At 46.5% G+C, this 288,358-nt stretch overlaps 2 protein-coding genes across 12 annotated transcripts; one reads left to right on the top strand and one right to left on the bottom strand.

The window, feature by feature from the left end:
• The first annotated feature begins 79,367 nt into the window (after positions 1–79,367).
• NSUN7 (NOP2/Sun RNA methyltransferase family member 7) lies at positions 79,368–152,246 on the top strand. 3 transcript variants are annotated; one of them, XM_038752960.1, is made up of 11 exons: positions 79,368–79,836; positions 88,705–88,763; positions 101,007–101,137; positions 107,868–108,020; positions 111,935–112,118; positions 116,526–116,736; positions 124,900–125,043; positions 135,054–135,155; positions 141,761–141,878; positions 146,048–146,171; positions 151,318–152,246. In XM_038752960.1, exons 1-11 carry the CDS (start codon positions 79,530–79,532, stop codon positions 151,897–151,899), a joined length of 2,115 nt encoding a protein of 704 aa, XP_038608888.1. In that variant the 5' UTR covers positions 79,368–79,529; the 3' UTR covers positions 151,900–152,246. The 3 variants fall into 3 exon arrangements, with proteins under 3 accessions (XP_038608888.1, XP_038608889.1, XP_038608890.1); XM_038752961.1 differs by lacking the exon at positions 135,054–135,155; XM_038752962.1 differs by lacking the exons at positions 79,368–79,836; positions 88,705–88,763 and adding an exon at positions 90,965–91,041.
• A 2,454-nt stretch (positions 152,247–154,700) lies between these two features.
• APBB2 (amyloid beta precursor protein binding family B member 2) lies at positions 154,701–280,321 on the bottom strand. Of its 9 annotated transcripts, none has more exons than XM_038752137.1 (16): positions 280,242–280,321; positions 253,970–254,038; positions 249,240–250,031; positions 224,179–224,387; positions 208,043–208,105; positions 207,549–207,634; positions 207,394–207,454; positions 198,360–198,506; positions 195,045–195,172; positions 183,532–183,537; positions 175,738–175,852; positions 174,317–174,404; positions 172,666–172,749; positions 168,481–168,596; positions 165,179–165,358; positions 154,701–158,532 (listed from the first exon to the last, which is right to left on the bottom strand). In XM_038752137.1, the coding sequence occupies exons 2-16, from the start codon at positions 253,986–253,988 to the stop codon at positions 158,362–158,364; spliced, it is 2,265 nt and encodes a 754-aa protein (XP_038608065.1). In that variant the 5' UTR covers positions 253,989–254,038; positions 280,242–280,321; the 3' UTR covers positions 154,701–158,361. The 9 variants fall into 9 exon arrangements, with proteins under 9 accessions (XP_038608065.1, XP_038608064.1, XP_038608066.1 ...); XM_038752136.1 differs by lacking the exon at positions 280,242–280,321 and adding an exon at positions 276,809–276,904; XM_038752138.1 differs by lacking the exon at positions 280,242–280,321 and adding an exon at positions 276,809–276,904 and having other exon boundaries at positions 224,179–224,384.
• Between the last annotated feature and the right edge of the window lie 8,037 nt (positions 280,322–288,358).

Genomic DNA, 288,358 nt, shown 5'->3' with positions numbered 1-288,358 from the left:
AACAGTGCCTTACACATAGTAAGTGCTTAATAAATGCCATCATCATTATTATTATTCTTATAACTGTGGTATTTGGGAAGTACACTGTACTAAGAGCTGGGATAGTTACAAAGAAACCAGATGGGCCACGGTCCCAGTCCCATCCCGGGCTCTCAGTGGAAGATTTTGCCTACCACCTGGCCCCAAGATCCACAGGCCGAAGCCTGGACTCCATGAATGAATGCAGTTCACTGTTACCACAACCTGCACTTGGTGAATCTGGTAACCCAGAATTTCCTGAGATGGAGCGCTCTCTCTGTTCAGAGCTCTGTGCTATGGGCTTGGAAGAGTACTGTGAAGGTCAAAGACATGTCTCCTGCCCTGAGAGGGTTTGCAGTCATTGCAGGGAGACCCGCAGGTGCAGATAACGACTGGATCCAGACATACAGTGTGGTTTTGCCCATGGGAATTCCTTGGAATTGCTGGATTCCCTAAGGTGCATGGGATTCTAGGGGGACAGTGAGAGTTCTGGATGCCACAATGGGAGTTCAAAGGTCATGGATCTAGTACACAGTAGAACAGACAAGGTAGGGGGCCTTTTAACCTTTTCGTTGTATAAGTGCCATCCACCTATCTCCAGTAAATGTGTCATATCAATGGCACTGATAGAGCCACTGCTGTGCAGACTCTTGATTTCAGCTATTATTCTATGCAGAGCACTGCATTGAGTGTCTCCGATGGGCTGAGCACTGTTCTGTGCATCTACAGTATTCAAAAACACAGTACAGGCAGCCTCTAGCCCTTATATACATATAATAATAATAATAATAATGGCATTTATTAAGCACTTACTATGTGCAAAGCACTGTTCTAAGCACTGGGGAGGTTACAAGGTGATTAGGTTGTCCCTCGGGGGGCTCACAGTCTTAATCCCCATTTTCCAGATGAGGTAACTGAGGCCCAGAGAAGTGAAGTGACTTGCCCAAAGTCACACAGCTGACAAGTGGCGGAGCCGGGGTTTGAACCCATGACCTCTGACTCCAAAGCCCATGCTCTTTCCACTGAGCCACGCTGCTTCTCTTGCAAATATCCTTACACTCTAGTGTTTCCCCTATCTGTAATGAATTTTATTGTCCGTCTCCCCAGCTCTGCGCTCCTTTTGGGCAGGGAGCGTGCCTTTAGAACAGAACAGAGCTCGGTTGTTCTGTACTCTCCCAAACACTGAGTGCAGTGCTCTGCACTCAGTAAGCGCTCAGATAAATGCAATTTACCGATTGATTGTGAGGCAGTATACCAGTGTTTGGGAGCATACGATAGAAGTAGACTACGCTGACCTCATCCTAGAGAAGTGTTGGATCTAATAATGTTGCCAAACGCACAAGAGGTGAAAGAGCAAGGCCGCCATAGATGCGGTGGAATGGATTCATTCATTCATTCATTCAATCGTATTTATTGAGTGCTTACTGTGTGCAGAGCACTGTACTAAGCGCTTGGGAAGTACAAGTTGAATGGATAAATAATGAAAAAAACCCACACGCACGCGGACGCTGAAACTGGTCATCAGGTGATGCGAGCAAGAAGGTAAGGATTAATCAGGGAAGGTCTCATGGAGCAGGTGGGTTTATAAGATTGTGCTGGGAAGGGATGCGATTTGGTAGATTTGAGGTCGGGGGAGGGAGTTTCGTACAGTGGGGAAGGCGGAAGACTTCAGGCTTGAAGACCCCCGCTGATGGTGACAGTCATCTATGGGTGATTGTGTGGTTGAAAGGCCAAAGTGAGACTGTCAACATCACTACATGCACACAGGCCCTGACTTTCCTTTATCGTGTGGTTGTGTCGGTTATTTGCAACGCTCTGTGTTTCAGCTTTTACATCTCAGCCCCTCACAACCACCTTGAGCTTTGGCTGAACTAAAGCCCTCCAGTTCTTGATTGCAGAGTGCAAATCTGTCTGCCCCAGATGAACCTCGGGTCTCAGGTGGGATGCAGTGCTGTTTGAGGTGGCACTATTCTGTACTCCTGTTTCTTCCATCCTTTCAGTATTCCATTGCCCACTTCAGCTCCCCAAGGAGCGGCTGATTGGATATTACCTAGTCATCCATGTCCCACCAGGCATAGCAATGTTGGGATGAACGATGTTTGGAGAACTGTCAGTGTTAAGGAAGCTCATAGCTGGTGATCAATTGTATTTCTTGAGTGCTTACTGAGCACAGGCCATCATACTAAGAACTTGAGGAAGAACAGTACAACAGACTTGGCAGGCACGATCCCTACGCCCAAGGAGGTTATAGTCTACAGAGGGAGACGGGCATTAAAATAGATTAGAGAAACCAGATGCAGGCTGCCCTTGTGGACACGCACTCTCGTGTACGGGGAGGGGCCAACCAACACCCTGAGCCTCCCCTCTCCATCCCTGACCATCCCTCCCGTAACTCAGCATGGACCATCCAACATCTCTGATTCTCCCCTCTCCATCCTTGACTGTCTCTCCAGTGACCCGGCACAGACTAACCCACACCCGTGATTCTCCCCTCTCCATCCCTGTCTGCCCCGCCAGTGACCCAGCATGGACCATCCAACACACCTGATTCTCCTCTCTCCATCCTTGAGTCTCTCTCCAGTGACCCAGCGCGGACCATTCTACATCCCCGACTCTCCCCTCTCCATCCCCGACTTCCCTCCAGTGCCACAGCATGGATCATTCAACACCCCTGACTCTCTCCTCTCTATTCCTGAGTATCCCTCCAATGACCCAGCGTAGCTGGTTCCAGCACAGATCTATTCCAAGTCTTCTGGAACCTATGGATATCTCCTGCTGTACAGCTCCTTGTAGGAATAGATTCCATATGCAACCCCTGCCTAGGGAAAGGGCTTTCCTTATGTTTGTTTTGAACCTTCCACTCTAAGGCCTGGATGTCTAGGTGTTTCTGTTTCTCCTGTCTCCACCAAACAAACTGACACCATTTCCAGGGAAGGGGCCATGTCTGCTCCTCCTCCTGTCCCTTACTCGGAGCCCAGTCCGGTGTGAGTGTGTGCGTGTTTGTGTGTATGAGAATTCATTCATTCATTCATTCAATTGTATTTATTGAGCACTTACTGTGTGCAGAGCACTGTACTAAGTGCTTGGGAAGTACAAGTTGGCAATATATAGAGACGGTCCCTATCTTTTCCAGAACAGGTATTGTATGTTCTCCCTTTATCCCTCCCCTTGTGCTCAGTACTCTGTGTGTGCGTATGTGTGTGTTCGTGTGTAAGCATGGGCATGTCCTGTCTTCCCATCAGACAGGCAGCTTTTTTTTATGATATTTGTCAAGTGCTTATTATAGGCCGGGCATTGTACTAAGTGCTAGGGTAGATACAAGATTGAGGTCAGGGACCGTGTCTCCTCCCTCTGATATCCCCACAGTGTCCATCTGAGGACCAGAACGCAGCCCAGGGCTGGCACCCAATCCAGAGTCAGCCGTCAAAGGGCCCCTCCATCTGCATGGGTGTCTAGACTGGGGTTATTGTTGTTGTTGATGCTGACCAGCAAAGCTGCGCTCCAGCCCCAGTAAAGACATTCCCTGCCGTCGGGACCACAAGCCAGCAGCAGGACCTGCTGATGGGGGGCGGGGATGGAGGAAGGGCAGGTCAGGGGTGGAAAAGGCTATTTCTGGACCAGGCCCATGGAGGCCTCTCACCGCTGATGCTTATTGCAGACCTGCAGATGTATAGGCTGGCGCCCCATCCCTAACGGCATTTAAATATAGTCTGGGGCAGGAATGTGCTGGCCAGCTGGTCTCCCTCAGGGAACTGGGGGCGAAGGGCGAAGGGAGAGCCATGTGAGGCCCAGAATTTGGGGCCTGGGGCTGGGACTGAGAGTCCTGAGTTCTCATCCTGCTCTTCTTCCCTTTCCGGTGGGAAAAACCTTGCCTCATCTCATCTCCCTGCCCTGGGAGTTGGAAAACTCTCTCTCTCTCTTCTCTCTCTTTATCCCTCTCCTCTGTCTCTGTCTCTGTCCATATCTCTCCTCTTTCTGTCTTTGTGTCTGCCCGTCTTTCTCTCACTCTCTCTTTCCCCCTGGCTGACCGAATGTCAGCTGCCTTGGTCGGCCTAGGGAGGGAGGACAGGACAGACCACCTTCTTCCCGGGGCGTGGCAGGGATGTCACCCGTCTTTCATCCCACGGCTTCCCGCAAACTGGTTTCCTGGGACATGAAGTTCTGGTCCAAAGGGAACTCCCTAAAGAGTAGGGTGGATCCCCCGAAACCCACACTCCCTGTTCCCAGGGGCTGTGAGGAGAGTGGGGCCAGAGAGCCAGGCTGCCTCACTGCCCTGGGGATGCTTAGCATCCAGCTGGGGACCCCAGAGGGAGAGGCAGGTCAAAATACTCTCTTTTGAGGAGTTGAATCGGCCCCCACAAATATTTTTCAAGTACCACCTTTCCATAGGGCACTTAACCAATGGTGTGGTCTATGCCACAAATGGTGTGGTCCCATGCTAGCCATACCCTTGTGGGAAGGGGAGAGGACCTGTCTCTGGATTTTGGTCTAAATAATAATAATAATAATGGTATTTGTTATATACTTATTATGTGCCAAGCACTGTTCTAAGCACTGGGGTTGATACGAGATAATCTGGTTGTCCCAGGTGGGGCTCGCAGTCTTAATCCCCATTTTACAGATGAGGTGACTGAGGCTCAGAGGAGTTAAATGACTTGCCCACAGTCACACAGCTGACACGTGGCAGAGGCAGAATTAGAACCCATGACCTCTTTTCACTAAGCCAATCAAATTGGACACCCCCCAGAATGCCTTAGAATCAGGTAGGGGAGGAGTTTCTAAGGGGAAAGAAATGGGGGGGGGGGGGGAGTCCCTGAGTCTGTTGCTTGAACCCTGCACCTCTAGGAAGTCTTCCCAGACTGACCCTGTTGGCTTCAGCCTCTCCAGCCGATCCAGGAACCACTCAGCCTTCAGGTTTCTCTGCAAAATACCATCTTTGCATGTTGATTACACAGATTTTCCTGCCCTTTAAATGTCTGCCTCTTGTGTTTTAAATGACGATGGTACTTGTGAAGTGCTTATTATGTGTCAAACACTGTGCTAAGCTACAAGCTGATCAGGTTGGACACGGTCCCTGTTCCGCAGGAGGCTCACAATCTTAAGCCCCATTTTCCAGATGAGGTAACTGAGGCCCGGAGAGGTTAAGTGACTTGCCCAAGGTCACACAGCAGACAAGTGGCAGAGGCAGAATTAGAACTCAGGCCCCTGCTTTTCTCTTCAGGGCCATCGATTTGTTTGTTTTGTGTCTTTTTCCGTCCTGCCTCCTCCATCGGACTGTCAGCTTCAGGAAAGCAGGGACCTTGTCTCCTCCTCCCTCTGTCTCTTCTTCAGTGTTCAGTGTGTGTCTCTGTGTGTGTGTTTGTGTGCGTGTGTGTAATAAAATGCAAAATAACTTGATTATCAGCCATATAAATATCATTCTAGCCAGTCAAGGAGTTTTGGGGAGCTGGATGGGATGGTTATGAGAGGGTTTCCACCTGGAGAGCCCCATTCCAAATGTTTATTCTTCCCTAAGAGGTTTTATTCTTCCCTAAAAGGTTCAAGCCAGGCTGGAGCTCTGAACAAGGCTGAGAAACTTCTGGAAAGAGCCTGGTCCTGGGAGTCAGGAGACTTGAGTTCTAATCCTGACTCTACTCCTTATCTGTTGTGTGATCTTGGGCAAGTCACTTACCTTCTCTGGGCCTCAGTCCCCTCAATTGTAAAATGGAGATGGAATACCAGTTTCCCCTCCCCTTTGGACCATGAACTCCACAGGGGAAAGAGACCATTGCAAGGTATTGCAGCTGCCCCAGCACTTAGCATGGTGCTTGGCACATTGTAAATGCCAAACAAATATCACAATTATTATTACTTTGGGTCCAAGTGATCAGAGCTGGGACTCTGAAAAGAGTTAGATGGGGACTGGGACAGGGTGGTTTTCTCCCTTGCTAGCCTCCCAACCGGGGTGTTTGTTTCCTGGCCCACCGGTGACTGTTGACAATTATTGATCACTCTGTGTGTGTGTTTGTGTGTGTGTGAGAGAGAGACAGAGAGAGAGAGAGAGGGAGGGGGGGAATTGAGGTGGCGAGAAGAGCTTGGAGCATGGACGGGGTGTCCTTTCCCCAGCTGGAAGGGGAAATGGAGCCCCTTTTGTTCGTTGCTATTCACAACTCTGCTCCCAGCAGCCTCCTCCAGCCTGCCCCCATCCACGGAGGCTCTGATGAAGTCTCTCTGGATAGGTTTCGTTTCTGGGAAAAGCGGAGCCGGGAGGAGGGGCATGAGATTCCTGAGCTGGGGTTTGGAGTGGAGTGGAAAGCGGCTTTTGGGAGCACGCTGGGTCGCCGGGAGGCAGCTGGATGAAGCAGAGGAGCAGGGGGGCCTTCAGGTCTCCTGTTCCACTCTGTTGGCTGTTATCTGGTGCCCTTCTCTGGCCCCCCCAGCCCTCAAACCTCCTCAACAGAGCAGTGTTTCCTTGCCCACTGTCCCAGGGTGGGAAATGCAATCTTCTCGAGAACAATCTGGGTCTCTGAGAACACTCGCTGACGATACTACTCCGCCTGAGGTTTCCACAGTGGTACCTTTTGCCTGTGTGGATTTTGGAGGCGAGGTGGCCCAGGTGAGAGGACAGGGGTAGCGTGAAACCCAGCCTTGTTCTCTGGTCCTCTGGCTCCCTGCCCTGGCCCATTCGCTTTCGTTCTCCCTGCTTCCCACTCCTCCTCTTCCCCCCGCCAATCCTGCAAACTGGGAGCCTCTTTTCCGTCAGGGGAATCCCAGACTTCCTAAAGGTCATCAGTTTCCAGTCCCTTGCTTCCGGGCCTGACCCACGCGAGACAGACGTCTGCCCTGGAGTGTTTGTGCCAGTGTTGGGGACCCCTCACCCTCTCTTGGATTTTCCTGACATTAAACTTGATTCCCTCCCGCTGTTCACTTCTTTGGGTCCGACAAAGCTAATTTCAGTCCAAGGCTGCAGGCTGGGCTTAAATAATAATAATAATGATGGCATTTATTAAGCGCTTACTATGTGCAAAGTACTGTTCTAAGCGCTGGGGAGGTTACAAGGTGTTCAGGTTGTCCCGGGGGGGATTACAGTCTTAATCCCCATTTTACAGATGAGGTAACTGAGGCCCAGAGAAGTGAAGTGACTTGCCCAAAGTCACCCAGCTGACAATTGGCGGAGCTGGGATTTGAACCCATGACCTCTGACTCCAAAGCCCGGGCTCTTTGCACTGAGCTAAAGTGCCCAGCTTCCCGGTAGTGGGCTGGCATACAACACCTAGTAACCTTGGGTTCGTAAAACTATCCCAGCCCTACCCTCAAACACCTTCCCTTCATGCCACTGAGAGAGGAAAATCCTAGGTTTTCCTGGCAAGTCATTCCCGATGATTCTGCCCCTTGTGGAAGGGGACTACTACTACTAGAAGCAGCGTGGCTCAGTGGAAAGAGCCCGGGCTTTGGAGCCAGAGGTCATGGGTTCAAATCCCGGCTTCGCCAACAGTCAGCTGTGTGACTTTAGGCAAGTCATGTCACTTCTCTGTGCCTCAGTCCCCTCATCTGTAAAATAGGGATTAAAACTGTGAGTCCCCCGTGGAACAACCTGATCACCTCATAACCTCCACAGCACTTAGAACAGTGCTTTGCACATAGTAAGTGCTTAACAAATACCATCATTATTATTAGTACTACTAATGAATAATCATATCAGTTAAGCCCTTACTACGTACCAAGTACTGTACTAAGGGTTGGGATAGATCAATCAATCAATCAATTATATTTATTTATACATGATACAGTCCCCAACCTTCATTCACACTCTAAGTAGGAGGGAGAGATCCTCCTAAGATGAGGAAAGTGACCTGCCCAAGGTCATACAGTAGACAAGTGGAAGACCAGGATTAGAATCCAGGTCTTTTGATTCCCAGACCCATGCCTTTCCATTAGGCTTACATGGCAGGGAGGGAGGGAAGAAAAGGGGTGAGATTATTTCACATTTCTTCTAGACTGTGAGCCCACTGTTGGGTAGGAACCGTCTCTATATGTTGCCAACTTGTACTTCCCAAGCGCTTAGTCCAGTGCTCTGCACACAGTAAGTGCTCAATAAATACGATTGATTGATTGATTGATTTGCATTCAGGCACAGAGGGCTTCTCCGACTGGACCCTGGCTGGGACCAAGCTGAAACTCAGGCTCCTAGGTCTTTGGTGGAATGTGCGTGAATAATAATAATAATGGCATTTTTGTTAAGCACCTACTACTGTTCTCAGCGCTGGGGGGATACAAGGTGATCACGTTATCCCTCGTGGGGCTCCCGGTCTTAATCCCCATTTTCCAGATTAGGTAACTGAGGCCCAGAGAAGTGAAGTGACTTGCCCAAAGTCACACAGCTGACAAGTGACAGAGCCGGGATTAGAACCCGTGACTTGGGCAAGTCACTTAACTTCTCCGGGCCTCAGTTATCTCATCTGTAAAGTAAGATTAAGACTTTGAGCCCCTTATGGGACAACCTCATCACCTTGTAACCACCCCAGCGCTTGAACAGTGCTTTGCACATAGTAAGCGCTCAGTAAATGCCATCATCATTATTATTATTTCTGTTCGAGGAACACGGTACTGGAGGTCTGGGAAACCAAAACAAGTAAAATATTCCGTTCCGGTATTCAAGGAGGTTACAGATTACGTAGGGAGGCTACAGACCAGATCTGCTGAATACTTTCTAGATTCCTCCACAACACACATTTTCAGTAGGAATCAGCTTACTTCCCAAGCGCTTAGTACAGTGCTCGGCACACAGTAAGCGCTCAATAAATACGATTGAATGAATGACTGTCTCTATATGTTGCCAACTTGTACTTCCCAAGCGCTTAGTACAGTGCTCTGCACACAGTAAGCTGCTCAATAAATACGCTTGAATGAATGACAGTCAGAAGGACGCTGAGGAGGACTGTGGGAAGCACCGTGGCTTAGTGGAAAGAGTCCGGGCCAGTATCTATGTTTGTACAGATTTATTACTCTATTTTACTTGTACATATTTACTATTCTATTTATTTTATTTTGTTAATATGTTCTGTTTTGTTGTCTGTCTCCCCCTCCTAGACTGTGAGCCCGCTGTTGGGTAGGGACCGTCTCTATATGTTGCCAAGTTGTACTTCCCAAGCGCTTAGTACAGTGCTCTGCACACAGTAAGTGCTCAACAAATACGATTGAATGAATGAATGAATTTAGAGATTATTCATCCCATAACGTGAATACGTCTGGGTAGAACATCATCATCATCATCATCAATCGTATTTACTGAGCACTTACCATGTGCAGAGCACTGTACTAAGCGCTTGGGAAGTACAAACTGGCAACATATAGAGACAGTTCCTACCCAACAGTGGGCTCACAGTCTAAAAAGGGGGGAGACAGAGAACAAAACCAAACATACTAACAAAATAAAATAAATAGAATAGATATGTACAAATAAATTAAATAAATAAATAAATAGAGTATAAAATAGAACATGATGTGATAGCAGAAGAAAACGTGTGTGCCTCTGTGCAGCACCATTCAAGGTGCACTTACGCTTGACACCTGTCCACGTGTTTTGTTTTGTTGTCTGTCTCCCCCTTCTAGACTGCGAGCCCATTGTTGGGTAGGGACCATCTCTAGGTGTTGCCGACTTGTACTTCCCAAGCGCTTAGTACAGTGCTCTGCACACGTATTTATTACTCTATTTATTTTATTTGTACATATTTATTCTATTTCTTTTATTTTGTTAATATGTTTTGTCTTGTTGTCTGTCTCCCCCTCCAAGACTGTGAGTCCGTTGTTGGGTAGGGACCGTCTCTACATGTTGCCGACTTGTACTTCCCAAACGCTTAGTACTGTGCTCTGCACACAGTAAGCGCTCAGTAAATACAGCTGAATGAATGAACGAATGAATGATAGAACACAGGCCTGGGAGTCAGGGGACCTGGGTTCAAATCCTGCCTCTGCCACCTGCCTGCTGTGCAAATTTGGGCAAGTCACTTAACTTCTCTGGGCCTCAGTTTCCTCAACTGTAAAATGGGGAATCAATACCTGCTATTATGGTACTTGTTAAGTGCTTATTATGTGCCAAGCACTGTTCTAAGCACTGGGGGAGATCCAAGATAATCAGGCTGTCCCATGCGGGGCTCACAATCTTAATCCCCCTTTTACAGATGAGGTAACAGGCACAGAGAAGTTAAGTAACTTGCCCAAAGTCACACAGCTGACAAGAGCGGCATGGCTCAGTGGAAAGAGCATGGGCTTTGGAGTCAGAGGTCATGGGTTCAAATCCTGGCTCCACCAACTGTCAGCTGTGTGACTTTGGGCAAGTCACTTAACTTCTCCGTGCCTCAGTGACCTCATCTGTAAAATGGGGATTAAGACTGTGAGGCCCCCGTGGGATGGCCTGATCACCTTGTAACCTCCCCAGCGCTTAGAACAGTGCTTTGCACATAGTAAGCGCTTAATAAATGCCATTATTATTATTAAAATGGGGATTAAGACTGTGAGACCCCCGTGGGACGGCCTGATCACCTTGTAACCTCCCCAGCGTTTAGAACAATGCTTTGCACATAGTAAGCGCTTAATAAATGCCATTATTATTATAGTAAGGACTTAACAAATACCATCATTATTATTAAGTGCGGAAGCCGGGATTAGAACCCACAACCTCTGACTTCTAAGCCCGTGCTCTTTCCACTGAGCCATGCTACTTCTCTGTTCTCCTCCCTACTGAGACCGTGAGCCTTATGTGAGATGGGGATTGTGTCCCACCTGCTTATCTTCTATCTGTCCCCATGCTATCTATAGGGCTTGGTGCATAATATCATCATCATCAATCGTATTTATTGAGCGCTTACTGTGTGTACAGCACCGTACTAAGTGCTTGGGAAGTACAAGTTGGCAACATATAGAGACAGTCCCTACCCAACAGTGGGCTCATTCCCATTCTCCTCCCTACTGAGACTGTGAGCCTTATGTGAGTTGGGGATTGTGTCCCACCTGCTTATCTTCTATCTGCCCCAATGCTATCTATAGCGCTTGGTGCATAATCAATTCCCAAATCATCATTTTTATCATTAGTGGGAGTGTACCATTATCAATCACAGACCCGAATGAAAATACCGCCTAAATAAATCCATGGGTTTTGAGGCTGGAGTGGTGGAGAGGGCGTTGTGTGTGTTTGCCTGGAGGAGGTGGCTTTCTAGGAAGCTTTGATGGAGAGGAGGAGCTTGGTGAGGCCAAGATGAGGAAGGCTGACCCTGACAGGACTGGGAGCCGTTCCCAAGCTGTGGTCTCCCCCACAGATCATCCGAGCCAGCTTGGGATCAATTAGGCTCTGCAGAGTGACCCTTCCCCAAACTGGGTTTGAGGAAGATAAAAGGCAGGGGATTTCCACCCTGCCCCTCCGGCTCCAGCCCCAACACTGCCCGGAAACCCCCATAACCCACGCAGCCGGATCCTCGAGGGGAGAGGGTGGGCAGATGTGTCTGGATGGAGCTGGGAGAAGTGGGGAGAGGGGGGAATGGGAATTGACCTAGGGTAGGCCCACAGAGGGCAAAGGCTGGAGACATGACTAGGAAAATGCCCCGTGCCAGTAGGCTGCCCAGTAGGGAGGAGCTGGGGACTAACGGGTGGGCGAGTGGCAAGAATCAGAGCAAGCCAACGGTGGTGTCTCCTGGGCAAACCGCTCTCAGGGTTAATCCCCCGCTGATAATAATAATAATAATAATGGTATTTAAGTGCTTCTTATGTGCAAAGCACTGTTCTAAGCGCTGGGGACTTCACAAAGTGATCAGGTTGTCCCACAGGGGGCTCACAGTTTTAATCCCCATTTTTACGGATGAGGGAACTGAGGTACAGAGAAGTGAAGTGACTTGCCCAAAGTCACACAGCTGACAGTTGGCGGAGCCGGGAGTTGAACCCATGACCTCTGACTCCAAAGCCCGGGCTCTTTCCACTGAGCCACGCTGCATTTGTTAAGTGCTAAGTCTGTGCAAAGCACTGTTCTAAGCGCTGGGGAGTTCACAAGGTGATCAGGTTGTCCCACGGGGGGCTCACGGTTTTAATCCCCATTTTTGCGGATGAGGGAACTGAGGTACAGAGAAGTGTAGTGACTTGTCCAAAGTCCCACAGCTGACAATTGGTGGAGCTGGGATTTGAACCCATGACCTCTGACTCCAAAGCCCGGGCTCTTTCCACTGAGTCACGCCACTTCATGCCGCCGATGCCAGCCTGAGCAGGGGGATCGTCCACTCCGGCCCGGCCGCTAACAGAGATCCCTGCCTGGGGAGACGCTGCCACCCACGCTGCCCACTGGGCCTTCTTGGGACTCGCAGGGGCCTTAGCGGCTGGGTTGGGCACAGAGGAGGAGTCTAAACCACTGCCCACACAGTGGGGATCTGACATCCATACGTATGGCATTGACTGGACACCTGTGGTGTGCAAAGCACTGCGTTGGATGCTTATGATGGGCTGGTTGCCAACAGTGCAGAGCACTGTACTGAATCCCTGCTGTATGCCCAGCGCTCAACTGTACTCCTGCTGGGGGTAAAGCATTGAACAAGTTCGCTGCTGAAAAGAAGCAATCAATCAATCGTATTTATTGAGCGCTTACTGTGTGCAGAGCACTGTACTAAGCGCTTGGGAAGTACAAGTTGGCAACATATAGAGACAGCCCCTACCCAACAGTGGGCTCACAGTCTAAAAGGGGGAGACAGAAGAGCCCGGGCTTTGGAGTCAGAGGTCATGGGTTCGAACCCTGGCTCTGCCAATTGTCAGCTGTGTGACTTTGGGCAAGTCACTTAACTTCTCTGTGCCTCAGTTACATCATCTGGAAACTGGGGATTAAGACTGTGAGCCCCCCGTGGGACAACCTGATCATCTTGTAACCTCCCCAGCGCTTAGAACAGTGCTTTGCACATAGGAAGAGCTTAATAAATGCTATCATTAAGAGGGAGTGTTGTGAATTTCCCATCAGTGAAGATAGCACCACCATCCTTCCTGTCTCACAAACCCGCAACCTTGGCTTTATCCTTGACTCCTCTCATTCAACCCACATATTCAATCCACCGCTAAATCCTGCCGGTTCCGCCTTCACAACATCACTAAAATCCTCCCTTTCCTCTCCATCCAAACTTCTACCAGGAGAAGCAGCGTGGCTCAATGGAAAGAGCCCGGGCTTTGGAGTCAGAGGTCATGGGTTCGAACCCCGGCTCTGCCAATTGTCAGCTGTGTGACTTTGGACAAGTCACTTAACTTCTCTGTGCCTCAGTTGCCTCATCTGTAAAATGGGGATTAAGAGTGTGAGCCCCATGTGGGACAATCTGATCACGAATGCTTAGAACAGCGCTTTGCACATAGTAAGCGCTTAACAAATACCATCATTATTATTATTATTATTACCACATTAATACAGTCACTTATCCTCTCTCACCTTGATTACTGTAATAGCCTCCTTGCTGACCTCCCAGCCTCCTGTCTCCCCACCCCAGTCCAGGCTTTAATCTGCTGCCTGGATCATTTTTCTACAGAAACGTTCAGTACACGTTTCTGCACTCCCCAAGAAACCCCAGTGGTTGCCTACTCACCTCTGCTTTTAACAAAAACTCCTCAACACTGGCTCTATAGCACTCAAATCACTTTGCCCCCTCCTAGCTCACTTGGCCACTCTCCTACTCCAACCCAGACTGTCCACTTTGCTCCTCTAATGCTAATCTTCTCGCTGTACCTCGATCTTATCTATCTTGCAACTGACCCCTCGCCCACGTCCTCCCTTGGCTTGGAACATCCTCCCCACGTGAGCCCCACGTGGGACAACCTGATCGCCTTGTATCCCCCCAGCGCTTAGAATAGTGCTTTGCCCATAGTAAGTGCTTAATAAATGCCATTATTATTATTATTATTATTATTATTATTAATCTTCTCGCCATACCTCGATCTTATCTATCTTGCTACTGACCCCTCGCCCACGTCCTCCCTCTGGCTTGGAGCATCCTCCCTCTTCATATCCAATGGACAAATACTCTCCCCCGTTCAAAGGCACATCTCCTCCAAGAGACCTTCCCTTTCTTCTTCTCCCACTCCTTTCTGTGTCACCCTGACTCGTTCCCTTTTTCCTCCCCCCTCCCCAGCCCCATGACACTTATATACATATCTGTCATTTATTTATCTATATTAATTGTATTTCTCCAGCTCTAGACTGTAAGCTTTCTGTGGGTAGGGAACGTGTCTTTTTAGTGTTACATCGCACTCTCCCAAGCGCTTAGTACAGTGTTCTGCATACAATAAGTGCTCAATAAATATGATCGTTTGAATGAATGAATGAGTGCTTCCCGTGTAGAGCACTGTAATGGGCACCTCCTGGGTGTCAGAATACTGGGAGTCTTTGGGTGCAGTATCCTATACCGGGTGCCTTTTAGAGAAGCAGCGTGGCTCCGTGGAAAGAGCACGGGTTTTGGAGTCAGAGGTCATGGGTTCAAATCCCGGCTCCACCAACTGTCACACTTGGGCAAGTCACTTCACTTCTCTGTGCCTCAGTTACCTCATCTGTAAAATGGGGATTAAGACTGTGAGCCCTCCGTGGGACAACCTGATCACCTTGTAAGGTCCCCAGTGCTTAGAACAGTGCTTTGCACATAGTAAGTGCTTAACAAATACCACTATTATTATTATTATGGGTGCAGAAATCAGTCCTGGGCATTTGGGACAGGGAGCAAATAACAGAAGCAACACATCACTCACGTTTTTAAGTAACTCACCATCTAATGGTGATGCCAATTTGATACAAATTGTCATACAAACCCACTGTTGGGTAGGGACTGTCTCTATATGTTGCCAACTTGTACTTCCCAAGCGCTTAGTACAGTGCTCTGCACACAGTAAGCGCTCAATAAATACGATTGATTGATTGATTGGTACAAACAATAGGTAAAAGAGTAAGAAGTAGGTTCCAAGGATGGAAACAAAAGTAAATGACGATGCAAGTAAGTAAATACATAACTAATGAATAAACAGACCCAAGTGTTGGTCTGGCTGAAGGAGGAGCAGGAGGAGGAAAATTGCAGGGATCCATCAGGAAGGCCTTCCAGAGGAGAGGAGTTTCTAGGAGGGAATTGGAAGCGGAGAGAGTTGGGATTTAGCAGAGCTGAGGAGGGAGGGAGGGAATGCCAGGCAGAGGAATGGGCGATCACAGCACATGGATACTGGGGAGTTTGTTCAGGCCAGTTCAGGCTGGCTCAGGCAATTCAAAGAGATAGACTGGCTACCTCCAGGCTAGGGGGGCTCAGATGGAGTCCTGTTCTGCAGAGGGAGCTGGGCTTGATGGTCATTTCAGGTTTCGGTCTCCGTTGCTTGATGGGTGGGGTAATCGCTGGGGTCGGGCCTGGCCACAGTTGGAAGAAAGCCATGGGGAGGATGAAGGGACAGAAGGGCCGAGGCTACCCCTCCCTGCCAAGCAGGGGGAGGGCCAGGCAGGGGAGCTCACATAGGGACATGAGAGAAAAATCACACAGAACAACTCCGAAAGGCAAGAAAAAGGAGCCAGAGTAGAAGCAATAAGGCAAGAAACATATACATCAGGGTGTAGAAGGGAGCAGCTCCGCTACAGAACCATTGAGAAGCAGTGTGGCTCAGTGGAAAACAGCCTGGGCTTTGGAGCCAGAAGTCATGGGTTCAAATCTTGGCTCCGCCAATTGTCAGCTGTGTGTCTTGGGGCAAGTCATTTAACTTCTCTGGGCCTCAGTTACCTCATCTGGAAAATGGGGATGAAGACTTTGAGCCCCCACCGTGGGACAACCTGATCACCCTGTAACCTCCCCAGCGCTTAGAACGGTGCTTTGCACATAGTAAGCATTTAATAAATGCTATCATTATTATGGGTTCAAATCCTGGCTCTGCCAATTGTCAGCTGTGTGTCTTGGGGCAAGTCACTTAACTTCTCTGGGCCTCAGTTACCTCATCTGTAAAATGGGGATGAAGACTGTGAACCCCCCCGTGGGACAACCTGATCACCTTGTAACCTCCCCAGCACTTAGAACGATGCTTTGCACATAGTAAGCGCTTAATAAATGCTATCATTATTATTGTTTATTATTATGGGTTCAAATCCTGGCTCCGCCAATTGTCAGCTGTGTGTCTTGGGGCAAGTCACTTAACTTCTCTGGGCCTCAGTTACCTCATCTGGAAAATGGGGATGAAGACTGTGAGCCCCCCCTCCCCCGTGGGACAACCTGATCACCCTGTAACCTCCCCAGCACTTAGAAGGGGGCTTTGCACATAGTAAGCGCTTAATAAATGCCATCGTTATTATTATTATTATTATTATTGTCCCACAGTACCAAGGGCTGAATTACTGAGGAGGGGACAGTGCCAGAATAATCCAAGGGACTGGCATTAACCTGGGTGGGCTTCCTGGAGGAAGCAGGGGAAAGGTGGGCATATCCTGGGGGGTACAGGGGAGCCCTTCTGGGAGGGAGGGATGGCAAGCAGGCTAGCTGGGCCCAGAACACTAATGCAGGGAAATTAGGAGAAGGGGATGTTGGAGGTGGAAAGGGAAGGCGGGGAGACCCGAGGGCAAGAAGGGGAGGGCCCTTTAGTAGGGGAACCAGCAGGCTGAGGCTGCAGGGGGGCATAGCTGTTCAGAGCTATTTAAGTAGTTCAGTTTGGGTTCTTTCCAGCTGCACTCAGGTGCTCTCTTGGGCACAGTGGGAAGCAGCGGGGAGCGAGGCCCGAGGCCCAGCCCAGACCTAGACAGTTGGGGGGACCACAGTTTTGCTCCCTTAGCTGGGCCCGGGAATGTCAGGCCCTGTTGCCCCTTCATCTGGGAACTGGGGGCAGGGTGGGTCGGTACAATCCCTCATTGCTCCCATGATGGGGATTCCGTCAAGAAGCAGCGTGGCTCAGTGGAAAGAGTCCGGGCTTTGGAGTCAGAGGTCATGGGTTCAAATCCCCATTTGGCCAACTGTCAGCTGTGTGACATTGGGCAAATCACTTAACTTCTCTGTAAAATGGGAATGAAGACTGTGGCCTCCCATGGGACAACCCGATCACCTTGTAACCTCCCCAGCGCTTAGAACAGTGCTTTGCACATAGTAAGCACTTAATAAATGCCATCATTGTTATTATTATTATTATGATCCCCAATTTGCCCAGGACAGAGCTGTGGAGATGGGGAGCTTCCACCCCCAAGGACTTGGGGATGGGGAATCGGGCGCCTAGCCAGCTCATGCTGGCACCTGTTTCAGACTCGTTTTCTCCCGTGTGGTGGGGACCTCAGCTCCCGGGAGCCCAGGAGGCGTCAGCCCTCCATGCCTGGTTGGGTGGGGAGAAGTTTGAGGCAGACTGGCCTCTGCCGATCAGCCGATTCCCCGGATAATCCCACGGTCCCCTGCCTGGGGCCACCGGTCAGGCTCCCAGCAACCTCCCCGCTTAGGGACCATGTGGACGTCCGGCCCTTCTGATGTGGTCAGCCACTGCTCTCGAGGTCAGCGTAGACGCCTCCACCGGGGAGTGGCCCTGGATCAACCCCACGGCCCAGAGAGAAGCTCCGGGGCCATCTAGGATTAACCCGAAACCTGAATTACTGGTTTAGGAATCGGTTCCTTCCTGGAGACCAGCCCAGCCCACGCCAATCCATCCGGAGCCCCGGAGAATATGAACGGCTGGAGCCGTTGGGAGACTCAGCCCTGGATGGGTGACTGCAGGAGACATGGGAGCTAGTGGGGATGGGCTTCTGAGCCTGGAAATATCGAGCCCAGGGCTGGGCCAGGAGGACTTCCAACATCTTTCCCTGGTCTCTGATGCTATAAACCTCTCTCTCGCTACATCCCTGTTAGCCTGAATTTCTGACCTGCTTTACACGGGAGTTCTGTGGAGCGTCCACACATCAGCAAATTCTTCAGCAGGAGGATCAGGGAGGGTTTCAGTGCAGTGGCTGGGCCAGGTCAGGTGTCCTGGTGGGCCTCCTGGTACAACGTGTCTCAGAAGCCAGTGGATAGAATGAATAGTCCTGGGCAAACCCATCAGGCCTTGGGGGTCCGGGACCTCTGGACGGGCCATAATCCCAGCTCTGCCTACCGATGCACCGGGTGACCATGGCCCAATCCTTCCATATGCCTCTATTTCCCTAGCAGTAAAACACGCCTGGTTGTTCCAATCTGTCCCCTAGGAGAAATATGTCTTTGAGTGGAAACACCTTTACAGGGTCCACATAAAACAGAGACGGGGATGGCAGGGGCTCCCCTTCCTCAGATAGCCTGGCAAAGCCTCCGGGCCCATCTCTGCCTTTCTGTCCTTCTGATGCTGATCTCCATGTCTGCCTCTCCATCTCTGCTTTTGTCCTTGTCTGTGTCTCTATCCCCATCTCTACTTTTGTCCTTGTCTATGTCTCTATCCCCATCTCTGTCTCTGAGTCAACCCACCCATTGCCTCCTCCACGCCCCCCCACTCTCCGAAGGACGCTATCAAGAAGACGGAGAACATTTTTAGGAGAGATGATCCAACCCTGGTGAGTCAGCCGAACAAGGCCAGGTTGCTCCATTCCCCAAGACGGCCACCCTGATGACCTCACCCCTGGCCTGTCCCTGCTCCCCGATGGTTTGGAGAGAGCACTGACGGTCAGAAGGAATTTCTGTTCTTTTCTCCGTAGGCCCAGTGTGGCAGGTGAGCAGGGAAGCGGGGACGTGGGATTCTCCACCCTGTTCTGTCCCCGAGATGCTGGGTGACCCCCGGCCAGATCCTTGGCCTCTCTGGGCCAGTTCCCGTCTCTCCACAGTGGGACATTTCTGAGCAAGATTTTCCCCTCTGAGTTCACGTTTTCTGGACGATTCCTCGTCCCCCAAACAGGGCCGTGTGGCTGGACGGTTCTCCCCCACCCCTATGAGGCTGTTGAGGAAGAGAGGTAATGTTCTCCGGACACTCTCCTGACCACTCTGCGAAGGAAAACCCGGGGGCGGGGGTGGGGGGTGGGGGGGTGTTAAGCAATTTCCCCAAATCACTCAGTGCGCCAGGGTCAAGGGATGTGACTGTGGGGCTCTGGACTTTCACCGTCCCACCAATCCTCATTGCTTCCAAGTTGGGAACCCGCCACCTGCCCCCCGGCCAGGCCCCACAGTAATGATAAAAGTGACTGCGGTCTCTGTTTTGCTTTATTCGTTCCACGGTATTTAAGTGCCCAGCACTAAACTAAGCACTGGGGTGGGTACAAGATAATCAGGTTGGATTCGGGCCACAGGCGGCAGGGTTGGATTTGCCCATGAGGCAGCAGAATGGAGAGGGGATGGTGGGGGGGCCCTGGGCCGAAGTTGGCCAGCTGGCCCATGCTAGAGAAGTGTTTAGCTGCATGTGGTTGACTTAATGGTCCCTGGAATGCTGGAGCTTGGGACTCCGCCAGACTTCCACTCTGCTCTTTAGATATTCACATGCTGTGCATTTTGGCGACGGAGCCAGGACAGCAGCGCGTGCGCGCATGTGTGTCTGTATGTGTGGTCTCTGTGCTGGGAGTTGGGGAGGGTGGGGGCTGGCGGGTTGATTTTGACACCTGTCTCCATGTTTTGTTTTGTCATCTGTCTCCCCCTTCTAGACTGTGAGCCCGCTGTCGGATAGGGACCGTCTCTATGTTTTGCTGACTTGTACTTCCCAAGCACTTAGTACAGTGTGCTGCACGCAGTAAGCGCTCAATAAATATGATTGAATCAGAGAGGGCTGGAACATATATATATATATATATATATATGCTCAATAAATACGATTGATTGATTGATTGGAACATAGGACCATGGGGACTCAATTCTGGAGTACCGCTTCTGATCAATGATAGAGACTCTAATAATAATAATAATGGCATTTATTAAGTGCTTACTATGTGCAAAGCACTGTTCTAAGCACTGGGGAGGTTGCAAGGTGATCAGGTTGTCCCACAGGGGGCTCACAGTCAATCCCCATTTTACAGATGAGGCAACTGAGGCACAGAGAAGTTAAGTGACTTGACCAAAGTAACACAGCTGACAGTTGGCGGAGGCAGGATTTGAACCCACGACCCCTGACTCCAAAGCCCATGCTCTTTCCACTGAGCCACGCTGCTCTGATCTTCCAGGGCCGCCTCCGGGTCATCTAGTCCAGCCCCCTGCCTGCAGGGAGGACTGCATTTCAGCCCATCCATCCATCAGGAATGGCGGCCCAATGGGGGATTCCATCCGGATGATCATCCAGAGGACACACAACACGTCAGAGCCTGTCCTCAGCTCTTGGTTCAGATGCTCGGCAGAGGGACACGCATCAACCTACAACGTTGGGGTGGGAGAGGGCAGGGAGAGGTGGGTGGGCTGGATTTCTGAGGATTCGGAGTGTTAAGTGTGAGTCGAACCAAGTGGGGGTTAACCTGTTTCATCCGGGGCTATCCAGGAAGGCATCCTGATAGAGTTTGAAGGAGGGAACGGCTGTGGTTTGGCAGAGAGGAATGGGGTGGGCAATCGAGGCAGGGACTGGGGGCTGTGGGGAGCGTGGGAGTCGGCAGTTGAGCCCAGAACTAAGTGGGGTGGAGTGGAGTCGCCAGCAGTTAGGGAAGCGAGACGGGGAGGGTCCTGTGATTCAGGAAGCCAAGGTCAGGAATTTCATTTCTCCCTCCAGACGCCTCTCCTGTTCTCCCAGCCCACAAAAGACTGTTCTCTTAGTCCACCCGCCCCAACCTTCGGCACTCCTCACCAGCGCTAAAGAAGAACTTCTCGTCTAACCTTAATCCTTCATGCTTCAGTCTCAGCCCACTTCCTATTGTTCTTGGCCACAGGAGATGGGGAGGTACGAGTCATCACCCTCAATTTGAGCAGCATCCCGGGCTGGAAGGGTGCCCTTGTTATTACTGATGATTTCACACTTGATTTCTGCGCCGCCTCTCTTGGGAAGAGCTCAGAGTGCTTTTCCATCATTGTTTCACTCAGCCCCACACCGGCCTTGAGCAGCGGGGAGGGGCAGGGCATGAGGCGAATCCCTATTTTACGGAGGGGGTGACTAAAGCCTGGAGGGAGGAAGTGACTGTCCCAAGGTCACATGGACCTTCGAAACCTGGGACTTCCAGACATGAGCTCCTCCCTCTAGATGACTTTCACAAGGGGCTGTGGTGGTGTGGCTGAGGGGATGAGGAGGCTCAGGGAAGCTTGAGGATGGCGATTCCTCGGGAATGCAATGGATCGGATGAAATTGCAAGCTATTCTCCAAGGGGCCTTCCCTAAGTTATCCTCACCTCCCTTCTTCCCTCTCTCTGCTGCATCATCTGTGCACTTGAGTCTGTACCTTTGGGAAACATCATATCTCCTCCGGGAAGTCTTCCCTGACTAACTTCTCATCTCCCCACCCTAACATCCCTCCCTCCTGCGTCATCTGGACACTTGGGTCCGACTCCCCTAAACATTTAGGTATGCACCTATAGAATTTACACCCATATCCTTAGGTTCTGCTGCTTCTCCTATCTGGAATCGTTTTGAATGTCTTTGTCCCCCCATAGACTAAGCTTGCTGTGGACAGGGATCATGTCTAACAGTTCTATTTTATTGCACTCTCCCAGGCGCTTAGGACAGGGATCAGAACTCAGCAAACACTGAATAAATTCCACTGACTGATTGATTCGATAGTCCAGAGGGAAAATCCTTTCTGTCAGTTGTGTGGGAGTTTCCAGAATCTGATGCCATGAAAAACAGAGTCTGAACCTCCTACTAGAGGTGGGAGGAGAGTTGCTGCTTAATAATAATAATAATGATGGCATTTATTAAGCACTTACTATGTGCAAAGCACTGTTCTAAGTGCTGGGGAGGTTATGGGGTGATCGGGTTGTCCCACAGGGGGCTCACAGTCTTAATCCCCATTTTACAGATGAGGTAACTGAGGCATTTATTAAGCACTTACTATGTGAAAAGCACTGTTCTAAGTGCCGGGGAGGTTACAGGGTGATCAGGTTGTCCTGCGGGGGGCTCACAGTCTTAATCCCCATTTTACAGATGAGGTAACTGAGGCACAGAGCAGTTAAATGACTTGCCCAAAGTCTCACAGCTGACAAGTGGTGAAGCAGGGATTTGAACCCATGACCTCTGACTCCAAAGCCCGGGCTCCTTCCACCGAACCACGCTGCTTCTCGGTGACAGTCCCCTTCCTGCACCCCCGCCCCAACCCCATCACCCTTAGGACTCCCCAAATCCCCTCCGGCTCCAGTTGGATGCCCACATCCAGGAGGCTGGGTATGCCGCCACGACTGTGACTGTCGGACTCTGAGCCGTGAGGAACCCGATTTTCCACTCTTCCAAGCCTCCGCACCTTAATTCCCTGTCCCTCTTGCAGCAGAGATCACCACCCTTGTCCTAAACATAGTTTTACGAGTTTCTATTGTGTCATCCTTCTTTGGGGATCTGATTCTCCAGCCCTCCCCCCATTCCTTATTCTCAGCTGGATAGGAACAGTCAAATTCCCTCTTAGATGTGTTTTCTCCCGGTGTTTAGTACAGTGCTGTGCACAAAGTATGTGCTCAGTAAATACCATTGTTATTACTACTACTATATTATTATTGGGTGGAGGGCAGGATTTGTGAAGAATATTTTTGGTGTCTTTGGGGGTCAGGCCGGTCTGTCCAGAGGGCTTCTGACATTTCTGCTCATCTGTGTCAGGAGTGAAGACCACCAGTCCTGCCTCTGCACAGAGGCACATCTTATTGATCAGTCAATTAATCAATCAATAATATTTACCGGCCACTGACTGCGTGCAGAGCACTGTACTTAACTCTTGGGAGAGCATGCAACCCCTGCCCTCAAGGAGCTTACAATCTAGCAGGAGGAACAGACCTTAAAATAAATTGCATATAGGATGAAGAAGAGAATAATAATAATGATGGCATTTATTAAACATTTACTATGTGCAAAGCACTGTTCTAAGTGCTGATAATAGTAATTTTGGTATTTGTTAAGTGCTCACCATGTGCAAAGCACTGTTCTGAGCACTGGGGAGGATACAAGGTGTTCAGGTTGTCCCATGTGGGGCTCACAATCTTAATCCCCATTTTACAGGTGAGGTAACTGAGGCACAGAGAAGCTAAGTGTCTTGCCCAAAGTCACACAGCTGACAAGCGGCGGAGCCGGGATTGGAACCCGTGACCTCTGACTCCCAAGCCCGGGCTCTTTCCACTGAGCCACGCTGCTTCTAGGAGTAAGTGCTTTAATAATAATACTAATAATAATAGCATTTGTTAAGCGCTTACTATGTGCAAAGCACTGTTCTAAGCTCTGGGGGGATACAAGGTGATCAGGTTGTCCCACGTGGGGCTCACAGTCATCATCCCCATTTTACAGATGAGGTAACTGGAGGCGCCGAGAAGTTGAGTGACTTGCCCAAGGTCACACAGCAGACATGTGGTGGAGCTGGGATTCGAACCCATGACCTCAGACTCCAAAGCCTGTGTTCTTTCCACTGAGCCACGCTGCTTCTCTTTAAGAGCAGAGCCCATAAGTTGACGTGCAAAGAAGTGCCTCGGGGCGAGGGGTCGTTATTTTTAAGCACTCCCTCCTGGAGGTGGTGGGAATTCAGGAGGGATTTGAAGATGGGGAGAGCTGTGGTTTGGCGGAATGGAATGGGGAGGGAATTCCAGGAAGGAGGAAGGGCGAGGGGTTGGAGGGGAGAGAATCAAGAATGAGGCCTCAGTCATTGGCTTCAGGGGGGCTGTAGTGGGAGAGGAGCAGGGATAAATAAGAGGGAGGAAGGTGATGGTAAATAGAGTATTTATTACTCTATTTATTTATTTATTCATTTTACTTGTACATATCTATTCTATTTATTTTATTTTGTTAGTATGTTTGGTTTTGTTTTCTGTCTCCCCTTTTTAGACTGTGAGCCCACTGTTGGGTAGGGACTGTCTCTATATGCTGCCAACTTGTACTTCCCAAGCGCTTAGTACAGTGCTCTGCACACAGTAAGCGCTCAATAAATACGATTGATTGATTGATTGATTGATGGAGGGCCTAAAGGCCTGGTGAATGGGAAAACTTTCCAGGAAGGATTCTAATTGGATCCAAGAAGTGTTTCCCTACCAGGAGGGTATTCAGACGTCTGAACCAGCCTTCAAGTGAGGAGATAGGCACTCTCTCTGGGAGAACTTTAAAAATTTAAAGTCCTTAAAAGTTCTTTAAAGCCACGAGAAGCAGCGTGGCTCAGTGGAAAGAGCCCGGGTTTTGGAGTCAGAGGTCATGGGTTCAAATCCCGGCTCCGCCGATTGTCAGCTGTGTGACTTTGGGCAAGTCACTTCTCTGGGCCTCAGTTACCTCATCGGTTAAGACTGTGAGCCCCCCGTGGGACAACCTGATCACCTTGTAACCTCCCCAGTGCTTAGAACAGTGCTTTGCACATAGTAAGCACTTAGTAAATGTTGTTATTATTATTATTATTATTAATTGTTCCACTCCCCCACACCCATCTGCCTGGAGCCCTCCAGCCAGGGGAAGGTAAGGAAGTGTCTCAGCTGTGATTGTGTTAATGGAGAGTTTTGTGGCCTCACCCACCAGAGGTATTTAGGCGTGGGGCACATCTGTGCCAGCCCCATATGCCAAAAGCAGGTCTAGCCTTCCCTGCCCCACCCTCTGCTCCTCTGACAATACAATCCCCTCCCTGGCCCTCCTCACCTCTGATAATAACAATAAAAATAATAATAATGGCATTTATTAAGCGCTTACTATGTGCAAAGCACTGTTCTAAGCGCTGGGGAGGTTACAAGGTGATCAGGTTGTCCCACGGGGGGGCTCACAGTCTTAATCCCAATTTTCCAGATGAGGGAACTGAGGCCCAGAGAAGTGAAGTGACTTGCCCAAAGTCACACAGCTGACAATTGCCGGAGCCGGGATTTGAACCCATGGCCTCTGGTACGTACTCCCTCCCTACTCAGCACCGGGACCTCTGCTTCTCTGACAATACCAGAAGTAGAGAAGCAGAGTGGCTCAGTGGAAAGAGCCCGGGCTTTGGAGTCAGAGGTCATGGGTTCAAATCCCGGCTCTGCCAACTGTCAGCTGTGTGACTTTGGGCAAGTCACTTAACTTCTCTGTGCCTCAGTTCCCTCATCTGTAAAATGGGGATTAAGACTGTGAGCCCCCCCGTGGGACAACCTGATCACCTTGTAACCTCCCCAGTGCTCAGAACAGTGCTTTGCACATAGTAAGCGCTTAATAAATGCCATTATTAATACCCACGATACCATTTCCATGCCCCTCCTGCCCCAGCCCTCTGCTACTCAGACACCCTCTCTGTCAAGCCTCTGGCCCTCCGCTCTTTCATTCATTCATTCATTCATTCATTCATTCATTCATTCACTCATTCACTCATTCATTCAGTTGTATTTATTGAGCACTTATTGTGTGCAGAGCACTGTACTAAGCGCTTGGGAAGTACACGTCGGCAACATATAGAGACGGTCCCTACCCAACAACGGGCTCACAGTCTAGAAGGGGGAGCCGGACAACAAAACAAAACAGGTGGACGGGTGTCATCAGAATAAATTTTTAGACTGTGAGCCCACTGTTGGGCAGGGACTGTCTCTATATGTTGCCAATTCGTACTTCCCAAGCGCTTAGTACAGTGCTCTGCACATAGTAAGCGCTCAATAAATACGATTGATGATGATGATGATGATAGAGATAAAGCTAGATGCACATAATTAAGAAAATAAATAGAATAGTAAATATGTACAAGTAAAATAGAGTAATAAATCGGTACAAACATATATGCAGGTACTGTGGGGAGGGGAAGGAGGTAGGGCGGAGGGTGGGGATGGGGAGGACCCCACTGCCCACCACTCTGCAGACAAAACCGTCCCTCTACGACCCTCCCCTTGGGGTCTCAAGTCTCCCACCAACTTGTCGTTGTCTGGGGACGATGCTGGGGCCAGAGCCAGGCTCTTTTCTCTCACTCTGTTCCTCTCTGACTCCCCATTCTTAGTCCCCCCTGGACTTCGAAGGAAGCCAAACAAAGGGAAGAGCCTGGGAGGGCTTTGCTGGAACCACTGGTCTATCTCACCCTCTGGAGGATGCCAGCTCTTTCTACGGGCAAAGGATGGGGTGTTTCGAGAGTCTTGTTCTCTCCTGTCCCTTTCCCTCTCCCTCCTCCTGGCATCCAGGAACTGACCAGCGTGCGGGCCACCCTGGGAACTTGGCTGGGCCCAGGGTCCGACCTTGGTGTGGTGGATCTGGGGGCTTTTACCTCTCCTTTCTCCCCACTGAGGCCCTCAGTGGTTACGGGGGGCATGGAGAGACACCTGGAATAAGGTCCACATCTTTCCAGGCCTTCACGGGTCCTTTCTTAAGGGCCACAGAGGGCTGGGGAGCTGATGTGCGGTGTGACCTTGGGGCAGTACTTCACCCGATCCCCATTTTCCCCCCTCTGCCACTTGAGGAAATTTGAGGAAGTTTGGAGAGGGGCGATGGACTAAGAAGGTAATGGGGGGTTGGCGGAGGCAGCAGCTCAGAAAGGCATTTCCAAAGCATTAGGGTCAGGGCATTTGGAGATGCCCCTGTAAGTATCGTCTTGGCTTTCCACCCCTGTCGTCCCTCACTGGAGGTCAGCCAGGGCAGGGGCAGAATCAGGGGGCAACGCTCTCCCGCCATCCAAACCCTACAAGCGGCAAATGCCATCATCATCATCATCATCATTCATTCAGTTGTAGTTATTAAGCACTTACTGTGTGCAGAGCACTGTACTAAGCGCTTGGGAAGTACAAGTTGGCAACATATAGAGACAGTCCTTACCCAACAGCAGGCTCACAGTCTAGAATCATCATCATCATCTCACACATCAATAGCAAAACCACTTCTTTGAGCCTTGACTCGGCCCAGCTGCACCAGTGGTGTGGGTAGAGAGGGGTAGTAATGATAATAATAATAATAATGGCATTTATTAAGCACTTACTATGTGCAAAGCACTGTTCTAAGCACTGGGGAGGTTACAAGGTGATCAGGCAGTCCCACAGGGGGCTCACAGTCTTAATCCCCATTTTACAGATGAGGAAACTGAGGCCCAGAGAAGTTAAGTGACTTGCCCAAAGTCACACAGCTGACAATTGGCGGAGCTGGGATTTGAACCCATGACCTCTGACTCCAAAGCCCAGGCTCTTTCCACTGAGCCACACTGCTTCTCAGAACCTAAATAGAGCGGTTCTTCTGAACCCATTCTTCTTCTCCTGCTCAGAGACCCTAATAATAATTTTGGTATTTGTTAAGCATTGTTAAGCACTGTTCTAAGTTAGGGAGAAAACACAAAACAGCCAGGTCAAATACAGGCCCTGTCCCACGTGGGGCTCAGGGTCTAAGTAGGAGGGAGAGCAGGTATTGAATCCCAGCTTTACAGATGAGGTAACTGAGGCACAGAGAAGTTGATACACTTCCCCAAGTCACACAGTAGGCACGTGGCAGAGCTTTTTTTTTTTTGACGGCATTTGTTAACCGCTTACTATGTGCGAAGCACTGTTCTAAACACTGGCGGGGGATACAAGGTGATCAGGTTGTCCCACGGTGGGCTCACAGTCTTAATCCCCATTTCCAGACGAGGTAACTGAGGCCCAGAGAAGTTAAGTGGCTTGCCCAAGATCACCCAGCTGACAAGTGGGCTTGTCTGACTCCCGGGCTTGGGAGTCAGAGGACGTGGGTTCTAATCCCGGCTCCACCACATGTCTGCTGTGTGAACTTGGGCAAGTCACTTCGGTTCTCTGTGCCTCAGCTCCCTCATCTGTAAAATGGGGATGAAGACTGTGAGCCCGCCGTGGGACAACCTGATCACCTTGTAACCTCCCCAGCGCTTAGAACAGTGCTTTGCACATAGTAAGCGCTTAATAAATATTATTATTATGCACACACGCACACAAGCAGACACCCACGTGTACTTGCACGTATGCTCATGAACACAAACACATACACACATACTCAGACACCCACATATACACACAGAAGCACACACACACACTCACCAATAAGAAAGAGGATAAAAGTCAGTCAACACTCAGCCCAAAGTCTTTGTCTTGCTCAAAACTAGAATGACCATCAGGACTTCTGCTCTACCTCAGGCCGAGGCCATAGCCGGCGATCAGGTAACCAAGAGGAAGGAACAGCCAGCGGTGGGGTCAGCAGGGAGACAGGGGTTCCCTATCCCTGTGGAAACTCCGGTTTGACCCTGGGCTTCCAGGGAGCATCCAGGTGGAGATTAGGTGGCCAAAGCTGTCTTGAAAAAGGAGTGTGGATTAGCTGGGGGAGTTCAATTATCCGGACCCTTCTTCTCAGCCAGGCTGCGGATAATCAGCCCGCACCCTCCGCTCCTCCGCCGCTAATCTCCTCACCGTACCTCGCTCTCGCCTGTCCCGCCATCGACCCCCGGCCCACGTCCTCCCCCGGGCCTGGACTGCCCTCCCTCTGCCTATCCGCCAAGCTAGCTCTCTTCCTCCCTTCAAGGCCCTGCTGAGAGCTCACCTCCTCCAGGAGGCCTTCCCAGGCTGAGCCCCTTCCTTCCTCTCCCCCTCGTCCCCCCTCCATCCCCCCCATCTTACCTCCTTCCCTTCCCCACAGCACCTGTATATATGTATATATGTTTGTACATATTTATTACTCTACTTATTTATTTATTTTATTTGTACATATCTATTCTATTTATTTTATTTTGTTAGTCTGTTTGGTTTTTGTTCTCTGTCTCCCCCTTTTAGACTGTGAGCCCACTGTTGGATAGGGACTGTCTCTATATGTTGCCAATCTGTACTTCCCAAGCGCTTAGTACAGTGCTCTGCACATAGTAAGCACTCAATAAATATGATTGATGATGATGATGATGATAATCAAGGCAGCGATACCTGAACACCCGCAGCCGAGCCACCTCATAGTTCCAGCTGCTGCACGGAAAGCCCCTGGACTTCAGTGACTCCCACGGACTGCCCTTCACTGGCACTGCTCTTCCTGGCAGAAGAGGCCTTGCTTCTCCAAAAGAAAAGGGCCGAGGTGGCCAAAGGGAAGCGCAGGGACAGAGGTTCAAGAGCGGATGCCCCGGGGGCAGGGGGATGGACCAGGCGACCAAGGTCCCTACCAGCCTGAGAGGTTTAGGGCTCTATGACTGTTCACCCTTGCTAGATGTTAAGCTGTTCTAGGGGGGAATTCCAAAGGCATCACTCTCATTCTGTCTCCATGTGTGTATGTCGGGGAGGGAGCGGTTGGGGAGAAGGGGAGAGCACAGAAATACAAATCTAGGAGATAATATGACCTAGTGGATAATATGACCTCAGATCTGAACCTGAAAAGATCTACGTTCTAGCCCCAACTCTGCCACTGACCCGCTGTGTGATCATGGCCAAAACTTCTTAACCTCAACTGGGTCAGCCGTAAAACGACCAGAGTACTTATTAAGTGCTTATTGGGTGCTTAAGCACTGGGATAGGTAGGAGAGCATCCGACTGGACACAGCTGCTGTGCCACTCAGGGTTCCCAATCTATTTTATTCCCATTTTACAGATGAGGAAACTGAGATCCACAGAGGTGAAGTGCCTTGCCTAAGATCATACAAGGGGGCGGTGGCAGGGGGGAACCGGTCCTCTGGTTTTCTAACTCCCAGTCCTGAGCTCTTTCCATTAATTCATTCATTCGATTGCATTTATTGAGCGCTTACTGTGTGCAGAGCACTGTACTAAGCACTACACTGTGGTGCCTCTGGGGCCAAAAAATTCATGTAAAAGAGCTTTGAAAAAATCAAGCCATTCTACTTGTTCCGGTGTTATTACCTGGCTGGTCCTAGCCTTCATGTCTGAAGATAATAATAATGGTATTTGTTAAATGCTTACTATGTGTCAAGCACTGTCCTTAGCGCTGAATAATGGTATTTGTTAAGCACTTACTATGTGCTGAGCACTGTTCTAAGTACTAGGGTAGATACAGAGTAATCAGGTAGTCCCACATGGGGTTCACAGCCTCAATCCCCATTTTCCAGATGAGGTAACTGAGGCACAGAGAAGTTAAGTGACTTGCCCAAAGTCACACAGCTGACAAGTGGCAGAGGTGGGATTAGAACCCACGACCTCTGAGTCCCAAGCCCGGGCTCTTTCTACTAAGTCAAAAGATGCCTCTCCAGATATTAAATGTCATCCACATGCATCGTCAGTAGAGAAGCAGCATGGCCTAGTGCAAGGAGCCCGGATGTCAGGGGAATATTAATGATGACATTTATTAAGCGCTTACTATGTGCAAAGCACTGTTCTAAGTGCTGGGGAGTTTACAAGGTGTTCAGGTTGTCCCACGGGGGGCTCACAGTCTTCATCCCCATTTTCCAGATGAGGTAACAGGCCCAGAGAAGTTAAGTGATTCGCCCAAAGTCACACAGCTGACAATTGGTGGTGCCGGGATTTGAACCCATGACCTCTGACTCCAAAGCCCGGGCTCTTTCCACTGCGCCATGCTGCTTCTTATAAGAACCAGAGAAAGAAAAAATTTAAAAGATGTAAATAGAGCTTTGTTCTAATCCCAGCATTTCCACTTTCATTCATTCAATCGTATTTCATTCATTCATTCATTCATTCATTCATTCATTCATTCACTCATTCCATCGTATTTATTGAGCACTTACTGTGTGCAGAGCACTGTACTAAGCGCTTGGGAAGTACAAGTTGGCAACATATAGAGACAGTCCCTACCCAGCAGCGGGCTCACAGTCTGGAAGGGGGAGACAGACAACAAAACAAAACATATTAACAAAATAAAATAAATAGAATAAATATGTACAAGTAAAATAAATAGAGTAATATTTATGGAGCACTTACTGTGTGCAGAGCACTGTACTAAGCGCTTGGGAAGTACAAGTTGGCAACACTTGCCAACTGTGTGAACTTAGGCAAGTCATTTAACTTCTGCACCTCAGTTTTTCTTATCTGGAAAATGGGGATTCAATACCCGTTCTCCATCCCCTTAGACTGTGAGCCCCATATGGGACAGGAACTGTGCTCAACTTGTTTGTTATACTTCTACTCTAGTGCTTAGAATACCGTTTGGCACATAATAAGCACTTAACAAATACCGTTATTACTAGTAGTGATGGTAATAATAATAGTAGTTGTATTAGTAATTACTGTCCGGATGAAAGGGCCACTGTTTCTCCCTCCCACTGTGACCACCTCAGTATTCCCAGGTATTTCCTTCTGGGCCTAGAGCTGTTTTCCCAACTGCCTCTTACTCTCACCTTCTCTCAGAAGCCTTGGCTCTCGAGCGGTCAACGTCCCCATTCCTGCTTGCCACCGCAGGATTCTGCCATTCCCCAGCGGGACCAGTGCCAGGCTCCTAGGAGGGGGGATGCCTCATCCCACCTGAAGCTGGAACTCTTGGAATTATGGTAGCTGGGATGTTTGTTCGGTACTTACTACGTGCCCAGGGTACCAAGCATTTGTAACTGTGTACAACGCAACTTGAGTGGGCGCCTCACAGTCTAAGGGGTTGAACAGAATCCCCATTTTACAGATGAGGAATCTGAGCGGGCCCAGGAAAGTCAAGTGACTTACCCAAGGTCACACAATAGGCAAAGGGTGGAGTCAGGATTCGAACCCAAGACCCCGGGTTCCCAGGCCCATAATCTTTTTACGAGGCCACTACTGCTTGCCCACTTGGCCCTGAAATGGCTCCCCGTGTCCTGCTGCTTGGGGTGGAGTTGGTCCCTGACAGCTCCCTGGGGCCCAGAAACCGGGTTCGGGTTAAACGGAGGAGCTGATTGGCATCAGCAGCATCAGGGTGACTTCGTGTGGTGCCATAGAGAAGCAGCGCGGCTCAGTGGAAAGAGCCCGGGCTTGGGGGTGGAGGTCATGGGTTCTAATCCCGGCTCCGCCGCTTGTCAGCTGTGTGACTTCGGGCAAGTCACTTCACTTCTCTGGGCCTCGGTTACCTCATCTGTCAGATGGGGATTAAGACTGGGAGCCCCCCGTGGGACAATCTGATCACCTTGTATCCCCCCAGCGCTTAGAACAGTGCTTTGCACATAGGAGGCACTTAATACCATTATTATTATTATTACTACTATAATAATAATATAATATAATAATACATAATAAAATATAATTATATAATCATGCAATAATTGTATGATATAATAATATATAATATATAATAATATAATATATTATTATAGGATAATACAATAATCATATAATATAATAATATATGATATATAATATAAATATAAATATAAATATAATAATTATATAATATAATGATATATAATAATTATAATATATTATTATTATTATTATTATTATTATTATTATTATTATTATTATTATTATTATTATCTCTTCCGCTCTCTGCTGCCAGGTTTCTGCCCGGTGACGGAAGGGTGTTGGAAGGCAACTCCTTCCTTATGCAATCATGACCATCCCCTAGACAGGCAGAATCTTCTCCTTCTCCTCTTTCTCCTCCTCCTCCTCCCCCCTCCTTCTTCCCTCCCTCTCAACCACAAGCCTTTCCGGATTGTTCCAAGTAGTCCCAGGATTGGGGGAGCATAGGAGAAGGCCCCTGGGTGGCTTCGGGATTCTCTGATAACGATATGAGGGACCCCGTCAGCTCCCAGTCCGGGGACCCCGTGGCACCATCCAAGGACTCAGACAAGGCCGTAGACTGTCCGTTTTGGGGGTCAAGGTGAGAGATGACCAGTGATTTTAGACTGTGAGCCCACTTTTTAGACTGTGAGCCCACTGTTGGGTAGGGACTGTCTCTATATGTTGCCAATTTGTACTTCCCAAGCGCTTAGTACAGTGCTCTGCACATAGTAAGCGCTCAATAAATATGATTGATGATGATGATGATTTCTAGGCTGAGGGGCCACAGAGGGTGGGGTATGGAGCTCCCCGGGTGGGCTTAGGAAAGAGGATAGACTCATGGAAAGAGCTTGGGCCTGGGAATCAGAGGACCAGGGCTCTAATCATTAGAGAAGAAGCATCATTGGAGAAGCAGCGTGGTTCAGTGGAAAGAGCCCGGGCTTTGGAGTCAGAGGTCATGGGTTCAAATCCTGGCTCTGCCAATAGCCAGCTGTGCGACTTTGGGCAAGTCACTTCACTTCTCTGGGCCTCAGTGACCTCATCTGGAAAATGGGGATTAAGACTGTGAGCCCCCCGTGGGACAACCTGATCACCTTGTAACCTCCCCAGCGCTTAGAACAGTGCTTTGCACATAGTAAGCGCTTAATAAATGCTATTATTATTATTATTATTATTATTATAGAGGAGCAGCATGGCTTAGCGGAAAGAGCCCGGGCTTGGGAGTCAGAGGATGCGGGTTCTGGTCCCGAGTCCGCCACTCGTCTGCTGTGTGACCTTGGGCAAGTCACTTAACTTCTCTGGGCCTCAGTTACCTCATCTGTATAATGGGGATGAAGACTGTAAGCCCCACGTGGGACAACCTGATTACCTTTTTTAGAGAAGCAGCGTGGCTCAGTGGAAAGAGCATGGGCTTGGGAGTCAGAGGTCATGGGTTTGAATCCTGGCCCCACCACTTCATCATCATCATGATGGCATTTGATCACCTGATCTCCTTGTATCCTCCCAGCACTTAGAACAGTGCTTTGCACATAGTAAGCGCTTAACAAATATCATTATTATTATTATTATTGTATTCTCTTGTCCTTTCAATTATCCAACGGACATCAGCAATAATATCTCGCATCCCTCTTCCTTTCTGGAATCCTGCTGGAACATCAGGCGTTTCACGTTCCATGTAGGCCTCCATTCAATGCTGTATAACTTTTAGCAGTAATAATAATAATTATGGTATTTGTTAGGAGCTTACTATGTGCCAAGCACTGTTCTAAGCGCTGGGGTAGATTGTTGTCTCACGTGGGGCTCACAGTTTTCATCCCCATTTTACAGATGAGGTAACTGAGGCCCAGAGAAGTTAAGTGACTCGCCCAAAGTCACACAGCTGACAATTGGTGGAGCTGGGATTTGAACCCATGACCTCTGACTCCAAAGGCCTGGCTCTTTCCACTGTGCCATGCTGCTTCTTATAAGAATCAGAGAAAGAAGTAAAATAGAGTAATAAATCTGTAGAAACATATATACAGGTGCTGTGGGGAGGGGAAGGAGGTAGGGCGGGGGGGTTGGGGATGGGTCCCCAATTACCATTTGCAGCCTGCTGCCTTTGGCAGGAGAAATTAAAAGTTCGCTAATGCTTCCACAGAGGGTCTAGGAGGAAAGAGCCCACTATTGGGTAGGGACCGTCTCTATATGTTGCCAACTTGTACTTCCCAAGCGCTTAGTACAGTGCTCTGCACACAGTAAGCGCCCAATAAGTACGATTGAATGAATGAATGAATGAATGAAATTAGCTGCTAGTGACATCATCATCATCATCATAACCACCACCATCATCATCCTTATCACCATTATCGTTAGCATTGAGCATGGCCTAGGAAAATAAGCCTGGAAGTCTGGGGACTTGGATAATAATAATAATAATAATAATGATGGTATTTGTTAAGCACTTACTGTGTGCAAAGCACTGTTCTAAGCGCTGGAGAGGTTACAAGGAGATCAGGTTGTCCCACGGGGGGCTCACAGTTTTTAATCCCCATTTTGCAGATGAGGTCACGGAGGCACAGAGAAGTGAAGTGACTTGCCCGAAGTCACCCAGCTGACAGTTGGTGGAGCCGGGATCTGAGAAGCAGTGTGGGGGAATCAGAGGTAATGGGTTCAAATCCCGGCTCCGCCAAGTGTCAGCTGCGTGACTTTGGGCAAGTCACTTCACTTCTCTGTGCCTCAGTTCCCTCATCTGTCAAATGGGGATTAAAACTGTAAGCCCCCCGTGGCACAACCTGATCACCTTGTAACCTCCCGGGCGCATAGAACAGTGCTTTGCACATAGTAAGTGCTTAACAAATGCTTACTATGTGCCAAGTGCTGTTCTAAGTGCTGGGATAGATACAAGATAATCAGGTTGTCCCACATGGGGCTCACAGTCTTAATCCCTGCTTTACAGATGAGGTAGCTGAGGCACAGAGAAGTTAAGAGACTCACCCAAAGTCACACAGCTAAGTGGCGAAGTCAGGATTAGAACCCATGACCTCTGAATCCCAAGCCCGTGCTCTTTCCACTATGCCACTTATTCCACTGATTTCTTAGAGAAAGGAAGATTTGAGGAGGAGGCTTTGAGTGTGTGAAGCACTGATTCAGTGGGTGGAAAGAGGAAGAACTCCCATGCATATCTTCGACTCATTTCCTATTCAATGCACGTATTCAATCTGGCACCAAAACCCGTCAGTTCTACCTTCACAACATCGCTAAAATCTACCTTTTCCTCTTCATCCAAACTGCTACCATGCTGATACACGCTTTTATCATATCACTCGGTGACTACTGACTCAGCCTCCTCGGTAACCTCCCTGCCTCCTGACTCTCCGCTCTTCAATCCAAACTCTGCTGCCCAGATCATTTTTCTGCAAACTGTTCATTCATTCATTCATTCATTCATTCATTCAATCATATTTATTGAGCGCTTACTGTGTGCAGAGCACTGGACTAAGCGCTTGGGAAGTCCAAGTTGGCAACATATAGAGACGGTCCCTACCCAACAGTGGGCTCACAGTCTAGAAGGGGGAGACAGAGAACAAAACAAAGAGTATTAACAAAATAAAATAAATAGAATAAAGATGTACAAATAGAGTAATAAATATGTACAAACAGATATACATGTCCAAATGTTCAATCCACATTTCCTTTCTCCTCAAGAACCTCCAGCGGCTGCCCATCCCTCTCTGCGTCAAACAGAAACTCCTTTCCTACGACTTCAAAGTACTCAATCACTTTGTCCCCTCCTATCTTACCTCACTGATTTTCTACTGCAAGCCAGCATGCTCACTTCATTCCTCTAACACAAGCCTACTCACATTAACTTGATCTTTCTGTCTTGATGTCAGACAATTTGTACTTCCCAAGCGTTTAGTACAGTGCTCTGCACACAGTAAGCGCTCAATAAATACGATTGATGATGATGATGATGATGTCGACACCTTTCCCATGTCCTGCTTCTGGCCCGCAACTCTCTCCCCCTTCAACGTCATCAACAGTGATATGTACTGAGCGCTTAATCACTTTGCCCCCTCCTTATCTCACCTCACTACAACTAAAACCCAGCCCCGACACTTCGCTCCTCTAATTCCAGCCTGCTCCCTGTACCTCGATATTGTCTGTTTCGCTTCCAAACTCTCACCTACATCTTGCCTCTGGCCTGGATCGCCCTCCCTTTTCATATCTGCCAGACAATTACTCTCCCCACCTTCAAAGCCTTATTGAAGGCACATCTCCTCCAAGAGGCCTTCCCCAAGTCCTCATCTCCTCTTTTCTGATTCCCTTCTGCATTGCCCAGCCCCTCATCCTTTATGCACCTATCCGTAATTTATTCATTTATATTAATGTTGCCTCCCCCTCTAGACTGCAAGCTCAGTGGGCGGCTGGGAATGTGTCTGTTATATTGTTGTGTTGTATTCTTCCAAGCACTTAGTACAGTGCCTTGCACATAGTAAGTGCTCAATAAATCTGATTGATTGATTGATTGCTTACTATGTGCACAGCCCTGTTCTAAGTGTGTGGGAGAATTCAGTACAACAGAGCTGGTAGATGCATTCCCCGACCACAATGAGTTTGCAGTCTTGAGGGGGAGACAGACGTTAATATAAATAAATAATATATAATATATAATTTATAGTATACAACAGAACACTACTCTCCCCACTTTCAAAGCTTTATTAAATTCACTGCTCCTCTAAGAGATCTTTCCTAAGCCTCCATTTCCCCTACTTGGCCTCTCTTCTGCATTGTCTGTACATTTGGTTCTGCCCCCTTTAACCGCTTGATAGTCACCCCACCCTCAGTCCCACAGCACTTATCCATCAGGCAATAGTATTTATTGAGTGCTTATTGTGTGCAGAGCACTATACTAAGCCCTGGGAGAGTATTTCCTTCCTTTTCTTTCAAAGTTTCCAGATCCTGTGGCTTAGGTAGTGGGTTTGGTTATTATTAATAATAATAATAATAATTGCAGTATTTGTTAAGCACTTACTATGTTCCAGGCACTATACTAAGTGCTGGGGTAGATACGAAGTAATCAGTTTGTCCCACGTGGAGCTCACAGTCTTAATCCCCATTTTACGATGAGGGAACTGAGGCACAGAGAAGTGAAGTGGCTTACCCAAGCTCACACAGCTGACAAGTGGCAGAGCCAGGATTAGAACCCATGTCTTCTGATTCCCAAGCCTGGGCTCTTTCCACTAAGCCACACTGCTTCTTTAGTACAGCACCTGGCTCATAGTAAGCGCTTACCAAATGCCATAAAAAAGAGAAGCAGCATGGCTCAGTGGAAAGAGTCTGGGCTTTGGAGTCAGAGGTCATGGGTTCAAATCCCGGCTCCACCACTTGTCAGCTGAGGGGCTTTGGGAACTGGGGAGGATACAAGGTGATCAGGTTGTCCCACGTCACTAAGGCTGACAGTCTTAATCCCCATTTTACAGATGAGGGAACTGAGGCCCAGAGAAGTGAAGTGACTTGCCCAAAGTCACACAGCTGACAAGTAGCAGAGCCAGGATCAGAACCCATGACCTCTCACTCCCAAGCCTGGGCTCTTGCCACTGAGCCACACTGCTTCTCACCAATGTCAGTATTATTATTCTACTACTACTAATAACAACAATAATAATAATACAGTGCTCTGCATACAGTAAGCACTCAATCAATACCACTGATTGATGTGCTTAGTACAGTGTTCTGCACACAGGAGGTGCTCAATAAATACGATTGAATGAATGAATGATGCAGAGGGACAGAGGTGAGTAATGAGTTGGAGAAGGAAAATTGATTAACTAGGTAGAGTTAGGGTTAAGGTTAGGCTTAGGATTTAGGAGGAATGAACGGTGTGGGCTGGGGTTCAATGGGACAAGGCAGCAGATCACTTCAACAGAGGCAGATGGTACACAAATCTACACATGGCTTCATGCACATACCTACACACACATGTACACATTTTCGCTGTTCACAAACTCCCTAGCTTTTGCGAATTTATCGACACCCTCCTTAGTACTCAAGTCAGTCTGTCAGTCAATCGTATTTATCGATCTCTTACTGTTTGCAGAGCACAGTACTAAGGGCTTGGGAGAGTACAATATAACAATTTAACAGACACGTTCCCTGCCCACAATGAGCTTGCAGTCTAGAGGGGGAGACAGAAATTAATATAAATCAATAAAATTACAGATATTCATTCATTCATTCAATCAATCAAAATAAATAGGTATGTAAGTGCTGCAGGGCTGAGAGGGGGAATGAATAAAGGGAGTAAGTCAAGGTGACACTGAATGGAGTGGGAGAAGTGGAAAGGAGGGCTTAGTCAGTGAAAGCCTCTTGGGGGAGATGTGCCTTTAATAAGGTTTTGAAGGGGGGGAGAGTAATTGTCTGTCAGAATTGAAGAGGGAAAGCATTCCAGGCCATAGGCAGGATGTGGATGAGAGGTCAGCAGTGAGATAGACTTGGTAGAAGGTTGGCAATCAAGGAGCAAAGTGAGCAGGTTGGGTTATAGTATGAGGGGATTGAGTGCTATCTATCTAAGTCCATGGTAAGGAGTTTCTGTTTGAAGCAGGGTGAAAGGGAACCACTGGAGGCTCTTGAAGAGTGGAGAAATGTGGCCTGAACATTACTGTAGAGAAGTGATCTTGGCAGCAGGGTGAAGTATGGATTGGAGTGAGGAGAGACAGGAGGCTGACAAGTCAGCAAAGAGGCTGATAAAGTAATGAAGTGGGATGAAATAAGTGCTTGGATTAGCCTGGTAGCAGTTTGGATGGAGAGGAAAGGGCGGATTTTAGCGATGTTGTGAAGGTTGAACTGACAGGATTGAATATGTGGGTTGAATGAGAGAGGCATCAAGGATAACACCAAGGTTACAGGCTTGTGAGACAGGAAGGATGGTGGTGCCATCTACAGTGATGCGAAGGTCAGCGGAAAGGCAGGGTTTGGATGGGAAGATAAGGAGTTCTGTTTTAGATATGCTGAGTTTGAGGACATCCAAGTAAAGATGTCTTGGAGGCAGAAGGAAATGCAAAACTGTAGAGAAGGGAGAGAGAACAGGACTGGAGATGAAGATTTGGAAATCATCTACATAGAGGTGGTAGTAGAAACTGTGTGAGTGAATGAGTTCTCTGAGGGAGTGGGTGTAGATGGAGAATAGAAGGGGACCCAGAACTGAGCCTTGAGGGACACCCACAGTTAGGGGGTAAGAGGCAGAAGAGGAGCCCGCAAAAGAGACTGAGAATGAGCAGCTACAGAGATAGGAGGAGAACCAGGGGAGGACAGCGTCAGTGAAGCTAAGGTTGGTTAACACTTCCAGGAGAAGAGGGCGGTCGACAGTGTCAAAGGCAGCTGAGAGGTCAAGCAGGATTAGGATGGAGTAGAGGCCATTGGACTTGGCAAGAAGCAGTTCATTGATGACCTTTGAGAGGGTGGTTTCTTTAGAGTGAAGGGAATGGAAGCCAGATTGGAAGATGTCAAGGAGAGTCTGGGAGGAGAGGAATTTGAGACAGTGGATGTAGACAGCTTGCTCAAGGAGTTTGGAGAGGAATGGTAGGAGGAAGATGTAGCGATAAATGGAGGGAGCCATGGGGTCAAGGGAGGTTTTTTTTAGGATGGGGAGACATGACCATGTTTGATAGCAGTGGGGAAGAAGCCATTGGAAGAGCTAATAGTTGAAGATGGCAGTTAGTGTGGGAAGAAGGGAGAGTGCCAGTGTTTTGATAAGGTGTGATGGGATGGGGTCAGATGCGGAGGTGGAGGGTGTGGAATTTGAGAGAAGACCAGAGATCTCATCTCAAGAAACTGCTGGGAAACATGTGAGATTTGAAGGAGGCACAGTAAGTGGGGAAGGACTGGGGAGGGGCAGGGGAGACTTTAAGGAGATCATTCCTGATGGTTTCAATTTTCTTAATAAAATAGGTAGCCAGGTCATTGGGGGCAAGGGATGGAGGGGGAGGCGGGGGGATGGGATGTTTGAGGAGGGAGTTAAACATCTGGAGCAACTGGCGAGGGCAATGGACAGGGGTGTCAATAAGATGGAGAAATAATTTTGCCAAGCAGAGCAGGCAGTGTTAAAGTACGTGAGGGTAAAGTTAAAGTGGATGAGATAAGCTTGATATCTAGATTTCTGCCGGGAGTGCTCTGTGACTTGTACACAAGCACGAAGGAGACGGACTGTGGAGGTGATCCAGGGTCGCAGGTGGTACGAAATTAACTGAGGGATAAGAGAGCGAGAGTGAGTTGAGTTCAGTAGAGAGAGTGGTGTTGAGAGCTCCAATTTGGTCATCATGGTAAGGTCGTTTGGGTATGGAAGCTAAATGGGGAATTCTGACCTGAGAAAATTGAAAAGGGTCAAAAGATCAGAAGTCTCTGTGGGGGAACAGCACAGATATTCAAGGAGGAGGTCTGTGGGAGAGAAGGCAGATTGTGGTCAAAAAGAGGGATTTCAGAATTGGTGAGGGTTGAGATTGTGCAGTGGCTAGAGATGATGAGATCAAGTGTGCCCAAGTTGGTGAGTGGATGTGCTGGGGTGGAACAGGAGGTCAAGGAGTATCACTTGAGGAGTGATAGAAAGTGGGCAGCGGAAGGGTCATCAGGAACATCTTTGTGGATATTGAAGTCGCCGAGGATCAATGTAAGGATGGAGAAAGAGAGAAAGAACGTGAGAAGGGGATCAAAATCGTTCAAAACGTTGGAGGTGGAACCTGGGGGGAGGTAGATGACTGTGACTAGAATCTGGAGTGGGTGATAGAGGTGGATGATTTGGGCTTTGAAGGAAGGGAAAGAAAGGGATGGGGGAGGTGGAAGGGTGCGAAAGTGGCATTGGGGCATGAGAAGAAAACCAATACCTCCCCCTTTCCCAGGGAGTCTGGGGAGGTGGGTGAGAATACGATCCCCTCTAGAAAGAGAAGAGAGAAGACCATATCGTTTGGGGAGAACCAGGTTTTAGTCATGGTGAGGAGGAGCAGTGATGGGGCAGGAGCAGGTCAAGGATGAAGGGAAGCTTCCCCATGATGGAGTGGGGGGTTCAACAGACCACACTTGGTTGAGGCTAAGGGGGTGTTCTGGGGAAGGAGAAGACACGAGGGGGATGCGGGGTTAGTTGAGGGGAGCTGGCGCAGGGGGATAAAAGGTGGGACAAGACGATGGGGATGGATACTCATGTCTACATGTCCATTTTATTGATTGATTTTTCATTTCTCCAGTAGTAAATATTTTTGTCTGTCTCCCCTGTTAGAATTCATTCATTCATTCATTCATTCAATGGTATTTATTGAGCGCTTACTGTGTGCAGAGCACTACACTAAGCGCTTGGGAAGTACAAGTTGGCAACGTATAGAGACTGTCCCTACCCAACAACGGGCTCACAGTCTAGAAGGGGGAGACAGACAACAAAACAAAGCATGTGGACAGGTGTCAAGTCGTCAGAACAAATGGAATTAAAGCTAAATGCACAGCATTAACAAAATAAATAGAATAGTAAATATGTACAAGTAAAATAGAGTAATAAATCTGTACAAAAATATATACAGGTGCTGTGGGGAGGGGAAGGAGGTAGGGTGGGGGGGTGGGGAGGAGGAGAGGAGAAAGGGGGCTCAGTCTGGGAAGGCCTCCTGGAGGAGGTGAGCTCTCAGTAGGGCTTTGAAGGGGGGAAGAGAGCTAGCTTGGCGGATGTGCGGAGGGAGGGCATTCCAGGCCTGGGGGAGGATGTGGGCCGGGGGTCGACGGTAGGGCAGGTGAGAACGAAATACAGTGAGGAGGTTAGCGGCAGAGGAGCGGAGCGTGCAGGCTGGGCTGAAGAATGTATCACTTTGCTATTCTGAATTATCCAAACACCTAGCACAGTGCACCACACCAAGTGGGCATTCGATAAGTGCTACTACTACTACTACCACTACTACTATTCTTTCTACTCCTATTATTACTAAAATAATAATGTATGGCATTTGTTAAATGCTTTCTATGTGCCGGGCATTGTACTAAACACTGGGGTGGATATGAGAAAATAGGGTTGGACAGAGTCCCTGTCCCATGTGGGGCTTATAGTTTCAATCTCCATTTTATAGATGAGTTAACTGAGGCACAGAGAAGTAAGGTAACTTGCCCAAGGTCACACAGCAGGTAAGTGGGGGAGCCCGTGACCTTATGATTTCCAGAACCATGCTCTATCCACTCTGTTCATTCATTCATTCATTCAATTGTATTTATTGAGCATTTACTGTGTGCAGAGCACTGTACTAAGCACTTGGGAGTACAAGTTGGGAACATAGAGAGATGGTCCCTACCCAACAGTGAGCTCACAGTCTAGAAGGGGGAGACAGAGAACAAAACAAAACATATTAACAAAATAAAATAAATAGAATAGATATGTACAAATAAAATACATAAATAGAGTAATAAATAAATAGACTAAAATAAATAAAGTAATAAATAAATAAATAGAGTAATAATAAATAAATAGAGTAATAAATAAATAAATAGAGTAATAAATAAATAAATAGTGTCTGGCAGTTTACGGCTCCCTCTACTACTGCTGCTGCTACTACTACTACCCTAATTGCGGTATTTGTCATAGGCTTACAATGTGCCATGCACTGTGCTAAGTGCTGGGATAGTTACAATATAAACAAGTGGGACACAGTCTTTGTCCCACATGAGGCTCACAGTCTAGGGGCAACGTGCACAGGGGTTTAATCCCCGTTTTACACATGAGGAAATTGAGACATGGAGAAGTTCTACTACTACTATTACTAATAATAATGATGGCATTTGTTAAGCGCTTATTGTGTGCAAAGCACTGTTCTAAGCACTGGGGAGGTTACAAGGTGATCAGGTTGCCCCATGAGGGGCTCACAGTTTTAATCCCCCATTTTCCAGATGAGGTAACTGAGGCCCAGAGAAGTTGTGACATGCCCAAAGTCACACAGCTGACAATTGGCAGAGCCGGGATTTGAACCCATGACCTCTGACTCCAAAGCCCGGGCTCTTTCCACTGAGCCACGCTGCTTCTTACTTATGTTAAGTGCTGAGGTAGATATGAGATAATCAGGTCAAACACACAAATGGCACTCATAGTCTCAATATGAGGGAGAATGGGTACTTAATCCCCGGTGTACAGCCAAGGAAAATGAGGCAGAGAGAAACTAAATGATTTGCCTAGGGTCAGACAGCAGGAAAGTGGCGGAGCCAGAATTAGAACCTGAATCCCCTTCCCCCGAGGTCCATGCACTGTCCACTAGGCCATACTGCTTCCCACTTATCCTGCTCTCTTCCCACTCAGTGAGGTAACAAGAAGCAGGAAATTGCAAAAAGGAGAACAGGTCAGCGGAGCCGGAGAGAGAGAAAGCGAGCGAAGGACCCTGGGAATCTCCCCTTGGGATGACAAGCAGCAGACCTCTCCGCTCTTTGTGTTTATTTGTTGTCCCAAAATTGCAGGTGGGAAGCCAACACTTCCTCACTCTCTTGAGTTTCCGTCCCTCATACCCTGGAGCCAAGAGCCAAATTCTCCCCTGGGACGTAGCCCCATCTCTCCCTTACTCCCGTCCATGGTCCACTGGGCCCGGGGAGCAGAGGGAGGGGTGTGAACAAGCAGCATCATGATGACTTGCAGAATCCAGGGGGTGAGCGTCCAGAGGACACGGAGGACAAAGTCCTTATCCCGGGCCCAGCTGTGACCAACACTCTCAGCCCAGGCCTCAGGAACAGGGGCACGGGTGGGGAGGTAAGGAGAGGGTTGAAAATGTGGGTGAGATGTGTGTTCTGCTCCCTGTGCACGTGTGATATGTGTGTGTTGTCTGTCGGGGCCTGTGTGTGTGCGTAAAGGGGATAGACGTAGTCCGAGGTAATGGGTTCAAATCCCGGCTCCGCCAACTGAAAGCTTTGTGACTTTGGGCAAGTCACTTAACTTCTCTGTGCCTCAGTTACCTCAAGCCCTTAACAAATGTTAAGCCCTTAACAAATGCTGCAAATCCTACGATTATTTAACGAAGGACCCAAACTGAGCCATCCACAAACAAACAGTAGAATGTACTGAGACCTTACTGTGTGCCTAAAAGGAGAATACAATAAAACAGCACAACAGACACATTCCCTGCTCACAGTGAGCTTACAATCTAGAGCGGGCGACAGACATTAATATAAATAGATGAATTATGGATACGTACATAAGTTCTGGGGGGCTGTGGGAGGCAGTGAATAAAGGGAGCAAAGCAGGGTGATGTCGAAGGGAGTGGGAGGAAAGGAACTGAGAGCTTTCAATAAGACTTCGAAGGTCGGGAGAGTACTTCTCCATTAGATATGAAGACGGAGGGCATTCCGGGCCAGAAGCAGGACGTGGGGGAGAAGTCCACACTGGAGCGTTTTGGAGGGGGTGGAATGTGATGGACTAGGCTGTGGGGTTTATCTGAAGAGACGAGATTGGGATTGGGGAAGAGTGGTCCCCTCAGGCTGGGTCAAATGCCAGGTTCAGACTTCATCTCACCATCCAAGGAGGCCCGAGGAGCCCTATCTTGTCTACCAGCTGTTGTATTGTTCCAAGAGCTTAGCACAGTGCTCCACACACCATAAGTGCTCAATAAATATCATTAATTGATTGAGTTTTACTTGTACATATTTACTACTCTATTTTTAATGGTGTACATATAGCTATAATTCTATTTATTCTGATGGTTTTGACACCTGTCTACTTGTTTTATTGTCTGTCTCCCCCTTCTAGACTGTGATCCCATTGTTGGGTAGGGACCGTCTCTATTATGTTGCCGACTTGTACTTCCCAAGCACTTAGTTCATTGTTCTGCACACAGTAAGCTTTCAATAAATACGATTGAATGAATGAGTGAATTGAGTCCGGCCACTTGGCAGTTCAGAGAGTTCGCCCAGGGCACACCCTTGCAGGCCTCTTTAGAGATTGGGCTGTGACTGCGGGCACGGAGCTGCCCCTCTGCGAGACTGGGTGGAGCTGGGTGGGATCGGACTGAGTAGACCAGGAGTCCCAATTTCAGTGGGATGGTTGAAGATTTTGGAGATCCATCCCCAAAGAAGAAAAGAAGGTGGCAATGGAGGAAGCGAGCCCTTGCTTCTCCTAGCCCCTCAGCCCATGATTCCAACCCTGGATCCACCTCTTCCATAGCTCCACCCATCCCCCCCATTGAGCAGCGTGGCTCAGTGGAAAGAGCCCGGGCTTGGGAGTCATAGGTCATGGGTTCTAATCATGACTCTGCCACTTGTCAGCTGTGTGACTTTGGGCAAATCACTTTACTTCTCGGTGCCTCAGTTCCCTCATCTGTAAAATGGGGATTAAGACTGTGAGCCCCACATGGGACAACCTGGTTACCTTGTATCCTCCCCAGGGCTTACAGCAGTGTTTGGCACATTGTAAGTGCTTAACAAATACATTATTATTATCCCCTGCCTCACCCATTCCCTACCCCAACCTCCTCAGGTCTCCCATCCTGCCAAGGAGATGGTGCTATCTACAGAGATGCAGTACATTCAGTTGTCCACTCACGAAGGGCTCATACCCTTGAAGAGCATCGCTTTAAGGAAAACTCACACCTCGACCGATGCCGCGTCTGTGCACAAATTGTTTCGTCTGACCTGCCTTGTTGGGAGATTGCTTCCTAATTCCACCATGGCGTTCTATCCAGAGTATGTTGTGAAAACACACATTACCAGAAAGGAAGTCATTGGGGGAATTCTGGAGTGCAGTTCAGTTTGTAGAGCACTTTCAAATGGTCAGTGATGATTGGTGTATCTGATGGTCCTTTGGGGATTGCCTCTGCCCCTCCTCTATGGTCCCTTAGTCTGTCTGGCCCCTCATCTGTCTGGCCTCTCATTTTGACAGCCTCCTCAGCCACTCTGCTTCTCAGCCTGTCCTCTCTTTCTGTCAAACATTCAATTGTATTCATTCATTCATTCATCTTTATTGAGCACTTACTGTAGGCAAAACATTGTACTAAGCGCTAAGGAGAGTACGGTATAACAGAGTTGGCAGACATGTTCCCTGCCCAAAACAAGCTTACGGACTAGAGGGGAAGACAGACGTTGACATAAATACATTGCAGCTACGTACATGAGTGCTATGGGGTTGAGGGAGGGGTGAATAAAGGGTACAAATCCAAGTGTAAAGGTGATAAAGAAGGGAATGGGAGAAGAGGAAATGTGACAATCAGAGGAGATGTAGCTTCAATAAGGTTTTGAAGGTTGGAAGAGTGATTGTCTGTTGGATAGGAAAGGGGAGGGCATTCCAGGCCACAGATCGGTGGTGAGATAGATGAGATAGGGGTACATTGAGTAGGTTGGCTTTAGAGGAGCAAAGCACGTTGACTGAGTTGTATTTAGAGATCAGCAGTAGGAGGGGGCAAGGCGATTGAGCGCTTTAAAGCCGCTGGTAAGAAGTTTCTGTTTGACGCAGAGTTGAACGGGCAACCGCTGGAGGTTCTTGAGGAGTGAGGAAACATGAACTGAACGTTTTATATAAAATGATCTGGGCAGAAGAGTGAAGTATAGACTGGAGCGGGGAGAGACAGGAGGCAGGGAGGTCAGCAAGGAGACTGATACAGTAATCGAGACGGTATAGCATATGTGCTTGGGTTAATGTGGTAGCAGTTTGGATGGAGAGGAAAGGGTAGGTTTTAATAATGTTTTGAAGGTTGAACCAACAGTATTTGGTGAAAAATTGAAGATGTGGGTTGAATGAGAGAGATGAGGAGAGCATGGTGGTGCCATCTACAGTGATGGGAAAGTCAGGGGAGGACAGGTTTTTCGGGGGGAAGATGAGGAGTTCTGTTTCAGACATATTAAGCTTGAGGTGTCAGCAGGACGTCCAAGTAGAGATGTTCTGAAGACGGAAGAAATGTGAGACTGCAGCAGAGAGAGAGCAGGGCTGGAGTTGCACATTTCAGTCCAACTTTCAGTCTGATTGCTCCTCAGTATGTCTGTCTATTCAAGTCTGTCTGCCCCTCAGCCTTCCTGCCCCTCCATCTGTCTGTTCTCTCTGACTGTCCCCTCAGTCTGTCTGCCCCCAGCCTGTCTGCCTCCTCAATCTCCATGTCCCTCCTTGAATTGGCCCCCTCAACCTGTCTGCCGCCTCAGTCTCCATGCCCCTCCATCAGTCAGCTCCCTTAACCTGCTGGCCCCTCAGTCTGTCTGTTCCCTCAGTCGGCCTGCCTTCTCAGTCCGTCTGTTCCCTCAGGCTCTCTGTCTCCAGTCTTTTTGCCCCTCAGTCCTCAGTCCATCTTCCCCTCGGTTTGTCTGGCCCGCAGTCTGCCTCTCCCCTCAGTCTTTCTGTTTCTCAGATGGTGTGCCCCAAAGTCTGTCTGCCCCCGAGTCTCTCTGCCCGCAGTCTTTCTGCCTCTTAATGTGTTGACCCTTCAGTCTGTCTACCCCTTAGTCTGTCTGCCTCGCAGTTTGTCTGTCCTCTCAGTCTGTCTGCCCTTTAGTCTTAATGCCACTCAGTCTGTCTTCCTCTCAATCTGTCTACCTCTCAGTCTGTCTGTTCTCAAACCTACCCATCCCCTCAATCTGACTGCCCCTCAGTCTGTCCGTTCCCTCAGTCTGTCTGCCCCTAGACATTTTGCCCCTCCGTCTGTGAGCCCTCGGTCCACCGGCCCCTTAGCTTGTCTGGCCCTCAGTCTGTCTGTCCCCTCAGTCTTTCTGGTCCTCAGATTGCATGTCCCAAAATCTGTCTGCCCCTCAAATATCTGTCCATCTGTCTGCCCCTTCGGTATCTGTCCCTTCGGTCTGTTTGTCACCGCAGTCTTTCTGTTTCTCAGTTTGTGTTCCCAAATCTTTCTGCCCGTTCTGTCTGCCTGGCCCCAGTCTTTCTGCCCCTTAGTCTGCTTTCCAGTTTTTCTGTCCCTTCAGTCTGTCTAGGCAGAGTAGAAGCCCCAGAGCTCCCTTCACTGATCAGAGCAGAGGCCCCAGAGCTCACATCACTGGTCAGAGCAGAGGCCACTGAGCTCACATCACTGGTCAGAGCTGAGTCCCAGATCTCACATCACTGGTCTGAGCAGAGGCCACTGAGCTCACACTACTGGTCAGAGTAGAAGCCCCAGAACTCCCTTAACTGATCAGAGCTGAGTATCAGAACTGCCATCATTGGTCACTGCTGAGCGTCCAGATCTCCCATCACTGATCACAGCTGAGGCTCCAGAGCTCCCATTAATATTCTGAGGAAAGACCCCTGAGCTACCATTACTGGGCAGAGCAGATGCTGCTGAGCTCTCATCACTGGTCAGAGCAGAGGTCCCAGAGATCCCATCACTGGTAAGAACAGAGGCTTCAGATCTCTGAACCCTGGTCACAGTAGAGGCCTCAGAACTCCCCTTAACTGGGCCGAGCAGAGACCCCAGAGTTACCATCACTGGTCAGAGCAGAGGACCCAGAGCTCCCAATAACTATTCAGAGCAGAGCCTTCAGAGTTCCTAACACTGGTCAGAGCAGAGGCTTCAGGGCTTCTGGTCAGAGCAGACGTCAGTCATTCATATTTATTGAGTTCTTACCATGTGCAGAGCACTGTACTAAGCACTTGGGAGAGTACAATACAACAATCAACAGGCACATTCCCTGCCCAAAATGAGCTTATAGTCTAGAACAGGAGAGACAGACATCAATACAAATAAATAAATGATAAATATGCACATAAGTGCTGTGGGACTGAGAGGGGGGAAGAACAAAGGGAGAAAGTCAGAGCAACCCAGAAGGGAGTGGGAGAAGAGGAAAGGAGAGGATTAGTCTGGGAAGGCCTCTTGGAGGAGATACGCCTTCAGTAAGGCTTCAAAGGCGGGAGAGTAATTGTCTGTCGGATTTGAGGAGGGAGGGTGTGAGCGAAGGGTTACCTGCCAAGATAAGTGAGATCGAGGCACGGGTGAGAAGATTGGCATCAGAAGAGTGAATTGTGTGGACTGCATTGTAGAAGGAGAGTAATAAGGTGAGATAGGAAGAGGTAAGGTGGTAGAGTGCTTTAAAGCTAATGGTGAGGAGTTTTTGTTTGACGCTGAGGTAGATGGGCAACCACTGGAGTTTCCTGAGGAGCAGGGTGACATATCCTGAACATTTCTGTAGAAAAATGATCTGGGCAGCAGAGTGAAGTAAGGATTGGATTGGGGAGAGACAAGGAGGCCGGGAGGTAAGCAAGGAGGCTGATGTAGTAATCCAGGTGGGATAGGGTGAGTGACTGTATTTACTTGGTAGCAGTTTGGATGGAGAGGAAAGTGCATATTTTAGCCATGTTGTGAAAGCGGAACAGACAGGATTTAGTGATGGATTGAATAAGTGGGTTGAATGAGATAGAGGAGTCAAGGGTAATACCAAGGTTGTGGGCTTGTGAGTCAGGAAGGATGGTAGTGCCATCTACTATGACGCCCCATCGCTGGTCAGAACCAAGGCCCCAGAATTTCCATCACTGTTCAGAGCAGAGGGTCCAGAGCGCCCGTAAGTGTTCAGAGCAGAGGTCCCAGAGCTCCCATCTTTATTAAGATACACACCTCCGTAGCTTCCAACACTGGTCAGAGCAGAAACCCCAGAGTTTCCATTGCTGGTCAGAGCAGAGGCCTCAGAGCTCCTGTTGGTGGTGAGATCAGAGGTCCCAGGGTTCCCATCCCTGGTCAGACTGGAGGCCCCAGAGCTTCCATCAGTGGTCAGAGCACAGGCCCCAGATCTTTCATCAGTGGTCAGAGCAGAAGCCCAGAGCATCTGTCACTAGTCAGAGACACAGAACTCCCTCACTGGCCCGATCAGAGGCCCCAGAACTCCCACCAATGGTCAGAGCAGAGGCCACAGAGCTTCCGTCATTGTTCATAGCCCAGTCTCCAAAGTTCCCATAACTGGTCAGAGCAGAAGCCTCAGATTTCCCATTACTGGTCAGAGTGACAGCTCCCATGCTGCTCTGATCTGAGGCCCCAGAACTCCCATCACTGGTCAGAGCACAAAACCTAGCGCTCTGATCACTGGTTAGAGTAGAGGTCCCAGAGGTCTCATCTCTGGTCAGAGAAAAGGCCCCTGGTCAGATCACAGGCTCCAGAGCTCCTAACAATGGTCAGAACAGAGGCCCCTGAAATCCCATCATCGTTCATAGCAGAAGCTCCAGCGTTACCATCTCTGGCCAGAGCAGAATCTCCAGAGCGCCCATCACTGATCAGAGCAGAAGTCTCAGAGCTCCCATCACTGGTAATTGCTGAGGCTTCAAAGTTCCAGACTGTAAGCTCTTTGTGGACAAGTAGTGTGTCTATTATATTGCTATGTTGGACTGTCCCAAGTGCTTAGTACAGTGCTCTGTACAGAGTAAATGCTCAATAAATACACTTGACTGACTGACTGACTCCGATTCCTGGTCACAGGAGAGGTCACGGTGCTCTTCTCATGGGTCGGAGCCGAGGCCCCAGAGTTCTGGTGACTAGTCAGAGCAGAAACTCCAGGGCTTCCATTGCTTGTCAGAGCAGAAACTCCAGGGCTTCCATTGCTTGTCAGAGCAGAGAACCCAGAGCTCCCATCACTTGTCAGAGTAAAGGCCTCAGTGCTCCTTCCACTTGGCAAAGCAGAGACCCCAGAGCTATCATCACTAATCAGAGCAGAGGGCCCAATGCTCCCATTACTGGCCAAAGCAGAAGCACCAGATTTCCTATCACTGGGAATCAATCAATAAATAATATTTACTGAGTGCTTACTACATGCAGAGCACTGTACTAAGCACTTGGGTCTTTTCATTTCTCTATTCCCCCCAACCCCCTGAGCTCCCCCAGCCTCCTGAGTCCCTCCCTCTGTCTAGCCCTCTATCCACCCTTACCTCGTGGCCCCTCCCTCTCTCTTGTCCCCCCCACACTGGATGCCCCTAGGTCTTTCCTCTCTCTAGCCCCTCACACACCAGATCCCCCTGATCCTCCTGTGTCCCTCCATCTCTCCAGACCTCCACCCAGCAGAGACTCTAGAGCTCCCTTCACCGGTCAGAGCAGAGGGCCCAGAACTCCCATTGCTTGTCAGAGCAAAGGGCCCTGAGGTCCCATAATTATTTAGAGCAGAAACCCCAGAGCTCCAATCACTGGTAAGAGCAGAGGTCCCAGAACTCCTATCACTGGTCAGAGCAGAGACCCTGGAGCTCCCATTACTGGTTACACCAGGGGACCCAAAACTCCCGTCAATGTCCATCCCCTCAGTCTGTCTGCCCCTCAGCCTTCCTGTCCCTCAATTTGTCTGCCCCCCAGTCTGTCTGTCCCCTCATTCAGTCTGCCCTTAGTCAGTCTGCCCCTCTGTCTACCTGCCCCTCAGTCTGTCTTTTCCCCTGTTCTGTCTGCTCTCTCGGATAGTAATAAAAACAATAATAATTGTGGTATTTGTTAAGTGCTTACTACGTATCAGGCACCATACTAAGCTCTGGAGTGTATACAAGCAAATCGGGTGGGACACAGTTCCTGTCCCGCATGCGGCTCACACTTTCAATTCCATAAGTTAACTGAGGCCCATAGAAGTGAAGTGGCTTGCCCAAGGTCACACAGCAGACAGATGGTGAAGCCAGGATTAGGACATAGGTCCTTCTGATTCCCAGGCCCACTCTATCCACTAGGCCAGGCTGCTTCTTAGATTGTCTTTCCCCTCAAACTTTCTGCTCTCTCAGACTGTCTGTCCCCTCAGCCTTTCTGCTGTCTCAAACTGTCTGCCCCCTCAAGTCTTTCTGCTCATCGGTCTTTCTAAGTCTGTCCTCTCCCTCAGTCTGTTTGCCCTTTGGTCTGTCTGGCCCCTTAGCTGAATACCCCTCAGCCTGCCTGTCCCCTCAACCTGCCCCCCAGCCTGCTAAATTCCTCATCCTGTCCCCTCAGCATGTCAGTCCCTCAGTCTCTCTGCCCTCTAAATCATTCTGCTCGCAATCTGTCTTTCTCCCTCTGCCTGACTGCCCACTCAGACGTTCTGCCCCTTAGGCTTTCTGTCCCTTCAGTCTGTCTGCTCCTCAGTCTTCCTGCCCCTCATCCTGTCTATCCATCAACCTATCTGCCCCTCCATCTATCTGGTCCCTCAGTGTCTGTCCTCCCAAGACTGTCTTTCCCCTCAGACTGTCTGCCCCTCTGTCCGTCTGCCTCTCAGTCTGTCTGTCCCATCCATCTGTCTGCTCCCTCAGATTGTCTGTCACCTCAGCTGTTTGTCCCCTCAGTCTTTTTCCCCCTCTCAGTCTGTCTGGTCCTCAGTCTGTCTGCCCCTCAGTTTATTTGCCACTCATTTTGTCTCAGTCTGCTCCCTCAATCTGTTCCCTTGGTTTTTCTGCTCTTCAGTCGGTCTCTCCCTCAGTTGGTCTGCTCCCTCAGTGTGTTTGCCCCCTAAGTCTGTGTGCCCCTCAGTCTGTGTCCCCCACATCAATCTGAATGCTTCTCAGTCTGTCTGTCCCTCAGTTTATCTGCCACTTATTTTGTCTCTCCCTCAATGTCTCTGGTCCCTCAGTCTGTCTGCCCCTCAGATGGTCTGCTCTCTCGGTGTGTTTGTCTCTTCAGTCTATATGCCCTTCAGTCTGTCCATTCAATCAATCAATCAATCAATCAATCGTATTTATTGAGCGCTTACTGTGTGCAGAGCACTGTACTAAGCGCTTGGGAAGTACAAGTTGGCAACATATAGAGACAGTCCCTACCCAACAGTGGGCTCACAGTCTAAAAGATCAGTATTTAGTAGCTTCATAGAAACTTCACGAAAGGACACAGAAGAGTTTGTAGAAGCAAATTAGAAACAGCTTCAGAGGTCACAAATTCCATAAAATTTCAAAGAAAACCTCGGAATATTTCCCGCCTCTAACAAATTCCCTTGTTTTCAGTTAGCCTGAAAAATGAGGACAGAGAAACCTCCAAAAGGCTCAATTGCTTGCTCTCTACACCAACAGAACAAACGTAAGTTTCCTTTACAAAGAAAATACAACCTCACAACTCTTGGAAAGAACAAACGGGAAAAAAGAGGAAAAACAACAACAAAAAAACCCCCAAAACAACAACACCCAAACCATCCTATTGGATTAATATGAGAAGGCATACAACAGAGCAAGGCAAGTGATAGTACATAAATACAATTTAAACAGCCAGAGAGAACCAGTGCATGAAATAATACAACTTTTCCCTTATTTTTATTTGCATTTTACTTTTATTTATTTTTGCTGGGTAATGCATATCCTGTTCACTCCAAAGGTGCAAGAGGCGAAGAGAGGTAGGTGTTGCGTGTGCTAACTGCTAATGAAAATCAAGCAATTGATGGATTTTTCTCCTTCCACCAGGAACTTACGAGCTAAATCCTCTCAACTGGGCAGTGGCCTCAGGGCGTTCCGGGATGAGTCGAGAGGAGCCGTCTACTAAGACAGTGACCTTTAGTGGACAGTTTCATCAAGGCTGCTGGTGAGCACGGACCCTCAACAGCTTCAGCGGAGAGAAGGAGAGTGGTGAAAGAAGGCACAGATCATTGTGAAGACCGGGTGATCGAGTTTCTGGTTTTTTAAATACTCTACTGTACATTCCCTCAGTCTGTCTGGCCTCTCAGTGTGTCTGTTCCTCTATCTACCTATCACTTTGTCTGTCCCCTCAACCTGTCTACTCCTCCATGTCTGCTCCCTCAGTCTGTGTGTTCCTCAATCTGTCTATTCTCTCAGTTTCTTCTTCCCCTCAGTTTGTCCCTCCCCTCAGTTTATCTCTCCCTCAATTTGTCCGCCTCTCAGCTTATCTGCCCCTCCATTTGTCTGCACCATCAGTGTGTCTGTCCACTCTGTCTGTTTGTCCCCTCACTCTGTCTGCCTCTGAGTTTGTCCCTTCAGTCTGTCTGCCCCTCAGGCTGTTTGTCCCTCAGCCTGTCTGTTCCCTCAGCTTGTCTGTTCCGCAATTTATCAATCCCTCAGTCTGTCTGCCCCTCAACCTGCCTGCCTCTCAATCTGTCAGCTCTCTTAAGGGGTCTGTATCCTCAGTCTGTCTGCCTCTCAGTCTGTCTGCCCCTCTGTCTGTCCCTTCAGTCTGTTTGTCCCCCAGTCTGTGTGCCCCTCAGTCTGTCCGTCCCTTGAGTCTGTATGTCCCCTCAGTCTGTCTGCCCCTCAGTTTATCTGTCCCTCAGTTCATCTTTCCCTCTGTCTGTCTTACCCTCAGCCTGTTCATTCCCTCATTCTGTCTGCTCCCTCCGATTGTCTGTCCCCTCAGTTGGTTTATCTCCTTAGTCTCTCTGCCAGCCACCTCAGTCTGTTTGCCCCCTCAGTTTGCCTGTCTGCCTCAGTCTGATTGTTGGTCTCTTTAGCCTTTCTGCCACTCAATCGATCTGCTCCTGTCTCCCTGCCCCTCAGCCTGTCTGCCTCTCAATCTGTTTGCTCCCTCAGTGTGTCTGTCCCCTCTGTTGGTTGCCTCAATCTGGTTTCCCCTTATTTCTCTGCCCCTCAGTCTGTCTGCCTCTCAGTTTGTCTGTCCCCTCAGTCTGTCTGCTCCTCAGTCCTCCTTCCCCTCAGTCTGCCTCACTCTTCCAGCCCTTCAATCTTTCTGCCCCTCAATCTGTCTGCTCTCTCAGTGTGTCCATCCCTATAATCTGTCCATCCCCCTTAGTTTCTCTGCCCCTCAGTCTGTCTGCCTCTCAGTGTGTCTGTCCCCTCAGTCTGTCTGGCCTCTCAGTCTGTTTTCTTTTCAGGCTTTCTGCCCCCCAGTCTGTCCTCTCCCTCACCTTGTCTGCCCTCTCAGTCAATCTGCCCCTTGAGGGCAGGGACTAAAATCCTTCTATCGCCTCTGTGTCCCTTCCTTGGCTGCCTCAGTGCCCATTTCAGTGTTGAGATGCATGTTCTTGCCGTGCCTTGTAATGCTTGTTTGTGTGTTATATTAAACTCTCCCAATCCCTTAGTACCATGCTTTGCACTAAGTGCTCAATTCATATGATTAATTTTTTGATTGTGAGTGTGTGTGTGTGTGTGTGTGTGTGTGTGTGTGTGTCTGTGTATGTGCTTTTCTGTCCACTGGACGGCAAACTCTTAGAGGGCAGGAACTGAGTCTTGTTTGTTAATTGAATTCATTCATTCATTCATTCAATCATATTTATTGAGTGCTTACTCTGTGCAGAGCACTATATTAAGCGCTTGGGAAGTACAAGTTGGCAACATATAGAGATGGTCGCTACCCAACAACGGGCTCACAGTCTAAAGGGGGGGAGGGAGGACCTCCTCCAGGAGGCCTTCCCAGACTGAGCCCCCTTTTTCCTCTCCTCCTCCCCATCCTCCCCGCTCTACCTCCTTCCCCTCCCCACAGCACCTGTATATATGTTTGTGCAGATTTATTACTCCATTTATTTTACTTGTACATGTTTACTATTCTATTTATTTTGTTATTGATGTGCATCTAGCTTTATTCTATTTCAATTTATTCTATAAATATTTCTATTTATTCTGATGACTTGACACCTGTCCACATGTTTTGTTTTGTTGCCTGTCTCCCCCTTCTAGACTGTGAGCCCGTTGTTGGGTAGGGACCGTCTCTATATGTTGCCAACTTGTACTTCCCAATCGCTTAGTACAGTGCTCTGCACACAGCAAGCACTCAATAAATATGATTGAATGAATGAATTCAATTAACAAACAAGACTCAGTTCTTGCCCTCTAAGAGTTTGGCTTCCAGTGGACAGAAAAGCTGCTCTGCACACAGTAAGCACTCACTAGAACCGTGCTTTGCACATAGTAAGCGCTTAATAAATGCCATCATCATTATTATTAATAAATACGATTGAATGAATGAATGAATTTATTGAGCGCTTACTGTGTGCAGGGCACTGTACTAAGTGCTTGGAAAGTACAATTCAGCAACAGATAGAGACAATCCCTACCCAACGAGGGGCTCACAGTCTAGAAGAGGGAGACAGACAACAAAACAAAACAAGTAGACGGGCATCAATAGCATCAATAGTGTGAATGTTTCCAAGTATTCTGTACAGGTTGCCAACTCGTTGCTCAGCCTACAATAGAGGCTCAGTACAGTGGTCTCCATGAAGAGGCCCCCAAGACATCCTGCTGCTGCTGCCTTCCAGTTCGTTCTGTGAGAATGCCACCCCTTAAGGTAAACTCCACCCTCTTCTCTTTGCCAGCCTCCAGCTCGGGGCGCTTCAGGATAGAATTGCCCTGCCTGATCCTTGGACTGCGTTCGTTCCCTGGCAGGAGGGAGGCTGGCATCCAGGCCACCCCAAGCATGGACTTTAACTCACTGGGCTGCTCTGAGCTAGTCAGTTTCTCCATCTCTCCGACGTCACCTCCCAGCTTGGGAGAGGAATGTGGGGAATAATAACGATAGCATTGTAGCATTTGTAAAGCCCTTACTCTGTATCAAACACAGGAGTAGAGACAAGGTAATCTGGTTGGACACAGTCTCTGTCCCACATCATCATCATCATCATCATCAATCGTATTTATTGAGCGCTTACTATGTGCAGAGCACTGTACTAAGCGCTTGAGAAGTACAAATTGGCAACATATAGAGACAGTCCCTACCCAACAGTGGGCTCACAGTCTAAAAGGGGGAGACAGAGAACAAGACCAAACATACTAACACAATAAAATAAATAAATTAAATAAATAGAAGGCTAAGGAGAGCAGGTAATGAGTCCCCGTTTTGTGGATGAGGAAACTGAGGCACAGCAAACTCAAGTGATCTATCTAAGCTGAAACAGCAAGCAAGTTTCAAAACAGGGATTTAGAACCCAGGTTTCCTGACTACCAAGCCTGAGTTCTTTCCACTAGGCCATGGTGGTTCTCTCAAACAAGAGCAGGCCTGGAAAACCAGGGGCGGCGATCAGATTGGAGGCCCTTTAGCCACACAGACCCCTCATTATTATGGTTTGAGAGCCACTCCCTGGGCACAGAGAGGGATCAAACCAGAGAGGCAGGAATTTTCTCCCAGCGAGGCTCTTCAGACACCTCTTAACCTCTAGCTAAGGCTGCAAGCTGGCAGAGAGCCCAGTGTGCTTCAGCACTAATTGGGAAGTCTCTTTTAGGAGCTGGATAGGACCCGTGGAAATCTGAGCAGCTTTTTCTGAAACTGTCTCCCCCCTTTCCTCCCCCGCCCCTTCTGCCACAGAGGTGCTGCCAGCTGAATGGATGCCATGCTTTTTGGCAGAGGATTAGGGTGTGGGGAACTGATCCACCATGCTTGACTAAACTCTAGAGCTCCTCCCTGTAGGGTTGTCATAGTTGCTTGAGCAGTGTCATGACCCTGGAAGGAGGAATGGGAAGCGGGACTGTTCCCAATAAACCCCAGGACCAACCCCTTCTCCTCCCAAAAGGGCTACTCCTCCTAACCCTTTCCAGCTTAGCCCCGTTTGCTTCTGGTCCCTCTAGCATTCAGGGGAATCCGGGTCAACTTTGTGTCTTTCTGTTGTGGGAATGCTCGTGTGCGTGGCTCAGTGGAAAGAGCCCGGGCTTGGGAGTCAGAGGTCATGGGTTCTAATTCCGGCTCCACCGCTTGTCAGCTGTGTGACTTTGGGCGAGTCACTTAACTTCTCTGGGCCTCAGTTCCCTCATCTGTAAAATGGGGATTAAGCCTGTGAGCCCCACGTGGGACAACCTGATCACCTTGTATCCCCCCAGCGCTTAGAACAGTGCTTTGCAGATAGTAAGTGCTTAACGAATACCATCATTATTATTATTAATAGGTTTCTTCCACTCTGTGGCACGCTGTGTGCCTAATTCTCAGATTGTATTTCTGTAGGTGCCCTGTCTCCCCCTTCAGACTGTCTGCCCCTCGAGGGCAGGGACTGTGTCTCCTCCTCCCATTGTTTCTCCCCACCAGACTGGGGTGGCCCCAGGGCTCCGGGTGTTAGTTACAGAGCACCCGGTGTCCCTCTGGCCCGTGTCCAGGACCTGGGCTGTCGGGTGGACGCTTGCCCTGTGATCCGGCCACTCTCTCTTAGAGGCTGCCGTGAAAGAGGTGCTCATCCAGCCTGGCACAGCCCACATTCCCAGTGACTCTTCCTTGGCTTCCTCCCTGATGTCACGCCAACTCCCGGGACTGTTCTGACTCCAAGAACCTTCTTACGTTTCCACCCGCTTTAGCCAGTCAGTCATAGTTATTGAGTGCTTATGTGCCAAACACTGTATTAAGCGCTTGGGAGAGGAGCACATAAGAATAACAGACAGGTTCCCTGCCCACAACAAGCTTACAGTCTAGAGGGGGAGACAGACATGAATATAAAGACATTAATTACAGATGTGGATGTAAATGCTGTGGGGCTGGGAACAGGGGGATGAATAAAGGGATAAAATAAAGTCAGAGCCCCCCTTCCCCTCCTAATCAAACCAGCCCAGTCCTGCGAGGGTGAGACCAGTGACTTATTTTAGAATCGAACCACGTGCTGATCCCGTCCCCAGCCTGGGACTGGTGCTTCAGGCCAGAACTAGGAAGCTGCTAAAAATTTCTAAAGCTTCTCAGAGATGCTGAGGGAGACACTGCGGGGAGTGGAACTGAGGGGGGAACTGCAGGAACCCTTGGGGAAAGAGTCGGCTAGAGGGGGAGAGGGTGGCTAGTGGATGCGGGTTCTGGATAGTGAGGGGTGGTGCTTAGATGATGAGGGATGTGGCTAGAGGATACGGAGGGGTGGCTAGAAGTGTGAGAGTGGGCCTAGAGGAGGAGGGATGCGGCTAGAGGATGTGGAGGTGGGGCTAGAGGATGGAGGGTTTGGCTAGAGACTTTGGAGGGGTGGTAGAGGAGGAGGAGTGTGATTAGAGGATGTGGGGGTGGGACTTGAGTTGGAGGGGTGTGACTAGAGGATGTTGGGGGGAAAATAGAAGGGGAAGGGTATAACTGAGGATGTAGAGCTATGTTTAGATGTGAGGGTTTGGGACTAAAGGATACGGGGGTGGGCCTAGAGGATAAAGGGCATGGTTAGAGGTTACTGAGCACAGTAAGCGCACAGTAAATACGATTGAATGAATGAATGAATGAATGAAGAGAAGCAGTGTGGCTTAGTGGAAAGAGCCCGGGCTTTGGAGTCAGAGGTCATGGGTTCAAATCCCGGCTCGGCCACTTAGCTGCGTGACTTTGGGCAAGTCACTTGACTTCTCTGGGCCTCAGTTCCCTCATCTGTAAAATGGGGATTAAGACTGTGAGCCCCCCATGGGACAACCTGATCACCTTGTAACCTACCCAGCGCTTAGAACAGTGCATTGCACATAGTAAGCACTTAATAAACGCCATTATTATTATTATTATTAATAGTGCTTTGCACACAGTAAGTGCTTAATAAATGCTATTATTATTATTATTACTATTATTATTATTATTATTATTATTATTATTAATGAGTGAATCCAGTGAGGGGCTTGCCCAGTGCTGACCCCGAGGGAGCCAGGGGCTGGAATCACCGCTGGATTGTCAGGACGGGCCCCAACGGTGGAGATCTGAGGCTCCAGGCCTGGCTTCTGGCTCTGGAAACCAACCGGTGGAAGCAGTGTGGCTTAGTGGAAAGAGCCCGGGCTTGGGAGTCAACGGACGTGGGTTCTAATCTCGCCTCCACCACTTGTCTGCTGTGTGACCTTGGGCAAGTCACTTAACTTCTCTGTGCCTTAGTTACCTCATCTGGAAAATGGAGATTAAAACTGGGAGCCCCACATGGGTCAACTTGATTACCCTGTATCTACCCCAGCGCTTAGAACAGTGCTTGGCACATAGTAAGCACTTAACAACATCCACACATCCACCAAGCTAGCTCCCTTCCTCCCTTCAAAGCCCTACTGAGAGCTCACCTCTTCCAAGAGGTCTTCCCAGGCTGAGCCCCTTTTTTCCACTCCTCCTCCCCATCCCCCCCCACCCTACCTCCTTCCCCTCCCCACAGCACCTGTATATATGTTTGTACAGATTTATTACCCTATTTATTTTACTTGTACATATTTACTATTCTATTTATTTTGTTAATGACGTGCATTTAGCTTTAATTCTGTTTATTCTGACGACTTGACACCTGTCCACATGTTTTGCTTTGTTGTCTGTCTCCCCCTTCTAGACTGTGAGCCCGTTGTTGGGTAGGGGCTGTCTCTATGTCGCCAACTTGTACTTCCCAAGTGCTCTGCACACAGTAAGTGCTCAATAAATATGATTGATTGAATGAACAAATACCATAATAATAATTATTATTATTATGTGCACTGACTGTGGTCCTTTCCAGTGTGACGGCTGGCACATGGCCTGTATGGGAGCTCAGAGTGAGGGAGCAGGGGTGTGGAGTGGGGGGCAGGGGGGTCTCCAGTGTTTTGGCCAAACTCTGGGGACACCTTCTTCTTCTCCAGATGACTGTGGAGGCTCCGGGGATTCCAGGGTGTCGAAGGGGCGGAGGACCAGGCGAAGGCAGGGATCCTTCCTTGCTCATTTGGCCCAGTGTCCCCATGGGCCATGTGAAAGGAAAATCATTTTCTTTCCTCCCAGAAACGAAGGAGCAGCAACGTCTGGTGGAAAAATCCCAGGCTTGAGAGTCAGAGCACCTGATTCCTCAACCCAGCCCAGTCACTTTCCCGGTGCGTGATAAACCTCTCTGGGCCTCGGTGATCTCATCCGTAAAAATGGGGATAAGATGCCAGTCCTCCCTCCCTCAGGGTCTGTATCCGACATGATTATCTTGTCTCTAACCCGGCCTGCAGTGCTCGGCAAATACCTCAACTGTTATTGACAGAAAAAGGAGGTAGTCAGGGCCACGCGGCGGTCTTTTCCTGTCACCTAGTGGTTGGCGCCCACAAGGAGAAACCGGACCTCAAAAACCAAACCTCAAAAACCAGACTTCACCAGCTGTCGGGCTCAGCTCAGGCTCTCCCAACCTAACCCGGGTTGTCCTGTGGGAGTAGGAGGGCAGAGCCGGGACCGATGTCTGGCTTGGTCCCGCCTCAGGGAGGCCGCACCGTGATCCTAGCATCTGGGGAGGCGAGGGGCTTCATGGCTTGTCTGGAGCAGGGAGAAGTCAGTCATCTGACTCCTCCTCAGCTCCGAGGCTGGCTTGTCTTCTTAATAATAATAATAATGATAGCATTTATTAAGCGTTTACTATGTGCAAAGCACTGTTCTAAGCGCCGGGGAGGTTACAAAGTGATCCGGTTGTCCCACGGGGGGCTCGCAGTCTTAATCACCATTTTACAGATGAGGGAACTGAGGCCCAGAGAAGTTAAGTGACTTGCCCAAAGTCACACAGCTGACAATTGGCAGAGCCAGAATTTGAACCCATGACCTCTGACTCCAGAGCCCGGGCTCTTTCCACTGAGCCACGCTGCTTCTCTTCCCTATGCTCTCTCCCAGTAGACCATAAGCTCCTTGTGGGCAGGGGCCCTCAAAACTGACTCTATTGTATAGTCCGCTCTCAAGCACTTAGTACAGTGCTCCGCATATAGTCAAGGCTCAGTAAATACCACTGATTGATTGTTTGATTGTTTGTAGGTTGCCAACTTGTACTTCCCAAGCGCTTAGTACAGTGCTCTGCACACAGTAAGCACTCAATAAATACGATTGTATGAATGAATGAATGAATGAGCTCCTTATGGGGCCTCCCCTTCTCCCTCTCCCTGTGACTCACAACGTTTCAGTCCTTTGCTTCCCCCACCACCCCACCTTGCTGCCTTCCCTCCATTCCTCCCATACATCTCTCCTCTATTTTTTGGACATCCACTTCATTGGCCTCTACACCCACTTCAACTGTTAATCACCATCATTTATGGGCCTCCGCCCCCACCTCCAAGTTTCTGAGCTATTTTCTAGACTTCTAGACTGTGAGCCCGCCTTCTAGACTATGAGCCCCTTGTTGGGTAGGGACCTTCTCTATATGTTGCCAACTTGTACTTCCCAAGCGCTTAGTACGGTGCTCTGCATGCAGTAAGTGCTGAATAAATACGATTGAATGAATGAATGAATTTTGACACCCCTCTTGTTTTATTTATTTATATTGATGTCTGTTTATTTGTATTGCTGTCTGTCTGTCTCCCCCTTCTTGACCGTGAGCTCGTTGTGGGCAGGGATTGTCACTCTACTGCTGTATTGTACTTTCCCAAGTGGTTAGGACAGTGCTCTGCACACAGTGAGTGCTTAATAAATACGACTGAATGAATTTTCCCGCTCCTCTCCTCCCTTACTCTGGGGTACTTGAACTTCCTGATGACATCTTCCTCCCCACACCCAACCTCCCGTTTCTTCTCTTACTTCTCAACTCTGCTGACCGCCCACTGCACCCCACCTCACCCACTTACCAATTTAGACACACCTGGGGGCTCACCATGATTAGTACCATTTCTAACCTCACCGATTCTTAAATCTAACTCAACCTTGATCACAACCTTCTCCCCGCAAAGCTGTTTTAACCCTCCCCCGCAGAGAGTTCCAATCTTTGCACCCCCCTGCTTTTATCCCAGGCCACTGTGCCCCATCTGGACTCCCTACACAAACTCCCCTCCCTTGACACACAAATCAACTCCCTCGACTCCGCCCTCTTCGCTGAATTCAACCCTCTCACTCCCCTATCCCTCTGGCAATCTCACACTGCCAACCTACAACCCTGTATCCCTTCCACAGTGCACTTCCTCCACTCCTGTGCTCGAGCTGCAGAACATTACTGGCAGAAATCCAGTCAGCAGGCTGACCTCGTCCATCCCAAACTCCTCCTCACCTGCTGTAACTCTGTTCTCTCACCCTCTCAGTAATACTTCTCCCCATGCCCTGTGCCTCCACCAACTATTCTAGATCTTTCACTCTCTCCTGAAACCCCTGCCCCACCAAAACCCAGCCCCCATTCTCTTTCCTGATTACCTGGCCAAATCCCAACCACCAGGCCTGAGCTCCCCCAAATCTCCTCTTTACCTTCCAGTTCCCTTCCACTCCCACATTCGCTCTCTCATCCTCCTCAGCCATCCCTCAAGAAATGCTCTCCAAAATCTACCTCTCCATCTGCACCTCTGACCCCATCTCTTCTTCCCGCCTTCCCTCCTTGACTGTCATCTTTAACCACTCATTAATATGTAATAATAATAATAATAATGTTGGTATTTGTTAAGCGCTCACTATGTGCAAAGCACTGTTCTAAGCGCTGGGGTAGATACAAGGTAATCAGGTTGTCCCACGTGGGGCTCACAGTCTTCATCCCCATTTTACAGATGAGGGAACTGAGGCCCAGAGAAGTTAAGTGACTTGCCCAAAGTCACACAGCTGACAAGTGGCAGAGCCGGAATTTGCACCCATGACCTCTGACTCCAAATCCCGTGCTCTTTCCACTGAACCACGACTCATTCTTTTATGATTCCTTTCACTATGCCTTCAAGCCCACCAACATCTTCCCTGTCCTCAGAAAAACCCTCTCTGAGCCTCACTGTACCCTCCAGCTATAATCATCATCATTCTTGTTAAGCGTTTATGTTCTGCCATGCACTGTACTAAGCAATGGGGTAGATACAAGATAATCAGGTTGGACGTAGTTCCTGTTCCATCTGAAGCTCACACCCTAAGTAGGAGGGAGTAGAATTTCATCCCCATTTTACAGATGAGGAAACTGAGGCACGTAGAAGGTAAGGTCACACAAGTGGCAGAGCCCATATTAAAACCAAGGTCCCCTGACTCCCAAACCCGTGCTCTTTCATCTATCCCCCAACTCGTGGCTCAGTGGAAAAAGAGCACAGGCTTTGGAATCAGAGGTCATGGGTTCAAATCCCTTCTCCGGTAATTGTCAGCTGTGTGACTTTGGGCAAGTCACTTAACTTCTCTGTGCCTCAGTTACCTCATCTGTAAAATGGGGATTAAGACTGTGAGCCCCCCGTGGGACAACCTGATCACCTTGTAACCTCCCCAGCGCTTAGAACAGTGCTTTGCACATAGTAAGCACTTAATAAATGCCATTATTATTATTATTATTATTATTATTATTATCTCTCTCCTCCCAATCCTTTCCAAACTCCTCAAACAGATTGAGGTATCTCAATACACAGCTGACAAGCGGTGAAGCTGGGATCTGAACCCATGACCTCTGACTCCAAAGCCCGTGCTCTTTCCACTGAGCCACGACTCATTCTTTTATGATTCCTTTCACTATGCCTTCAAGCCCACCAACATCTTCCCTGTCCTCGGAGGTATTTTTGATACCTCTATTTCATCTCCTCCATCTCCCTCCTTGACTCTTTACTGTTTGATTTTCACCTTCTTCGCTCCACTGAAACTTATTTCTCTATGGTCATCAAAGACCTTCTCTTTGCCAAATCTAGCAGCCTCTACTCTTTCCTAATCCTTCTCAACCACTCAATAACCTTTGACACTGTGGATCGCCTGTTGGAAACATTACCTAACCCGGGTTTCTCTGCCACTCTCCTTTTCTGGTTCTCCTCTTACCTCTCTAGCTGATCCTCCTCAGTCTATTCCACCAACCTCTCCTCTGCCTCTCAACGTACAACTGTAGGGGGTCCCTAAATACTCTGTTATGGGTCCCCTTCTATTCTCCATTGACATCCATTCCCATACTATTGATTGATGGACTGATTGATTGATACCTGGGGATTCAGGACCTTCCAAAATGTTGTGGGAATAGGATAGCCCTACCTCTGTTCTCTGCGCTGGGCAGAGAGCTGCACTAGAGCTTCTGTTACCAAGCTCCTGCCCTTACAAAATGGTAGATCCCTTCCATCCTTTTCCTCTGATGACTTTACACCCCTCTTACACTCCAACTCTAATCTGGCACCCTCCCACCCACCTTCATTTAGGTTACAGAATGGCTGGCCCACAGAGAGAATCACATGCTAAGCGTACCCGTTTAAGAAACATTGTGGTGTATAATCAGTCAATCAATCATATTTATCGAGCACTTCCTGTGGTAGAGCACTGTACTAAGCGTTTGGAAGAGCACAATGTAACAGAGATGGTAGACATGTTCCCTGCCCACAGTGAACTTGCAGCTTCAAGGACTGTCATGAGGTGCTCTGCAAAGTTGCTGGAGAGAGAGAAAAACAGTGGGGGCCCAGGAAGCGAGGAGAGGGAATCGGGGAGGGAAGAAGGGAGAAGAAGAGAGAAGGAGAAAAGGGAATTGGGGAGAGAAGAAGGAAGAGGGAGAAGGGAAGGTAAGAAAAAGAGAGAGATGGAGGGAGAGAGACACAAAGAGAGAGACAGAAGGAGACAAAGAGGAGAGAATGAGAGAGACAGAGATAGAAATAGAGACAGAAACAGAATTCCACTGCATCGTACTCTCCCAAGTACAGTGCTCTGCATGTAATAAATGCTAAATAAATACCACTGATTGATTGGCCGATTGACAGAGAACAGAGACAGACACAGAGGTAGAGATTTAGAGAGAAATTGAGATGGAGATTGAATCTTGGGCAATAGGCAATGCGACGTCAGAAACCCTAGGTGTGTCTCTACGCACTTGAGTCCACATTTGGGGCCTGTCCTAAGCAGCCTGCAGTCTCTAGTTGACAATAACTTTCCCTCTGTGATTCTAGGGGATTGGCTTGACCTCACTGCCTCTCTATTTGCTGCAACTATGTGTGGAGAGGTTTGTATTTCTATTTTCTGTCTTGTCAGGATTTAGATTTGCATTGATGGGTCCCCTCTCTCCTTTTCCATCCCCAGGCCAACCCTCAGGGACTCCTGCCCCAGCTCCTGGGGAGACTCGGACCTCAAATGAAGCAGCATGGCCTAGTGGAAAGAGCCCAGGTCCAGGAGTCAAAGGATGCGAGTTCTAATCTCGGCTCCACCACATATCTGCTGTGTGAGCTTGGACAAGTCACTTACCTTCTGTGTGCCTCAGTTCCCTCATCTGTAAAATGAGGATTAAGACTGTGAGCCCCACGAGGGACAGGGACTGTGTCCAACCCGATTATCTCATATCTACTCCAGTGTTTAGAACAGTGCTTGGTACATAGTAAGCACTCAACAAGTACCACAATTATTATTATTATTAGGACACCGCGTTCGGGTAAGTTCACAGCAGCAGCAATGACAACCTGCATTCGAGTCCCATTCCTACCCCTGGTTGGCTGTGTGACCACAGGCAGATCGTTGAGCCTTGCTGGGCTGTGGTTTCCTCACCTGAAAAACGGGAACAATTTTCCCTACCTCTCTCTGCCTCACAGGGACCTGGTGAGGATTAATCAATTATTCAGCTCGCTACTACCTTTCAATCATTTCTACTTTTACCTCACTGATTTCCGACTACAGCCCAGCCCCCACGCTTAGCTTCGAGCTCATCTCTGTCACCAGCAAACCCTTTCCCACATCTTCCCATTGACCAGGAACTCCCTCCCCCTTCCATATGTGACAGACCACCGCTCTTACCGCCTTCAAAATCTTATTCAAATCACATTTCCTCCCAGGGACCCTCTCCGATTAAGTCTTTTTTCCCCTTCTGCGTCATCTGTGCTCTAGAATCTGTGCCCTGTGGGCATTTGGTATTTGCCCACCTTCACTACCCATGTACATATCTATAAATTATTTATTTAGATTCATGTAGCTCTCACCTTCTAGAATGTTAGCTCACTGTGGGCAGGGAACATATCTACCAACTCTGTTGTGTTGTACTCTCCCAAGTGCTTAGTAAAGTGCTCTGCATACAGTAAGAGCTCAATAAGTAAGTGATTGATTGATAATAATAATAATAATAATGGCATTTATTAAGTGCTTACTATTTACAAGCACTGTTCTAAGCACTGGGGAGGTTACAAGGTGATCACTTTGTCCCACGGGGGGGCTCACAGTCTTAATCCCCATTTTACAGATGGGGGTAACTGAGACTCAAAGAAATGAAGTGACTTGTCCAAAGTCACACAGCTGACAATTGGAGGAGCCGGGATTTGAACCCGTGACCTCTGACTCCAAAGCCTGGGCTCTTTCCACTGAGCCACACTGCTTGTGTGTATCTACCAACTCTGTTGTGTTGTACTCTCCCAAGTGCTTAGTAAAGTGCTGTGTATACAGTAAGAGCTCAATAAGTTAGTGATTGATTGATATTTATGGAGGGGAGTCCTCTGACTCCCACTGGACTTGGGGAAGGTCTTTCAGGGGGCAAAACCGCCTCACTGACATCCCCCAGCTTGCTCATATGAGGAAAATGAATCTTGTCCATTACCCTCTAAAGGAGTAGAATGCAATAGATTTATCATGAGGTAAGTCACTAGAGACCTTGAAGGGTGGTTTCAGGGGCTGAAAGGAGCAGACACCGGATAGTAGAGGGTCAAAGGGGAAATTGGAGAAGAAGTTAGAGGAAGCGGATGTAGACAACTCATTTGAGGAGTCTGGGCAGGAAGGGGATGATGGGCGGGGGGATGTCTGAGCGTGACTGAAGACTGAGGAGAAGCAGCCTTCATGGGGGGAGCAATTGAAGATGGCAGGCAGGGAGGCAAGAAGAGTGGGCCCAAGTGGGGTTAGAAGGAGCGAAGGAATGACATTGGAGCCACAGGGAGCCACAGTAGATATTGTAACCAGGCAGAAAATCTCTTGAGAGTCAGATGGAAAGGATGAGATTTCAGTCCGGCTAAGGAGCCCCAAGCATATAGTGCTAGGGAATCGAAACCCTCGTCCTTCTAACATTCACTGACGGAATGGCAGAATCGCTACTCCCCCTGGAAGCAGTGTGGCCTAGAGGCTAGAGCACGGGCTTGGGAGTCGGAAAGATCTGGATTCTAATTCTGGCTCTGCCTCTGGTCTGCTACACAGCCTTGAGTAAGTCACTTCACTTCTCTGTGCCTCAGGTACTTCATCTGTAAAATGGGGATTAAGAACATGAGCCCCACGTGGGACATGGACTGTGCCCAACCTTGTAGCTACCCTAGATCTTAGTACAGTGCCTGACACATTGTGAGCGCTTAACAAATGCCATAAAAAAAGACTTACGGCATCTCTCAGCAGGGTTAGGGTACAAGACAAGAACCCACTGGCTGGGTGCCTGATTCCTGAGGGAGAACATCCGGGAAGGAAGAGGAGCTTCCGGAGATGAGCAATTTTATTGAGGGTAGCATCGCTCCCGGTGGGCAGTTCTCTGTAGCCATTCCTGCCCCTTCTTTGGCTTCAGGGCTCCCCTGGGCCAATGCACCAATACATTTTGGGGCACTGACCATCATCATCATCATCATCCTAACACTCACTAGATCTCTACTGTGCTGGACTAGGTACAAGATAATAAGGACCATAGTCTCACAGTCCAAGTGGGAGGAAGCATAGGCATTGAATCCCCATTTCATTCATTCAATCGTATTTATTGAATGCTTACTGTGTGTGGAGCACTGTACTAAGTGCTCGGGAGAGTACATTACAACAATAAACTGTCACATTCCCTGCCTACAGTAAGCTTACAGTCTTGGGGGCAGGAGGAGATGGATATTAATACAAATAAAAAAGGTAAAATTGCAGAAATGTACATAAGTGCTGTGGGGCTTGGAGAAGGGAAGAGCCAAGGAAGCAAGTCAAGGTGACGGAGAAGGGAGTGGGAGATGAGGAAAAGAGGGGCTTAGTCTGGGAAGGCCCCTTGGAGGAGATGTGCCTTCAATAAGGCTTTGAAGGAAGGGAGGGTAATTGTCAGATTTGAAGGCGGAGGGCGTTTTGGGCCAGAGGCAAGGCATGGACTAAGGATTGGTGGCCGGACAAGCAAGATCAAGGCACGGTGAGAAGTTTAGCACTAGAGGAGCGAAGGGTGTGGGCTGGATTGTAAAAGGAGAGAAGCAAGAGCAACGTGATGTGTTTTAAAGCCAGTGGTGAGGAGTTTTTGTACGATGCGGGGGTGGATGGACAACTACCGGAGTTTTTTGAGGAGCGGGGTGATATGTGCGGAATGTTTTTGTAGAAAAATGATCCGGCAGCAGAGTGAAGTATGGACTGGAGTGGGGAGAGACAGGAGGCTGGGAGGGCAGCTAGGAGATGAGAAAACTGAGGCCCAGAGAAGTTAAGTGACTTGCCCAGGGTCACACTTCAGGCAAGTGGCAGAACTAGGATTAGAACCCATGTCGTCTGACTCTGAAACTTGTGCTCTTTCCACTAGGCCACACTGTTAATGTGTGCTAGCTCTTCCACCCACGCACTGAGACAAACCAGATCTCCGTCAACGGTGCAGTGGAGAGTAACAGATCTTCGGGGAGGGCAGGGGGTGAAGGGAGCATGGGCTTCTGGGGTGGCTAACTGACCAACTGTGGTCCACAGGGCAGAGCTGTGACGGAGAGGAAAGAAACGATTACACTCGCACTCTGGGATCCATTGTCCCTGGCCCAAGCTGAGCTAATTGAGGACAACCCAGTTCAAAACAGCTTCCTGTTCGGCCCATCCGAGAGGACGATGTGGTCCTGAATCCCTGTGGGGACAGGGAATTTGGCTGGAAGCTCCTCCTTCTCCTCCCGGGGTGCCATCATCAGGTGGCTTGCTTTTCATTCATTCATTCAGTCGTATTTATTGAGCGCTTACTGTGTGCAGAGCACTATACTGAGCGCTTGGGAGGTACAAATCGGCAACATAGAGGGACGGTCCCTACCCCAACAACGGGCTCACAGTCTAGAAGGGGGAGACAGACAACGGAACGAAACATGTAGACAGGTGTCATAGTTGTCAGAACAAATAGAATTAAAGCTGGCCAGTGCATGCTTTTTTATAAACAGGAGGTCACTGATAGCTTCATCTTCTTGTCATGGCCAAGGGTCAGAGGTCATGGGTTCAAATCCCGGCTCCGCCAATTGTCAGCTGCGTGACTTTGGGCAAGTCACTTCACTTCTCTGGGCCTCAGTGACCTCATCTGTAAAATGGGGATTAAGACTGTGAGGCCCCCGTGGGACAACCTGATCACCTTGTAACCTCCCCAGCGCTTAGAACGGTGCTTTGCACATAGTAAGCGCTTAATAAATGCCATTATTATTATTATTATTATTATTATTGCCTCATTCACAACCAGACTCTGGGAGAAGGAGGGGCCTGAGGTGGGGAATCACTCATATATCCAGGAGACAGAGCCAGAGGGCTGTGGAGACCAGGGAAACTGCCATCCTGTGCCCCTGTGCCCTCTCCCTCCGCCACAGGGTCACTGCCATCCTATGCCCCTCCTGCCCTTGTAGAGAAACCATCATCCTGTGCCCCCTCAAACTGTCATCTTGTGTCCGTGTTGACCCCGAAGAAAACTGTCATACTGTGCCCCCCTCCCTGCCCACGAGGGAAACTTCCATGCTGTTCCTCCACTGCCCCTGAAGAAAAGCTGTCATTCTGTTCCCTCTTCTCCAGGGAAATCACCATCCTGTGCCCTGGTTACCCCCGCCCCCCCGCCAAAACAAAACTATCGTTTTTATGGTATTTAAGTGCTTATTATGCGCCAATCAATCAGTGGGATTTATTGAGCACTTACTATGCCAGGCACTGAACTAAGTATGGGGCAGATACAAGATAATCAGGTTGGACACTGTATTCATTCATTCAATCGTATTTATTGAGCACTTACTGTGTGCAGAGCACTGTACTAAGCACTTGGGAAGTACAAATTGGCAACATAAGGAGACGGTCCCTACCCAACAACCGGCTCACAGTCTAGAAGACGGGCACACAATCTGTCCCACATAGGGCTCGCAGTCTTAATCCCCATTTTACAGATGAGTTAACGGAGGCACAGAGAAGTTAAGTGACTTGCCCAAAGTCACACAGCAGGCAAGTGGCCCAGTCAGGATTCATTAGGACATACTGCTTGTCATCTTGTGTCCTTGTCAGGCCTTCCCAGACTGAGCCCCTTCCTTCCTCTCCCCCTCGTCCCCCCTCCATCCCCCCCTTCTTACCTCCTTCCCTTCCCCACAGCACCTGTATATTTGTATATATGTTTGTACATATTTACTACTCTTTATTTATTTATTTATTTTACTTGTACATATCTATTCTATTTATTTTATTTTGTTAGTATGTTTGGTTTTGTTCTCTGTCTTCCCCTTTTAGGCTGTGAGCCCACTGTTGGGTAGGGACTGTCTCTATATGTTACCAATTTGTACTTCCCAAGCGCTTAGTACAGTGCTCTGCACATAGTAAGCGCTCAATAAATATGATTGATGATGATGATTGTCGCCCCACCAGGGAAACTGTCGTCCTGTGTGCCTAAGGAACAGCATGGCTCAGTGGAAAGAGCACAGGCTTATGAATCAGAGGTCATGGGTTCAAATCCCGGCTCCACTAATTGCCAGCTGTGTGACTTTGGGCAAGTCACTTAACTTCTCTGTGCCTCAGCTCCCTCATCTGTAAAATGGGGATTAAGACTGTGAGCCCCCCCGTGGGACAACCTGATCACCTTGTAACCTCCCCAGTGCTTTGCACATAGTAAGTGCTTAATAAATGCCATCATTAATATTATTATTATTACTGCCCCCGCAGAGAAACCATCATCCTGTGCCCCTCCCCAGAGAAGCCACCATCCTTTGTCCTGGATGCCCCCTCAAAGAAACTGTCATTTGATGTCCCTGCCACCTCCCCCAGTTCCCTCCGGTCAGGTCTGTGGGCAGTCTGGGGGCCCGAACTGCTGGGACCCACCCTGGAGCAGCAGATCCAGGCTTTCTGCAATCCTCCTCAGCCCCTTGACCGCCCCAGGTCCGGATAGCCCGGATAGTCCTGGAACCATTGTGGAGGGGAACTAACCCAAACAGACCCATCCAGGAGGAAGAGTTTCTGTCCGTGGGCCCGCCTTCCAAGGCGGGGCAGGCTGTGGGGGCTGCTCAGTTGGAGAATCTCCTTCCCAATTACCCCATCTTGCCACCAAACCACCAACCCAGGCCAAGTCACAGATCACGGGGGATGCTGTGTCTGTCCATACGGCTGATTTTGTGTAACTCGATAGACCCTGGCTAAACTCGGCAATGGAATCTGACCTCAGAGGCTCCTAGCTTTTTTCAATCTTCCCCTCCTACCTAAGCTCACTGATCACCAACTACAACCTAGTCCCCCCACTTTGATCCTCTAACGCCAACTTCCTCATTGTATCTCCATCTCATCTATCTCACCATCGTCCCCTTGCCCTCATCATCCCTCATGTCTAGACTTCCCTCCCCTTTCATTTCTGACGGACCACCACCCTCATCATCTGTATATATTTATATATGTTTGTGCGTATTTATTACTCTATTTTATTTGTACGTATTTATTCTATTTATTTTATTTTGTTAATATGTTTTGTTTTGTTCTCTGTCTCCCCCTTCTATACTGTGCACCCACTGTTGGGTAGGGACCATCTCTATATGTTGCCAACTTGTACTTCCCAAGCGCTTAGTACAGTGCTCTGCACACAGTAAGTGCTCAATAAATATGATTGAATGAATGAATCTGTGATTTCATCATCAGTGATCTCTTCAAAATCATCTCCTTGAAGACGCCTTCCCTGACTAACCTCTCATCTCCCCAGTCTATTCGCCCTCCCTCCCGCATCATCTAGGCTTTGGGATCTTGTATCCCTTAATTACTCTGATACTCACCCTCTCCTGCCCGGTCCCACAACATAATGTCCACATGCCACAGTAAGCGCTCAGTAAATACAAATGAATGAATGAATGTCTGTACTCCCTAAATTCTCATTAAATAGTATTGATTTACTGATCCGAGTGGTCTTAAAACTTTCAGCAGGGTGGCTGGAGAGACTTGAAGGTGGGGAGGGTGAGGAGAGGTGTGGAAATGTTAGTTCAGGATCCCCCAACAAGGTAGCTGTGCATCAGACCCTCCACCCCTTTATTTGCATCCCCAAAATACTCAAAATAACTTCCCAAAAGTTTGAGAGAATTAATACATACAACGTTCCATCTCAATGATAAAATGAAATTACCAAACGGTTGGGTCTCTCTCTATATCTGGGGCTGTGGGATGCTATAAACCTCGCACCTGGGGAGAAGAAACTTTAGACAATGACACATCGGCATCCAACACCTCCGGCAATACAGAGGAAAATCTATTTTAAGTATTTGGTGGGCGGATGGAGGGCTAGGAGTGGGATTCCTAGGTGGGGTATAGCAAGAGAGATGTTCAGAGCAAGTCACTTCTTTGTGCTTCAGTTTCCTCATGACAACAGAACTGATGAAGGGGTAACTAAGTGTCAATTTCTTCAAAATGCATTTTGGGAGACAGTAGCCCACCCCCATCACTTGGCAGTTGCAGGTTCTCTGAACCACCTGACACTTCTTCTCCCTGGAGAGGTGGGGCTTTAGGGGAGGGAGAAAATACCAGCAGAAACAAGACTCCCCCTCCTGCAAGAAGCCCAGAAAAAGAATTTATATTTTGAAGAAATATCAGTTGGGTAGGGTCTTTGCTTTTCAGGGTGCTTCCTCTACCCACCCTGCCTTCAATTCTCTCCAGCTGCCTTCTGAAAGTTTTAGGGCTACTCAGACCAATCAATACAGCAGTGGTATTTGATGAGCATTTGTGGATCACAGGTTACGGCACTAAATTTTTTGCCTCTGTTCCGTCGTGATGAATTCATTAAGAATTTGTAGAAGCCAGTCTAATTGGGGGAAGGAGGCACCATACAGGGGAATCATTCAACCCCATCCCCTTGAGGTTGGTCCTCTTGATAACCTCACTATTGGCATGCAAACTGAACCAGTGTCAGGAAACTGGGCCCCACCCTCACAGCCCCAGAGATGGGGGCAACTAACCAAAGGCTCCATTCACCTCCCTTTTCTAGTGATGGTCTCATTCATTCAATCGTATTTATTGAACACTTACTGGGTGCAGAGCACTATACTAAGCGCTTGGGAGAGTACACCACAACAATAAACAGTCCCATTCACTGCCCACAACGAGTTTACAGCCTCGAGGGGTGGAGACAGACATCGATACAAATCATTCAGTGGAAACGGCCCCCACAGACTGGCCAAACCAGGTCCCCAGGGCCAGAAGCACCCAGGGAAGGAGCCACTGCTGCGTGGCCTGCTTCGGTCTGCCCCAACTTGCTCTCCCCTGCCCTGGCCTGCTCCAACCTGCTTTGGCCTGCCCCGGCCTGCTTCAATTTTCTCTGGCCTGCCCTGGCTTGCTCGAACCTTCTCCATCCTTTTCCAACCTGCCCTGGCCTGCTCTGGCCTGCTCCGGCCTGCCCCGGCCTGCCCCAACTTGCTACAGCTTGCCCAGGCCTCTGTATATAGATACAGAAATTATGGATATGTAAATAAGTGCTGTGGGGGTGGGAAGGGAAATGAATAGAGGGAACGAGTCAGGATGACGCAGAAGGGAGTGGCAGAAAAGGAAAAGAGGGCTTAGTCAGGGAAGGCCTCTTAGAGGAGATGTGCCTTCAATAAGGCTTTGAAGCAGGGGAGAATGATTGTCGGATATGAAGAGGGAGAACTTTCCAGGAAAAAGGCAGAACACGGGCAACAGATCAGCGGCAAGATAGATAAGATCGAAGTGGAGTGAGAAGCAAAGTGTGTGGGATGGGTTGTAGTTGGAGCGTAGCGAGGTGAGGTAAGAGCGGGGAAGGTGATCGAGAGCTTTAAAACCGATGGTAAGGAGCGTCTATTTGATGCAGAGTTGGATGGGCAACCACTGGAGGTTCTCGAGGAGTGGGGAGACACGGCCTAAATCTTTACTGTAGAAAAATGATCCAGACAGCAGTGATGTATAGACTGGAGTGGGGAGAGACAGGAGGCAGGGAGTCAGCAAGGAGGCTGATACAAGTATCAAAGCAGGATAGGATAAGTGCTTGGATTAACCTGGTAGCAGTTTGGATGGAGTGGAAAGGGCATATTTTAGCCAAGTTGTGAAGAGCAAACCAAAAGGATTAATGACAGATTGAATACGTGAGTTGAGTGAGGGGAGAAGGCAAGGATAACGCTAGCCTGATCTAACCTGCCCCCGGCCCGCCCTTGCATCCTCCAACACGCACCAGCCTGTTCCAACGTTCCTTGAACTGCTCCAACCTACCCTGGCCTCCTCCAAAGTGTCCCGCCTTGCCCCACTTTGCCAGGCTTGCCTGAGCCTGCTCCAACCTTCTCTGTCCTGCCCTGGCCTGCTCCAACCTGTCCTGGCCTGTTCTAACCTGCCCTGAGTTACCTGCCCCATCCTGCTTCAATTAGCCCTGGCTTAGTCAGTCAGTCGTATTTATTGAACGCTGTGTGTACAGCACTGTACTAAGCAGTTTGGAGAATACGGTATAACAATATAACAGACACATTCTCCAGTCTTTCTTAGTCTGTTCAGCCTCACCCACCCTGCTCCAACCAGTCCTGGACTCCTCCATCCTTCTCTGGCCTGTCCCAACCTGCTCTGGCCTGCTCCAATCTTCCCTGGCCTTCCCCATCCTCCTCCGGCCTGCTCCAGCCTACTCTGGCTGCTCTGGTCTTCCCCTGCTTGTCCCGGCCCGCTCCAGCCTACCTCGGGCCTTCCCCAACATCCTCCAAACTGTCCCCTCCTCCTCTTCCCCCCACCCCTCAACCCCAGAGACCCTTCTTGGACTCCTGCAGACGAAACGTGGCTCCGTGGGTGTTGTCCACTAGCGGACTTGACGTGACTGACTCCATTTTGTGTATGCTGACAGTGACCCTCCATTTTGTGCAGGCCGAGAGAACAACTCCTTTTTTCGTATTTTATGCAAGGCTCAGCAACAGATGTCTTCAAGGCCAGTAACACCTATGCAAGGCCATAGGGCAGATAACAACAACCTGCACAAGGTAGTGAAAACAGAGAATAATGAGAATTTATAACATCCTGTCGGTTCTAATTGGATTCCTGAAATTCCCAATTGCTCCGCTCCCATGTTGCTGTAACTCAATAAAAGACACAGTGAGAATGGGATCGGGGCTGCTTGCCACTCGTACCTCTCCCGGGAGGTGAACGGGCAGGTAGCCACTTTCCTTCTTTACTGCTCTATCTGAACTCATGTCTCCGAGTCATTTTTCCTATCTGTGTCACCACCCTGGGTACAAGAACCCTGCGGCCAATTTACACTGAGTTAACCTATTTTGCACGCTACTTGTCGATAACAGTAACCTGGAGCAGCGGTCCGGCCCAGTACGTGGAAACCACCATTCATTCATTCATTCAATTGCATTCGTTGAGCGCTTACTGCGTGCAGAGCACTGTACTAAGCGCTTGGGAAGTACAAGTTGGCAACATATAGAGACGGTCCCTACCCAACAATGGGCTCACAGTCTAGCAGGGGGAGACAGACAACAAAATAAAACATGTGGTCAGGTGTCAAGTCACCAGAATAAATAGAAGTAGCTTCGGGGACACGTTTTGACACAACTCAGGGTGACCTTGGGTCAGCCAAGCCGCTTCACTCCTGCCTGGAACAGGCCAGATTGGCCCATGCCAGAAGTTGCGAGAAGGCGACTGTGAGAAGGTGACCATGAACCTCCATCTTTCCCCAGGAATAGGTTGCAGCTCCTCTGTCAGAGTTCGAGTCAGGACTTGGGGGAGGGTGGTCCTACAAGCATGGCTCAATGGGCCCCCTTTTAGACTGTGAGCCCACTGTTGGGTAGGGACTGTCTCTATAAGTTGCCAACTTGTACTTCCCAAGCGCTTAGTACAGTGCTCTGCACGCAGTAAGCGCTCAATAAATATGATGATTGATTGAAAGAGCTCAGGCTTGGGAGTCAGAGGTCATGAGTTCTGCTTTCCTTTGCTTGTCATGGGCATCACTTACACCATAGTTGGAATTACCCTGTGGGGAGGAGAGATCCCAGGAGACACATCTGACAAATATCATGAACAGCTCAAGGCTAAGAGAAAGTGGTCAATTAAGGTCTATCTGGATGGGAAAAATCATTGGCAAAGTCGAAAAGATCAGGTCTGCCCGCCACCTAAAGCTCAACATGTCGAAGACTGAACTCCTTGTCCTCCCTCCCAAACCTTGCCCTCTCCCTGACTCTGTTGACGGCACTACCATCCTTCCCGTCTCACAAGCCCGCAACCTTGGTGTCATCCTCGACTCCGCTCTCTCATTCACCCCTCACATCCAAGCCGTCACCAAAACCTGCCAGTCTCAGCTCCACAACATTGCCAAGATCCGCCCTTTCCTCTCCATCCCAACCGCTACCCTGCTCATTCAAGCTCTCATCCTATCCCGTCTGGACTACTGCATCAGCCTTCTCTCTGATCTCCCATCCTCGTGTCTCTCTCCACTTCAATCCATACTTCATGCTGCTGCCCAGATTATCTTTGTCCAGAAACGCTCTGGGCATATCACTCCCCTCCTCAAAAATCTCCAGTGGCTACCAATCAATCTGCGCATCAGGCAGAAACTCCTCACCCTGGGCTTCAAGGCTCTCCATCACCTCGCCCCCTCCTACCTCACCTCCCTTCTCTCCTTCTACAGCCCACCCCACACCCTCCGCTCCTCCACCGCTGATCTCCTCACCGTACCTCGCTCTCGTCTGTCCCGCCATCGACCCCCGGCCCACGTCATCCCCCGGGCCTGGAATGCCCTCCCTCTGCCCATCCGCCAAGCTAGCTGTCTTCCTCCCTTCAAGGCCCTGCTGAGAGCTCACCTCCTCCAGGAGGCCTTCCCAGACTGAGCCCCTTCCTTCCTCTCCCCCTCGTTCCCCTCTCCATGCCCCCATCTCACCTCCCTCCCTTCCCCACAGCACCTGTATATATGTATATATGTTTGTACATATTTTTGTACTCTATGTATTTATTTATTTAATTTATTTGTACATATCTATTCTATTTATTTTATTTTGTTAGTATGATTGGTTTTGTTCTCTGTCTCCCCCTTTTAGACTGTGAGCCCACTGTTGGGTAGGGACTGTCTCTATATGTTGCCAATTTGTACTTCCCAAGCGCTTAGTACAGTGCTCTGCACATAGTAAGCGCTCAATAAATACGATTGATGATGATGATGATGATGAGTTCAAATCCCGGCTCCTCCCATTGTCAGCTCTGTGACCTTGGGCAAGTCACTTAGCTTCTCTGTGCCTCAGTTCCCTCAACTGTAAAATGGGGATGAAGACTGTGAGCCCCCGTGGGACAACCTGATCACCTTGTATTCTCCTCAGCGCTTAGAACAGTGCTTTGCACATAGTAAGGGCTTAACAAATGCCATTATTATTGTTATTATTACGAGGCCGGCTGGAGCTTTGCGCTGACCCAAATCGAGGAGTGAATTTGGGTCAGGCTGGAGGCCTGGAGCTTTGCGCTTCCCCCTCCTCCCCCTCCCCATCCCCCCTCACCTCCTTCCCCTCCCCACAGCACCTGTATATATGTTTGTACAGATTTACTACTCTATTTATTTTACTTGTACATATTTACTATTCTATTTATTTTATTTTGTTAATATGCTTTGTTGTCTGTCTCCCCCTTCTAGACTGTGAGCCTGCTGTTGGGTAGGGACCGTCTCTATATGTTGCCAACTCGTACTTCCCAAGCGCTTAGTACAGTACTCTGCACACAGCAAGCGCTCAATAAATACGATTGAATGAATGAATGAATGAATGAAGAGTGGGGCGCTGGGGTGGGGAATGTGAGCGGTGCGCCTGCGCAGTGCGGCTGCGCCTCCGGGTCGGGGCGGAGGGGGTGGGGTGGGGAAACGGTAGGGTGTGTGCGCCTGCGCGGTGAAGCTGCGCTCCCTGGGGGCGGGGGGGGAAACGGGTGTGTGTGTGCGCCTGCGCAGTGAGCTGCGCTCCCGAGGGGGAGAGAAGGGTGTGTGTGCGCCTGCGCAGTGAAGCTGCGCTCCGGCGGGGGGGGAGCGGGTGGGTGTGTGCGCCTGCGCGGTGAAGCTGCGCTGGGGGGGGGGAAACGGGTGGATGTGTGCGCCTGCGCGGTGAAGCTGCGCTCCCGCCCGGGGGGGGGGAGACGGGTGTGTGTGCGCCTGCGCGGTGAAGCTGCGCTCCGGGGGGAGGGGGAAACGGGTGGGTGTGTGCGCCTGCGCGGTGAAGCTGCGCTCCCGGGGGGCGGGGGGAAAAGGGGGGGGTGGGGTGTGTGTGTGTGTGTGTGTGTGTGTGTGTGTGTGCGCCTGCGCAGTGAGCTGCGCTCTCGGGGGGGGGGAGACGGGTGTGTGTGCGTCTGCGCAGTGAAGCTGAGCTCCCGGGGGGGGAGCGGGTGGGTGTGTGCGCATGCACGGTGAAGCTGCGCTCCGTGGGGGGGGGGGGAAAACGGGTGGGTGTGTGCGCCTGCGCGGTGAAGCTGCGCTCCGGGGGGAGGGGGAAACGGGTGGGTGTGTGCGCCTGCGCGGTGAAGCTGCCTGGGGGGGGGGGAACTGGTGGGTGTGTGCGCCTGCGCAGTGAGGCTGCGCTCCCGCGGGGGGTGTGTGTGGGGTAAATGGGTGGGTGTGTGCGCCTGCGCGGTGAAGGCGCGCTCCCGGTGGGTGGGGTGGGAGGGAGGGGGGAAAGGGGTGGGCATGTGCGCCTGCGCGGTGAAGCTGCGCTGGGGTGGGAGGGGGGGAGGGCGAGGGAAAGCAGGTATGAGCGGTGCGCCTGCGCCGTGCGGTCGCGGTCCCTTAGGCCGGGCTGGCGCCGTTGGCCGCCGACCGTGGAAGAAGTTTTAAAGGCGGGGAGGAGGAGAAGACTAAAGCCGTGCGCCGACTGCAGCCCAACCGGTCGGCCTGCCCACTCTTACTTTACCGGCAGATTAAATGGGGAGACATGCACAACGCCACGCGCCGCTCGGGGGAAGGCGTTGCGGGGGAAATGGCGGCTGTCGGTCCGCCGGCCCTTGCGGAAGCCCAGGGGTCCGGGCAGGAGCAGGGCGCCTCCGGCCTGGGCCAGAGGAGCGGCCATCAGGACTCCGTGTACGTGAAGGCCGCCGAAATTTTTCACAACATCCGAACGGAAAAACCTGCGGGAAACAGCCGGATAAACTATGGCAACCAACCTCTCCACACTTTCCCTGATTTCCGCAACGGAAAATCGCAGCACTGGGCTTATGAGCTGGCCTTCAGCACTCTCAAATGTAAGTAGTGGTGGGTTTTTATTTTATTTTAATAGATGGGCCGTTAAAACTATATAGGAAAACTTTATTTGGGGAAGCAGCGGGGTCTGGGGGAAAGAGCAGGGGCCCGGGAGGCGGTCCCACCTCTTGTTACTTTTTTAAAAATAATAATGATAATAGTGTCATTTATTAAGCCATTACTATGTGCGAAGAACTGTTCTAAACGCTGGGGATCAGGTTGCCCCACGGGGGGGCTCACAGTCTTCATCCCCATTTTATATGTTTGTGCATATTTATTACTCTGTTTATTTTACTTGTACATATCTATTCTATTTATTTTATTTTGTTAGTATGTTTGGTTTTGTTGTCTGTCTCCCCCTTCTAGACTGTGAGCCCACTGTTGGGTAGGGACTGTCTCTAGACGTTGCCAATTTGTACTTCCCAAGCGCTTAGTACAGTGCTCTGCACACAGTAAGCGCTCAATAATCAATCAATCAATCAGTCAATCGTATTTATTGAGCGCTTACTATGTGCAGAGCACTGTACTAAGCGCTTGGGAAGTACAAATTGGCAACACATAGAGACAGTCTCTACCCAACAGTGGGCTCACAGTCTAAAAGGGGAGAACGAAACCAAACGTACTAACAAAATAAAATGAATAGGATAGATATGTACAAGTAAAATAAATAGAGTAATAAATATGTACAATTATATGTACATATATACAGGTGCTGTGGGGAAGGGAAGGAGGCAAGATGGGGGGGATGGAGAGGGAGACGGGGGGAGAGGATGATGATGATGATATAGGAAAACTTTATTTTGGGAAGCAGCGGGGTCTAGAGGAAAGAGCAGGGGCCCTGGAGTCGGTCCCAGCTCTTGTTACTTTTTTAAAAATAATAATAATAGTGTCATTTATTAAGCGCTTACTATGTGCGAAGAACTGTTCTAAACGCTGGGGATCAGGTTGCCCCACGGGGGGGCTCACAGTCTTCATCCCCGTTTTATATGTTTGTGCATATTTATTACTCTATTTTACTTGTACATATCTATTCTATTTTATTTTGTTAGTATGTTTGGTTTTGTTGTCTGTCTCCCCCTTTTAGACTGTGAGCCCACTGTTGGGTAGGGACTGTCACTATATGTTGCCAATTTGAACTTCCCAAGCGCTTAGTCCAGTGCTCTGCACACAGTAAGCGCTCAATAAATACGATTGATGATGATGATGAGATAGGAAAACTTTATTTTGGGAAGCAGCGGGGTCTAGAGGAAAGAGCTGGGGCCCGGGAGTCGGTCCCAGCTCTTGTTAGTTTTTTAAAAATAATAATAACAGTGGCATTTATTAAGCCATTACTATGTGCGAAGAACTGTTCTAAACGCTGGGGATCAGGTTGCCCCATGGGGGGGCTCACAGTCTTCATCCCCATTTTATATGTTTGTGCATGTTTATTACACTTTATTTATTTTACTTGTACATATCTATTCTATTTTATTTTGTTAGTATGTTTGGTTTTGTTCTCTGTCTCCCCCTTTTAGACTGTGACCCCACTGTTGGGTAGGGATCTCTAGATGTTGCCAATTTGTACTTCCCAAGCGCTTAGTACAGTGCTCTGCACACAGTAAGCGCTCAATAATCAATCAATCAATCGTATTTATTGAGCGCTTACTATGTGCAGAGCACTGTGCTAAGCGCTTGGGAAGTACAAATTGGCAACACATAGAGACAGTCCCTACCCAACAGTGGGCTCACAGTCTAAAAGGGGAGAACAAAACCAAACATACTAACAAAATAAAATAAATAGGATAGATATGTACAAGTAAAATAAATAAATAGAGTAATAAATATGTACAAATATATATACATATATACAGGTGCTGTGGGGAAGGAAAGGAGGCAAGATGGGGGGGATGGAGAGGGAGACGGGAGGGGAGAGGATGATGATGATGATGTTGAGATAGGAAAACTTTATTTTGGGAAGCAGCGGGGTCTAGAGGAAAGAGCAGGGCTCCGGGAGTCGGTCCCAGCTCTTGTTACTTTTTTAAAAATAATAATAACAGTGGCATTTATTAAGCGCTTACTGTGTGCAAAAAACTGTTCTAAACGCTGGGGATCAGGTTGGCCCACGGGGGGGCTCACAGTCTTCATCCCCATTTTATATGTTTGTACATATTTATTACTCTTTATTTTACTTGTACATATCTATTCTATTTATTTTGTTTTGTTAGTATGTTTGGTTTTGTTGTCTGTCTCCCCCTTCTAGACTGTGAGCCCACTGTTGGGTAGGGACTGTCTCTCTATGTTGCCAACTTCATCATCATCATCATCAATCGTATTTATTGAGCGCTTACTATGTGCAGAGCACTGGACTAAGCGCTTGGGAAGTACAAATTGGCAACATATACAACATATACATATATATATATATTGGCAACTTGTACTTCCCAAGCGCTTAGTCCAGTGCTCTGCACACAGTAAGCGCTCAATAAATACGATTGATGATGATTTTACAGATGAGGTCACTGAGGCCCAGAGAAGTGAAGTGACTTGCCCGAAGTCACACAGACGACAGTTGGTGGAGCCGGGAATTGAACCCATGACATCCTCTTACCTTAGTGTCGAGTTTGTTTGTTTTTTTTTTTTTTCCAGTACCTGCTATTGATTCACTTCAAAAAAAAAGTTTAACTTAAAAGTTTAAACCACAGTAAATTGTGGTATGAGAAGCAACGTGGCTCAATGGAAAGAGCCCGGGTTTTGGAGTCACAGGTCATGGGTTCAAATTCTGGCTCCGCCACTTGTCAGCTATGTGACTTTGGGCAAGTGACTTAACTTCTCTATGCCTCAGTTACCTCATCTGTAAAATGGGGATTAAGACTGTGAGCCCTCTGTGGGACAACCTGATCACCTTATAACCTCCCCAGCGCTTACAGCAGTGCTTTGCACATAGTAAGCGCTTAATAAATGCTATCATTATTATTATAATCATTATCCTACTCCAAAGCCCATGCTCTTTCCACTGAACCACGCTGCTTCTCTTTTAGTGGTATTTGTTAAGCACTTACTATGTGCCAAGCACTGTAATAAGCGCTGGGGTAGATACAGACTATTCAGGTTGCCCCACGTAGGGCTCACAGTCTTAATCCCCATTTTACAGATGAGGGAATTGAGGCACAGAGAAGTGACTTGCCCAGAGTCACACAGCTGACAATAATAATGATGGCATTTGCTAAGCGTTTACTAGGTGCAAAAGCACTGTTCTAAGCACTGGAGGGGATACAGGGCGATCAGGTTGTCCCACGTGGGGCTCACAGATTTAATCCCCATTTTACAGATGAGGGAACTGAGGCACAGAGAAGTGATTTGCCCAAAGTCACACAGCTGACAATAATAACGATGGCATTTGTTAAGCGCTTACTATGAAGCACTGTTTTAAGCCCAGGAGGGGATGCCGGGTGATCAGGTTGTCCCACGTGGGGCTCACAGGCTTCATCCCCATTTTACAGGTGAGGGAACTGAGGCACAGAGAAGTGACTTGCCCCAAGTCACAAAGCTGACAATAATAACGATGGCATTTGTTAAGCACCTACTAAGTGCAAAGCACTGTTCTAAACCCTGGAGGGGATACAAGGTGATCAGGTTGTCCCATGGGGGGCTCACAGTCTTCATCCCCATTTTACAGATGAGGGAACTGAGGCTCCGAGAAGTGAAGTGACTTGCCCAAGGTCACAAAGCAGATGTGGGGGAGCCGGGATTAGAACCCATGACCTCTGATCCCCAAGCCCGTGCTCTTTCGTCTTACAAGTAGCACAGCTGGGATTAGAACAACTTGTCTGCTGTTTGACCTTGGTTAAATCACCTCACTTCTCTGTGCCTCAGTTTCCTCATCTGTAAAATAGGGATTAAGACTGTGAGCCCCATGTGGGATAGGGACTGTGTCTGACCTGATTAGCTTGTACAGTATTAGCTTGTGCTCTGCACACAGTAAGCGCTCAATAAATACGATTGATTGATTACAGTACCTGGCCCATGGTGCTTAACAAATACTACGATTATTATTATTTTTATTATAGTTTGGTACGTTGTCTATCTCCCCCATCTAGACTGTGAGCCCGTTGTTGAGTAGGGACCGTCTCTATATGTTGCCAACTTGTACTTCCCAAGCGCTTAGTACAGTGCTCTGCACACAGTAAGCGCTCAATAAATACGATTGAATGAATGAATGAAAGTAGGCATTTAGCAAATACCACTGTTGTTATTGTAGTTATTGAGAAGCAGCATGGCTCAGTGGAAAGAGCACGGGCTTTGGAGTCAGAGGTCAGGGGTTCAAATCCCGGCTCCACCAATTGTCATTTGTGAGACTTTGGGAAAGTCACTTCACTTCTCTGTGCCTCAGTTACCTCATCTGTGAAATGGGGATGAAGACTGTGAGCCCCCCGTGGGACAACCTGATCACCTTGTAACCTCCCCAGCGCTTAGAACAGTGTTTTACACATAGTAAGCGCTTAATAAATGCCACTATTATTATTATTATTAGTCTTTACTTACACCTTATAACAAACCTGGCTCAACCGTGTTCGATGCAGTCTGGGACTGGGGTCAGGGTTTTTGAGGACTTGGCTCCTAGTAGTAGTAATAATCAAAGTGCTCACATTATAAGATCGGGGAAGAAAGCTGGCAACGGATGCGTTAAGAAGAAAATAAAGCAATAAAAACAAAAAAGAAACGTAAAAGAAAAGGACCGGGATAAATGCGTACAAAATTAAAGCTGAAGGGTGCCTTGACTAAAAGAGAAGAGATTCACTATTCTTGCAGCGCAATCCGCGGTATTTGTTGAGCACTTACTGTTCACCTCCCCCATCCCTTTCTTTCCCTTCCTTCAAAGCCCGTATCATCAGCCTCAGCGACCCATTCTAAATTCTAGGCCGTCATCTCCCACCTCCCACTTTTTGAACCATTTTTAGCATTTTCTCATATTCCTTCTCTCTTTTTCCATCCCTTCATTCAGTCATTCGGTCATTTATTGAGTACTTACTGTGTACAGAGCACTGTATTAAGCGCTTGGAAAGTACAATACGGCGATAGAGAGACAATCCCTGCCCACAACGAGTTCACAGTCTAGGGGGGGGAGGCAAACATCAATACAAGTAAACAGGCATCAATATAAATAAATAACATTTTATATAGATATATGAGTGTGCTGTGGGGCGGGGAGGGGGAGAAGATCAAAGGGAGTGAGTCGGAAGGGAGTGGGAGATGAGGACAAGTGGGAAGGCTTCTTGGAGGAGGTGAGTCTTCAGTAGGGCTTTGAAGATGGGGAGAGTGATCGGAGGATTTGAGGAGGGAGGACGTTCCCGGGCCAAAGGTCGGGGGCGAGATAGTCGAGTTTGCGGCACAGTGAGAAGGAGTGGAGTTTGTGGGCTGGGATGTAGGAGAGGAAGGAGGGGACAAGATGATGGAAAGCTTTGAAGCCAACAGTGAGGAGTTTTTGTTTGATATGGCAGTGGATAGGCAACCACTGGAGATTTTTGAAAAGGGGTGGGGGGGGTGACATGCCCTGAATTTTTCTCTAGAAAGAGAATCCAGGCAGCGGAGTCAAGTATGGACTGAAGTGGGGAGAGGCGGGAGGTTGGGAGGTCAGAAGGAGGTTGATGCAGTAATCGAGGCGGGATAGGATGAGCGATTGTCCTAACGTGGTAGCAGTTTGGATGGAGAGGAAAGTGTGGATCTTGGAGCTGTGAAGGTGATAGCGACAGGATCTGGTGATGGATTGGATGCGTGGGGTGAATGAGAGAGCAGTGTGTCAAGGATGACACCAAGGTTGTGGGCTTTTGCGAAGGGAAGGATGATTGTGCCGTCTGTTGGCGGGAAAGTAAGTTGGGGAGCGGACAGGGTTTGGGAGGGAAGAGAAGGATCTTGTTTTGGACATGTTGAGTTCGAGGTGGTGGGAGGACAGCCAAGTCGAGATGTCGTAAAGGCAGGAAGAGATGTGAGGAGAGACAGGAGGCAGGGAGGTCAGCAAGGAGGCTGATCCAGTCATTCATTCCATCGTATGTATTTACTGAGCGCTTACTGTGTGCAGAGCACTGTACTAAGCGCTTGGGAAGTACAAGTCGGCAACATATAGAGACGGTCCCTACCCGACAATGGGCTCACGGTCTAGAAGGGGGAGACAGGATAGGATAAATGCTTGGATTATTGTGATGGTAATAATAATGATGGTATTTGTTAAGTGCTTACTATGTGACAGGAACTGGGGTGGATACAAGACTCACCTCCTCCATAAGGCCTTCTCAGACTAAGCCCCCCTTTTCTCAGCCCCCCTCCTGTCCTCGTCACTACCATATGCCCCCTTTGCTCTCCCCCGCCGCCCCTACAGCACTTATGTGTATGTACCTATAATTCTATTATTTATATTGATGCCTGCTTACTCATTTTGATGTGTATGTACCTATAATTCTATTTATATTGATGCCTGTTTACTCATTTTGATGTCTGTCTTCCCCCTTCTAGACTGTAAGCCTGGTGTGGGCAGGGGTTGTCTCTTTTTATTGCCGAGCTGTACTTTCCAAGCGCTTAGTGCAGTGCTGTGCACACAGCAAGCAGTCAATAAATACGATTGAATGAATGAATGAATACAAGCAAATCAAGTTGGGTACATGTGGTGGTAGTTTAGTTGGAGAAGAAAGGACGGATTTTAGCAATGTTGTGAAGCGTGAACCGACGGGATTTAGTGATAGATTGAATACATGGGTTGAATGAAAGAGAGGAGACAGGAAGGATGGTGGTGCTGTCTACAGTGATGGGAAAGGGGAAGGATGGAGTTTTGGTGGGAATCAATCAATCATATTTATTGAGCGCTTACTGTGTGCAGAGCACTGTACTAAGCGCTTGGGAAGTACAAGTTGGCAACATATAGAGACAGTCCCTACCCAGCAGTGAGCTCACAGTCTAGAAGAGATAAGTTCTATTTTGGACATGTTAAATTTGAGGTGACAACAGGACTGCTACGTAGAGACATCTTGAAGATTAGGGCTGGAGGTGTAGATTTGGGAATCAATCCCATACAGGTGTTAATTGAAGCCAGGTGAGCGAATGTGGTGTCCAAGGGAGTGGAGAATAGAAGAGGACCCAGAACTGAAACTTGAGGGACCCCGACACTAAGCAGGTGGTGGGAGTCAGAGGAGGAGTCCTCAAAGGAGGCTGAGAAGGAGCGGCCAGAGAGATAGGAGGAAAACTTAGAAGAGGACAGTATCAGTGAAGTCAAGTAATGTTTTTAGGAGAAGGGGTGGTCCACAGCGTCTGAGGCAGCTGACAGTTTGATATTTGTCCTAGCCTGAACGTGGACAGCACTACCTGCAGAACTAAGGATCTGTATTAGTGAATGTGATTTGAAGGGACATATTGAATTCTGCTATAATAATAATAATAATGATGGCATTTGTTAAGCGCTTACTATGTGCGAAACACTGTTCCAAGCACTGGGGAGGTTACAAGGCGATCAGGTTGTCCCACGTGGGACTCACAGTCTTAATCCCCATTTTACAGATGAGGTAACTGAGGCTCAGAGAAGTGACTTGCCCAAGGTCGCACAGCAGAGAAAGACTCCCACCCTTTTTTAAACGGCAGCATTGTCCAGTTTGTCTGAATGTTATAGTCACAGTTATTTTGCATAACTGTGCTTCTGACAGATTTTCTTCATAAAGTCAATATCTTGTACTTCCCAAGCGCTTAGTACAGTGCTCTGCACACAGTAAGCGCTCAATCAGTACGATTGAATATCATATATTAAGTGCTAGAAAAAAACGTTTTTGATTAAGATGCGATCCCTGGGTCATAATCTAAAGGGCAGAGGAGAACAAGCACCCCCCCCCCCCAATCAGTCAGGATTTCTAAGAAACAGGCTAAAAAAAAAAAATCACCATTTAGATGTCAGTTGAAAAATAATGAGTGTACAGCTGGTTTAGAATAAATTTATAATTCCCCCTCCAGTCCCACAGCGCTCATGTACTTATCCGTAATTTATTTATTTATGTAAATATCTGTCTTCCCCTCTAGACTGTAAGCTCCTTGTGGGCAATGTCTGTTATCTTGTACTCTCCCAAACGCTTAGTACAGTACTCTGCACTCAGTAAGCACTCAGTAAATATGATTGATTGTTTGGAGGGCATAAGCAGGGCTGCCCTCATCCCAGCTTCTTTCAAATGTTTTGTCTGCCATCGGGCAGGAAGGAGGGATCATCAAGCCATTCCCCAAAGAGGCCCAGAAATGAGGGGATCCTGGCCTTCCCATCTCCTTCTAGTAATGGGTTAGGGTTATTCTGCCGGTGCAGTGACCAAAAGCAGAACTCCCGTGAGTCAGAGTTAAATCCCTTGTCTTCCCTTTTCACCGCCTCCATTTCCTGATGCTCTGGAATTTCATGTTGCACAACACTGAATAAAAGAAAACCCTCAATCAGGTTGTCATAGGAGCTAACTTTATGTTTGATTTAGCTATTTATTTGTCTTTCCCTTTCAGAAACGCAAAGTTACGAGTATAAAAGAAGTAGATTGTGTTGCTAAAATCACATAGTTAAGCTCGTTTAAAGTATCTCCTTGGAGTTAAGCTTCTCAAATTGGGGAAGGTGGATTTTTTTTTGTAGTCCATGATAGGTGACAGGATTTAGGGACTAGCAAAGTGATTTGATGGATCGTTTATTCTACCTAAAATTGCGTATCATCGGGATTTCCCAACTCTTAAATCTGATGGGAGAAAGTATAAGGAAATAGTTTTGAAACTAAAATTTGAACATGAAAATACTTTTTGTGAAACTATTCGATTATTTTTATACTGCTTTTAATGATTTTATGTGAGTGATACAATTAACCGTATAGGCTAACACTCTTGTTTTCTTGCAGATCAAGATATTCTGGAAAACATATTGTTAGATAGCTGTTTCTACCCAACTGTGCCACTAGTAAGTTCACAGTTTTTTTTATCTAATTTGCCATGTCGGTATCAGTAAATTCTTAAAACTCTAAGATCTTCTTAATTTCACACTGGGGATTCAGCAGATGTTTTTTAATGTCTCATCCCGGGTTCCAAATCACCCAGTGTTACAATTGATATTTTTGTTGTTTTACCCTGGGTTACCACCACCCTGCAATATAGCCAACGTAGGAATATGACCTGCCGTGTTTGATGGCTTTATCTCACGAAAACCTTTACTTTCCAGTGAAGGGTTAGAGGTAAATAAATTCTTCCTTACCCCTTAATCGCTGTTGCTGAGATGAAGCAATCAGTAACGAATGGATCTTGGAGGAAGATCCAGTGTGCCTGCAGATTAGGTCAGATTTTTTAGGTGTTTGAAGAGACCCATCCCCATTCCCCCCAGGGTAAGTTAATCAAAGGAATTGTTGCATTGGGTAGGTAATTTCACTTAGAAATGAATGATGCAGATGTCAACGAGCTAATTGCATTTCATAATTGCATTTTATTGTTCAGCAAGGACCTCATCAAACGTCAATAGCATCGGAGTGATGTGATGAATAATAATGATAATGATAGTATTTGTTAAACGCTTACTATGTGCAAAGCACTGTTCTAAGCGCTGGGTGATACAAGGTGATCAGGTTGTCCCACATGGGGCTCACAGTCTTCATCCCCATTTGACAGATGAGATAACTGAGGCACAGAGAAGTTGTGACTTGCCCAAAATCCCACAGCTAAGCGGTGAAGCTGGAATTAGAACCCATTACCTTAGACTTCCAATCCCGTGCTCTTTCCACTGAGCCACGCTGCTTCTCACAGTGAATGAGAATAAGATGAACAAAATGAAATTATGGTTTCTCTACCACTAGCTAAACCTTTAGGATTAAAAAATCTGGCATCAATTATCCTGAAAGGCGATTACTTTATAAACACTATTTGAAGAAAAAGAAGAGAAGCAGCGTGGTCTAGTGGAAAGAGCCCAGGCTTGGGCACCAGAGGACCTGGTTTCTAGTCTTGGCTCCGTTACTTGTCTGCTGTGTGACCCTGGACAAGTCACTTAAATTCTTTTTGCCTCAGTCGCCTCATCTTTAAAACAGAATTAAGGCTGTGATCCTCATGTGGGACATGGCTTGTGTGCAACCTGATTAGCTTTTTTCTACCCCAGCTCTCAGTACAGTGCCTGACATGTAGTATTTAACAAATACCATTAAAAAAAAAAAAACCCTGATGGAGAGAGGAGTTGAAAGATGTGCAGAAGTGTTGAGGCGGAGTCACCTGCCTCAAATTAATTTATGAAGAATAAGGCTGCTGGTTTTTTTTTTAATGGTATTTGTTAAGCATTTACTAGGTGCCAGGCACTGTACTAAGCTCTGTGGGTAGATACAAGATAATCACATTGGAAACAGTCCAAGTCCCACGTGGGGCCTCAAAGTCTTAATCCCCATTTTGCACATGAAGTAACTGAGGCACAGAGAAATTAAGTGAATTGCCCAAGGTCACACAGCAGAACAAGAATTAGAACCCAGGCCTTCTGTCTCCCAGTCCTGTGCTGTTCTGCCGTAGTTTGACAGATCTTCTCCAAAGTTGGAAAACCACCAGGAGAACAAACATCTACATCGTAAACAACTCCTTACTTATTTAATGTGCTGACAGATTTTTTAATTCCAGTCAGTTCACCCCAAGTTATGGAAAATTTATATTGAACTCACAGTGTGCCTGATGTCAGAATGGGCACGACCATTTCTATTGACACCAAATTTCATTCCATCGAGAAGCCTGTTCCCTAATTCTCTAATAGCATTCTGTACAAAATTCATAGTGAAACCATTCATCGTGGGAAAATTGACTATACTGTAATTCAGTAGTTCAGTGGGATTTATCATTACAGTATCTAGCACATAAAGGGATTTCAAATCACTTTCCAGAGGTGCTGGATTACTCTTAATTTATAACATGTTTTAATAACTACTGTATTAAGTGCTAACTAGGTGCCAAACCACAGTGCTGATCCTGGGCTAGGTATAACAGAGTCCTTCTCTCCCCGTCTAGTCTGTAAGCTCACTGTGGGCAGGGGACATGACTACCAACTCCGTTGCATTGTATTCTCTCAGTCAACTCACTCGCTCTCCTTTCCCTTCTTCGCTCTCGCGCCACTAACCACAGCCATGGATCACCTGGACTGTCCACCTCCTTCGCTCTTACGCTCGAGCCGTTGAACGCTGCTGGCGGAAATCTAACCATCAGGCCGACCTTGTCCGCTTCAAGTATGTCCTTTCTTGCCTTAACTCTGCCCTCTCCTCTGCCGGCAAAACTATTTCTCTTCCCTTATCGACACGCACGCCCATCACCGTCATCAGTTGTTCCGGACATTTAACTCCCTCCTCAAGCCCCCATCCTCCCCATCCTCTCCAATCTCTCGCCTCCATCGATCTGGCTGTGTCTACTTCATTAAGAAATTGAACACCCACCAGGTCTGAGCTCCCCAAAATCACCCCCCACCCTGCTCCATCCCCCCTCGTCACGGCCCCATTTTCAACTTTCCCATCCTTCCCAGCAGTATCTTCAGAGGAAATCTCCCTCCTCTCAAGTGCCACCCCTTCCGCATGTGCATCGGACCCCATTCCTTCACACCTTATAAAAACTCTCGCCCCTTCCCTCCTTAACTATCATCTTCACCCGCTCACTCTCCAATGGCTTCTTCCCCACAGCCTGCAAACATGCCAACGTCTGCCCCATCCTAAAAAAAAAAAAAAAACCCTCCCTGACCCCACAGCCCCTTCCAGTTATCGCCCTGTCTCCCTCCTCCCCTTCGCCTCCAAAATCCTTGAGAAGAGTCGCCTACACTCCCTGTCTCTAATTCCTCTCCTCCAACTCGCTCCTGGACCCCCTCCAATCTGGCTTCCGCCCCCTTCACTCCACTGAAATGAAACTACAGTCGTAAAGGTCACCAGTGACCTCCTTCTTGCCAAATCCAACGGCTCCTACTCCATCCTAATCCTCTTCGACCTCTCAGCTGCCTTTAATACTACGGACCATCCCCTTCTCCTGGATACATTATCCAACCATGGCTGTGGGTGTCCCTCAAGGTTCAGTTCTTGGTCCCCTTCTATTCCCCATCTCCACTCACTCCCTTGGAGAACTCATTCGCTCCCATGGCTTCGACTGTCATCTCTATGTGGATGACACCCAAATCTATATCTCCTCCCCTGTCCTCTGTCTCTCCCTTCAGGCTCGCATCTCCTCCTGCCTTCAGGATATCTCTACTTGATTGTCCTCTCACCTCCTAAAACTCAACATGTCCAAGACAGAGCTCCTTATGTTCCTTCCCAGACCTTGTCCTCTCCTGAACCTTCCCGTCACTGTGGAAGGCACAACCATCCTTTCCTTCTCACAAGCCAGCAACCTTAATGTCATCCTTGACACCGCTCTCTCATTCACCCCAAGTACCTAGTCCATCACCAAATCCTGCCGGGCTCACCTTCACAACATCGCCAAGATCCGCCCTTTCCACTCCATCCAAACCGCTGCCACGTTAGTAAAATCACTCATCCTGTCCCGACTGGATTACTGCATCAGCCTCCTTTCTGACCTCCCAACCTCCTGTCTCTCCCCACTTCAGTCCATACTTCACTCTGCTGCCCGGATTATCTTAATACAGAAACGTTCAGGGCACGTCACCTCCCTCCTCAAAAATCTCCAGTGGTTGCCTTTCAACTTCCATATCAAACACAAACTCCTCACTATTAGCTTCAGACCTCTCTGCACACAGTAGCGCTCAATAAATACGATTGAAGGAATGAAGCTCTTAGTACAGTCCTCTTCACACAGTAAGCATTCAGATACGTATGAATGATTGATTAATTGATTGTCCCCCACAGGGCTCCCCTATCTAAGAATTAAGGGAGGGCAGGTATCTTCTCCCCATTTTACAGATAAGAAAGCTGAGGCACAGAGAGATTAAGTGATTTGACTAAGATCAACACACCAGATTGTTAGCTGAGACAATCAATCAATCACATTTATTGAGCATTTACTATGTGCAGAGCAATGTACTGAGTAAGGAATTGGGAGAGAACAGTATAACAGAATTGTTTAACATGTTCCCTGCCCACAACGTACTTACGGTTTAGAGGGGGAGACAGATACTAATATAAATAAATTAATTACAGATATTTACAGAATTTCAGTGGGGCTGAGGGAGGGGTGAATAAAGGGAGCAAATCCAAGTGTAAGGGTGAAGCATAAGGAAGTGGAAGAAAAGGAAATGAGGGCTTAGTTGGGGACGGCCTCTTGGAGAAGCAGCGTGGCTCAGTGGAAAGAGCACGGGTTTTGGAGTCAGAGGTCATGGGTTCAAATCCCGGCTCCGCCAACCGTCAGCTGTGTGACTTTGGGCAAGTCACTTAACTTCTCTGTGCCTCAGTTACCTCATCCGTGAAATGGGGATTAAAACTGTGGGCCCCTGTGGGACAACCTGATCACCTTGTAACCTCCCCAGCGCTTAGAACAGTGCTTTGCACATAGTAAGCGCTTAACAAATACCATTATTATTATTATTATTGGAGGAGATGTGCCTTCACTAAGGTTTTGAAGGTGGGGAGAGTAATTGTTGGCTATTCATTCATTCAGTCAGTCGTATGTATTAAGCGCTTGCTGTGTTCAGAGCACTGTATTAAGCGATTGGGAGAGTACTGTATAATAATAGGCACATTCCCTGCTCACAACGAGCTTATAGACTAGCCGATTTGAAGAAGGAGGGCCTTCTAGGCCAGAGGCAGGATGTGGGTGAGAGGTCGGCAGTGAGATAGACGAGATTGAGGTACGGTGAATAGGTTAGGTTTAGAGGAGCGAAGTGTGCGGGCTGGGTTGTAGGAGAGCAGCGAGGTAAGATAGGAGGGGGCAAGGTGATAGAGTGTTTTAAATCCGATAGTAAGGAGTGTCTTTTGATGCAGAGGTGGATGGGCAACCACTGAGGAGCGGGAAAACATGGACTTAGCGTTTATGTGGAAAAATGATCCGGGCAGCAGAGTCAAGTACGGACTGGAGTAGGGAGAGACAGGAGGTGGGGAGGCCAGCAGGGAGTCTGATGCGGTAATCCAGGCGGGAGAGGATAAGTTGACGTGGTAAGAGAAGAAAGGGCGGGTTTTAGCGATGCGAAGGTCGAACCAACGGGATTGAGTGACAGATTGAATATGTGGGTTGAATTAGAGAGGTGAGTCAAGGATAATGCCATTGGTTATGGGACCTGTCTAACAGTGATGGGAAAATCAGAGTGAGGACAGAGTTTGGGTGGGAAGATGAGAAGTTCCATTTTGGACATGTGAAGTTTGAGGTGAAGGGAGAACATTCAATAAGAGGTGTCTTGAAGGCAGGAGGAAGTGTGAGGCTGCAGAGAGAGAGAGATCAGGATTGGAGTATGTTTCTGTGAATCAAGACGAAAACATGAGGGTCTTGGCCATTGCCTCTAAGTTTGTGACAAAATACATTCCTTAACACAACCACATTTCCAAGGAATGTAATCGATTAATTGTGCTTATTGACACCCACTGTGTGCTGAGCAGTGTTTTAAGCACTCGGGAGAGTGTAGTAGAGATAGAAGAGACTTCTGCCTTCAAGGAGCTCACAGTCTACCGGGGAAGACAGATGAAACCCCGGGAGAACGTCAGCTGGGGAGGCGTGAAGAGTGTGAACTGGGGGGTAATGTGAGAAGACACTGGATAGTTCTGTGTGTGTTCACCGTGGGTTCTCCCCGGGGAGGGGAAACTTGGTTTTGAGAAGTGGGCCTGGATACAGTAGAAACAAAAGACTGGGCAGCAAGTAAGGTGAGCCATTTCCGTCTTCCCTTTGTGTGCTTTCTCTGACCTCCGTGTCCCTCCCTTGGCTTTGCCCTGGAAGGTGGGGTTGCTGGGGAAACGCGATTCCGAGGCCCTAAGCCTCCTGGCTACCGTGCAGGAGATTAGATTGAGCAATAGATCGAGCGCACTTTAACATGCACAGATCACATATTTTATACGTTTTCATTTCACTCCTTCACAATATGCAACCAACCCTTCCTTATCCCAGCCCCCTCTGACGTGCCCTGTCACCTTAAAAGGTCTCTGTCACTTGTCTGCTGTGTGACCTTGGGCAAGTCACTTCACTTCTCTGGGCCTCAGTTACCTCATCTGGAAAATGGGGTTTGAGACTGTGAGCCCCATGTGGGACAGGGACTGTGTTCAACCAGATCTGCTTATATCCACCCCTGCACTTAGTACAGTGCCTGTCAAACAGTAAGTGCTTAACAGATACCACAGTTATTATTCCCTGGGTTTGTCTCCAGGGCTCGTGAGAGCCAGTGTTCTATGGCCGTTTCTGAGGGATAAAACTAATAATAAGAGCAGTAATAAATAATTATGGTATTTGTTAGGCACTTACGGAGGTTTCTTTGGAGCTCACTGTGGTCAGGGAATGTGTCTATTTGCGTATTCTACTCTCCCAAGCTCCTGGTCCAATATTCTGCACACAGTAAGCGCTTAATAAATACTATTGATTGATTGATTCATTCATTCAATCGTGTTTATTGAGCGCTTACTGTGTGCAGAGCACTGTACTGAGTGCTTGGGAAGTACAAGCGCTTCCCAGGGCTTAGAACAGTGCTTTGCACATAGTAAGTGCTTAATAATAATAATTAATAATAATAATAATAATAATAATAATGATGGTATTTGTTAAGCACTTCTATGTGCAAATCACTGTTCTAAGTGCTGGGGAGGTTACAAGGTGATCAGGTTGTCCCACGGGGGACTCACAGTTTTAATCCCCATTTTACAGATGAGGGAACTGAGGCCCAGAGAAGTTAAGTGACTTGCCCAAAGACACACAAATGACAATTGGCGGAGCCGGGATTTGAACCCCTGACCTCTGACTCCAAAGCCCGGGCTCTTTCCACTGAGCCATGCTGCTTCTCAAATGCCATTATTTGCTTAACAAATGCCATTGTTATTATTATTATTACAAATCAGCAACAAATTCATTCATTCAGTCGTATTTATTGAGCACTTACTGAGTGCAGAGCACTGTACTAAGCACTTGGGAAGTACAAGTTGGCAACATATAGAGACGGTCCCTACCCAACAATGGACTCACAGTCTAGAAGGGGGGAGGCAGACATCAAAACAAGTAAACAGGCATCAGTAGCATCATTCGAAATAAAAAGAATTATAGACATATACACATCATTAATACAAGTAAATAGAATTATTATAAATATGTACCTATATATATAACTGCTGTGGGGAGGGGGGGAAACGGAGCAGGTTGGAGTGATGGGAAGGGAGGGAGAGTAGAGGAAAGGGGGGCTTAGTCTGGGAAGGCCTCCTGGAGGAGGTGAGCTTTCAGTAGGGCTTTGAAGTGGGGGGAAGAGAGCTAGTTTGGTGGATTTGCGGGGTCGATTGACTGACTGGTCTCAGGGCTGTGGGCCGAGTCTGTTCCCAGTGTGTGCAGTGAGGCTAGGAGTTCAGTGTCCCTTCTCTTTGGCATAGTCCCAGACTATGGATAGGACTTACAGAGCTCTATGGATAGAGCGTACAGTTTAGAGGACAGACATTAATATGAAAAAATACATAATTTATAATATATAAAGACGTGCATAAGTGCTGTGGGGTTGGGGATAGAGCAAATATCCAATGTTCAAAGGTCATGGGTAGGATAGGAGGTTCACCTCCTATCTTTCTGACCACTCCTTAAATAATAATAATAATGATAGTGCTTATTAAGCACTTACTACATGCCGGGCACTGTATTAGGCACTGGGGTGGATGTAAGGAGCGAGGCTGCGGGGTTCCCCTTGGTGTGATCTTGGGCTCCCAGTGAGTGGAGCCAGGCTTTTTTTAAAAAATGGTATTTGTTAAGGACTTACTATGGGCCAGGCACTATTTTAAGCACAGGGTAGGCTAATTTGGTGGGACACAGTCTCTTCCCCTCGTTCATTGATTCAATCAGTCGTATTTATCGAGTGCTTCCACTTCCGCATCAAACAGCAACGCCTCTCCTTTGGCTTTAAAGCTCTAAATCCCCTTGCCCCCTCCTACCTCACCTCACTACTCTCTTACTACAACCCAGCCCGCACCCTTCACTCTTCTAAGAGGTCTTCACTGTTCTTTGATCCCATCTAACTGGCTGCCGATCTCTCACCCACCTTCTACCTCTGGCCTGGGTCACCCTCCCTCCTTGTATCTGACAGACATACTCTCGCCGCCTTCAAAGCATTATTGAAGCTCTTAGAACAGTGCTTTGCACATAGTAAGCGCTTAATAAATGCCATCATCATTATTGAAGACTTATCTCCTCCAAGAGGCCTTCCCTGACTAAGCCCCCCTTTCCTCTTCTCCTTCTTCCTTCTGCATTGCCTTGACTTGCCCCTTTCATTCATCCCCCATCCTAGCCCCACAGTACTTATGTACATATCTGTAATTTATTTTTATTAATGTCTGTCCCCCCTCTAGACTGTAGGTTCATTGTGGGCAAGGAATGTGTCTGTTTATTGTTGCTTTGTATTATCATAAGTGCTTAGTACCATGCTGTGCACACAGTTAAGTGCTCAATAAATATGACTGAATGAATAAATGAATGAATGCTGGTGATAAAGGGTGGACACAGTCTCTATCCCACGTGGGGCTCACGGTCTTAATCCCCATTTTCCAGATGAGGTAACTAAGGCCCAGAGAAGTGAAGTGACATGCCCAAGGTCACACAGCAGACAAGTGGCGGAGCTAGAACCCAGATCCTTCCACCTCCCAAGCCCTTAGTAGTAGATAATACTTTTATTATGTGCCTACTCTACGTAAAACACTGTCTGAAGAATTGGTGCAATGTTGGTTTTTTTTTTTTTGGATTCACTGACACTGGTTCTCCTCTCTTGGTTCGCCTCCTATCTTTCTGACCGCTCCTTAAATAATAATAATAACGATAGTGCTTATGAAGCACGTACTACGTGCCAGGCACCGTATTAGGCGCTGGGGTGGATGCAAGCAAATCGGTTTGGACGTAGTCCCTGAACCTCATGGGGCTCACATTCTCAACCCCCATTTTACAGATGCGGTCACCGAAGCCCAGAGAAGGAAAGTGACTTGCCCAGGGTCACACAGCAGACAAGTGGTGGAGCCGGGATTAGAACTCATCATCTTCTGACTCCCAAGCCCATCCCGTATCCACCGTGCCATGCTGCTTCTCAGGCTCTTTTGATAGCTCCTCTTCTGCCTCCCACCCTCTGGCAGTGGGATTCCCTCATGGCTCGGTTCTATTCTCCCTCTCCACTCCCTTGGAGAACTCATTTGCTCCTATGGCTTCAATTACCACCTCTGCAGATGATTCCCAAATCTACATCTCCAGCCCGGACCTCTTTCCTTCCCTGCAATCTCACATTTCTTCGTGCCTTCGAGATATATCTACTTGGATGTCAGTCCAACACCTCAAATTAAACGTGTTCAAAACTGAACTCCTCATCTTCCCACCCAAACCCTGTCCTGTCCTTGTCTTTCTCATCAATGTAGACAACACCACCATCCTCCCTATCTCACATGCCCATCACCATGGTGTTAGCCTCGACTTATCTCTCTCATTCCACCCGCATATTCAATCTGTCACCAAATCCTGTTTGTTCTAGTTGCACAAAATTGCTAAAAGGCACGCTTTCTTTTCCATCAGAACTGCCACCATACTGATCCAAGCACACATCATAATGACGGTATTTGTTAAGTGCTTATTGTGTGCAAAGCACTGTTCTAAGCGCTGGGGGGACTACAAGGTGATCAGGTTGCCCCATGTGGGGCTCACAGCCTTAATCCCCATTTTGCAGATGAGGGAACTGAGGCACAGAGACATGAAGCGACTTGCCCAAGATCGACTCCACTCTGTCATTCACCCCTCACATCCAAGCTGTCACCAAAACCTGCCGGTCTCAGCTCCGCAACATTGCCAAGATCCGCCCATTCCTCTCCATCCCAACCGCTACCCTGCTCATTCAAGCTCTCATCCTATCCCGTCTGGACTACTGCACCAGCCTTCTCTCTGATCTCCCACCCTCGTGTCTCTCTCCACTTCAATCCATACTTCATGCTGCTGCCCGGATTATCTTTGTCCAGAAACGCTCTGGGCATATTACTCCCCTCCTCAAAAATCTCCAGTGGCTACCAATCAATCTGCGCATCAGGCAGAAACTCCTCACCCCGGGCTTCAAGGCTGTCCATCACCTCACCCCCTCCTACCTCACCTCCCTTCTCTCCTTCTCCAGCCCAGCCTGCACCCTCCGCTGCTAATCTCCTCACTGTACCTCGTTCTCGCCCGTCCCGCCATCGACCCCCGGCCCACGTCATCCCCCGGGCCTGGAATGCCCTCTTTCTGCCCCTCCGCCAGGCTAGCTCTCTTCCTCCCTTCAAGGCCCTGCTGAGAGCTCACCTCCTCCAGGAGGCCTTCCCAGACTGAGCCCCTTCCTTCCTCTCCCCCTCGTCTCCCTCTCCATCCCCCCCATCTTACCTCCTTCCCTTCCCCACAGCACCTGTATATATGTATATATATTTTTACATATTTATTACTCTATTTATTTTACTTGTACGTATCTATCCTATTTTATTTTGTTAGTATGTTTGGTTTTGTTCTCTGTCTCCCCCTTTTAGACTGTGAGCCCACTGTTGGGTAGGGACTGTCTCTATATGTTGCCAATTTGTACTTCCCAAGCGCTTAGTACAGTGCTCTGCACATAGTAAGCGCTCAATAAATACGATTGATTGATTGGTCACACAGCTGGCAACTGTCGGAGCCGGGATTTGAACCCATTTGAACCCACTTATCCCATCTCACCTGGACTACTGCCTCTGCCTCCTTGCTGACCTCCCCGCCTTCTGTCTCTCCCCACTCCCATCCATACTTCGCTCTGCTGCATGGATCATTTATCAACAAAAACGTTCAGTCCGTTTCTCCCCGGTCCTCAAGAACCTCCAATTGCTGCCTGTCTACCTCTGCGTCAAACAGAAACTCCTTACTTTTGGCTTCAAAGCACTCAGTCAGCTTACCCCATCCTATCTCACCTCACTTATCTACTACAGCCCAGCCCACACACCACACTCCTCTGGTGCCAGAGTACTCACTGTGCCCTGATCTCACCTCTCTCATCGCCGGCCCCTTTTCCACATCCTCCCCCTAGCCTGGAATTCCCTCCCCTAGCCTGGAATTCCCTCCCCTCGCCATACACACCAGACCACCGCTCTCTCTGCCTTCAAAGCATTTTTAAGGTCACATCGTCTCCAAGGGGCCTTCCTCAATTAAGCCTTCTTTTCCCTGGCTCGCTCTCCCTTCTGCAGAATAATAATAATAATGATAGCATTTATTAAGCGCTTACTATGTGCAAAGCCCTGTTCTAAGCGCTGGGGAGGTTACAAGGTGATCAGGTTGTCCCACGGTGGGGGTGCTCACGGTCTGAATCCCCATTTTACAGATGAGGTCACTGAGGCACAGAGAAGTGAAGTGACTTGCCCAAAGTCACACAGCTGACAGTTGGCAGAGCAGGGATTCGAACCCGTGACCCCTGACTCCAAAGCCCATGCTCTTCCCACTGAGTCACGCTGCTTCTGCATCATCTGTGCACTTCAGTCCGTGACCTTTGGACATTTGATATTTGCCCCACCCCCAAATCCACAGCACTTATGTACGTTCCTTTAAATTATATATTATAGATTATTTATTCTTATTAATGTCTGTCTCCCCATCTAGACTGTAAGCTCGTTATTGGGCAGGGAACGTGTCTGCTAATTCTGTTGTACTGTACTCTTCCAAGCTCATAGTACAGTGCTCTGCACAAAGTGCTGGGACTGTGTCCAACCTAATTAACTTGTATATGCCCCAGTGCTTAGAACAGTGTTTGGCACATAGTTACCACTTCTTCCTTCTCCAAAATTCACCCTTGGCTGTGTCATCTATGGGCAGGGAATGATTCTGCCAATTCTGTCGCTCCTAAGAGCTTAGTACAGTGCTTTGCACACAGGATGCGATCAATAAAATACCACAGATGCTCTCATCCCAGCTAGCAGACGTGCTTTGGGAGAGCAACCCTGATCAAAATCACAAGAATTATTTCTCCTCTTTGAGCTAGTTTATATACGAAAGTATTTTAAATGACTAGGTGATTAGCAGCGTGGAAGTTATTGTTATTCTGTCGGGCTGAATGTAATGGTTTTTCATACGGTTTTTCCTGTTCTAGCCAGCTGATTTGACCAGTCTTGTTGTTGTGATGCTGTATGATTTCCAAGATCGAAAATTTCAAGCTCGTCTTATCTCTGACAATGAGGAGCCTATAGCAGAAGTTCAGGAAGTAGAGAATCATCTGAGCAGGTAACAACAGCAAGGAGACTGGTTTTTTTTTTTAATCAAGGGGACTTTAATATTTGCACAGATAGGTATATATATGTATTAATAATAATAATAATTATTATTATTATTATTTATATATGGTTTTATGGTACTTGTTAAGTGCTTACTATGTGCCAGGCACTGTACTAAGCGCTGGCTTAGATACAAGCAAATCGTGTTGGACACAGTCCCTGTCCCACGTAGGGCTCAGTCTCAATCCCCATTTTACGAATGAGGTACCTGAGACACAGAGAAGTGAAGTGACTTGCCCAAGGTCACACAGCAGACATGTGGCGGAGCTGGGATTAGAACCCATGACCTTTTTACTTCCAGGCCCGTATTCTATTCACTATGCCAGGCTGCTTCTCATATTTATATTCTCTATGTATCGTCATCATCATCATCAATCGTATTGAGCGCTTACTATGTGCAGAGCACTGTACTAAGCGCTTGGGAAGTACAAATTGGCAACATATAGAGACAGTCCCTACCCAGCAGTGGGCTCACAGTCTAAAAGGGGGAGACAGAGAACAAAACCAAACAGACTAACAAAATAAAATAAATAGAATAGATATGTACAAGTAAAATAAATAAATAAATAAATAGAGTAATAAATATGTACAAACATATACATATATACAGGTGCTGTGGGGATGGGAAGGAGGTAAGATGGGGGGGATGAAGAGGGGGACGAGGGGGAGAGGAAGGAAGGGACTCAGTCTGGGAAGGCCTCCTGGAGGAGGTGAGCTCTCAGTAGGGCCTTGAAGGGAGGAAGAGAGCTATGTATATATATATATATATATATAATTCTTAGTATTTACATAATTATGTTTATAAATGTTAAATGAAAAATAATAAAAAACAACCAGATTTGGGTCATATTTCTTATATTATTCTTAGTATTTACACAATTATGTTCATAAATGTTAAATGAAAAATAATAAAAAATAACCAGATTTGGAGCATATTTCTTAAACTTTTTTAGAAAGATAGGGTTGAAAGTGCAGATTTTTGTACATTTAAGGGAGTCATGAGAATTTCCTAAAACTACAAATTCTGTTTCGATTATTGGAACAGGCCTGGCAGTTTCATAAGAAAAAAGGAGGACTGTTGGCCATATGGAGCTGGCATTATGGGGATGTGGATGCAAATTTATTAGTTTCTCCTGTCCTTTCCTCCCCCAACCCTCACCACTATATGGCTTTAGCTAGTCTGCCCTGCCCCTGGGAGCTGGATGGATCCCAGAAACAAAACCAAGATAGTGCTTCTCTTTTTCCCCATCAGCAGACTCAGTTTCCCCTTCTTGCCCCTGCCCCAGCAGTGTGAAACCTCTTCTGGGAGTGCACCTAATGGAGCTTCTACGCAGAGTTGAGGTTGAGGAAGGCCAAACGGCCAGATACAGGGAGTGAGTTGATGGGTTATATCTCGAAGGCAAGAAAACGGACGTCACTGTGTGACAGGCACGTGCCCAGAGCTGGATTCGGATCTACATATTAATTCAGTCGTATTTATTGAGCGCTTACTGTGTGCAGAACACTGTACTAAGCGCTTTTTTAAAGCACTGTTCTAAGCGCTGGGGTAGATACAAGGTAATCAAGTTGTCCCACGTGGGGCTCACACACTTAATCCCCATTTTCCAGGTGAGGTAACTGAGGCCCAGTGAAGTGACTTGCCCAGAGTCACACAGCGGACAAGTGGCGGAGCCGGGATTTGAACCCATGACCTCTGATTCATTCAGTTGTATTCACTGTATACAGACCACTGTGGGAATTAGACATGGTCTATTTATTTATTTATTTATTTTACTTGTACATATCTATCCTATTTATTTTATTTTGTTAGTATGTTTGGTTTTGTTCTCTGTCTCCCCCTTTTAGACTGGGAGCCCACTGTTGGGTAGGGACTGTCTCTATATGTTGCCAATTTGTACTTCCCAAGCGCTTAGTACAGTGCTCTGCACATAGTAAGCGCTCAATAAATACGATTGATGATGATGATGATGATTGAGCTCTCACTAAGTGCAAAGCACTGTACGAAGTTCTTGGGAGAGTACAGTGTAACAATAAACGGACACATTCCCTGGCCACAATGAGCTTACAGTCTAGAGGGGGGAGACAGACATTGATATTGATATAAGTAAATAAATGACAGATATTCTTTTATTCAGTCGTATTTATTGAACGCTTACTGGGTGCGCTGTATTGTCATGGATGTCTGAAAGAGGGCTGGGCCACGGACTGATGTACTAGGGACCCCCCAAAATTGAATTGTCTTGGACTCAACCATCCACAGCCCCTTGCTCTGGATCTCTAAATCCTGACTAAGCCACCTTTGGAGTCCAAAAGAAGTTGGCCCTGGGTGGTGTGTCAAGATGTTGGCACATAGACATGGGAAGAGATTAGAAGCAAGAGTAGGAGTGGCATTTATTGAGGAGTCAGAGGACCTGAGTTCTAATCCTGGCTCCGCCACATGCCTGCTGGGTGACTTAACTTCTCTGGACCCCAGTTACCTCATCTGCAAAATGGTGATTACATATTTTTCTCCTCCTTTCTTAGATTGTGAGCCCTGTGTGCATCAGGGACTGTGTCTGACCTGATTATCTCATATCTTCCCCAGTGCTTAGAACAGTACTGGACACATAGTGAGTGTTCAACCAGTGTCACAATTATTGAGGATCCACTGAGTGGGCTTGGGAGAGTACAAGTAAATGAGATACTTTCCAAGCCCTCAAGAAGCTAATACTCTAACAGCGGAGACGGATATGAAAATATTTACAAATGGTGGAATCAGAATAGGTAATTGAATGTACAGTTAATTAATCAATCAGTGGTATTTACTGTGCACTTTCTGTGCTCAGTAAGCTCACGCCTAGCACTGTACTAAACTCCTGGGAGAAAACAATTCAACATAGTTGGTAGACTTGTTCCCTGTCCACAAAGGTGTTAAAAATCTAGCCGGGGAGAGAAGCATTAAAATAAATCGCGGATATCAACGTAAGTGCTATGGGGCTGAGGGTGGGGTGAATAGCAATGTTGTTAGAGGGAGTAAATCCAAGTGCAAGGATGATGCAGAAGGGAGTAGAGGATATGAAGACTTAGTTGGGGAAGACCTCTTGGAAGAGATGTCATTTCAGAAGGGTTTTCAAGGTGGGAGAGAATGATGGACTGCCAGATATGAAGGAGGAGGGAGGCCCAGGCCAGGGGGAGGATGTGGGCGAGGGGTCGGCAGTGAGATGGGCAAGACTGAGGCACAGTGAGTAGGTTGGCATTAGAGGAGGCTGAAGCGAGCTGGTTGGGTTGTAGTAGAAAATCAGTGATAGGGGTGGGTAAGGTGATTGAGTGCTTTGAAGCCAATGTTAAGGAGTTTCAGCTTAATGGGCAACCACTGGAGGTTCTTGAGGAGTGAAGAAACGTGAACTGAAAGGATCAGAGGCAGGATGTAAGCGCTTAGATCAAGGTTGTAGCAGTTTGGATGGAGAGAAAAGGGGGGATTTTCGCGATGTGGCGAAGGTTGAACTGCCAGGTTTTGGTGACGGATTGAATGCGTGGGTTGAGTGAGAGATGAGACGAGAATGATGCCACGGTGAGTATGTTGGTGCTGTCTACAGTGATGGGAAAGGCAGACGGAAGACAGGGTTTGGGTGGAAAGATGAGAAGTCCCGTTTTGGACATGGTAAGTTCGAGCTGTCGGAGGGACATCCACACAGAGATGTCCTGGAGGCAGGAGCGTATATGCACAAGTGTCGAAGATGGATAGTAAATAAAAAAAGTTCTAGGGAGGGATTTTGGGTTAAGTTGCCTATGGTGATGGGTATTCATTCATTCAGGCCCTACCGTGCAGACCACTGTTCTAAGCACTGGGGGATAATGGAGACTATATTATTGTCAGAGATGGCGGAGGGGTTGGCAAACTACATAGCGGGAAAGATTGAAATAATGAAACAGCCAAACAGTATAAGGACAAGAGTAAATGCAATGAGCAGCACAGTGTGGCGAAAGCAGCAGATTTTCAGGCTCCTTGGCACTCAGGCAGGGTCGCCCAGAGGCCTTTAGTCATGCAGCAGCCATAGCCTTTTAAATGTTTTTATGGTGGGCCACCATATCAAATCTCCCTGGCAGGAAGGGCACATTGGGATGGGGTGAGGGATGGGTGATGTCTCTCCTTGGCCCTCTAATGCTGGAGGTGCCTTCTCCTAACAGTAAGTCATCCCTGCCCTGGCCTCTGCCCTGAGAAGGAACCAGGAAAGCCTGGCAGGATAATGAAGTAAATTATAAAGTAAATCTTTCAGAAGTCTGAAAGCTGGCGTGACATCTGTGATTTCTTGGAGAGGACTCTTTTCTCAGAGACCAGTTGGAGAATGCTTTATCTGAGGCAGCTTTAAGTGATACTTTTCTTGAAGAAACACTGCACAAACATTCTGGTTGCCTTTTAAGTGCATTTGTGCTATAATATTGTTTTTATTGTCGGTTTTTCTGTAGTGGTAGTAATGCTATTTACTTCAAACGTCTTGCTGGTCTCCCTCCTCTAACAAGTCTTCCCTTAATAATCATCAATACCCTGAATCTTGTCAACCCTTCAGTCACCCCTTTCACTTATGTATTTGTGTATGCCCATCCTAAGCACATGTGTAGATGTATATAACAATAATAATAATAATAGTGGTTTTTTTAAGCACTTATTATGTACTGGGCACTGTATTAAGCACTGGGGTGGAAACAAGCAAATCTGGTTAGACACAGGCCCTGTCCCCCATGGGGCTCCCAGTCTCAATCCCCATTTTACAGATGAGGTAACTGAGGCATAGGGAAATGAAGTGACTTGCCCAGGGTCACACAGCAGATAAGTGGAGGAGCCGGGATTTGAACCCACAACCTTCTGATTCCCAGGCCTGTGCTCTATCCATTATGCATGCTGCTTCTTTGAATATTCAGTTTTATTAATTATCATCATCATCATCATCAATCGTATTTATTGAGCGCTTACTGTGTGCAGAGCACTGTACTAAGCGCTTGGGAAGTACAAATTGGCAACATATAGAGACAGTCCCTACCCAACAGTGGGCTCACAGTCACATCATCAATCAGTGGTATTTATTGAGCCCTTGCTATGTGCAGAACGCTCTACTGAGCACTTGGGGAACTCCAATACAGCAGACTTCTTAGGCACATTCTCTGCTCACAAGGAGCTTATAGTCTAAATGGGGAGACAGACATTAATTGCATTCCTTGGTCCATCTTCCCCATTAAAATGTGAGGTCCTGTGAGCTGGGAATGTATGTTCTGCGGTACTTCCCACGTGCATTCAGTAACTCTCAGTAAACCTCAGTAGCTTGTCTACTATTAATACTACTACTACTATGCTCTCATAATTATCCCTCTGGCAGAATCCAGCAGAATTGTTGGATATTGTCCTCCATATTCAAAGAAGATATCACTGATGGTGAAGGTCATGAATGTGCTTGGGTGCGAGTGGCTGAGACTGTCGGGTAGGGATCGTCTCTATCTGTTGCCGATTTGTACTTTCCAAGCGCTTAATACAGTTCTCTGCACACAGTAAGCGCTCAATAAATGAATGAAGGCCAGTGAGGCCAATCAGTCATTCATTCAGTCAAATTTACTGAGCACTTTCTGTGTGCTTGGGAAAGTACAATATAAAGAGTTAGTAGACACGTTCCCTGCCCACAGCGAGGAGACCGCAGCCCTGACTTATTGGACACACAAAAAGGTTGTCCCTTTTTTGGGTATTGTGCTCATTGTTTTCCGCTTCAGGTGCTGTGTTCCCTTTTGTCTCCTTGCCTGTCTTCCCATAATAAGCTTTTGCTCAGAAAGATCCAATCTCTTCTTCTGAGACTGGGGCTCAGTCTCGTATAGCTCGCCGCCAACGCCTTGCCTGCATCTTCCCTCTGGCCCGGCACACGGACTATACTCTCCCCACCTTCAAAGCTCTCGTAAAATCACATCTCCTCAAGAGGCCTGCCCCAACTAAGATCTCACTTCCCCTACTCTCCCTCCATTCTGGGTCGCGTACTCCTTTGAAACTGTATCCCTTAAACACTTGATATTCACCCCCCCCAACCCAGCTCCACGGTACTTATGTACATATCCATTTCTGTAATTTATTTTACTGCCCATCTCCCCCTCTGGCCTGAGTGCAGGGATCGTGTCTACCCACTCTGTTGTATTATATTCTTCCAAAAGCTTAATCCAGTGCTCTGCACCCTATAAGCACTCAATAAATACCACCGAGTGACTGACATCTATATATCTCTGAAGATTGAAAGCTCCTGGATTGCAGACAGTGCGTCTACCAACCCTACTGCATAGTACTCTCTCATAGTACGTAGTACAGGTGTTTTGCACACAGCAAGCACTCAATAAATACCACTGATTAACTGAGTCGAAAACCGAAGGTAGAGGTGTTAAGAAATGAGAAATGAATCAAGGGACCCCGAGTAGAAGAAGCCTGAAGAGAGTGAGGCTGTCGGATTTTCCCTTCAGAAACGAATGATATTAGATATTAGACTGTGAGCCCACTGTTGGGTAGGGACTGTCTCTATATGTTGCCAATTTGTACTTCCCAAGCACTTAGTACAGTGCTCTGCACATAGTAAGCGCTCAGTACATACGATTGATGATGAAAAAGGAAATGAAAATGGAAAATGGAATGGAAAATTAGCAGCCTTTACCTTAAAATGTGGATCTGTTATCGACAGTTTTAAGACAAAATTGGCTGCAGCACTAGCAAGATGTCGAATCAAGCATGATGCTCTTTCAATTGACTCCATTCTACCGGAGATGGTTCGGAAACAAGAACAACGAGCCTCTACTTTACCGCTTTATGTTTGGATAAACTCCTGTAAAACCAGGTAAGTGATTTAAATTTTTTAAAAAGCACTTTTATAATTAATAACAATAATGATGGTATTTGTTAAGCGCTTACTATGTGCCAGGCACTGTTCTAAGCGCTGGGGTAGATGCAAGGTTGTCCCACGTGGGGTTCACAGTCTTAATCTGTGGCTCAGTGGAAAGAGCCTGGGCTTTGGAGTCAGAGGTCGTGGGTTCAAATCCCGACTCTGCCAATTGTCAGCTGTGTGACTTTGGGCAAGTCACTTAACTTCTCTGCGCCTCAGTTACCTCATCTGTAAAATGGAGATAAAGACTGTGAGCCCCCCGTGGGACAACCTGATCACTTTGTAATTTCCCCAGCGCTTAGAACAGTGCTTTGCACATAGTAAGCGCTTAATAAATGCCATCATTATTATTATTAATCCCCATTTGACAGATGAGGTAACTGAGGCACAGACAAGTGAAGCAGCGTGGCTCAGTGGAAAGAGCCCGGGCTTTGGAGTCAGAGGTCATGGGTTCAAATCCCAGCTCTGGCACTTGCCAGCTGTGTGACTTTGGGCAAGTCACTTAACTTCTCTGCGCCTCAGTTACCTCATCTGTAAAATGGAGATAAAGACTGTGAGCCCCCTGTGGGACAACCTGATCACCTTGTAACCTCCCCAGCGCTTAGAACAGTGCTTTGCACATAGTAAGCGCTTAATAAATGCCATCATTATTATTATTAATCCCCATTTGACAGATGAGGTAACTGAGGCACAGACAAGTGAAGCAGCGTGGCTCAGTGGAAAGAGCCCGGGCTTTGGAGTCAGAGGTCGTGGGTTCAAATCCCAGCTCTGGCACTTGCCAGCTGTGTGACTTTGGGCAAGTCACTTAACTTCTCTGTGCCTCAGTTACCTCATCTGTAAAATGGGGATAAAGACTGTGAGCCCCCTGTGGGACAACCTGATCACCTTCTAACCTCCCCAGCGCTTAGAACAGTGCTTTGCACATAGTAAGCGCTTAATAAATGCCATCATTATTATTATTAATCCCCATTTGACAGATGAGGTCACTGAGGCACAGACAAGTTAAGCGAATTGCCCAAAGTCACACAACAGACGAGTGGCGGAGCCGGATTAGAACCCATAACCTCTGACTTCCAAGCCCGGGCTCATTCCACTGAGCCACGCTGCTTCTCAGTTATCGTATAGCTTGAAAGTGAAATGAAAAATATGAATTTTGTAGCAATTGATTTCTGTTTTGTCGGAAGGAAATACAGTGTAGCCTAAAGTAAAATGGTCCTTGGTATTTCTTTGTAGTGTGACATGTGGATTTGTTTTTCTCTGGGGAAACCATGCTTCATGGTGGTTCTTTTGAGAATTTCCCTCTTCCCCTGGGGTTTCGAGGGGCTCGTCTGGGGGCTACTTTTACTGATTGAAGCATTGTGGCCGGCCCGTGTCGGCCCATTCCAAACATGCGCTATCAACTGGAGAAATTGGATTACTCTCTCATCAGGTTGCTGTGTAGTGTGTTGGTGGGGCAGACAAATCATTCTTTTCCATCCCCCTGTAAATCCAATTCAGAAAAACTCCAGGGGTTTAGCACCATAAATCAGTAGCGTTAATTGACCGTCTTCTATGTGCAAAGCACTGTGCCACAGAGTAGGGGCCATACAACAGAAGTCAAAGACATGGTCCCTGCCGACACTATTAATAGGGAAAGCAAGGAGGCCTAAATTTCCAAAAATAATAAAAGGCGAAGAAGTGAGACCGTAGATGCGGTTGACAGGCCAAGGTAAGCAATTAAAAGAAAACAAAAAGCAATTAATCAATCAGTGGTATTTTTGAGTGCTTTTTGCTTGCAAAGTACAATACTAAGCACTTGAGAAGCAGCATGGCTCAGTGGAAAGAGCCCGGGCTTTGGAGTCAGAGGTCATGGGTTCAAATCCCGGCTCCGCCAACTGTCAGCTGGGTGACTTTGGGCAAGTCACTTCACTTCTCTGGGCCTCAGTTACCTGATCTGTAAAATGGGGATTAAAACTATGAGCCCCCCGTGGGACAACCTGTTCACCTTGTAACCTCCCCAGCGCTTAGAACAGTGCTTTGCACATAGTAAGCGCTAAACAAATACCATCATCATTATTATTATTATTGAGAGAATCCAATAAAATCGACATGCTCCTGCTTTCGATAAACTTATAATATAGCCAGGGAAATTGACATACGTGAGTGTTCTACGGGGGCAAAACCAAGAGAAGCAGTGCGGCTCAGTGGAAAGAGCACGGGCTTGGGAGTCAGAGGTCATGGGTTCAAATCCCGGCTCCGTGCTTGTCAGCTGTGTGATTTTGGGCAAGTCACTTCTCTGTGCCTGTTACCTCATCTGGAAAATGGGGATTGACTGTGAGCCCCACGTGGGACAACCTGATCACCGTGTATCTTCCCCAGCGCTTAGAACAGTGCTTTGCACATAGTAAGCGCTTAACGAATGCCATTATAAAAAAAAAAAAGGTGAGGTATTAGAAAATTCTGAGAAGCAGGTTGGCCTATTCAGAAGTAACATAGCCTTGGTGGAAGAACGCAGGCCTGAGAGTCAGAATAATAATAATAATAATAATAATAATAATAATAATAATGTCATTTGTTAAGCGCTTACTATGTGCAAAGTACTGTTCTAAACGCTGGGGGGGATACAATGTGATCAAGCTGCCCCACGTGGGGCTCACAGTCTTAATCCCCATTTTTACAGATGAGGTAACTGAGGCTCAGAGAAGTTAAGTGACTTGCCCAAGGTCACACAGCAGACTTGTGGTGGAGCTGGGATTCGAACCCATGACCTCTGACTCCAAAGCCCGTGCTCTTTCCACTGAGCCACGCTGCTTCTCAGAAGACCTTGGTTCTCATCCTGGTTCTGCCACATAGTAATAATAATGGCATTTATTAAGCACTTACTATGTGCAAAACACTGTTCTAAGCGCTGTCTGTTACAGACACCCACATGTCTGTTGGGTGACCTTGGGCAAGTCACTTAACTCATCTGTACCCAAGTTTCCTCTTCTGTAAAATGGAGGATTAAAATACCTATTATCTTGTATCTACCCCAGTGCTATGGCACACAGTAAGTGCTTAACTGATATTATCATTGTTATTATTATTATCACCATCATTATTGTCACTTGGCGTAATAATAGTAATGCCTCTTGGAAGAGGTGACTGCTTTTTTTCAAGGGGCAGTTGGTCTCAATAGATTTAGATTTTCCAAGAGCCTCTTTTAAATCTTTTAATATCACTCATTTAAATTTGTAGGGCAGGTTTTATTAATTATTTATTAAAAGTCCCAAACCTAAGAAAAAAAAAACCTGAGCATGGGAAATGATTTTATATTACTGTGAGCCCGTTGTTGGGTAGGGACTGTCTCTATATGTTGCCGACTTGCACTTCCCAAGCTCTTAGTACAGTGCTCTGCACACAGTAAGCGCTCAATAAATACGATTGAATGGATGAAAGTAGTGGTAGTTGTAGACTGAATTGAGTGTCCACATGAAGCAGTTATGCTTGAGAAGTACAGAATAAAGAAGTAACATGTTGCCTGCCCACAAGAAACTTATTCTCTAACGGGGGAGACAAACCCCAAAATATTTACCATTCGAGTGGGCAAAATAAATAATTGGATACACATCTATTCGTGATAGAAAAGAGACTGTAATAGTGGGGGGAAAAATGACTTCTAAGGATGAAGCAGTGTAAATAGTGGGTTCAAAAGATCATATTTTTATACCCTGGACTTGAATCAGTGCAATCAAATAGCGTTGATTGCATCAGACACAATTCAGAATGATTTTTACATATTCAAATCAGTTCTTAAAACAAAAATAATATCACTCTTTTAAGTTTGTAGGGCAGGTTTTATTAATTATATTTGAATTCAACATTACTGTATGTTTATTGTGTATTAATAGCCCCGAAGACATTTATATCATTTTGAAGAAGGAAGGATTCACTAAAGTCAATTCGGTAACGGAATTTGTGGGAAAATCTTTCTGTGTGGATCAACACTGCCCTGATGTTATCGTTTTTCCTTCCTATCTTAAAAGTGAACTTCTGAACATAGATCTTTTCACCGAATACAAACTTTTATTTCAGGTGAGTTAATCTGATGCTTTAATCTTTCTTTAATTTGAAACTAAATCTGTTTTTCTTTCTTTTTTTCTGTTTTGGGGGGGTAAGTTGTTTACTTAAGCCGGGTTGGCGGGTAGAAAACTTGTAAGAAGCAACCTTTTTTTGTTCTTCTGAAAATGCAGATGAAGTTCGAGTTCCAAGGTTTGTTGTGGGTACATTTATTCAGCCCTGCAGAAACTAGTTTTTTTTTCTTTATGGTATTTGTTAATCGCTTAGTATGTGCCATTCATTCATTGTTCTATTTCTTCAGCGCTTACTGTGTGCAGAGCACTGTATGAAGTGCTGGGAAAGTACAATTTGGCAACAGAGACAATCCCTACCCAACAAGGGGCTCACAGTCTAAAAGGGGGAGACAGACAACAAAATAAAACAAGTAGACAGGTATAGCATCTAAATAGATAATAATAATAATATAATAATGGCATTTTTGTTAAGCGCTTACTATGTGCAAAGCACTGTTCCAAGCGCTGGGGGGGATACAGGGTGATCAGGCTGTCCCACGTGGGGCTCACAGTCTTAATCCCCGTTTTACAGATGAGGTAACTGAGGCTCAGAGAAGTTAAGTGACTTGCCCAATATCACACAGAAGACATGTGGTGGAGCTGGGATTCGAGCCCATGACCTCTGACTCCAATATTAATATTAATAAATATTATTTATTAATATTAATAAAATAAGTAGAGTAATAACTATGTGCAAATATGTGCAAGTGCTGTGGGGCAGGGAAGGGGGTGGAGCAGAGGGAGGGAGTAGGGGCAATGGGAAGGGGAGGAGGAGCAGAGGAAAAGGGAGGCTCAGTCTGGGAAGGCCTCCTGGCGGAGGTGAGCTCTCAGTAGGGCTTTGAAGGGAGGAAGAGAGCTAGCTTGGCGGGTGTGCGGAGGGAGGGCATTCCAGGCCCGGGGGAGGAGGTGGGCCGGGGGTCAATGATGGGACAGGCAAGAAGGAGGCATGGTGAGGAGGTTAGTGGCAGAGGAGTGGAGGGTGTGGGGTGGGCTGGAGAAGAAGAGAAGGGAGGTGGGGTGGGAGGGGGCGAGGTGATGGACAGCCTTGAAGCCGAGACTGGGGAGCGAGCGGTTGAAGATGGGAGTTAAGGAGGGGAGGAGGGAAGGGGTGTGAGTTTTTAGAAGTTGAGAGGGAATGAGGTCCAAAGCACAGGTGGAGAGGGTGGCACTTGAGAGGAGGGAGGAGATCTCCTCTGAAGATACTGCTGGGAAGGATTTGAATGTGAAGGGACCTATGGTCTATGTGAGGTGGTGAGGAAGATGGTTCCAGACTGAGGGATGGGAGATCTCCTCTGAAGGTACCGCTGGGAAGGATTTGAACGTGAGGGGAGCTATGGGCTATGTGAGGTGGTGAGGAAGATGGTTCCAGACTGAGGGATTGAACTCCTTACCTTTGGCTTTAAAGCTCTCAGTTTGCCCCCTCCTCCCTCACCTCACCGATCTGTTAATCTAGCCCGCCTGCACACGCCGCTCCTCTAATGCCAGCTTACTCACAGTGGCCCTATCTCATCTATCTCGGTGCTGACCCCTTTCCCACATCCTCCCCCTAGCCTCGAACTCCCTCCCCCTCCATATATGCTGGACCACTGTTCCCACTATCTTCAAAGCATCATTTAAGGACACATCTCCTCCAAGAGGCCTCCCCAGATTAAGCTCTCTTTTAATAATAATAATAATAATAATAATAATAATGATGATGGCATTTGTTAAGCACTTACTACGTGCAAAGCACTATTCTAAGTCCTGGGGGGATACAAGGTGATCAGGTTGTCCCACGTGAGGCTCACAGTCTTCATCCCCATTTTACAGATGAGGGAACTGAGGCCCAGAGAAGTTGTGACTTGCCCAAAGTCACACAGCTGACAATTGGTGAAGCCGGGATTTGAACCCGTGACTTCTGACTCCCAAGCCCGGGCTCTTTCCACTGAGCCACTCTGCTCCTACATGGGGCTCATAGTCTAACTAGGAGGATCTAGGGTTTAATCCCATTGGACAGATGAGGAAACAGGCGTAGAGAAGATAACTGACTTGCCCAAGGTCACATATAAGAGAAGTGGAAGAGCCGGGATTAGAACCCAGGTCCACGCTCTTTCCACTAGGCCACACTGCGCCTATAGGAGACACATCCGGCACCCGGAGCACACAGTAAGTGCTCAATAAATGCGATTGACTGACAGTGTCAATGTGTAATATGAAATAGGGGAAAAGAATTATACAAATAATGAGGGCTGAAACACTGTCGGCTCACCAGCGTTGAAGCATTTCTCACAGCAACACAACTAGGAGAACTATACCTGTTAGGAGAATGGATAAAAGATAGCAGGTTACCCGAGCAACTGCCATATGGGGACCTGAAAGGAGGTACACCTAAACCCAGAGGGCAGAAAAAAGCAGTTTAATGACATACAGCACGATTTCAAGCAATGCAACGGAGCAGGGCGCTAACGATTGCAGCAGACAGATCAGAGTGGCCGGCAGAAAATAGAAGAGCTGTTCTTGAGCAATGCTTCCATGAAAATTGGGATGCCAGAAGGCAGGCTAGAAAATAGAAGCACTCCCTGCTGGGAAACAACCCCGTTTGTGCATCATTCTTTCATTAATAATAATAATTTTGGTATTTAAGCGCTTACTATTTGCAAAGCAATCAATCAATCGTATTGAGCGCTTACTGTGTGCAGAGCACTGTACTAAGCGCTTGGGAAGTCCAAGTTGGCAACGTATAGAGACGGTCCCTACCCAACAGTGGGCTCACAGTCTAGAAGGGGGAGACAGAGAACAAAACATATTAACAAAATAAAATAAATAGGATATGTACAGGTAAAATAAATAAATAGTAAAATAAATAAATAAATATTATTATTATAGTATTAAAGTGCTTCTTGTGTGACGAGCACTGGAGTAGATTCAAGTGGAATAGATGCACAGATGGGGCCTACAGTCTAACTAAGAGGGGAGTACCGGTATTCAGTACCCGTTTTTTGACAGTCTTTGTTTTTTGTAAATGGTATCTGTTAAGTGCTTACTATGTGCCAGGCACTTTACTAAACGCTCACAGGAGTTGTTCAGGGAATTCAGTGGGTGAGGGGCACCAAAGAAGTAATAATAATAATAATAATGGCATTTTATTAAGCACTGTTCTAAGCACTGGGGAGGATACAAGGTGATCAGGTTGTCCCATGTGGGGCTCACAATCTTAATCCCCATTTTACAGATGAGGTAACTGAGGCACAGAGAAGTGAAGCGACTTGCCCAAAGTCACACAGCTGACAGTAGGCGGAGTCAGGGTATGAACCCATGACCGCCGACTCCAAAGCCCATGCTCTTTCCGAGCCATCATATTTATTGAACGTTTACTGTGTGCAGAGCACTGTACTAAGCGCTTGGGAAGTAGAAGTCGGCAACGTACAGAGACGGTCCCCACCCAACAACGGGCTCACAGTCTACAAGGATCTATCCTTGCCAACCCTGTGGAAATGAGGACCACCGTGGCTTTTTCAACCACACTCCTCTGCATGGCGGTCATCAAAAATGTATACTTTTTCATCTTGATCCATTTTGGTTAATTTGACATTGATAAATTCAGTAGTAATAGTAGAGTAGTAGTGGTAATAGTATTTATTAAGTGCTTACTGTGTGCAGAGTAGTGTACTAAGTGCTGGGAAAGAGTATTCAGGTGGCAATCAGACACAAGTTCTGTCCTTCAAAGGGTTCCCAATCTATGAAGGGTAGCATTTACACAGCTTCCGTGGGTGCAATGCACTGTGCTAAGCATTAAGGAAATTCAAAGCAGAGAAGTGTCACTTTCTCTGCCCGCAAGGAGCTTGCCAGAATATTTGTTGGGGGAAGTTTGTGTCACACAGATATTTGAAATGGTATGGGAGCTCTAAAATCACAGGTTTAGGAAAGGTTACTGATCATCATCATCATCATCATCAATTGTATTTATTGAGCGCTTACTATGTGCAGAGCACTGTACGAAGCGCTTGGGAAGTACAAATTGGCAACATATAACTTTGAATAACTTTCAGAGACTTAAGAACTGAAGACAGATCATTTTTTTGCTGTTTATGTACAATGTAACAATACTTTCCATGGTTGGATTATAATGCTTTATTATTGTATTAAAAGAAAGGAAGCACAATTTACAAATTTAGCTAACATTAGCTTTGGTATTCTACATGAATCATTCATCTTTATTTATGAAAATATCTGGACCATTTGAAAATAACCCTAGCCATAATGAATTATCCTGACCTCTAAAACAGAGGAAAACTCAAGGGTCTCCAATTATTCTCGATTCAGATACAGTGATAGTCTCTTTTAATTGTGTCCTAGGTAATTCCTAATGCCATTATTTATTCCCTTATAGGATAAATCTCGGAGCCTTGCGGTCCATTCTGTAAAGGCCTTGCTCAACATGGATGATGACATCTTATTGGTTAATATGGGTTCCTGGCTCACCGTTGCCCATATGTCAGTTTTGACAAATCAGAGTTCTTCCAAAGTATTTGTCTGTGGCATAAAATCACAGGGCAAGGAAGTTGAACTGAAGAACCTCTATACAAATATAGGATGCGAAAGTATGTGTCAAATATTTATTAGTTTAGAGATCTCTGCCCTCCCAATTTCAGAAAGTTTGATAGAAAATTCATCTAAACAACGTGGCATTTGTTTAGATTTCGCTTTGTAAAGTAAACTCCTAAAATATTCTACTATCCATGTACGTGCATCGCTTGATATAGTGGGGTTATGGTCCTTGAAAATGTGGCTGTATTGTGGAATACTGTATCGTAGGGTACATTTTTCCTTTAGACTTGCATGATTTAAATTGGGATGCAATTCAGAAACTGCAGAATTTACATGAAAGTCCTTTATTTGCTGAATCCTGTTATATAGCCCTAATTTACTATTTAAACTTTGTTAAAGTAATTCAAAGCAGAGAATCACAATATTCACTAAATGAGTATAGTATGATCATGAAGCTTTGCTGCTTGTTTTTGCTGTCTGTGATACTAGTTTTTCAACTTCCATGAAAAAATCTATCCAATTTAGATCGAACAAGAGCCCGCTGATCTTTATAAAATTCTTAGAAGCAGATCGGCTCATTCGGAACTCCTTCACGTCATTTTTTGACGGTATTTGTTAAGCACTGTCCTAAGCACTGTGTTCTAGTGGATGGAGTGGGGTCTAGGAGCCAGAAGACCTGGATTCTAATCCCAGTTCTGCCACTTGTCTGCTGAGTGACCTTGGGCAAGTCACTTAACCCATCAGTCAATTGTATTTATTGAGCATTTACTGTGTGCAGAGCACTCTAGTAAATTCTTGAGAGAGTACAGTATAACAGAGTTGGCGGACATGTTTCCTGCCAAAAGTGAATTTACAGTCTAGGTGGGAGACAGACATTAACATAAATAAATTAGGGATATGTATGTAAGTGCTGTGGGGCAGAGGGAGGGGTGAAAAAAGGGAGCAAATCCGAGTGCAAGGGTGGCGCTTTAAAACCTATGGTAAGGAGTATCTGTTTGATGTGGAGGTAATAATAATAATGGCATTTATTGGGTAACCAGTGGAGTTTCTTGAGGAGTAGGGAAACGTGGCCTGAGTGTTTCCGGAGAAAAATGATCTGGACAGAAGAGTGAAGTGTGGACTGGAGAAGGGAGAGACAGGAGGCAGGCAGGTCAGCAAGGAGGCTATTACAGTAACTATAGCGGGATAGGATAAGTGCTTGGATTGACGTGGTAGCAGTTTGGATGGAGAGGAAAGGGCAGATTTCAGCGACGTGGAGGTTGAAATGACAGGATTTAGTGACAGGTGTAATACGTAGGTTGAATGAGTGACGAGTCAAAGATAACGCCAAGGTTTTGGGCTTGTGAGACAGGAAGGGTGGTGGTGCTGTCTACAGTGATGGGAAAGTCATGGGGAGGAGAGGGTTTGGGTGGGAAATTCATTCATTCATTCACTCAGTTGTATTTATTGAGCGCTTAGTGTGTGCAGAACACTGTACTCAGCGCTTGGGAAGTACAAGTTGGCAACATATAGAGACGTTCCCTACCCAACAACGGGCTCACAGTCTAGAAGTGAGTTCTGTTTCGGACATGTTAAGATTGAGGTGTTGGCAGGGCGTCCAAGTAGAGTTGTCTTGAAGGCAGGAGGAAATGCGAGACTACAGAGGAGAGAGATCAGAGCAGGGAATGATCTTCATAGAGTTAGAAGTTGAAGTCCTGGCAGTGAATGAGTTCTTCAAGGGACTGGGTGTAGATAGAGAATAGAAGAGGGCCCAGAACTGAACCGTGAGGGACTCCCACAGTTAGGGGGTGGGAGGCAGAGTTTCTTCATGCCCACTTTGATCCTTGGAGACTTCAATATCCCCATAGATGTTCCTGATGACCCCTCTGCCGCCTGCCTTCTGTCCGTCCTCAACTCTGCCGGCCTCCTTCTCCATCCCACCTCCCCCACTCACCAACTTGGACACACACTCGATCTCATCATCTTTAACCAGTGCACATTCCCTACCCTCACCAACTCTGAAATCCCTCTCCCTGACCACAGCCTTCTCACTTGCCTCCTCTCCCACGCTCCTTCTCCCCGCAAATCTGTGCTATTCCCCCACTTAGACCTCCGATCTCTTGACTCCGTTCATCTCTCTCAACGCATCACACCTCACCTAACCTCCTTACCCAATCTGCCCTCTCTTGATGACCAAATAGATGTTCTTGACATCACCTCTCTGCTGAACTCAACTCACTCGCTCCCCTTTCCCTTCTTCACTCTCGTACCACTAACCCACGAGGCTGGATAACCAGCACTGTCCGCTTCCATCGCTCTTGGGCTCGAGCTGCAGAACGCCGCCGGCAGAAATCTAAATATCAAGCTGACCTTATCCATTTCAAGTTCATTCTTTCTTGCTTTGTCTGCCCGGCAAAACGATTTCTCTTCCCTTATTGACATCCATGCCCATTGCCCTGCCAGTTGTTCCGGACATTTAACTCCCTCTTCAGGCCCCCTGTCCCCCTGCCTTCCCTATCCCTTTCCCCTAATAATAATAATACTGATGGTATTTAAGCGCTTACTATGTGCAAAGCACTGTTCTAAGTACTGGGGAGGTTACAAGGTGATCAGGTTGTCCCACAGGGGGCTCACAGTTTGGATCCTCATTTTACAGATGAGGGAACTGAGGCCCAGAGAAGTTAAGTGACCTGCCCAAAGTCACACAGCTGACAGTCGGAGGAGCCGGGATTTGAACCCATGACCTCTGACCCCAAAGCCCCTGTCCTTTCCACTGAGCCACGATGACCTGGCCATCTATTAAGAAAATTAACACCATCAGGGGTGAGCGCCCTAAAATCACCCTGTCCCTCCGCAGTCCCTCCCCCTTCCAGCCCCGTCTTGAACTTTCCCATTCTTTCCTGCAGTATCTCCAGGGGAGATCTCCTGCCTCCTCTCAAATGCCACCCCCCGCCACATGTGCATCGGACCCCATTCCTTTGCCTCTTATAAAAACTCTTGCCCCCTGCCTCCTGACCTCCCTAACAGCCATCTTCAACTGTTCAGTCTCCAAGAGCTTCTTCCCCACTGCCTTCAAACATTCCCATGTCTCCCCCATCCTAAAAAAACCGTCCCTTGACTACTGTTCCCTCCAGTTATTGCCTCATCTCCCGCCTATCATTCTTCTCCAAACTTCTTGAGGAAATTATTTACACCCACTGTCACAAACTCCTCTCCTCCAATCCTCTTCTGGACCCTCTCCAGTCTGGCTTCCGTCCCCTCCACTCCACAGAAACTGCCCTCTCAAAAGTCACCAGTGATCTCCTTCTTGCCAAATTCAACGGCTCTTACTCCATTCTAATCCTCCTCGACCACTCAGCTGCCTTTGACACTGTGGACCATTTCCCTTCTCCTCAATACTTTATCCAACCTTGGCTTCACTGACTCTGTCCTCTCCTGGTTCTCATCTCTCTGGCCGTTCATTCTCAGTCTCCTTTGCGGGCTCCTCCTTTGCCTCCCAACCCCTAATTGTGGGGCTCTCTCAAGGTTCAGGTCTCGGTCCCCTTCTATTCTCCATCTACATTCATTCCCTTGGAGAACTTATTTGCTCCCATGATTTCAACTACCACCTCTATGCGGATGATACCCAAATCTACATCTCCTCCATCATCATCAATTGTATTTATTGAGCGCTTACTGTGTGCAGAGCACTGTACTAAACGCTTGGCAAGTACATTTTGGCAACATATAGAGACAGTCCCTACCCAACAGTGGGCTCACAGTCTAAAAATCTAAAAATCTAAGATCCACTGATCTCTCTCCCTCTCTCCAGGCTCGCATCCCCTCCTGCCTTAAAGACATCTCTACTTGGATGTCCCCTCGTTACCTCAAACTTAATGTCTCCCAAATAGAGCTCCTTATCCTCCCACCCAAACCCTGTCCTCTCCTGGATTCCCCCATCACTGTAGACGGCACCACCATCCTTCCCATCTCACAAGCCCGAAACCTTGACTCCTCTCTCTCATTCAACCCACATACATCACCAAATCTTGTCAGTCCCACCTTCTCAACCTCGCTAAAACCTGTCCTTTCCTCTCCATCCAAACTGCTACCACGTACAATCACTCATCCTATCCCACCTAGATGACTGCATCAGCCTCCTTGTCCTCCCAACCTCCTGCCTCTCCCCACTCCAGCCCATACTTCACTCCACTGCCCAGATCATCTTTCTACAGAAACGTTTAGTACATGTCTCCCTGCCCCCCTCCTCAAAAATCTCCAACGGTTGCCTATCCATCTCTGAATCAAACAAAAGCTCCTCACCATTGCACTCCATTATCTTCCCCCTCCTACCTCACTTCGCTTCTCTCCTTCTACAGCCCAGCCCGCAAACTTCACTCTTCTGGTGCTAACCTTCTCACTGTGCCCCAATCTTGCCTATCTCCCTGCCGACCCCTGGCCCACATCCTTCCTCCTCAAATCTGCCGGACAATTACTTTCCCCCTCTTCAAAGCCTTACTTAAGGCACATCTCTTCCAAGCGGCCTTCCCAGATTATACCCCACTTTTCCTCGTCTCCCACTCCCTTCTGCGTCGACCTGACTTGCTCCCGTTACTCTCCCCCCCCCCCCCCATTGGCAGCCCCACAGCATTTCTGTAGGTATCTGTAATTTTATTTATTTATATTGATGTCTGCTTAGTTGTACTTATGTCTGTCTCCCCCCCACTGTAGATTGTGAGCTCACTGTGGGCAGGGATTGTTACTCTTTGTTGCTGTATTGTATTTGTACTTTCCCAAGTGCTTAGTACAGTGCTATGCATAAAGCAAGCACTCAGTTAATACCAGTGGATGAATGAATGAATGAGCCCATAAAAGAGACTGAGAATGAGTGGCCAGAGAGACAGCAGGAGAACCAGGAGAGGACGGCATCAGTGAAGCCAATGGATAACATTTCCAGGGGAAGGGGGTGGTTGATAATGTCAGAAGCAGCTGAGCGGTTGAGGAGGATTAAGGTGGAATAGAGGCCATTAGATTTTGCAAGAAGGAGATAATAATAATAATAATAATGACATTTATTAAGCGCTTACTATGTGCAAAGCACTGTTCTAAGCGCTGGGGAGGTTACAAGGTGATCAGGTTGTCCCACGGGGGGCTCACAGTCTTAATCCCCATTTTACAGATGAGGGAACTGAGGCACAGAGAAGTTAAGTGACTTGCCCAAAGTCACACAGCTTACAATTGGCGGAGCCGGGGTTTGAACCCTTGACCTCTGACTCCAAAGCCTGGGCTCTTTCCACTGAGCCATTTGTGTCCCCTGGGAGGGCAGTTTCCATGGAGTGAAGGGGACGGAAGCCAGATTGGAGGGAACAAGAAGAGAGAGTTGGAGGAGAGGAACTGGAGTCATCAGGTGTAGACAACTCCGTCAAGGAGTTTGGGGAGGGTTGGTAGGATGGAGATGGGGTAATGACAGGAGGGAGGCATGGGGTTAAAGTAGATTTTGTTTTAGGGCAGGGGAGACATCAGCATGTTTGAAAGCAGTGCGGAAAAAGCCTTCGGAGAGCAAACAGTTGAAGGTGGCCGTCAGGGAAGGAAGAAAGGACGGGGCAAGTGCTTTGAAAAGGTATGAAGCAGCGTGGCTCAGTGGAAAGAGCACGGGCTTTGGAGTCCGAGGTCTTGGGTTCATATCCCGGCTCCGCCAATTGCCGGCTGTGTGACTTTGGGCAAGTCACTTCACTTCTCTGGGCCTCAGTTCCCTCATCTGTAAAATGGGGATGAAGACTGTGAGCCCCCCGGGACTCCCCAGCACGTAGAACCGTGCTTCGCACACAATAAGCGCTTAATAAATGCTATCATTATTATTATTATTATTATGAAGGGATAGGGTCGGATGTGCAGGTGGGGGGCTGGATATTTGAGAGAAGGAAGGAGATCTCTTGAGATACTGCTGGGAAAGGTGGGAGAGTTGAAGAAGTGGCAGGAGGAGGGAGGGCCTGGAGAGGAACGGGGGAGATTTTAAGGAGATCTTTCCTGATGACTTCAATTTTCTCAATAACGTAGGTGGCCAGGTCATTAGGGGCAAGAGAAGGAGCAGGTGAAGAGACAGGGGATTTGAGGAGGGAGTTAAAACATCTGGAACAACCTGGCGAGGGCAATGGGAATGTGACTCAATAAAGACTTAACTTCTCTGTGCCTCAGTTCGTGCATCAGCCAAATGGGAATTCAATACCTATTTTCCCTCCTACTTAGATTGTGAGCCCCATGTGGGATCTTATTATCTTGTATCTACTCCAGGGCTCAGTACAGTGCTTGGCACATAGTAAATGCCTAACAAATACAATACAGTAATTGTTGTATTATCAGTTTGGACAATTACTCTCCCCCCATTAAAAGTCTTATTGAAGGCACATCTCCTCCAGGAGACCTTCCCTAAGCCCTCCTTTTCTCTTCTCCTACTCCCTTCTGTGTCTCCCTGACATGCTCCCTTTATTTATCCCCCCTCCCAGCCCCACAGCACTTATGTACGTAGGTGTAGTGTATTTATTTATAGTAATGTTTGTCTCCCCCTCTAGACTGTAAGGTCAATGTGGGCAGGGATTGTATCTGTTGACTGTTATATTGTACTTACCGAGCGCTTAGTACAGTTCTCTGCACACAGTAAGCACTCAGTTAATACGACTGACTTGATTGACTGATTGACACAGTCTCTGTCCTGCATGGGAGGGTCAGAGTTTGGCGGGGGTGGGGGGTAGGATTTAATTCCCGTTTTACAAATGAGGAAACTGAGGCACAGAGAAATTAAGTGACATGCCCAAGGTCACAAAGAAGACAAGTGGTGGAGGTGGGATTAGAACCAACTCCTCTTACTCCCAGGCTCGTATTCTTTCCGCTAGACACCCCAATTTTGCCAGAAGACATTTTTTCACCACACATTTTGAATAGAACCTTGTTCGGGATTTGGGAAAATCCGTCCGATGCGGTGAGGACTCTAGCACCAATTTGCCCCGATGCAGCATTCTGCCAAATCTGTGTTTTAGAACTGTGTTTCTGAGGATTCGTAATACGACTATTGTTAACGATTTTAATCCAAATCCTGTAATTCTTACAATAGAGTATCTGTTTATAGATAGGGTAATCACTTCTGTTTTTATTATTATTGGGACAGTTTAAGATAACAGCTGAAGGTTTACCCTTAAGAATCTCATGTGTCAAATTACTTTGCAGTTCCAGTGAGTTTTATTTGAACTAATGTGCTATTTTCTGATTAATATTTGAGTCCCCACATTATACCGGCCAAGTCACCAAAGAAAAACATGATCTTGGTCTTAAGAAATTTATGAACTCAGTGCAGAGAAGGAAATAAGTTTCTCTTGGGATTTCTCTTACTAATGTCCCAAATCTAAATTTCTTTATAAATTTAAACCTTAATTTCAGTCTATCTTCAATTGCTAAATTCCCTGATATCTGGTTATAAGCAGAGGAAGATGGTTTTGTCTTAGGCCTGTAATATTATGATTGCTGCCTATTCATTCACATTGACAAGTTGCAGGTGGAATACAGTGAGAGACCATGACTTTGAATTAGGGATGGAAAACTTAATTCCTTCTCCCATTTACTTCAGTTAGCTGTGGCATTTTGCTTCCTGGAAGGAGTATGACCATTAATGCAGGAAAATATGTGTATTTCTTTGGTTTTAGCCCTTCAGTAAAGAAATGGGAGTTTCTCATCGTTTTCCTTAGTTCCCTTAATACCATTTTATGCTTTGGAAAATTGGGTCTCTCCCAAGTAGTCCTTACAGTACTTGTGATGAATACTGATACCTCACCAATTCCTAATTTTTCTCTTTGTTTTCAGGAAAATTTTTTACTGTTCAGAGATTATTAAATGGAAACCAATCAAAATGATCATGTTTTAGATATGCCTAATTTTATTTATTCTTAACTTTTATTGAACATTACCAATTTGGAAGGCATTCACCTGATATCTTTTCATTGAGTTTTGTATGGTTGTTTAGTGAAGAAGCAACCATGTTGGCTGTTTGATAATATGTACATACTCCATGACTGCAGAGTATGAATGTTCTTTTTAAACTTGATTATAATTCCAAGGAAAATCCAGATGGGGAAATAGATTTAGGTCATTATTTTTCAAGAAGTTAAAATGAGTCCTTTGGGGTGGGTATGGATGTGCATTTAGTTCAAATTTTTAATACAAAATAATTTACGTGATTTTCACAATTATCTGTTTTTCTTTTTAACCAGACATTGAGCTGCTGCGTGAAAACTTTACTGCCCTGGAGCCAAAGGATCAGAGGCTACAGAAAGTTAAAGTTATCCTTCTCCTTCCTCGTTGCTCAGGATTGGGTGTTAGTAATCCCGTAGAATTTATTTTAAGTGAACATGAAGGTACTTTAATATTATTTAATATTTATTTCTGAATGACTGCAGTCAAAATTAGCACTAAAACCCTATCCCATTCTGTACCAACACATTAATTCACATACACATGAATGCACATATAAACAGCAACCCATCAGCTTCAGTTGGGCAGATCTCTGTGAAAGTAAGAGCACAGGTTGGCCCCCACATCTAGAGCAAAGCAAAACGGAGCTTTACCTTTGTTGCCAATCTTATTTTGAACAGCTGCTATTTTAGTAGTATGATTCAGTCATCTAGGGCAGGAAGGACCTAAGAATACTTGATTTGGCAACTGCTATCAAGTCCTCCCCCAGACTAAATAGTGTGGAAAGTGGAGGGTGTGAATTGTTGTATTGTACTTTCCCAAGAGTTTAGTACAGTGCTATCCACACGGTATTAATAATAATAATGATGGCATTTATTAAGCGCTTACTATGTGCAAACACTGTTCTAAGCGCTGGGGAGGTCACAAGGTGATCAGGTTGTCCCATGGGGGGCTCATCCCCATTTTACAGGTGAGGTAACTGAGGCACAGAGAAGTTAAGTGACTTGCCCATAGTCCCACAGCTGACAATTGGCGGAGCCGGAATTTGAACCCCTGACCTCTGACTCCAAAGCCCAGGCTCTTTCCACTGAGCCACGCTGCTTCTCTGCTCTGCTGCTATGAATGAATAGCATTCAACAAATACTATTGATTGATTAATTGATTGGATTGGCTGTTGTGCTGTTGATTTGGAGCAAATTAAGCCAGTGTGGTCTTTGGAAGTACAAGAGACTCGGCTTAGATTAGCATAGTTTGGACACATCATAGGGCGGACTAATTATCTGGAGACACACCAATGCTAGGAAAAGTAGAGGGAAACTGGGGAAGAGGCAGACCAGCAGCTAGATGGATAGAAACCATAACAGGGATAACGGAAGAACTGTTAGCAAAGCTACGGACTATGGCTGAAGATAGGACGTTCTGGAGAAAATATAGCCATAGAGTAGCTATGCAGAGAAGCAGCGTGGCCCAGTGGAAAGAGCACGGGCTTTGGAGTCAGGGGTCATGGGTTCGAATCCTGGCTCTGCCAATTGTCAGCTGTGTGACTTTGGGCAAGTCATTTCACTTCTCTGGGCCTCGGTTCCCTCATCTGTAAAATGGGGATTAAGACTGTGAGCCCCCCGTGGGACAACCTGATCTCCTTGTAACCTCCCCAGCGCTTAGAACAGTGCTCTGCACACAGTAAGCGCTTAGTACAGTGCTGTGCACACAGTAAGCCCTCAATAAATGCGATTGAATGAATGAGTGAATGAATATATACGATTGAATGAATGAATGAATTGGAATTAGGGGCTTTTGATAATAATAATGCGCAATAATACCGTACACCACTGGGTGTCACTAGAGAGCAGTGTCATCAAATAGGTAAGGTAGATCAAATCAATGAATTTTGCAATAATAATAATAATCAGTCAATCAATCATTTATTGAGCGCTTACTGTGTGCAGAGCACTGTATTAAGCACTTGGGAAGTACAAGTTGGCAACATATAGAGACAGTCCCTACCCACGAGGGGCTCACAGTCTTAATCCCCATTTTACAGATGAGGGAACTGAGGCCCAGAGAAGTGAAGTGACTTGCCCAAAGTCACACAGCTGACAATTGGCAGAGCCGGGATTTGAACCCATGACCCCTGACTCCAAAGCCCGTGCTCTTTCCACTGAGCCATGCTGCTTCTCTGCAAGTGAAGTGAAATATTTTAGAAAGAAATGAGGAATTTTTTTCTCACGCTGCTGCTCACAATTGGCGGAGCCGGGGTTTGAACCCTGACCTCTGACTCCAAAGCCCGGGCTCTTTCTACTGAGCCACGCTGCTTCTCTGCAAGTGAAGTGAAATATTTTAGAAGAAAATGAGGAATTTTTTTCCTTTTTTTTGTTTGCACAGCTATAACATCTTGCTTTGTAGTTATTGGGCAAAAGAGGTAGCTTTGAAGTTTTTATTTGTATGTGTAATTTATTTATATTAATGTCTGTCTCCCCTTCTAGACTGTAAGCTTTTGTGGGAAGGGAATGTGTCTGTTACATTGTTATAGCGTACTCTCCCTAGCACTTAGTAAAGTGCTCTGCATATAGTAAGCAGTCAATAAATTCAGTTGACTGACTGACTGGCTGAGCCACAGGGTAAGGAAAGCATCCGGACAAGCCAGTAGCTCCGCCAGAAGCAACATGGGCCATCAATACAAGGTGGAAAGCTGAGCTTGTTGATTTATGCCAGAGGAAAACTGATCAGTTACACCCCCCTCATATTAAGGGAAGCCCAGGCCTCTGTTCCAGAAGGGCCCTAATCTTCTTGGTCCAAGGAGCAGGAACTGAGTTCCAAATTTTGGAGGTGTAGGAAGTGGAAGCTCAGCTCAGACAGGAGTAGGAGGAGGCTGAACTCTGGAGAGAGGAAGCAGCACAAGAAAGAGTCCATGTTACAGCTGAGGCTGAGAAGCAGATGTACCCTGTGGAGGAGACGGAGCGGCAGAGACTACCTGAGAGGGGAATGGTAAATAGTAATAATAATAATGATGGTATTCGTTAAGCGCTTACTATGTGCAAAGCACTGTCCTAAGCACTGGGGGATACAAGGTGATCAGGTTGTCCCACGTCTTAATCCCCGTTTTCCAGATGGGGTAACTGAGGCACAGAGAAGTTAAGTGGCTTGCCCAAGGTCACACAGCTGACAAGGGGCGGAGCTGGGATTTGAACCCATGACCTGGGACTCCCAAGCCCGTGCTCTTTCCACCGAGCTACGCTGCGTCTCAGTGGAAGGTCCAAGTGCCTTTGAGGGTTGGGCCTTGAATTTCTGTCCACTCTTGAGTACATAGCCCAAGAGAGGCTGACTTAGCAGAAGTCTCCTCGAAGATGCTGCCTGAGGAGCCATCGTGGTCCATTGAGTCCGAATGGATCTCAACCATTTTAAGGAACAATTTAGGAGAAACCTAATGTCACTACCAGGTCTAATGAGCCTAGTCTTTGTTTTTATGCCTAGACCTGGGGGAAATGGGACGGAGGTAGCTGAGGCCAGGGATGGGAGACAAGTTCTCGAGGCTGTCGTATTCTCAATCACTTCCTCTTATGCTTGCCAGCATTCATTCCTTCAGTCCTATTTATGGAGCGCATACTGTGTGCAGAGCACTGTACTAAGCGCTTGGGAAGTACAGGTCGGCAACATAGAGAGACGGTCCCTACCCAACAACGGGCTCGCTGTCTAGAAGGGGGAGACAGACAACAAAACAAAACATGTAGATAGGTGTCAAAGTCGTCAGAACAAATAGAATTAAAGCTATATGCACATCAATAACAAAATAAATAAAATAGTAAATATGTACAAGTAAAATAAATTGAGTAATAAATCTGAACAAACATATATACAGGTGCTGTGGGGAGGGGAAGGAGGAGAGGAAAAAGGGGGCTCAGTTTGGGAAGGCCTCTAGGAGGAGGTGAGCTCTCAGTAGGGCTTTGAAGGGAGGAAGAGAGCTAGCTTGGCGGATGTGCGGAGGGAGGGTATTCCAGGCCAGGGGGAGGACGTGGGCCGGGGGTCGACGGCGGGACGGGTGAGAACGAGTCACGGTGAGGAGGTTAGCAGCAGAGGAGCAGAGGGTGCGGGATGGGCTGGAGAAGGAGAGAAGGGAGGTGAGGTAGGAGGGGGCGAGGGGATGGACAGCCTTGAAGCCGAGAGTGAGGAGTTTTTGTTTGATGCGTAGGTTGACAGGCAGCCACTGGAGATTTTTGAGGTGGGAAGTGACTGCGAGGGACCCCAGAAGCAGCTCACATTCATGTCAAACTCAAGATACTGTCAGATAGGAAGAGGGAGTTCCAGGTTTGGGATGGACGTGGGAAATCAATCAATCAATCGTATTTATTGAGCACTTACTGTGTGCAGAGCACTGGACTAAGCACTTGGGAAGTACAAATTGGCAACATATAAAGACGGTCCGTACCCAACAGTGCTCACAGTCTAGAAGGGGGAGACAGAGAACAAAACAAAACAGCGTCCTCATCTCTCTTTTGTTTCCTACCTTTTTCTCAAGAGAAGACCTCCTGACTGCTTTCTAAATTCATCCCTTTTGCTTGCGCCTTTAATCTTAACTCCTCAACTGTTAAAATCATTTATTCCCACTCTGCTTCCCTTCATCCGCAATCAGTGGTATTTATTGAGCATTTTCTTTATTGAGTATTAAGTGTTTTTTGTTCTGAACTGAACATTAGGGAGAGCACAAAGAGATAATAAAAATGCTCTCTGCCCTCAAAGGGCTTCAAGTGTAGCTCAGAGACATCAAGTCTCCCCTTCACTAAAGGCCTCTTTAGATCCCATGGTCCCCTCCAATAATCATCAATCAATCAGTGGTATTTATTGAATGCTTTCTCTATGCAGATCCCTCGAAAGAGTGGAATGGAATAAATAGACACAATCCCAGCCTTCTAGAAGGTTACATTTTAGCCGGGGAGATATTAAAATCAATTGCAGTTAAATATTACCCCTTGCCCACATCCTGGCTCTGGCCTGGAATGCCCTCCCTCTTCATATCTGACAGATGATCACTCTCCCTACCTTCAGAGCCGTATTAAAAGCACATCTCCAAGAGGCCTTCCCCAACTAGGCTCTCATTTTCCCTTCTCCCACTCCCTTTCATCATCCTTGTTCTTGGATTTGCCCCTTTTATTTGTCCCTCCCTCATCCCAACAGCACTTCTGTATGTTTCTGTAATTTATTTATTTCTGTGATTGAGTGAATGAATTAATGTCTGTCCCCCCCTCTAGACTGTAAACTTGTTGTAGACAGGGAATATGTCTACCGACTCTGTTATATTGCGCTCTCCCAAGTGCACTGCAAACAGAAAAAACAATAAATTGATTAACTGTATTTATTGAGCACTTACTCTGTGCAGACCACTGTACTACATACTTGGGAGAGTACATCAGAGTAAGTAGACACAATCCCTGACTTCAGAGATCTTACAGTCTAGTGGGGGAGTCAGACATTAAGATAAATTACAGGTAGAGGAAGCCACCAAATAGAAGGTATTTATAAAATACTGTGGTGGTCAGTGGTAGGGTGAGTTTATAAGTGCTTGTGTAGTGCAGTGGAGAATATGTATATATCTGTATATGTGTATATATCTATAATTCTATTTATTCTGTTGGTATTGACACCTGTCTACGTGTTTTGTTGTCTGTCTTCCCCTTCTAGACTGTGAGCCCGTTGTTGGGTAGGGACCGTCTCTATATGTTGCCGAATTGTACTTCCCAAGTGCTTAGTACGGTGCTCTGCACACAGTAAGCTCTCAATAAATACGACTGAATGAATGAATGAGAAGGAAAATAAGATGGTAAGATGGGGGAAATGAAAGACTGGTCAGGGTAGGCTTTTTGGAAGAGGTGTAATATTAGAAGAGTTTTGAAGAAACATGGCTAGAGCATGAACCTGGGAATCAGAAGGACCTGGGTTCTAGTCTTGGCTCCACCACTTGTCTGCTGTGTGGCCTTGGGCAAGTCACTTCACTTTTCTGTGCCTCAGTTACCTCATCCGTAAAATGAGGATTAAGACTGTGAGCCCCTTGTGGGACAGGGACTGCGTCCAACCTGATTACCTTGTAACTACCCCAGTGATTAGAGCATTGCCTGACACAGAGGAAGCGCTTAACCAATACCATTAAAAAAAGGTGAAGAGAGTAGTGGTTTGTCAGATATTAAGTGGAAGAAAACTTCAGGAAGGAGGGAACTGACAGCAAGAGAGATGAGAATGAGGTGTTTAATATAAGAGAAGCAAATTGTGAGGGCTCAGTGGGAGAGGACGAGAATACGTAATAGGGATAGAGGTAATTGGGTGCCTTAAAACCAATGGAGATGAGTTTCTGTGTGATGTTGGGGGTGGATGGGGAACCATTGGAGGTTTTGAGGAGTAAGGAGACGTGCACAGAAGTATGTTTAAGAAAATTAATCTGGACAGTAGAGTGAAGTGTGGATTGGAGAGGGGTGATTCTAAGAGGCAAGGAGATCACCAAGGAGGCTGAATCATTAGTTGAGATAGGATATGACAAGTTCTTGGACCAGTGTGGTGGCATTTTGGATGGGAAGGCCAGGGTAGATTCTAGAGATGTTCTGAAGAAAGAACTGCCAGGATTTGATGACTGCCTGAATGTGCGGGTTGCAAGAAGAATCAAGGAGAATTCCAAGATTATGGGCTTGTGAGACAGGGAGGATGGAGGTGTTGTCAGTAGAAATGGGACAGTCATGGAGAGAAGAGGGTTTTAGACATGTTGAGCTTGAGGCGTCGGAAGGACAACCAAGTAGAGAGGTCTCGAGGGGCATACGAGAGCGCAGGGAAGCGGAGAGATTGGGACGGGAACGATTGATTTGGGATTCACTCATGTAGAGATCACAGTTGAAGCTGTTGGAGCTGATGATTTCCGGAAGGGAATAGGTGTAAATGGAGAATAGAAGAGGCCTCAGAACAGAGTAAGGCCTTTTTGAAATCATATCTCTTCCAGGAGGGATTGTTTTTAACAACTCTGTTGTATTGTACTCTCTCAAGCGCTTAGTACGCGTGAAGTTATCAGTGAATACCACTGATTGATTGATCTATTTCCCGATCTATTTCCATTTCCCCCAGCAGCATGGCGTAGTGGATAGAGCATGGGCCCGGGCGCCAGACGGTCATGGGTTCTAATCCTGACTGTGCCACTTGTCTGCTTTGTGGCTTTGGTCAAGTTATTACACTTCTCTGCGCCTCAGTTACCTCATCTGTAAAATGGGGATTAAGACTGCGAGGTCTGGTGTGGGTTAGGGACTGTATCCAACCCGATTTGCTTGTATAATGATAATGATGGCATGTGTTAAGCGCTTACTTTGTGCAAAGCACTGTTCTAAGCTCTGGGGAGGATACAAGGTGATCAGTTTGTCCCACGTGGGGCTAACAGTCTTAATCTACATTTTACAGATGAGGGAACTGAGGCCCAGAGAAGTAAAGCGACTTGCCCAAAGTCACACAGCTGGACAAGTGGCGGAGCTGGGATTTGAACCCATGACCTCTGACTCCGAAGCCTGCGCTCTTTCCATTGAGCCACGCTGCTTCTCTGGTGCTTAGTACAGTGTCTGGCACTTAAGCACTTAACAAACAGCATAATTATTATTAGTAGTGCCACTTCTGGAGTTCCTAATAAATCAATCGAAGGTATTTATCGAGTGCTTACTATGTGCGGAGCACTGTGCTAAGTGCTTGGCAGAGTACAGTACAGCAGGATTAGCAGACCCATTCCCTGCCCATAACGAGCTTACAATCAATGGTATTTATTGAGCACCTACTCTGTACAGAGCACCAAATTGAGCGGTTGGGAGAGGAAAACACAATAGAGTTAGTAAACCCTATCCCTACCCATGAGGAGTTTAAAGAACTCAAGTATTCATTCCCCCTCATAGAACTTAAGAACAAATCTTTATATTTTCTTGGTTCCTCCTTCCTGTAATTTATTTTAGTATAATAATAATAATGATGGCATTTATCAAGCGCTTACTATGTGCAAAGCACTAGTATTTGTTTTTCCCCACTAGATTGTAAACCTTTTTAAGGCAGAAACCATATCTACAAATTCAATTCTCTGTCAAGCGCTTAAATACCCTGCACATATAAGGTGCTCAATAAATACTTTTAATTAACTGAAATTAAAACAACCGTGCTTGTACGTAGGTGGGAGGGGGAAGGAGGGAGAAAGCCAACTTCTTGGAATTGAATGCTTCCTTGCACCAAGGAGAAGAAAGGGATGGCACAATTCCCTGTCGTTGAAGCCTGTTGCTTACCTGGTCACACTATGGCTTAGCAGAAACCATATCTACAAATTCAGTTCTCTGTCAAGCGCTTAGTTAAATACCCTGCACATATAAGGTGCTCAATAACTACTTTTAATTAACTGAAATTAAAACAACTGTGCTTGTACGTAGGTGGGAGGGGGAAGGAGGGAGAAAGCCAACTTCTTGGAATGGAGTGCTTCCTTGCACCAAGGAGAAGAAAGGGATGGCACAATTCCCTGTCGTTGAAGCCTATTGATTACCTGGTCACACTATGGCTTAGCAGAAACCATATCTACAAATTCAGTTCTCTGTCAAGCGCTTAGTTAAATACCCTGCACATATAAGGTGCTCAATAAATACTTTTAATTAACTGAAATTGAAACAACCGTGCTTGTACGTAGGTGGGAGGGGGAAGGAGGGAGAAAGCCAACTTCTTGGAATTGAATGCTTCCTTGCACCAAGGAGAAGAAAGGGATGGCACAAGTCCCTGTCGTTGAAGCCTATTGCTTACCTGGTCACACTATGGCTTAGCAGGCCTTAAAGTGGTTTGCGGCAGCAGCAGAAGCAACGTTAAGCAATTCTCACTCACCCTCCGCCTGCTACATCTGCCAATCTGGTGCAGTTGTGGGGCCAAACCTTCCTTTTCTTCAAGGAATAGGAGAACAGGTCAGTGGGCATGGCAGCCAGCTCTGGGCTTCTCCTGCCCCCGGCCCATGGGAATAAGCAGTCGCCGGCGCTGTTCAGTGTGGCCTGGCTCACCTTGTTACTACTGTGGCTTGCTCGTGGTTTCAGCAGACAGACAAAGCAGCACTCGTGGTGGGCAGTTTGTCATCTTGGAAGAGGGTGGATTGCCCTCCTGGGGTCTGGGTGGAGAGAAAAGAGGATGGGATGAAGTGCTAGCTTATCCTGCCATACGGTGAAGATAATGGGAACCTCAGTGATCCCCAGTTTGGGGACAGAGAACATGAAGTGAAGCTGCCAAAATGGTTCCCTTTGGCCCCTATCTGGCTCAAAGAAGCAGGGTAGACCAGCTATTTCCTGCCCCAAAGGTTTTGAGGGGAAAACTAATGACACCACTCTCACAGTGCCGAGTCCATTAGAGCATATGCTCCAGAACCATATCTGATATCAAGAAGAGCCAAGTATGGTTCAAGAACCATGGCTTTCCAATTCCCGATCTGTGAGATGCCATTTCCCCTATCAGGATAGCATCCGGAGAGTTTCCAGTACTCTAACCGTCTCGGCTATGGGAGGGAGAGTCAAGAAGAGGCGTAGCACAGCCATTCCGTTCCTAGCTTGGGCAATGGCTAGTGAGTGGAAGGCAATCTGCTATATGTCAAAACTCACCTGTACCGGACAGCAGCGTCATGGGAGAGAGTCAGGGGCAGAGATTCAAGTTTACTGCGCGGAAGATGGCAGTGGCAAACCACTTCCACATTTTTACCAAGAAAACTCTTTGGATATGCTACCAGGATGATTGCAGATGGAAGTGGGGTTTTTCTGGGAGAGAGGTGTCCACAGAGTCGCTATGCGTCGGCGACTACCCAACAGCATAAGACCAGACAAGAGATGCCACTGTTTAGGCCTTTGGTGCACTCATGATGAGCTTCTCTTCTTTGGGAGGTGGAAGAGAGCGTTGGTAATTAATTACAAGCTGATGTTTGGCAATTTATTAAGCAGACATAAGGCCATGGCTGTGCTTTAGCTCTATTTTAGCTAGTTAGAAGTTAAATGAAAAAAATCTCGGGGACCCAAAGTGAGCTAAGACTTTTGGAATTGTTTTTCTCATAGCTTAAAATTTCTTGGCAACTAACCTTTGCTTTTTTCCCCAGTTAACAATATGATTATCTACAACTTAATATTTTCATTTGATTTTTTTGTTTAATTAAAACAACCCAAAGGAGCTAAATTTTCATGAATTTTTAAGTATGGCCAATTCAACAGTATGTGAACATAAACAGCAGGAAAGGGGAAAGGGAAAATAACTGTTGGGTATAATCCAATTAATAGTGAACTATACAGCACTGTTTCTCAGGGGGAGGGCTTCAATTTAATGAATTCAACCTTCACTATCCTTTTGGAATTTCCTAGAAAGATATTGATAATTAAGTAACTACCGCTAATACTAACGAAACAAAAACCAAGCAACATTCCAAAATGTATTTATTGTTTTTCTCATGTAGATTCTGTATTGCTCAAAGAACTCTCTCAGGGGTCAATAGCAGAAGAGAAACTCCATGTACTTGTCCAGGAGCAACTTGATCAGCTAAAACATGCAATGCAATGTGAGTTGATTTTAATGCAGTCTTCCCAAAATGGGAATTTTGGAGGTTTTGAATCTGAGGGCTATACTGCTTTGCTATACCCTACCAGACTTGGGAGTCAGGGGACCTGGGTTCTAATCTTATTATCCCAAATTTCTGGATTTTGTAGAGAGGTAATGCTGCCATTGCGTCCGTCGTTCCTGCTGGGTTAGAGCAAGGCAGGGCTCATGGACCCAAGGTGGTGAGATTGGGCAGCGGCACGGATTACCAGTGAGGCACTTCAGCTATTTGGAGCGAACAAATAGCTCTGACCTCAGTTGCACATCCCCTTCCTGGCAAAACCCAAGCGTGGCTCGGTGGCCAGAGCCCGGGCTTGGGAGTCAGAGGTCTTGGGTTCAAATCCCGGCCCCACCACTTGTCAGCTGTGTGACTTTGGGCAAGTCACTACACTTCTCTGTGCCTCAGTTACCTCATCAGTAAAATGGGGATCAAGACTGTGAGCCCTAAGTGGGACAACCTCATTACCTTGTACCAACCGCGGCGCTTTGAACAGTGCTTTGCACATAGTAAGCACTTAACAAATGCCATCATTATTATTATTCCCCCACAGAGACCTCTGATCTACTGACTCTCTCTACTTATTCTAGACCATTATGCCCCATTTGGTCTTCCTCCTTACCCACTAGGCACAGTTCTACTCCCACCCTCCCAAAGTGTGGCTTAGTGGAAAGAGAATGGGCTTGAGAGTCAGAGGTCGTGGGTTCTAATCCCAGCTCTGCCACTGTGTGACTTTGGGCAAGTCACTTCACTTCTCTGGGCCTCAATTACCTCCTCTGTAAAATGGGGATTAAGACTGTGAGCCCCACATGGGACAACCTGATTACCCTTGTATCTACCCCAGCGCTTAGAACAGTGCTTGGTACATAGTAAGCGCTTAACAAGTACCATCATTATTATTATTATTTATTCTCTCATACTTCTCAGCCATCTCCTGAGAGGAGATCTTCCATCTCCTCTCAAAATATACCCCCTTTACCTGCGCTTCTGCCCCTTCACACCTTAATAAAACACTTGCACCCACACTTTTCCCCTTCCTGACTGCCATCTTCAATTGCTCATTCTAAAATAGCTTCTTCCCTCTTGCTTTCAAACACACCACATATCTCCTATCGTAAAAAAATCCTTTAATCCCACTGCACTCTCCAGCTATTGCCCTGTCTCCTTCCTACCATTCATTCATTCATTCAATCGTATTCATTGAGTGCTTACTGTGTGCAAAGCACTGTACTAAGCTCTTGGGGAGAGTACACCTGTCTAAACTCTAAGCACTTGATTGCTATTCACCCGACCCTCAGCCCCACAGCATTTATGTACATATGCATAAATTATTTTAATGTCTGTCTTCCCCTCTAGACTGTAAGATCCTTGAGTTGGTAATGTGTCTACCAACTCTTATACTGGACTCCCCCAAACACTTAGTAAAGTGCTCTGCATACAGTAAGTGCTTAGTAAATACCATTGATTGATTGAGTGGTTGCCTCCACTTCCTCTCCTCCAACTTCACTCTGGACCCTACGGAGTCCAGTTACATCCCCTCCATTCCATTGAAATGGTTGGACACTGTTTCCAGGAGAAGGGGGTGGTCGACAGTGTTGAACGCAGCTGAGAAGTTGAGGAGGATAAGACTGAAGTAGAAGCCATTGGATTTGTCAAGAAAGAGATCATTTGTGACCTTTGAGAGGGCAGTTTCTGTGGAGTGAAGGGGGTGGAAGCCAGATTGAATGGGGTCAAAGAGAGAATTGGAGGACAGGAGCTAGAGACAGTGGGTATAGAGAACTTGCTCAAGGAGTTTGGAGAGTAATGATAGGAACGAGATGGGATGATAACCAGGGAGATGGGGGTGGGAGGGGTCAAGGAGAGGGGTTTGTTTAGGATTGGAAAGAAATGAGTATGTTTGAGTACAAAGGGGGCAAAGCCATTGGAGAGGGAATAGTTGAAGATGGTGGTCAGAGAGGGAAGAAGGGAGGGAGCATATGGTTTGATAAGGTGTGAAGGGATATGGTGGTTAGTACAGATACGGGGGCCGGATTTTGAGAGAAGGCAGGGGTTCTCCTCTAGAGATATTCCTGGGAAAGATGGGGGAGTTGAAGAAGGGGTAGGAGGAGAGGGGGCCTGGAGAGGAGCAGGGGAAATTTTAGGGAGATCATACCTGGTGGTTTCAATTCTCTCAATAAAGTATGTAGCCAGGTCATTAGGGGCAAGAGATGGGGAAGGGCATAGGGAGAGGGGGTTTGAGGAGGGGGTTAAATGTCTGAAACAAATGGCAAGGCTGATGGGGATGGGAGTCTCTAAGGATGGAGAAATAATTTTGCCAGACAGAGGTTGAGGGGGGTGTGGATGAAGTTGGTCCGATACCTGTATTTCTGTTAGCAGCGCTCTGTGGCTCGTACACAGGAGTGAAGGAAGCAAACTGTGGAGGTGATCCAGGGCTCTGTGTTAGTGGCATGATATCAGTCAAGAGGTAGTGGAGTGAGTGAGTTCGTCAGTAGAAAGGGTAGTATTGAGGTCGACAATTTGGTAGTTGGGATATGGAGACTAAGTGGGGCATGATCCTACATGCCCTTAGTCTGATCATATCCACATCTGAGTACAGCATCAGCTTCAATCAATCAATCAGTGTAATATATTGAGTGTTTACTTTGTGTAGAACACTGCTTGAGAGAATACAATACTGTATATTGGTAGACATGATCCTTGCTTTCAAGGAGTTTACAATATAGCCTCCTTGTCTAACCTCTTGCCTCCAACCTCTCCCCTCTCCAATATATACTTCACTCTCCTTCAGGGATGCTGTCCATATCTTTTTTCTAAGACATTGTTCTGCACGCATCTCTCTGCTCCTCAAAAACTTCCAATGGTTGTTCATCCATCTCCACATTAAGCAGAAACTCCTCACCATCAGTTTTAAAGCACTCAGCTCTCTCTCCTCTACCTAACCTCACTGATATGCTACTCCAACCCAACCATGCACTCTGCTTTTCTAATCCAAACCTACTCTCTGTACCTCGATCTTGTCTCTCCTTCCACTGACTCCTTGCTCCCATTCTCCCTCAGACCTAAAACTCCCTCCCTCTTTACATTCGACCGTCCAACACTCTCCCCACCTTCAAAACCCTTCTAAAGCCGCTTCCAAAAGGTCTTCCCAGGCTAAGCTCTTGATTTCCCCTATCTGCTTTCCCCTCTGCATCAACTACACACTCTGCTGTGTACCCCTTAAGAGCCTTGATATTCACCTCATCCCCACAATACTTATGTAAATATTCTTATACTGTTTTATTTCCCTTATCCCTAATCTATTGTAACATATATCTCCCCTTGCACACTGTAAGCTCCTTGTGGTCAAGGAAAGTGTCTACCAGTGGAATTGTAGCGGTCTTTTGTAAGGGTATTGGGTGCTGTGCAAACAGTAAGCATTAAATAAATACCACTGATTGATTGATTACTTAATCCATAATCCTTTCCCAGTATCATCCAACCCATACACTTCGCTCCTCTAACATTCTGATGACTGGTTCCAGTGGCCCCCACACTTTGGATGGGGAAGAATAACCTAAGCAAGTTACTCCATGGTGCCCTCAGTGTGGCTCAGTGGAAAGGCTTTGGAGTCAGAGGTCATGGGTTCAAATCCCGACTCCGCCAATTGTCAGCTGTGTGACTTTGGGCAAGTCACTTCACTTCTCTGGGCCTCAGTTCCCTCATCTGTAAAATGGGAATAAAGACTGTGAGCCCCCCGTGGGACAACCTGATCACCTTGTATCCCCCCAGCGCTTAGAACAGTGCTTTGCACATAGTAGGCACTTAATAAATGTCATTATTATTATTATTATAATTAGCTGAGCCAATCTGGGAGAAGGACTGGGAAGGAAGTAGGGTGGTCAGGTAGTTGGCGGAGAAGACCCTCAACCATCTTGGAGGCAAGGTGCTGGCAAGCAATATGTCTGGGAGAGTGAGACACAGGGAGGGATCAGAGAAGATCCTGGGTGAGGGAAAAAAATCCCCTGGAAGTTCAAGGTCCAGAGGCTGGGACTCCAGAAAAGCGAGGCTCCTGCCCAAGGGAAAGAAATAAGACTGTGAGAACCTGCTTCGGAATGACTCGGAGAGGGTGAGACTGGAACCTAGGATGCTCCAAGAGAAGACGGGGAAGAGCCAGAGGAATCTGAGCTGCAGGACAGCTGCAGGGAAGTACAGAGGGATCTGTGGGGAAGAGTTTTAGATCTAAGGAATAACACTTTTGGACCAGAATTGTTTTCATTGTTGCCAAATTAAGAAACCATTATACATTATTGAGGTGTCATATCTTGGTGTCTGCCTGTGGTAGGGACTGGAGGAGAAGCTCTGGGTGATGGGAAGACATGTAGACTTGGAGAGCCACAGGTTGGGGAGGGAGTGTTTCTCCGCACAAGTTTCCTTAGTCTTAAGAAGAGCGTTCAAGTCTAGTCCCCGAGGACCCCTTTCACCTTTGAGGAGACGCCTGGGCTTCAAAGGGTGGTGGCAGGGATGAGGGCAGAAATTGGGGAGCACTGAGAAAGAGCATCTCCAGACCTGCTTTAGAAGAACTGGAGGTCTTTCGGAGTCAGCAGAGGCTGATCAGGATCCAAGGGCTCCTAAAGTGACTCCTGGTGTTCTTTCGGCCAGGATTTAATGCTGAGAACACTCCTAGTGTTTGTGATTCTCTATCATCTCTCTCTCTTTAATCCACCTTGTTCATGTCACCACTCATGCCTGAAACTCCTTCCCTCTTCACATCTGACGGACCAACACTCTCCCCATCTTCCTCTTACCTTTTCTTATGCTGTTGCGTCGTCTCCGACCCATAGCAGCTCCATCGGCACATCTCCCCCAGACTGCCCAACCATCATCTGCAATCTTTCTGGTAGTTTACGCATAGAGTTTTCTTGGTAAAAATACGGACGTGGTTTGCCATTGCCGCCTTCCGCGCGTAAACTTGAGCGGACTCTCTCCTAAGCTGCTGCTGCCCAGCACAGATGAGTTTTGCCTTGTAGCAGATTGCCTTCCACTCGCTAGCCATTACCCAAGCTAGGAATGGAATGGGTATAATAATAATGATGGTATTTGTTAAGCGCTTACTATGTGCAAAGCACTGTTCTAAGTGCAGGGGGATACAAAGTGATGAGGTTGTCCCACGTGGGGCTCACAGTTTTAATCCCCATTTTACAGATGAGGTAGCTGAGGCACAGAGAAGTGGCTTGCCCAAGGTCACACAGCTGACAAGTGGCGGAGCTGGGATTCGAACCCATGACCTCTGACTCCCAAACCCGGGTATGCCTCTGCTTGACCCTCCCTCCCTTAGCCGAGTACTAGAAACTCTCAAAATGCAATCCTGAGAGGAGTCCCCCATCTTCCAAGCCGTGCTAAAATCACATCTCCTCCAGGGAGCCTTCCCTGACTATCCTCTTCTTTCCCCATCCTACTGTCTCTCCCTCCCTTCTGGGACAGAGTAAGCATTTAATAAAAGCCATTATTATTATTATTATCGTTATTTTACACTTACGTACTCTATTTGGGACCTTATTCATATAAAGAAATCATTTTACATTTCCTTCTATTTTATTTTCTCAAGCGCTTAGTTTGTGCTTTGCACACACAAGATGCTCAAACGATGCGATTGGTTGATCGATTGGTCTCAGAATCACTTCTGGAATCCTCATTTTAGACGGGAATTATATCGGTAATATGTCGATCCGGTAGAATAGTGGTCAGAGTAACAATTGCTGGCACACATTCCCGGAAGTTCCACAATTTCTCTGTTGAGTTCCTTCAGAATTCCAAAGTGGATGCCATCCAGTCCTATTGATTTGTTCACAGATTTGTGTCCTCAGCACAGCGTGACTCAGTTCCTTTCCTTCTTCTCAGAGGAACATCTCTCTAACATTTTGTTCGTTAAAGTGTGAACTAAAGAATTCATTAAACCACTTGGCTATCTCTGTCACAGCTGAGGTTACCTTTTTAGCCTCTGCTCAAGTGGGCCCACTGTTTCCCCTTAGGCAGTTCCCTTGATTATTCAAGGGTTGCTCTTCCAAAGCATTTCATGACCCATTTTCTAGAATTCCACCAGAAGGACTGCTGGGGAAATGAATCAGATGAAGTTCAAATCAATTCGCACATATAGACAGTTATATAAGTATATACAGTTCTGGTTTGTAGGTGAGATTTGATATCCATGGTGCCAAGTACTGTGCTAAATTTTGGGGTAGGTTCAAAGTAATGAGGAAGTCATCTCCTAGAAGGGGTTGAAATTAGTAACTAAAATGTGGCTTTCAGTTACCTGTTAATGTTATGAAATCAAACCCTCCCTCTTCCTCACTATTAAGGGTAATTAGAAGCTGTTTGGCAAAATGTTCCCTCACTAACAGGTTGAGGAAAACCTACGGTGAGGGTGGATCTTCAATAGCTTTGCAGTTAAGGGTAAGGAATGAGTGGAATATAGGATCTGTTTTAATTTTCAAATGTTTTCTTTACAACGGTAGAAGTTGAATATTATGCAGAATTATAGTTTGTAAAGCTGTACTAACTTTGATTTTTTTTAATTTACTGAATTTATGCAGTTAACAAAGCACAAGCAATTGTCTACTGCACATGTTCGGTTTATCCAGAAGAAAATGAAGTGGTCATTAAAAAAGCACTGGAATTCCGAGCAGAAGGGAGTAAAATACAACCTTATAGGTAAGAAAACTTTTATTTCGATCCACCTTGATGCATATTTTTATGAAGTAAGACAATCAGATTTTATTGTTTGGAAATTCAGCCCGAGGCCTTTTTCGTGTCTTTTGTCTTTTCTTACCTGTACTCTTGAATGTGAGAGAAAATAATTATTACAGTATTGAGTGTCAGAAAATCACTCCCCTTGGCGCCACCTCACTCCTCTCTCTCTCTGTATGGATGTCACAAAGGGGCAGCGAAGTAATGGCCATAATGATAACTCTGATAGTAATATTTATTAAGCACTTCCTGTTGCTTACTATAGGTACAAATAATTAAATCTGAAACAATCCTTGTCCCACATGAGGCTTACGACCAAAGTCACCACCGTTTTACAGATGAGGAAAATGAGGCATAGAGAAGTTAAGGGACATGTCCAAGGTCATACACCCAGAATTAGAACCCAGGTGTCCTGAGTCCCAGTCTAGTGCTGTGGTGCCTAATTAGGGACAGATTGCCAAAAGAAACTTCCTTAATCTGGTAATGAAATAACCGATACTGAATCTAGAAAGGAATCTACAGCTGCAGAGCATCCAAAGGGCAGATTTTAGCAATGCTGTGAAGATTTCTAGACTGTGATCCCATTGTTGGGTAGGGACCATCTCTATATGTTGCCAACTTGTACTTCCCAAGCACTTAGTACAGTCCTCTGCACACAGTAAGCGCTCAATAAATACGATTGAATGAATAGAACCGACAGGATTTGGTGACCTGTTGAATATGTGGGTTGAATGAGAGAGATGAGTCAAGGATAATGCCAAAGTTACAGGCTTGTGAGACAGAGAGGATGGTGGTGCTGTCTGCAGTAATGGGAAAGTCATGGGGAGGACAAGGTTTGGGTGGGAAGATGAGGAAATCGGTGTTGGACATGTTGAGTTTGAGTTGTCAGAGGGACATCCGGGTGGAGATGCTCTGAAGGCAGGAGGAAATGCGAGACTGCGGAGAAGGAGAGAGATAACGGCTGGAGAAGTAGATTTGGTAATCATCTTCAAACAGTGGTAGTTGAAGTCTTGGAAGTGAATGAGTTCTCCAAGAGAGTGGGTGTAGATGGGGAATTAAAGGGGACAGAGAACTGAGCCTTGAAGGATTCCCACAGTTGGGGGTGGGAGGAAAAGGAAGAGCCCGTGAAAGAGACTGGAATGAGCAGCCAGAGAGATAGGAGGAGAACCAGGAAGGGACAATGTCCAGGAAAGGGACTGGAGAGTAGCACGGGAGATGTTAGGGAAAGCAAGCCTGATGGTTACAATTTTATCAATAAAGTATGTGCCCAGGTTAATAAGGACAGGAGATTAGGGAGGGAGGAGGACAGGGGGCTTGAAGAAGGAGTTAAACCCTTGAAACAACTGGCAAGGACAGTGGAATCAATCAATTAGTTAATCAATTGTATTTATTGAGTGCTTACTATTTGCAGAGCACTGAACTAAGCACTTGGGAGAATTAGTGGACACATAACCTGCCCATAAGGATAGAGTCTATAGAGTCAGTAGGGATGAAGAAATAATGTTGCCAGGAGGAGGAGAGGGCAGAGTTTTAAAGCAGGTGAGTGTGAATCAGGTGGAAAAGGTTGCCTCATATCTGTATTTCCACCATCAGCACTCTGTAGCCCGTGCCCAGGAGCCAAGGAAGCGGACGACGGAAGTGATCGAAGGTTATGAGTTAGCGGTACAAAACTGGTGAAGGGATAGGGAAATGAGTGACTTGAGTTCAATTGAGAGGGTTGTGTCGAGGGCATCATCTTGTGTTTCACAGGAAGGTGGTTTAGGTTTGGAGACCAACTGGAGAAAAGCGGTGCTTTGCACAAAATAGACTAGACCTTAATAAATAGTATCACTACTTCGAAGCAAAATTACGAACAGTGGAAAAGAATCTGGACCAGGGATTGTTCCTGCAGATTATATCAAGAGAGTGAATTTTGCTTGCTTACGAAAGTTTTTTCTTCAAAATACGAAATCCAGTGGAGCTTCAGAGACATTCATGTCATCACCATTTTCATGAAAAATGGTGAGAGAGAGAGAGAGGGTGAGCTGTGAAAGTTTCCTGGTTAATTTAGTCCTCTCCATTGTAAGCCAGATCCTAGCCAGAGTCCTTTAGGACAGGCCCTGAAGAACATCATTAACCATGTCCGCTGCAAATGGTGGTGAGGTTTCTGATCAGGACACAGCAAAGCAGACATGCTGTTTGCCTCACAAAAGTGATAGGAGAGGCGGAGAGAGCCCAAAATCACTATTTTGAAACTGTAGACCTAACCAAAGCATTCAACACTAAGAATATACTTGGACTCTGGCAACTAGTAAAACATTTGACTGCCCTGAAAAGTTGATCAAGATCATGAGGCTACCCCAATACCAAATGAATGGTAGGGTCAGAATTGAAGGCATCCTGACTGCCCTTTCCTGTTCAATGGCTTCTATGCCACTTGGAAGTTGATGGAAGAATGGTTTTCTGATCAGCCATAGGGCTCTTCCAACTCAACAGGTTCTGAACATTTTTGCAAATCTTTTAAACAAGCACCTGGGAGCATATGCACAAGAAATACAGCTGATTTTGCCAGTTTACAGAGACAGAGCAGTGCTTTAACCCAACCACTGTTGCCTGAGGAAAACCATAATATGCCAGTCTGTACATGGGAAACCTGTACAAAGGTCATTCAAAACTTATGCCATCACTGAATTCCGCTGCTTACTATTCAGTGGTGAATCAATAGATACAGTGATCACTCACAGGGACTTTATGGGTGGAAGGGAAGAGGCAAATCTGTGAGATGATTTTTGTGGGAAAAGTCAGCAGGTTTTATCAGTAGATTGGATGTTGGAGCAGAATGATAGCAGTAGAGGATGTTTGCAGGCTTGGCTCACAGAGAGGATGGGGCTGCTGTCAACAGAGATGAGGAAGTTAGCATGAGTAGTAGTAGTAATTGAATTTATTGAGCCCTCACTGTGTACAAACCTCTGTATTAAGCACTGGGAAGGAATATAAAGATGTGAATTAGACACAGATTCATAATCTAAAAACAAACAGGGGTTGAGGGGGCTGGCAACAGCCCCAAAAGGAGAGAGGAAACAAAATACTAAGACAACATGAAGACAGAACAAAAGATCAGTAAGGCACCATGGCTAGAGGAGCAGAAATTCAGGCTCCTTGTGACTCAGAGTCCACAATCCCAACCGCAGCCCCAGTGGCTGCTGTTGCTTTTCTCTTTCTCACCAGGGTGGTAGAAAGCAGGTGAGGATGGAGGTTTCTCGGTGACACGGAGGAGAGTGGGTGCAGGATTCGAGGGTTGGTATTGTAGTCCAGTAGAAAGGGATCCAGAGGGCTCAGAGAACTGCAGTGTGCGACGGTCAGCGCTTGGAATAGTTTCGCGGCCGTCCGATGGGGAGAGAGACCCAAGGTGCAACCAGCAGCAGAAGATTAAGTCCATGTGGCTTGGAAGTGGGGGTGAATTAAAGGAGGGGAGTTGAGAAGCTCAGTTTTGGGCAAGATGAGTTTGAGGTGCTAGTGGGCATCCAAGAGGAGATGACCGGGATGCAAGAGGAGATCTGTGATTCAGTAGCTGGGAAGGGCTCAGGATAAGAGAGGTAGTCACCTGCAAAGCTGAAGCCATGCCAGGGGATGAATTCCCCAAGAGATTAAGTGAAGAAAGAGAAGAGTGAGGGATCCGGCACAGAGCCTGGTGGGACGCCCTCCCGTTAGAAGATGAAGCGTGAAGGGGATTTAGAAAATGAAACAGAGAAGGAGTGGTCAGAGAGGTGGGAGGAGAAACAAGAGAGAACCAAGTCAAACCAAAATCAGATAACTTTCTAAGGAGAAGAGGGTGGAGATATTTGAAATCTAAACGATTAAGTGCTTGCTGCAGTGCACTGTGTGAAGGAGTTAATCAGAAGTTGATAGTGTTATCGTGGTGGTCGTGACAACACTTAAGTGGTTGTGATGAGAGTGAAGTGATGGAGAGATGGAATGGTGATGAAGTCCATCATTGTTAATAAAGGAGCGCCTGTCAAGAATGCAGTTGAGCCCAGGTCCTGAGACTTCAGGATCAATCATTTGTGCAGAGGAATTGATGCTAGTGGCTTGCGTTCTTGTCCCAGTTTAGAATTGTCCAACCACACAGATTTGTTTGCTCATTTTCTCTGCAGACTTAGCCCTCCTGTGCTTCCACTGTGCTCTGTATCAGAAATACAGTCATCAGCTAGTAAATTTTTCAAAATGGAACCGTCAGATATTACCAACGGCTGCTTCCTAGCTGTTTTAACCAGAGAGGTAAGTAAGAGGTAAGTAAGTACAGTAAAAAATATACTGTATTTGTTGGAAGGATTGTCTAGCTAAATACATTTCAAATATTGCAGTTTTAGCTTTTAAATAGGGCTTGAGCTTTGTGGTATACAGTAATTGAACCCCAGATGCCCATGTGGTTACAGATTTTTACATTTTCTCCCTTTTAGGGGATTGGGGAGGATGTGTAAGTTTTTCATTGACTAATATAAAAATCCTTTTCTAGACAAAAGGCTTTCAGAAGATGTAAAAGGACTAAAAGATTTGACCAAAGCTTAAAGGAAAATTCTGTACATGCCTAAGAGAAAATGATTGCCAGCAACTATTATTTTTCTCAGAATAATTTACTCAAAAGGGAATGTAAGAGAAGATTCAGATCGAAATCACAAAACCTACTTTTCTGGCCTACCTTTCCATAGGATTGATTACATGCCAAGAGACAAAACATGTCCGTATGTCAAATCTGGAAGCAGAACTCCAGAGTCACCTTCCCCTAGCAGTGTTAGACCAAGAGACACCTTCCCTCTAGATTTTAAACTTGTTGTGGGCAGGGAATGTGCATACCAACTCTGTTATGTTGTACTCTCCCAAGCACTTAGTACAGTGCTCTGCACACAGTAAGCACTTAATAAATACGACTGACAGATTGAAAAAGGCAGAACCTACTATCCATCTCTCAAAGAAAATGCTGAGAACTTGACTAGACCTGGAACAGTCCCTTCTAGCCGTGAAATGTTGTTAATCAGTACTATTGCCTCTTCCCTTCTCTGCAATTCCTGTGCCATCTCAAACAGGATTTCTGATTGGATGTTTGACTGTAATAATAATAATTATGGTATTTGTTAAGCACTTACTATGTGCCAGGCACTTTTCTAAGCGGTGGGGTAGAGATAAGATAATCGGGTTGGACACGGTCCCTGTCCCACATAGGGCTCACAGTCTTAATCCCCATTTTACAGATGAGGGAACTGAGAGGCCCAGAGAAGTGAAGTGACTTGCCCAAGCTCACACAGCCAAGAAATGGCGGAGCCGGGATTAGAACCCATGACCATCTGACTCCCAGGCTGCTGCTGTTAGTACGGTGCTCTGCACACAGTAAGCGCTCAATAAATATGATGGAGTGAATACCACACTGACCAGTCTAGCACTCCTAAAGAAGGGGTATTGATTGCACCCAGGTGAAAGCTGGAAACGAGGAACCAGTGAGGCTCAGACTAGCCTTCCAATAGAAAAGAAAATAGAAAAGGTTTAATTTGAACTAGCAAAATAATTCAGCTTCCCCGAGGTTAGCGAAAAGGGGACAGAGAAACCCACCACTCCTACCTGCTCCTCATACAGTTTGCGCTTGACAGAGAAGAAGGCAAAGGAATAGCCCCTGGAGGATGAGATCTCTGACCGGCCTCTCTTGTAGCATTAGAAAGTGGCTTCTTACAAACTGGTTTGGCAGAGGACTGGGCAGGTGGGGCCAGTGATAGCGGGACAGTCGGGAGTCGTCATCCTTTTAAACGTCTCTTTGAGAAGGTCTTGGGCGTAGATAAGGCCTTCTGTGGATCCCCCAGGGGAGTGAAGGAGGTTAACATTGGGCTTTCACCTAAGGGACCTAGTTGAGTCGGTCACCTGCCGCCGTGGCCGGCGTGGAGACTCTGTCCAGGCTGTCTGTGAAGGCAGCAGGGCTGTATCAGACTCCACTAGGGCAATGCCATCTTCTGTACAATGCCCGCCCAGCTCGGCATGCTCAGAGATCCAAAGATAAGTCAGTTGTGTCATGAGCCCGTCCCTGGGGATCCAGGGGCTCAATCTATGAGCCCATTTCTAAGAATCCACCTCACCCTGATGCCAGGTGCTCAATCTAGGAGCCTGTCTCTGGGGATTCACTTCTCCACCACTCAGGCAGCAGGGCTGTGGGTCCGTCTCTGAGGATTCCCCTCCCACTCCGGCCTCCACCATGGAGCCTAGACTTTAGTCAGGTACTCAATGACAAGTTCAAAGTGAAACCAAACCACCACTGTATGCAGTGGAAAGCTTTATTCGGTTCTTAATCTAATTAATGGGGTAAACACACACACTATCTCTCTCTCTGTCTCTCTCTCACAACCCTCCGTCTGCCTGTTTTCCCAAAGTTCGCATAGATGGTTCCGAGTTGGAGGGATTTGAGGAGTCCGGTTGCCTACAGCTCGGAGCCCTGGTGAAAATCTTAGGTTTTTTTGCCACCGAGATCCGGTTCTTAGCTTATGTTGACCATGCCGTGGTCCTATTCTTTTCCCCTTTTATCCACTCATGGTTGTTTCAAGGGGTTGTGGTGGGTCCTGTTTTGCCCTTCAATCGCCTGCTGTCTCAGGGTAAAGCCTGGGGGACAGCTACTCTTCCCCCTGTGCCCACCCCCCGGGCTGTTTTGCAAGATAGCTTCTCTAGTTTACACACCTGGCAGTCTTTCTTCAGCCCAACAGCAAGACGGTTCAGTTCCTCCTCCAATTCCTCCTTTAATGCTGTTGTTCACAGGGGCAAAGAACAGTCACTAGAGAAATGGCTGCACTGAGCAAGAGTGAATCCATTTTATAACACAGAGCATTTTTTGCAAGTGACAAAATGGAGTCGCTCCGGCTCACCACTGTAGGCTGCTGATTTAGCAGTTGATACCCTCTGGTAGAATCAGATGGGCAGAGTAGATAGGATTGCTTTGTGGGCCTTACAATGGGCCAGACGGAGAAAGAAGGACCCAGAGAAAGATAAAAAAAAGAAAGGGTCTCTTTTTTCTAAAATCAAGTGGGAGGGCTCCTCACCTGGGAACACCTCCCCTTGATCAGCTTTGGTCCATGTCCCAGAAGCTGATAAAATTAGCTGCTTGCAGGTCCCGTTCTTTAGGCGCCCTTTGTGTTGTTTCCTCCTCCTGGAGGGCGTTTGATTTTGAGAAGCAGTGTGGCCTAGTGGAAAGAGCGTGGGCCTGGGATTCAGAGGACCCGGGTTCTAATCCCAGCTCCACCACTTACCTGTGTGACCTTGCGCTAGCCACTATTTCTCTGGGCCTCAGTTTCCTCATCTGCAAAATGGGGATTCAGTTTACCCGTTCTCCCTCCTGTGAGTCCAGTGTGGGGACAACAGTGTGGCCTTGTGGAGAGAGTCCTAGGAATCAGAGGACCTGGGTTCTAAGCCTGGCTCTGCCACTTGCCTGCTGTGTGACTTTGGGCAAGTTGCTTAACTTGTCTGTGCCTCAGTTACCTATCTGTAAAATGGGGATTACTGTGAGCCCCAAGTGGGGCTGGGGGGGATAGGAGCACGTGTGGGCCTGTAACTTGTACATGCCCACAGATACTCTTGTTTTGTTTTGTTGTCTGTCTCCCCCTTCTAGACTCTGAGCCCGTTGTTGGGTAGGGACCGTCTCTATATGTTGCCGCCTTGTACTTCCCAAGTGCTTAGTAAAGTGCCCTGCACACAGTAAGCGCTCAATAAATACCATTGAATGAATACTGTTACCACCCACAAGGAAGGAAACCCACATGGCTTCACCTCCAACGTGGAAGGGATAAAAACGGCAACCACCAGCCGAGCTGTCCGGTGCTGGCTAGAGCCAGGAGTAAGGTGCAACTGCCCGTTGGCTAGGCCAGAAGCAGAGTTTGGGGCTGAGGGAGAAGATTGGACTTTTGGAGGCTAGGGGCGAAAGATGTGGAGTGGAAGGGGAGAAGGGGAGGGCTGCTGGAGTTGGTACCCGCACCTTTTCCTGCTGGAGAGGTAAGCAACTCCCTCTGCTCAAGAGGGAACCCACACCCTTCCTTCCCTGCTCCGGATCTAAGGAATATGACTCCCTTGGGAAGATCATGAAAGGAATTTGGGAACTGCAGCAGCTCGCTGGTAGAGAAAGGAAACTGGGAAAGGAAGAAAGGGCTGGCCTGATCGGTTCAGATAATCCTGCAGATAACCTCCAGGCCCCTGTGACCAGGCCCAGGGCTTCAGCCAGGCCAGACCCAAAGCTTTTAGCCTCAGGACTCCTCAAGCCCACCTTGACGGGGTTAATGGACCCTCTTAAGACACATTTAAGGGAGACGTTATCGATGTCAGTGTCCTTCTGCCTTTCTTTTGCCCTGTGCGGGACAGCTGAGCGTAGCCCTGGGGGGTTGAGCAGCTCAGGCTCGAAAGAAGCCAAAGAGAATGAGACTTCAATAGAGTGATGAAATTTGAACAGAGAGCCCAGCCAGGCAGCGAGAGACACGAAGATGCAGCCCTGCAGAGCTTGAGGGGGAGAAGTGGGGCTACCCAACTCCAAAGAAAGCTGAACAAAGAAAGCACCTATGCCAGTGTTATTTTAAGAAAATCCTCCAGAATCAGTATTCTGATTTTCAAGGCAGCCAAACTGCATTCCTTTCCTGAACAGTTCAGCGTTTAGTAATTAAATCAAATGAGCATTTTTTATCTCTCCATCTGCCTGCTTTCTACCCCAGTACTCTGAGATACTGTGAGCCACTGAAATTATCTGGAGATAGATCCTGGCCCTGAGTTTTATCTTTTACCTTTGACAAGGTGGTTTTGAAATTGAAATAATAATAATAATAATAATGATGGTATTTGTTAAGTGCTTACTATGTGCAAAGCACTGTTCTAAGCACTGGGGGGGATACAAGGTGATCAGGTTGTCCCACGGGGGGCCCAAAGTCTTACTCCCCATTTTATGATAATAATAATAATGGCATTTATTGGCACTTACTATGTGCAGAGCACTGTTCTAAGCTCTGGGGAGGTTACAGAGTGATCAGGTTGTCCCACAGGGGGCTCACAGTCTTAATCCCCATTTTCCAGATGAGGTAACTGAGGCCTAGAGAAGTGAAGTGAGTTGCCCAAAGTCACACAGCTGACAAGTGGGGAGCCGGGCTCTGAACCCATGACTTCTGACTCCAAAGCCCGGGCTCTTTCCACCGAGCCACGCTGACAGATGAGGTAACTTAGGTACAGAGAAGTGAAGTGACTTGCCCAAAGTCACACAGTTGACAATTGGCAGAGCTAGGATTTGAACCCATGACCTCTGACTCCAAAGCCCGGGCTCTTTCCACTGAGCCACGCTGCTTCTTGTGGGGGCAAGAAATGGGGGCAAGAGCTTGGTTCAACAGCTTCTGAGCCCTCCACTAACATTTTTCTTACATTTCAGAAGGACCCGGCTGAGACCGTGTCTGTCAAAGATATTCTGGCTCGGGCTGCCGCAAAGGGCCTGTTGGATGGTATCGAGCTGACAAAATCACCAAGGAGAGAGAAGAAGAAGAAATCCAAAACATCCCTCCCAAAGACTTGCGGCAGCTCTACAGGTTCCCAGCTAAAAATCACGGAGTTCTTGAACCGAGGACCAACACTTGGTTCAGAGGCTCCGGCGGCCAAAGCTGGGGGTCCTGGGCCCCAGAAATCGGGAAGCACACGGAATTTCTCTCAGGTGCCCAAGTTCAGCAAGCCAAGCACGGATCCCCCCGCCGTGCAGAGCAGCCTCTCAGCCCCCATTAGGGCGAGTGAACGGTCCCGTCTTGAAGGGAAGATGGTGGTGCTGAAACCCGTGGAGATTGTTCTGCCTCCAGTGCTGCTGCCCTTTTCCAGCCCCCAGGGCAAGGCTCCGACCCCCCATTGTTACTATCGCTGGGTCAGGACCAGTGGGCACAATCTACTCACGTCTTCGGGGTCCAAAAAACTGGAAAAAGCCAAGGAACCTGGCACCGCGGTGAGACATCCTCGACCGTGGCTATAAACATTTTAGAATCTGGTCCTGAAAAGTAAAGGCTCAGTTGTCGACCTTTTAACCTCTACTATGAGTCCGAATGGATCTTTTCCTTTAGACGATGATTAGAAAGCGTAGCACAGGCGAGGAAATGCTATTAAGAGCAACATAATGGAGTGTGTAGTGCTTGCTCCTCTTTAAAATCGGTTAGTTTTAGGGGGTAAGAGCGGCCCCTCCCCGAGTTTCCCATATACATGAAGGACAACGAAGAGAGCCAGAGATGTCGAAGAACAGACGTCTACCGGATGAGAAGCAGCTTTCACTAAAGGGTGATGTAAAACTTGATTTTAAATAAGATAAAACCGGTTTCCGTTTCATCTTTTTGCCTGAACTGTTTCAACTCTCGCTTGGGTTCAGACATTTTCATAAGGCTGTCGCGTTTTCCCGCTTGCATTATTTCAGCAGTGGCAGCAGTCACTACAAACTGGATGTTCCAGGGAGTGAATTTTGAATTGTGAATAATGCCTCTTGGTGATACGCTTTCATTGCAGCGAGCAGAAGGGGCGGGCATTATTTTCAGCCTATTCAGGCTAAATAATTCCTGAAATGATGGAAATCATGCCCGAAAGCAAATTTTCTTCTTAACTTCAGCAGATATGTCATTTGGTATGTGACGTCTGTGACTGAAAGAACTTAATTTCTTGTTATGTTCAAAGATCAGGACAAATACTAAAAACTGCAAGTCATTACTAATAAGAAATAGTCACAGATTGGAAAATAATTTCTGGTGCTTTATCTACCAAAATACATAGCATTTTAACTGTATTAGGTCAATTCATCTTCAAAATGTGGTCCACAGTGCATGAAAGACAGCCAGGAGTTCCACCATATGACATATGAAAGCTACTGAGAAGCAGCATGGCTCACTGGAAAGAGCCCGGGCTTTGGAGTCAGTGGTCATGGGTTCAAATCCCGGCTCTGCCAGTTGTCAGCTATGTGACTTTGGGCAAGTCACTTAACTTCTCTGTGCCTCAGTTACCTCATCTGTAAAATAGGGATTGACTGTGAGCCCCCCATGGGACAACCTGATCACCTTGTAACCTCCCCAGCACTTAGAACAGTGCTTTGCACATAGTAAGCGCTTAATAAATGCCACCATTATTGTTATTACTGTCACTTTTATCACACTGTTTCCTGTCTGTACACCTCTCGATTGGGGATTAGCGCTTAAACTGGAGAAATTCCATGTATTGGTTCTACTTATTACTCTTTTATTTCCAAACAGTCTCATTTCAGCTGGCTAATTCAGTGCTTTATATAATAGTTTCAAGGTTACTTACGAAGTTTAACTTGTGGGGTAGTTTGTGAAATTCAGCATTCCTTATTTAACAGTAATCAATTGTTATGTTGCCAACTTGTACTTCCCAAGCGCTTAGTACAGTGCTCTGCACACAGTAAGTGCTCAATAAATACAATTGAATGAATGAATGAAACCATCTAAAAATCACAGACTTTGCTCAAATCCAAAACCTAAGTAAAGAAAAGGAGCAGAGTAACTTTTTTTTAAAAAAAATATATGTGTCAGGTATGTAATCATTTCAGCGTGGCTCAGTGGAAAGAGCGCAGGCTTGGGAGTCAGAGGTTATGGGTTTGAATCCCGGCTCCGCCACTTAGCTGTGTGACCTTGGGCAAGCCACTTAACTTCTCTGTGCCTCAATTACCTCATCTGTAAAATGGGAATTAAGACTGTGAGCCCCAAGTGGGACAAGCTGATCACCTTGTATCCCCCCCAGCGCTTAGAACAGTGCTTTGCACACAGTAAGTGCTTAAGTACCACCATTATACACCAAATATGTACCAACTAAAAATTCTTCTTTATCATAATGTACATCACTAATGTATATAGTGTTTAAATGGATATAAATTCTGCATTTCATTTGTCAGTCAAAACCTTCATCTTGCTTAGAATACCTAATGTTTGCTTAAAACATAGGAATTTACCCTCTTACGGCAGGATTCTGTCCCAGTGGTGAGCAAAACGTCCATCTCATTGCAGAGGTTAATTGCTTCCAATTCCAGTCTGCCCAATTTGCACTCTCCATAACTGTGGCAGACCTGACGTCCCGCATTCTTGCTCTGAGAAAACGATTAAGACAAATTGGCTTGCACAGTTGGGAAAAAAATGTGCAGACATGTTCTTCCAGGCGTGGCTACTTGATGGGATTCTGTCACCCTTTTAACTATATTTGTGTTTCCAAATAACTACTCTTGCATCATTGCTCTAGATTCTATTTCAAGGTTCTTTTAATACATATGATCACGTGAAGATTCTGAATTAAAATGCGTTTGGCTGTTATCTGAGAGCTTTTTCAATAGATGTGAAACTTCTCCTAAGAGGTGGTAGAGCTTTAATGGGCTCTACCACTCCTCATCTTGAGAGAATGGGTTAAAAAAAAATCTAAATAAATAAAATATTTACTCAGATTGTATCCTGTGGATGACGACAGCGATTTTAGGAACAATGGGAGGAAACTGAGTTTGTTCCCGTCACAAAAGCAGCATGGCCTAGTGGCTCGAGCACAAAGCTGGGAATCAGAAGGACTTGGGTTCTTAATCCCAGCTCCGCCACTTGTTTGCTGTATGACCCTGGGTAAGTCACTAAGTTTCTCTACGCCTCAGTTACCTCATATGTGATACGGGGATTAAGACCGTAAGCTCCAAGTGGGACCTGAACTGTATCGAACATGATTAGCTTGGCTCTATTTCAGCACTCAGTACAGTGCCTGGCATAAAGTAAGCGCTTAATACCATAAAAAAATCAAGATATTTGCATAAATGAACCCAGCACTGTATGCAACAAGTTTATTCTCACAACGGATTACAGTTAATTGTGGAAAAATGGACCATAGAAAATACAAGAAACCAAAACAAAAATGCTTTCACCCCCTTATATGGAACAGCTGGTAGCAGCTAGCCCTGTAATCGATAACACGAATGTCTTTCTTTTACCTCCTTAACAGATACTGAAATAAATCCAATAATACTTTTGCTGACTGCACCACATTCATTTTAGGAATGTACTATGGAAAGCAAACCTATCTGATACAGCTCCGCAGGTTTTAATGCTAAAGTTGGATATTTACCGGCTAAGGAAACGACTGTCCGTTTTATCACGTTAGTGTCTACATTTTGTACTCCTGTGCCATTATCTTGAAAGAGGAATATCACACAAGAAAAGGAAGAAGGAATTCAGGCTTATTTAAATGAGAAGAGTCTGCAACTCTTCAGCTCCACCATTTAAAGAGGATTTTTTTTAATGTGCAAGCAACAGGGCCCCTAGCCTTATCCCCATTTTAAAAGAAGGATCTCAAGTGCCCAATTTGCAGTTTCAAAACAAACAAAAAACCGCTTCTAGGTTGGAACAGGTTTAAATTACTTCATTTTTGAAGGACCAGGAAGTGGTTTAAAGAGACAAAGACAAGCTACAAATCGAAGCTCCGGTCTACAAGGAAAAGTCTTAAACTATAGACATTACTTGTTAGCCGAGGAGCACGTTAAAAGGGTGACTTGGGATGGATATTTCCTTAAAATATATAATAAGAATAAACTTTACACTTTTTGCCATTTCTTCTAACCCTCCCTCCTCCCCAACCCTGCCCCCCCCCCACAGTAAAAATGTGACTGGAAATCATTAGCAAATAACCTTTTAACAAGATAAAATACATGGAGAGTATTTAATATGGTATACCTTGAGAAGTAACAGCTAGGAAAGATATATCAACATAACACCAGATATCTTAGTTAAATGGAATAAATAAAATATACGCTGGATTAAACAGATTAATTAGAAATTAAGAGATATATGTAACTTGTTGATAGGGTCAGGAGTTAGATATAAAGAATGCATAGATAACTGAAGTGTTACCCTTGAGCGGGGACGGGGGGAAAACTGGCATTTTCCATCTTCGCTTCTCCTCTCTCAGTGCATACTATTTTAGGCCATGGCAGAAAGTGTCAGCATAACTGTTTAAAATTACCAATTTTCTGAATCATTCACATTCAGGTAATAATTTCGTTAAGCACTTACTATGTATGAAGCATCGTTCTCAGTTAATCAGGTTGGACACAGTCCCTGTCCCACATGGGGCTCACAGTCTAAGTAGAAGGGAGAACAAACATTGAATTCCCAATTTTTACAGGTGACGCAAAGCTAATTTTAGCCCAAATCACTCGTTTTCCAAACGGAAATGGCCCTCCCTTGCCTTTCCAGTGCCCCTTCCAGTCGCATTTAGTCTGCTCGTCTGGTTGGCAGCTCAATTCAGTGTTCTCAATCCTGCCCACAAACAACTGGAGTTAAAAAGCAAAGGGAAGTAGGGCAGCATTCAAATGAGATTTCTATACCAACACAGCTCATTTGATACAATACACTGAACTGAGGAAAAGTAGCTGGGGGAAACCAGGAAAGACTTTTTTAAACGGATATTTTCAAACGCTCTGGTCTTCCCATTCGGAATTTAGTCTTTCCTTGCAGGCAGTGCAGTGCCAGAGGATTGATGGTGGCCCTTAAAGCCTCTCACATGGAGATCAGAGGAGCAAAGAGAAAGGCCCCAGGGCCCCATGCAGGCAGAACAGAAAAGAGGTTTTCACCTTCTTGCAGTGAATCCAAGACCCCCCAGTTCCAATTTTAGAAGAAATTTTCAGATATGACCCGAAAATAACAATGGCAGACTACCAGCCGTGCAGCCGCAGGTTCCCACCTGTACTCTTCTGATTTCCCTTTGAGCGCAGACAATATTAATCTGATCTCTTGGATGGATGGATAAATGTCACAGCCCGAGTACTAAATGCCCACAAAACAGCGACTCTTTTGCTTGTCTACAACGACCCTAAAATTGCTAGACGGTAGCATCTAATTTTAAAAATCTGTTTGTGTTCCATGCGTGTACTTTTAAACTTTTGACCCACTCTTCCTGGTGGCTTGAAATCTTTTGATAATTACAAGGAAAATGCACAATGTGTTTTAGTGATTAACGCCTTCAAATAATCTAAGCCAAAACGGGGGCGTGGTTGCTTTTTTCAAGAAAACAGCATCAAGCGGTTTCCAGTTTTTCATACTTCAGATGGGATCACCACCTAGGGAGAAAGAACTGAGGAGAAAAATGCTTCACTGGGGGAAGTTACTGGAATTATAATCTTCTCTATGAAACCTGCTCTTTCCAACCTATTTAAAATTAGGCGGAAAGAGAGCACCAGGAGAGAGATCAGCACGAAACCAATACCGGTGACTAACGGAGTCTGGGGTTCGAAAAGGTCCTAACTGTCGCTGGTTGCCTGGAATAAATAAGAAGGACTTGAAACAATTGCCAGGAATGTTTTGAGTATCCAAACTGCACAACAAATCCCAACAGAACATCAAAAGAGTCAACACATTTCAAGCCACTAAGAGGTGTTTAACAAAGGTAAATTTCATATGTGCTTAAGTCTTAGTTACGTTTGGTCTACAAAAGTGCGATGGCTATTTTTCCCACCCCAACTTGCATATTAGAGCAGTAGTAACTGTAAGGATCCGAGCGAGTGTCGGGTTCTCTTTCAATCTGATTCTGAAGCGAGCGGTCCAATAAAATAGCCAATTTTCTAGCTGCATGGTATAAAGTAAGGCAAAGCTTTGGGTTACATCCCTCCAATTGCATGACATCTGAGGCTGAGAACCCACATTCTTGAGATTTTTGTTTGGTCACCGTTTGGTGGAATTATTTGTCTACGATAAATAGGCTTCAATGTATTTTACTGACAGCCCCTCTCCCGCCCCAGAGCTGCAAGGGACCTGGAAAGATCATCTGGTCCAATCCCCTGCTTCCAGGCGTACGAACCACTACCTATTCACAGCAGACAATCTGTGATTTGTTTGCCATTTATCGACAATCTTCAAATTTCAATTTTTCCCTATTGTCCCGATACAGCGAAGTAATAGATATAAACTGATCGGGGTAGTTCAAAAGCATGAGCGGTGGTTCAAAAGTAAAAGCTGAAGTCCGACACAACGGTCATTCACTATTAATGAAAACACAAGTAGCTACTCCAGGATTGGAAACAGGGTTTTTCGGAGGTGCGAAGGTGGTCTGGGATAAATCTTACCTGCTCGAGAAGCTGGTGAAAATAAAGAGCTCAGAAATCATTCTCTCAGGACTTAGCATCAGTTCACTGCCTAGCCATCTGTCTGTGTGTACACATTATGGGAACATTTTACTCAGGTGTATTTAAAAAAAAGAAACAAAGGGAAACAGACTATTCAGGATGTACCTCCACTGAATGCAAAATACCCAACAACCCAATTCATGCTTCCTTTCATCTCACACAATGGTAACAAGGAGAGGACATGCTTGTTGCACTCTGGATTGGGACAGATTCTCCGAAGGAGGGGTAGCGGTCATTTTCTCGAGCGTAGCTTCGAAATCTTCTATTGAGGGCTCCAAGAATTACTAACAAATGCAGCTATGGCATTTCAGGGACAGGACGTTTCTGTTTCAAAGTGTCAAAGAGGGATAGGACTCCCCTTTTTACATTGGTTGTGACTCTTCTGGTCACTGAGTCTTCTGGAGGAGGAGGAGGAGGTTGAACTTTCTGCGAAGGAGGTCTGGCTACCAAACATTTCTGGTACCGGAGCTGCAACGAAATAAAGTGTCTGTCAAAACCCGCTGGCAAGAGAATCGGGCACATTTTTACCCACTTTTGGCCTACAAATCTAGAACTGTAAAACGGCTGGCTTTCCACCCGTTACGCTCCCGCCTCACTGTTACTGTCTAACAAGCGGAGAACCTCGGTGTTATCCTCATCTCGCTCAATCCACGTATTTAATCTGTCACCAAATCCTATCAGTTCAACCTTCACAACATCACTTAAATTGGCCCTTTCCTCTCCATCCAAATTGTCACCACATTTATCCAAGCACTTATATTTCACCTTGATTACGTATCAGCCTCCCGGCCACCTGTGTCTCGCCACTCCAGTCCATCCTTCACTCTGCTGGTGGGGTCATTTGGGGACATTATCCGTGTTTCCCCACTCCTCAAGAACCTCCAGTGGTTTGCCCATCCACCTCCACATCGAACGGAAACTCTTTACCGTCAGTTTTAAAGCACTTATCACCTTGCCCCCTCTCCCACCTCACCTCACCGCTCTCCTTATGGTAATAATAGTTACGGTATTGTTAAGTGCTTACTATGTGTGAGGCACTGTACTAAGCACTGGGGTGAATACAATGTCCTTCTACGATGTGTGTCTACAGGATGCACACTTCACTCCTTCACTGCTCACTTCACTACTCACTGTACCTCGATTTCACCACTGATCTCGTCTACGCCCTGCCTCTGGCCTGTAACGCCTTTCCTCTTCATAACCGACAGACATTTACTCTCCCCGCCTTCAAAGCCTTACTGAAGGCACATCTCCTCCAAGAGGCCTTCCCGGATGAAGCCCTCATTTCTTCTTTTCCCACTCACTTCTGCGTCACCCTGACTTGCTCCTTTTATTCACCCCTCCCTCATCCCCATGGGTTCAAATCCCGGCTCCGCCAATTGTCAGCGGGGTGACTTTGGGCAAGTCACTTAACTTCTCTGCGCCTCAGTTACCTCATCTGGAAAATGGGGATTAAGACTGTGAAACCCCTGTGGGACAACCTGATAATAATAATAATAATAATAATAATAATAATGTTGGTATTTGTTAAGAGCTTACTCTGTACAAAGCACTGTTCTAAGCGCTGGGGAGGTTACAAGGTGATCAGGTTGTCCCACAGGGGGCTCACAGTTTGAATCCCCATTTTACAGATGAGGCAACTGAGCCACAGAGAAGTTAAGTGACCTGCCCAAAGTCACACAGCTGACAGTTGGCGGAGCTGGGATTTGGACCCGTGACCTCTGACTCCAAAGCCCGTACTCTTTCCACTGCTGAGCAACGCTGCTTCTCCAATAATAATCAACCACAGTCCATGAATGGTATTTATTGAGTGCTTTCTGTGGGTGGAGCACAGTAATAATAATGATAATGTTGGTATTTGCTAAGTGCTTACTATGTGCCAAGCACTGTTCTAAGCAACCTGATCACCTTGTAATCTCCCCAGCGCTTAGAACAGTGCTTTGCGCATAATAAGCACTTAATAAATGCCATTATTATTATTATTAGAACAGTGCTTTGCACATAGTAAGCACTTAATAAATGCCATCATTATTATTATTATTATTATGTGGAATTTATTTATACTAATATCTCCCCCTGAAGACTGTATTATTATTATTATTACTGTATTCGTTAAAGGCTTACTATGTGCCAAGCACTGTTGTTCGCGCTGGGGGGGATACAAGGTGGTCAGGTTGTTCCAAGAGGGGCTCACAGTCTTAATCCCCATTATCCAGATGAGGTCACTGAGGCTCAGAGAAGTGAAGTGGCTTGCCCAAGGCCAGACGGCAGACAAGTGGCAGGGCTGGAATTAGAACCCAAGACCTTAGGAATCCCAGGCTAGTGTTCTATCCACTATGCCATGCTGCTTCCCTAAGCTCGCTGTGGGCTGGGAAACCATCCATTTTAGGGTTTTGCACCAGGTACATATCGTGTATAGTAATCATCATCATCAATCGTATTTACTGAGCGCTTACTATGTGCAGAGCACTGTACTAAGCGCTTGGGAAGTACAAATTGGCAACATATAGAGACAGTCCCTACCCAACAGTGGGCTCACAGTCTAAAAGGGGGAGACAGAACAAAACCAAACATACTAACAAAATAAATAGAATAGATATGTACAAATAAAATAAATAGAGTAATAAATATGTACAAACATATATACATATATACAGGTGCTGTGGGGAAGGGAAGGAGGTAAGATGGGGGGGATGGAGAGGGGGATGAGGGGGAGAGGAAGGAAGGGGCTCAGTCTGGGAAGGCCTTATCCTGGGAAGGCCTTATCCTAGTTTTGAGGACAATCCAGATTAAGTTCAGAACCTGTAGCAGAACAGGACAAATTTTGCAGTTAATCCAGGATTTTGATTTAAAGTTTCTGTTGCCCAATTACTGTTACTGTTGTTTTACATACTTCTGGCTAAGAGAGACTTAAGAGACCAACACTGATACACTCCTGCATACTTCTTGAGAAGCAGCGTAGCTTCGTGGAAAGAGCATGTGTTTGTGAGTTAGAGGAAATGGGTTCACTCATTCATTCAATCGGATTTATTGAGCGCTTACTGTGTGCAGAGCACTGTACTAAGCGCTTGGGAAGTACAAGTTTGCGACACATAGGGACGGTCCCTACCCAGCAGCGGACTCACAGTCTACAAGGTGGAGACAGACAACAAAACAAAACATATAATCCCGGCTCTACCACTTGTCTGCTTTGACCTTGGACAAGCCACTTAACTTCTCTGTGCCTCAGTTACCTCATTTGTAAAATGGGGATTAAGACTATGAGCCCCAGGTGGGACAACCTGATTACCTTGTATCTACCCCAGTGCTTAGAACAGTGCTTGGCACATAGTAAGTGCTTAACAAATACCATATAGTAAACACCTGTAGTATCATTTTCTATGGAAGGGACATCGGAGAAGTCTGTCAGGTGTCAACCCACTCCACTGGGGAATTGGCTTTATTCCCCTCCTGGATACAGGTCCAGGAGCAGCCCTCCAAAAATTCCCCTTGACCCTTGGCGGAGGGGATTTTTCAAATCCAGGGAAAGTGGCAGCAAGTCACCCGGACAGTCTTAGAGTGTGCTCCCGACAGCTATTTCGGGAGCGGCACCAAAGGCAAAGCAGTCCAAGTGTCTCCTGATCTCCAGGACGGCTCTGACTGGGGGAGGCTGATTGTGCAGACATTTGCGCTCTGGCTGGGGGCTGGGATTTTGGGGTTGAAGCACCCTGCTCTGTGCTCCACTGACCCCACAACCGAAGCAGTGCTCTGCACACAGTAAGCGCTCAATAAATACGATTAATCATGTCTCTCCCATCCTAAAAAAACCCTCTCTTGACCCCACCTCACCTTCTAGTTATCGTCCCATATCCCTCCTACCATTCCTTTCCAAACTCCTTGAACGGGTTGTCTACACTCGCTGCCTAGAATTCCTCAACAACAACTCTCTCCTCGACCCCCTCCAGTCTGGCTTCCGTCCCCTACATTCCACGGAAACTGCCCTCTCAAAGGTCACCAATGACCTCCTGCTTGCCAAATCCAACGGCTCCTACTCTGTCCTAATCCTCCTCGACCTCTCAGCTGCCTTCGACACTGTGGACCACCCCCTTCTTCTCAACACGCTATCTGACCTTGGCTTCACAGACTCCGTCCTCTCCTGGTTCTCCTCTTTCCTCTCCGGTCGTTCTTTCTCAGTTTCTTTTGCAGGCTCCTCCTCCCCCTCCCATTCTCTCACTGTGGGGGTTCCTCAAGGTTAAGTGCTTGGTCCCCTTCCGTTCTCGATCTACACGCACTCCCTTGGTGACCTCATTCGCTCCCACGGCTTCAACTATCATCTCTACGCTGATGACACCCAAATCTACATCTCTGCCCCTGCTCTCTCCCCCTCTCTCCAGGCTCGCATCTCCTCCTGCCTTCAGGACATCTCCATTTGGATGTCTGCCCGCCACCTAAAGCTCAACATGTTGAAGACGGAACTCCTTGTCTTCCCTCCCAAACCTTGCCCTCTCCCTGACTTTCCCATCTCTGTTGACGGCACTACCATCCTTCCCGTCTCACAAGCCCGCAACCTTGGTGTCATCCTCGACTCCGCTCTCTCATTCACCCCTCACATCCAAGCCGTCACCAAAACCTGCCGGTCTCAGCTCCGCAACATTGCCAAGATCCACCCTTTCCTCTCCATCCAAACTGCTACCCTGCTCATTCAAGCTCTCATCCTATCCCGTCTGGACTACTGCATCAGCCTTCTCTCTGATCTCCCATCCTCGTGTCTCTCTCCACTTCAATCCATACTTCATGCTGCTGCCCGGATTATCTTTGTCCAGAAACGCTCTGGGCATATCACTCCCCTCCTCAAAAATCTCCAGTAGCTACCAATCAATCTGCGCATCGGGCAGAAACTCCTCACCCTGGGCTTCAAGGCTGTCCATCACCTCGCCCCCTCCTACCTCACCTCCCTTCTCTCCTTCTCCAGCCCAGCCCGCACCCTCCGCTCCTCCACCACTGATCTCCTCACCGTACCTCGTTCTCGCCTGTCCCGCCATCGACCCCCGGCCCACGTCATCCCCCGGGCCTGGAATGCCCTCCCTCTGCCCATCCACCAAGCTAGCTCTCTTCCTCCCTTCAAGGCCCTGCTGAGAGCTCACCTCCTCCAGGAGGCCTTCCCAGACTGAGCCCCTTCCTTCCTCTCTCCCTCGTCCCCCTCTCCATCCCCCCCATCTTACCCCCTTCCCTTCCCCACAGCACCTGTATATATGTATATATGTTTGTACATATTTATTACTCTATTTATTTATTTGTTTTATTTGTACATATCTATTCTATTTATTTTATTTTGTTAGTATGTTTGGTTTTGGTCTCTGTCTCCCCCTTTTAGACTGTGAGCCCACTGTTGGGTAGGGACTGTCTCTATATGTTGCCAATTTGTACTTCCCAAGCGCTTAGTACAGTGCTCTGCACATAGTAAGCGCTCAATAAATACAATTGATGATGATGATGATTAACTGATTGATTGATTGATTGATTGAAGCAGGGCAGGAGTACCTCTGTGGCTGTAAAACACCACTTGACATATGCCCCTGTGTTGATCTGGGATACAGCTCTAAAAGTGAAGGAGAGGTGGCGGAGGATGGAGGAAGGCATCAGAGAAACACCTCCCTTTGTGTTGAGATATTCTGTACTGAAATGAACCATCTTAAATGATTCGAACACAACTGAAACAAAAAGAGCTTTTCTTGTTTGCTGCCCACGGGCAGCAGCTACTCTGTGAGCTCCCCGTGCCCCTTCCGCCTGGCACTACCTGCTGCTTACCACCAGTTGGCAAAAATAATAAGTTACAGATTGTACGCTTGTGGCTTTTGGCGAAGTGAAATCCAAATGAACCAAATGTAGTTCCCACTGTAACCCAGCCTGCACACATGGCTCTTCTATCCCAGCCTACTCACTGTAACTCACTGTACCTCACCGTACCTCGTTCTCGCCTGTCCCGCCATCGACCCCCGGCCCACGTCATCCCCCGGGCCTGGAATGCCCTCCCTCTGCCTATCCTCCAAGCTAGCTCTCTTCCTCCCTTCAAGGCCCTACTGAGAGCTCACCTCCTCCAGGTGGCCTTCCCAGACTGAGCCCCTTCTTTCCTCTCCCCCTCGTCCCCCTCTCCATCCCCCCATCTTACCTCCTTCCCTTCCCCACAGCACCCGTATATATGCATATATGCTTGTACATATTTATTACTCTATTTATTTATTTTACTTGTACATATCTATTTTATTTATTTTATTTTGTTAGTATGTTTGGTTTTGTCTCCCCCTTTTAGACTGTGAGCCCACTGTTGGGTAGGGACTGTCTCTATATGTTGCCAATTTGTACTTCCCAAGCGCATAGTACAGTGCTCTGCACACAGTAAGCGCTCAATAAATACGATTGATGATGATGATGATGATGATGTACCTCGATCTCGCCACTCTCGCCACTGCCCACTCGCCCACGTCCTGCCTCCGGCCAGGAACGCGCTTCCTCTTCGTATCTGTCAGATGATCACTCTCCCCCCCTTCAAAGTACATCTGTGAAGGCACATCTCCTCCAAGAGGCCTTCCCCAACTAAGTCCTCATTTCCTCTTCTCCCACTCCCTACTACTACTTGGACTTGCTCCCTTTACTCACCCCTCCCTTAGCCCCAAAGCACTTACATTTATTCATATTCACGTCTGAATTCCCCTCTGGACTGTAAGCTCGTTGTGGGTAGGGAATGTGATTACCAACTCCGTTGAACTGTATTCTCCCAACTGCTTAGCCAGGTGCTCTACATGCGTAAGTGAGAAGCAGCGTGGCTCGGTGGAAAGAGCCCGGGCTTGGGAGCCAGAGGTCACGGGTTCTAATCCCGGCTCCGCCACTTGTCAGCTGTGTGACTTGGGGCAGGTCACTTAACTTCTCTGTGCCTCAGTTACCTCATCTGTCAAATGGGGATTAGGACTGTGAGCCCCACGTGGGACAACCTGATCACCTTGTATCCCTCCCCCAGCGCTTAGAAAAGTGCTTTGCACATAGTAAGTGCTTAACAAATGCCATCATTATTATTACCATTATTATTATTAAATATGATCGCTTGAGTTAGGATAATTCTGGGGCTCTGACGACTCACCATACAAGCAGCCTGCACAGCTTCGGACACGTGGCCAGCATTCGGCTCACACCAGAAAATGTGGCACTCAAAATGTTGGTTCCCTGTGTCCATGATAAAGGCGAACGCATGGATGTCCTTGCCAACCCCCATGAAGGACAGGAACCGGACGCGACACTCGACCAGAATCTCCTCTTCATCCTGCAAGAAATCATCCTCCACTGGTTCACCTGCTTTCTTTGCTCCACCCGTCCTCCAGCTGGTAGTTAGGGAAAGAAAAAGCTTCTAGAAAGCCGAATGACGATTTTAAAAAGAAGGACAACTGCAGACGACGATTCAGACCACAATAGCTCAGGCAGTTAAAGGAAACTGACCTGCAAACCATGTGATTCAGTAGTAAATTATCCTTATGACTCAGTGAGACCTGAATTTATGATCTGATGGGGAAGAATATCCTCCATGGATTTATGTGACAATATTTACACCCTTTATTCACTCCTTCCCCAGCCATACAGCATGCGTACGTACATATCCGTAACTGAGGTATGTACATTAATGTCTGTGTCCCTTTCGCAATCTGTGTTCCTTTCGCAAGTGTACGCTCATTGGGGGCAGGGAACGCCAACTCTGTTATATTGTACTCTCCCAAATGCTCTGCCCACAGGAAGCACTCAATAAATACGATCGATTGATTGACTGATAAAGGAAGGGGAGATTAGAGACGAGTTCCCACCCTCTCGCCCTGTGCCAGCCTGCTTGGGGGCTCGTGATGGAGAGCAGGTACTCTGGAAATAATGAGAATGAAATCAACAGCTGCCTGGTGTGGCTCAGTTGAGAGTTCCTCCAGCCCCTGTCCACTGCTACCCCCAACACCTGGACTGATTCCTTGTCCTGGGATCCCTGTGGGGTGGCCTGGTCTTCCCCTGGCTTTGAGAACCCTGGGCCTCTCACACGCTTTACGAGGTGCCCAAACGGTCTGCCTTAAGGACAGCCACTGCACCTTAGCGGAGATCGCACAAGCAGGGTCCCTGGACATCTTAATCCTTAGGGAATTCACCCATCACACTTCCCAGGGCTGGGAGTCAGGTGCGATGCTACCAGTTATGTGATGCCAGGGAAGCACTGGCAGATACAGAGCCTGGACATGACCCTGCACTGAAACAGTCACCCCTGGACAAGCAGCAGAGGAGAGCCAGAGACACTTCCCGGAAGGCCTTACTGTCCCCAGGACTAGAAATCTGATAATGACAACTGTGCTATTTATTAAATGCTTACTACTGCGTGCCAAGCACTGTACTCAGCACTGCGGCAGAGAGAAGATCGTGAGGCCAGACAAAGTCTTTGTCTCAGGCAGGACTCACAGTCAAAGGCAGAGGGAGACCAGATATTATAATAATAATAATGATGATGGCATTTGGTAAGCGCTTACTATGTGGAAAGCACTGTTCTAAGCGCTGGGGAGGATACAAGGTGATCAGCTTGTCATCATCATCATCATCATCAATCGTACTTATTGAGCGCTTACTATGTGCAGAGCACTGTACTAAGCGCTTGGGAAGTACAAATTGGCAACATATAGAGACAGTCCCTACCCAACAGTGGGCTCACAGTCTTAATCCCCGTTTTACAGATGAGGTAACTGACGCCCAGAAAAGTTAAGTGACTTGGCCGAAGTCACACGGCTGACAATTGGCGGAGCCGGGATTAGAACCCATGACTTCTGATTCCCAAGCCCGTGCTCTTTCCACTGAGCCACACTGCTTCTCTAATTGAATCCCCATTTGACACAAGGCCCAAAGATGGCTTGCCCAAGATGACACGGAAGGCGAGTGATGGATCTCCCAGGATTAGAAATCAGGTCCTCGGGCTCCCAGGCCTGCCCCAGACTGCGGGGTTCACTGTGAATAACAACTCAAGAGCGTGATCCGCTCACGTGCTTGTGCTACCTCTCAACTGGGGTCCCTCAAGGACCCCTCCGATTCTCCATCTACACCGACTCCCTCGCAGAACTCAATCGCTCCCAGGGCTTCAACTACCATCCCTACGGGAATGATTTCCAAATCTATATCCCCAGTCCCAACCTTATTAATCAACCAATAAATAAACGGTATTCACTGTGCACTTGGTGCAGAGCACCGTACTGAGCACCTGGCAGAGTACTATTAAGGCGGTAGACATCATCCCTGCCCTCAAGGAGCATACAGTCTTACCGGAGAGACAGGCATTCAAATAAATTCCAGGCAAGGGAAACGACCAAGTCTCCGATTCTGGGTCCCCTCCGATTCTCCATCTACACCGACTCCCTCGCAGAACTCAATCGCTCCCAGGGCTTCAACTACCATCCCTATGGGAATGATTTCCAAATCTATATCCCCAGTCCCAACCTTATCAATCAACCAATAAACGGTATTCATTGTGCACTTGGTGCAGAGCACTGTACTAAGCACCTGGCAGAGTACTATTAAGGCAGTAGACATCATCCCTGCCCTCAAGGAGCATACAGTCTTACCGGAGAGACAGGCATTCAAATAAATTCCAGGCAAGGGAAATGACCAAGTCTAAGGATATGTACATACCCGCTGTGGGGGCGGAATACCGAAGTGCATAGGGGGTGGGACTAAATGCACAAATAACAGGGAGGGAAAACAGGATGGGTGAATAAGAATTTAGCTCAGGAAGGTTTCCTGGAAGAGGTGACTTCAGTAGGACTATGAAGAGAGAAGTAGCGGAGCCTAGTGGAAAGAGCCCAGCCCCGGCAGTCAGATGACCTGAGTTCTAATTCCGGCTCCGCCACTTGTTTGCTGTGTGACCTCGGGGCAAGCCACTTAACTTCTCTGTGCCTGTTACCTCATCTTTAAAATGGGGATTAAAGAGCTCCACGGGGAACATGGACTGTGTTAAACTTGTCTTGTGTCGATACCACTGCTTAGTTGGGTGCCTGGTACATAGTAAGTGCTTAGCAAACACCATTTTTTTTTTTTCAAAGGAAGAGTGAGTGAAACCTTGGAAGAAGCATTGTTGTGTCCGAGTCTGGAGGGAAATTAAATGTGGAATGAATTGTTCTTAATCCCAGGATAGGCTATCCTCACCTAAACACACTTCCAAGGGCTGAGTCCACTCATATGCCACATCATTTGAGCTCAGACCTGTGGACTACGCAACCCAGAATTGTGTGTCTACTAACAGCACCGGGGCACTCGGAGGAACCACGGGACGGTTGCCCTCCAAGACATTTGAAACATTCATTTTTTGGGCTTGCTGAGAAAGGGCGGAACACTCGACGTATAGGGGTAGCTTGAATGCAACCCAAAATTATTTCTTACTTTTTCGCTGATGACCGTCACGGTGGCATCAGCAACATTCATGGTTACTGGGAGCCAGTCGGCCTGGGTCGATGAAGTCAGGAGACTCTCTATGGCATTGTTCAAGGTGTCCATACCTGAATACAGGCGAAGAGAAACTGTGATTAGGAAAGCCTACATTTGCCCCAGTCCATATTTAGAACCCTCTTTCAATCCATTCTCGGTGAAGAGACTTTGACTCCCCTAGTGAGAACTGTGCAGCCTAGAACATAGGAAGTGTGTGGGCTGGGCTGGAGTAGATTAGTGAGGTGAGGTATTCATTCATTCATTCAATCGTATTTATTGAGCGCCTACTGTGTGCAGAGCACTGTACTAAGCGCTTGGGAAGTACAAGCTGGCAACATATAGAGACGGTCCCTACCCAACAATGGGCTCACAGTCTAGAAGGGGGAGACAGACAACAAAACAAAACATGTGGACAGGTGTCAAGTCGCCAGAACAAATAGAATTAAAGCTAAATGCACATCATTAACAAAATAAATAGAGTAGTAAATATGTACAAGTAAAATAAATAGAGTAGGGGCGAGCTGACTGAAAGCTTTAAAGCTGATGGAAGAGCCTTTGTCCAGTCATGACAGCTTTGGGACCAAAAACCTGGGCAAAGAAACTGATTGTGGTGTTTGTGCAGCATCACTGGTGTGCTCGCTGTACTGCCAGTCATTATCCCCTTAGGGCAGTTAGTGCGACCAGCAGTGGCAGGCTGGCAGGGAATGCAGTCCAACACAAACTGCAAATAAGAATTTTCTTGGCATTTTCAGCCAGTTTCAAGGTGCCTCAAAGGTGCCACCTCAATAGCCACTCCTACCTCACTTTGCTCATCTATTACAACATACACCTGCACGCCTCACTCTTCTAATGCCAAAATATTCCTTGTATCAGGATCTCGTCTGTCCCACCACCCAACCCTTGTCCACATCCTCCCTCTGGCCGGGAACTCCGTTCCCCTTCGTTCCGGACAGACCACCACTCTCCCCACCTTCAGAGCCCTACTATAGTCACATCTCCTCCAAGATCTCTTCCTTATCTAGGTCTCCTTTTCCCCTACTTATTCTCCCTCCTATTTTCCCTCCCCCTTGCACTTGCAGAATTATCCTTAAGCACATGATAGTCACCCTGCCCCACAATCAATTCACTTGCAGAGTTCTCCTTAAGCACATGATAGCCACCCTTCTCCACCATCAATTAATCAATAAATGGTATTTATTGAGCACTTACTGTGTGCAGAGCACTGTACAAAGCACTTGGGGGAGTACAATGTAACAGAGTTGGTAATAATAATGATAATAATAATAATTGTAGTAGTTAAGCGCTTATTATGTGCCAGGCACTGTTCTAAGCACTGGAGTAGATACAAGATAGTCGGGTTGGACACAGTCCCTGTCCCTCATAGGGCTCACAGTCCTAGACTTGCTCCCTGCCCCCAACAATCTTACATTCTAGACAGAAAACCAATCACCAACCAACCAACATAAGTGCTGTGAGGCTGGGAGGGGAGAAGAGAAGAGGGAACATGTCAGGGCAATGCAGAAGCGGGTGGGAGATGAGGAAAGGTGGGCTTAGTCTGTGAAGGCCGCTTGGAGATGTGCCTTCAATAAGGCTTTGAAAGTGGGGGAGAATAATTGTCTGGTGGATTTGAGGAGGGAGGGCATTTCGGGCCAGAGGTAGGACGTGGGTTAGGGGTCAGCAGTGAGATGGGCAAGACCAAGGGACAGTGGAGAATCAGAGGAGCGAAGTGTGCCGGCTGGGTCATAGAAGGAGAGAAGGGAGGTAAGGTAGGAGGGGGCAAGATGGTGGACTGCTTTAAAGCCAATGGTGAGGCGTTTCGGTTTGATGTGGAGGTGGATGGACAACCGCTGGAGTTTGTTGAGGAGTGGGGAAACATGTCTTGAACATTTCTGCAGAAAAATGATCTGGGAAGCAGAGTGAAGTACGGACTGGAGTCGGGAGGGATCACTCCTGCAGAAGCCCTTGAGCAAATCTGACCCAAATTCCCCTTAAAAGTGACGGATGGGAAAAGTCACAATCTCTTCTCTAAATAGGACTGCCTGTGAATTCTGTCTCTTGTGAAGCCCACTACCTCAAAGGGTTCAGGTTATCAAATTGGAAAAGGAACACAGAGGCAAATGGTTTTCTGGTCCACCAGTTGCTCAACACGCTGGGAGCGGGAACAAACTGTCAAAAGGTCCCTGCACCTCTTGGGAGACAAACTCTATCAAGTTTGCAATAATAATAATAATAATGATGGCATTTGTTAAGCGCTTACTAGTGTGCAGAGCACTGTTCTAAGCGCTGGGGAGGTTACAAGGTGATCAGGTTGTCCGACGTGGGGCTCAAAGTTTTAATCCCCATTTTACAGATGAGGTAACTGAGGCCCAGAGAAGTTAAGTGACTTGCCCAAAGTCACACAGCTGACAAGTGGCAGAGCCGGGATTTGAACCCATGACTTCAGACTCCAAAGCCCGGGCTCTTTCCTCTGAGCCACGCTGCAATGGTGACAGCAATTTAATTGAGATGGTCAATTTAAGAGTTTGAGCTATTCCTGATGGGTTTGTGAATGTGAAGCATTCAGAGGGTCCTCTGGGCCAGTTTTTGACAGGGCAAGCCTGGCTGCCAAAAAGTAGCAGTCAGGCACATGGTGGTAACAGTCCAGGGAGTTTTGGGAATAAAGCACCTCGCTGTGCCCCAAAGACACCCACATTGGCTTTCCAATGTCATTAGCATTTGACCCCACAGTCACTGTGGTTCTTCTCTTCCAGAGGTGAACAAAAATGGCTTTATCTTTTGCTGCCTGTAGGACATCACCAAATGGCTCACTTCCAAACTGCTGTGTGTCTTCCAAAATTTTCTCCCCTTCTTAACTTACTTATTTCAGTTCATTCATTCTTTCAATCATATTTATTGAGCACTTACTGTGTGCAGAGCACTGTACTAAGTACTGGAGAAGTACAAGTTGGCAACATATAGAGACGGTCCCTACCCAACAACGGGCTCCAACATCTTCCCGGTCCTAGAAGCCCAAAATGTTAGTGTCACTGTCGACTCTCTGCTGTCTTCTACCTCCCACATTCAGCTGTCTCTCACGTCTCCTGGTTCTTCATCTAGAATATTTCCCAGGTCCATCCCTTCCTTTCCAAATTTATGGCAAATGCGTTAGTTCACTTCCAGCTGTATTACTGTTGCCTTACTGTTCCAGCTGCCTCAACATTTCACTTCTTCTGCCTTTCCTACAAGCAACGGTTTGTACTGTCTTAAAATGCCAATCAGAACGTTTCCCTGCCTTCCTCAAAAACCACCAGTGGCTCTTCATCTTATTGATGGCATTTATTAAGCGCTTACTATGTGCAAAGCACTGTTCTAAGCGCTGATGTCTGAGCATCAGATAAAACCCCTGGCTTTAAGTCTCTCCACCTGCTACCTCCCTCTTTCCTACTTGCTCCTTTCTTTCACTATGTCCTTCACTCCTCCCAAGGTTACCAACCAAACTGTGTCACACTTGTGACTCTCCTACTTTGTAAACTCCTTGAGGGCAGGGATGATGTCTCTCCCAAGTGCTTAGGTTCAATGCTCTGCACAGTGTAAGTGTTCAACAAACATGACTGAAGGATTGACCTCTGAGCTACCGTTCATGTCTTTCTGACAACTGCCCCCCGACTAAATCCACCCCCCATATCCCTCCCCACCTTCAGAGCCCTCCTAAAAGGCCACCTCCTCAGAGAGGCACTCCCCCAATTAATTCTTCTTATGTTTATATGGACTGCTTTATTATTTATTGGTCTAATTTTGTTTTTATCATTTAGTATATACGCTCTTACTCTTTCAAGTCTGACAGTCTGCCTTAGATCTCTTTAAGGCCAGGGATTATGGCATACCTATATTGTGCATTCCCAAGTACTATTTGGTATAGTGCTTTGCACATGGTAGACATTCAGTAAATGTTATTGTCGACGATGACTGTGCTATAGTTCCATAAGAAAGAAGTCTAAGAGATCGAGATGAGTTTCACTCTCTTCATCCCCCGAAGAACTGAAAGTGATCTGCCCACATCACCCTTTAAGCCAGGAATCCCAGGTACAGATACAACCCATGCTCCAATCTTGCCACCACAGTTCATTATTTATAAAATAAGATCAAACTGGTGATACGTACCTACTGGTTTTTCTACAGGTAACATGCCCAGGTATTGAACGTGGAACTTCTGTACCAATTCGGACTTTGGTGTTGGGAAATCCACTACATGGGAACACAATCCAATTTATTACCAGAGTACTCAATATTCAGGTAAAATCGACCCACTTCTCTATGTCACTGAATTACAAAATATTAATATCTGGGGATAAGGATGTTAATTTGTGCAGCACAACCGCAACTATTACAGCAATCTTCTTGGAACTGTGAGAGACACATTCTGTAATGTGGGGCAACATTTTATAATTGGAATTTGATCCGCGATGTTACAACCACTGCTGCTTTAGTGCTGCATTTTGCTTGATTCTATTTCTGTTAATGGAAAAAAAAAATCTTGAGCACAATACCCTCCATCCAGATGGTCCGACAAGCAATAAAACAGGGAAAGCCAATATTTTTCATTACTGGCCCAACAAAATAATATAATAATAACAATGGAATTTGTTAAGCGCTATGTGCCAAGCACTGTTCTAAGCGCTGGGGGAGATACAAGGAAATCAGTTGTCCCACATTCCTGATCCCCATTTTACAGATGAGGTAACTGGTGCAGAGAAGGTGACTTGCCCAAAGTCCCACAGCTGACAAGCGCCGGAGCTGGGATTAGAACCCATGACCTCTGACTCCCAAGCCTGTGCTCTTTCCACCGAGCCACGGTGGTTGTAACAGCCGGCCCCTCTCTGGATAGATCCGAAGTGATTTCTTTCATTCATTCAATCGTATTTATTGAGGGCTTACTGTGTGCAGAGCACTGTACTAAGTGCTTGGAAAGTACAATTCAGCAACAAAGAGACACAATCCCTGCCCAACGATGGGCTCACAGTCATGAAAGCACAAACACCACGCCTTCCATCTGGAGGCTTGGTGAACTGGACTGGGATGAGCAACATTCTGGCTTTAAGAAGACAAACGTAGAGGCAAGTTCCAGAGGATTTCGCTTGGAGTCTCATGCAGACAACTCGCTCCAAATGGAACAAGAATACCGTCATTTCTGCAACTGGGACAGTGCTTGACAGAAGAACAGGGGAACATAGTTATTGCAAGGCCTTTGTCAACTGGCTGTCAACTGGCCGTAACAAGGTGAGCCTCTGCCAAGAACGCTGTTTCAGGCAGATACACGGAAACGCCGTTAACCAGTCTTTTGTTAACATTTCAATTTTGACAATTTAGAATTGGTTGCTTACTAGAAATCGATTTTAAGCAGGGCAAATTGGTGACCACTGATAAGAATCAAATAACAGAGAAACATGAAGTAAAGTTGGGTGGCTTAAGCTTAATAAAATGAAAACAAAGCAAAAGGAACTTTTTACGGATTTTTCATCTTCCACAGCCGTCTCAAATTTCACCCAGTGTGGTAGAAGTCATGTACTATTTCCCCATGACTGTAAGCTCCTCATTGGTAGAGAACATGCCTACCAACTCTGGTAGGTTGTACTTTCCCCAGCACTTAGTACAGTGCTCTAAGTACAGTAAGCACTCAATAAATGCAACCGACTGATCGCTGACCCCTTACTTCCTATTGAAACAAATCATTGCCATATTAGTGTTTGAAAAACACAGTGTTTGCAGAACTGTAACTACCCTGTTGAAGGACAATTACAGAATTATGACCTACCTTGCAAAGGAATGTCAAGGTTCACATGGGTCTGTTCTTGAAATGAATTGCAAGCCAGGGATTTAGCATTCTTCCTTTCAGCCATAATCTGGATGGATAACATAGGGATAAGACCAGCATGATAACCATTTTCAACCAACCGCTTGATTCAGAAAACATGAGTTTAGAACAGTGCTTTGCACATAGTGAGCGCTTAACAAATACCGTCATCAGCATCATCATGAGTTTTTAAGGAGTTGAGAGGCTTAAGCAGAATGATACTCAGGCACTTAGATCAGTGCCTTTCAAATTCCAACTTTCATGGAATGAAAGTTACTTGACTATCAAATTCCAACTGGGCCACACTGTTTACTTGGAAAATTTCCCACAATCAGGAGGCAAAAAATGTGCTCTGGTGCCCTTTATTTTTTTATCTGCTCTGTATCCTCTAATTCTTTTCTGCATACTTCAGTTCCCCTCTCCCCAACTGGAAGCTCATTGTGCACATGGAAGGGGTCATATTGTATTCTCCCAAGCGCTTAGTACGGTGCTTTGCACACAGTAAGCGCTGTGAGCCCGTTGTTGGGTAGGGACCGTCTCTATATGTTGCCGACTTGTACTTCCCAAGCGCTTAGTGAAGTGCTCTGCACACAATAAGCGCTCAATAAACACGACAATGAATGAATAAATGCAACTGAATGAACGAATGAAACATCATGGGTAGCTCCATAATGCGGGAAGCAGTACGGCCTAGTGGATAGAGCCTAGGCCTGGGAGACGGAAAGACCCGGGTTCTACTCCCGGCTCCACCGCTTCTCTGCTGTGTGACCTGCAGCAAGTCACTTCACTTCTCTGTGCTTCAGTTACCTCATCTGTAAAACAGGCATTATGACTGTGAGCCCCAGGGACTCTGTTCAACCTGATTATCTTGGGCCTGGCATATAGCATGCGCTTAACAAATAACACATTAAAAAAAACAAGCCCAAAACTCAAGTCACTGTCCCGGTCAGTTTGGTATGTACAGCCCCTGTGAGGAATTGATATTAAATTAAATTGTGGGTCTTTCTTTGCAGGAGGGACAAGCATTTGGCCTCTCATCTTTTCCCCCACAATCATCATCATCATCAATCGTATTTATTGAGTGCTTACTATGTGCAGAGCACTGTACTAAGCGCTTGGGAAGTACAAATTGGCAACATCTAGAGACAGTCCCTACCCAACAGTGGGCTCACAGTCTAAAAGGGGGAGACAGAGAACAAAACCAAACATACTTACAAAATAAAATAAATAGGATAGATATGTACAAGTAAAATAAATAAATAAATAAATAGAGTAATAAATACGTACAAACATATATACACATATACAGGTGCTGTGGGGAAGGGAAGGAGGTAAGATGACCTCCCTAGACTCCTAGAGAGCCAGGAACACTGCCCACCTACCTTAGAGCAGATGGCATGGAGGTTGGTGGCGATGGCTTTAGCTGGGGTGTCACATCGAAACACATGACATTTCAAAATCCTTGTGTCTTTATCTCTTGCTACATAAGCAAAATCTCTGTGTGAACAAAATTTACCACTATATTAGAAAGGGGAGAACTTATCAAGCCAGCCCCACTTGGAAAAGAAAATTAGAAAGCACCTAAACCAGGTGTAGGCAAGGAGGCAGGCTGGAGGCCACTTAATAAGTTTAGAAAATATCTGCAGTCCACAGTACCTGTCTACAGAACAGCTGAGGCATTTCCAGGGTAAAGAATCCTTCACATGGTTTCCACACAAACATATGAATCAACCTGATCCAAGTATTTTCACATGCAATGCTGCTTTTTTACACATTTTTATGTTTGCTGAACCTGTTGAAGAGCTAGTTGTGGACTCTGAGCCATATTTTGCCCACCCCTGATCTAGAATGTGAGTTGTTAGTGAACACAGGAAACCAACCCTACAACAACTGATAAGGCCTACGTCCCCGGGGAATTCTTGATAAACCCTTATGATGATCATGATAGTGAACAAAATGCATGCCTTGGTCCGAAGACATATTTCAAACTAGCCATTGAGACACCAAAAGGATAGGCATAAGGATGGAATTCTTATGGTTTGATATTCAGTGTAATCAAAATATGACTCAACAACTTTCCCAACATGAATTTAAATGCCCCAACCGTTTTGAGTAAAGTGACAACTGAGAATTTCCCTTTTAGCCAGGAGTTCTTCCTGCTATAATTTAAGTCCATTATTTTTGCTCCGTCCTCAACGGACAGGAAGAACAAGTGGTCAGCTTGCTTTTCTTTACAAGCTCAATGGCAGTAATTATGTTACTCCCCAGTCTTCTCTTCTCTAGACTGTAAGCTCCTTGTCAGCAGGGAACGTCTCTACCGACTCTTGTGTTGTACCCTCCCAAGTGCAGAGTGCAGTATTCAGTACCCAGTAACCACTCAATAAGTAGCAATGATTGGTTTGATTGGTTCTACGGTTAAACCCCGATTTCTTTCATTTTTCCTAAAGCGATCTATTTCCTATTTCCCGAACACAGAATCTGAGCAGTGCAGAGTGAAGCAGTCGGATTAGTATTATCCTTTACTCTTCACTCTTTCCACTCTCACATTCAAGTCTTAATAAATCCTGTCAGTTTTTCCTCCTCGTTTCCCTTCTTAGCCACCGTTCCAGTCCATCCTAGCCTGCTTACTGGCTTCCCTCCCTCCAGCCTCTCCGTTCTTCAGTCTAGGCTACACTGTGCTGCCCAGATCGCTTTTCTAAAGCGTGATTCTCAGTCAGTGGTATTTATGGAGCATTTACCGCTAGCCCGGCACTGTACTAAGTGCCTGAGCATCATTCTGCTGAAGTCTCTCGACTCCTTAAAAACTCATGTTTTCTGAATCAAGCAGAAACTGCTGACCATTAGTTTTGAAGCAATCCATCAGCTCTCTCGCTATCTACTTTCGTCGCCCAGTGTACACCTCACTTCATACTCTTCGTTCCTCCAAAGCTCACTCTGTCTCATTCTCAACTCTCCCATCTCCAATCACTTGATCACCCCCTTCATTAAACCTGGAACTCCTTCTCTTCAAATCCACCAGATCACGGCTCAAAGTGCTTCTTGAAATCCAATCTCCTGCAGGAGGCCACCTCCAAATAGTTTTTCTTTTCTCTGGCTCCTAACTACCAACTTCCATCTTGGCACTTTTGCTCCACTTCCCCACTCATGAACATATGGACAAACACACTCTACTACAAAGCATATGAGAAGCAGCGTGGCTCAGTGGAAAGAGCCCGGGCTTTGGAGTCTGAGGTCATGGGTTCAAATCCCGGCTCCGCCACTTGTCAGCTGTGTGACTTTGGGCAAGTCCCTTAACTTCTCTGGGCCTCAGTTACCTCATCTGTAAAATGGGGATGAATGCTTCCAGGAGGAGATGATCCACAGTGTCAACATCAACCCAGAAATCTGGAGAATAAGGATGGAGTAGAGTCCTTTAGATTTGCCGAGGAGATCATTGGTGACTCTGAAGAGAGTGGGCTCAGGGATAGTGGCAAAAACTGTTTAGAAGAGGATCAAGGAGGGGACGAGGAGATGAAGTGAAGGCAGGAGGTGCAAACCCATATGAAGAGTTTGCCAGAAATGGTGGTAGGAGTTGGACAGTGCAGTAAGATTTCTTTAGGATATAAGAGATGTGGGCAGATTTGAAAGCAGAGGGGAAGGAGCCATCAGAGTAAGCCGCTGAAAATTAAGACCGTGAGCCCCACATGGGACACAGACTGCGTCCCACCTGATTGCCTCTATCTACCCCAGCATTTAGAACAGAAAGATGGCAGTAGGGCATGAGGGGGCTGATGACAGCTTGAGTCCCTTCAGTAATATTTATTGAATGTGTGCAGAACACTGTTCTGGGTTTTTGAGAGAGTACGGTAGAAGTCAAAGACACAATCCAGGCCCTGAAGGAGCTTAGAATCTAGTGGGGGAGACAGACAAAAGAATTTCAAATAGAAGGAAAAGGAGGATGGAATGATGGTTATATCGATGAGTGTATGCTTAATGGTAATAACAATAATAATAATAATAATAATAATAAATGGTATTTATTAAGTGCTATGTGCAAAGCACTGTTCTAAACACTGGGGAGGTTACAAGGTGATCAGGTTGTCCCATGGGGGGCTCACAGTTTTTAATCCCCGTTTTTCAGATGAGGTAACTGAGGCACAGAGAAGTGAAGTGACTTGCCCAAAGTCACACAGCTGACAGTTGGCGGAGCTGGGATTTAAACCCACGACCTCTGACTCCAAAGCCCGTGCTTTTTCCACTGAGCCACGCTGCTTCTAACCTGTCCACATGTTTTGTTTTGTTGTCTGTCTCCCCCTTCTAGACTGTGAGCCCGTTGCTGGGTAGGGACCGTCTCTATATGCTGCCAACTTGTACTTCCCAAGCGCTTAGTACAGTGCTCCGCACACAGTAAGCGCTCAATAAATACAACTGAATGAATGAATGCCGGGCAATGTACTATGCACTGGGGTTGATACAAGCAAATCGAGACGGACATAGTCCATGTCCCAGATGGGGCTCACAGTCCTAATTCCCATTTTACAGATGAGGTAATGAGGCCCAGAGAAGTGAAGTGACTTGCCCCAGGTCACACAAGCAGACAGGTGGTGGAGCTGGGATTAGAAACCACATCCTTCTGACTCCCGGGCCTGGGCTCTAGCCCCTAAGCCACGCTGATTCTCCTCATTCACGGGGTTTCGCCGCTCATATCACAGGATTACTGTTTTTTCTCAGTTTAATTTTGCAGCCCACAAGCAACCTCAGCTGAATAATCTCCACTTCATTCCATCAAGTAAACCTCTCTACCAAGTAATGCTGCCATTCCTCTAGACTGTAATCTTGTTTTGGGCATGGAATGGGTCTGCTAATTCTGTTATATTGTTCTCTCCCAAGTGCTTAGTGCAGTGCCCAATAAATACCATTGATTGATTGATTACATCTTCCTGCCCTATGGGAATTCTTATATTTTTTTTGTGCTTAAAGATGCTACCTTACTGTGCACGCCCAAAGCCTGCCCCTACTATTTACACTGTCTTGAGATCCTCTTTAAGATTCAGCACAAAAGAGCCAATCTTTTCTTAAGTGTAGTAGGCCGCTCGGATCTGTCTGCAGCAGTTGCCTCCCGGTTTTCTAGCTGAGCTGTAACATTTTCAGTCTTTGTTTTCCTGTATCCTTCTGCCCAATTTCAGATTACCATACAACAATTGTTTGGGTATCATAAAGCCATCCATTGTCCCCATAACCAACGCGTAAACTACAGCTACAGACTCCCACAGACCCTACCACACAGTTCACGCACAAAGGTTGTCCTTTGTTGTTTGCAGCTGTTTTCACTTTGGCCTCGACTATTCTTTCCAAGCATCTGCATCGAAAGAGCTGCTTATTTCTCAACTGCAGTGTGCTATTTGAGGCAACTGGATCTCTGTTTTCGGCTGAGGCAGTACTGTCTGAATCTCTGTTTTACTGTAACTTAACATTTCCTTTGACCATCTTACTTTCGGATTCTAGTTTCAGTTCACCATACAGCAGCTGTTTGGCTGTCCTATCTTCATCCATTCTCCTCATAAATCCACTCAAGTTAGCTGTGGGCATAGCTTCAGCTTGAGATGCACTCTAGGACTTCATTTTTTGCGATCTTGTCGCGCAAAGCATTCAAAATGACGCTAGTGGAATTGCACAAGGAGTTAGATATGTTCTTTGGGGGTCCAGAGCTCTCACAGAGGAAGCTGAATTGCAATACTGTCTGTAAACCCTTAGTCTGGTCTGAAGCCCATTGCCACACTGCCACAATATTCCATTTGCTGTCTCTTTTTCTCTCCTTCTTTTATGGCATTTGTTAAGTGCTTATCATGTGTCGAATACTGTTCTCAGCACTAGGGTAGGTGCAAATTAATTAGGTTAAACACTCCTTGTCCCACACGGGAATGAGAAAAAGCAGCATGGCCAGTGTGGATACAGCATGGGCCTGGGAATCAGAAGGACCTGGGTTCTAATCTCGGCTCCACCTTTACTAACATCACCACTGGCTGGACAGGGCAAGGCGGGATTTCTTTTTATGGTATCTGTTAAGTGCTTGAGAAGCAGCGTGGCTCAGTGGAAAGAGCCCGGGCTTTGGAATCGCAGGTCATGGGTTCAAATCCCAGATCCACCACTTATCAACTGTGTGACTTTGGGCAAGTCACTTCATTTCTCTGGGCCTCAGTTACCTCATCTGTAAAATGGGGATGAAGACTGTGACCCCCCGTGGGACAACCTGATCACCTTGTAACCTCCCCAGCGCTTAGAACAGTGCTTTGCACATAGTAAGCGCTTAATAAATGCCATCATTAATATTATTATTCTATTCTACACTATTCTAAATGCTGGGGTACACATTCGTTAATTGAGCTGAATCTAGTCTCTGTCCCACAAGAAGCTCACAGTCTAAGTTGGAGGGAGGACACGTACTTAAACCCCATTTTGCAGGTGAGGAGACTGTGGCACAGAGAAGGAAAGTGACTTGCCCAAGGTCACTCAGCAGGCAAGCTGAGAAGCAACTCAAAAGAGCACAGGCCTGGGATTCAGACTCTAGACTGTGAGCCCACTGTTGGGTAGGGACCGTCTCTCTATGTTGCCAACTTGTACTTCCCAAGCGCTTAGTACAGTGCTCTGCACACAGTAAGCGCTCAATAAATACGATTGAATGAATGAATTCAGAAAGACCTGGGTTCCAGTCCCAACTCCGCCACTTGTCCGCTTTGTGACCTTGGGCAAGTCCCTTAACTTCTCTGTGCCTCTGTTACCTCATCTGTAAAACTGGAGTTAATACTGGGACATGGCCTGGATTAGCGTGTATCCACCTGAGTACATAGTACACTGCCTGACACATTCATTCAATCGCATTTATCTGTGCGCTTACTGTGTGCAGAGCACTGTACTAAGCTCTTGCACTGTACTAAGTGCTTATAGTAGGTGCTTAACAAATACCTTAAAAAAAAAAGGTGGTAGAGCAGGGCTTAGGACCCAGGTGTTCTGGTTCCCTGGCCCACGCTTTATCCAATGGGTCACGCGGCTTCCCTCACAGGAATCGGGCTGGAGTCAATCAATCAATCAATCGTATTTACTGAGCGCTTACTGTGTGCAGAGCACTGTACTAAGCGCTTGGGAAGTACAAGTTGGTGGCTAGCCTCATGCCCAGCGATTGGGCACTGGGCATTGGGAAAGACTCCCTTTCCTCGGGTAAGAAGCTGATGGTGCCATTTTGCTCAGTGGGAATCTGAATCATTCCCTCAGATCACTTCGGCTGAAGTCCCATTTTTTGGCAAACGACTAACAGCAGGGAACATCAGCCGTAAACCAGTTGATAACAATTTTCCCGTTCCAAAGCATGAATGGAAATGCTTTGTGTAAAGACAGGCTTCAGGACCTGCTATCACTGGAGAGCTTATCATATTTGTTCACTATCACACTAATTAGTTTCCAGTCATTAGGTTGAATTAGTAGGTCCCTTTATGCAGTGCCTAGTAGAAAGCTGAAAATAGTAAGCTAAAATAAATAAAAATAAAAATAGAAAGCTAAAAATAGTAAAATAGTAATAGCCCAAAACAGCAACAAGTTGATAACAATTTTCCCATTCCAAAGCATGAATGGAAATGCTTCGTGTAAAGACAGGCTTCAGGACCTGCTATCACTGGAGAGCTTATCATATTTGTTCACTATCACACTAATTAGTTTCCAGTAATTAGGTTGAATTAGTAGGTCCCTTTAAGCAGTGTCTAATAGAAAGCTGAAAATAGTAAGCTAAAAATAAATAAAAACAAAAATAGAAAGCTAAAAATAGCAAAATAGTAATAGTTAAAAACAGTAACCAGTTGATAACAATTTTCCCGTTCCAAAGCATGAATGGAAATGCTTCGTGTAAAGACAGGCTTCAGGACCTGCTATCACTGGAGAGCTTATCATATTTGTTCACTATCACACTAATTAGTTTCCAGTAATTAGGTTGAATTAGTAGGTCCCTTTATGAAGTGCCTAGTAGAAAGCTGAAAATAGTAAGCTAAAATAAATAAAAATAAAAATAGAAAGCTAAAAATAGTAAAATAGTAATAGCCCAAAACAGCAACAAGTTGATAACAATTTTCCCGTTCCAAAGCATGAATGGAAATGCTTCGTGTAAAGACAGGCTTCAGGACCTGCTATCACTGGAGAGCTTATCATATTTGTTCACTATCACACTAATTAGTTTCCAGTAATTAGGTTGAATTAGTAGGTCCCTTTATGAAGTGCCTAGTAGAAAGCTGAAAATAGTAAGCTAAAATAAATAAAAATAAAAATAGAAAGCTAAAAATAGTAAAATAGTAATAGCCCAAAACAGCAACAAGTTGATAACAATTTTCCCGTTCCAAAGCATGAATGGAAATGCTTCGTGTAAAGACAGGCTTCAGGACCTGCTATCACTGGAGAGCTTATCATATTTGTTCACTATCACACTAATTAGTTTCCAGTAATTAGGTTGAATTAGTAGGTCCCTTTAAGCAGTGTCTAATAGAAAGCTGAAAATAGTAAGCTAAAAATAAATAAAAACAAAAATAGAAAGCTAAAAATAGCAAAATAGTAATAGTTAAAAACAGTAACCAGTTGATAACAATTTTCCCGTTCCAAAGCATGAATGGAAATGCTTCATGTAAAGACAGGCTTCAGGACCTGCTATCACTGGAGAGCTTATCATATTTGTTCACTATCACACTAATTAGTTTCCAGTAATTAGGTTGAATTAGTAGGTCCCTTTATGTAGTGCCTAATAGAAAGCTGAAAATAGTAAGCTAAAAATAAAAACAAAAATAGAAAGCTAAAGATAGTAAAATAGTAATAGCTAAAAACAGTTGATAACAATTTTCCCGTTCCAAAGCATGAATGGAAATGCTTCGTGTAAAGACAGGCTTCAGGACCTGCTATCACTGGAGAGTTTATCATATTTGTTCACTATCACACTAATTAGTTTCCAGTAATTAGGTTACATTAGCAGGTCCCTTTATGCAGTGCCTAATAGAAAGCTAAAAATAGTAAGTATACAGAACGAGGAGCCCAGGAACATTTTCCAACACTATTTTAGAATGGCTTGACGTAATTCCGACAAAGGTGGTAACAGCCGTATTATATGAACACTGCCCCCAGAAACCGCCCCCACTCGCGGAAAAGTTCAAGAAACGAAAGTCATTTACCTCTCTCTGAATCCAGGAAAGCATGAAGGAGTAGAGCAGAAACAGCATGTTAGAAAAGCATTCATGCAGACCAGAGGCCAGCAGTCCGGGAAACAGGCATAACACTGATTGCGAGCATTTAACATTGAATGTTTTTTTTTTCCAATGAGACACACCTACTGCATTATTCTCCTGCAATTTCCCACCTTCATCATCATCATCATCATCAGTCGTATTTATTGAGCGCTTACTATGTGCAGAGCACTGTACTAAGTGCTTGGGAAGTACAAATTGGCAACACATAGAGACAGTCCCTACCCAACATTGGGCACACAGTCTAAAAGGGGGAGACAGAGAACAAAACCAAACATACTAACAAAATAAAATAAATAGAATAGATATGTACAAGTAAAATAAATAGAGTAATAAATATGTACAAACATATATACATATATACAGGTGCTGTGGGGAAGGGAAGGAGGTAAGATGGGGGGATAGAGAGGGGGATGAGGGGGTCCCTACCCAACAATGGGCTCAGCAGCGTGGCTCAGTGGGAAGAGCACGGGCTTGGGAGTCAGAGATCACGGGTTCAAATCCCGTCTCTGCCAATCGTCAGCTGTGTGACTTTGGGCAAGTCACTTAACTCCTCTGTGCCTCAGTTACCTCATCTGTAAAATGGGGATTAAGACTGTGAGGCAACCTTGTAACCTCCCCAGCGTTTAGAACAGCGCTTTGCACATAGTAAATGCTTAATAAATGCCACCATCATTATTATTATTAAATATCCCTGAGAAATCATCTTGCGGAGTTGGAATGGAGAGAGATTTGCACGCAGGCCCCAGTTCAGGTCCACGAGTGGAGTGTTTAGTCAGTGCTGAGGTGGGGCCTGGTCAGAATGAGGGGTGGAGGACAGATATATCCTCATCCCAGTGGGCCCCAGATCAGGATGGATGTCTCTGACTATCCCTGATGGGATGGATGCTCCAGCTCTGGGAGGTGGGAGTTACCGACTCACTTCTGCGTCACCTTGACTTGCTCCTTTTATTCACCCCTCCCTCATCCCCATGGGTTCAAATCCCGGCTTCGCCAACTGTCAGCTGGGTGACTTTGGGCAAGTCACTTAACTTCTCTGTGCCTCAGTTACCTCATCTGGAAAATGGGGATTAAGACTGTGAAACCCCTGTGGGACAACCTGATAATAATAATAATAATAATGTTGGTATTTGTTAAGCGCTTACTGTGTGCAAAGCACTGTTCTAAGCGCTGGGGAGGTTACAAGGTGATCAGGTTGTCCCACAGGGGGCTCACAGTTTGAATCCCCACTTTACAGATGAGGCAACTGAGCCACAGAGAAGTTAAGTGACTTGCCCAAAGTCACACAGCTGACAGTTGGCGGAGCTGGGATTTGGAACCGTGACCTCTGACTCCAAAGCCCGTACTCTTTCCACTGCTGAGCCACGCTGCTTCTCCAATAATAATAATCAACCACAGTCCATGAATGGTATTTATTGAGTGCTACCTGTGGGTGGAGCACAGTAATAAGAATAATAATGTTGGTATTTGCTAAGCGCTTACTATGTGCCAAGCACTGTTCCAAGCACTGGCATAGTTACAAGGTTAGTAGGTTGTCCCACTTGAGGCTCACAGTCTTCATCCCCATTTTACAGATGAGGTAACTGAGGCCCAGAGAAGTGAAGTGACTTGTCCAAAGTCACACAGCTGACAAGTGGTGAGGCTGGGATTAGAACCCACGACCTCTGACTCCCAAGCCCGGGCTCTTTCCACTGAGCCACGCTGCTTCTCCGAATGTTCTTCTTCTGCTGCTTCTCAGTACTAAACACTTGATTCCCCATTTCCTCTCTGAAGCCTGCATCCTGCGCTCCTTCCTCTCTCTCTCTCCTCGCATCTTCAGTCTCTGCCTGGATGACACGAAGGCGATGGGGGCCACGCTCCCGAGCTGAACTAGTCACACTGCCAAGCAGAGCCCGGGATCTCAGCCCCCACGGGCTGGGGGCCGGGAGAAGAGTGGGGAATTTCAGCTTTCCTGGGATGTGGGAGAATAGTATCAGCGGACAGTTCCGGACTTGGGATGAGGGTGGGACCGAAGGTGGGCACTTGCCCCACCAAGGGACCTCGGGCTGTTGTTGCCGCGGTGAATTTGGAGGAGGGCTGGCCCGTGTCTGGGACGGGAGCGTGTGGAGCAGATGGGATGCTGCGGAGCTGTCATCCCCTTCTCCCCAGATATTTGGGTCCTGGTTCCAGCCCTCCTCACCCACTTCTCCCCTGTTCCACGTGCTCAGGAGAGGAGCGGCAGGTGGAACTCGGTCTGACCCTTCTCACGTGCTCCCTCTCCTTCCGGCATTCCAGCACTCAGCCTCGGATGTGCCAATGCCAGAGTGTGTCTGTTATATTGTACTCTCCCAAACACTTAGTACAGTGCTCTGCACACAGTACGTGTTCAATACGAACAATGAACTCATTCCTTAAGGAATGAGGGGGGTTGGCCAAGAAGCTGGACTGCCATGGCAAACACTGGGTGGGTGGGACAGTAGCTGGCAAAAGTCAGGATCGGGAATCACTCACTGATATTGGGTCAGCCTACGATTTCCTATCTGTGCAAAAGCCACAAATTGGTGCAGCAGGGAAAGGGACCTCGCGCCCTTCAGTAAAGCGTCAGGTTACTCTGGGGGTGGAATGCACTCACTGAGAAGCAGTGTGGCTCAGTGGAAAGAGCCCGGGCTTTGGAGTCAGAGGTCATGGGTTCAAATCCCGGCTCCGCCAACTGTCAGCTTTGGACAGGTCACTTCACTTCTCCGGGCCTCAGTTACCTCATCTGTAAAATGGGGATTCAAACTGTGAGCCCCCCGTGGGACAACCTGATTACCTTGTAACCTCCCCACAGCTTTGAACAGTGCTTTGCACACAGTAAGCGCTTAACAAATGCCATTATTATTATTATTACGAGGGGTCTTGGTCATCCAGTCTGCACACTCTGAGGAAAACATTCGACTGGGCAAACCTGACCTTATCGGGGTGGGGCCCTACTGACTGGAAGAATGGAGGAGGTCAACGATCGCCTAACAATTGCTTCCATAGAGGCAAAGAAGCCTGGTATGACTATGACGTGAGCTGCCTGGGAGAATATTGTCATCCAGGCTTAGGACAGCCTGAGAACTAGCTTGGTGGATGTGCGGAGGGAGGGCATTCCAGGCCAGGGGGAGGACATGGGCCGGGGGGCGACGGCGGGAAAGGCAAGAACGAGGTACAGTGAGGAGGTTAGCGGCAGAGGAGCGGAGGGTGCGGGCTGGGCTGGAGAAGGAGAGAAGGGAGGTGAGGTAGGAGGGGACGAGGTGATGGACAGCCTTGAAGCCGAGAGTGAGGAGTTTTTGCTTGATGCGTAGGTTGACTGGTAGCCGCTGGAGATTTTTGAGGAGGGGAGTACAGTACTTTGCACATAGTGAGCGCTCAATAAATACGACTGATGATGAGTAACTTCTCCTCCCGCTCCCCAGCACTCAGCCCCGCAGCAGCGGGGATCCTGGCTTTTCCCCCTGCACTCTCAAGTCTGGTGGGAATCTTAGTCCCATAGCACTTATGTACATATCAGTAATTGTTTATATATACACATTAATGTCTGTCTCACCTTCTATTTATTCATTCATTCAATCGTATTTATTGGGAGCTTACTGTGTGCAGAGCACTGTACTAAGCGCTTGGGAAGTCCAAGTCGGCAACATATAGAGACGGTCCCTACCCAACAACGGGCTCACAGTCTAGAAGGGGGAGACAGACAACAAAACAAAACATGTAGACGGGGGTCAAAACCATCAGAACAAATAGAATTATAGCTATATGCATATCATTAACAAAATAAATCAAATAGTAAATACGTACAAGTAACATAAATAGAGTAATAAATCTGTACAAATATATACAAGTGCTGTGGGGAGGGGAAGGAGGGGGGTGGGGGCGGATGGGGAGGAGGAGAGGAAAAAGGGGGGTCAGTCTGGGGAGGCCTCCTGGAGGAGGTGAGCTCTCAGTAGGGCTTTGAAGGGGGGAAGAGAGCTAGCTTGGCGGATGTGTGGAGGGAGGGTATTCCAGGCCGGGGGAGGACGTGGGCCGGGGGTCGACGGCGGGACAGGGAAGAACGAGGCACAGTGAGGAGGTTAGCGGCAGAGGAGTGGAGTGTGCGGGCTGGGCTGTAGAAGGAGAGAAGGGAGGTGGGGTAAGAGGGGGCGAGGTGATGAAGAGCCTTGAAGCCGAGAGTGAGGAGTGTTTGCTTGAGTCGTAGGTTGACAGGCAACCACTGGAGATTTTTGAGGAGGGGAGTGACATGTCCAGAGCGTTACTGTACAAAGTAATCCGGGCAGCAGAGTGAAGTATAGACTGAAGTGGGGAGAGACAGGAGGATGGGAGATCAGAGAGGAGGCTGATGCAGTAATCCAGTCAGGATAGGATGAGAGATTGAACCAGCAAGGTAGCGGTTTGGATGGAGAGGAAAGGGCAGATCCTGGCGATGTTAGACTGTAAGCTCGTTGTGGGCAGGGAGTGTGTCTGCTTACTGTTGTATTGTACTCTCCCAAGCGCTTAGTACAGTGCTCTGCACACAGTAACTGCTCAGTAAATACCGTTGACTGATTTACTAACCGACACTAAGCCTGAGAAGTAGACTATGTGGGTGGGAAGGGAAGCGGCCAATCAGTCCTATTTAGTTAGTGCTTACTATGTGTGCAGCACTGTAGCGTGGCTCAGTGGAAAGAGCCTGCGCTTTGGAGTCACAGGTCATGGGTTCAAATCCCAGCTCCGCCAATTGTCAGCTGTGTGACCTTGGGCAAGTCACTTAGCTTCTCTGTGCCTCAGTTGACCTCATCTGTAAAATGGGGATTAAGACTGTGAGCCCCATGCGGGACAATCTGATCACCTTGTATCCTTACCAGAGCTTAGAACAGTGCTTTGTACATAGTAAGCGCTTAACAAATGACATTATTACTATTATTATTATTATTATTATTATTACTAAGCACTAGTTGAGTAGAGTTATAACAGAATTGGCAGGCATTTTCCTTGCCCACAAGGAGGGAGGGGAGACAATCATTAAAATAAATTAAAAGATACACACAAAAGTTCTGTGGGTGGGGTGAATATCAAGTACTTAATGGATACATACCCAGGTGCAAGGGCAGCACAGAAGGGAGAGACAGTTGGAGAAATTAAGGCTTAGTTAAGGAAGATATCTTAGAAGAGATGGGATTTTAATAAAGCTTTGAAGGTGGGGAGGGGGTGGTCTTTTGGCTATGGAGGGATAGGAAGTTTCATGATGGGAGAGGGGGGTCAACAGCGAGATAGATGAGACTGAGGTACAGTGAGTACATTAGTGTTCGAAGAGTGAAGTGAGCGAGCTGCGATGTAGTAGGAGATCAGTGATGTAAGATAAGAGGGAGCAAGGCGATTGAGTGCTTTAAAGCCAATGGTAAGGGGTTTCTGTTGGATGCAGAGGTGGATGGGCAACCACCGGAGGTTCCTGGGGAGAGGGGAAACACGGACTGAATTTTTTTTTTGAAAAGTGATCTGGGCGGCAGAGTGAAGTACGGCTGGATTGGGAAGAGACAAGAGGCAGGGAGGTCAGCAAGGATGCAGTCTTCAATGAAAGATAGGATAAAAGCTTGGATCAGCATACTAACAGTTTGGATGGAGAGGAAAGGGCAGATTCTGGCCATGTTTTGAAGGTAGAATCAATGGGATTTGGTGGCAGACTGAATAGGTGGGGTGAATGAGAGATTTTAGTCGAGGATAATGCCAAAGTGCGGGCTGGTGAGACAGGGAGGATGGTGGTGCTGTCTACAGTGATAGAGAAGTCAGGGGACTTTCAGGGTTTGGGTGGGAAGATGATGAGTTCTGTTTTGGACATGTTAGGTTTGAGGTTAAGATAATAATGATGGTATTTGTTAAGTGCTTACTATGTGCAAAGCACTGTTCTAAGCACTGGGGGATACAAGGTGATCAGGTTGTACCACGTGGGGCTCGTGGTCTTAATCCCCATTTTACAGATGAGGGAACTGAGTCCCAGAGAGGTTAAGTGACTTGCCCAAAGTCACACAGCTGACAATTGGCAGAGCCGGGATTTGAACCCATGACGTCTGACTCCAAAGCCCGGGCTCTTTCCACTGAGCCACGCTGCTTCTCTAAGACGTGGCCGGACATCCAAAGACAGGTGTCCTGGAAGCAGGAGGAAATACAGAACTGCAGGGAAGGAAAAGAGATCAGGTCTGGAGATGAAGATTTGGGAATCATCTGTAAAGAGATGGGAGCGAGTGAGTCTCCAAGGGAGTGGGTGTACATGGAGAATAGAAGGGGACCCAGACTGAATCTACAGGGACTCCTAGTTAGGAGGTGGGAGGCTGTCTCGAGGTGACCCTCGGGTACCGGCCATCTCAAGGTCAAAAGCTATCTCGTGACCCCCTGAGCCAGCAGGCGGAACTCAGAAGTGAGGGTGGGAGACCACCCCCACGACCAAATCTGCTAGATTGACAGCCCAAGCTGGGAATACAGAAGGTGTCCCTCGCCCCCGTGCCAATCAAATTAGGTATGGAGGAGGCGGGGAGGGCAGAGATTGGATAGACTGAGGCCGGAAGATGGAATGGCCTAGGGGCACAGGCAATAAACACCTGTCACCTCTGACCTTCGGGGTCAGAACACCAGGACACGTAGCAGCAGGAGCAGCCCACGTGTCTCTCCCTGCCCAGGCCAGATGCCCGCTCCACAACCAGAACCAACACACTGAGGCAAGGGCTGCGGGACGGGTGAGTGTCTCGTGGGTGGGACCCAGGTATCCCGCTGCTGATGGGAATTACGAGTGGATTCCTCCCATGTAGGGAGAGCACATTGTGAGAGCTAGCCGCCCACCACGTGCGCGGGGAATGGAATGAATTCTTCCCATGTGGGAAAGTAAGTGGATTCTTCCCGAGTGGGAAGTGCACATGGGTGAGAGTTAGCCAACTCACCCACGCGCGATTAACGGATGATTGTGTTCCTCCCGTGTAGGGAAGCTCTAATATTGCCAACTGATTATATTCCTCCCAAAAGGGAAGCTCAATCCATTGCGCCTAAACAATTACATAAATTCAATTCCCCTCGCGGAATAAATTTCATATAAAGCTTAGGCTTTCCGTCCCCGGCCTCTCGCCCTCTCTTGCCTCGCCGATCCCTGAACGAACCCGTCCCCGGACGACGGGTGACAGAGGCAGAGGAGGAGCCCACAAAAGAGGCTGAGAATGAGCAGCCGGAGAACAAGGAGAGTGTCAGACCAATATTGTGCTCAGGCCAACTGCCGTAATAAAAATGCACGTGTGGGCCAGTAGTTTGTTAGTAGAGAGGGTGGGCTGCCAGGGGACGTAAGCAATAAACTCAACTCTGTTCACACAATGGATGCCTCATGCTTCGAAGCCCTACTGAAGGCTCACCTCCTCCAAGAGGCCTTCCCAGACTAAGACCCCCTTTTTCTCAGCTCCCCTTCCCCTCTGCGTTGCCCGACTCATTTCCTTTTGCTCTTCCCTCCCCCACAGCACTTACGTACATATGTATATATCTATAATTCTATTTATATTGATGACTGTTTACTTGTTTTGATGTGTATATATCTATAATTCTATTTATATTGATACCAGTTTACTTGTTTTGATGTCTGTCTTTCCCCTTCTAGACTGTAAGCCCGGCGCGGGCAGGGATTGTCTCTCTTTTTTGCTGAACTGTATTTTCCAAGTGCTTAGTACAGCGCTCTGCACACAGCGAGCGTTCAATAATTACGATCGAATGAATGAATGGACAAATGAGGGAGGTGAACTAACAGATAGATCTGCTCCACGTCTGGACTAAAATCACAGGGGCTGCTTGCGAATGGTGAACGAAGGGAGATGCTGCTTGGGGTTCTAACGGAATTAAGGAGTGACGGCCAAAGCAGAGGAGGAGGCTCAGCAGCCACTCTATAGCCGGGAGTGCGAGTTAATTCACAAAGACAGGGACAATACAACAATCCGGGAAAGCTAGTTCTCTGAATGCTTACTGTATACCATAATAGATGGTAATTACAGTTCTTGTTAAGCACTTCCTATGCGCCAAGCACGGCTCTAAGCGCTGGGGTAGATACAAGTTAAGGTTGGACACAATTCCGTTCCCATACGGGGCTCATACTCTTAACCCCCATTTTACAGATGAGGTAACGAGGCCCAGAGAAGTTAAGAAAACCTGCTGCGATACCGTCACACAGCAGACACGTGGCAGAGTCGGAATTAGAACCCCGGTCCTCCTGACTCCCAAACCCGTGATCTATCCACTAAGCCACACTGCTTCTACTTAGCCACGCTGCTTCTACTGTGTGTAATGCATTGTATGGGGCACTTGGGAGACTGCTCTTTGCTTTCCAAATATTTCAAAAGTGCCTACTAGTATAATGCTCTGTACCCACGAGGAGTTCGATGACAATTAAGAGAAAATGACACATGTAATACTTACCTTTTAAATAGTATTTGGCAATTCACATGTACAACTGACACCCTGTGAGATTTTGGGCCACCACAACAAATGGCCTGCAGAGGTTTTACGGATTTATTCTAAGAAATCTAAATTCAAATGATGAGTACTATTCAATGTTTAATTCTCAGGACAATTACTCTAAACTAGCCCACAAAGGATTATGCTGTTGACAGTAAAAGCCCTCTGACTATATTTAGGAATGTGATTACCTTATACTCGTTAGAGGACATTTCACAAAGATGATCTGAGCTCTGTAAAATGGCAAACCACTGAACATTCAGAATATTGCATGTGCCCCTTTTTGATAAAAGGGGAAGCAACGTGGCTTAATGGATAGAGCAAGAAGGACCTGGGTTCTAATCCCATGTCTGCTGTGTGACCTTAGGCAAATGACTTAACTCTTCTGTGCCTTGGTAAAATGGGGATTAATACTATGAGCCCCATGTGGGACATGGACTGTGTCCAACTTGATTACCTTGTATCTATCCCAACACTTAGTACAGTGCCTGGCACCCAGAAAGCACTTAAAGAAATAAAAACAAAGAAAAGATTTACTGTCCCCAAAGCATGTGGTATACTTCTTTACTTTTTATTCATTCATTCATTCAATCATATTTATCGAGCGCTTACTGTGTGCTGGGCACTGTACTAAGCACTTGGGAAGTACAATCTTAATCATCTTATCTTAATCATCATTTTATCTTAATCATATTAAGTGTTCTCCCAGAGAGAAGAAAGCCTAATCTGATGGGGAACAGAAAATGGGAATGCAAGCAAAGTCTTTAATGTTAAATTCTGGCAATCTCATATGCCTCCACCCTGAAAACCTTCAAATTGGATTCATGTTTATTACTATATTTATAATTTTTAAAACAATCAGATGCCAGCAAACGTCATTCTTCCAAGAAGGAAAAAGCTCAGAGTATTAGCAGTGAGAAACACAACTCTTATTTCACTTCTTTGAAAGGTAACTCAGTTCCAAGGTCCCTGGGCAACTGAAATGTGTTTTGATGTCCTCTGCTTAAGGAATTCCTGATCTTTATCCTGTTCTAGCACCAAGCTTCCCAATCCACCACCAGAGTAAGCGCTTAACAAATACCATTATTATTGTTATTGTTATTATTATTAATTATTACTAATGCAAGCCGTGAGGCCTCCTTGGAAAGGGAACAAGCTTGGAAGTCAGAGGACCTGGATTCTAATCCCACTCTATCAGTTGCCTGTTGGATGAACTTGGGCAAGTCACTGGGCTTCTCCGTGTCTCAGTTTCCTTATCTGTAAAATGGGGATTCAATACCTGTTCTCCCTCCTAACTAGACCGTGAGATCCATGTGTCTGACCTGATTACCTTGTGTCTATTTCAGATTTAGTACATGGCACTTAGAACTTGCACTTCAAATCACCACAATAATGATACTGTTATTATTATTTTCATTAGTACGGTTGATTTTTCTCTTCTGATGTTAATGAAAACCAAGAACTGAGCGATTGCACATTTGGCAAAGTTGGTTTTGTCTTATGCCGTCGAGTCATCTCCAACCCATAGTGACACCAGGGACACCTCTTTCCCAGAGCGGCCCACCTCCGTCTGCAATTGTTCCGGTTAGTGGAGGCAAAGTTGGACCCATCCAGAAAAGGGAAGTTTGAAAGACATTACCAAGTCACTGGGTTCAGTCTAACCTAATGGTATTAAGATTATGATGTGTATCTAGCTTTACTTCAATTTATTCTGATGACTTGAGGCCTGTCCACATGCTTTGTTTTGTTGTCTGTCTCCCCCTTCCAGACTGTGAGCCCATTGTTGGGTAGGGACCGTCTCTATATGTTGCCAACTTGTACTTCCCAAGCGCTTAGTACAGTGCTCTGCACACACTAAGCGCTCAATAAATACGACTGAATGAAGATGCTCCCTGTCTGTTCAAGAATAGAAATCTTCCCATCTAAGACACTTCATCCCACTCTTGCACTACACTGAATCCCTACTTTTCTACAGTTGATTCAAAATACACTGCCCTCAACAAACCTTCAATGACTTCTCGGTTCCAGGAATAAACTCAAATAACCTTTATATCCCAACGTGGTATTTCCAGAATTACATAAACAGGCAAGTGAGTCAATTCAACATTCAACTACTGTTTTATCTCCCGCCATGACTATAGTCTGAAGATTGGGACCAAATCTTCGTATCTCTGTTACATTCTTTCTAATCCCCACGGCACCTAACCCATGATAAATGCTACACAATTAAGGTTTAGTTAGCTCAAACTGAACTCAAAAATATTAAGCATCACTTCTTCGGGGAGGATACACCCCAAATACCTAATCCTACTTGAAGAGTACGGCTTTTGTTAAGCGCTTACTGTGGTACGGTCGACACAAGATACAAGATGTACGGTAGAGAAGCAGCGTGGCTTAGTGGCAAGAACCCGGGCTTGGGAGTCAGGGGGGCATGAGTTCGAATCCCAGCTCCGCTGCTTATCAGCTGTGTGACTTTGGGCAAATCACTTCACTTCTCTGTGCCTCAGTTACCTCATCTGTAAAACCGGGATAAAGACTGTGAGCCCCATGTGTGACAACCTGATGACCTTGAATCTCCCCAGCGCTTAGAACAGAGCTTGGCACATAGTAAGCGCTTAACAAATACCGTTATTGTTATTATTACTACTATCATACAAGTTAATCAGGTCAGCCACAATCCCTGTCCCACATGGGGCTCACAGTCTAGGTAGGAGAGGAAACTCAGGCCCAGAGAAGTGACTTACCCAAGGTCACACAGCAGACAAGTGGCAGATCCGGGACTGGAACCCAGATCCTCTGACTCTCAGGCCCAAACTCCTTCCTCTAGGCCACGCTGCTTCCCGTGGAAGTGATGGTAAATATTTTAATATTTTGAAACAAACAAATCCAGTGCCACAATGAGAACAAAAATGGGTTGGAACTTAAAGATTTGGGATGGGGCGCCTGCAGAGACGCTTGGTCCCAAGAGCAAGAAGCTGCAGACTCACCGGCCATTGTCGCGGCCCACTCCCCAGACGCGGATGCTCACGATGGGCTGAGTGTGAAGGACGCTGTGAGCCACTGGATCAACCAGAGTAAGCAGGTCGTTCTCCAGGATCAGGTACATGTCTTTTCCCTGCAAAAACACCAAGCAAAAACAGTGTACTTTTCACCGACGAACCCACCTGGAACTTGCGGCTTCATTTGTGGCACATCTTACATATTGAAATAAACAACCAGATGGGCCTATGACTGTAACTGAGCCACCCTCAAATCGACTCCTGACAAGATCAATCTGTCATTTTTATTAAGGGTTTACTTATTACTTATTATATTATTATTACTTCTTAAGAGCTTACTATGCTCTTGGGTGAGTACAATATAACAAAGTTGGCAGATTCCCTGCCCACAAGAAGCGTAGATGGGGAGACAGATATTAATATGAAATAAATCAATTTGGGATATATGCATAAGATAAAATGCAAGTTTACTACTGGCACTGAAAAATGAAAATGGGGAGAGGAAAACAATCAAGTTGTACGAGATTTGGACAAACATCTTCAAGCTTTCAGGGTGGCTAGAAATAAACCGAGATGAAATTGTATAGAATGCTCATGGTATGAAATGTATAAAATGTCCAGGCCAAAGAGCTTGAATATCTTTAAGTTGAGTATATCTTTATTGAAATATCAGCACAATATTTCCCAGGATATTTTGTGAACAAGCCACCCTGAGTACTTGGGAAAGAAGAAAAACAATACTATTGATGACCAAAGGACAATCGGAAGTTCTTCAAAAACTACTGTACGGTAAGTGATCTTCACCCAAAGGGTTTTCCCAAGTTTGACTAAATCAATCAATCAATCGTATTTATTGAGCGCTTACTATGTGCAGAGCACTGTAGCACAATCTAGAATGTGCTCAGACTGCCCAGCACCAGAATACAAGCTGATTCCTCTGAAAGAAACCATGAAAATGCAGAGAATACTTAACTCCAATTTGCTCTGTGTTCATTGAGTGCATGAAGCCATTTGACTTAATGGAACCCAGAGCTATTTTTGTTTTCAACAAAACTGAAATCAGCCTGACAAATACAGAACTCTTGGAAGAGAGAAGCAGCAGTTGCAGGATGAAATTCAAACTGATCTATAGTCTGTGATGAATGATACTGCATAGAAGCATACTCCACCCTAAGCTGTTCACAAGTACAACGAGACTGAGCTGCTATTCACAGGTACAATAAAATCAAGTCGCTATTCAAAAAATCTCAATTAGGAAAGAAAATTAGTATTGCTGAAGAGCAAATGACAATGCTTCTATACCGATGAGTGTTGTTATATTCACAAATGATGCAGAATTGCAGAAGCGGTAGTGGGAAATTGGTCTCAGAATAAATTGGTCTCAGAATAAATCTCTTGAAGACCAAGGTAATGACCAATGAATAGAATGACCAGTGAATACTGCCTGAAAAGCTCTAGTCATATAAATGATGAAGAAAAAGAGGATGTGCTGAACTTATTCTCCCTTTGATGAAGAATAAAAATACACCAATCCAACCCATTTGATGATAGAGCTAGAGGCAAAATGCAACATGGATCAGTTTCAATAAAAACAGGACAGCTGTGTTGGACAATGATTTGCTCATCTGCAAGAAAAGAGAAGGTTCTGCCTTCACTGTTTTGATCCATAGATGACCGAAGGCACCATGTTCAGAGGACAGATGATGGCTGAAATTGCAGAAAAACAATGGACCAATGGTGGGCAGAGTCTCCTCAAGAGACAATTGAAGGAAGCAAGCAGGTATCAAAGACATGGTGCAAGCTAAATAGGATTCAATCCAAAGCTGAGCCAGGCCACGTACTGTGACTAGGAGAGACCACAGAAATACCTCCCCTCCACTATACGGGCTGTTTCCTCAAGTGGAAGTGTCGACCTGGATTCAGAAATGGGACTGTCCAAAATAGAACAGAATCTTGGGTCACCAATGCTTTTAATTTTACTCATGCGGACAAGATCAGCGGATAGCAAGCCAACAATAGCAGCCAGTGGGAAGCACAAACTGGACTGGTAAATCGCTACAACAGCAGGGAACCAAGGCAAAACAGAATCTGAGTAGAAGAACTGAAATATTACTAAAATAGATAAAGAATACCGTACCCTTTTAAAGCTGAGGTGTTGATATCTCCAGTAGAAAAAAGAAGCGGGACAGCCTCCTACAACATGACTTTGAAGGAACCCAGATCACCACCCAAATGAACCCATTTGAATAGTCGGGGATAATCAGGGAAGCCATCAAAATGGAAAAGCAACCAACTTCCCTGGAAAAAACAAGTAACAGACAGAGCCTCTCCTAAACTCAAAAGCTTCTTCTACACCATCAAGGCACCTATAAAACACCTGCACCTATCCTATATAATATCTGAGCAACTATCAGGTGAAGATGAAATACATGGTTCACATCACACTCCAGATGCAAACCACGGACCAATCAAGGAGTTGTCAGTTCATTAAATGTATAGACAGAGATCTTTCCGGTCACACATCAGACGATGTAATCCACAGGGATAAAGAAGAAACAGTAGCTTAGAGTTGGCTGCGGTGGTTATGAAGTTTAGTTATGGATTCCAAGTGCTTAGTACAATAGCACATGACAATTGCTCAATAAATATCACTGATGGATTGGTTGAAATATTGCAGTTACTTGGTGAGCTCCAAGTGCCAAGGATATAAATCACTGCAAATACCTGCATGGTGACAATAGGAATTGGACCTTTCCAGGACTTAGAAAACCTTCCCCAAACCCAGCCTCACTTAACAAGGGAGTTTCTGGCAGGGAGTTGGATTCTTCTACTTGGCTCAGTGGAAAGATCACGGGCGGGCTTCAGAGGTCATGGGTTCAAATCCCTGCTCCGCCAACTGTCAGCTGTGTGACTTTGGGCAAGTCACTTCTCTGTGCCTCAGTTACCTCATCTGCAAAATAGGGATTAGAGCTGTGAGCCCCCCATGGGACAACCTGATCACATTGTAACCTCCCCAGCGCTTGGAACAGTGCTTTGCACATAGTAAGCGCTTAACGAATACCATCATTCTTCTTCTTCTTCTTAGTATCAGGAGACTTCTGGAAGTTTTCCGGACAGTTCCCACACAAGAAGGTACATGGAAATCACAAGAAGGCACAATGCAAATCCCTTCATTTTTAATAAATGCACATCAACTTTTCCAACTCTTTTATCGCTGCAGTATTCAGGATGAGTATTTTAACAACGGGATGGTTGAGTTTGTAAAGAGGAAAAACTGCAGAACAAACCTACTAGATTCCTTACCTCACCCCAGAGGCCCACGGTGTCCCGGATATCATTTTTGCAGTATGAAAGCTGTCTGATGCAATTGTTGACGGCAACGCTGCTTTTACCGGGGGCGAGATCTTCTTCTGCCATTTCAACCCATCCCAGAGGGCGCACGGCGAAGCACTGAAACAAATGGCAAGAGACTTTGGTGAAGTTGATCCGCAAGCCCTCTTTACAACGAGTACGGGCTGAGTAATTTTATCGCTGTCAATGTTATTGCAAGAGAGAGAGAATGGTTCAAAAGCTAAGGACATTTTTCATTACTTTTTAAAAGAAACGTTGAAGTGGGGCAAAATACCCTCTAGAATGCAAAAGAAGAGTCAGCAATGTTGGACGAGCAATTATTATAGAACGTACTCCCTACGGGGGGAAGAAAATCAAGTTTTACTTTGAATTTCAAAGGCTCTAGAGCTATTTTGTGAAACACTTCTTTGATGTGCCCCATCACCTTAAACGGTGAGGCAGGGGACCTGGGGAGACCAGGGGAGGAGAGAAAGACGGTAGTCAAAGATTGGACTCAAGGGCTCCTGCCTATAGCACTTTACAAACGACTGCTTTGTACCTACCCCAGCGCTTAAAACAGTGCCTGGCACATGGTAAGCTCCTAACAAATAGCATAAAGAACTGCCAGAAGCGAAAAAAAAAATGCATGGCAAATTTACCCCTGGCCCCATGGAGGGCACAGCTGAAGTTTGAAACTCAAGACCCACTGTACTGTATAATCTTCCTAGAGTCAGACTTGGAAACGTGTCACAGGGCAAACCCACCCCATGGAAAAGAGGGCCCTCAGATTGCCTCATTTTCCCTTTCCATTCCAGGATAACTCCAGCATATGCACTCCAAATCCCCCAGCCTGCCACCAGTTGATGTAATGGATTCAAATCTCCCCAAATGGCACGGATGACTTTCAAGGCTACTGACCAAAGTCGGCCCTCAGAGCCCTAGCACACTTTCCAGTGTGGTCGCCTGGAAACCCCCAAGTTTGTGAGTTGATTCTGACTGTAAGCTCACTGTGACTGTGCCTTGCTTACTGTTATACTGTACTCTCCTAAGTGCTTAGTACAGTGCTCTGCACAGAGTAAGTGCTCAGTAAATATGATTGAATGAATGAACAAGATCCAGAAGCCAAGAGAGAGTTGTGCCTGAGGGTCCCTGGCTTTCCTTGCTTCTCCCCTCAATTTCCTCCAATCCTTCCTTCCAATTGTCCCAGATTCAGTTGACTCTTCCCCCAAGGCCAAAGTGAGCCTTCGAGGGTGGCTTCCAAGTTCTCCACCGGGCCCAAGTGGTGCACAAAACAGTTATACCTCCCGGTGCCACATGAGATCTGAGCAAATTGTCACCATTTCTTCTAAAATACTGTACACAAACATGGCTCTTTTTCAGATCACAATAGAAGTACCCAGGGAAACCTCCTTCAAAGCAAAGGTTACTAACATAGACGGTTTCCATCCAAAGTCATTTAATAGGAGAAACAGGGATATTGCACTAGAAATCACATATTTCCTCCCGAACACTCAGGGAAAACACCAAGCAGAGAACAGGGGAGTGCTCTCTGCAGCAGAAAGAAAGGGGTCAAAATGACGAAAAAAGAGACACAAGACAGAAATCATTAGGATTTTGAACAAGTCTGATTCTTCTTCAGCTCCGCCACATATCTGCTGTGTGACCTTGGGCAAGTCACTTAACTTCTCTGAGCCTCAGTTACCCCATCTGTAAAAATGGGGATTAAGACTGTGAGCCCCATGTGGGACAACCTGACCACACTGTATCCCCCCCGAGCGCTTAGAACAGTGATTTGCACATAGTAAGCGCTTAACAAATGCCATCATTATTATTATTATTATTTGGAACCTTGCATTAAAAGACCAAAGAATGAATAATGTTCTGAGATGAGAGAGAAAGCATGCCTGTTTTATCCCTAGGACACCATCCAGCTATCACTCCACCTCCCGCTTCCCATTCCTGTCCAAGCTCTCTGACTTATTTGTTGCTTCTTTGTTTATGGTATTTGCTAAGCAATGTGCCAGGCGCTAGTCTAAGCGTCGGGGTAGATATAAGTTAATCAGGTTGGACACAGTCCCTGTCCCACATGGTGCTCACAGTCTTAAACCCCATTTTACAGACGAGGTCACTGAAGCACAAAGAAGTGAAGTGACTTGCCCAAGGTCACACGGCAGACTCCCACACCTACTTATCAAAAAGAGTTAGTGCTCTGCACCCAGTAAGTGCTCAATAAATACCACTGGTGGATTGATGGGGACTCTCCACTCAGAGTGGTGCATCATATACTAAGCACTGCACTAATCATTATAATAATAATAAAAATAATGATGGCATTTATTAAGCACTTACTATGTGCAAAGCACTGTTCTAAGCGCTGGGGAGGTTACAAGGTGATCAGGTTGTCCCACGGGGGGCTCACAGTCTTAATCCCCATTTTCCAGATGAGGTAACTGAGGCACAGAGAACTTAAGTGACTTGCCCAAAGTCACACAGCTGACAAGTGGCGGAGTCAGGATTTGAACCCATGACCTCTGACTCCAAAGCCCACGCTCTTTCCACTGAGCCACGCTGCCAAGACTCTGTTTTTGCCCCTGGAGGGCATTCGATCTAATTAACTGTACACTCGGGGCAGACAAGGCTGTTACAATTCCTACATCATTCATTCATTCATTCAATCATATTTATTGAGCGCTTACTGTGTGTAGAGCACTGGACTAAGTGCTTAGGAAGTACAAGTTGGCAACATACATAGACGGTCCCTACCCAACAGTGGGCTCACAGTCTAGACGACTGTGTCTAGACACTGATGTGTCTACATCAGACATTAGGACCGGCTAATTGGAACATCACAGACTATTAGACTGTGACAGACAGACAGACAGATAGAACATTTAGACTGTGAGCCCACTGTCGGGTAGGGACTGTCTCTATTTGTTGCCAATTTGTACTTCCCAAGCGCTTAGTACAGTGCTCTGCACATAGTAAGCGCTCAATAAATACGATTGATGATGATGATGATGATGATCACAGGGCCGGCTGGAGCTCCGTGTAACACTGAAAGAAAACTATGGCAATTTTAGTCACACGATGCCCAATTTAATAAAACTCAAAATGAATTCCCCAGAGAAAGGCCTCAGTGTCACCCACAATGGTGGATAATATGAATGGATTATATGCATCGTCTGCCTCCACTTCCTCTCCTCCAACTCCCTCTTTGACCCACTGCGATCCAGGTTTTGCCTTCCACTTCACTGAAACTGCTCTCTCTAAAGGTCGCCAGTGACCACCTTCTTGCCAAATCTCCATGCTCCATGACGTCTTGGGGCACAATCTTCTCCTGCAAACGCAATCTAATTTGATCTAACTTTGGTTTCTCTGACTCAGTCCTCTCCTGGCTCTATCCCTACATCTCTAGTTGCTCCTTCTCGGTCTCTTTCGCAGTTCTTCCGATACCTCTCACTTTCCTGGATGACTCCCAAATCTATCTTTGTAGTCCTGACCTCTCCTGACCTCTCTCCTTAGCAATTTTGTATCTTCTCTTGCCTCCAGGACATTTCCAAATGGAAGTTTTGCAGTCCAGAGATGAACTTACAGTCCAGAGATAACATTAGCTAGCTATAGGCAGAATAGGGCCCAACATATATTGGCATTTATTAAGCGCTAACTATGTGCAAAGCACTGTTCTAAGCGCTGGGGAGGTTACAACGTGATCAGGTTGTCCCAGTGGGGGCTCAGTCTTAATCCCCATTTTACAGATGAGGTAACTGAGAGACACAGAGAAGTTAAGTGACTTGCCCAAAGTCACACAGCTGACAATTGGCGGAGCCGGGATTTGAACCCACGACCTCTGACTCCAAAGTCCGTATATGTTTTGAAGGGGTTTAATGGCTTTCGTTAAGTGTTTACTATGTGCCGGGCACCGTACTAAACGCTGGGGTAGGTTGTCCCTGTCCCACATGGGGCTCACAAACTTAATCCCCATTTTATAGATGAGGTAACTGAGGCCCAGAGAAGTGAAGTGACTTGCCCAAGGTCACACAGCAGAGCGAGGATTAGAACCCTGGTTCTCCTGAATCCCAGGCCCGTGCTCTATCCATTAGGCCAGGCTGCTTCTCTTCTCCCACTCTCGTCTGAGTTGACACTGCACTAGGAATTGCACCCTTGATCCACCTCTCCCTCGGCCCCACGGCCCTTATGTACATATCTATAATTTATTTATTGATATTACTGTCTGTTTCCCCCTCTAGACGGTACACTCGCTGTGAGCGGGGAACATGCTGAGAAGCAGCGTGGCTCAATGGAAAGAGCCCGGGCTTTGGAGTCAGAGGTCATGGGTTCAAATGTCGGCTCTGCCAATTGTCAGCTGTGTGACTTTGGGCAAGTCACTTAACTTCTCTGGGCCTCAGTGACCTCATCTGTAAAATGGGGATGAAGACTGTGAGCCCCCCGTGGGACAACCTAATCACCTTGTAACCTCCCCAGCGCTTAGAACAGTGCTTTGAACACAGTAAGCGCTTAATAAATGCCATCATTATTATTATATTTAAAAACATGAATCCAGTTTGAAAAGTTGTTGGGGGTTGAGGGGAGAGACTGTCAAAATCGGACATTAAAGACACTGCTTGCTTGAAAAAAATGACATTCCCATTGCATATTCCCATCAGATTAGGCTTTCTTTTCTCTGGGAGACTCCTGGGCCTGAGGCCACACTGCTTCCCCTTCCCTTCCCGTTCCCCACTGCCCAATTTCACAGCGGCGGGAACTTGGGCTCCAACCCTGTGCTTCCTGGAGTGGAGAGGGAGTTTGATTCCAGCACCTTCACTTTTGAGCAATACTCATTTGTGACGTAGCAGAAAAGCTAAAATTTCAGGTCCCGGTGTGTTTCACCAGGAAAAGCAGACTCTGATACTGGTGATCACTGACTGGCTAATGGACCGATCAATACGATGACCCAATGTGTGGCCTGGTGGATAAAACCCGGACTTGGGAGCCAGGAGACCTGGGTTCCAATCTCGCCTCTATCCCTTGTCTGCTGTGTGACCTTAGGCAAGTCAGTTAACTGTGCTTCAGTTTCTTCAACTCCAAAATGGGGATTCAAAACCTGTTAGCGCGGCTCAGTGGAAAGAGACCGGGCTTGGGAGTCGGAGGTCATGGGTTCAAATCTCAGCTGTGTGACTTTGGGCAAGTCACTTAACTTCTCTGTGCCTCAGTTCCCTCATCTGTAAAACGGGGATGAAGACGTGAGCACCAACTGATCACCGTGTATCCTTCCCGGCGCTCAGAACAGTGCTCTGCACATAGTAAGCGTTTAACGAATGCCATCATTATTATTATTATTATTACTTAGACTGTGTGGCCCAGGTGGGACAGGGACTGTGTCCGGCCTGATTAATTTGTCTCTATCCCAGTGCTTAGAACAGTGCCACACACGAAGTGAGCACTTAACAAATGCCATTTAAAAAAAACAATGTGCTGCCATGACCGTCAAGGGGAGGAGGGAATATGTCTTTGGAAAAAAGTGATAAAAGGCCAGATTTGCAGGCAACACTTGCTGAGTGCCTGGACCTTCGGATACCTGATAAAACCACCAGAAAGGGGGTGGGAATAAAGGCTCCTGGTTTGCAATGAGCTGCTGTTACGGTGTTTCCTAGGCCAAACCTTTCCCAGGAATAGTGACGCAGATGAGCTCCCCAAGGAAAGTAGCAGCGTAGCCTAATGGGACAAGAGATCGGGCTTGGGAGTCAGAGGTTGTGGGTTCTAATCCCGGCTCTGCCACTTGTCTGCTGTGCGACCTTGGGCAAGCCGCTTCACTTCTCTGTGCCTCAGTTACCTCATCTGTAAAAATGGGGATTGAAACTGTAAGCCCCACGTGGGACAACGTGACTACCCTGTATCTATCCCAGCGCTTGGCACAATGCTCTGTCTCTATCCTAGTACTTAGAACAGTGCCACACACGAAGTAAGCACTTAACAAATGCCATTTAAAAAAAAAATGTGCTGCCATGACTGTCAAGGGGAGGAGGGAATATGTCAGTGGAAAAAAGTGATAAAAGCGCTTAACAAATACCATTATTATTATTAGTAGTAATAATAACAATGATATTTGTTAAGCACTTTTAATAATTAATAATAATAATAATAATAATAATGAAAGTAACTGTCAGAACCCAGAATTTAGCTTGGAGGGGCATCAACTGTTAGCAGGTGGAAGGCAGAGGAAAAGCCAAAAGGGAAGCAGGGGGGGGGACAGTGGAAAGAACAAGACACCTGGGAGTTGGAGAAACTGGGTTCTATCCTTGGCTTTTTCCCCTGCCTGCTATGTGACTCTGGGCAAATCACTTAACTTCGCTTGGCCTCTGTTTCCTCAACTATAAAACGGGGATTAAAAATCCATTCTTCCTCCTACTTAGACCGCAAACTCTAGGTAGGTTATGGACTGTGTCCACCCTGATTACTTTGTATCTATTCCAGTGCTTAGTTCAATGTTTTTTTTTAAAACGGTATCTGTTAAGCACGTCATATGTGTCAAAGCACTTTTCATACAAGTACATACAAGTTAATTAATCTATCAATCATATTTACTGAGTGCTTATTACATGCAGAGCACTGCATTAACTGTGTATAGGGTTTATATGGTTGGTCACAGCCCCTGTCGCACATAGGGCTCTTAGTCTATTTAAGTGGGAGGAGGATTTAATACCCATTTTACAGTGGAGGTAACAGTGATGCTCACAGTCTAAGTAGGAGGGAGAACTGAGGCACAGAAAAGTTAAGTGACTTGTCCAAGGTCACACACCAATCAGGATTAGAACCCAAGTCCTCTGACTCCTAGGCCTGTGCTCTTCTCACTGGGCCACGCTGCATCTCAGCAAGTAACTGCACAATAAATATCACAATCACCAGTTTTTATTATCATCAATAATCAGGAATGGCAGGGAGGTCAGGAGGACAAGGAGAAAACCGTATCATCATCAATCAATCGTATTTATTGAGCACTTACTATGTGCAGAGCACTGTACTAAGCGCTTGGGAAGTACAAATTGGCAAACTGTATTTGTACTGTATCTGTATTGTATTTGTATTGGCAAATTGTACAAATTGTGGCAAATTACAAATTGTATCAGTGAAACCGAGGCTAGATGGCATTTCCAAGAAAAGGAGTCCTCCACAGTTTCTTGGATAGCCGAGACGTTGAGGAAGATTAGGACAGAATAGGGTTGCTTCGACGTCTCAAGTAAGGAGGGAGCAGCTTCGGTAGAATGAAGAAGGCAGAAACTGGGTGGTAAATGGTCAGGAAAGTAGTTGGAAGAGAGGTAATGGAGGTAAGGGTGTCTAAAATCTGCATGAGAAATTTGGACAGGAATCAGGAGCGGGGGACGTGGTGGTCCTGGACAGTGTAGTGGGATCGAGAGAGGTTTTTTTTCTTGGTTTGTTTTAAAAGATGAGGGAATCATGAAGCCAAAATAATTCCAATCTGCAGGGAAATTTTTCCAACTGAAGATAATAGCATCTACCAAGCTCCTTGATTTAGTCATTCAGGAACTCCCACAAAATGAGGATTGCGGATTGGAATCACTTACACAAGAAGACTTTTTAAAATGAGAAAGTAATATCAACGGTCAATTAGACTAAAAATGACTAAGGCAAACTCAGTCAAGGATCTCCATCAGCAAATGCTGTTACTAAATCACCATCATTATCTTCATCACAACCATTTACTGGGTGTCTATTAAGTGGACAACACCGTATTAGGCACTTGGGAACATTCAATATTATTAGGGGATGAGGTCACTGCTCTCGAGAATCTTACAATCTCAAGGGAGAGACAGACATAAATTGTGAAACATAAGCAGAAGTAAGAACTCTAATACTGTGATTAAAAACAAAAAGAATGCAATAAATATATGATAGACAGATTGTGAGCCCCAAGTGGGGCAGGGACTGTGCCCAACCTAATTAACGTGTATCTACCCCAGCATCTGAACAGTGCTTGACACATAAAAGTCCTTAACAAACAACAACATCGACAACAAGAACAATAATAATAATAATAAATAATACATCGGCATTCTAAAGGGACTCATCATCATCAATCGTATTTATTGAGCGCTTACTATGTGCAGAGCACTGTACTAAGCGCTTGGGAAGTACAAATTGGCACATGAGATAATATGTCCAGGAATATTAGGATTTGTCTGCCAACTTCCAAATCAGCCCACTCTCCAAAGATGTGAGGATAGACAAGGAGGTGTAGTAAAGCAAAGCAGAAGTCCAGTATGCTCAGTGTGTATGTGTGTATTTTTCAGTATCTTTTGTGTGTATGAATTTTCTATAGGACCCTGCCTTCGCCAGGACTTTTGAGGCTGCGTGCCTGCATGCTCCTGTGTGGTCATGTTTGCATGTGCTTGGAGAAATGAGTTCAAGGAGTGGGAGGAGGTGACAGAAAGCCTCCAATCCCTTGGTGTCTGTCAGCCCAGACTCCCTCTTAATTATCTGGGGAAAGTACTTGTAACTACAAATTGGGCTGAGTTCCTGGCCTTTTCGGTGCGGTTTCCTTCTGGGAGGATGAGGCAGAGGTTTCTACCTGGTTGTTCAAACGCCCTTCCAGTCATCCTCCAATGCCCTGCTAACCTTGGGAAGCAGGGGACTCAAAGGCTGAACTGATCCCCCAGGGACTTTTATAATGATGTCATTTATTAAGCTCTTACTATGTTCAAAGCACTGTTCTAAGCACTGGGGAGGTTACAAGGTGATCAGGTTGTCCTGGGGCGGGGGGCTCACAGTCTTAATCCCCATTTTACAGATGAGGTAACTGAGGCACAGAGAAGTTAAATGACTTGCCCAGAGTCACACAGCTGACAACTGGCGGAGCCAGGACTTGAATCATGACCTCTGACTCCAAAGCCCGTGCTCTTTCCACTGAACCACACTGCTTCATAGGCTGAAGTCTATGCATTCCCCTTCTTCCTCCCACCCCAGTTACGCAGGAAACTTCTTCCTTACTAACCTTGGCTTCTGGATCACTGTTGATACTAGAAGAGTCATCATCATCAACTTGAGGTGCATTTCTGTCACAAAATAACAAGCATGAAGTTGGCTTGGTTAAGTACACAAACTCTTAGCCGTACTAAAGTTATTCTCATGGAAATTCCAATGGCCTACCTGAGTTTCAAAGAAGCGTAACGTAACGTTGCTCCTTCGAATTCTTTTAAACTAGGGTCAGGGTTGACGGTGGCTGCATGCAGATCCTAGGGATAGAGACAATTTGACAGAAGTAGGGATTTCTCCCAATATATTACTGGTGATGCCCAAAGATTTAAAACAAAAAAGCCCTCTCTGCAAAGAAGCACAGAACGCATTTCAAGTGAAGTTAGAAAAGGCATGCATAGAATTCTCAGATAGTTCAATATGCATTCAGTGCAAGCACCTTTTTCTTACAACACAAGAATGACCTCGTTGAACTGAAACAGAAATAATTTCCGGTGGAAACAGGGTATATGTTTTTGAGCCGGATAACTCTAGTGAGAAGCCCCATCACCCAGTCCCTGAAATATGAATGACATTTATGAAGGAGAAAAAAGATACAGCCACAGCCATGCAAAAAATAAAAAATACAATACATTATTAAATGCTCTACTGTCTGACAATATACTTGCCTTCCAAATGTCACTATTAATCTTTCCCCCATTCAGAACAGCAAAATCACTCCATGGCTGTTTCTAGACATATAATTATTCACACAGGAAGGAGCCCATTGATAAAAAAAAAAAGGAAAAAAACAAAACACAAGACACTGTTGTTAGCATCAATATTAACAGGATGGATTAGGGAACAGATTACCCCTAAATTCAACTATTACTGTTGGATAGAGATGGAGAACAACAGTGCTCCAGTTACTTAGCGTAACAAAATCCACATATATTCGAAACAGACATTGTGGTTGCTTTTTAGCATGATCCGGAAAGCACAATAAATCCTGAATATGGCTTGTTAATCATTTATCTTTTTTTAAAAAAAGTTTACCTTCTTGGGCGTTACTCGTAATCTAGCAATACTCAAGTTCAAACAAACAATAAATGGGGTTGAAATGACTTCTCAATAAAGGCACAAGAGGAGCTTGAGAGGGGAAGATGAAAAGATGCAAAGACACTGATGCAGTCTACTGCAAGAAGAACAGGTCCAAACAATATAATTTCACACCTCTAATGAATAAAAGCACCAAACTCTTTTGGTTTAAAATGTTCTCAGAAATTTTTTTAAAAACTACAGCAAAGAACAACTGTTTTTAAATGGTTTCCTTAGATGATTACAAAGCATGAGTCTGAGAGTCAAAAGACCTCAATCGGAATCTCATCTCTGCCACTTTGGGCAACTCATTTGACTTAACTGTGCCTCAGTTTTCTCCTCCGTAAAATGAGAATTATATACCTTTTAGACTGTGAGCCCACTGTTGGGTAGGGACTGTCTCTATACGTTGCCAATTTGTACTTCCCAAGCGCTTAGTACAGTGCTCTGCACATAGTAAGCGCTCAATAAATACGATTGATGATGATGATGATGATGATACCTGTTCCTCTCCCGGTCGCCCTTCCCCTTTAGACTGAGCCATGAGTGGGACAGGAACTGTGTCTAATCTGATAAACCTGTATGTGCTTTGACACACAATAAGCATTTAACGACCGCCACAATTGCGGATACTGTTATTAATTGCTGTTACTGATTGGAGGTGGGGACCAAATTTGAGGAATTTCCTTCCAGGAGGAGGTAGCTTTTTTAGGAGAACTTTGAAGGTGGAAAGGGGTGCAGTTTGGTGGATTTGACATGGGGAAAGTTCCACGCGGGGGGAACAGTGTTTCAAATGGATCGGACATGAGAGGATCAGGAGTACAGTACAGCTAGGAACTTAGCCTGGAAAGAGGAATATGTGTGGTGGGATGTAGTGAGAAAAGAGAAGGATTATCCAGAGAAACAGCTGCTAGAGAACCTTGAATCAAATGGTCAGGAGCAGTGAATGATCTCGCTAACTCCTCCGACTTGGAAGGGCCAAGACCTGCCTCTTAAAAGTCACACTGCAGTTGTCCTCCCTGCTCGCCTCCTGAGGCTCCCATTCTGCTGTATGGCAATGTGAGGATCCAGAGGTAACATGAAGCCCACCTGCTCCTGTAACCTCGAAGAACCAAAGTTTGAACACCAGAAAGACACCCAACAACTGATACCCGCTACCTGGAACTCCTTCAGGTTCTCTCTGGCTCAGCAGGGAGAACTGGTAGCAACAAATTTTAAAATAATAATAATAATAATAGCATTTATTAAGCGCTTACTACGTGCCAAGCACTGTTCTAAGCACTGGGGAGGTTACAAGGTGATCAGGTTGTCCCACGGGGGGCTCACAGTCTTAATCCACATTTTACAGATGAGGGAACTGAGGCCCAGAGAAGTTAAGTAGGGAGTTAAGAGGGAGTAAGAAGCTAAGAGGGAGGGAATGCCCTCCCTCTGCCCATCCGCCAAGCTAGCTCTCTTCCTCCCTTCAAGGCCCTGCTGAGAGCTCACCTCCTCCAAGAGGCCTTCCCAGACTGAGCCCCTTCCTTCCTCTCCCCCTCGTCCCCCCTCCATCCCCCCATCTTACCTCCTTCCCTTCCCCACAGCACCTGTATATATGTATATATGTTTGTACATATTTATTACTCTATTTATTTATTTATTTATTTTACTTGTGCATACCTATTCTATTTATTTTATTTTGTTAGTATGTTTGGTTTTGTTCTCTGTCTCCCCCTTTTAGACTGTGAGCCCACTGTTGGGTAGGGACTGTCTCTATATGTTGCCAATTTGTACTTCCCAAGCGCTTAGTACAGTGCTCTGCACATAGTAAGCGCTCAATAAATACGATTGATTGATTGATTGATTAAGTAACTGCCCAAAGTCACACAGCTGACAACTGGCAGAGCAGGAATTTGAAACCACGACCTCTGACTCCAAAGCCCGTGCTCTTTTGTGGCTGTACTCAAGCAATCAATCAACAGTATTTACTGACTGCTTACTCTGTGCGAAGCCGAGGACCAAGTGCTTTGTAGAGTTGCACAGAATTCCCTAATCCACCTCTTAGTCTTTGATTTTGTGCCACTTGGGGGCTAAGAACGGTCTAATTCTCACCCTTGCGTTTCTTCCTAGCATTTCGTACACCTTGATGCTCAACACATACTATCTGATGAATGAATCACGGGGCAACAAGATGTGGGTAGCCACTGTAAGTTTTTGATGCAGAAATTAATGCATTCTGAATGGCATTTTAGGAAGATGATCATGACGGCAAAGTGAGGGGTGACTACAGAAGAAAGAATCCAGAGAGAGGCGGGGAGGTAATCAGCCTGACGTCGAAGTTAAGCCAGGAGATGATGTGGGTTTGGGCCACCTCCCGAAGGTGGAGGAAAGCGTAGATCTGGAAAATGTTGGAAGAAAAAAAACAAAGGATCTAGAAACAGAGTGAATGTGAGAGGAGTGTCAAAGATTAATCAATCAATTGCAGTTATTGAGCACTTACTGTGTGCACAGCACTATAATAATAATAATAATAATAATAATGGCATTTGTTAAGCGCTTACTATGTGCAAAGCACTGTTCTAAGCGCTGGGGTGTTTACAAGATGATCAGGTTGTCCCATGGGGGGGGCTCACAGTTTTAATCCCCATTTTACAGATGAGGCAAGTGAGGCACAGAGAAGTGAAGTGACTTACCCAAAGTCACCCGGCTGACAGTTGACGGAGCCGGGATTTGAACCCATGACCTCTGACTCCAAAGACCGTGCTCTTTCCACTGAGCCACCCTGCTTCTCCAAGCACTATACTAAGTGCTTGGAAGAATACAATATAACAGAGTTGGCAGACACCATTCTCTGCCCACAAGGAGCTTTCAGTCTAGAGGAGACAGACATTACAATAAGATATGTGTGTTACATGCTGTGTGGCTGAAGGTGGGGTGAATATCAATCAATCATATTTACTGATCGCTTTCTGTGGGCGATCAACACTGTACCAAGTGTTTGGGAGAATACAATATAAAAGAGTTGATAGATACGTTCCCTGTCCACAGTGAGCTTACATATCCAGGTGAATGGGAGATGCAGAAGTGACAGAGAGTAGGAGAAATACGGGCTTAGTCGAGGAAGGCCTCTTGGAGAAGATGGGATTTTCAATAACGCACTGAAGGTGAGGAGAGTAGCTGTCTGTCAGATATGAAGGGAGAGGACTTTCCAGGGCAACAGCAGGACATGGGTGAGAGGTCAGCAGCGAGATAGATGAGAATGAAGTACAGTTTATATTAGAGGAATGAAGTGAAAGCGTTGGGCTGTAGCACGAAATCAGTGAGATAAGACAGGAGGGGACAAGGTGACTGAGTGATTTAGGGACTATGGTAAGGAATTTGTTAGATGCGGAGGTGGATGGGCAACCATTGGAGGTTCTTGAGGAGTGGGGAAACATAGACTGAATTTTTTTTTAGAAAAATGATGTGGGCAGCCGAATGAAGTGAGGCCTGAAGTGGGAAGAGAGAAGAGGCAGGGAAGTCAGCCAGAAGGACGATGCGGTTGTCAAGGCAGGACAGGAGAAGTACTTGGATCACCGTACTTCAACGTTTGGATGGAGAGAAAAGAGCTGATTTTAGCAATGTTGTGAAGGTAGAACTGACAGGATTTGATGACAGACTGAATAGGTGGGTTGAATGAGAGTGACGAGTTGAAGATAATGCCAAGATTCTGGGCTTGCGAGACGGGGGGATAGTACTGCTGACTACAGTGATGGGAAAGTTACGAGGAAGACAGGGTTTGGGTGGGAAGATGAGGAGATCTGTTTTGGACATGTTAAGTTTGAAGTGTCTGTGGGACACCGAAGTAGAAACAGGCTGAAGACAGAAGGAAATGTGAGACTGAAGAGAAAGGAGAGATATCAAGGCTGGAAATTTTGAATTGGGAATCATCCGCACAGAGAGAGCTGATAGCTGAAGCCATGGGAACAAATAAGTTCCCCAAGGGAGAGGAATATGTTTGGTTTTGTTCTCTGTCTTCCCCTTTTAGACTGTGAGCCCACTGTTCGGTAGGGACTGTCGCTATATGTTGCCAATTTGTACTTCCCAAGCGCTTAGTACAGTGCTCTGCACATAGTAAGCGCTCAATAAATATGATTGATGATGATGATGATGATGACCCAGAACTGAGCCTTGAGAGACGAGAGTTAGGGGGCGGGAGGCAAAGGAGGAGTCTGTGAAAGAGATTGAATATGAGCGGCCAGAGAGACTGAAAGAGAATCAGGAGAGGACAGAGTCAATAAGCCAAGGTTAGATAATATTTCCAGGAGAAGGCAGCGGTCCACAGCGACAGTAAGGTGGACCACAGATAAAAGTAATTTTAACAACTTCTGAAACAGGGAGGATGATGGTGATCCAAAATGAAAACACGCTACAGGTCAGAAAATCCCTCCAAGAACAGCAACTGCCTAATAGCGGAACCTTAGCTACCCTAGGGCTGTCCTACTTGGGGTTCACAGACTAAGGAGAAAGGAGAACAGGCACTGAATATCCATTTTATAAATGAGGAAATTGAGGCTAGGGAAGTTGAGTGTCTTACGAACAGCAGACAGATGGCACAGGTGGGATTAGAACCTTGGTCTTATTAATAATACTAACAATAATAACAATAATTTTGGTATTTGTTAAGTGCTCACTACTGTACTATGCACTGGGTTGGAATCAAGGAAATAATAATAATAATAATAATGGTATTTATTAAGCGCTTACTATGTGCAAAGCACTGTTCTAAGCGCTGGGGAGGTTACAAGGTGAACAGGTTGTCCCACATGGGGCTCACAGTCTTAATCCCCATTTTATAGATGAGGTAACTGAGGCACAGAGAAGTGAAGTGACTTGCCTAAAGTCACACAGCTGACAAATGGCGGAGCCGGGATTTGAACCCATGACCTCTGACTCCAAAGCCCGTGCTCCTTCCACTGAGCCATGCTGCTTCTCTATCAGATTGGATACATTCCCTGTCTCACGTGGAGTTCACCGTCTCAAGCTCCACTTTACAGATGAGGTAACTGAGGCAAAGAGGAGTGAAATGACTTGCCCAAGGTCACACAGCAGAGTCTTCTGACTCCCAAACCCAAGCTCCTTCCCACTAGGCCACAAATACAGTAGATACAGGGGCCACAATCCTCCTCAGAATGAGGGAGGCAGATACAATCACTTTCAGAGAGGAAAAAGAACTTAAATAGCAGGATGGGAAATTTGATCTGCACACAGTGCCTCAGGAAGTAATCTATCAATCAATCAATCGTATTTATTGAGCCCTTACTGTGTGCAGAGCACTGTACTAAGTGCTTGGGAAGTACAAGTTGGCAACATATAGAGACAGTCCCTACCCAACAGTGGGCTCACAGTCTAGAAGTAACAATTCAAAAGTGCTGAAATCCCCTTTTTAGTTACTATTAGCTACCTCCCTCCTAGTCCCTCCTCTATATTTCAATTCCTTTCTCATCACTCTGCCCTCACTTCTTTCTTCCCTTCTAAACACTGGTGACTTCAACCTCTGAACTAATCAACACCAAACCCTGTCCCATCGCTAGGAGCAGCGTGGCTCAGTGGAAAGAGCCTGGGCTTTGGAGTCAGAGGTCACGGGTTCAAATCCCGGCTCCGCCAATTGTCAGCTGTGTGAGTTGGGGCAAGTCACTTCACTTCTCTGAGCCCCAGTTACCTCATCTGTAAAATGGGGATTAAGATTGTGAGCTACACGTGAGAGAACCTGATCACCTTGTATCTCCCCCGCGCGCTTAGAACAGTGCTTTGCACATAGTAAGCACTTAACAAATACCATCATTATTATTATTATTATTATATTGCTATACCACTTTCTGATCATAACCTCCTAACCTAATCCATATCCCCTTCTTCTCAAATTTGGTCTTCAACCCCTATCGCTACTTCCGATCTCTAGAGAGAGAGGAAGAAGGGTAAAGGAGGGCTTAATTGGGGATGGCCCCTTGGAGGAGACGTGACCTAATGAGGCCTTGAAGATTCATTCATTCATTCAATCGTATTTATTGAGCGCTTACTGTGTGCAGAGCACTGGACTAAGCGCTTGGGAAGTACAGGTTGGCAACATATAGAGACGGTCCCTACCCAACAGCGGGCTCACAGTCTAGAAGATGTGGAGAGTGTCAGCCTTGCACATACAGAGGGAGAGGGAGTTCGAGACAAAGGGGTTGGGGGTGAGAGAGACAAGATTGGGTGCAGTGAGCAAGCTGTGATGTAGAAGCAGATCACTGAGGTAAGGTTGGTGGGGGGCAATACCATCCATCCCTATGGACACCCTCATCTCTACCCTCTCCACCCTAACATGCCCCCCATTCCTCCGTCACTCCTGCACCTTCAAACCACAAGCTTGAGTCACAACCACAATCCATTCCTACGCTGACTGAACGCAGCTGTTGAAAATTCAGACTTGAGGCTGAATTTTTCCCCACTAAATGCAAACTTCAGTGCTTTAACTCAGCTCTTTTCTACTCAACAAGTGGACACTTCTTCCCTCATCAGTTCACATGCCCACTAACTCTTCCAAAACTGCAACTCCCTCTTAAAGCTGCCAATCCCCTAAAATTAAAAAATGTGACTATATCATGAATATTTCTCTATAAACCTACATGCAATTTGTTAGGTTCTGTTCCCCCAAAAGCCGTGAGAGGTTGATGGGGTCCTACAGGTAAATCATCATCATCATCAATCGTATTTATTGAGTGCTTACTATGTGCACAGCACTGTACTAAGCGCTTGGGAAGTACAAATTGGCAACATATAGAGACAGTCCCTACCCAACAGTGGGCTCACAGTCTAAAAGGGGGAGACAGAGAACAAAACCAAACATACTAACAAAATAAAATAAATAGAATAGATATGTACAAGCAAAATAAATAAATAAATAGAGTAATAAATATGTACAAACATATATACATATATACATTACTTCCCAATAAAATTAAATAAAAATTACCCTGCCATCCTTCCTTGATCCTACGGTGTTTCCCGCTTAGCGCCAGCCCAACACTCCAGTTTGGGAACACTTCACGGCTTTCCCATAGTCTTTCATGTTATAAACTGAGATTTGTTACAAAACCATTTTGATACATAGAGCCATCGCTAAAATACTGCTCTATTAGTATTAAAGGAAATCAAAGGATAACACCATCACATTAACTAAATGATGATGAATCTTTACAGGAGGCCAAGAAAGTACAGCCTTGTTCTGCGGTGGTAATGGTTTTTCAACTTCAGTGAAGAATTTCATTTTGGTGGAACGACAACCTTCTTGTCTTCATTAAAGTATCCTGTAGCAAGCCCAACTCCTTCTGAACACTTCTTCACAGCTGTGACTTCCTCCTTGTCTCAATACTTCAATCATATTTATAAATTTGCCAGCTTTCTTTAATATTCGTATGAGATTCATTGTGGGCGGGGAAACATGTCTACCAACTCTGTTGTACGGTATTTTCCCAAGTGCTTAGTACAGTGCTCTGCACACAGTAAGTGTTCAATAAATACCACAGATGATGATCTCCAAATCTAAAATGCTGATGGATCGATCATAATTTCGTCTGTTCATCTATCTGAACGACATGATGGTGCTTTTCCCAGCAGCCTTCGTGGGGTGTAGCTGACTGACTGAAAGATGTGATGGTAATTCTAGACTGTAAACCCGGTGTGGGCAGGGATTGTCTCTCTTTATTACTGAATTGTACTTTCCAAGCACTTAGTACAGTGCTCTGCACACAGTAAGCACTCAATAAATACGACAACGAATGAATGTCTTCGCATCTTTCAGAAGTGCATTACAACGGCAAAGTGACAAATAATAATGGCTCTGCCCCCAGGTTGGTGGAATTCTGGCGTGAGGTATTAAGCCATAATAGCTGTATTCTGAGTTCACAGACCACGTGGTGGTTGAAACCTGAGCCACGCCTATATGTTGTTTGGTAGAAATTAGCCATTTAAGATCTTTCAAATGCTAACCAGTTTCCCTTCCCCTGAGCCCAATATTCATTCATTCATTCAATCGTATTTATTGAGCTCTTACTGTGTGCAGAGCACTGTACGCCTATATGTTGTTTGGCAGAAATAAGCCATTTAAGATCTTTCAAATGCTAACCAGTTTCCCTTCCCCTGAGCCCAATATTCATTCATTCATTCAATTGTATTTATTGAGCTCTTACTGTGTGCAGAGCACTGCACTAAGCACTTGGGAAGTCCAAGTTGGCAACGTATAGAGACGGTCCCTACCCAACAGCGGGCTCACAGTCTAGAAGGGGGAGACAGACAACAAAACATATTAACAAAATAAAATAAATAGAATAGTAAATATGCACAAGTAAAATAGAGTATAACTCTGTACAAACATATATACAGGTGCTGTGGGGAGGGGAAGGAGGTGGGGGGGGATGGGGAGGAGGAGGAGGGGGAGAGGAAGGAGGGGGTTCAGTCTGGGAAGGCCTCTTGGAGGACGTGAGTTCTCAGTAGGGCTCTGAAGGGAGGAAGAGAGCTAGCTTGGTGGATGTTTACTTATTTATTTATTATTTATTTTACTTATTTATTTTACTTGTACATATCTATTCTATTTATTTTATTTTGTTAGTATGTTTGGTTTTGTTCTCTGTCTCCCCCTTTTAGACTGTGAGCCCACTGCTGGGTAGGGACTGTCTCTATATGTTGCCAACTTGTACTTCCCAAGCGCTTAGTACAGTGCTCTGCACACAGTAAGCGCTCAATAAACACGATTGATGATGATGATGATGTTGATGTGCGGAGGGAGGGCATTCCAGAGACCCCGCTATCAAATGGACCTGTAGAAGGTAAGACCACGATGACTGCCCTTCCTGGGTCAGTCCCATCTTCCAGCATTCTGTCCTGGACAGTTCATTCATTCAATCACATTTATTGAGCGATTACAGCGTGCAGAGCACTGTACTAAGTGCTTGTACTAAGAACAAGTGGACAGTTGAACCTTGAAGCTTGGTGTAACTGTGATGGCTGCCCTCCATTCATGCTCGTCGTTAGGAATGGACTAGTTTATCACTCTTCTTAGATCTCCCAACCTCCTGTCTCTCCCCGCTTCAGTCTATACTTCACGTGACTGCCCAGATTATCTTTCTATAGAAACGCTCTGGACATGTCACTCCCCTCCTCAAAAATCTCCAGTGGTTGCCTATCAACCTCCGGATCAAGCAGAAACTCCTTACTATTGGCTTCAAAGCTCTCCATCACCTCGCCCCCTCCTACCTCACCTCCCTTCGCTCCTTCTCCAGCCCAGCCCGCACACTCCGCTCCTCTGCCGCGAACCTCCTCACTGTACCTCATTCTTATCTGTCCCGCCGTCGACCCCCGGTCCACGTCCTACCTCTGGCCTGGAATGCCCTCCCTCCTCACATCCCCCAAACTAGCTCTCTTCCCCCCTTCAAAGCCCTACTGAGAGCTCACCTCCTCCAGGAGGCCTTCCCAGACTGAGCTCTCCTTTTCCTCTCCTCCTCACCCCCTCCCCATCGCCCCTACTCCCTCCCTCTGCTCTACCCCCTTCCCCGCCCCACAGCCCTTGTGTATATTTGTACATATTCATTATTCTATTTGTTTTATTAACGATGTGCGTACATCTATATGTTGCTGACTTGTACTAGCCAAGCGCTTAGTACAGTGCTCTGCACACAGTAAGCGCTCAATAAATACGATTGAATGAATGAATCTATAATTCTATTTATCTACTTTGATGTCACTGATGCCCGTCTACTTGTTTTGCTTTGTTGTCTGTCCCCCACCTTCTAGACTGTGAGACCATTGTTGGGTAGGGATTGTCTCTATCTGTTGCCGACTTGTACTTTCCAAGCGCTTAGTACAGTACTCTGCACACAGTAAGCGCTCAATACGACTGAATGAATGAACAACAGATCCTGAATATGTCCCTCTTCCACTCTGGTCCGGACTCTTGCCCCGTATTTCAGCTAAACTACTTTATCAGCCTCTTTACTGGTCTCCTTACCTTGAGCCTCTCTCCCCTCCAATATACACTGCTGCGTGGATCATGTTCTTGAAGCATCCCTTGATATATTTACACCTCAAAAACCTCATCTGGCTTCCCGCTTCCTTCTGAATCAAGTAAAAATTCCTCAAGATCGCCTTCAAGGCTCTTCAGCAACCCTCCCCATCTTACACGTCAGTTCTCTTACCTGCAACTCTTCGGCGTACTCCCTTTTATTCCTCCCTGGCTATCCTTTTAACTGTACCTCACTCTTGACCCTCCCACCTCTGTTCCCTCACTCAGGTTGCTCCTCAGCCTGGAATTCCCCACCGTGGAATCTGACAGATTCCCTAAGTTCGAAGTCCTCCTAAAATCCCACCTCTTCCAACGAGGCTTCTCCAATTATCGCCAAACAACCAGAGTTGAGTCAAAGCAATGGCTAAACAAATCCTGCTGTCGGAGAATTTTGTTCCCAGGGGAGCACGATGACACAATGCAATGACAGACAAGGAAGTACAAACCCCAATCCCAATCAAGAACGCCAGCAGATTCTTTGGAGACTTTCAGTCAGTCTGTTGGCAACATGATATTGGGCTCCTGACCAAACTAGAGGTCTACAGAGCTGTACTATTACCCAACTTTCTCTATAATAATGATGGTATTTATTAAGCGCTTACTATGTGCAAAGCACTGTTCTAAGCGCTGGGGGGGGGATACAAGGTGATCAGGTGGTCCCACGTGGGGCTCACAGTCTTAATCCCCATTTTACAGATGAGGGAACTGAGGCACAGAGAAGTGAAGTGACTTGCCCAAAGTCACACAGCTGACAATTGGTGGAGCTGGGACTTGAACCCATGACCTCTGACTCCAAAATCCGGGCTCTTTCCACTGAGCCACGCTGCTTCTCTATGGCTGTGAGGCCTGGGCAGAAAACATACACCATATCCAGTTCCTTGGGTAGTTTCATCTCTATTATCTACCAGTCACACTCACTATCTTATGGCAAGAAAAGACTGCAAAAAAGGAAATCCTGCAACACAATCAGTCTCTCTGCTTAGGAGTCATGTTCCCCTCGTGCAGCTTTGCTGGGGTGGGATCCCGGAGGACTGCTGGGTACCCAAACAATTGCTGTACGGAGAGCTCAAATGGGGGAATGAAATTCAAGAAGAGCAGAAAAAATATATTAAGGATACAGTGACACAGTAAAACAAAGGCTCAGACAACAACGCTGCATCCTAGTGAAAACTGGGAATTAAATGCCTTAGAGAGACCAGCAGAGCACACTACTATCAAGAAAAGAGTGGCTCTTTTCAAGCACGTACTGTGTGCAGAGCACTGTGCTAAGTACCTGGGAGAGTACGACACAATAGATTATGTAGACATAATCTCTGCCCACATGGAGTGTTTGGACTGAAAAGGGAGATAGGTATTAAAATAAATTACAGAGGGACATGGGTGGGGAACATGTCTACCAACTCTCTCTGAGGGCTTATTACAGTGCCCTTCACACAGTAAGTGCTCAATAAATACCACTGATTGATCGGTATATAAGTATGTAGGGGTGAGGTGACAAATCAAAATGCTTACGGGTTATAGACCTAAATGCCTAGGAAAGACAGATTGGAGGGCAAACAGATGTGAGGGTTTAGCTAAGGAAGGCCTCTTCGAAATATGACTTTAGTAGAGCTTACACGATGAGGAGAGTGGTAGTCTGTCAGACATAGAGACGCAGCGTGGCTCAGTGGAAAGAGCCCGGGCTTTGGAGTCAGAGGTCATGGGTTCAAATCCCGGCTCTCCCAATTGTCAGCTGTGTGACTTTGGGCAAGTCACTTCACTTCTCTGGGCCTCAGTGACCTCCTCTGTAAAATGGGGATTAAGACTGTGAGTCCCCCGTGGGACAACCTGATCAGCTTGTAACCTCCCCAGCACTTAGAACAGGGCTTTCGCACATAGTAAGCGCTTAATAAATGCCATTATTATTATATAAATGGGAAGAGAGTTCTGGGTCAGAGGGCGGGCATAGGAAAGGGGTTGGCGGCAAGAAAGATGAAATCAAACACATTTCTTACCGATGGCTTTAAGGCACTCAATCCGCTCTCTCCCTCCTACCTTACCTCACTGATTTTTTTTAATGTGCAAAACACTGTGCTAAGCGCTGGGGTAGATACAAGATATTCAGGTTGGAAAACGATCCCGGCAGCAGAGTGAATGAAGTACGGACTGAAGAGGGGATAGAAAGGTGGTGGGGAGGTCAGCGAAGAAGCTGATGCAGTAGTGGGAAAAGACAGAGGAAAAAAGAGAAAACCAGGCTGGGTGCTACAAACGTTAAAGATCACACCACAGCAAGGAACTTCCTCTTAGTGTGCACACTAGGTTCTAATCCGGGCTCCACTTGTCTGCTGTGTGACCTTGGGCAAGTAGATTACCTTCTCTGTGCCTCAGTTACCTCATCTGGAAAATGGGGATTAAGACTGTGAGCCTAATGGAGGGCAGGGACTGTGTCAAACCTGATAAGCTGTGACTACTCCAGTGCTTAAGTTGGTGCAAGGCACATAATAAGCACTTGATACCATTTAAAAAATAAAAATGATGTGAACCAAATTGTGGGTTTCACATATTGGCCTTGGTCTTGCCCCACTCCAGTCTTTACTTCACTCTGCTGCCCTGATTGTTTTTCAAAAAAATAAAACAAAACCCAAACCAAAGAAAAACCCGTTCAGTTCATGTCTCTCTACTTTTCAAAAATCTTCAATGACTGCCCATCCACCACTGGGAAGCAGGATGGCAGAGGGGAAAGAGCACGGTCCTAGACTGTGAGCCCGCTATTGGGTAGGGACCGTCTCTATATGTTACCAACTTGTACTTCCCAAGCGCTTAGTACAGTGCTCTGCACACAGTAAGCGCTCAATAAAATACAACTGAATGAATGAATGAATGGAAGTCAGAGGAACTGGGTTCTAATCCCAGCTCTGCCACTGGTCTGTGTGATTTTGGGCTAGTCACTTAACTTCCCTGAGCCTCAGTTTCCTCACCTGTAAAATGGGGATTTTTTTCATGATATCTGTGCTCCCCTCTAGACTGTAAGCTTGTTGTGGGCAGGGAATGTCACTGTTTATTGCTGTACTTTCCCAGGCACTTAGTACAGTGCCAATGGAGAGCAAACAGGTGAAGATGGTGGCGAGGGAGGGGATAAATGCTTTGATATGGTGCCAAGGGATGGGATCGGATGAGCAGGTAGAAGGGATGGATTCTGAGAGACGGCAAGAGATCTCCTTTTGAGATGACGCTGGGAAAGAGTTGAAGAAGGGGTAAGAAGAAGGAAGGACTGGAGAGGAGCAGGGCAGATCACGCCTGAGCGTTTCAATTTTCTCAATAAAGTAGGTAGCCAGGTCATTAGGGGCATGAAATGGAGGAGGTAAGGTGACAGGGGGCTTGAGGAGGGAGTTAAAAATCTGGCACAACTGGTGAGGCTAATGGGAATGGGTGTCAATAAGGATGGAGAAGAGTTTCAGGGAAGGGGAGAGGGCAGAATTAAAGTACGTAAAGATGAACTTGAGGTGGACGAGGTCGACCTGATGCCTATTTGCAAACAGTTTGTAAATAACTTTATCCAAAAGAAAGGAAGCGCCTTTGGGGCACGGAATATGGCAGACACTTCTGCTCTACTTTATCCAATGGGCCTTTTAAAAATCCCATTTCTGTTACTACCACTGACTCCAATTTTAAAAAAAAATAATAATAATGATGGCATTTGTTAAGCACTTGCCATGTGCCAAGCACTGTTCTAAGTACCGGGGTAGATACAAGGTAATCAGGTTGTCCCACATGGGGCTCATAGTCTTAATCAGAGAAGCAGCGTGGCTCAGTGGAAAGATCCCGGGCTTTGGAGTCAGAGGCTGTGGGTTCAAATCTTGGCTCCGCCAACTGTCAGCTGTGTGAATTTGGGCAAGTCACTTCACTTCTCTGGGCCTCAGTTCCCTCATCTGTAAAATGGAGGTGAAGACTGTGAGCCCCCCGTGGGACAACCTGATCATCTTGTAACCTCCCCAGCGCTTAGAACAGTGCTTTGAACATAGTAAGCCCTTAATACCAAAATTAAGCACTTAGAACACTGCTTTGTACATAGTAAGCCCTCAATACCAAAATAATAATAATTATTATTATTATTACTATTAATCCCCATTTTACAGATGAGGTAACTGAGGCACAGAGAAGTTAAGCGACTTGCCCAAAGTCACACAGCTGACAAGTGGCGGAGCCGGGATGAGAACCCACATCCTCTGACTCCCAAGCTCTTTCCACTAAGCCAAGTACTAATGGTACTTGTTAAGGGCTTACTAGGAGCCAGACACTGCACTAAACGCTGGGGTACATACAATGTCATCAGGTTGAACACAGTCCATGTCCAACATGGGACTCACAGTTCAAGATCTGTTTCATACGCTCAACATCACACAGCTGTAGTTAAGAATATTTTCCCTAGATTCCTTACCTTGCATTTGCTCCCACTGGGGACTCGGTTGCCATTTTTCACGTCCCTCCCTCAGCTTTATGAGATCCTTCGGTGATTTATCCCTATTTGCATGGCATTTCAACACCTAGAAGGAGTTTGGCTTCCTCAGCCAACCTTGAGGTTGCCCTGAGCACTTCCTCTTTCACATCATTTACGAAGACAAATCAATCTTACTGTATGGCCCTGCACCATTTATATTTCTCCATCCCTTAAAATGGATATGTGCCCTGACCTTTGTTTCCCTTCTCTTAGGGAACGGGTGACTAGATAATAGTCTATACTCTGTAGAGGGGAGCAGTGTTCTGCAGAATGGAGCTATGCTATAGCAACCTGCAGGGAACAATTTCTTTACACTAACAGGAATGTCTCATTTCGATCCCAACAAGTTGTTCCATAAGACAAATGTCATGGAGAAGCAGCGTAGCTCAGTGGAAACAGCATGGTATTTGGAGACTGTGAGCCCGTTGTTGGGTAGGGACCGTCTCTATAAGTTGCCAACTTGTACTTCCCAAGTGCTTAGTACAGCGCTCAATAAATACAAGTGAATGAATGAATTGATGAATGAATGAGTCAGAGGTCATGGGTTCAAATCCCAGCTCCGCCAACTGTCATCTGTGTGACTTTGGGAAAGTCACTTCACTGTGCCTCAGTTACCTCATCTGTAAAATGGCGATTAAAACTGTGAGCCCCCAGTGGGAGAACCCGATCACTTTGTAACCTCCCCAGCGCTTAGAACAGTGCTTTGCACATAGTAAGCGCTTAACAAATACCATCACTATTATTATGTTTGTGATGACGAGAATAAAAGGCTAAAAACAAAAACACCGAGGAAAAATGGTAAAGAGCACTGTTCTTGAAAGAGAATCATCAGCTTCAAATTCCACACATTCATTCATTCATTCATTCAATCGTATTTATTGAGTGCTTACTGTGTGCAGAGCACTGTACTAAGCGCTTGGGAAGTACAATTTGGCAACATATAGAGACGGTCCCTACCCAACAACGGGCTCACAGTCTAGAAGGGGGAGACAGGCAACAAAACAAAACATGTAGACAGGAGTCAAGTCGTCAGAACAAATAGAATTAAAGCCAGATGCACATCATAAACAAAATAAATACAATAGTAAATATGTACAAGTAACAAATCTGACCTGGTTTACAGGGTGGAAGCAACCGGACAAAAGGTTTTCTGTTGTTCTTTCGAAACAGGACGGTAAAACCACATCTGCCCCTACCTCATTCTCCGGTGTGGGAGACGGAGTTGCCGAACTAAGCGATCCCTTCCTGGAGCCCTGAAGTCCCGCCGCGATACAGTCGGGACGCTCCCACTGCGTTGTTCCTGTTGGGATGTGCCAGTAGTAGAAGCCGGCAATATCGCTGATCCTCTTCCAGCCCGGTGGCAAATCCGAGTCAGTCTGAAACGAGTGATGACTCCATTTGTCTGCTGGAACGGGAAGAGTGAAACACGGTTTTAACTGCAGTGAAGTACCTTCGCCCGACAGCGTGGCTTAGTGGAAAGAGCCGGGGCTTGGGAGTCGGAGGTCGTGGGTTCTAATCCCGGCTCCGCCACTTGTCGGCTGTGTGACCCTGGGCCAGTCACTTAAATTCTATGTGCCTCAGTTGCCTCATCTGTAAAATGGGTATGAAGACTGTGAGCCCCACGTGGGACAATCTGATTACCTTGTATCTACCCCAGCGCTTAGAACAGTGCTTGGCACATAGTAAGCGCTTAACAAATACCATTACCATTATCAGAGAAGCACTGTGGCTCAGTGGAAAGAGCCCGGCCTTTGGAGTCAGAGGTCATGGGTTCAAATCCCGGCTCTGCCAATTGTCAGCTGTGTGACTTCGGGCAAGTCACTTAACTTCTCTGGGCCTCAGCTCCCTCATCTGTAAAATGGGGATTAAGACTGTGAGGCCCCTCGTGGGACAACCTGATCACCTTGTAGCCTCCCCAGTGCTTAGAACAGTGCTTTGCACACAGTAAGCACTTAATGCCATCATTATAATAATAACAATAATATATAATTATATAATTATAATTATAATGGCATTTATTAAGCACTTACTATGTGCAAAGCACTGTTCTCAGTTGGCTGCAGAGCTGAAAGCCAGGCACCCTCATGCCTTTTTTGAAGATATGACGAAGAAATCCCCTCTCACAAAGTTCGACCCGCGCTTCTTTGGGGCATGGGGGATGAAGCAGCCTGAAATAGAGGGATTTTTGCCGGAGCTCTGCCAGCAGTGGGGAAAGTCTCTGAACAAAAGGCCGCTTAGATAACCTCTCATACGATCCATTCAATCGTCTTTATTGAGCGCTTACTGTGTGCAGAGCACTATACTAAGCGCTTGGAAAGTACAGTACAGGAATAAAGACAATCTTTTAGACTGTGAGCCCACTGTTGGGTAGGGACTGTCTCTGTTGCCAACTTGTACTTCCCAAGCGCTTAGTACAGTGCTCTGCACACAGTAAGCGCTCAATAAATACGATTGATGATGATGACAATCCCTGCCCACAAAGGGCTTAGAGCCTAGAGGTAATAACTGTGTTATTTGTTAAGCGCTTACTATGTGCTAAGCACTGGAGTGGATACACGCAAATCAGGTTGGACACAGTCCCTGTCCCACGTGGGGCTCACGGTCTCACTCTCCATTTTACAGATGAGGTAATTTAGAGGCGTGAAGTGACTTGCCCAAGGTCACATAGCAGACAGGTGGCAGAGCGGGATTCGAACCCATGACCTTCTGACTCCCAAACCTGTGCTCAATTCACTAGGCCATGCCGCTAGAGCAACCACCCTCGACAAGCGAGAGGTGTCCCGTTCGGAAGACTCAAGCTAATTCCAGTTCAAGGGATTATCCTCCCACTCCCGCCCTGGAGGACCCGGCAGCTCCATGCATTCAATCCACCGCTACTACGGATCTGGCTCAGTGGAAAGCGCCCGGGCTTGGGAGTCAGAGGATGTGGGTTCTAATCCCGCCTCTACCGCTTGTGCGAAGCCACTTAACTTCTCTGGGCCTCAGTTACCTCATCTGCAAAATGGGGATTACGACGGTGAGCCCCACGTGGGACAACCTGATTACCTTGCATCTACCCTAGCACTCAGAAAAGTGCTTGACACATAGTAAGCGCTTAACAAATACCATTATTATTATTATTATTATTATTGGTCTTGATCTCTTTGTCCAGCTACACAGTTCAACACCTAGCTGATAAAATAACCTTCTTAACCTTTCCCCCGTCACCAGTCAATCAATTACTCCGTCAATGACTGAATGCTTACTTTCTGCAGAGTACTGCACTCAGCATTTGGGAGAGTACCATACAACAGAGTCGACAGACATGGTCCCTGCCCTCAAGGAGCTTACGGTCTAATGGGAAGACAGACATTAATTCGTGAAGAGATGTACAGAAGCGCTGAGAGAGAGGGGAGAGGAGGACGTTAAGTGTTTAAAGGTGGGACTAAGCGCATGGAAGAGGCAGGAGGGAGGGAAAACTGGGGTGAGATCTAAGTCTGGGAATGCTTCCAGGAGGAGGTATTCATTCATTCATTCATTCAATCGTATTTATTAAGCTCTTACTGTGTGCACAGCACTGTATTAAGCGCTTGGGAAGTACAAGTTGGCAACATATAGAGCCGGTCCCTACCCAAAAACCGGCTCACAGTCTAGAAGGGGGAGACAGACAACAAAACAAAGCATGCGGACAGGTGTCAAGTCGTCAGAACAAATAGAAATAAAGCTAGATGCACATCATTAACAAAATAAATACAATAGTAAATATTCATTCACTCATTCAATGGTATTTATTGAGCGCTTACGGTGTGCAGAGCACTGTACTAAGCGCTTGGGAAGTACAAGTTGGCAACATATAGAGCCGGTCCCTACCCAAAAACTGGTTCACAGTCTAGAAGGGGGAGACAGTCAACAAAACAAAGCATGTGGATAGGTGTCAAGTCGTCAGAACAAATAAAAATAAAGCTAGATGCACAACATTAACAAAATAAATAGAATAGTAAATATGTACATATATACAAGTACAAAGTATGATTTCAGTCCTGTCGGCAATGATTCCTTCCTGGCATGGCACTGTTGGATAATAATAATAATAATAATAATAATAATAATAGTAATAGTAATAGTAATAACATCTGTTAAGTGCTTACTATATGCCAGGCACTGTACTAAGCGCTGGGATAGATAGAAAGAAATCAGGTTGGATGCAGTCCCTGTCCCACAAAGAAATCGGGTTGGACACAGTTCCCGTCCCAAGTGGGGCTCAGTCTCAATCCCCATTTTACAGACGAGGAAACTGAGGCCCGGAGAAGTGAAGTGACTTGCCCAAGGTCACACAGCAGACAAGTGGTAGAGCCGGGATTAGCTCTCATGACCTTCTAACTCCCAGACTCGTGTTCTATCCACTACTCCATGCTGCTTCGCGTGATCCACCGATCTTTGGACTCACTGTGGAAACTCTGGAGTTGGAACTGCTGGAGTCGAGCACCGGGAAGAGGGTGTGCGCATTCATTCATTCATTCAATCAATCGTATTTATTGAGCGCCTACTGTGTGCAGAGCACTGTACTAAGCGCTTGGGAAGTACAAGTCGGCAACATAGTGGTCTCGTGATTGGGTGACCCATCACCCAGGCCAGACCATCGTCCCCTGAGGGGTTGATCCTCATGGGGAGAGTCTGGGGGCTAGTGCCCCCCGGCAGGGGTGGACTGGACTCCCCCGATGGCGTGCTTCCTTGCTCCCACCCTTACCCATCTCCCAGACTGTTGGGGGGCCAGAGTCACCCCCACCCTGCAGCTACGGGTACCCGGGCTGTGCTAGACACCTCACGTCCAGAACACAATTAATTCCTCATCTTCCCACCCAAACCCGTCCTCCCCGTGACTCTTTCATCACTGTAGACAGGACTACCATTCCTCCTGTCTCACAAGTCCATAACCTAGGTATCACTGACTCATCTCTCTCATTCATTCATTCAGTCAATCGTAGCTATTGAGCACTTACTGTGTGCAGAGCCCTGTACTAAGCGCTTACACTGTACCACATATTCAATCAGTCAGTAAATCCCGTCACTTTAACCTTCACAACATGGCTAAAATCCGCCCTTTCCTCTCCATCCAAACGGCTACCACGGTAATCCCGGCACTTTTCCTATCCCGCCTTTATTATTGTATCAGCCTCCTTGCTGACCTTCCAGACTCCTGTCTCTCTCCGCTCCAGGCCATACTTCATCCTGCTGCCCCGGTCATTTTTCTACGAAAACATTCCAGCCTGCGCTTCCCCACTCTCCAAGAACCTCCAGTTCTTGAGCCCATCCACCTCCACACCAAACAGAAATGCACAGAGAAGCAGCGTGGCTCAGTGGAAAAGAGCCCGGACTTTGGCGTCAGAGGTCATGGGTTCAAATCCCGGCTCCGCCAACTGTCAGCTGGGTGACTTTGGGCAAGTCACTTCACTTCTCTGGGCCTTGATTACCTCATCTTGTAAAATGGGGATGAAGGCTTTGAGCCTCCCGTGGGACAACCTGATCACCCTGTAACCTCCCCAGCGCTTAGAACACTGCTTTGCACATAGTAAGCACTTAATAAATGCCATTATTATTATTATTATTATTAAATGCTTTACCATCAGCTTTAAAGCACCGTGAGCCCCACATGGGACAACCTGATCACCCTGTATCTACCCCAGCGCTTAGAACAGTGCTTGTGGCACATAGTAAGTGCTTAACAAATATCATCATCATCATCGCTCCATCACCTTGCCTCACTGCTCTCCTACAACTCAGCCCACACATTTCATTCCTCTAATGGCAGCCCACTGACTGTACCTCCATCTTGTCTATTACACTGCCAACCTCTCACTCATGGCCTACCTGACGTGAAACGCCTTCCCCTCTTCATATCTAGTAATTACTCTCCCCTCGTTCAAAGTCTTATTGAAGGCACATCTCCTTCAAAAAGCCTTCCCTAAGCCCTCATTTCCTTTTCTCCCACTCCCTTCTCCCTAACTGGCTCCCCTTATTTCCCGACCCAACTCTACAGCACTTATGTACATATCCATAATTTATTTATATTCATTCATTCATTCAATCGTATTTATTGAGCGCTTACTGTGTGCAGAGCACTGTACTAAGCGCTTGGGAAGTACAAGTTGGCAACATATGGAGACGGTCCCTACCCAACAACAGGCTCACAGTCTAGAAGGGGGAGACAGACAACAGAACATGTGGACAGGTGTCAAGTCATCAGAATAAATAGAAATAAAGCTAGATGCACGTCATTAACAAAATAAATAGAACAGTAAATATGTACAAGTAAAATAAATACAGTAATAAATCTGTACAATTAACGTCTTCCCCTCTAGACTGTAAACTCGTTTATTTTTATGTTTTATGTTGGCATTTGTTAAGCGCTTACTATGTGCAAAGCACTGTTCTAAGCGCTTGGGGGAGACAAAGTGATCAGGTTGTCCCACGTGGGGCTCACAGTCTTAATCCCCACTTTACAGATGAGGTAACTGAGGCTCAGAGAAGTTAAGTGACTTGCCCAAGGTCACACAGCAGACATGTGGCGGAGCCGGGATTCGAACCCATGACCTCTGACTCCATAGCCCGTGCTCTTTCCACTGAGCCACGCTGCTTTCTACTCGTTGTGGGCAGAGAATGTATCTACCAACTCGGTTACAGTGTTCTCTCCCAAGCACTCAGTACAGTGCTCTGCACACAGTAAGCGCTCAATAAATACGATCGATCGGCTGATCTTAAGTCTAGCTTCTTGGCGAAACAGCTCTACGTTCCGGAGTTCAAATAAATAAAATGATTAACGAGCCAGATGGATTCCAACTAAAAACGGAAGCAGTATGCTTTTCTTTGTTTTCCCATGTTTCGAAAATTTTCAATCACAGAAACCAGTGAAACTTGTTTGACCCTTACAATTCCTCTTCCACAGGGGAAATGCAGAAATTTACAGGTGGGCTGTAACCAAATTCACTCACATTACTGCTTCGGCGAGAAGCAGCGTGGGTCAGTGGAAAGAGCAGGGGCTTTGGAGTCAGAGGTCATGGGTTCAAATCCTGGCTCCGTCACTTGTCAGCTGTGGGACTTCGGGCAAGTCACTTAACTTCTCTGTGCCTTAGTTACCTCATCTGTAAAATGGGGATTAAGACCGTGAGCCCCACGTGGGACAACCTGATCACCTTGCAACCTCCCCAGCGTTAAGAACAGTGCTTTGCACACAGTAAGCTCTTAATAAATGCCACCATTATTATTTGACTCTTCCTCGACTGCAGAAGCTGCATATGGATTTGTCCTGGCCTCAGAGCAATGTACTGTTGTGGTTTCGGTTACTACACCCAAATTTATGTCCTGATGGCTCACCTGTTCTACAGTCTTGCATTTCCTCTTGCCTTTGGGCCATCTACAACCCCTCAAGTTCGATATATCTAAATTTGAATTTTTCATAAGCAGCGTGGCGTACTGGATTGAGCACGGGCCTGGGAATCAGAAGGTCATGGGTTCTAATGATGATGATGATGGCGATGGCATTTATTAAGCGCTTACTATGTGCAAAGCACCGTTCTAAGCGCCGGGGAATTTACAAGGTGATCAGGTTGTCCCACGTGGGGCTCACAGTCTTACTCCCCATTTTACAGATGAGGTAACTGAGGCACAGGGAAGTTAGGTGACTTGCCCGAAGTCACAGAGCTGACAAGTGGCAGAGCCGGGATTTGAACCGATGACCTCTGACTCCAAAGCCCGGGCTCTTCCCACTGAGCCACGCTGCTTCCCCGGCTTCTAATCCCGGCTCTGCTACTTGTCTGCTGTGTGACCTTGGGCAAGTCACTTCACTTCTCTGTGAAGTTCCCTCATCTGTAAAATGGAGATGAAGAAAGTGAGCCCCACACGGGATATGGGCTGCGTCCAACCCAATTTGTTTATATCCACCCCAGCACTTAATACAGTGCCTGATACACAGTAAGCACTTAATAATATCATTATTATTATTACAGTGCTTTGCACTCATTAAGCACTCAGTAAATATGACTGAATGACAATCTGTACCAATTTCTAACTTTCCCATCACATTTGATACCACCACCTTCCTTCTTGTCCCAGGAGCCCTCAACCTTGGTAATTCTCCTTAACCTGTCAATCAACCAACTGTATTTAGCGAACACTTACTGTGTGTAGAGCACTGTACTAAGCGTTTGGGAGAGTACAACATAACAGAGTCGGTAGACATGCTCCCTGTCCACACTGAGTTTATGGTCTAGAGGGGGATGACAGACATTAATATGAATTATGGATATGTAACTAAATGCTGTGGGGTGAGGGAGGGGTAAATAAAAAGTTCAAATCCAAGCGCAGGGGCCAGGCAGAAGGGAGTGGGAGCGAAGAAATGACTGTGAGACTGTGAGCCCCACATGGGACAACCTGATCACCTTGTATCCATCCCAGTGCTTTGCACATAGTAAGCACTTAACAAATACCATCATTATTACTATTAGAGGAGCGAAGCGTGCAGGCTGGGGTGTAGAACAGAATCAGGGAAGCATGGTAGAGGTGGGGCAAGGTGCCTGAGTGTTTTAAAGCCAATGGAAAGGAGTTTCTGTTTGCTGCAGAGGTGTACATATTTATTACTCTATTTATTTATTTATTTATTTATTTTGCTTGTACATTTCTATCCTACTTATTTTATTTTGTTGGTATGTTTGGTTCTGTTCTCTGTCTCCCCCTTTTAGACTGTGAGCCCACTGTTGGGTAGGGACTGTCTCTATGTGTTGCCAATTTGTACTTCCCAAGCGCTTAGTACAGTGCTCTGCACATAGTAAGCACTCAATAAATACGATTGATTGATTGATTGATTGATTGGACGGACAACCACCGAAAGTTCTTGAGGAGTGGGGGAACACGGTCTGAAATGTTTCGGTAGAAAATAACCCGGGCAGCAGAGTGAAGTACGGACTGGAGTACCGAGAGAGAAGAGGCTGGGACGTCAGCAAGGAGGCTGATAAAATAATCGAGACAGGATAAGATTAACGTGGTAGCAGTTTGCATGGAGAGGAAAGGGGGGATTTTCGCGATATTGTGCAAGTCGTACGAACAGGATTTGGTGACAGATCGAATATGTGGGTTGAAGGAGAGAGTTAAGTTGAGGAGAACGCTATGCTTTTGGGCTTGTGAGACAGGGAGGATGGCGGTGCTGTCTGCGGAGAAAGGAAAGTCACGGGGAGGGCAGGGTTTGGGTGTGAATATGAAGAGTTCTGCTTCGGACATGTTAAGTTTGAATGGACATCCAAACAGAGCCGTCCCGAAGGCAGGAGGAAATGTAAGACTGCAGAGGAGGAGAGCGATCAGGGTTGGAGATTTGAGAATCATCAGCACCGAGATGGAAGTTGAAGCCATGGGAGCGAATGAGTTCTCCAGGAGAGTAGGTACAGGTGTCACGGCTTCAAATCCCAGCTCCGCCAACTGTCAGCGGTGTGACTTTCGGCGAGTCACTTCGCTTCTCTGTGCCTCAGATCCCTCATCTGTAAAATGGGGATTAAGACTGTGAGCCCCCCGTCAGACAACCTGATCACCTTATATCCTCCCCAGCGCTTAGAACAGTGTTTTGCACATAGTAAGCGCTTAACAAATGCCATCATTATTATTACTATTATAGGTGGAGAAAAGGAGGGGACACAGAATTGAGCCTTGAGGGACTCCCATAGTTAGGAGGTGGAAGGTAGCAGACGAACAGGATGAACCGACAGAGAGATAGGAGGATACAGGAGGAGAACTTGGAAAAAACTGTCACTGTCAGCGTCCTCCTGCATTCAAACTCGGTCTGTCAGTAAATCCTATTGGAATATCCCAGTTCTCCCTCTTCCTTTCCAGCCAAGCAGTCACCACCTTGGTCCGGGCAATCATCAAATCCTGACTAGACTAACTCCATCGGAGTACTGTAATACTAACAATAATAATGATGGCATTTGTTAAGCGCTTACTATGTGCAAAGCACGGTTCTAAGCACTGGGGAGGTTACAAGGTAATCAGGTTGTCCCACGGGGGGCTCACAGTCTTCACCCCCATTTTACAGTTGAGGTCACTGAGGCCCAGAGAAGTTAAGTGACTTGCCCAAAGTCACACAGCTGACAATTGGCGGAGCCGGGATTTGAACCCATGACCTCTGACTCCAAAGCCCGGGCTCTTTCCACTGAGCCACACTGCTTCTTTACTGTACTTAGCTCTTGGGGGAATGTAATACAACAGAGTTGGTAGACATGATCCCTGCCCTCAAGGGGCTTGCAGTCTAACTAGGGAGAGAGCTGTTAAACTAAATTCATCCATTCATTCATTCACTTGATCGTATTTACGATTATATAGGCCTTCCCAGACTGAGCCCCCTCTTTCCTCTCGACCTACCTCCTTCCCCTCCCCACAGCACCTGTATATATGTTTGTACAGATTTCTTACTCTATTTTTCTTGCACATATTTACTATTCTATTTATTTTGTTAATGATGTGCATCTAGCTTTACTTCTATTTATTCTGATGACTTGACACCTGTCCACATGTTTTGTTTTGTTGTCTGTCTCCCCCTTCTAGACTGTGAGCGCGTTGTTGGGTAGGGACCATCTCTATATGTTGCCGACTTGTACTTCCCAAGTGCTTAGTACAGTGCTCTGCACACAGTAAGCGCTTAATAAATACGATTGAATGAATGAATGAATGAATTTACCGGGTGCTTACTGTGCGCTTGGAAAGTACAATTCAGCAACAGAGACAATCTCTGCCCACAATGGGCTTACAGTCTAGGAGGGAGAGAGACATCAAAACAAGTAAAAAGGCATCAATAGCATCAATATAAATCATTAGAATTATAGATATATGCGCATCAAGACAAGTAAACAGGCATTAAGATAAATTCATATAAATAAATAGAATTATATATATGTACATATGTTTACAAATGCTGTGGGGCGGGGAGAGGGGTAGAGCAAAGGGAGTGAGTTAGGGCGATGGGAAGGGGAAGGAGAGCTGAGGAAAAGGGGGCTTAGTCTTAAATTGCATGTAAGGGAAGTAACCGAATATAAGAATATGTTCCAAAGTGCTGTTGTAGTGAGAATGGGCAGGAGGAGTACCAAAGAACATAGGGAATAATAATAATAATAATAATGGCATTTATTAAGTGCTTACTATGTGCAAAGCACTGTTCTAAGTGCTGGGGAGGTTACAAGGTGATCAGGTTGTCCCACAGGGGCCTCACAGTCAATGCTCATTTTACAGATGAGGTAACTGAGGCCCAGTGAAGTTAAATGACTTGCCCACAGTCACACAGCTGACAATTGGCGGACCCGGGATTTGAACCCCTGACCACTGACTCCAAAGCCCGGGCTCTTTCCTCTGAGCCACACTGCTTCTCTGAATAAGACGAAGGGCAGGGGAGAGGCAGTAAGGAGGGAAAATAGGGTGGGGGGAAATGACAGCTTAGTTTAGGAAGGCTTACTGGAGGTGATATGATTCGGTACGGCCTTAAAGACGGGCAAAATGCCAGTCTAACAGATATGTAAGAGGAGGGAGCTCCATGAAGGAAGGAGGGAGGTAAGCAAGAAGTCAACAGTAGTTGAGGTGAGAGTGAGGGACAGTGAGTAGGTTAGTATTCAAGAAGCAAAGTGTGCAGGGTGGTTTGTAGGGGGCTACCCGTGAGGACAATTAAGGGGTGAGAGTTAATGGAGTGCCTTGAATCCAGGGATGATGAGTGTCTGCTTGAAGCAGAGATGGATGGGCAAGCATTTGGAGGTGCTTGTGTTCAGCGCATGTTTCTCCACTTCTAACTTCTGATAGGAGAATGGGAGAGGATACAGATATCAAAAGTTACTCTTCCTCTCTGTTGCATGCAGAAACGCTTACCCTTTGGCTTCAAGGTACTCCATCAGCCCTCTCCCTTTCCTCTCCCCCTCCCCATCCCCCCTGCCTTACCTCCTTCCCCTCCGCACAGCACCTGTATATATGTATATATGTTTGTACGTATTTATTACTCTATTTATTTATTTTATTTCTACATATTTATTCTATTTATTTTATTAATATGTTTGGTTTTGTTGACTGTCTCCCCCTTCTAGACTGTGAGCCCGCTGTTGGGTAGGGACCGTCTCTATATGTTGCCAACCTGTACTTCCCAAGCGTTTAGTACAGTGCTCTGCACATAGTAAGCGCTCAATAAATATGATTGAATGAATGAATGAATCAACTCTCTTCTCCCACCTCACTTCAGGCCCCACGTTTTGTTCTTTCCAATTAAACACGGCCTCATCCTCTAGTCTCCTAACTCCAACTCTTTATTCACACCCATTCAACTGCGTGGAACTCCCTGCCGTCTCAAAGCCACCGGACCACAGCTCTTCCCATTTTAAAAGCCTTCCTGAAAACCCACCTCCTCCAAGAAGCAGTCAATCAAGGAATTATTCCTTTATTTAGCTCCTCCTTTTCGTAATGCAGCCAACAGGCACCCTTAGCACTCTTTGTTTGCTTTTTGTTTTGTTTTTTAATGGTATCTGTTAAGTGCTTAAAATGTACTATGCACTGTACTAAGCGCTGAGGTAGATATAAGATTATCAGCTGGACCCAATCTATGTCCCACGCGGGGCTCACAGTTTTAATCCCCATTTTACAGATGGGGAAACTGAGGCCCAGAGAAGTGAAATGACTTGCCTAAGGTCACACAGCAGACAAGTGGCAGAGCTGGGATCAGAACCCAGGTCTTTCTGATTCCCAGGCCTGGGTTCTCTCCACTACGCCACACACCTGCCCTTAGCATTTATGTATATTCTGGAGTTCCCTTGACTTTGATTTTTTATTTATCCTATTTATTTACTGATCTCTATATTTAGCCTTCTATATCTCCGCTAACAGCCACTAAAGAAGCAGCGTGGCTCAGTGAAAGAGCCCGGGCTTTGGAGTCAGAAGTCATGAGTTCAAATCACGACTCCAGCAATTGTCAGCTGTGTGACTCTGGACAAGTCACTTAACTTCTCTGGGCCTCAGTTCCCTCATCTGTAAAATGGGGGTGAAGACTGTGAGCCCCCTGCGGCGCAACCTCAACACCTTGTAATCTCCCCAGCGCTTAGAACAGCGCTTTGCACATAGTAAGTGCTTAATAAATGCCATCATTATTATTATTATTATTACTAAAGTGTGTCTCTTCTGTATCTGCAGACTCCACTGTTAAAAACTACATTTCTCATGGGACAGGACTGTATCTCTTAAACAAGTGTATTCTCCTACGCACTAAATTCAGTGTTCTGCCCACGGTAAGGAACTCTTATTTAGGGCCACAAGTTCGGATACAGAACTGAGGCCCAGCAACCCTAAATAGTGTTCTGTACACACTAAGTGCTCCACAAATACCACTGATTAATTGACTGATTGATTGGAGGGCCCAGAGGCTCACAATACTAACCTCAACAGGAAGCGGGGAAAGTTACTTGGAAGAGTCTTTTAAGAAAATGACTTGGCACTCGGCCAGTGAGAGAAAAGGACTGGCAGCAGATCTACCCTGGCATTCAAAGATCCTAAGGGAAGGACTTGGGAAGGGTAACCCTGGGACCTAGGAGGGCCCGAGAGAAGAGGGGAAGGGACCTGAGGAATGGGGGCACCAGGCTGCCTACAGGAAAGGGTCCCAGGGAACGGGGCTAAAGTGGTGGAGATAAGAAAGATGATTTGGATTGGAATTCTGTTCTATTTATTACTTGATTAATGTGCTAATCAGGCTTGCAAGACGTCTTTTGGAAGATAACTAAGACCTCTGATCTTGTCTGCCAACGGCATGGGCTAGAAGGGGAGCCCCGTAGAATCAATCGATCACATTTACTGAGTGCTTACTCTGTGCAGAGTACCATACTAAGCCCTTGGGAGCGTATAAAACAACAATATACAGACACATTCCCTGCCCACAACGACCTTAGAGTCAAGAGGTTACAGTTTCCCATCCATTCAGGAGATTCCTGGGAAACTGAGGGGAGGGGGATGGTACGTAGCTCCCAAATGATTCCCTTGCCTTCAGGGAAACAGCTGGGTTTGAGAGACAGGGAGTGGTGGTAGTGAAAGGAGGGGCACATGAACTGGTCAGGAGCCTCAAATCCCGCCTCTATCCCAGTAAGCGGGGGGCCCGGTGGAAGACTTTAGGGCCCACTGGAAGCTAATGGGAGTTCAGGGACTCCTTTGTGACTCCGGAGGGGTTATTTTGGGCGGGATTCAGGGCCAAGAAACCCTCCTCTCCATCCACCCTTCCCGCCCCGCCAGTACAGGACTTCAGAATTTCAGCCCCAGCAGGACTTTGCTGAAGAAAGCAGCTGTGTAAGACGACACAGTCCGAAGTGTCACTCTAACTGTGGGAGAGAAAGAGGTTGCCATGGAGATACAGGTTACCATGGCTGCAGCCATCAGCAGGGTGACCTGCCGGAGTGTTTGCAACACTTAGTACAAAGGGGGAGTGGACTGGGCTATGCCTTTTCACCGGCTCCTCTGACCACAGACCCAAATGCACATCGAATCCCCCTGGGGGATTCGAAGCAGAGAAGCAGCGTGGCTCAGAGGAAAGAGCCCGGGCTTTGGAGTCAGAGGTCATGGGTTCAAATCCCACCTCTGCCACTTGTCAGCTGTGTGACTTTGGGCAAGTTGCTTCACTTCTCTGGGCCTCAGTTCCCTCATCTGTAAAATGGGGGTGAAGACTGTGCGCTCCCCTGTGGGACAACCTGATCACCTTGTAACCTCCCCAGAGCTTAGAACAGTGCTTTGCACATAGTAAGAACTTAATAAATGCCATTATTATTATTATTATTATTGTGGCGGGGACTGCTGCTGTTGGGTTTTTTGTTGAGTTGAAGTTAGTGCTTTATAGGTCAAGAAAGAAAAAAAAACTTGGTCTTTCATGACTCCTCTTCCAGTCCCTTCGTAGCCACTCCAAATCTTCTTTCTCACCAGGAAAATGTCAGAGACCTGTCTTACTTTCCCATTCCAGTCTGTTGCTAAATCCTTCTGAGGCTTTTGCAGCCACATTTATCACATCCACCCTTTCCTCTTTCCAAACAGCCATCACCCGGGTTCCAGGCACTTGCCATATATCAACTTGAATACTGAACTTCCTCACTGGTCTCCCTGCCTCCAGGGACTGCTCTCTCCAGTCTATATTTTGCTCTGCTATTCAGGCAACCTTTCTAAAATGTGTCTCTGTATACCCCACTCCAGCACCCAAAAACCTGCAGTGGTAACCAATTCATCTTCACATCAAACAGAAACTCCTGATCTCAGGCTTTAAGGGACTCCATTAGCTCCCTCCAACTTATCCGTTACCCTCTTCCACTATAACCCAGCTCAATCTCTTCATTTTTCCCAAACTCACATTCCCCTCCCATCTCTGAACTTGGCTTATGCTCTTCTTTCTGCCTGTAGCTGCCTCCTCCTTCAAATATGCCAGTTCTCCCCAGCTTCAAAACTCTTCTGAAATCCCAGCTACTCCAGGAGGTTTTACCCTATTCATTTTTCGTCTTCCAAATATATGTTTTACACAACCACCACAACACTTCTGCATGACCATAGCTCTTTTGCACTAACTTCTTCCCACTGTAGTCTGGTGAATAATCTTTTACATATTCTATTTGAGCACTTCTTCCATCTACCTGCACATTATGTCTTTCTCTCCTACTAGGTTGTAAGCATCTTGTGAACAAGGATCACATCTTCTCATTAACTCATTCAATCATCATCATCATCATCATCATCAATCGTATTTATTGAGCGATTACTGTGTGCAGAGCACTGTACTAAGCGCTTGGGAAGTACAAGTTAGCAACATATAGAAACGGTCCCTACCCAACAACAGGCTCACAGTCTAGAAAATCTTCTAGAAAATCTAGAAAATCTTCTCCTATTGCACCGTTCTTTGCAGACTGCAAAGGTGCTGATGAAATACAATACTACTGATTAATTGACAGAGAACAGAAAAGGGGAGAGAGGAAACAGAAGTACCAACGTCTGTAAGCTCCTTGTGTGTAGGGAATGTGGCTGTCAATTCTGTTGTACTCTCCCAAGGGCTTAGTACAGTGCTCTGACACAGTAAGTTCTCAAGAAATACCACTGATGGAGTCTACTGTCCTGCACTCATTTTTAAGTTCTATTCTTAAACACTTATTAAACACTTTTTTCAAGACAAAAATCTGACAGGTCAAAAACTGAAATGCCCTGTTATGTTCTTACCTCTTTCCCTGGCACATGTCACTGTTGCACCTTCCAATTACCCAAACACCAAAATGAATTTATTTCTTCCTCAAAAATTGTGTGTTGTGTGAGGGGGCGGGGGGGGCATTTATGCAAATGCAGAGTGTAATTTTGAGATTACAAAATGTACTGGCAGCCAGGGCTGCAGCAACTGATGCCTGGGTCTTGGGATGGATCAAATAGATGCCCCCCTCTCACCCCATGATCCTCAAGGCAGATGGCATTGTGCACACTGCTGCATGATGATGTCATTACAGAACCACCAGAGCGCCAGCTGAGACGGATAAAGGGGAGCTGGCAGCAGCCTCGGGCGCCAGGCTGGGTGGGCTTTCTCTTCCCACTCCTCTCTGTTCCTTGTTCTCCTGAAAGCGAGGGGGACTGCAGGACAAAAAGATGGGGAGAGTAAAAGGGGGCCTTCCATCCCCTTCAGGCGTAGTAGCAGCTCGCAGCCCAATGTGGCAGTACCATGATGAACAGAGACGCAGCGTGGCTCAGTGGAAAGAGCCCGGGCTTTGGAGTCAGGGTCAGGGGTTCAAATCCCGGCTCTGCCAATTGTCAGCTGTGTGACTTTGGGCGAGTCACTTAACTTCTCCGTGCCTCAGTTACCTCATCTGGAAAATGGGGATTAAGACTGTGAGCCCCTCCATGGGACAACCCGATCACCCTGCAACCCCCCAGCGCTTAGAACAGTGCTTTGCACATAGTAAGCGCTTAACAAATGCCATTACTTTTATTATTATTAATAAACACAATTATTTATATTGATGTCTGTCTCCCCTTCTAGACAAAGCTCGATGTGGGCAGGGAAAGTATCTGTTTATTGGTATACTATTCTCTCCCAACTGCTTAGCACACAGTAAGGTCAGATGTAAATACTTTTGAATGAATGAATGAATACACACACACACACACACACGTCATCCTCACCCAACTGCCTCGGAGGAGAGGGGAGAAATCACTCAAACCCTCCTTTCTGCAGCAAAGTCCGGACTGCCTTTTGTCTGGAGAGAGTCATCAACAAGAGAGGGTGTCAGGAGGACCCCCGCCATAACACCAGGTGACTTTTCCCGAAACCTTTTCATCACCCTCCTGCCTCCGCACAATTTGCCTTGTGACTTGCTCCTCTGAAGGTGAAGGTGGATGAGGGGTGGGGCCGAAGGGAGACAGGAGGTGGTGGGGAATTCTCTGCTCCCTAACAGTGAGACCCTGATGAAAAATACACGTGTCACCTTTGCTACCTTAAGACTTTCCACTTCACTTAATCCGCAAACTGCCCCTTAAATACCACGTCCACTTTTCTTCTCTCTATCCACTGAAGACTTCCTCCAACCACAGAAGTTACGACAGAGAGCTAGAGAATGAGGCAGTGATTGGCATCTTTGAAAGGGTAGGCTGAGGTGGACTGGATTGTGAAGGAACAACCCAAGACATGTAGGTTACCCTCTCGTTTCCCACAATTTAAAGGGCGGTGTCCCCTTTAAAGAGCTATTGTGGGAATTCATTCAACCATTCAATCGTATTTATTGAGCGCTTACTGTGTGCAAAGCACTGTGCTAAGTGCTTGGAAAGTACAATTCTGCAAAGAGACAATCTCTGCCCACACCGGGCTCACAGTCTAGAAAGAGGAAGACAGACATCAAAACAGGCATCAATATGAATAGAATTATAGATATATACACATCAAAACAAATAAACAGGCACTGATATAAATAGAATTAGGTGTGTATATATATACATATATATATATATATATATATATATATATATATATACACATCTAAGTGCTGTGGGGCAGGGGGGAGTGGGAGAAGATGAAAGGGAGTAAGTCAAGGTGACGTGGAAGGGAGGGGAAGCTGAGGAAAAGGGGGGCTTAGTCTGGGAAGGCATCTTGGAGGAGGAGAATCTTCAGTAGGGCTTTGAAGGGGAGAACAGTGACTGTTTGGTGGATTTGAGGAGGAAGGGCATTCCAGGCCAGAGGCAGGATGTGGGCCAGGGGTCGACAACGGGACAGGTGAGATGGAGCACAGTGAGATGGTTAGCACCAGAGGAGTGTAATCAATCAATGGGATTTATGGGGCGCTTACTATGTTCAGAGAACTGCACTAACCCTAACTAATAGAGGAGTAGTAGTAGTAGAATTCTGTAGAAAAACACTACAACAGACACATACCCTGCTTACCACTAGCTACTCGGTGAGACAGACCTTAAAATAATTTATGGATATGTACTTAAACACTGTGGGGCTGAGGGTGGGATGCATATCAAGCACTTAAAGGGCACAGATCCAAATATATAGGTGATAGCAGAAGGTTGGCGGAGTAAGGAAAATGAAGATTTAGATGGGAAAGGCTTCTTGGAGATGTGATTTTAGTAAGGCTTTAAGGGTGGGGAGAGTGGCAGCCAGTCGTATCCGAAGGGGGAGGGAGAGCCAGGCCAGAGGGAGAACGTGGGCACGGGATCAGTGGCAAAACAGACAAAACAGAGATAAAATGAGTAGATTAGTATCGAGGGAGAAAAGCAAGCAGGCTGGGTTGTTATTAGAAATCAGCAATGTAAAGTAGGAGGGGAGAGCTGGTGGTCTGCTTTAAAGCCGATGGTAAGGAGTTTCAGCATCATCATCATCATCAATCGTATTTATTGAGCGTTTACTGTGTGCACAGCACTGTACTAAGCGCTTGGGAAGTACAAATTGGCAACATATAGAGACAGTCCCTACTGTTTGATGTGGAGGTGGATGGATGGACAACCACTGGAGGTTCTTGAAGAGTGGCAAGATGAGCACTGAATTTCTTTTAAAAATGATCAGGGTGGCAGAGAGAAGGAGGAGTGGAGGAGGCAAGGAGGGATTTTTTTTAAGTGCTTGGACCGGGAGAGTAGCAGTTTGAGTGCAAAAGAAAGCATGGACTTTAGCAATTTGAAGGTAAAACCTCTAGACTGTGAGCTCCTTGTGGGCAGGATTGCAACAATTCAAATACCACCATATTCCTTGAGTGCTTACTGTGTGCAGAGCACTGTACTACGTGATTTAGAGAGTACAATATAACAGAGTTGACAGAATCTCTATCAGTTATTAAAGCATATTTTTTGAGTGCTTACTGTGTGCAGAGCACTGTACCAAGTGCTTTGGAGAGTACAATATAACAGAGTTGACAGAATCTCAATCAGTTACTAAGGCATATTTACTGAGTGCTTACTGTGTGCAGAGCATGTTACTGAGAGCTTGGGAGAACACATTATAACAGAGTTGGTACACATATTCATTCAATCATATCCCGGTCCACAAGGAGATTACAGCCTAGAGAGGGAGACGGACATCAATATAAATTATGGATATGTACATAAGTGCTGTGGGGTTGAAAGCGGGATGAATACAGGGGGCCAATCCAAGCGTAAGGGCAATACAGAAGGGAGGGAAAGAAGAGGAAATGAGGGTTAGTTGAGGAAGGCCTCTTGGAGATGTGACTTCAATACGGTTTTGAAGATAGGGAGAGTGATCGTTCGTCAGATATGAAGGGGCAGGGAGTTCCCGGCCAGAGGCAGGACTTAGGCTAGGCAGTCGGCGGTGAGATAGACATAACTGTGGGACAGTGAATAGACTGATATTGGAAGAATGAAGTGTGCGGGTTGGGTTGTAGAAGGGAATCAGAGAGGTAAGGCAGGAGGGTGAAAGATGATTGAGTGCTTCAGAGCTAATGATAGGGAGTTTTGGTTTGATGTGGAGGTGAATGGGCAACCACTGGAATTTCTTGCAGACTGAAGAAACGTGGCCGGAATGGTTTTGTAGGAAAACACTCCAGTCCGCAGAGTGAAATAGCAGAGTGAAATATGGAGTGGGGTTGGGAGCCAGGGAAGTCAGAAAAGAGGCTGTTAGGAATCGAGGCAGGATAGGATAAATGTTTGGATTAAAGTGGTAGCAGATTGGACGGAGAGGAGAGAGCGGATTTTAGGGATGTTTTGAAGTGTGAACCGACAGGAATTGGTGACATTGAATATGTGGGCTGAATGAGAGAGGGGAGTCAAGGATAATGCCAATGCTACTGGCTTGTGAGACAAGGAGGACTGGTGGTGTTGTCAACTGTGAGCACATTGTGGTCTGGAAATGTACCTGTTTGTTGTTGTATTGTACTCTCCCAGGGGCTTAGTGCAGTGCACACAGTAAGTGTTCAATAAATACAACTGAATAAACAGTGATGAGACAGACGGTATAATACAGTACAACAAACTTGGTAGATAAGGGCGCCTGCCCACAGTGAGTTTACAAGCTAGAGACAAGCTTGCAGAATAGGCTCAACTTACATATTCAATGTCACCAATTCCTGTCGGTTCAGACTTCGAAACATCCCTAAAATCCGCCCTTTTCTCTCCGTCCAAGTTGCTACCACGTTACTCCAAGCACTTATCCAAACCCACCTGCACTACTACAAAACAGCCTCCTTGCTGACCTCCTTGCCTCCTCTCTCTCCCCATTTCAGTTCTTATTTCACTCTGCTACCCACATCTCCCCAGTCCCCAGTACTCAAACACTTCTAACGCTTGTCTATTCACCTCTGCGTCAAAAGAAACTCCTTACCCTGAGCTTTAAAACAGTCAGCTCGCCCCTCCCTATTTCCTCCAGCTCTTAGAACAGTGCTTTGCGCATAGTAAGCGCTTAATAAATGCCATCATCATCATTATTATTACTACAACACAGAACACATTTCAACAACCTCAACCTATTCACCGTCTGTCTCCCCTTCTAAACTGCAGTACTCCTGGTGGGCAGGGAACATGTCTACCAACGTTGCTTAATTGTACTCTCCCAAGCTCTTAGAACAGTGCTCCGCACACAGTAAGCGCTCAATAAATGCCAATTATTGGTCGGTTTATCGTTCCTCAGAGTAGAAGGATTAGCAGAGTGGAAAATTGAAAATAATGGGTAAAAGGAGGCTACGAATCTCTTTCAATTTCACTGTCCCCTATGGTTAGGGCTAGCTGAGAGTTGGCTGGAGAAGAAAATTATGATTCTACTTAAAAGAGTCACTTCCCCAATTGTGTTACTAACAATATTCATACATATGACAATGAAGGAGGAAAAATATTTTTAAAAACAGGACTGTGTTGGGAGAGTGAGTGATTGAAGATGAAAGACAAGAAAAAGAGTAGGTGCCCTGGTTTTATGATGAAAAGGAATAGATTCAGAGGCTCAGGTGGAGGAGGTAGATTTTGAAAGCAGATGTGAGATCTCCTCAGGAGAGACAGCCAAGAAGGATGAGAGAGCGAAAGAGAAGGGGTGGGGGCAGAAACTGGGGAGCTCAAGTCTGATTAATTTAATTGGGTCAGCAAAGTTCTTGGGGATGTCATTAGGAGCTTGAGAATGGGGTACTGGGGGTTTCAGGACATTTAATGATCTAGAAGAGATGGTGGGAATCAGTGATCAACCCATCGTTTTAATGGAGTGCTTTCCGAGTGCAGAGCACTGTATTTAACCGCTTGGGAGAGAGTATGATATTTCAGTTAGTAGACATGTTGCCTGCCCACAAGGACTTTACAGTCTAAAGGGGGAGACAAAATAAATTATGGATACATATGTAAGTGTTGTGGGGCTGGGGGTGGTGTGAATATAAAGTACTTATAATAATAATAATGATGGCATTTATTAAGAGCTTACTATGTGAAAAGCACTGTACTAAGTGCTGGGGGGAGACAAGGTGATCAGGCTGTCCCACGTGGGGCTCACAGTCTTAATCCCCATTTAACAGATGAGGTAACTTAAGCCCAGAGAAGTTAAGTGACATGCCCAAAGCCACACAGCTGACTAGTGGCAGAGCCGGGATTTGAACCCATGACCTCTTTCCACTGAGCCACACTGCTTCTCTAAAGGGAACAGACCCAAATGCAAGGGGGACACAGAAGGGAGAGGGAGGAGGGGAAATGAGGGCTAAGCTGGGGAAGACTTCTTGGAGGAGATGTGATACTAATAAGGCTTTGAAGGTGGGGAGTGTGTTGGCCTCTCATATATGAAAGGGGAGGGAGTTCCAGAAAACAAGCTGGGCACACAAGAGGGGTCAGTGGTGAGATAGACGATATCGACGCACAGTGAGCAGGTTGGTGTTAAGAGGACCGAAGCGTGAAGGCTGGGCTACAGCAGTAAGAAATTGGTAAGATAGGAGGGGGTGAGCTGAGTGTAAGGAGTTTCCTTTTGATGTGGAAGTGGATGGGTAACCTTGGGTGGCTCTTGAAAAGTTGGCAAGCATAGACTGAATGGTTTTGTAGAAAAACGATTCAGGCGGCAGAGTGAAGTATTTACTGGAGTGGGGAGAGACAGGAGGCAGGGAGGTCAGTACGGAGGCTGATGCAGCGGTCAAGGCAGGAATGGGTAAGTGCTTGGATCAAAGTGACGGCAAGGACGGACAGGAAAGGATGGATTTTAGCGATGTTGTGAAGGTAGAAGCAATAGCATTTGGTGACAGTTTGAATACGTGGGTTGAACGAAAATGATGAGTCAAGGATAATGCTAAGGTTATGGGCTTATGAGGCAGGGACGATGGCAGTGTTGTCTACAGTGATGGGGCAGTCAGGGGCAAGTCTGGGTTTCATGGGGAAGATTAGGAGTTCTGTTTCAGACATGTTAAGTTCAAGGTGTTGGTGGGATATCCCAGTCCTGAAGGCAGGAGGAAATATTAGACTGTACAGGAGGAGAGAGATCAAAGCTGGAGATGCAGATTTGGGGAATCATCCATATAAACACGAGAGTTAAAGCCATGGGAGTAAGCGCTTAGTATAGTGCTCTGCACATAGTAAGCGCTCAATAAATACGATTGATGATGATGAATGAGTTCTCCAAGGGAGTGGGTGTAATGGAGAATAGAAGGGGACCCAGAATTGAGCCCAGAGGGACTCCCACAGTTAGGGGGAGGGAGGCAGAGGAAGAGCCTGTGAAAGAGACTTGTGAACGAGAGGCCAGAAGGACAGGAGGAGAACCAGGAGAGGACAGTGCCAGGTTAAATAATGTCTCCAGGGGAAGCAGGTGGTCCACAGTGCTGAAGGCAGTAGTTACAGCAGTAGCATTTATAAAGCACTAAGTGCGTGTCAAGGATGTACTTAGTGGTAAAAAACACATGGGTGAAAATGAAGTACACAGTATATCAGGTAGATGGGAGTACAGCAGGTTCTGCAGCTGAAAGGTCATTCAGAGTTGCTCCGTTCCACAACCATAGACCACATCTGACTTCTTAAGGATGTGGAAAGGGGATGTGAGTGTTTCCCGACCATGGGAGAGCATGGATGAGGCCAAAACAAGTGTGCCCTTGAGAGGCGAGCACAGAGATACGCTGTTCAACAGCCACACACTTCACTTGGTCTTCCAGCAGAGACCTCAACAACTCAGGCAGTGATGAGTGAGGCTCTCCTTCATAATGGTCTGTCCACTGAATGAGGGCAAACATCCACACCTTATGGAAGCATCTGACACCCTAAGTAGGTCTGCACTCTAAATTACTTTGCAAATTTGACTTCCTTGACAGCTAGCTGGCCATCTCAGAGACAAATGACAATAGGATGTCCAAACACCTGCCCCATGGTTAGTCGTCACCAGAAAAACCAAAAGGAAGGAGGACAGACAAAACGATTTAATCAGACAATGCTGAAAACTTGGAACATATTCATTGATTCATTTAATCATTTTTATTGAGCGCTTACTGCATGCAGAGCACTGTACTACGCGCTTGGGAGAATACAACAACGAACAGACACATTCCCTGCCCAAGACGAGCTTACAGTCTAGAGAGGGGAGACATTCATTCATTCAATTGTATTTACTGAGCACTTACTGTGTGCAGAACACTGTACTAAGCGCTTGGGAAGAACAAGTTGGCAACATATACATACGGTCCCAACCCAACAACGGGCTCACAGTCTAGAAGGGGGACAGATATCAATACAAATAAATAAAATGATAGATATGTACATATGTGCTGTGGGGCCGGGAGGGAGAAAGAGTGAAGGGAGCAAGTCAAGGAGATGTAGAAGGGAATGGGATATGAGGAAAAGTGGGGCTAAGTCTGGGAAGGCCTCTTGGAGGAGATGTGCCTTCAATAAGGCTTTGAAGGCGGGGAGAGTAACTGGCTGTTGGATTTGAGGGGGGAGTGCTTGCCAGGCCAGAGGAAGGACATGGGCTAGGGATCAGCGGCAAAACAGGTGAGATCGAAACACAGTGAGAAAGTTAGCACTAGAAGAGCCAAGTGTGCAGGCTGATTTGTAGAAGGAAAATAGTGAGGTGAGGCAGGAGGGGGCGAGGTGATGGAGGGCTTTAAAGCCCAATGGTGAGGACTTTTTGTCTGATGCGAAGGTGCATGGGCAACCACTGGAGTTTTTTGCGGAGTGGGGTAACGTGTCCTGTATGTTTTTGTAGGAAAATGATCTGGGCAGCAGAGTGAAGTACAGACTGGAGTGGGAAGAGACAGGAGGCTGGGAGGTCAGCAAGGAGACTGATGTAATAATCCAGGCGGGATAAGATGAGTGACTGTATTAACACGGTAGCAGTTTGGATGGAGAGGAAAAGGCAGATTTTAGCAATGTTGGGAAGGTGGGCCTGAAAGGATTTAGTGATGTTTGGAACAACTGAGGAGGGCGATGTCAATAACGGTGGAGAAATAGTTTTGCCGGGCAGAGTTAAAGCAAGCAAGGATAAACCTGAAGTGGACAAAGTCGGCCTGCTACTTAGGTTTCTGCCAGCACCACTCTGCAGCTCGAGCACAAGAGCGAAGGAGGCTGACTGTGCAGGTGATACAAGGCTGTGGTCAGTAATATGAGATCCACGAAGGGATAGGGAAGCGAACGAGTTGAGTTCAGTATAAAGGGTGGTGTTGAATACATCCATTTGGTTGTCAAGGAGGGTAGTTTGGGTACGGGGGCTAAGAGGGGCATGATAAGCTGAGAAAACTGGATGGGGTCCAAAGATCAGAGGCCTCTGTGGGGGGATAGTACGGACTGTCACAAACCGACGGGCACAGAGCACTGCATTCAGAAAAGAATGACCGCTTGAGCAGGGCTCCATATGGAGAGTGAGAGAGGAAGACAAAAATGTGAAAACAGCAGTAAGTGTCAGTACAAGGGCCAGTCTTTGTGTACTCCCAATGTGGTTGGGATTTTAAGTCTTCAAATGGCTCACCCATGTGCACTCTCTCTCTCTCTCTTCTCCCCCACTCCCCCAACCCCAGGTGAATTTTTTGATATGAAGATCTATTTTCGATCTTGAATACTGCATTAGCCTTCTAGCTGACCTCCCTGCCTCCTTTCTCTCCTCTCTGCAGTCCCTATTTCACTCTGCTGCCCCGATATTTTTCCAAAACAATGTTTAGTCCGTATCTTCCCACTCCTCAAAAACCTCCAACGGTTGTCTATACTCCTCCGCATCAAACACAAACTCCTTTCTTTAAGGCACTCAATCAGCTCTCTCCCTCCTACCTTACCTTGCCTATTTCTTAATATAACCCAGCCCACATACCCCACTCTAATGCCAGCCTACACTCTAATGCCACCTCTTTGCCCTGCCTTCGCTCTGGTCTGGAACAATTTCTCCACACCTGACAGTCCAACACTCTTCCGACCTTCAAACCCTCTTAACATCACAGGGGTAGGTTGCACACAGTCCCTGCCCCACGTGGGGCTTACAACCTCAATCCCCGTTTTACAAATGAGGTAACTGAGGCCCAGAGAAGCCAAGTGTCTTGTCCAAGGTCACACAACAAACAAGTGATTGAGCTGGGATAAGAAACCACAACCTTCTTACTCTCAGGCCCATGCTCTGTGCACTAGTTCATGGTCACAGCGATGAATATTGCTACTGGGACTACCTGAATGATGCCAAAATAAAGTTTTGCTATAAAAGAGATTCAAAGTCCCGTTATCTACTCACTCAACCCCTTCCCTTACATTCTCAATCCCTAAGCCAACTAAATGAGAGCTCTAGTGTTCTGTCAGGCCTTAATTAGGAAAAGACACCGCCAAATTCCCATCCCTCCCCTGACATGCTTCCCCAAGGTACCTGCTTCATCTGGGGAATTGGAGGCACTGTCTTGGGAAAGAGTTGTCCAGCTGGACTCCTCATCGCTTGGCGCCAAGTGTTGAATCCGATGGAGAGCACAGTCAGTCTTGGCCCCCGTTTTAGGATGGTCCTTTTTGGTCTCCGGACTGGCCGACCCCGCGGCTACTAAGCCATCCTCCGGACTCGGCTGGTTCTTCCTCGGCGTCTGGGGGAGCAGCGCCTCATCGCCAATGACGGTGGAGGCGTGGCTCTCGTTCGCCATCTGACCGTGCCCTTGACCTTCTTCAAATTCTCGAGCCGACGTTTCCAGATCTGCATAGTAATTTAGGAAGCTCTTGGTTCTTCTGGCCTGGGATGGTAATATTTCGCAGTCTGAGGAGTTCTGGGAGTTTGACTCTTTACTCTCTAACTTCTCAGAAGTTTGGTTCACGACAGCAGCGGGGGAAATGTTCTTGTTAGGATCCTGCTGGCCCTGTTCGGCGGCTTTCCTGAGCTGGTTCTCGCCATTCTTCACCAGCTTGATGTTGGCGGAGTGGTTACCCAGGAGGGGCTGCGCAGCTGGATCCGAGAGGCCCATGGCTGACTGGATATTAGTTAGTGCATATTTTTTCCTGCATTTAGGGGGGGTGGTGTTCTTGGTCTGCGGGTGCTTGATTTCGGCATTCAGCTGCTCATTATGGGAGGTGCGAAGACTGAGGGTATTCGGAGGTGAAGCCAAACTATTTCGATTTGCCACATCTGTGGGGCCGCTGCTGGCCATAAACCCCGGCAACGAGGCCACGACGGATTCGACTAGAAGAGACAAAAGGAACATGTTTACCAGGGAGCCTTCCTGGGCTGAGGATTTCGAACGAGTTACACTGCTGAGGCTAGTAGTTGGTGAACAATGATTTCTGAATATTAATTAGGAAGAACCACCAATGCTACAAAATTCTGTCCAACAAGAGTAAGCACGGGGATCCACCTTCCTTTATTCAATTGTTTAAAAGTGCATAAGATTTTGGGCTCCAAATTCTACTATGATTTGCCATTTAAACATTCATTGTGTAACCTAAGCATCCTATGCGGAAGAATGGGTCTTCTGAATTACCCCTGTTCTTGAAAACTCACCCTTCCTTCACATCCTCCACGCTACAGGAAAACTGCCACATATATTTTCCTATCACGTCTGAGTACCAGTGCCAACTCCACAGACCTGGCATCCCAGCTCCTTGGGCAGAGGCCAAGTTCTCTGGCCTCTTCACTTATTTTGTTAATAATAATATATTATTATATAATAATAATAATAGTAATAATAATAATGATGGCATTTATTAAGCACTTACTATGTGCAAAGCACTGTTCTAAGCGCTGGGGGGATACAGGTGATCAGGTTGTCCCACGTGGGGCTCACAGTCTTAATCCCCATTTTACAGATGAGGTAACTGAGGCTCAGAGAAGTTAAGTGACTTGCCCAATGTCACACAGCACATATGGGGATTTAATACCTGTTCTCCCTCCTACTTAGACTATGCCCCATAGGGGACCCGATTACCTTGTATTTACCCTAGTGCTTAATACAGTGCTTGGCACATAGTAAGCGCTTAACAAATACCACAATTATTATTATTATCCAATGTATCCTACCCAATGCCCCACTCCAAATAAAATTAAAAGTTATCCTTATTCCCAACTTGTACTTCTTCCCAAGTGCTTAGTACAGTGCTCTGCACATAGTAAGTGCTCAATAAATACGGCTGAATGAATGAATGAATTCCTGATTACATTTTCTTTATTATCTGGTATGGGGGTTATTCAGAGTGGTGAACTCTTCACATCTTTAGGTCAACATCTATATTATATACATACACACACATACACACATATAAACACAAACACATACATGCACTGTATATATATATACACACACACACACACACACACACACTACAATATTATATTGCATACATAACTCTCTGAACGGTTGAGAACTATATAGCTGTCCTTCATATTCAAAACACACTCCAGTGTTTAGAACAGTACTTTGCACATAGTAAGCGCTTAATAAATGCCATCATTATTATTATTATTACTATTATTATCACTGATGGTGAAATTCAGCATGAATGCACATATAGCTGAGAAGGCAAATGTGGGATTGACAGTCCTGGCCACGCTGGGAACACAGTTCTTCCCCTTGTTATCCCAAAATGGTCTGGGGATGGGGAAGAAGACTGGGAGTCCAAATTGCAGTTGATACGCAATTTTCTGAACTTGGGGAGGAAACCGAATGTGTTTGAAGGACAGCTCTATTTCCAAGTTTGGGAATGAAATGGATCGACTACCACTGGTCACTACACCGTCTAGCTAAGGTGTGTGTGTGTGTGTGTGTGTGTGTGTGAGAGAGAGAGACACCCACACATAGAGAGAATGCCAATTTTCCAGTGTCCAAAGAGGCAATTCCCCAGCCAAGCTGGCTGGCTTTATCTACAGCTGGAATCAGGGAGCAGAGCAGTTGGCTGAAGCAAAGTTAAAGGACTGAGCCTCTTGGGTTGGACCCAAGGCTGGCCTGGTTGGAAGGGCAGAGTGCAAACATGGCTCAAGGAGGTGAAAGAAGGGACTCCCGGGGCTCTTTTCTGCAATCTGTTAGGGTACAAACAAGAGAGGAGGCCAACCACTCTGAACCACTCTTCCCCTCGTCCCCCTCTCCATCCCCCCCATCTTACCTCCTTCCCTTCCCCACAGCACCTGTATATATGTATATATGTTTGTACATATTTATTACTCTATTTATTTTATTTGTACATATCTATTCTATTTATTTTATTTTGTTAGTATGTTTGGTTTTGTTCTCTGTCTCCCCCTTTCAGACTGCGAGCCCACTGTTGGGTAGGGACTGTCTCTATACGTTGCCAATTTGTACTTCCCAAGCGCTTAGTACAGTGCTCTGCACATAGTAAGCGCTCAATAAATACGATTGATGATGATGATGAAGGAGTGGTTGGAGGTGAGCATCCCAGCACCTAGCCTGCGATGCTTCCAAATCACAAGGGAACAAAATCCCTGAAGGGGGCCCTTTCCAACCCCTGCTTCCTCCCTTTACAGGAAAAAAACCCACCAGGGAACCACAGTAGATTCCTAAGTAGTAGACTGAGAAGCAGCGTGGCTTCGTGGAAAAAGCCCAGGCTTGGGCGTCAGAGGTCGTGGATTCTAATCCTGGCTCCGCTACCGATCGGCTGTGTGACTCTGGGCAAGTCACTTGACTTCTCTGCACCTCAGGTACCTCATCTGTAAAAAGGGAATTAAGACTGTGAGCCCCACGTGGGCCAACCTGATTACCTTGTATCTACCCCAGCGCTTAGAACAGTGATGGGCACGTAGTGAGCGCTTAGCAAATACCATCGTTATCATTATTATTAGATAGAAGTCTGTGCGGAACAAGAGGAGATATGATCCTAGCAAACTGCAGAACAGGAGGGGAGCTCGAGAGGAGTTGTCTGGATAAGTTGGATTTTCTCCAGACCCGGGAACCGCGTTCCCCAACTCTCCCTCGCCTTAAGAGGAAGTGAAGGAAGGGAGGGGCTTCAGGCAACCCCTTTTGAGAGCAGGGATAGTGACTACTGTACTCTGTTGATTCGTACTCTCTCAAATGCCTAGTACAGTGTTCTCCACAAAGTAAGCACTTAATAAACACCACTGATTGGACAGCTTGGCCACCCCACCGTTCCCTTTCTTGGGACTCGGGAATTTGACCTTCTTGGGAAAATTAATAAAGGAACTTTATTCAAGACTACAGCTGCTTCATCTGGCAGAGCAGATGAACTGGAAAGAGAGGGCTTCAGTTAATCCTAGGGGGAGGAGTCCAAACTCTCCTGGCAAGGCCCAAGGTTCCTTCGAGGCCAGCCCCAAAGTTTGCAGCCGCAAGATTCCTCAAGCCCACCCTAAATGGATTACCTAAATGAGGAGATGAGGACACCTTTTACGTTATCTGGGCAGGGAACATAATTGCTTCATTTTTCTCTTCTTCCTAAGCCCCTAGTTAAGTTGAATCTCAGTAAATGCTACTATAGCTACTTCTTTGAAATAACTTGGATATTTTCTCTTTATCTGTTTAATGCACTTTTACTTTTTGCTGGAATAAGTCAAGGAGGGGAATACATGATTTCAAGTGACTGCATTTTCTGAGGATGACTACAAAATTAGAAAAACAGAACTCAGAGGCATTTTAAATCAATCAGTAATACTTATTGATCACCTGCTGTGTACAGAGCACTGTACAATAATAAGAAGAAATGACCCATTCCCTCACAGAGCTTACCATCAAGCAGGAGAGACAGATACTAAAATAATTTAGAGGTAGGAGGAAGAAATTAGTGCTTAAAAGGGCACGTGACATATGTATATAGTGCAACAAAAGGCTGAAAGTCCACAAGGGCTTAGGTGGCACAGAAATGTTGAAGAGGGAGCTGAGGAGACATAACCTAAAAATACGAGAAATGACTGAGGGAGGTGTGATTTCAGGTGGGCATGGAATACAGGGAAGCCTATCATTTGTCTGATTTGAAAGGGGATAGAATTTCAGGACACGGATAGGAGGTGGGGAGTGATAAAGTGGAGAAAACGGCACAGTGATCAGGTCAACTTCACAGGAGTGAAAAGTGTGAGATGGAGGGTAGTGGGAAAACAGAGAGGATAAGTAAAAAGGAGAGAGCTAACCATTTCTGTCGCTAATATATTTAAGGGTATCTGACCTGGAAGTACTTCCGACATGGATCATTGAACATCCGCAATGGATCGGGAAACAGGGTACAATCTGAAATCTGAAGAAAAGCATCATTTAAGAAATCAGTCAATCAATCAATCCTATTTATTGAGTGCTTACTGTATGCAGAGCACTGTACTAAGCGCTTGAAACAGCACAATATAACATAATATAAGAGTTGGTAGACACATTCCCTGTCCACAGGGAGCTTAGTCTGGAAGAGACAGACAGATATTAACCTAAATAAATTATGGATTGCACCTAAATACTGTGAGGATGAAGTCCAACGGTGACGCATTCGGAGTGGGAGAGGAGGAAATGAGGGCTTAGTCAGGGAAGGCTTCTTGGAAATGTGCTTTTAATAACGCTTTGAAGGAGAGGAAGAGTGATTGTCTTCCTTTCAAGGGGAGGATGTGGGAGGGTGTTCCATGGCAGAGGCAAAACTTGGGTGATAAGTCAGTGGCAAAATAGATGAGACTGAGATTCAGTGAGTAGGCTGGCATTAAACGAGTAAAGTTTGAACGCTGGGTTGTAGTGGGAAATATGGTAGGAGGGGCCATGGTGATTAAGTGCTTTAAAGCCGATGGGAAGAAGTTTCTGTTTGATGCAGAGGTGGACGGGCAACCGCTGGAGATTCTTGAAGAGTGGGGAAACACAGAGTGAATGGTTTTGCAGAAAAGTGATCTGAGCAGCAGAGTGAAATATGGATTGGAGTGAGGAGAGACAGGAGACAGGGAGGTCAGCAGGGAGGTGATGCAGTCATCAAGGCAGTTAGGATAAGTGCTTGGATTAACATGAGAGCAGTTTGAATGGAGAGGAAAGGATGGATTTTAGTGGTGTGAAGGGTGAATTGATAGGATTTAATGACACACTGAATGTGTGGGTGACAGAGATGCGTCAATGATAATACCAAGGTTCCGGATTTGTGAGCATGGTGGGGCCAGCTGGGGCCAGCTACAGTGATGGGAAAGTCAGGGGCATTAATTGAAAATTCAATTTCAATTTAATTGAAATGTAATTATTTAAAAAGTAAAGTGAAAGGAATAGCAGAAACAACATGAAAAAACCCAGGGCAATACAAGCTCTTAATAATAATGGTATTTCTTCAGTGCTTACTATGTGCCAAACACTGTACTAAGAGCTGGGGAGGTACAAGATCATCAGGTCCCACATGGGGATCACAGTCTAAGTAGGAGGGAAAACACACAGAAGCATTGTGGTCTAATGGATAAAAGATAGGACTGGGAGTCAGAAGGACCTGAGTTCTAATTCTGCCTCCGCCACTTGTTTGCTGTGTGGCTTTGGGCAAGTCACTTCACTTCTCTGGGCCACAATGACCTCACCTGTAAAATAGGGATTAAGACTGAGCCTCATGCGGGACAGGGACTGTGGCCAACCTAATTTGGTTGTATCCACTCCAGCGCTTAGTATAGTGCGTGGTATGTAGTATGCACTTGGCAGATACGATAATAATAATAATCATTATCATTATTATTATTATTATTATTATTATTGGCCTACCCCAGAGCATAGTACAGTGCCTGGCACATAGTAAGTGCTCAACAAACACCACTGAAAAGCAAAACAAAAAAACAGGTATTGAATCCCCATTTTGCAGATCAGGGAACTGAGGCCCAGAAAAGCTAAATGATTTGCCCAAGGAAACACAGCATACAAGTGTCAGTGCCCGCATTAGAACCCCTGTCCTCTGATTTCTGGGCCCTCGCTCCTTCCACTAGACCACACTGCTTTTTGCTTTTCAAAACGTAAAGCTTTCAAAATAAATCTTGAAAGGAGAGTGTCCTGAATTTTCCCGTTTAGTTTATTACTATAAAACTGAAAATCTTCAAAATCTTCTAAAACAGCTGAATTAGTTTTCTATATTCCACAAATATAAACCATTTTCCAGGCACAGCTCCATAAAGTTTCTCTCACCAATATTCCCAAATCTGGGGCCAAACCCCCTGACTTTCAGTCACCCCTTTTCAGTTGCCCATGTGGTAGTGGTTTTGGATAACCTTTTCCATCCATCTCCTCACAAGCAGGGGTAAGGACTGAGATCAATCGTATTTACTGAGTGCTTACTGAGTGCAGAGCACTGTACTAAGCGTTCGGAAGAGTACAACATAACAAAATAACGGACACATTCCCTGCCCACAATGACTTTACAGTATAGAGGGGGAGACAGACATTAGTGCTTGGCACACAGTAAGCGCCATCATTATTATTAATATAATAATACATTAGGTATTATAATACAATAATACATTATATAAATACCACAATTATTATTAATATAAATTACAGATTGCCGTGCAACTGGAAGGGGTGAATAAAAGGAGCAAGTTAGGGCAACATAGAAGGAAGCTGGAAAAGAGGAAATGGCATCTTAGTCAGGGAAGGCCTCTTGGAGGAGATATGCCTTCAATTAAGGCTTTGAAAGCGGGGGAGAGTAATTGTCTGTTGGATATGAAAAGGGAGGACAATCCAGGCCAAAGAAGGAGTCCTGTTTTGGACATGTTAAGTTTGAGGTGATGGGAGAACATCCAAGTAGAGATGTCTTGAAGGCAGGTGGAAATGTGAGACTTCAGAGAGAGAGGGAAAGAGTTTAGGGCTGGAGAATGAGAATGAGCAGCCAGATGGATGGGAGGAGAACCATAACAGGACGGTGTCAGTGAAGCTGAGGCTGGATAATGTTGTCAGAAGGGGGTGATCAACAAGGATGAAAGCAGCTAAGAAGTTGAAAACCGTTTTAGTGAGAAGTAGAGGCCGCTGGATTTGGCAGGAAGCAGATGATTGGTGACCCCTGAGAGGGAAGTTTCTGTGTAGTGGAAAGGGCGGAAGCCAGATCGGAGTGGGTCACGGAGAGAATTGGCGGGCAGGGACTTGAGAGAGCGGGAATAGACAACTCGCTCAAGGAGTTTACAGGGGAACGGTAGGAGAGAGACGGGGCGATAACTGGAGGCAGCCATGAGGTCAAGGGAGGCTCTTAGGATATGGGAAACATGAATATGTTTGAAAGGAGTGGGGCAGAAGCCATCAGAGAGCGAACAGCTGAAGATGGCAATCAGGGAGGAAATAAAGGAGAGGGCGAGTGTTTTGATAAAGTGTGAAGGGACGGGGTCAGATGTGCCGTTGGAGGGGGTGGATTTTGAGGGAAGGCAGTTCTCTTGTGATACAACTACATGCATAACTTCAATGCTAGTAAATTCTTTTTTCACAACACCTCCCTTCTCTCTGGTGGTGGGGAACAAACGCCAGCAAAGACAGAAAGTCCTGAAACTACTTTCTCTCTAGTAAAAACATTGTGGCCTAGAGAGAAGAGCCTAGGCCTAGGCGTCGGAGGACCTGAGTTCTAATCTTGACTCCGGCATTTGTCTACCCTGGGACCTTGGGAATTATATCACACCCCCTCCTACATGGACTGTGAACCCCATGTGAAACTGGGACTGTGTTCAACCTGATTAATTTATAGCGACTCTAGTGCTTAGGACAGTGCTTGGCACATGGTAAGCGCTTAATAAGTACCACAGTTAATTATTATTATTCCTGTGGCCAATCCCCAGGAATCCAAGGGCCAGCAAGCCCTGTGGGGACTAAGAGTTGGGCCAAACCCATACACAGCAATGCCAAGGGATTTGCCTGAGTTCACCCAGGTCTCTTAGCCTTTCCCTTGGCTCTTGGATGTGGAAAGCAGCATAAAGGATGGGCCTGTTAACACTCTTTATTTCAAATTTAATATTAATCACCTCGGCAACTCAAATTGGAAACCGTAAAATCACTCAAGGGAGTATTTTAGGAGGCAAGACTGGCAGAACGATTAAAGGAGGAAGCATCCATCTAATGTTTCATGGTTTAGAGTTGTGGGGCTTGAGTGCTTCACTAATATAGATTTTAGACCCTGTAATATCAAAGGCCCTCAAACAGTAACATTTTCAGATAAGGAAAAAAACCAAAGGAGGAAAATTGAATTTTCAACTCAGAACAAAGTTCCTCCAACACGCATTAATTATTTTGGCGTGAGTGGACTTTGCTTTCGTTTCTCTTGCCAGGCAAATCAGTGCCTCAGAAAGAAACCAGTTTTAAAAAGTAACAATCCAGAGTCTCCTTGGGTTCCTCAGATTCCTCAATCTGCCAAAGCTATACGTGACAATCTGATGATGCTACACCTTCCCTTGAAACATAAGCACTCTGTAGCCATCTTAAGTGCTTCTGCCCCCCATAATGATGAACCCCAATGAAGAAAAAGAATGCTTCTCTTCAACTGTTCAGGGTCACCCATCTCACTCCTAATCAGCTTTGTCCCTGCTACACTGCACATCTCTACCACTACACACCAGCTTGTAATCTTCATCCCTCACAAGCTAACCTACTCACCGGGCCGCATTCTTATCTCTCCCATTCCCACCTTCTTCATGTCTTCCCCGCCGCCTGGAAGCCCCCCCTGCATTCATATCTGCCAGGCAATGGCTTGCTGTGTGACCTAGGGCAAGTCACTTAACTTCCCCGTGCCTCAGTTTTCTCAACTGTAAAATGGGGACACCTGTTCTCCCTCCTACTCGGACTGTGAACCCCACGGAGGACGGGACTGTGTCTGATCTAATTAACTCGTTCCTACCCCAGTACTTAGAACAGTGTTTCATTCAATCGTATTTATTACTTACTGTGTGCAGGGCACTATACTAAGCGCTTGGTATGTTTGATACATAGTGAGCACTTAACAAGTGCCACTAAAAAAAAAAAAAAGATGTATCTGACAGACAGCTCTTCCCATCTACAAAGTCCATCTGTAATCACATCTCTTCCAGGAAGTTTTCTCCAAACAATTTCTGATTTCCCCACCTCATATCCCCCAACCACCACCACCTCAGTCTCCTTCCATGCCACCTAAACATGAACAAAGACGTATCTGACAGACAGCTCTTCCCATCTACAAAGTCCGTCTGCAATCACATCTCTTCCAGGAGGTTTTCTCCAAACAATTTCTGATTTCCCCACCTCATATCCCCCAATCACCACCACCTCAGTCTCCTTCCACGCCACCTAAGCATGTAAATTACTACCTGTAATTTATTTAACAGTATCTCCTATGCTAGAGTCTAAACTCCTTAAGGACAAGCATCGTATCTTTTCTTTTGCACTCTTACAAGAGCTTAATAGGGCAGTCTGCATAGCATGATTCAATAAATGCTGTTGATGATCCCTGGTGTCATCCTTGACTCCGCTCTCTCATTCTCAACTGTCAGCTGTGTGACTTTGGGCAAGTCACTTAACTTCTCTGTGCCTCAGTTACCTCATCTGTAAAATTGGGGATTAAGACTGTGAGCCCCATGAGGGACAACCTGATCACCTTGCAACCTCCCCAGCACTTAGAACAGTGCTTTGCATGAATGAATGATGATGATGATTTAAATAACTCCACTTACATATGAATTTATTAAAAGTTTATTTACGAATTGGGAAGCAGCGTGGGAGTCAGAAGACCTTGATTCTAATTCTGGCTTCACCATGTACCTGCTCTGTTACATTGGGCAAGTCACTTAACTTCTCTGTGCCTCAGTTGCCTTAGATTAAGACTGTGAGACCCACATGGGACATGGACCGTGTCCACTTTAATTAGCTTATATCTACCCCGGTGCTTAGTACAATGAACTGACATGCTGTAAATGCTTAACAAATACCATTAAAAAACGTTAATCTGGAAAAAATACAATCTATCTCTAGCCCTAAGTTTTTAGCTAAAATGTTTCAAAAATCATAATGCCACTAAGATGTCTCTATGGAGGAACTTGTACCTAATGAACTTAATCTGATTGCCAAATATTTTAATAGAAATTAGCTACTTTGCCTATCAACTGATAATATTTATTAAGTACCTACCATATGCAGAGTGCTATACTAATGTCCTGGTGACAAGAGTCCCCAACAAGCCAAGGAATATAATACAGAATAAATTAGATACTATTACTTCCTCTAAATACACACTGCTAAGTACTGGTAAACTAAAGACTCTTTGTATGGTCAGTTACCATTTTCTTCATCCATGTCAAGGACATAAACTTTTTTTCCGCAATATAAAGAGAGCCAAACCTGCAGCAAACTACACCACTTTCAAGAATAAATTTTCAAAGGAAAACTGTTGTTTCAGACATTTAACTCCCTAACCAAAACCCAAGTACCCTGCCTCTAATGACCAAGCCACATACTTCCTTGATAACACTAAAACCACCGGCTATGATCTCCCCCCAATCTCCCCCGTTCCTCTCCAGTCTCTCCCTCTCCAACTCTCCCATTCTTTCAAGCAGTGTCTCAAGAACCTTGCCTTCACTGACATTGTCTTCTCCTGGTTCTCCTCCGATCTCTCTGACCGCTCACTCTCAGTCTCCTTTGCAGGCTCCTCCTATGCCTCCCACCGCCTAACTGTGGGAGTCCCTCAAGGCTCAGTTCTGGGTTCACTTCTATTTTCCATCTATACCCACGCCCTTGGAGAACTCATCTGCTCCCATGGCTTCAATTACCATCTCTATGCGGATGATTCCCCAAATCTACATCTATTTCGATGTCCCAGCAACACCTTAAACTTAACGTGACCAAAACAGAACTCATCTTCCCACCCAAACCCTGCCTTCTCCCTGATTTTTCCATCACTGTACACAGCACCACTCTCCTATGTCCCCAATCCTAAAAAAAAACCCCTCTTTCACCACATGGCTTCCTCCATAGCAAAGCCCCATCTCTCTCCTACCTTTCCTCTCCAAACTCCTTGAACAAGTTGTCTACATTCCTTGACCTCACCCAATCTGGTTTCCGCTCCCTTCATTCCACTAAATAGCCCTCTCTAAAATCACCGATTATCTTCTTCTTGCCAAATCCAATGGCCTTTTCTCCATCCTAATCCTCCTTGGCCACTCATCTGCCTTCGACACTGTGGACCACCCCGCCCTCCCTTGAAATTTTATCTAACCTTGGCTTCACTGACACTATCCTGGTCCTCCCCCTACCGCTGGTCGCTCATTCTCAGTCTCTTTGGGGGGCTCCTCCTCTACCTCCCAACTCCCTAACTGTGAGAATCCACCGAGGCTCAGTTTCAGGGGTCCTTCTATTCTCCATTTCTACGCCCTGGGAGAACTCATTCCTTCCCAGGGCTTCAACTTCCATCTCTACACGGATGAGTCCCAAATCCACCACTCCAGCCTTGACTTCTCTTCTTCTCTGCAGTTTCGCATTTCTCGGATGTCCCACTGACAGCTCAAACTAAAGATGTACAAAACAGAACTCCTCAGCTTCTCACCCAAACTCTGCCCTATCTTTCCCATCATGTACACAACACCATTATCTCCTACGACTCTGAAGCACAAACCTTGGTATTATCCTCATCTCTCTCATTCAACCTACATATTCAATATGTCACCAAATCCTGTTGGTTCTACCTTCACAACATTACTAAAATCCATTCTTTCCTCGCCATACAAACTGCTACCATGTTAATCCAAGTGCTTATCTTATCTCACCTTGATTCCACAACTAAACCCCCTTTTCCTCAGCTCACCCTCCCCACCACCTTGCCCTGACTCACTGCTTTCTACCCCCCCGGCTCCACAGCACTTGTGTATATATGTACATATCTATAATTCTATTTACTTATATTAATGCCTGTTTTATTTGTCCTGCTGTGTAATATATATCTCTAATTCTATTTATTTATACTGATGCTACCGATGCCTGTTTACTTGTTTTGATGTCTGTATCCCCCCTTCTAGACCGTGAGCCCGTTGTTGATCCTCTCTTTGTTACTGAATTGTACCTTCCAAGCACTTAGTATAGTGGTCTGCACACAGTAAGCTCTCAATTGCTGAGTTGTACTTTCCAAGCGCACAGTAAGCGCCCGGTAAATTCATTCAGTCATTCCATCGTATTTACTGAGCGCTTACTGTGTGCAAAGCACTGTACTAAGCGCTAGGGAAGTACAAGTTGGCAACATATAGAGACGGTCCCTACCCAACAACGGGCTCACGGCCTAGAAAATAAATTTGGTATTTGTTAAGCGCTTACTATGCGTAAAGCACTGTTCTAAGCGATGGGAAGGATACAAGGTGATCAGGTTGTCCCATGTGGGGCTCACAGTCGTAATCCCCATTTTACAGATGAGGTAACCGAGGCCCAGAGAAGTGAAGTGACTTGCCCAAAGTCACACAGCTGACAAGCAGTGGAGTCGGGATTTGAACTCATGACCTCTGACTCCCAAGCCCGTGCTCTTTCCACTGAGCCACGCTGCTGTTCTTCTAACCCAGGCTTGGAGACCATTGTTGTTTAGTGTACCCCACGGCACTGCAACCCTGTGGCTGCCGCCATTTCATTTTTCATTTCATTTCATTTAATCGTATTTATTGAGCGCTTACTGTGTACAGAGCACTGTACTAAGAGCTTGGGAAGTACAAGTTGGCAACATATAGAGAAGGTCCCTACCCAACAGTGGGTTCACAGTCTAGAACGGGGAGACAGAGAACAAAACAAAATATATTAACAAAATAAAATGAATAGAATAAACATGTACAAATAAAATAGAGTAATAAATACGTACAAACATATATACATATATACAGGTGCTGTGGGGAGGGGAAGGAGGTAAGGCGGGGGGTATGGGGAGGGGGAGGAGGGGGAGAGGAAGGAAGGGGCTCAGTCTGGGAAGGCCTCCTGGAGGAGGTGAGCTCTCAGTAGGGCCTTGAAGGGGGGGAGAGAGCTAGCTTGGCAGATGTGTGGAGGGAGGGCATTTCAGGCCAGGGGGAGGACGTGGGCCGCGGGTCGACGGTGGGACAGGCGAGAACGAGGCACGGTGAGGAGATTAGCGGCAGAGGAGCGGAGGGTGTGGGCTGGGCTGGAGAAGGAGAGAAGAGAGGTGAGGTAGGAGGGGGCGAGGTGATGGACAGCCTTGAAGCCGAGGTGTAGCTCAGGTTTATCCCCGTGAGGGATTGATCACTGGGGATTAAGCACCGTGGCTGGGGATTACAGATGTGGATGATGGCGGGTGGGACGTCTGATCTATATGTTGCCAACTTGTACTTCCCAAGCGCTTAGTACAGTGCTCTGCACACGGTAAGCGCTCAATAAATACGATTGATGATGATGATTGATGATCTAGCCTTTCTGTTTCACCCACCACCCTCCTCTGGGGTTCCGACCGCAGGAAGCTCTCGGAGACCCCCCCCGCCCTCCTCCATGCAGATGTTGACCTTCCCGTTCATGGATTAATTTTGCATGGATTGATGAACAGCAGTCACTTCATAGTTTGTTCTCTATCAGAGTCATCTCTTGTGACGATTACTGCAGAACTGTTTTTGTTATAGTGAAGAGAAACATTGCTGTACTATTGGAAAGTTCTATCGTTCATTCAATCTTGTTTATTGAGCACTTACCGCATGCAGAGCACTATACTAAGCGCTTGGGAAGTACAAATCAGAAACATATAGAGACGGTCCCTATCCAACGACGGGCTCACGGTCTATAATGCGCTTAGATGCTTCTGATAACAGGGCAGGATTGGAATCGAGAGAAAATTTATGAATCATCTTCTCTGGCTTGAAACTCAGTCGACACAGATTATGGCCAAAGCACGCCAAAATGAGCAAAGGCTTTTAATTTAAAAAATCCACTATATTACTTCAGAGCGATTTGCGTATTACTGCAAAACATTTAAATTTTCTCACGAAATGAATTAGCGAATGGCTCAGTAATGTATTAATTCACTCTACTGGATTCTTACCCTTTTTGTCTCACGTCTGCTACAATTTGAAGCAATTTATAATACAGTAATGCTCCGCTTCATTGCAGAAATGGAAAGAGAGGTCCTCTCTGCTCTAGGAAAAGGATGGACTAAAACGAGGTAGGTCACAGGTGCTTGGTGAAGATGCCTAAATCGCTGAGCCTAGCCCAAACGGAACCGAGCCCCGGGAAGTAATTCCAAATTGGATTTGCAGTCAGCCCACAAGCAAAAACCCAAAAGGGCCAGCCATGCAAGCAGCAATATAGTCATAACTATAGCAGGACTATCGTCATATCATCATCATCATCATCATCAATCGTATTTATTGAGCGCTTACTATGTGCAGAGCACTGTACTAAGCGCTTGGGAAGTACAAATTGGCAACATATAGTTGCCACAACTACAGTCATATAGTTGTGAAGCAGCGAGGTTCAGTGGAAAGAGCGCGGGCTTGGGAGTCAGAGGTCATAGGTTCTAATCCCGCCTCTGCCACTTATCAGCTGTGTGACTTTGGGCAAGTCACTTAACTTCCCTGTGCCTCAGTTACCTCATCTGGAAAATGGGGATTAAGACTGTGAGGCCCACATGGGACAACTGGATTACTTTGTATCTCCCCCAGCACTTAGAATAGTGCTTGGCACATAGTAAGCGCATAACAAATACCAAAGTTATTATGACACCATGGCAGGGAATTAGAGATATGGGTGATGGGGGCTGGGGTGTCTGAGTCCTGCCTTTTTTAGGCACGTTTGCTTGGGGACATCGGACTCATAGTCTGATCCGTCCCTAGACAGGACTATAAAAAGAAACTGCAATTTGTCATTTTCTCCAGGTTTGGAAGGTCTCTCCCACTTACTGAACCCAGTAAGTGCCCAATAAATACGACTGAATGAATGAACAGAGTCACAGGAGGGCATTAGGATCCTCTGGGGGATCTTTCATTGGGGGCTGAGAACCCCCGGTGACATCACGTATGACCCGCACATTCGGCTTCTAGTTAACTATGATCCTCTGGCTCGCTCTCTGCTGTTCTTGGGCCTATTCATTCTATCGTATTTATTCAGCGCTTACTGTGTACAAAGCACTGCACTGAGCGTTTGGGTGAATACCAAGCAGAAACAAAGCAGCTTAGTGGAAACGGCATGGGCTTGGAGGTCAGAGGTCGGGGGCTCTAATCCCGGCTCCGTCACTTGTCAGCTGTGCGACTCTGGGCAAGTCACAACTTCTCTGTGCCTCAGTGATCTCATCTGTAAAATGGGGATTCAGACTGCGAGCCCCACGTGGGACAACCTGATCACCTTGCTTCTATCCCAGTGCTTAGAACAGTGCTTGGCACATAGGAAGCGCTTAACAAATACTATCATTATTACTATTATTACAATACAACAACAGATACTTTCCCTGCCCAAAACGAGCTCACAGTCCAGAGGGGGAAACAGACATTAGTATACATAAATAAATAAATTACAGAAAATAATAATAATAATAATGATGGTATTTGTTAAGCGCTTACTATGTGCAAAGCACCGTTCTAAGCGCTGGGGGGATATAAGGTGATCAGGTTGTCCCACGGGGGGCTCACAGCCTTAATCCCCATTTTCCAGATGAGGGAACTGAGGCCCAGAGAAGTGAAGTGACTTGCCCAAAGTCACCCAGCTGACAATTGGCGGAGCTGGGATTTGAACCCATGACCTCTGACTCCAAAGCCCGGGCTATTTCCACTGAGCCACGCTGTATACAAATGTGCTGTAGGGATGGGAGGGAGGAGGAATGAAGGGAGCAAGTCAAGGTGAGGCAGAAGGGAGTGGGAAAAGAGAGGAGGGCTTAGTCAGGGAAGGCCTCTGGAAGGAGACGTGCCTTGGGTAAAGCTTTGAAGGGGGGGAGAGCAATTATCTGTCTGATCAGAGGGAGGGAGGGCATTAGAGAAGCAGTGTGGCTCAGTAGAAAGAGCACGGGCTTTGGAGTCAGAGGTCATGGGTTCAAATTCCGGCTCCGCCACTTGTCAGCTGTGTGACTTTAGGCAAGTCACTTCACTTCTCTGTGCCTCAGTGACCTCATCTGTACAATGGGGATTAAGACTGTGAGCCCCACGTGGGACAACCTGATCACCTTGTAACCTCCCCAGCGCTTAGACCAGTGCTTTGCACACAGTAAGCACTTAATAAATGCCATTATTATTATTATTATTATTCCAGGCCAGAGGTAGGATGTGGTGAGAGGTTGGCGGCGAGATACACGAGACTGAGTTACGGAGAGGTTAGCAATAGAGGAATGAACTGTGCGGGCTGGGCTGTGGTAGGAGAGTAGCTAGGAGGGAGCAAGGTGACAGTGTTTTAAAGCCAATGGTGAGAGGTTTTTGTTTGATGCGGAGGTGAAAGGGCAACCACTGGAGTTTCTTGAGGAGTGGGGAAACATGGTCTAAACGGGGCTCAGTGGAAAGAGCCCTGGCATCAGAGGTCGCGGGTTCTGAGCCCGGCTCCGTCACTTGTCAGCTGTGTGACTTTGGGTAAGTCACGTAACTTCTCTGTGCCTCAGTGACCTCATCTGGAAAATGGGGATTAAGACTGTGAGCCCCATGTGGGACAACCTGATTACCTTGTATAATAATGATGGTATTTGTTAAGCGCTTACTTTGTGCAAAGTACTGTTCTAAGCGCTGGGGAGGTTACAAGGTGATCAGGTTATCCCATGGAGGGCTTACAGTTTTAATCCCCATTTTACAGATGAGGTAGCTGAGGCACAGAGAAGTTAAGTGACTTGCCTGAAGTCACATAGTTGACAGTTGGCAGAGCTGGGATTTGAACTCATGACCTCTGACTCCAAAGCCCATGCTCTTTCCACTGAGCCACGCTGCTTCTCCCCCAGGTCTTAGAACAGTGTCTGGCATATAGTAACCGCTTACCAAGTACCATAATCATCATTATAATGATGGTAGACTAAATACTAAATAGCATAATAGAATAAATACTCATTGGGAGCAGAGTACGCATCTACCAACTCCGTTACACTGTACTTACTGCTTAGTCCAGTGTTCTGCATATAATTAGCGCTCAATAAATACCACTGACCATTGATGATGCTATTATCTATTAAGCACTGTCTGGGGGCCAAAGCCGTGGGCTGAAGACTGGGATAAATACAAGGAAATCAGACTGAAGCTAGTCCCTGGCCCATGTGAGGCTCAGAATCTAAGAGGAAGAGAGAGTAGGCACCTAATCCCCATTTTACAGATGCAAGAACTAAGGTAAAGACAGATGGAGTTTCTGGTCACAAGTCACACAGCAAGCCACTGTCAGAAGGAGAGACAGTGCTCGTTCTAGACGGTCACACTCCCTTCCTCACTATCTTCTACTTGTGTTGCTCACTGTTTCTCTTGCATTTGATGCTATTGCATTTTATCCTTTTTTAAAAAATGAAGCACGTTACAATCTCCTTTCCCGGGTTGTCTGGCAATAATCTCACCATCCCAGAAGTCCACTGAACTTGGGGTCAACTTTGGTGTTTTAGCTCTCACGTACAATCTACTGGTAAATCCTGTCAGTTCTACTCCCCATTGCTTGGGTTCTAATGCCAGCTCTGCCATGTATCCTCCTCCTGTCTCTTCCCACTCCATACTTCACTCTGCTGCCCGGATCATTTTTCTACAAAACCAATCAGGACATGACACCCCCCTCTTCAAAAATACTCTAGTTGTTGCCCATCCACCTCCATATCAAACAGAAATTCTGTAGACCTTCCTCTCCACACAAACAGCAACCACCCTAGTCCAGGCTATTGAATCAACCTTTCTCACCGCCTCCAATCTATACTGCTTCCAGCCTTTTCTACCGACAATTTATACTATATGTTGCTGTACAGATCATCGTCTTGAAGCATCATTCGATACACATCTCTCTGCTCAATAACATCCAGTGACTTTCCATTTCCCTTTGCATCAAGCAAAAACTCAGTTGGCTTCAAAGCTCTCCACCAACTCCCCACATCTGACCCACCAGATCTCATCGCCAACTACCCTCCAATCTGCCATTTTTGTTCCTCACAAACTCCCCTTTTAAGTGTACCTCACTTTATTATTCCATCTCCATACCATTACTCGGACTGTTTCCCCCACCTGGAATGAATAAATACGATTGAATGAACTAACCCCCATCTCTCAGACAACAACTCTTTCCATTGTCAGAGGAGAACACGAAATGTCTCTTGGGTTTCTGTCACAATTTTCCATGTCAATCGTGGCACTTGTTGAACGCTTACTTGTTGAACGCACCAAGCACTACACTAAGGTCTGTGGTAAAAAGGTAGTCTGGTTCCACATGGGGCTGTGTGTTTGTGTGTGTGGGCGCGTTGCGGGGTGGTGGGGAGGAGAAAGGAGACAGGCACCGAATTCCGAGTTTGCAGAAGAGGGAACTAAGGCACAGAGAAGTTAAGTGCCTTGCCCAGGGACACCCAGCAGGTAAGCGTGGCCTAGTGGAAAGAGCACAGGCTTTGGAGTCAGACGACGTGGGTTCTAATGCCAGCTCTGCCATGTATCCTCCTCCTGTCTCTTCCCACTCCATACTTCACTCTGCTGCCCGGATCATTCTTCTACAAAACCAATCAGGACATGACACCCCCCTCTTCAAATAAACTCTAGTTGTTGCCCATCCACCTCCATATCAAACAGAAATTCCTCATCATTGGCTTTAAAACATTCCACACTTTGCCCCCTTACACCTCACCTCGCTTCTCTCCTCCTACAACCCGGCCCGCACACTTGGCTACTCTAGTGCTGACCTTCTCACTGTGCCTCGATCTCGCCTGTCTCGCTGCCGACCCCCGGCCCACGTCCTGCCTCTGGCCTGGGACGCCCTTCCTCCTCAGACCCGAAAGACAATTATTCTCCCCGCCTTCCAAGCCTTAATGAAGGCACATCACTTCCAAGAGGCCTTCTCAGACTAAGCCCCACTTTTCCTCATCTCCCACTCCCTTCTGCATCCCCGATTTGCTTCCTTTGCTCTTCCCCCCTCCCAGCCCCACAGCACTTATGCACATTTCTGTAAATGTATTTATTTGTATTGATGCCTGTTTCTCCCCCTCTAGACTGTAAACTCGTTGTAGGCAGGGAATGTCACTGTTTACTGTTATACTGGACTTTCCCAAGTGCTTAGAACAGTGCTCTGTACTAAGTGTAAGTGCTCAATAAATACAATTGAATGTATGGTCAGCTGTGTGACCCTGGACAAGTCACTTAACTTCTCTGAGCCTGCGTTACCTCATTTGTAAAATGGGGATTAGGACTGGGAGCCCAATGTAGGTCAGGGACTATGTTCAACCTGATTACCTTGTATCTACCCCAGAGCTTAGAACAGTGCTTGGCACATAAAAAGCATTTAAGAAGTACCATAATTATTAAGTACTGGACCTGGGATAGGACCCAGGTCCCCTGAATCCTGGGCCCGTAATCTTTCCATTATACCTCGCTGCTCCTACGCCTCCTACTACTAAAAAGTTGAAAAGAATTTGTATGTCCTTGCAAGCTGTCCCCAAAACCTTGATAACTGCTTCACACATAGTAAGCGCTTAACAAATACCATCACTATTATTATTACTACCACCTTTTGGGCGTGACTCAAACCAGCTGTATATCCATGTCTCAGTATTTTCTCGGCTTGTCACAATTTATTTTAATATCTGTCTAGCCCCTCTACTCTGAGCTTGTTGAGGGCAGGGAATATGTCTACCAACTACACACAGTACGCACCCAAATACAACTGACTGTCACAGAAGAAACACACACCTTACTGAGAGGCGAGATCAGTTTCATCTATTGCTCTTTCAGTCTATCACAGAAATAAATTTGTTAGGCAGTGTTTGCCTTTTGCGAAGCAATGTTGGTTGCCTCCCAGGATTTTATGCTTTACAGGAGGTTGCAAATTGATTCTAAGATATGTTTTAGTACCTTCCTAGGTATCGATGTTTAAACTGACTTGTCTCTAAATTATGAGGTTCATCTTTTTTCTTTCTTTTATAGAAAATGTTTTGCTCCTATCTGCTCACTGGCTGTTTTTCCTGACCTCAATGAATGCTTAAAAATAATAGTAATGCAACAGTATACCTGCCAATTCCTTACATAGCCTGGAATGCAGCTGATTTTTTAAGTGCTCATAGTTTTTCAAACCATTTTCTCGTTTCCCCAGTATTACTATACGTATTGCTACACGAGACTGCCTCCCCCCTAAATAATAATAATGATCGCATTTATTAAGCGCTTACTATGTGCAAAGCACTATTCTAAGCACTGCCTTAAGCTCATTATGGGCAGTGAACGTACCTGCTAATTCTGTTGTATAGTACTCTTCCAAGTGCTTAGTACAGTGCTCTGCACATAGTAAGCACTCAAAAAATATCATTGACTGATACGCAAATTTCTTTTTTATTGAGAATATTTAAAAACTGAAAATGCAATTCCAGTCTTTAGATCCTGAGACAAATCAGGGCACTTAAAAAAAATGGATAAAACTAGAATTCCTGATTTGATAATGGACTGATTAAAACATTGAAGGCGCGTTTATAGATCATGTTAGTAAACAGAATGCCTTCCCAGACTGAGCCCCCTTTTTCCTCTCCTCCTCCCCGGGGCCCTACCTCCTTCCCCTCCCCACAGCACTTGTATATATGTTTGTACAGATTTATTACTCTATTTATTTTACTTGTACATATTTACTATTCTATTTGTTAGCATAGTATTTTTGTATTTTTAGAACAGTATTATTCTATTTTTTATTCTATTATTCTATTTCGTATTATTAGAATATTTTTGTTAATGATGTGCATCTAGCTTTACTGCTATTTGTTCTGATGACTCGACACCTGTCCACATGTTTTGTTTTGTTGTCTGTCTCCCCCTTCTAGACTGTGAGCCCGTTGTTGGGTAGGGACCGTCTTTATATGTTGCCCATTTGTACTTCCCAAGCGCTTAGTACAGTGCTCTGCACACAGTAAGCACTCAATAAATACGACCATGAATAAATGAATGGTGGGACCACCTGATAAGACTGACGGGGATTCTTAAAAATTTTATACAAAACCAGGTTTCGTGATTTCAACTCCCACTTTCAAATCTGTACAGCAAACAGTGTGTAAGAAGAGGAGGTACACAAAAGCCCCAAGACTCTGTTCACTCCGAAATTCATAGCACAACCCAAATACTTCCAATAAGGGGGATGTGACTTACAATCCCCAGTTCTTTGGTACAAATGTATCCTTTCTATCTTCCATCTTTGTCAGCCTTCAAGGTGGTCAAACACACCAAGCTAAAACACCTAGAAATATAATTGAGATAAAGCTCTTGGTTATTAATCTCTGAATAAGTTAAATGACCAAGACAGAAGTGGGCAATCCAGGACCAGAAGGCATTTCCAGCAAGACTACAGCAATTATCTACCCCAAGAGTTTAAAATGGCTACAGCCATTCAAACCCACCTCATCCAAATAGCTACCCCGCTGGTCCAAGTACTTGTGTCATCCTCGACTCCGCTCTCTCGTTCACCCCTCATATCCAAGCTGTCACCAAAACCTGCCGGTCTCACCTCCGCAACATTGCCAATATCCGCCCTTTCCTCTCCATCCAAACTGCTACCCTGCTCGTTCAAGTTCTCATCCTACCCCGTCTGGATTACTGTATCAGCCTCCTCTCCGATCTCCCATCGACCTGTCTCTCCCCACTTCAATCCATACTTCACGCCGCTCCCCGGATCGCCTTTGTCCAGAAACGCTCTGGGCATGTTACTCCCCTCCTCAAAAGTCTCCAGTGGCTACCAATCAATCTGTGCATCAGGCAGAAACTCCTCACCCTCGGCTTTAAGAATCTCCATCACCTCGCCCCCTCCTACCACACCTCTCTTCTCTCCTTCTCCAGCCCAGCCCGCACCCTCCGCTCCTCTGCCGCTAATCTCCTCACCGTGCCTCGTTCTCGCCTGTCCCGCCATCGACCCCCGGCCCACATCATCCCCCGGGCCTGGAATGCCCTCCCTCTGCACATCTGCCAAGCTAGCTCTCTTCCTCCCTTCAAGGCCCTACTGAGAGCTCACCTCCTCCAGAAGGCCTTCCCAGACTGAGCCCCCTCCTTCGTCTCCCCCTCCTGCCCCTCCCCATCCCCCCGGCCTTACCTCCTTCCCCTCCCCACAGCACCTGTATATATGTATAGATGTTTGTACGTATTTATTACTCTATTTTATTTGTACATATTTATTCTATTTATTTTATTTTGTTAATATGTTTTGTTTTGTTCTCTGCCTCCCCCTTCTAGACTGTGAGCCCGCTGTTGGGTAGGGACCGTCTCTATATGTTGCCAACTTGTACTTCCCAAGCGCTTAGTACAGTGCTCTGCACACAGTAAGCGCTCAATAAATACTACTGAATGAATGAATGAACACCAAGCCAACCATGTTCACTTCAAGTTTATCTGACCCCATTCCCTCTCATGAAATCTCTCGCCCCTTCCCTCCTCCCCTCCTTGACTTCCATCTTCAACCGCTCACTCTCCACTGGTTCCTTCCCCTCTGCCTTCAAACATGCCCACGTCTCCCCCATCCTAAAAAAACCCTCTCTTGACCCCACCTCACCTTCTGGTTATCGCCCCATCTCCCTCCTACCATTCCTTTCCAAACTCCTTGAACGAGTCGTCTACACCCGCTGCCTCGAATTCCTCAATGCCAACTCTCTCCTCGACGCCCTCCAATCTGGCTTCCGTCCCCTACATTCCACAGAAACTGCCCTCTCAAAGGTCACCAATGACCTCCTGCTTGCCAAATCCAACGGCTCCTACTCTATCCTCATCCTCCTCGACCTCTCAGCTGCCTTCGACACTGTGGCCCACCCCCTTCTCCTCAACACGCTATCCAACCTTGGCTTCACAGACTCCGTCCTCTCCTGGTTCTCCTCTTATCTCTCCGGCCGTTCATTCTGTCTCCTTTGCAGGCTCCTCCTCCCCCTCCCATCCCCTTAATGTAGGGGCTCCTCAAGGGTCAGTTCTTGGACCCCTTCTGTTCTCTATCTACACTCACTCCCTTGGTGACCTCATTCGCTCCCACGGCTTCAACTATCATCTCTACGCTGATGACACCCAAGTCAACATCTCTGCCCCTGCTCTCTCTCCCTCCCTTCAGGCTTGGGTTTCTTCCTGCCTTCAGGTCATCTCCACTTGGATGTCTGCCCGCCATCTAAAACTCAATGTGTCATTCATTCATTCAATCATATTTATTGAGCGCTTAGTGTGTGCAGAGCACTGTACTAAGTGCTTGGGAAGCACAAGTCGGCAACATATAGAGACGGTACCTACCCAACAACGGGCTCACTGTCTAGAAGGGTGAGACAAGGTGTGAGCTCTGTAACATCTCCCCTGCTCTGCTCCAGTCCCCTTCCCACTCCCTTGGACTCTCCCAATGTGCCCAGCAGTATTTTGAGAAGAGATCTCTCGCCTCCTCTCGAAATCTATCCCCTCCACTTGCGCTTCTAACCCCACCCCTTCATACTTTATTAAAACATGTGCCCCCTCCCTTCTTCCTTCCTTGGCTGTCATCGTCAACTCTTCACTTTAGAATGGTTTCCTCCCCACTGACTTCAAACAAGCTTATTTATTCCTTATCCTGTGTGCCAGTCCTGAAAAAGATGACTTGGAGCCTATTTTTTATTACTTGTCAGGCAGTTTATAGGGACTCCCACACAGAATTCCTCACAGAGAAGAGATTCTTCAAATTCATTCAATCAGTGACCCACTAAGTATCTCTGGCTTGGTCGGAAGGAGCAGAGGGGGACTCTCAGGTTCCAGGGTTCGATGACGACTGCACTGGCGTTATCCTCGACTCATTTGATTCATTCAACCCACATATCCAGCTCATGTCGGTTCTGTCTTCACGGCATCGCTAAAATCCGCCTTTTCCTCTCTCCCCATATAACAACCACACTGATCCAAGCATTTATTCTGACCCATGACGACGACTGGACTGCTGCATCGGCCTCCTCGCTGATCTCCCTGCCTGTCTCTCCCCACTCCATCCAGTCCACACTTCACTCTGCTGCCCGGATTATTTTTCCCCAGCTCCCTTTCCCTTCTGCATCGTCTATGCCTTTGGATCTGTGACCGTTTGGCATATCTGATAGTCACCCCACCCTCTGTCCCACAGTATTTACGTACCTATCTATAAATTATATATCACCAATTATTTATTTATAGTAATGTCTGTCTCCCCTTCTAGACTGCTCGCTCATTGTGGGAAGGGAACACAACCACCAACTGTGCTGCACTGTGCTCGTACCACTGGTTGATTTGATCTTTATGTTTGTACCTTAATCATTACTGACCAATTATTTTAAATCATCAGAGGTAATTTGGTTAAAGTTGTACTCAAACATGTTACTTTGTTATAGAACTACATGGAAAAGTGTAAAAGCCTGAATCACAGGCTGAACAGTGAACCAGAGAGCCAACATCACAGAACAAATGACCAGATCGGCAAGAGAAGCAGTAAAGAGGCAGAACCAAAGTAATCTGCTACAGAAAAAACACAAGACGAAAGCAAGGAAACACCTGATAGAATTCAAAAGACCACCACCACACACAGAAGGAAACTGATCAGTTCATGATGTGCTAACAATCATTCTGAGAGATGAAGCTTTTGTTATCAAGCTGCTGACAAGGGAAAGCTCATTAAGGAGTTTACAGTCTAGAGGGGAAAGACACACACAAAATTATTTACACATAGAATAATAATAATAATAATGGCATTTATTAAGCGCTTACTATGTGCAAAGCACTGTTTTAAGCGCTGGGGAGGTTATAAGGTGATCAGATTGTCCCATGGGGGGGCTCACAGCCTTCATCCCCACTTTACAGATGAGGTAACTGAGGCCCAGAAGTGAAGTGACTTACCCAAAGTCACACAGCTGACAACTGGCAGAGATGGAATTTGAACCCATGACCTCTGACTCCAAAGCCCGGGCTCCTTCCACTGAGCCACGCTGCTTCTCATAGAAGAGGAGGATAAAAGGATATGTAGATGAATAAGTGCTTAAATAGAGGTATAAATCTATATGTACAGACTTGATACTGATGGGTAAGAGTGTACAAATGTTTAATGTTCACAGGAGTGCTAAGGGGGGAATTGGAGGGATATGACCTAGGGAGAAGAAAAATTCATCAGAAAAGGTTTTCTGGAAGAGGCATGGTGTCTAAAGGTCTTTGAAGGTGGTAAGCTCACTGTGGGCAGGGAACGTGTCTACCAAACTATTATACTGTATTCTCCCAAGTGTTTAGTAAATATGATTGATGGGGAAATTTGGGTCTGTGGCAAATATGAAGGGGGATGAAATTTCAGGCAGAAGGAAGAAAATCAGGTCCCATTCCTCCCAAACACTCCTATATACCAGAATGAGGACCCAGGAGTCCAGTTTCTAAAATAAAGACAGGTAGGCTTCAGGAGAGGTCTGGAAAATCCACTCCAGAATCAGAAGCTGGAGCGTAATGGAGTCAGAAAGACTGAAATTCTAATTCTGGCTCTGCCACTTGTCTGTTGTGTGACCTTGGACATGTCACTTAACTTCAGTATGCTTCAGTTTCCTCTTCCGTAAAATGGGGATTAAGACTGTGAGCCCACTAATGGGTAGGGACTGTCTCTATATGTTGCCAACTTGTACTTCCCAAGCACTTAGTACAGTGCTCTGCACACAGTAAGCGCTCAATAAATACGATTGAATGATTGAATGAATGACTGTGAGTTCCACATGGGACAGGGATTGTGCCCAACCTGGTTAGCTTGCATCTACCCCAGGACTTAGTACAATGCCTGGCACAGAGTAAGCCCTTAACAAATACCATACAAAAAATAATAAAAAAAAACCCTACTACTTTACTCCCTACAGCTTCAGAGTTGGGACCCCATCCTGTCATATTATTATTATTATTACTATTATTATTACAAGGAGTTCATTTATAAGCCAACCACTATTCTATGGCAGCTAGATTATAATTCAGTAGGGTGAAAGAAGAGGGAAAGGAAGGGGAGGGAAAAGGAAACCCACCAACCAAAACCCATTGGAACTGAAGTTAATGAATTCCATTTAATATAAAAATCATATAGCACTCAAAAGATTGACACTATAAGCTTCACAATGAGAAATACAGTCCTTGTTGGTAAACTAGACTCATAAAATGGCTAACAACATCCACAATTCATTCATTTGAAGGGAGGAATCTTACATTCGATTGACTAGACAACCAAAGTTGAGACTAAACTCAGAAAGTTGTATATTTCTGCTTCCGTTCTATTACAGCTAATGTAAAAGGGAGCTAATTAAAATCAGTGCTGCCTAAAATGTTAAATAAAATCTAGATACCATTTTAGGGTAGCAATTCTTTGATCCCTTTTCACTCCAGATCTTCCCACGTTCTTTCGCTTTGCTGTTTTGTGGGCATGGGAGCAAGAGAAGCAGCATGGCTGGTGGAGAGAGCACGGGCCTGGGATACTGAGGACCTGGGTTCTAATCCTGCCTCCACCACTTGCCCGTTCTGTGACACAGGTTAAGTCGGTCAACTTTTCTGTGCCTCAGTTTCCTCAACGGAGGAAAATGGGGATTCAATACCTGTTTGCCCTCCTAATTAGACCGTGAACCCTCGTGGGATGGGGACTGTATCCAGCCCGATTAACTTGTATCCACCCCAGCTTTTAAAACAGTGCTTACCACACAGTGAGAACCTAACAGATACCACAAAAAATAGAGACCACCCGGCTTTGATATGCCTTTAAACTTGACCATTTTGGTTATGTCGGCGCTAGCGGCGTGGCTCAGTGGAAGGAGCATGGGCTTGGGAGTCGGAGGTCGTGGGTTCTAATCCCGACTCCGTCACTTCTCAGCTGTGTGACCCTGAGCAAGTCACTTCACTGGGCCTCGTTCCCTCACCTGTAAAATGGGGATGAAGACTGTGAGCCCCCCGTGGGACAACCTGATTACCTTGCAACTCCCCCAATGCTTAGAACAGTGCTTGGCATACAGTAAGCGCTTAACAAATACCAATATTATTATTACTATTACCGCGGCCCCGCTCCGTTTGGGGCTGCAGTTCTCGGCGTTCCCTTGGGGCAGTGGGCTCCGTTCCTGGGTGACCTTGGGTTCTAATCTTGACTCTTCCACTCACCAGCTGTGTGACTTTGGGCCAGTCACTTCACTTCTCTGGGTCTCAGTTAACTCATCTGTAAAATGGGGATGAAGACTGTGAGCCCCACGTGGGACAACCTGATGGTCTTGTACCTCCCCCAGTGCTTCGAGCAGCACTTGGCACCTAGGAAGCACTTAACCAATACCATCATTACCCCAGCACTTCAAGCAGCGCTTGGCACATAGTAAGCTCTTCACAAATACCATCATAACCCCAGCGCTTCGAGCAGCGCTTGGCACCTAGGAAGCGCTTAACAAATACCATCATTACCCAGCACTTCGAGCAGCGCTTGGCACCTAGTAAGCTCTTAACAAGTACCATCATAACCCCATTGCTTCGAGCAGCGCTTGGCACCTAGGAAGCACTTAACAAATACCATCATTACTCCAGCGCTTCGGGCAGTGCTTGGAACCTAGGAAGAGCTTAACAAAGACCATCATGACTCCAGCGCTTTAAACAGTGCTTGGCACCTAGGAAGTGCTTAAAGACCATCACTACCCCAGCACTTGGCACCTAGGAAGCGCTTAGCAAATACCATCATGACCCCAGCACTTCGGGCAGCGCTTGGCACCTAGGAAGCACTTAGCAAATACCATCATTACCCCAGCGCTTCATACCTAGGAAGCGCTTAGCAAATACCATCATGACCCCAGCACTTTGAGCAGCGCTTAGCAAATACCATCATGACCCCAGCACTTTGAGCAGCGCTTGGCACCTAGGAAGCGCTTAACAAATACCATCATGACTCCAGCGCTTCGAGCAGCGCTTGGCACCTAGGAAGCGCTTAACAAATACCATCATGACTCCAGCGCTTCGAGCAGCGCTTGGCACCTAGGAAGCGCTTAACAAATACCATCATGACCCCAGCACTTTGAGCAGCACTTGGCACCTAGTAAGCTCTTAACAAGTACCATCATAACCCCAGTGCTTTGAGCAGCACTTGGCACCTAGGAAGCCCTTGGCAAATACCGTCATGACCCCAGCGCTTCGAGCAGCGCTTGGCACCTAGGAAGCACTAAAAGACCATCATTACCCCAGCGCTTGGCACCTAGGAAGGGCTTAACAAATACCATCATGAGTCCAGCGCTTTGAGCAGCGCTTGGCACCTAGTAAGCGCTTAATGAAAACCATCATGACCCCAGCACTTTGAGCAGCGCTTGGCACCTAGGAATTGCTTAACAAATACCATCATGACTCCAGTGCTTCGAGTAGTGTTTGGCACCTAGGAAGCGCTTAACAAATACCATCATGACTCCAGCGCTTCGAGCAGCGCCTGGCACCTAGGAAGCACTTAACAAAGACCATCATGACTCCAGTGCTTGGCACCTAGGAAGCGCTTAGCAAATACCATCATGACCCCAGCACTTCAAGCAGCGCTTGGCACCTAGGAAGCACTTAAAGACCATCATTACCCCAGCGCTTGGCACCTAGGAAGGGCTTAGCAAATACCATCATGACCCCAGCGCTTCGAGCAGCGCTTGGCACCTATTAAGCACTTAATGAAGACCATCATGACCCCAGCGCTTCGAGCAGCGCTTGGCACCTAGTAAGTACTTAAAGACCATCATTACCCCGGCGCTTGGCACCTAGGAAGTGCTTAGCAAATACCATCATGACCCCAGCACTTCGAGCAACGCTTGGCACCTAGGAAGCACTTAAAGACCATCATTACCCCAGCGCTTGGCACCTAGGAAGGGCTTAGCAAATACCATCATGACTCCAGCGCTTTGAGCAGCGCTTGGCACTTAGTAAGCGCTTAATGAAGACCATCATGACCCCAGCGCTTCGAGCAGCGCTTGGCACCTAGTAAGCACTTAATGAAGACCATCATGACCCCAGCGCTTCGAGCAGCGCTTGGCACCTAGTAAGTACTTAAAGACCATCATTACCCCGGCGCTTGGCACCTAGGAAGTGCTTAGCAAATACCATCATGACCCCAGCTCTTCGGGCAGCGCTTGGCACCTAGGAGGCGCTTAGCAAACACCATCATTACCCAGCACTTCGAGCAGCGCTTGGCACCTAGGAAGCACTTAAAGACCACCATGACCCCAGCTCTTGGCGCCTAGGAAGCGCTTAGCAAATACCATCATGACCCCAGCTCTTCGGGTAGCGCTTGGCACCTAGGAAGCGCTTAGCAAATACCATCATGACTCCAACGCTTCAAGCAGCGCTTGGCACCTAGGAAGCGCTTAGCAAATACCATCATAACTCCAACGCTTCGAGCAGCACTTGGCACCTAGGAAGCACTTAAAGACCATCATGACCCCAGCTCTTGGCGCCTAGGAAGCGCTTAGCAAATACCATCATGACCCCAGCTCTTCGGGTAGCGCTTGGCACCTAGGAAGCGCTTAGCAAATACCATCATGACTCCAACGCTTCGAGCAGCGCTTGGCACCTAGGAAGCGCTTAGCAAATACCATCATAACTCCAACGCTTCGAGCAGTGCTTGGCACCTAGGAAGCACTTAAAGACCATCATGACCCCAGCTCTTGGCACCTAGGAAGCGCTTAGCAAGTACCATCTTGACCCCAGCTCCTCGGGTAGCGCTTGGCACCTAGGAAGCGCTTAGCAAATACCATCATGACCCCAGCTCTTCGGGTAGGGCTTGGCACCTAGGAAGCAGTTAGCAAATACCATCATGACTCCAGCGCTTAGAGCAGCGCTTGGCACCTAGGAAGCGCTTAACAAATAGCATCATGACCCCAGCTTTTCGGGCAGCAATTGGCACCTAGGAAGCACTTAAACACCATCATTACCCCAGAGCTTGGCACCTAGGAAGCGCTTAGCAAATACCATCATGACCCCAATGCTTCGAGCAGCGCTTGGCACCTAGGAAGCGCTTAACAAATACCATCAAGACCCCAGCTTTTCGGGCAGCGCTTGGCACCTAGGAAGCGCTTAAAGACCATCATGACCCCAGCTCTTGGCACCTAGGAGGCGCTTAGCAAATAGCATCCTGCCCCCAGCTCTTCGGGCAGGAAGCGCTCAGCAAATACCACGGTGACCCCGATGCTTCGGGCAGCGGTTGGCCCCCAGGAAGCGCTTAGCAAATGCCACCCGGCCCCCGGCGGTCCGAGCGGCGGCGGTTGGCAGCTAGGAAGCGCTTAACAAAGAGCAGCACGAGCCCAGCGCCTCGAGCAGCGCTTGGCACCGAGGAAACTAGGTGCCGTCACTAGGAGGGGAGGGGAGGGCCGGGCCGGGCCGGGCCCCACGCCATCTTCCCGGGAGACGGCGGGCGGTGGGGCTGACCTTTCGGCCTTGCTCCCGCTCTCCCTGTCGGGGGCCGCGGGGGGGGGGGGTCACGCTTACTCGGCTCGGCTCGGCTCGGCCCAAGTGTGCGGCGGCCCGGGGCCCGAAGCCACCTCCTCTTCTTCCTCTTCCTCCTCCTCCTCCTCCTCCTCCTCGCGCAGACGGGCCGGGGCGTCTGCGCATGCTCCGGCGCCGAAGCCCCGCCCCCTCGGCCCCAGGGCGGTCGCGGGTGGCGCGGATTGTCCCCAGCCGGCTCCCGTAGTGGGGGGGGCGGGGGGGGGTGCCTTCAGCGGCTCCTCTAGGGAAAAAGGGGAAAAGTCATTCATTCATTCGTATTCATTCATTCATTCGTTCGTATTCCTTCGTGTTCATTCAGTCAGTCATTCATTCATTCGTATTCATTCATTCATTCATTCGTATTCATTCATTCATTCGTATTTATTCACGCATTCATTCATTCGTATTCATTCATTCATTCATTTGTATTTATTCACGCATTCATTCATTCGTATTCATTCATTCATTCGTATTCATTCATTCATTCGTATTTATTCACGCATTCATTCATTCGTATTCACTCATTCATTCATTCATTAGTATTCATTCATTCATATTCATTCATTCATTCATTCATTCGTATTCATTCATTCGTTCGTATTCATTCATTTATTCATTCATTTGTATTTATTCATGCATTCATTCATTCATTCGTATTCATTCATTCGTATTCATTCATTCATTCATTCGTATTCATTCATTCGTATTCATTCATTAGTATTCATTCATTCATTCATTCATATTCATTCGTTCATTCATTCGTATTCATTCGTTCATTCATATTCATTCATTCGGTCATTCATTCGTATTCATTCATTCATTCATTTGTATGTATTCATTCATTCATTCGTTCGTATTCATTCGTTCATTCATTCGTATTCATTCGTTCATTCGTATTCATTCATTCGGTCATTCATTCGTATTCATTCATTCATTCATTTGTATGTATTCATTCATTCATTCATTAGTATTCATTCATTCATTCGTATTCATTCGTTCATTCGTATTCATTCATTCGGTCATTCATTCGTATTCATTCATTCATTCATTTGTATGTATTTATTCATTCATTCATTCAATCATTCAATCATATTTATTCATTCATTCAATCATATTTACTGAGCACTTACTACATGCACAGCACTGTACTAAGCACTTCGAACATACAAATTGGCAACATATAGTCGGTCCCTACCCAACAACGGGCTCACAGCCTAGTATTTATTGAGCGCTTACTGTGTACACTTGGCACCACGTACAAGTCGGCGACTTGTACTTCAGTCAACCGTCTCTCTGTGTTGCCAACTTGTCCTTCCCAAGCGCTTAGTCCAGTGCTCTGCACACAGTAAGCGCTCAATAAATACGATTGAGTGAATGAATGAATGAACATGGAAAAATGCCACCCCTCCCGGGCCCCCAATGTAGCGTAGCTCTGTGGAAAGAGCCCGGGCCTGGGAGGCCGAGGTCGTGGGTTCGAATCCCACCCCTCCGCCCCTTGTCAGCTGGGTGACCTTGGGCGAGCCGCTCCGTAATAATAATACTGCTGATGATGGTATTTGTTAAGCGCTTACTATGTGCAAAGCACCGTTCCAAGCGCTGGGGAGGTTACGAGGTGATGAGGTTGTCCCACGGGGGGCTCACAGTCTTCATCCCTATTTTGCAGGTGAGGGAACTGAGGCCCAGAGAAGTGAAGTGACCTGCCCAAAGCCACACAGCTGACAATTGGCAGAGCTGGGATTTGAACCCATATATAATAATGATGGCATTTATTAAGTGCTTACTATGTGCAAAGCACTGTTCTAAGCACTGGGGAGGTTACAAGGTAGTGAGGTTGTCCCACGTGGGGCTCACAGTCTTCATCCCCATTTTGCAGGTGAGGGAACTGAGGCCCAGAGAAGTGAAGTGACCTGCCCAAAATCACAAAGCAGACAATTGGCGGAGCTGGGATTTGAACCCATATATAATAATGATGGCATTTATTAAGCGCTTACTATGTGCAAAGCACCGTTCCAAGCGCTGGGGAGGTTACGAGGTGATGAGGTTGTCCCACGGGGGGCTCACAGTCTTCATCCCTATTTTGCAGGTGAGGGAACTGAGGCCCAGAGAAGTGAAGTGACCTGCCCAAAGCCACACAGCTGACAATTGGCAGAGCTGGGATTTGAACCCATATATAATAATGATGGCATTTATTAAGTGCTTACTATGTGCAAAGCACTGTTCTAAGCACTGGGGAGGTTACAAGGTAATGAGGTTGTCCCACGTGGGGCTCACAGTCTTCATCCCCATTTTGGAGGTGAGGGAACTGAGGCCCAGGGAAGTGAAGTGACCTGCCCAAAATCACAAAGCAGACAATTGGCGGAGCTGGGATTTGAACCCATATATAATAATGATGGCATTTATTAAGCGCTTACTATGTGCAAAGCACTGTTCTAAGCACTGGGGAGGTTACAAGGTGATCAGGTTGTCCCACGGGGGGCTCATAGTTTTAATCCCCATTTTACAGAAGAGGTAAATGAGGACCAGAGAAGTTAAGTGACTTGCCCAAAGTCACACAGCTGACAAGTGGCAGAGCTGGGATTTGAACCCATGATCTCTGACTCCAAAGCCTGGGCTCTTTCCACTGAGCCATGCTGCTTCCCTGAGCCACATTGACTCCAAAGCCCAGGCTCTTTCCACTGAGCCACACTGCTTCTCTAAATTCATTCATTCATTCAATCGTATTTATTGAGCGCTTACTATGCAGAGCACTGTACTAAGCGCTGGGTGACAAATGGGAAATGGGTGACAAAAACATTTGGAAAGCTGCATGTTTTAAGTTGAACTTCTTCTTATAGGCTACTGTGGTATTTCTCTGGTCCACTTCATCCTCATTTTCAGGTATATTTTCTTTTGTAATTGAATTACAAGAATGCATAGGAATAATGGTTCCAATTTTAGTTTGGAGTTTTGTAGTTTGGACACTGAATGCTGATTGGCACATAGACAAACTACCTCAGTGTCTAAAGCAGTTTATCCTCTTCCTAAAGATACATAGGGAGATTTAAAAGAATAATTTTGGAAACCCGTGCCTTCGCTATCTCATCCTGTTTCCCTAAGACTGCTGTGAGGAGCAATTTGTTCTGCTTCATTTGGGGAAACCTCATTTACAAGCAAAGTTCACTTTGTGAGGGTGAATGACAATCAATCAATAATGTTTATTGGGCACTTGCTTTGTTCTTTTCCTGTCACTGTAGACCACCATTTCTCTATCTCACAAGCCGGTAACTTTGGTGTTATCATTCATTCATTCGATCTTATTTATTGAGCACTTACTGTGTGCAGAGCACTGTACTAAGCTCTTGGGAAGTACAAACTAGCAAAACATAGAGACGGTCCCTACCCAACAACGGGCTCACAGTCTAGAAGGAGGAGATAGACAACAAAACCAAGCAAATAGACAAGTGTCAATATCATCAGAATAAATAGAATTATATTCATTCAATTGTATTTATTGAGCACTACTGTGTGCAGAGCACTGTACTAAGTGCTTGGGAAGTACAAATTGGCAACATATAGAGACAGCCCCTACCCAACAACGGGCTCACAGTCTAGAAATGGGCTCACAGTCTAGAAATACATCTATTTCTATATATACATCATTAATAAAATAAATAGAGTGATTATCTCTCTCATTCAACCCACATATTCAATCTGGTACCAAATCCTGTTGCTTCAGCCTTCTCCACACCACTAAAATCAGCCTTTTCCTCTCCATCCAAACTGCTACTGCATTAAACCAAGCCCTTAGTCTATCTTTCGTTGATTAGTGCATCAGTCTCCTAACTGATCTCCTTGCCTCCTGTCTCTTCCCACTCCAGTCCATACTTCACTCTGCTGCCCAGATCATTTTTCTTCGAAACCACTCAGTTCATGATTCCCCATGAGAATCGGTTGCCCATCCAGCTCTCCATCAACCTGAAACTCCTACCTTACCTCCCTGATTTCCTTCTACAACACAGCCCACGCTTTGCTTTTCTAATGCCGACCTACTCACAGTACCTCTATCTTGTCCATCTTGCCGTTAGTCTGTCATCCAACTTTGTCATGAACGCCCTCCGTCTTCATATCCGAAAGACGATCACTCTCCCCACCTTCAAAGCACATGTCCTCCAAAAGGCCTTCCTCGACTACGCCTTCATTTCCTCTTTTTCCACTCCCTTCTCATCACCTTTGCACTTGGATTGGCATCCTTAATTCACCCCTCCCTCAGTCCCACTGCACTTTTATACATATCCATAATTTATTCAATTGTATTAATGCCCGTCTTCCCCTCTGGACTGTGAGCTAGATGTCTGCCAGCTCTGTTACAGTGTACTCTCCCAAGCCAAGATATGTACAGTGTTCTGCCCACAGGAAGCGCTCAGTAAATAGAACTGATTGATTAATTGCTTACAGTACAGTATGGCAAGAATTTTTTCGGTCAAAGATAAGATTTCAGTTTGAAATTACTATGCAACACACTGAATGAAGAAACTGCATGAAGAAAATCTGCTGATGATCTACCCTTGATGTTTGATGCCTTGAGAAGTTTTCCCAAGGCAGTGACTCACAGCCCTGTGCTCTTTCCACTGGGCCCCACTGCTTCTCAGTCTGGAGCCCATAGATTCAGTTCAGGCTACACCTCAGGCACATCAGGAAGCAGCGAAGGCCTGAGTGTCTGGGGAACTTTACAAATAAAATCCCGTCCCCTGAAGATGTACTGGCTCTGACAGATTAGGGTTGATCTCAGACCCTCTCCCTGCTTTGAGCACCCCGATGTGGTACTGTCGTTATCAAAGTGCTGAGTGATCAATTATGTGGCCAATCAAGCAGTTAATCAATCATATTTCAGTCAATCGAAGGTATTTATTGAGAGCGCATTGCGTGCAGAACACTGTACTAAGCACTTGGGAGAGTACAGTACAATCCCTGTCTACAGTGAGTTTACAGTCTAGGGGGGAAGACATACATAAATATAAATAAATAAAACAAGCATAATAATAATAATGATGACATTTATTAAGCGCTTACTATGTTCAAAGCACTGTTCTAACCGCTGGGGAGGTTACAAGGTGATCAGTTGTCCCACAGAAGGCTCACAGTATTAATCCCCATTTTACAGTTGAGGTAACTGAGGCCCAGAGAAGTGAAGTGACTTGCCCAAAGTCACACAGCTGACAAGTGGCAGAGCCGGGATTTGAACCCACGACCTCTGACTCCCAAGCCTGGGCTCTTTCCACTGAGCCACGCTGCTGCTTTGAGGCCGAGGGAGGGGTGGATAAAGGATGTAAATCCAAGTGCAAGGGTGACACGGAGGGGAGTGGGATGAGAGGGAATGAGGGTTTAGTCGGGGAAGGCCTCTTGGAGGAGATGTGCTTTTAGTAAGGCTTTGGACGTGGGGAGAGCAAGTGAGTTCCGAGTCAGAGGCAGAACGTGGATGAGGGGTCAGTGGCAAGAGAGATATGATTGAAGTACAGGAGGAATTCAGAGAGGTTAATGTTGGACAGGGCAAGGAGTTTCTATTAGATGTAGAGGTGGATGGGCAACCACCAGAACTTCTTGAAGAGTGGGGAAGCCTGGACTGATTTTTTTTTAGAAAAATGATATGGGCAACAGAGTGAAGTACTGACTATAGTAAGGAGAGACAGGAGGCAGGGAGATCATCAAGGAGACTGATGCAGTAGTAAGGAGGGAATAGAATAAGTGCTTGATTTAATGTGATAACAGTTTGGATGGAGAGGAACGGGCAGATTTCAGCGATGTTATGAAAGTTGAACCAACAGAATTTAGTGGCAGATTGGCTGTGTGGGATGAATGACAGAGATGAGTTGAGGATAACACCAAGGTTATTGGGCTTATGAGACAGGGAGGATGGTGATGCTGTCTACAGGGATGGGAAAGCTATGGGGAGGACAGAGTTTGGGTGGGAAGATGAGGGGTTCTCTTTTGAACATGATAAGTTTGAGGTGTTGGTGGGACATCCAATTAAAGCTGTCCCGAAGGCAGGAGTAAATATGAGATTGCAGAGGAGGAAGAGATCAGGACTGAAGATGTAGATTTGGAAATCATTCACATAGAGATGGTAGTTGAAGCCATTGGAGTGAATGAGTTCTCCAAGGGAGCGAGTATAGGTGGAGAATAATAATAATGAATAACTATGGTATTTGCCAGGCACTTACTATGTGCTAGGCAATGTACTAAGCGCTGGGGTGGATACAAGCAAATTGGGTTGGACATAGTCATTGTCCCACGTGGGGCTCACAGTCTCAATCTGCATTTTACAGATGAGGTACCTGAAGGACAGAGAAGTGAAGTGACTTGCCCAGGGTCACACGGCAGACCAGTGGCAGAGCTGGGATTAGAACCCATGACCTCTGGCTCCCAAGCCCGTGATCCATCCACTATGTCCTGCTCCTGGGGACCAAGGGATTGAGAATAAGAGGCCAGAGTGATAGGAAGAAGGAGGCCTCAACCAGGATTCTTGAGGTAAATCAGCTCAGTACCTGTGGACAAGCCCAGTTGGAGAGTTATTGTCCCACAAAATAGTTTCATGCCAATGCTGCAAGGGTGATGTGAAATTGGACATGGCAGATGGGAAATATGAATCTAGCCACCTCTAGGACCAACCAGAAGGGAGCTGTCTTCCTGGCAAAGGAATGACTAGCCCACACAGCCCCAAAGAAAGTCTTCCAAAAATCTCCGTGGTTTGTCTCCTTTTCCCTCAGCATGAGGCTGGCATGTCAATGGGTTTAGGATTTGTGATTCATTTCTTCAAAAGAATCGGTATTATTGCATCTATTGCATCAGCGCTTAGTACAGTGCTCAGCGCTTAGTACAGTGCTTTGCACATAGTAAGCGCTTAATAAATGCCATTATTATTATTATTATTGTTATTATCTATGAAGTGCTTAATTATTGCATCTATGAAGTGCTTACTATATGCTATGGGTGAATGCAAGAAGCAGCGTGGCTCAGTGGAAAGAGCCCGGGCTTTGGAGTCAGAGGTCATGGGCTCAAATCCCGGCCCCGCTAATTGTCAACTGTGTGACTTTGGGCAAGTCACTTAACTTCTCTGTGCCTCAGTTCCCTCATCTGAAAAATGAGGATTAAGACTGTGAGTCCTCCGTGGGACAACCTGATCTCCTTGTAACCTCCCCAGCACTTTGAACAGTGCTTTTGCACATTGCAAGTGCTTAATAAATGCCATCATTATTATTATTAGGGGGAGACAGGCGTTAATATAAATAAATAAATTACAGATATATACATATGTGCCATGGGGAATGAAGGAGCACATGGGAGTGGGAGAAGAGGAGAGGAGGGCTGTCAGGGAAGGCTTCCTGGAGGAAAAGTTGTCTTCATGGCATGTGCCATGAGATGAGATGTGCCTTCATGTCATGGCACTTCATTAATCCCCAATTAATATCTGGGAATATCCTAGAGGCTGGCTCACCCCTCCGCCTCTGTTGTCTGTCCCCAACAGGAACCCACACATTGCAGGCTGTGAGAAGGACAGAGACCTCCCGATCGGCAAAGTCTTCCGGTTAGCCTATGACGGAGAAGACTTCTACGGGCTGGACAATCAGCACGAGGGGCTGGATAACTTCTGGACCGGCCTCTGACCGCCGCCGGCTCTTTTGAGAAGGTAAATCCCTTCTGGTCCAAAGTGGTACAGTGTTACGTGAGAAAGGAGTGTCGCACCATGATGAGGACGGCATTCATTCATTCAATCGTATTTATTGAGTGCTTACTGTATGCAGAGCACTGTACTAAGCGCTTGGGAAGTGCAAGTTGGCAACATATAGAGACAGTCCCTACCCAACAGCGGGCTCACAGAGGGCACCTCAGAGGAGGCAGTGAGTCATCAGCAGAGTGATCCAGAGAACGAAGCTCCGGGACTGGATTTCGGGGTGGGCAAGTCCAGTGCTCCTGAACACTGCTGTGTAACCCAGGGGCAGTGATCAACCTCTCTGGGTCTCAACTTTTGCCAAATGGAGCTAGTTCCCATTGTCCTGCCCTTGGCTTCCTCACTCTCAGGGATGGGGAGAGGACGTTGTGTTACGAAGTGTAGGGAAAACTGAGTTACAGACCAGTTTTCCCTA

This window comes from Tachyglossus aculeatus, chromosome 10, assembly GCF_015852505.1.
Source record: "Tachyglossus aculeatus isolate mTacAcu1 chromosome 10, mTacAcu1.pri, whole genome shotgun sequence".
Classification (NCBI taxonomy): Eukaryota; Metazoa; Chordata; class Mammalia; order Monotremata; family Tachyglossidae; genus Tachyglossus; species Tachyglossus aculeatus.
This window is presented reverse-complemented; position numbering and strand designations above follow the sequence as displayed.

Coding starts and splice junctions, on each gene's coding strand:
- APBB2 (XM_038752137.1), bottom strand. Junction 174,405..175,737: donor TCCATGCCATCTGCTCTAAG/GTAGGTGGGCAG, acceptor TTATCCATCCAG/ATTATGGCTGAAAGGAAGAA. Junction 168,597..172,665: donor ACCTGTAGAAAAACCAGTAG/GTACGTATCACC, acceptor GCCTGTATTCAG/GTATGGACACCTTGAACAAT.
- NSUN7 (XM_038752960.1), top strand. CDS start 79,530: ATGCACAACGCCACGCGCCGCTCGGGGGAAGGCGTTGCGGGGGAAATG. Junction 108,021..111,934: donor ATAAACTCCTGTAAAACCAG/GTAAGTGATTTA, acceptor GTGTATTAATAG/CCCCGAAGACATTTATATCA. Junction 125,044..135,053: donor TATTTTAAGTGAACATGAAG/GTACTTTAATAT, acceptor TTTCTCATGTAG/ATTCTGTATTGCTCAAAGAA.